Here is a 241,234-nt window from a genome sequence, read left to right on the forward strand (position 1 = left end):
TCTAGCTCTTTTGGTACATGGTAAGACGTGCTGCATTAGTCAGAGATGTCACTAGAGCAAGAAGCAGTCAAATGCCATCCTTTCAGCTAGGTTTTTAAAGAAGGACAGAAATTGCATCGTTCTCTCCCTACTTTTCCCCAGAGGAGTAGCTTGAAATGAGTCCTAGAGCCAGTGGAAAAAAAACAAGACTAGTATATTCCCTAGTGGCAATAGGGTTTGAGTGTAGCTGGAGTGAAATTCTGTCTTTGAAAAAACAGCCTGTTCTTCATGGCTCATTTGTGTCACTGTCTGTACTGTTACAGTTAATTCCTGTTCTGCTTTTATTGCTGCCTCAGCAAAAGCCTCAGGTAAAGTGTGTGGGAAGATGGGCATGGGAGAAGGATGAGCTGGGTGAGTTCACAGCTGCCTTGACGATGATTTCAGCAGGTAGAATATGCCTGAAAAGAATCTTGCCAGTCTCCTGTAAGCAGGAAGCTGCCTACATGAATAATTCAGAATCGTGGAAGAATTCGGGTAGGAAGGTACCTCTGAGGGTCTGTGTTCCACCCCTGACGCAGAGCAGGACCAGCTTAGGTGAGGTTCTCGAGAGCAGGATTTTGTCTTCCCCTTTTTTGGGGTTCACAAGGTTTCTGTGAGGCCATTTCTCCAGCCAGTTGAGGGGATCCCTTTGACCCGCAGCCCTGCCCAGGATATTGGCTATGCCCACAGGTTGGTATCATTTACAGACTCGCTGAGGGTGTGTTCTGTCTTCAGGTTGTAAATTGAGGCATTAAGCAATGTTAGCTGTATTAATGACCCCTGAGGAGCACCCTGAGTGATGAGCTGCCAGCTGGACTTCGTGCTGTTGATCACGATGCTCTGAGCCTGGTGTCCTGTCAGTAAGACGGTTTGGCCGTGTGGATTCTCCAGATGGTTGTGTCAAAAGCCATTTACAGCCAAGGGGACCTCCCCACTGCTCTCCCCCGCAGCCCCAGCCAGGCATCTCTTTGTAGAAGGTTCTTAGGTTTGTCGGGCACAATTAACCCTTGGAATTTGCCCATCCATGCTGGCCATGCCCTGTTGCTTTCTTGTCTGCCATGTTTCTGGAGGTGATTTTTTTTTTTTTTCCCCCCATCACCTCTTGTTTCCTGGGACTTGAGCACTCTGGTGCTAAGTCACACTCATGAGACTTTTCCATTTCCTGAAGCTGTGTCCAAGGAAAAGAAACACATGCTGGTGGAAATCCCTTCCCGGAGCTGCCAACTCCCTCTTTGCGTGGTTTGCTGCTTCCTCCTGAGGTCTCAAATGCTGCATGAGTGCCGCCTCTCTTCATCGCCTTGGTGCTTTATTTCTCCTTTTATGCGGGGACTGGTCTGTATCTCGTGGGATAACTGGGAAGGCAGGTCAGGTTTGTGTGTGACAAGGGCACTGTCCTCTCATCCACGCTGCCTTTGTGCACCTCGTCTCACTCCAGCTCTTGGGGTCCGTGTTGCCTTTGGCCACCTCTCAGCCCTTCTGGCATCAAACTTGTTCGGACTTGTTGGAAACAGGAACCGGGTATAACAATCAGGTCTTTCTTGCAAAGTTTTGTTTTCAAACCACTTAAACTGTCATGGTAACTTACACAAAATAACATCCCACGCTGCTGGCGAACCTTTCGCAATGACCCTACTCAGGCCCATGCTCTACTTGGACTTGAAGGTTAGTTTAGGTTTGTGTTGGGGATTCTCTCTGTCACTAAAGGTTTCCCTTGCACCATGTGCTGACTTGGTTCTCTCTGGCAGCACAAACTTCTTTTAATCTGGACTGACTGTGATTTACTACTTGTTAGAAAAACCTCTTGTGTTTCAGCCTGTACCCACAGTACTGAGATACATGCAGGTGATATTTGTTTTTCCCAGGTTTTTAGATCTATAAAGAAATTGAATCCCAGAGCACAAACTGGCTGTGACCTGTGCTGGTGGCTGCCTCAGCTGAGGAGGGAAGATCAGTGGGGAGTGGGAATAGCTGTTGGTCTGTGCTCTCCTGGCCTGGCTGCTGCAAAGACAAGACGACAGTTTTCAGAACACGCTGGTTTAGTAGTGAACATCTTGGTGTGTTTCCATTCTTTGAGATGAGAATGGATTCACTCCAGTGCCAGAAATCACAGACTCGCGTTGTGTGTGTAACCTCCGCACAGGCTGTGGCAGGAGCTGTCTGCAGCTGCGTGTGGGACACGTTTTGGTTGGAAATCCAGTCCGACCGTTAACACTGCCAAGTCCACCACTACCCCGTGTCCCTGAGAACCTCGTCTCCGTCTGTCTGACCCCTCCAGGGATGGTGACTCCCCCACTGCCCTGGGCAGCCTGTTCCAATGCCCCACAGCCCTTTGGGGAAGAAATTGTTCCCCAGATCCAACCTCAACCTCCCCTGGCGCAACTTGAGGCCGTTTCCTCTGGTCCTGGCGCTTGTTCCTGGGGAGCAGAGCCCGACCCCCCCTGGCTCCAAGCTCCTTTCAGGCAGGTCAGAGATCAGAAGGTCTCCCCTCAGCTCCTGTTCTCCAGCTGAACCCCCAGCTCCCTCAGCCGCTCCCATCACACTTGTGCTCCAGCCCCTTCCCCAGCTCCGTTCCCTTCTCTCCACTCGCTCCAGTACTGGATGGTGCTGTCCTGCGCCGCAGCTACCAGATGAGGTACGGCTGGACTGTGTAAGAAAATTATTATTTTTTTAAACATCTTTTTTATAGTGCCTCCGTGCTGGGTAACCGATCCCAGCTGAGATGCTGTGTGTGCAGCAACAGGCGTGCGCTGCTGGAGCTGCACGCTAGAGGGTAGTGCCCTGTGCCTGCCCTGCCCAAAGCACAAATCTTTCCCCACTTGGCATGGCGCAGAGCTGGAATCACTCCCTATGCCACAGTTTGTCTTTATAATGGGAGTGTGATGCCTGTGATACCAAAAAAAAAAAAAAAAGTGTATTCTCTCCAAACCTGCCCTGAGTGGGAAGTGAATTTTTACAATGAACTCTAATTAGCTTGGGCAATCTGGTCTTCTGTGTGTGCTTTTCCTGCGAGATCAGAGAAACTAATAGCCCTGAGAGGTTCTTCAGGCTTTTTTGGTGGTTAACATTTAACTAAAATTTTATGTTGAGCTGTGAAACAAATAATTTGAATTGAGCTGCGTTAGAAGATTGATAGAGCACTCTAACTGCTGTAGTCAGTAAAAGCAGCCAGTTCCTGAGGCCTGCGCCAGCAGGGGAACCAGGTCTTGTATAAAATTACTGAAAAAAAAATTATTATAGTAAAATACATTTTACTGCCAAACGACCTGATAGCCAAAGCATTCCCAGCATCATTTCAAAACACAGGCCGGTTCCACTTGACATATTGATTTGATGCTGGATGGCTCCTTGTGGACCGAGATAAAAGGAGACCAAAGAAAGAACACAGCAGAGAGAATACGAAGATCCCCTGGATACCCATCAGCTATTGTGAGTCCTCTCTGTTTTGCCAGGAATGGTTTGGTTTTTAGGTGATTCCTGGCGTTCTCTCTGTGTTCCGGAGCACAGGTCCCAGCAGGGCAGGTCTGTTCTACTGGGATGGATGAGCCGGTCACTGCTGCCAGCTGGGCAGGCCTTGGCATAGCCCTGCGCAGAGAAAATGCTGCTTAAAGTCACCTCCTCTGCCTTAAACTTTGCTATAACGCTTGGGTCCATCATGTTTTTAACCTGAAATGCTAGAAGCAAATATCAATCCCCGCTTGTTCTTGTAATTTCATGTCTTGACGTGCTGTGCTGCCCCAAGTAAAGCTCGATTTTTTTTTTTCAACTTTTCTTTTTTTTGGCCAAAGCAGGGAGCAGGGCATCAAGCTTAGCAGTGACCATCCCTCCTCCCCTTCCCAACAGGACTCTAGTGGGTTCCTGCGGAGATCTCAATAATTTCAGCAGGCACAGGAGCGCAGAGAAGCAGCCGTGGTGTTTTCACATGCTGTGTCCTTTGTTCCCTGCTCTGCTGCACCTGGTCATCACCGGCAATGGCAGGAGGACGCCGGTCCTGAGGGCTTCCCTGGGAAGGGACAGAGATGGTCAGTCCTGCAGAAAACCACCTTCCTGACCTTTCTCCTCACTACTGGAACACCTGGAGACCCACCAAATCATTCTTGCTATGATTTCAAAGCTTGGCAGTGTGCGCTGGAAGCAGGTAGATGTCTTTGCCTGACCTGGTGAGATTTTTGCTGTGGAAAAGTGCAGAACCACATGGTAGGGACTAGTTCCCGATGTGCACCTTTGTCTGGTATGAGTGGGAGGTCAAACCAGGGTATGATGTGACCATCACCCTGGTTGTCCTGTGCTGTGGGGGGTCCTGACCGTCCTGGCTTTGTTTATGGTTCAGCAAGTCTGATCCTGCTTCTCTGGAGCTCCCTGAGGCTGGGTGACACCTCTGTCTTTGCTTTTAATGCTCTTTTTTGAGGGGGAAAAGAGCATCACTCGCAGATGCGCAGCCTTTCACAGACCAGCACCAGCTCGCTGACCTGGTGTGTCAGCTCAGATGTGCCTGACCCTGGAAAATCTTCCCGCAGCTCAGCAGGGATGTTGCTCCGTGGATTTCTCCAGGAGACAAGAGGAGCGGTGGTTCACTCCCTGAAGGAAGACACCGATGTGGTTCTTGCTGATGCTGTTGAGTGCCCTGGCGACACCTACCCAGGTCCTGCTTGGCTGGAACGTGCTCAAAAACAACACAAGCATTTCACCTTAAATCAAAAAGTATTTTAGTACTTCCCTGCTACTTAGGCACCTGATCTCCCACTGAAATCCATCCAATTTAGGCATTTAAACTCTGGCCTTTTGACAAGGAGCTATGTGTGGCCACCCAGCACCTTTAGGAGAACTCTCAAATACTTAGACATTTTATCTCACACCTCCTCTGCTCTGAAGCAGTGGGAGGACAACAAGGAACCTGGGGAGCTTGGCAGGTAGGATATACCTACTGTTACGACACAGTATTCAGAAGGTTTTATTTTGAAAAACCCTTTGGTTGTGCTTTGGCCTCGGTAGGATCACGAGAGATGCAGTGAGAAGCATCATTGCACCAATTTTGACCCATGAGAGGAAGTCTCTTGTTCATTTTCCACCAATTCAACCTAAATTGGGAAAGAATGGCCATGAGATGGTCCTCCTGGAGAGCACTGCTTGCCAACTCCTGGTTTCCAACCCATTGACACTATTTCCCAAACAGTCCCACAAAAGCCACAGCTGGGACCCTTGTAAGGACAGGCTCTGTTAGGCTGTGACTTAAAGGACAATAAGAGGTGGGGACCCAGCAGCTGGAAGGCATTGTCGTGCCTCTTCACAAGTCTGAATGCACAAAAACTTCTGCTTGTTGGCAGAACACACTGTTCTCCTCCATGGACCCATTGCAGAAGTGGTTGGGGACACAGGGTGGTGATGCAGATGGCTGGAGGGAAGATGGATGTTTCAAAGGGGTGTCTAATGATGTCTGGAGTGGATGCTGCACAGCAGAAAACTGAATGATCGCTCTCCAAGATGCTTTTATGGCAGAGTTGCTGTACAGTTCAGGATTTACAATCGTCTTTAGTTTAATTCTGATGAGTTGTGCAGGGTGGGAGACTTGGTGTGGAAGCCAGGATCCCCCTTATCCAGCGTCCTTGGGATGAACGTCTTGCTTTGACGCTGGGGGAGCTGCATCCAGCCTAGAAAATGAAGTGACGCGAAAAATGAAAATGAAATTCCTTTTTCAGAATAGTTCAGCCATTTGAGGATGGAGAACAACACAGACTTTGCCTCTAGGTCTATATAAAGGTACCTCGAGCTGCTCTAAATGTTAGTTTAGATCTCTGTAGGCTGGGGTCGTGTCCCAGTCCAAGGGAGGTGGCGTTTGGCGGTGACCGGGGCCGTGCGGGGCAGGAGCTGTGGCACAGCCGGTGCCGAGCGCTCCGAGTCTCTCCCAGAAGCAGAGGCTGAACAACACAGCCCGATTTAGAGAGTTTCTGGCCTTTGTTGCAGTGTTGATGGATGACGCACAGATGCTGCTTTATGTTTTTCTTTTGTACAGCAGTAAGACGTCTGTCCTGGCACACAAATGCCATTATTAATACAGCTGTCTCCCTGGAGAGAGGTCTTGATGGGGCAGCTTTTTAGGAGGAGTAAGTATTGCTGCAATTACCTTTGCAGCTCTCATAGGTCCCACTGCGACCACAGAGCTCTCTGCATTCTCCAGCTTGTCTTCTCACCTTTATTTCCCCTTCAGGCTGTTATGTTGGTAAGGGCTGAGCCCAGCACAGCTTGTGGAAGGGTCCAAGCTCCATGCTCATAGCCCTGAGCCCACAGACATGCTCTGGGTATCCTTGCCAGCACTCTTGCTCCACCAGAGCCAGGCTCAGCAATAAAAACAAGAGGCAAGTCAGCTTCTCGGAGCTTCAGATGTGTGTGAAACAGGGATTAAGGGCAGCTCCACCCAGGTTCAGGTCGGTCCCAGTGCTGAGGACACGGTTTCAGCTCTGTGGTTGCTTCAGACCTTGCTATTCGTGATCTCTGCGTTCACTGCTCTTTCCCAGGTCCTCTCATCTCTACTTCTTGCCCTGGGGCACCTCTTGCCATCATCTTCAGCTCCATCATCTCCTCTGCTGCTGTCTCCTCTTCCATACCCATCCCAGCAGAGATCTCTCCCATCGCGGTGAGGACAGATGCTTTAACCCTTTCCTGCAGCCGGGTAGATGAGGGACTCTGGCACACGGTGCTTTCATGACCGGGGTAGCAGGACATCCAGCCGTGCCCCGTGTTGGTGGCTTGGCTGAGCAGAGAGCTGACGTGGGGCTGTGTGTGCTCAAACCCCAGCGCTTGCATTTACAGCTTGGTGGCCTCTGCCTGGGGGCAAAACACAGCTCAGCTCAGGGTATTTAGGAACCTGGGGCTCACACACCTCGTGAACAGTCTGTACTCACCTATTGTCAGTCCTGTGTGCCGGGAATTCACCTCTAGTTTTGTGCTGGGTTTATATGTCAGTCCCTAATAATAAGATGTTTCTGGCAGGAGACACTGATCGTAGAATCACAGAATCATTTTGGTTGGAAAAGACCCTCAAGACCATTAAGTCCCTCCATTCCCCCACCCCTGGCACTGCCCCATGTCCCTGAGAACCTCATCTCCGTGTGTCCAACCCCTCCAGGGACGGTGACTCCAGCACTGCCCTGGGCAGCCTGTTCCAATGCCCCACAGCCCTTTGGGGAAGAAATTGTTCCCCACATCCAACCTCAACCTCCCCTGGCGCAACTTGAGGCCGTTTCCTCTGGTCCTAAAAGGAAATTTTCTTGCTTTCTAGGGAATCGGATTTTAAACCTGGCTAATACCATCCTCTGTGGTGCAAGAGGGACCAGCAGTGACCAGAGGAGCATCCACTGGCATGGAGAGACCACACTAAAGGTAACGAGGTCAGTCCAGCTTGAAGGATAATTTCCCAGAAAGCAACTAAACCATCTGTGTGGGTGGGGGTTGACCTGTGGGACCTGCAAGGGGAGTTTGGTGACAAGGACAAAGCTGAACAACTGGATGCAGTGAAACCAGCTGCTTTTTTTGTGCAAAACAATTGCATGAGGGGCAAAGGTATCTCATCTGGGCTGCTGTGCTGACATGAGGCCATGGCGCTGCTTCTCCTCATCAGCGAAAGAGAGGAAAAGCATCAATATTAGACCACAGCTTCTGTATCTGCCTGTGTTAAAGGCAGCAGCCCAGGAGTGAGTGTCGGTGTCTTTTTCTCCTCCTCCAGGTTCTGTGAATGTCAGTTCTCTAAGGCAAAGACATAGAAAAAAGAATTATCTTAACCAGCTGTCCTGCTTGAGTCAGACTAAACTCTTGCTGGTTTCTGTGCAGTTGTCATAGAAAAAAAGTCCAGAACTCGGGAGACTATAATTATTATTAGTTTTTAATATTATTTTTTCCCCTCAGACTAGCATCAGTTTGCTGTGCCAGAGCTCTGTTGGCTGATTAGGGTTAACAGAATTAAAAAGTGGTGAAATGTTTATAAAATCTTAGTGATGAGTCATTAACAATCTGATACAAAGCAATCTGGTGATTAAGAGTATAAGTTTCATATTACCACTTTTTCAACCACATTTATAGGTAGAAGCAATTAAAAATCTGATAAAGTATGTCTCAGAGCATCTGTTCTTTGTCTTTTATTAACTGCTGACTTGTATGAGGCTGTGGAAGGTGCTGACGGATTCTACGGTACCTGTTTTTCTTTTTAACTCTAAAAATCCATTTTCCTGTCTTCTGTGAAGGCTGAAATCTGTGAAGGTTGAAATCTGCTTTCTTGTGGCTCTGTTGGCAACTGTGTTTTCACTTTTTGCCCCTGAGGGTGGTGAGAGCCTGGCCCAGGTTCCCAGAGAGGTGGTGGCTGAACCATCCCTGGAGACATCCCAGGCCAGGCTGGACGGGGCTCTGAGCAACCTGAGCTGGTGCAGATGTCCCTGCTCATGGCAGGGGGGGCACTGGATGATCTATAAGGTCCCTTCCAACCCAAACCATACTGTGATTCTATGATCTTTTTGACTTCTTCTGAGCTTAGGAAGGAGGCACTGCATGTGAATGAGAGAGGAGAGAGAGATGCCTCTGCAGAAGTTTATTCCCCTGAATTGCACATGAAGCCTCATTAGAGATGTTGGTCACTGGGCCAGAGTCATTACTGACTTGTGAAATGAAGCTGGGGTAACAGCAACAAAGCATCTGGTCCAGTAGGTCATGGCCAGATTTGTTACCAACTCCAAATGAGCACCATGGTCTCTGTTTAATGAATAATCATATAATCACAGAAGGCTTTTTACAGGCAGGTTCCTTGACGAGCAGCCAAAGGGCAGAGAAGGAAATCTGTTTTCCATCTTGGTTTGTCTTGGCAGAACAACATTCATGGGCTTTGGCTGAGGACAAGCGTGTTTGGAGGTGCCAGGGTGCTGCTCGGGGTCTCTGGAGACAGCAGTGCCCGGGAGCTCAGATCCGCGGTTAGCGGCGCTGCGGCCCGGTGGAGGTGCTTCCACATGCAGGTGCTTGTGGCCTCACTGCTGCCTGGAGGAATTTTGGACCATGACCCCGTGGTCTGTTGTAGGAGCTGCTTGGTCTGATCTTTCAGTTCAGCCTGTGTGTGGGAGGTTGGATCTTTCCAGTGCTCAACTATCCTGTTTGTTAGAGGAATCCCCGCAGCCTTTGGGCGCTGGGCAAGGGGAATGTGGATCACTGTCTTTTCAGTGGAGCTCAGAAGTTCCTTCTAAGAAGCCAATAATTGCAAAATGCCAAACACACAGTTTAGGTCAACCCTGTTTAACTGTCCCCAAACAATTTTTGCTGCCTTTCTGTGATGCAGTTTGGGGATTGTGTGAGTTCTGGATCACAGGTGAGCCTTCCGAACGGTGGATTTACTGGTTTGTTAGTCAGTTACGCCACCTTCCAAGTGGAAAAATGGGGCCATGGGTGTTTCCAAGGAGCCCAAAGGACAGTCATTCAGTGTGCCCTGGGGGCTGCAATGAATATCAATACCTACTGCAACCTACCACCTCCCTTTCTAAAAAATGTCTTTAGCAGTAAAGAGGTTTAGATTGTCATCCAACAAAGAGGGAAATATTCCCTGAGTAGCAGAATGACAGAGTCCTGTTCCTGAGGGCCTTTGCTCCAGCAACACACAACCCAAAAGAATGGGAATGCAGCAGCACTCAGGCTGGTAGAGGTGCTTTGTGTCTCTTGCAAGGAATCGTGGGCTTGGTGACAATACTCAAAATATTCTGGTGTGTGTGTTTGTTTGCTTGTTTTCCCAGCCCAAGGAGCTGGACTGAGTCCCTTGGACAAAGGAGCCTGGCCTCATTTCCACCCTGGTTTCACAAAGGAATTTCAAACCTGCTGCTTCCATGGCTTCAGAATGAGAGTTGATCAGTGCATCCGTGGCTCAGCCGTGTCGCTGCTCCTGTTGTGTCTGCTTGAAGCGCGAGCTGAAAGAGCCGTCCAGAACTGGGGCAGCCTGCTGTGCACCCCAGAGCCCGCTTCGCCTTTGCCTCTGTTCTTCGGAGCCCGCCTGAGCCCCAGGCTCTCTGCTCCCACCTCAGGTCCTGCTCCCCTCTCATAGAATCACAGAATCATTTTGGTTGGAAAAGACCTTCAAGATCATCGAGTCCAACCGTTCCCCCACCCCTGGCACTGCCCCATGTCCCTGAGAACCTCATGTCCGTCTGTCCAACCCCTCCAGGGATGGTGACTCCCCCACTGCCCTGGGCAGCCTGTTCCAATGCCCCACAGCCCTTGGGGGAAGAAATTGTTCCCCAGATCCAACCTCAACCTCCCCTGGCGCAACTTGAGGCCGTTTCCTCTGGTCCTGGCGCTTGTTACCTGGATGCTTCTCTCCCTTCAGGCTTGGGGAATGTTTTGTGATGCCGCTTCCTTCACACAGCTTCTATCCATATTTTACCAACTTGTCGTTTTTGTAAAGGGTTGTCTGAGGACAGGAGAGATGATCTATCTGAGGAGTGCTGGCTCTTAATCGCAGCCATTTGCAGAGCAGTGGACACCTCGAGGAGCAGGTCAAGGCTCTGGTCTGCAGGTAAGGGCTCTTTCAGCACTGGGGTGCCTGTGTTATGCGATAGCCCTGTACGTGTGTTTTATCAGCATATCTGTCTTCTACTGACAACTATCGAAGTGTGTGACAACCAAGTCCCCAGTGAATTTGCTGATTCTACTCTGTTTGCACAAACCGAAGGATCCACGGTGGGCGCTTCTGCTCCCACCAAACCTCTCCAGGACAACCCCAAAGCTGTGCCCTTGGGCTGAATTTATGCACTGGTGCGTGCTGGGGGGCAGAGGGGAAATACCTGCAGCTTTGCAGCAGTCTCAGGGTGCCCTGGTGCCGTGGGGGTCCTGTATCCCCCATGCCCTACCCCTGCCCTCCCAAACTGGGCTTTCATCGCGCTCAAATCAGCCTTTCCAGTCCCTTTTTTTGGATCATTTGTCAAAGAACTTACAGCTCGTCACTGATCACGGAGCTGTTTGCAAACCAGCTGCCGTATTAAGAGCTGTTGGCTCTGGCAATAATTCACGGGTTGTTGGTTTTTCTACCTTATGTAGTATTAAGGATGAACTGGTGAAATTTTTAACAAAAAATTGTGTGTTGAAGTTCAGATAATGTTTTAAAGACTCAAGATTTTCAGACTTAGGTGGTGTTTGCTTCAGTATTGAGGATGGTAAAAGGGCAGAGGCAGTTTGTTGGGATTTTAAAAGGATCATTAGTCAATTGAGCTGTTATGTTCAGCAACAAGCAGATTTTTTAAAAATAATTTTGTATTTGTAAGATGGTTAAGTTATGGTTGGACTCAATGATCCTGAGGGTCTCTTCCAACCAAAATGATTCTATGATTCTAGCACCTGGTACAAAACTAGGAGTAAGTTGCAATGAGTTATCCTGCCGCTCTTCCCCCAGTAACTTCTCTCTTTGATTTTGCGTGGAAAGCTGCTCTCCCTTGGAACAAAGGAGTCACGTTGTCTTTACTCATTAAAAATTGCATATGTATAAAATATCAGTGTTGTCTTTAGTCTAAAATCCCTCACTGTGCATGGCTTGTACCATACATCAGAGCCCATCTCCTGCAGCCTGGCAACTGTCTCTGTTGCTATAGGAACGGCTCCACTATCCTTTCATGGAGAACTCACAAATATTCCAGTTTTCGGAGCTGCTAGAACACCTCCAGTCCCTGCTTGATTCATTCACTTGCTCACTCCCATCCACCAGATCTTCCCCTCCCAATTAACAGAGTTACTCAGCACTTCTGGACTGATAAATGAAAGAACATCGCTTAGCTGAAGGAGTCACACAGGACTTTGAGATGCACATTTGATTGGGACGTTGATACTGCTGCTGGGTTTATTTAATATGCGGACATACTGTGTAATAAGCATCCCCTAATATGTGTGAAATTTGTACTTAATAGAAAACTATCCAAATCCTTGGCTTCTGTGCACTTGTCTGCGGTTGTATACCAAAGAGCAAAAGTTTCTGAGAAACATCTGACCTCAAGTGTTAAACCCCCAGGTAACGTAACCAGAGAAGGTTCCTCATGGGAAGTTTATTGTGAGATTGTGCATTATGTGGCTGTCACACCTGTCCTTGAAGAATTGCACTGACCGATATCTTGAACCCTGCTCTGCGTTAGAGCTCAAGCCCAGGGGTCCGTGTGTTTGTACAGGAGCTGGGGAGCTGAAGATCACGGGGGTCACTGTGTGTGTCCCTCGTCTGTCCCTCCTCTTCTGCCCTGAATTGGCACAGCTCCATTAAGCAAAGGTAGGTTGGTCCGTCTGCCTTCTTGCTTCTAGGTTACCCTGATAAATAATAGTTGAGGACTTGCTGGTTTACTTATTGAAAGATTTCACTTGAATAACATGAATTTTGTGAAAGATGCACTTAGAAACACAAGCGAGATACTGATAAGGGTTGATTTCAAATGCTGAAAACACGGCGCTTTGTTGTTGTTGTTGTTCTATTTACACAAGTGTCAACAAGACCAGGCGATGCTTTTATCCTGCTAGAGATACCAGGCACGTGTATCGCACCATGTCCTGGGCTCTCCGTGGCGGAGGCCCAGAGGATCTGGTGTCACAAGAGGATCTCAGCGGAGCGAGGTCCTGCACTGCCCAACAAAGAGGTGTCGGGGCTGGGAGAGGAGCTGTGCTGTGGAATGGACGCGAAGCTGTGGCACCGGGGTTTTCCCGCACATCACGTACCCCGACAGAGCTTTGCCACTGGGCAAAAACAGCAGCTGAAGGTATAGGTAAGGAACAACATCAGAGTGTGAGGAAAGCCAGCAGAAGAAAAGATTTCTCAGCTGCAAAACACTCGGTAACGCTCCCAATCAACATTGGCTCAGCACAGCCCCAAATCCTGAGACACTGGGAACACACAGCTCAGAGATTCCCTCCTCATTGACTGGGGGTTTTCATTTATTCTTTGCAGCCAGACAGAGATCCTGTTGCCGCTTGCGGGCACAGCAACCAATGCTCCCCCCGCCGCCAGTCAAAGGGACGCTGCCGAAACCGGGCTGCTCCTGCTATAAGAGTGTGGGGAGCTCATGGCTGCAGAATAATGCAGACAGAGCACGAGCGAGAGGGAGACAGGAGGGATGGAGCCCCAGAAGATGTGATCCACCCCGTTAAAGGAGCCGTCCGTAGCCTCTGCAGCTGTGTTTATGCTGCTTCACGCAATAGGCACCAGCCTCTCATCCCCCCGGGGAGATTTTTACAGCATTAATTCACTCTGCACAAAACCCAGCCCGCCAGGCTCCTCTCCAGCAACAACCTTTTCATCCCTCTGGCTCCCCCGGCTCCCGAGAGCTGCACCCTGGGGCTGACCCCGCTGCCCAGACCAAATGTCACCTGTACCCAATGAAGCAGACCCCGAAGTGCCACGAATGGATCCCAGGATTCTCATTTTCCTGCTCTACGTGATGATCCTGCACGAGCTGGTGAGCGGCTGGATGGAGTATCAGAAGCAGATCGCCAAGCCGAAGAAGCAGGCGGGTCCAGTTTGGTCCTCGAGGTGAGTTAATGCCTGTTTTGTTTCCAAAATAATAGCTCAGGTGTGTTTGGATGGGGAAGGTTGCCTTTTGTGTGCGTACGTTGGTCATTATGGATGTGTGCATGTGTTTATAATCTGTTGTGTATTCATGCACAGAGGTAGAATTAAGCTCTGTTAATCTTTTGACCCTGTATTGCCTGAGCATACTGTGCATTTGACTCACTCACAGATAAATACACCCGTGATTTTTTTTTTGTGGAAATGTGCTGTAACTCAGCATATTTGATATGACTCAGGTTCCCAATCAACATACCTGGAAGAGAAAAATGTGGGTAGCACAATGAGCTACGCTTCTTGCATGATACTCATCAATGAGGAACAAACCTCTAGAGACTCTTTGCAATCAGAGTATTTCATGTTAAATCACTAGTGTGCATGTCACTATCTCGCCGTCTCCTCCCACTCTCTGGGCTGCGCCCACTACACTAATCCCTTCCTTCTTTTCTGCCCAACAACAAAAATGAGCTGTAGAAATAAGGATATAAAAGAAAAATGCCACATGTCCTTAAAATTCAAATATGTTTCTGCAAACATTGTTCACGTCTGGTTCACTTGTAATAATATTTAGGGTAATTGTGGCCTTAATATTGTTGGGCCGCTATAATGAAAGATATCTGGACAGCTATAGGTCACCCATGTGGTTAGAGATTCACATCCCAGGACCCAAAATTCCCCTCCCGGCCGATCTCAGGCAGTGTCACACCAACACCTCGGAGCTTTGGACCTGGAAAGAAGCCGGTGACCCAGTTTGCTCTGACAGCTGCAGCACGGATGTGCAGAGCTCCCGGCTCGCTCCTTATCCTAATCCTCTGACGGGCAGCAATCCCAGCCGCGATTACATCCCCGCGCACCCCAAAGGTGCCTCCACAGACCAGAGCACCCAGAGACAGCAGAGGCACAAGGATGCACCCACGGCTTGCTGAAAATCAGTCGCCAGCAGATACCGGTGTCTTCGTCTGTGGTTCAGGGATCATTTCCCCGGCTGAATTTCCAGACCAGCGAAGCTGAACTGCACCTTGTGCTGTCTGGTTGTACGAGTGAAATGATTTGTGCTGGGAAGGCAGCCATGGGTGGGGACAGCTCCTGCAGAAATGGCTTGAAAGCCATGGAGCTGGCTGGGTTAGAATTGAGCTTAGAGGCAGATTTTCTCGCTGTCTTCAAAGAGAAGCACAAGGAAACATCAGAAAATAACTTGCGCTGAGGTCTGAGGTATCTCAATGCTAGAAACAGGATGCAACGCAGGAAGCCTAATGGAATAATTTTATTTACCAGCTGCTACAGAATGACTTGCATCAAGCAGCCAGAACAATGTCATAGGCCTGAGGGTTTTTTTTAAGAGAACCTAAGGGAATTAGATACGCCATCAAAACCAAAAATGGGGTGCAGGAGAGGGTCTGGTGTCTAACCCAGCCTCATTTGGGGAGGTGGAACCAAGCTGGATGATTTGTGCAGGGTCCTGAACCTTGGGGGCATCCCGGCCATCTCCATCTGAGCCGAACGTGCACCCACCCTACCTGCTGCCCCTGCCCTGCTCCTGCTGCTCCAGCTGATTGCAGCCCCTTTGGGAAAGCAAAGCCACCAGGTCTGTGTGTGTCACACGAATCCTTCACAGATCCCACCATGAACACGTGAAGCTCTGTGACCCAGAGAACTTGGATGAATTGGGATCCTTAGTGGAATTAAGATTGTCCTGCATGGATACCCTGATTCTGGTGCAGCGTGAAAGGAGCTTGGAGCCAGGGGGGGTCGGGCTCTGCTCCCCAGGAACAAGCGCCAGGACCAGAGGAAACGGCCTCAAGTTGCGCCACGGGAGGTTGAGGTTGGATCTGGGGAACAATTTCTTCCCCAAAGGGCTGTGGGGCATTGGAACAGGCTGCCCAGGGCAGTGCTGGGGTCACCATCCCTGGAGGGGTCGGACAGACAGAGATGAGGTTCTCAGGGACATGGGGCAGTGCCAGGGGTGGGTTATGGTTGGACTCGGTGACCTTGAGGGTCTTTTCCAACCAAAATGATTCTATGATTCTGTAACTCACCCCAAACCTTCCCGTAAGAGCTTAAACCTGAGATAACGGCAGGGCAGAGCTCCTTGGAGGAGAGGGATGTAAGGCCACCCTGTTTCCCAGCACAGCCTCGACCTGGGTGAGGATCACAGACGTGAAGCTTCATCTCCTGCCACAGGGTTTGAGCTGCCACCTCCCCAGCCTGTTAAGTAATTAACTTGAAAACCAATTAGGAAATTAAGTTATAAAGCGGCAAGCTAATTAGGACATGAGAGAGCTGTCTCTTGACTGCACCTTCAGCACAGGCAGGGATTTCAGGGCTCTTCCTCCTCTTGTGGATGTTGAATAGTAACAAGCTCTGTTGTAAAGAAACTTTTTCTCACATTCACAGCTTTTCCCAGCTCTGTCTTCCTCCGCTCCCGCTGTGGCTGGCGGCTCCCCCACTCTCTGCCTCCATTCATCAGCCACTTCTGGCATCCCACATCGCTTCTGCTGCCCGCTCGCCTTCCCCCCGCTGCTTATGGGCACGGGGGGAAATGAGGTCTGGATGACGTTTACTGACAAATCCACTGGGGATCACAGGAGGAATGGCTCTGAGCAGGATCTAGAAAGAGGAGAGGTCACTATTGCACTGCCCTTTTTGCAGGGGTGGGGAGGGGACGTGCTTCACCCTGTATGAATTTTGCTGCAAATTCCTGCAGACACTGTTGTGCCCCACATCAGTCTGTGCACTGGCAGGAGAACACGCATCTTTGCAAAGGTTAGATATAAAAATAGGTAGCGAACAGGAGGAAGGAAAAAAGAGCCTGGGACACAGGGCATAGGGGGAGGAGAAATGCCCAGAGCAAGTGGGCCTGAGCATTAAATCATCCCAGAAGAGCCTTCAGTGAACACGGCCCCGCTGCTCCAGCAGCTGAGCCAGCTCTGCCAGACTGTCCTGGGTGTCTCCACCTGGCACGGTTGGCTCACGGTGTGGTGGGTTCAATGCATGGTTGGTTCATGGCGTGGTTGGTTCATGGCGTGATTGGTTCATGGCGTGGTTGGTTCATGGCGTGGTTGGTTCACGCTGTGGATAACCTCCCAAGAGAACACAGACTATAACAAGGGTGGCAAAAGCCCAAAGAAGTGCGAGGTGTGAACAATGTTTGGTTTACTGCTTTTAAGGAAAACTGCTCAAAGGTATTTGAAGTGGAAGTTTTGAAGAGCCAAGGGGCTTGGTTTTACTGACCCATCTGGGTGGAGGGGACGGTCCTCAGGGCTCTGACAGGCTGTTTATGGGGTCCTGAGCTCACACTTGTGCACTTACAGTTTAGCAGCTGTTTCCAAGATCTCCAGTAGCTGGAACAGGAAGGGTCCCCATCACCACTACGGGTGTGTAGGAGAGGCTCACCCCTGGGTCTCTGCAGCCCCGGCACCTGGAGCATCGGGGGCTGCAGCAGGATCCAGCACCGGCCCTTCTCTTGGTGGCAGCGGTGGTGAAACCCATTCTGCTGACCAGAATTCCCCGTCCATTTAGGAGCCTCCACGAGATGCAGATGTGCCCCCCCCCGACCCACACCACTAACGATGTCTCGCTTTGTTCCTCACCAGCAACACCACCAGATCAAACCACTCCAGCTTCTCCAGGCCGCTGGTCCACTCGGTGCGCAGGGAGAGGTACCGAGACTGGAGGAAACCAGGGAGGATCATCCGCAAAGCCTGAGGATGCATCCGTTGGGGAGCGTGGGAGGAGATTACTGAGCCAGAGGCAACCATCCATCCTTCATGAGGTCCTCACCGATTGAACCACCTCTCAGCGGCAACCGGCATGAGAGTATCCTCCAGGCACCGTGATCTGCAACCTGCAGCTTTCTCCTGGCACGACCCAGCAGGAACAAGCCCCTTCCCTGGGACCCTGTCCCTGCGTGGTGAGGAGCCGGGGTGGAGACATGTCAGCTGGCAGCAGAATCACCAGAAGGTTGAGGCTTTTGCCACCCAACGCAGCAAAGTGACTTTTCTTTCTTCTTCCCAAAGGGCTGAATAGATGGAGGGTAGATTTCTTGGGGGAAGAAAGAAATTTGCTCCTGCATGGGCAAGCCTGGGAAGCCTCCAAATGGTTTCACTCTCCTCTCCTTCCACCCAAGGACTGTGTGGCTGGTAAGCAGCATTTCCCAAAGTGACTGGAAAGTCTTTGGTGTCCAGTTTGTCACCATTCCCAGGAGAATTTGCCTCCACTGGGGCACCCAGATGTCATGACACTTTGGAAATGCTGGCTCCCTGCTACGTCTCATTCACTGGGTGTCTGTACGGGGGTTTTTTTCTGCTTTTCTTCACCCTTGATAAATGAATTCCTCTGGGGTGGAAGGGGAAAGCACCCTGAACCAGTGACTCAGAGTTATGCCACCAAATGCAATTTACTGCAGTGACCTCATAATTACATTTCTTTAGAGCGTTCTCAGCAGTCGAGCCAAATGTAGAAGAGACTCTCTAATGAGCAGATAGATGGAAAAGGAATACAACATTGCTCTTTTATTAGCGTCTGCGATTTAGGCATAAAATTAGATTTTTAGAGGCAAAAGTCAGTTGTCGCATCCCACCACCCCACATAGCAGTGTTGTACACAGGATGGGAACTGCTGAGCGCTGGGGGTATTCTGACACCGAGCTCCTAACAGCAAATGTCCGTGGCCAAACTGCTTGCCTTATTTGCTGAACAGAATGTTTGGCTCAAACGCAGCCTGTTTTTCTCGTTGCCAACCATTTATAAACCTGACTCAGGCTCACAGACGCATTATCCAGAAGTAGATAGGGAAGGGAGTTGGAATAGATTATTCATTCATTACCAGAAGTAGCCACATTTGCACATTTGTCTGCTGCTTGGCTGTTCGCGATTCATTCCTGCGGGTTGTGGGTTGACGCTGTGTTTGTTCAGTCACCCGGCCCCCGGCGCAGCTCTGCACCCGCCCCAGCACCCAGACCCCTGAGCTGCAAAGTGGGGCACGTGGGGGCTGCGAGTTGTCTTCTGCAAAGTGAAACATCAGAAAAAGCTGACTGAACCTTGTGCCTGAAGTGCCCGATCTTCTGTCCCAGGCAGGCTGGAGAAGTGACTCAGATGCTGTATGTTCAACCGGGAAGTGGTGGAGTCACCATCCCTGGAGGTATTTAAAAGATGTGTAGACGTGGTGCTTAGAGACATGGTTTAGAGGTGGATTTGGCAGTGTCAGGTTAATGGTTGGACTCAATCTTAAAGGTCTTTTCCAACCTAAATGATTTTAGCAGGGCCTGTTGCAATAGGACAAAGGGTGATGGTTTTAAACTAAAAGAGGAGAGATCGAGGCTGGACATGAGGAAGGAATTGTTGGCCCTGAGGGTGGTGAGAGCCTGGCCCAGGTTGGCCAGAGAGGTGGTGGCTGAACCATCCCTGGAGACATCCCAGGCCAGGCTGGACGGGGCTCTGAGCAACCTGAGCTGGTGCAGATGTCCCTGCTCATGGCAGGGGGGCACTGGGGGAGCTGGGGAGGTCCCTTCCACCCAAACTGTTCTATGGTTCTATGTAGACCTCTACTGTTGGTGGAGATGAAGTTTTTGTCTTGAGAGATGAAGTTCATGCCTTGTGTTCGGGTATTTTTGCAAAAGGAGATAGGAGTGGCAATTAACACTTCCTGCACATTTCAAAGCGTCAACTTTCTGCAAAGATGTGCCTCAACTCTGTGACACTGTGGCTATTTCCCAAGGCATCCACTGCCTATCCCAATACATGCAGGTAGATCCACAAGTAACAGAGCAACAAATGGAGAAGATGTCAGGATGAAAAGTATTCTGCAAGTGTTTCTGGGTGGTCAGGGACTTTGCTTTCCCAGAGCTGAGTCTGCCCCGGTCTTACGAGGGATGTGCAGCTGGATGTTCTCCCTGCTCTGCTGCTAGACTGTGTGTGAATTTGCTGGGAGCACTTGCTGTGCAAAAAGTGTTTAAATTAGTTACTGAAGTGGTGCAGGGTAGGACCGGCCTCACTGGCCTCACTCACTGGGCTCCCAGCTTTAACAGGACAGACAGACCTGAGCAGGGACAGACAGACCGGAGTGGGGCACACGGGTGTCCTGATGGCTGCACCCTGAAGGAACGGCGGAGGGGCAGGAAGGATCTGCTGATCACATGCTGGATTTATCCCTGGAAATATCGTCATGTTTACATCCAATAAACGCTTTTACATATCTGGTGTTTAGATTGTCTCTGTTCTCATTCAGACCTTGCATCTCTCTCTACTGGTTTTGGCTTTCCCAGCCCAGGAGCCGGTGAAGGTGGTGGCTGGAAGCCACCCCAGAGGGACAGCTGGTGCTGTAAGGGGTGATCCAGTGTGGCTAAAAGCATAATTCATGCTGAATTTATAGCAAAAATGCTTGTGCTCTCATCCTTTATGCAGAAGAACACGACTGCAAACCAGAGTCTTGTTGTGCATGGTTGTAGGCTTTGCTTTGGGGTTTTTTTGCAAATATTCAGTTTGCTCTGCAGCTCTCTTGGAGAAAGTGCTGCCCAAGAAATGCACCTCGTGGTGGGAGCCGATGATGGCAGAGAGCTCGGGATCCACTGCTTTCCATCGGTGCGGACCCCCAGAGACCCGCGGGAGGGATGTGACCAACAGCCCGAGCCCAGAGCCCTGTGGGGGTCACCCTCAGGTGGTATTTGCACAATTATTTGGGTTGATCAAAGGCCCAGGCTAACAAGGATGCAGTCACGGGCGGCCAGCTTGGATCTGTCTGCTGGGGTGACTTCAGTCCCCTGGGGGCTGTGGGTCTGATCCTGCACTCCCACCCCACTGTTCACCCCCTGACACACGTTCACCCTGCGCGGGGAGGTGGGAGAGTCCCCAGCGAGGAAGGGCTGTGCCCAAACCTGGCGATACACAAGAAATTACTCTGAACAGGAACTCCCGAGAAGACACCCCATGTGCTTTAGCCAGAAACGTCTCTGGCACAAAAGCAGCACAGCCGCTGCACTGAGCCACGCTCTTTATTATATAAAAACAAGGAACACCCACATCCCTCCCCCCCCCAAAAAAAAAAAATCATAGAATCATTTTGGCTGGAAGAGACCCTCAGGATCATCAAGACCCTGCTGCAGCCCCTCATCGCGATGTGCGGCTCTTCTCTGCCGGGTGCGATGGAAAGAAATCAGCTCGTGTGGCTTCAGACGGCGCGGTCCCAAGGCAGGGGGCTGTGGGGGCTGCTGGCTCTGCTCTAAATAGACCCCGTGGGCTGTACGCTAAAGCACACCTTTCTTAGAAACTTCCCTTTTGGCTTGAAATGGTTCAGACAAGTTTCCAACCCTTCACGGCGAGCCAGGGAAAGCCCCGGTCACCCCGGTGCTGGCTGCGAGCGGGAGCGCTTGGGGAGGTTTGAGAGCATCGAGTTTTGAGCATCTGTGGAGTGTCCTTCCTGCACGGACTGTTCCCGTCTGGTCCCAATGAGTTCGTTGGGATGGATCATCAGGATTTCACCCTCTGGGCTTTGAATCTCAGCTGTGGATGCTGTCCTGCCTTAGGAAGCAAAGGGTTTGCACAAGTTAGAGCTGGTGGCAATGAGTTTCATGAGTTGGGCTTGGACCAGAAGACTGCTAGAGTCAACACACCGGAGATCATCTGAATATCTCGGCAAAGTCCTTTGGGGCTTTTCTTTTGGAAGGAAGCAGGGAGTTTCAGAAATTCACGTTTTCTGACCTACAGTATGACAGTTGGTTGGAGCATTTGGTGTGACTCAGGGGCACGCCTCCCCATCCAGATCTGATGAGTCCACTTAATCCGCAGCTTTTCCTGAGCCAAAAGAGTAAAGAGCACCCAAAAACTGCTGCCTTCAAATGCTGCAGCTGAGGTCTTGGGTTGGGTCAAACGGGAGAGCTGGAGCGCTCCCTTTGGTGTCAAATTCTGCCTTTTAGGTTACAGCTACTCACATTTTGTAGTGTCTGCAGCACCTGGAAACCCCAGCGGACAGCCCGGCTGCCTCCGCAAGGCCTTGGGGCTGTGGTCACTGACCTGCCGGCACCCCAGTGGGTTTGGGGAGCGGTGTCACCTCCTCCTGCTGAGCTCCGCACCCCACGATGCTTCCTGCTGCAGCCGGACCCGCTGCTCGGGGGGTCAGGCGGTGTGCTGCTCATCAAAGCACCCGCTTCACCTGCATCCTCGACCCGCAGGGACCCTGATCCGCTCACCAGCATCTCCTGGACCTTCCCCCGGTGAGAGCAACCCCAGAGGCTCCTGCTTTCAAACGATTTTGAGCAAAAGCGAGCTGTTCCTGTAAAGCAGCTGCTGCTTTTCCTGCCTGCAGCTCTCCGAGCTGTTTCGCTACTGAGCTCACCGGAGCCTCTTCCCTGCCCATCATTTCTTCTCTCGGCCGGTCTGGGGGAGCTGGGAGCTCCTGCCCCCGTTACACCACAGACTGACCCCGTGGGTCTGGTAAGTCTCCCCCATGGCTGCGTGTGATGTTTTATTCATATTCCGTTTTAACAGGGATCATTTCTAAAGGCAAAGCTCTCCACGGGTGTCATCCCATGCAATACTGTTGATGTTTCATAAGGGCTGAAACAGGTGAGGGTTTTTTTTTTTTCATAAAGAGTGAGCAAAATCCCTGCAGTGCTCAGAGATGCAGGGCTGGATGCTGGTCCTGATTCCTCCCCTTTATATTAGATTAGCTCTAGTTCTACTGCTGTTTTCCAGGTGTGTGGCTAATGGCTTGTGTGATTCACCTTTAAGTTAACTTAATTTTTTTTTTTCGGCTTTGCCTTTTAAAGTTAAAGCAGATTTCAAATTTTGGAGTATTTTTTAGGTGTTTTCTTACCACTCAATTTTTCTCCTCTTACTCAGAGTACAGATCTTCTGCCTCTTTCGTTACGAAATTATTGCATATATTAAAACTTGCTTTCTGCAGAGTGAGTGTCAAATCTGAGCCATGGCTAGTGTGGGGAAAATGAAGCCCATGACCTTGTGGATTTTTGCCACCCTGAGAGCTGAGCTGGTCTTTGTGCCACAGCAGTTCTGCTTGGGGTAGAAAAGAAAGGATCCACTTGCTGCTAGCGCGGCTGCTCCCTGCAATAGGGTGGGATTTCTGGAGCTTTGTGGATGATGATGCCACAAGGCAGCAACAAAACATTATTAAGAAGTCCTTAATTTGGAAAGGTTTGCTTTTTGGGAAAGGTAGTGAAATACAGAGGAAAACAAATGGTTAATGGCTGCAATAGCCATAGACCTCTCTGTGTTAGAAGCCACTGGCTTAGCGAAAAAAACCCCTGGGTTAGACTCCCAGTTTTACCCAAATGGGAGCTAAAGGCTAGGTTAAGGAAAGGACACCCTGTTTGAGCCAGGCCTGGGGAAGCCCTGGTGAGGATAAACTGGTTCTCAACCCCTCCTGAGCTGTTCAAGCCATGTTTCTTCATCAGCTGCCACATTCAGCCACCCTGGAAGGTGCAGTTTAATTGCAAGTTTATCTGGCTGACCGAAGCCAAGAGAGACTGAAGGTGCCTCTGTCTAAAAACATATCTGTCGTAAAAATGCCTTCAAGCCTTTTTTCTTCCCAGGGTCTGTCCCACACCCCTGGGGATGCTATGTGGAGCTGTGAACGGCTGAGAGCATCTTCTGCAAATGGCTCATTACACAGAGCCACGATCCCAAAGTGGCTCTGAGCATTTTTGGGAGATGCTGGGATGTGACACGGTCATACCCCAAAGGCAGAGTGAGCAATGAGCAATACAAGAGCCAGGGTGTAAATCCAAGTGCTTAAACATAATCAAAAGTGTCTGATTTCAGAATCAGCCACATATATATAGAGAGAGATATATAGGTGCGCCATCCCTAGAGATGTTTGAAAGATATATAGATGAGGTTCTTAGGGACATGATTTAGTGCCAGAGTTAGGTCATGGTTGGACTCGATGACCTTGAGGGTCTCTTCCAACCAAAATGATTCTGTGATTCTATGATTATGACAGATGTGAGGCTCCCAAATGGCCAGGGTTTTACTGCTGGTTAGACACCAATGGGCTTACAAGCTGCATCCCAAAAAGGGACAGGCTCGGTGCCTGCCAGGCAGAGCTTGGTGCTGCTGTGATGGTCTCACTCCTTATCCCGTTGTTGCTCCTGCTAACAGGAACCCGGCACAGTTTTGGGTCACTCCATGGTTACGATTGTGCTCCCTGGGAAGAACAGCTGGATGCTGTGCCCCAACCAGCCTCCCAGCTGCTGGCAATGAAGAGGCAATAAAGGGCGTGAGCTGGTGTGGGTGGAGGGAGCAGCATCAGCCACCTGCCCTGTGGTCCTCCAGGAGAGACCCAACCACGCAGCAGAGATGCTCCTGTCACCAGGCTGTGAGTGAATCCAGCGGGGTGTCCTGCCCGTGGGGACAGCGGGACAAGTCTGGGACAGCAGCCGAGCAAGGTGGGCAGAGGGTGCTCGGGGGCTGCCCTGTCTGCAGGGCTGGGAAGTCTGGCAGTGGCAGAGGGAGGAGGTTGATGAGCCACTTGCCAACTGCACTGTAACAAAACCGTCTGAAATAATTGCAGGGTGTGTGATGCTGGGATCTCGCTAATGACTTTAAATGGATTTGGAACCAAGCGGTAGCAGTATCATCTGTTTCATCTTCCCCCATGAGCAGCAGTGAATGTTTAAGCTGCTCCTGTGGTTCCTTCATAGCCCTTTCTCTTTCCTTTGCAGCACAACGTCAAGCTGAGTGTGGTGGGTTTGAGTCTGATTCCCACAAGGTCATATATTTGTGTATGAAAAGCAAGACCTGGCCCCTTGCACCTGCCAGGTCTCTTCCTATGGAGGCTGGGATAAAAACGGGTCAACTTTTGGCCACAGATCTTCAGGGTTAGGAATCAGTTGAAAACCTGCCTCTGCTGGTTCAGCCACTGTTGCCTCTGATCCAGCTCAGCCTTATGATGATAAGCTCTGGCGGTTTCACTGCGTTCTCTTTTCCACCCCATCCTTTGCAGGTCAGCGCAGAGGCTCTTCCTATGTCCCCGAAGCCACTGGCCTCCTCTCCTTCATGAACACCAGCCTGGACTGCGTGCCCCAGGGGCTGCACCCCACCATCCCCAGCCTGGGGACCCTTCTCCTGCTGGCCAGTGTCCTGCTGGACGGCGTCAGCTTCTGCGTGTTCTGCTGCCGCGCCAAGCAGTGGGATCCGGGCATGATCCTGCAGTTCAGCCTGGTCCTGGGAGATGTCCTGATCATCCTTGTTGCTCCGCTCAGGATTTCCTACCTCAGCCTTGGCAACCGGTGGCCATTTGGGCAGTTTCTCTGCCAGTTTGAAGTGTTCCTGCACAGCGCCCACGTGTACAGCAGCATCTATTTCTTGATGCTCATCTGCATCCACCGGTACTTTGTCGTTGTACGGTACAAAAGCAAGTCGCTCTGGAAGAAGAGGAGCTTCTTGAGAAAGCTACGCTTGTTTGTCTGGCTCGTCCTCTTTGTCCAAGGGCTGCCTCTCTTCTTCCTCCTCAAGACTTCAGTTATTAATGGCTCAGCAACATGCCTAAATATTCATCAGTCAGAGTTGTCCTCTACTTACTTCTTCTACAACATGGTTTTCATTGTGGCCTCTTTCCTCCTGCCCCTTGCCATTTCCTTGCCTTGTGGAGCTCTGTTGGGAGCTGCCTTTGCTAAAGCAGCAAAGAAAAGCTCCAGAGGCAAGAAGATGAAGAGCAGGTCTCTGCAGATGATAACGGTGTCTCTGGTGATTTTTTTTGCTGTCTGCTTTGGCCCTCTGCACATCTGCAGGACCATTGCTGTTGTTGTGAAGTACTATGGCATGTCTTGCAAGCTCTTGCACCAGGTAGAATTTGCCTGCTACATCAGCTGGGTGTTCACCATGGCAAACACCTGTCTGGATTCCCTGATTTCTGTGTTTGCTAATGACAAGTTTAAAAGGAGCTTGCTGACTCCATTCAAAAATGCTGGGGCATCAAGTGAGTGTTTAGGGTCCCGGAGCCACCCCAGACCTCCCCAGAGGATCCAGCGGGGCAGCTGCTGAAGATCCAGATCCTGAGCTTCCTCCTCCTGTTCTGTCCCAGGTCCCCAGAGCTACAGGTGGCAGCGCTGCAGGAGTTCCAGGGTTCCTCTGTGTTCCTCCAGTGTTATCCAGGGGTTGTTCCTGTGGGGAGGGACTCCCTGGGCTGTAAGGAAGCTCAGAGTAGGTGCTGGTCCTGCCAGTACCCTGGGTGGCTGGATCTCCCAAACATGGGCTTCTTTACACTGCCAAAGTCACCAAACCCCATTGGGCGCAGAGGGGAAGTCAGGGAAGAACTTACACCTAAGTCATCCATCATGAGAAAGTCCAATGAAAACCACTGTGACCTTCTTGCCTATGAATATTGTGTGTTTTTTCTTTTCCGTCAGGAGCAGTGTCTGTGCGAGCACTGAGCCGAGGAGCGTGCAGGTCTGAGTCCCGCATCCCAGCACAGGGGAAAATAACCCATGTCCAGGAACCTGACTGTCCCTTGGACATCCAGAAGTCGGCACCTCCCCAGCCCTGGAGACAGTCCTGACCTGAACGCTGCTGTGATGGGACCTGACATGCTTTTACCCACCAGTCAGCTCTTTCCAGGTGAGAGTAAAAGATGGCAAATGTTGAACCATGGATGAGCAGTACAGGAGGGAGATGCATTGATGGGGAAAGGTGCTTTATCAGCCTGGTAAGAAACCCAAATTTAGTCTGTTGGAAAGTCCTGAGAAACTGAGTCCAGTCTTATCCCCAGAAACATTAGTTTAAAAGCCTGCAAGGAGCTACCTCCATCCCACCCTGTGTTTCATGCTGGAGGATGCAAGAAGGCAGTGCTGGGGACGCCAGCTGCATAAGCTTCAAACTGGACTTCTATAATGGAAAGCAAGGTGCAAAAATGACGTTACGGAGCTGTAACATATTCACTTCAACACTGTGTGCTCCAGCTCTTCCCTGCCTCGGTTCATCTCTGTGTAAAAGACACCCAACCACACAGAGTTGTCCTGAATAAATACAGTTGTGCCTTTGAGCAAGATTTAATGCTGTTATATAGTGGCAAACTGTGAGAAAGAATGCAACGGAGCAAATGCTAGAGCCAGGAGCCGGAGAGAGGAGATGCTTTTCTAGTTAAGGCAAAAGCTTGGAAGTGCAAGGGTTTATTTTTAGGCTTCGCTGTAAACGTGCTCTGTGAGCATGACACAGGATCCATGTTTCACTTCTCTATCTCTCAGACTGGTCTTTCCCTTTAACCGTCCTGCCTCTTTGAACAGAAAACCTATGGTTAGAGATAGTAGCTGCAATTTGCTGTTTGTCTCAGCAAAGCCAAACCCAGAGATCTTGGTTTTGTTTGGGTTTTGTGAAGAACTTCGTAATAAGTGCTGCTATTTGTACAACGGGGAGAAAGTCCACATGTCCTAAGATTAATTGGGCTGCAGTTGGGATTCTCGTGGAGATTTTGGTTCCCAGTGCTCCAGTTCAGCCGATGGCACCAAAGCAGCGGCTGCGATGGAGACTTCTGGGGACGTGTCCAGTGCAGGGGTAGGTGCAGAAAGGCAGATTGCAGGGTCTGCTCTAATGTACCCCAACAAATAATGTGTTTATCCTAGAAACTGGTACCAAGGGCAGGGTAGAAGTGACCAAGAGACTAATTTTCTAACTTGGCTTCTATCTACTAATTAATTCTTTGACTAATCCCTGCCCGTCTGCCTCACCGGGGGTTGCTGTGAAGCTTAATTGAATTTGTGTCTACAAAGCACCTTGTAAGCTCAGAGGAAAGGTGGTGTTGCCTGCTGTTAGTAACGCTCTTGTTGGATAAATCCTGTTGCAAAACCCAGAGCTCTGCCTCACACAGGCGCGTGGGCGGCAGCAAACAGCAGCTTGGTTTCGGGCTCTTACTTAGAGGAGGAAATACTTCTGTGTTCTGGATTTGATGCATAAGTAAGGGGATGTTTGTCTGTGGAGAAGGAGGTTGTCCCAGGCCCCGATCACAGCGTTTGCCAAAGTGCCCTGCAGAAAGATGAAGCCCCATATTTCAAAACCCAGGTGAGCAAGTGATGGGGAGGAACCCAAGCAGGATAATCCCTTTTTATTTCACCAGGGAGCATAACTCTGATGATAAACACTTCTCCAGGTCAATATTCACCCTTCTGTTCTTAACTACGTCCCAGTTAGTAATTCACTTGGGACAACCAGCTTTAAAACCCAGAGTTGTTCAGGCAGGTAAAGACACAACAAATAATCAGGAACTAAAAGGCATCTGCAGTCCTGCAAGCCACCATATCTCATCCTACATTTAAAACCCCCAAACTACCACATGCACTGCCACAAATCCCATTATCTTTCCTTGGTCTGAGCAGTTATTGAGCATTTAGCAACTCCAGTAAGGTCACCCCATTCCAGACGTCTTTGATTTGAAGAAACTTCTGGGAATATGGTCCCTATTCACTTGTGATCCGGAAAGTGATTTTTGAGCTTTTAGTGTTTTAAGGTGATTTTCTTATGTCTTTCTGAGATGAACTTGTGTGCTTGTAAGGAGCATGACCGTACCATTACTTGGTTAAATCCAGATTATTACTGCTCTCTAGCTGCATCTGTACTGAGTCTGGTCCCTTGCCCTGAAGGAACAAGACAGACCCCTTGCCCAGGGCACCAAAGGTCTGATTCACAAGGCAAACACAGCTGGTTTCTGGCTTTGAGCGAAGATGAAGATACTGATGGCTTTGGATGACTGAACTCTGCCGCTTTCAGGTGTCCAGATCTTGACACCATCTTTTCTAACTAGGTTTAAACTGACAGTGGTTCCCCCCACCCCAAGCCCTGGTTCACCCTGAATTGCGGCTGAGGGCTGAGATTGGAAAATGGGAATCAAATAACTCGCCGGGACTGGGCAGAAGTGGGGAGGGAAGCCCAAGCCCAGCAGGAATGTCACAGGCTATGGTTGGTGATGAAGACTCATCTCCAGGTTGGTTCGCACGTGGAAGTCGCTGCCCCAGGCTGACTGATCCTTCACCCACTCAAGGAGGCGGATGAGCATCACCTGTTCTGCACAGACCAGCGTGTGTGAGCACCACGGAGATTGCTGACTCTCTCATAGGGCCATGTTGTGGGATCCATGTTCCTAAAAATGCACAGAAGCAGCTTGTGATTTCCAATAATATTCCCCAAAGAGAGGTGTTTTGTTTTGTTTGGTGTTGGGTTTTTTTGGTGGTTTTTTTGAGGCAGGGAAGAGCCATCAGGTCCTCAGCTCTAATGGGACAGACTGTAAAGGGCTCAGTTACTGGCTGAGCTCTCGTGAATGGTGGTGACCAAGGAAACAGGGTTTATAATCCTGTTACTGGTGTCCTAAATCCTCCTGACTGCTTAGAGAACGGCTGTTGGTGGTGCTGTGATGGATCTCAGCAGGGCTCGGGCTGGGAGCCCACTGCGCGATGGCTGCAGGAGCACGTGCGGTGTCATTTCAATGACTTGAGTCCTTGCACTTGCAAGTGAGAGACCTGCAAATAAACAGAAGTCTGACTTGAGCACTGCAGCTGGCTTTCTGTAGAGCATGATGATCACCTGGAAAAGCCGTGGTGAACCCAGGCCCAGAAAACCGCCATGGCTCCAAGTCCCCCTGCATGACCTGGCAACATGGAAGTCCTGGTCCTATGTCAATCCGCCAGCTTTTATTTTAGATTTTGGTATTTAAGCCCACCGAGCAGCACAGCAAAGGTGGTTCTATGGGGTAGAAGCTTGTTAAAAGACGATAAACCATGGAAATGTCTTGGAGTGCAGGCAGACAGCACCTTTGCATGGTGCAGCTGGGTTCAACCTTTGGATTACACCAGCCATTTCCTCTCAGATGACACTGAACCCAAACCATGTGTCAGGCTTTGCAAAGTACAACAGCCCTTTATTGAGGCTGTATTGCCTTGTTTTGTACTGTATGGTGCATTGCACTGAGGTTTGCATGGCACGGTGGGAGCAGGGGTGTTATATACAGGTCCTACCCCAGAGGCTGGAGAGCAACACCTCAATATTTCAGCAGAAAGCTGTCATTTTGGGTGCAAACACTTCATTCTGCAGCTTCCCTGGTTCTCTTTCCCACAACCCTTCCTCCCCCAGGAGAACATCAGCCTATTTGCATATTAACCAAGATGCTGGACAATGAGCTATTGAGAGGTTTTTCTCAGAAGTCAGAGCCCTTCTGAGGATTTCCAGTGGTTGCCTGTGGGAGGAAGGACTCTCTGGGGCTGGCTGGCTGCTGACGTAGGGCTGGGGAAAGCCCTCAGTTTTGTCTTTTTCGTCCGTTGCCTTAGGATCCCGGCAGCACCAATCTGGCGTGTGGGCAGCCCGTGCTGACAGAGCCTGCTTGCCCAGCAGGAACGATGGCCGCTTGCCCACATTTTTAGCTGGTGACTTGCAAATATGCTTCCTGTTTATGAGATGGTAAAACGTAACCACAGCCTGGATGAAGATGCTATGCCAAAGCTCAGCTTATCCTTGGCTTGGTGCTGTTGTGAAAGCTTTTTTCCCTCTTCCACAGAGTGGTTGAGGTGGGAAGAGACCTCTGGAGATCATCTGGTCCAACCCCCCTGCTCAAGCAGGGTCACCCAGGACCATGTCCTGGGGTTTTTTTTTTTAGTATCTCCAAGGCTGTAGACTCCGCAACCTCTTTGGGCAACCTGTGCCAGTGCTTGGTCACCCTCACTGTAAAAAAAGCGTTTCCCAATGTTCAGATGGAGCCTCCTGTGATTGTGACCCTTACCTCTTGTTCTATCACTAGGCACCACTGAAAAGAGCCTAGATTTGTCCTTTTTGCTCATTCAGCTATTTCTAGCCATTGATGAGATCCCCATGAACCTGCTCTCCCCCAGGCTGAACAGTCCCAGCTCCTTCAGCCTCTCCTTGAACGTCAGATGCTGCAGTCCCTTCGTCATCTTTGTGTCCCTTCCTTGGACTCTGCCTGGTATGTCCATGTCTGTCTTGTCCTGAGAAGCCCAGCACGAGAACAAGGAGCCCAGAACAGAGCATCCAGATGGCTTGAGAAGCCTGAGCACGCAATGGCTGGTCCACACCGACACCTCCCCGGCACCTCGCTGCCCCAAGGCAGGTACCAGCTTTTCCTAGCTCAGCTCAGCTAGAAAGGATTAGCCAAAAAAATCAGCACCAGCCACCATCAGGAGGTTGTCACACAAGGTCCCCAAGGGATCTCCCTCCCCAGCAGAGCGAGGGGAAGCCCTGAGGCAGTCATGGGGCAGAGACGTGCTGCTTCTTGCCTGCACCAGGGAGCAGCTGAGGGCGTCCCTTGCCTAAGCCCAGCACTGCAACGTGATCCCTGCTCAAACGCCTGCCTGGCTGCAGAAAACACAGGTTGTGCCTGTGGAAAGGGAAAACAGAGGACAAACCGCAGCCGTGTTTGTACCTGGAGGGAGTTAGTTGCCTGCCTAAGAAGAAAATAATGAAGAAAGGCATTTTTGCAATCACATCAAGGAGCTGGAGGGGAGTGCAGGCCAAGCAGGTGCTGTGCAGCTCCTGGGGCTCCGTTTAGTGCCGGCTGCCCCAGAGAACCCTCCTGGACTTGGAGGAATCCAGCTCAGAGAGGAGGGGAGGCACTAAACACCCCCCGGTCCCAGCGCCTCCTCCAGCCAGCAGCAAGGCCTCGTCCTGCGGTGCCTCAGTTTCCCTCCCTGCCCTCAGCTGCCGAAGGTGGTCACCCATGCTGAGGAGGGAGAGCTGGGGGAGGGATTTATCTCTCTGCTTAGGAAAGCTTCAGGAATAGGGGTTCTGATCCCATCCCAGACCATTCCCAAGGGCTGCATCAAACTGATCATGGTCCGCTGCTGGGGGTGAGGGGTGCTGCCCAAAGGCACTGAGCCCCGGGGGAGGGACCAGCCCTGGCCAACCTGAAGATGCTGCAGGAGACTTGCGGTGAGCACCAGGACCTGCCTGCTAAGAGACAAACTTGGTGTTATTTTGTTTTTCTGGGTGGTGTGGGGAGGGTCACAGGGGGTGCCTGTGGGGCAGCTGGGGCTCAGCCAGCAGTACCCAGGGGACTGGCACCGTCCCCCTTCCTCAGCATGGGTGTCCCAGCACCAGGCGGTGGCCGAGCTCCCCAGGGCCACCCAGCACAGCGAGGTGGTTGTTTCTGGCCTCCAGCCTCCCTCATTTTTCTAGGTCCACTCCGAGGTGGAGGCTGGTGAGGCTGCCAGGGATGGAAAGTGGATGGCACCCGGGGGAGGGACCCAAGAAGAGGGTCCCCATCCAGGGCTCACCTTCTCCCCTTGGTCTCACAGGATTCGGAGCACCAATGGTCCCCTCTAAACCTGGTGGACCCATGCTCAGTGGTACACATCAACGACCATGGGGTGTCCCTTACTCAGTAGGATGCTGTGGGCGGCATCACTCTGGCCAATGTAGGGATGACGTTTCTGGGTTGTGATCCCACCAGTGGCAGTGACCCAGCCTGCCAGTTCCCCCATGTCATGGTGTGTTTTCCTGGGCTCTCCCAGTGGGACGCTGTGGGCTGCACTGGCTCTGCTGGGGCAGGAACTGTTTCATTCCCACCTTCCCTCGACCTCCACCCTGCCTGGGACACTACCAGGAACAGGTTTCTGCCCTGCCCGGTTGGGACGGGTGGTGCAAACCCCATCACGGGGGGTGGTGGGGCCACGAGCATCCCCTGGCTCTGGGTGGGCACCCCTGGGGCTGCGGGACTCACTGTGGACTGGGGCTCATCATGTTTTGGTGTTTGTGGCAGTTGGGTGGACCCCCAAGGGGTAAGGATGATGCTGCCACTGTGGGATGGGGGATGTTGCTGTTCCTCAAGCTCCTGCACCCATCCCTCTGGGTCACCCTCCTCTTCCTCCTGCCTGGCCCTGGGAGGCTGAAGCAGGTCTGGATCTGTGCACAGGGCAGTCCTCGGTGGGACCCTCTGCACCCCCAAGGGCTGCCCTCGCTGTCACCACCCAGCCTGGTCACCCCAGCCAGGGCAACCTGAGCACCTATTTACTCTGACCCTTCCCACCCTGCCGCAGGTGAGACCAGAGACAGGGGATGCTGAGACACCAGAGCTCTGGCTGTGTCCCTGTCCTCAAGCCAAGCAGGACACGTGCCCTGCCAGCTGGGGTTCCTTTGGGACAGGGCTGATCCCCATAGAGCCACTGGCTTGGTCGCACAGGGCGATGGGGCTGTGACATTCCTGCTCCATCCATTGATTCTTGGGGTGAGGAAGGGGGGGTTCAGCCCAGGGCACTGGCTTAAAGCAGCACGGATGGAGAGGGGAAAGGCTGGGCCTTGGTGTGTCTTCCGTGTCCCTGTCCCCCCACCAGCTCCCTGGGCCGGATCCTGCGTCAGCACCATCCTGGTCACCGGGCAGCCGGGGCTGCTTAAAAATAGTGATAGATAACAAACCACTTGGGTTCTTGGGGCAGTTTGGGCCAGCTGGTTGCTGCTGATTGTGCTGGCAGCAGTGTCTGGCAGCCCAGGTTGATCGGCACTGTGCCTCAGTTTCCCCCTTCATGCCAAAGCCACCTTGTGCAGGGAGTTGTCCACCTGCTCTCCTACTCTCGTTAGTCCTGCTCTGCATGTGTTACCAGTGGAAACTGAGGTTGCTGAAGTTTATCTTTGCAAATTAGGGTTGGAAATGGGGGGAAAAAGTGTCAAACACTTATTTTTGCCTCCTGGGTGCCTCACGTTCCCAAAGGTCCTTTGCTGGGATACAGGTGCAGCCTTTGAATCAATCTACCTGCAAAATGGGTTAAACAAGACAAAAATGAAGTGCTTAGTGGGCCTTTTCCCCCAGAATAAGGCAGTTTCTAGGGCTGGTAGGTTGGGTTTAAATTCACATTAAAGCTGTCCTGAGGGGGGCTTCTGGTTTTAGCTTTGTAGGCTATGAAACGAGTTACAGACTCTGCAAGTTCAAACCGCACTACCCAAAGTGCTCGAACGCACCCAGCTGTTTTGCTCTGGGTTGACTCAAATTCAGCTTTTGCCAGAATTTGCCTTTTGTTTGTGCAATAGGCTGCAGTAAGCTGGTAATAAGGTGTTTGTCTTTAGAAAACAAAGCTTTTTTTCCCTGAAAGTGTCTACCCAGCTGCACTAACGGCCGTAGGCACTACATGGCACCTCTTAAGGCAGCCTTATTCTGTGTATCTAAGGCCAAATGCCGCAACCTGCAAGAATTGACTTAAATGCACTTAATTAATTTTTCTCCCTCTTTAAAGTGCCAGCTCCTGAAAGCATGTGATTGCAAGGAGATGACACCGGTTCTGCAGAGAAAAGCACTAGTTTTGGGTAAGCACTGACATAACAAAAACCACCAACAAAGAGCCTCCTCCCGTTCTCTTTGGAAAAAAACCCTCATGACTCCGGCAAACACAGTCACGTTGGTGTGAACGCCCGGGCTGGCATCAGCCAGAGCTCGGTGTGAGCAGCGAGGGAAGTGAAAAAGCTTTGCATTTGTGTAAGACTGCAAAATCGGGTTGCCAAACAGGATATATAGGCTGGGAAACCAGCTGGGTGAGGAGGCTGCGGCGAGCCGGCCGTCTTGCTCGGGTGCATCGTGTGCTGGCACTTATAATCCTATTTGCGACAAACGGCGCTTAACCTTTGTGGTGGTTCACTGCTCATTTAGAGACTCTGACCAGAGCACTTTGCTGCTATGGTTTTGTTGCGCTTTAAGATTTAGTTTTGCTAAAATAAATGCTGTTGGTCAAAAATCCCCTGGCTTTGTGTCCCGGGAGGGTGTCTGGAGCCCGGGGAAGATTTCACCGGGTGGCAATGGGACCCTTAGTCCTGTCCCCGAAGCAAAGAGCTGCAGAAAAAACTGGGAGCTGGGCGAGACCCTTGCGTGACCGGGATCCCAGCTGCGATGTGGGGAGCTCCAACTTTTTTTTTTCTTTCTCTAAGGAGATGAGAAGGAACTTTGCCCTGTGAGTCACAGCTTGCCAGGTTCATCTCAGCAGAGATCACAGGGAGATTGGTCTTTTTCGATGGCCAAGTAACCCTTGGGTGCCCTGGCCCCCCTCGCCTGTTCCCCAGAGCCGGGGCAGCCCTGGTTTGCAGCTCCTGTGGGGACCGTTTTCTCCCCCAGCTCTGGGCTGTGGGTGACCCAGGGGAAGGCTTGGGTGAAATTTAGCTCAGCTGTTCACTTATCTGACAGGTTTTGTGTTCCTACTCATGCCAAGTGCCCTGTGCTGCTTTTCCTGCACTGGCAACCTGTAAACTGTAGTTGCTTGGCCAGAGATCAGCCCCATTTGCTTTGGCTTCCTGAGGTTGCGCATACCCCTTTTTTTCCCCCTAATTTATTTTCCTATAGCCTGGAGTGACTGACAGAGGATTAAAAAGAAAATGCAAACAAAAACCTTGCAGGGAAAAACTGCTTGGGGTTTGTACCTGGATTTTATTGCGCCTGTGGGCTGGAGGAGCAGTGATGCTCAGCAGCTGCATGGGGATGCTCAGGAAAGCCCTTTCTGCTGCTCATTGAGACCAACCTTACCCTAACAAACACAGACACATTCCTGAAGCTGAAAATAACCTCCAAAATAATTTAGAAGAGCTTCCTGCAAACAGACCCTCATGCGCCATCTGCGCTGTGAAGGAGCTTGGGCTTTTTTCGGCAGCTCACACCAGACCTGCGAGGCTGGAGGGGAATCACTGCCTTTGCGATGGGGTTTCTCTGCGACATTGAGCAAGTTCCTTGCTCCTCAAAGTCGGTGGGTGTTGCAAGGTGTTATGTCCCCATTGCCAAAACGAGACCCGGCTTCCCACAGCCCAGGACAGGTGTGAGTGTGGGAGGGCATCCTCCCAAACCAGCCCAGCAAGGAGCCACAACCAGCCCGGGTGGCACGTGGAGGAAAGGGCAAAGCTTCACCACGTTGGCATCGAGCTACTCGATGAAGGGTCTAGAGAGCAAGTGTGATGGGAGCGGCTGAGGGAGCTGGGGGTTCAGCTGGAGAACAGGAGCTGAGGGGAGACCTTCTGATCTCTGACCTGCCTGAAAGGAGCTTGGAGCCAGGGGGGGTCGGGCTCTGCTCCCCAGGAACAAGCGCCAGGACCAGAGGAAACGGCCTCAAGTTGCGCCAGGGGAGGTTGAGGTTGGATCTGGGGAACAATTTCTTCCCCAAAGGGCTGTGGGGCATTGGAACAGGCTGCCCAGGGCAGTGGGGGAGTCACCATCCCTGGAGGGGTTGGACAGACGGAGACGAGGTTCTCAGGGACATGGGGCAGTGCCAGGGTTGGGTTAATGGTTGGACTCGATGATCTTGAGGGTCTCTTCCAACTGAAATGATTCCTTGATTCTATACTCTGGGACGAGTGTTTTATCTCTGGCTGTGAAGGTGGAGAGGCAGCTACACTCATCTCAGGCCAATCGCCCCCTTGCATGTGCGGGCAGGCTGAAGGACAACAGGGACTGGCCATGGGCTTCCTGTGCCTGGACTATGCTGGCTCTGGTGGGGCTGGAGCCACCTGTGGGTTGAAACCCTCCCAGAGAGGATACAAGAAGAAAATCATGGTTTTCTGGGCTTCCCTTGGGGCACTGGCTGGGCTCTCCTGCACTGACATTGTGGATGGAGGGGGATGAATTGGAGCAGGAGGGACACGGGTTGGTTCTGGGCACTTTGGTGGCCACCAAAGTACTGTTTGATTTGGGACTGTGGGTTCCCCAGGCATGATCTGGTGTGACAGACATAAAGAATTATCTGTATGTGTATACATATCTATGTGTGTGTGTATATGTACAGGAAAGGGTATAGCAGTACTACTTGAATGATGAGAAAGTGGTTTGCATGCAGACATCTAGACATAAGGAAATTTGCTTTTGCTTAAATATATTTTAACTGCAAAGAAGAACTTTTGAGTTCAGCTGTTTTGTAAGAAAAGTGCAATAGCGAGCGTGTACAGGGGACATGGCAATGCCAGTGCAGCCCCCGAGCGCGGTGCCGGGTGGTCTCAGCTGAACCCTTCGCTACTATCTGACCCACCTTGGCCGCCTCCAGCTGCATCCCAGCACCAGCAGCATCCCCAGCCTGTTATCGCAGACCGGTGGGCCATGCATACCCACCCACATGGTTTTCATCACAGCATCCCCCTCGTGTGTCCTCAGCTAGAGAAAACTGCCTCTTCCCCAGCCGCGCACACAGGAAAATTCCCACCCGCTGTCCCCCGCAGCCCCTCTAATCCCTTTATGGTGTTTGTGCCGGTCTCCCCCCAGCCGACCCTGCTCTTTGCCTTCCCTCTAATCTCCCCATCAAACAGTTTGGGCAGGAGACAAACCGCCATGGGCTGTTTGGACCAAACCTGAGGAGAGGAAATGCTCTTGCCTGGGGCTTCATTGTCTAGGGCTCTGGGAGATGCTTTTGGGGTGTAACCCTCATGGACACCCAGGGTGAACCCCCTCGGTTCTGAGCATCATCCTGAATCCTAGAGGGTAACTCAGAGTAAAACCCAAACTCTCCATCCCCATATCTCTGCTTTCCCCTGTGCCTGGGGACGATCCCTCCTGGGCAGGTGTGGGGAGGGACCTGACAACCAGGGCTGCAACGTCCCTAGGCCCTGTCCTGCTGCTTGTAGCTGGGGTGAATGTGTTAAAAGCCACCCCAGGAGGTAAGTTAGTCTGTGCTTAACCCCTTCTTGGTAAAGTGTGCTGTGTTATTGAAGTTTTCCAACCTGGAAAATTTGCTAAGGCTTTTATTATTATTATTAAAGCGAAGACTTTAGTAATATCTTTGGTGTATCTTGGCATGGCTGGAAAATTCTCGGGCTGATAAAGTCTCAAAGTCAGAGAGATAAAAACCGCAAGTATTTAGGCCTTGGTCGGGTCTCCACAGAAGAGCTCTCTGGGCATCACTGACTGCAGCTGGGTGGCCGTCACCCAAAAAATCAGTGCTGGGAAAGGGAACAGCCCCACCGCATCCTGCAGCCCTGCCTGCAGCTGCAGGGCGATCCCCGACGGTACCGGGGTGGCACCTCACCCGCCGTGACCGAGGCGATGGCTGGTCTGCGCTGTGGCATTAAACCAGCAATCAGCTTCTCTCCCCACCAACCTTTATCTCGAGAAACCCCTCTGCGCCGTGCCGCAGCTCAAAACCATCTTCAGCAAAGGCATTTGGAGATTTAATGTGTGAGCTTTTACTGCTGCAAGGACATCCCTGCTCCCCTCCTGCCATCAGCTCCGCCGGGCGCCTGACCTTGGGCGGTCACTGATTCCGGAGCTGGGTGCCTCGTGGTGGTTAATATTTACTGTACCTGGCGCAGGGGGAAGCGGGCAGGAACCTGCTGATTGCAGAGAGCGTGGAGCACGTTGGCTGGGGGCTTGCTTGGGGGATAAAATACTATTCGAGAGGCTCCAGGATGCAGGTGTGAATTGCGTTTGGTGTTACCAGTGTAATGTAGAGTTGATGCTATAGAAATGGCTGGAGTTAGAATGTGGTGAGGTAAGATTTGATCCCGAGGTTGACAGAAAAACTGAATGAGCAGGGGCCCAACACTATATGGCAGAAATACTTTTCCTTGCTTACTGAAGCCCATTTTGACATGAAATAATTCAGCATCATCACGTATTTGGTGAACTGCTTCCTTTGCGGTGGCTGGGCAGGGCTGGGACCCTGGCCCTGCATCCGCAGGCTGGTGGTGTCCCTGCTGTCCCCAAACAGCCGTAAACACCCTGTGTTTGTCCTCCCGGGGCCGGGTGGGCTTTGACCAGGTGAGGGATTACTTGTGTTTGTTCTGTCTTCCCTGTTTGGGGATTTTGGTGCTCAGAGGTTCCAGCCGTTCAAAGAGGAGCTCTGCTCCCCAAACCAGGTCACTAGGGAGCATTAACACCACCTGGATGTTTGGTTTCTCCATGGGTTTGAGCCCTCTCTTGCTTTGGGGTGTTTCTGCACAACTGGCCACATCCAGAGGGGATTCGTGGGTAATAAAATGGGGCTCTCCTGTACCCAGCTGACTCGGGGAGGTCTGGGGTCTTGGCCAAACCCTGGCATCTCGCATGAAAACACCAGTGCTGGTCCTACTGCCTGCCTTGAAGGATGCAACGCATCAGGCTCCGGAGAGACGGCTCAGCTCTCCCTGCGTTGGGTTTGCAATGCTTCCCGAAGGATGCAGCTTCATCTCCATCCTCCCTGCTGTTTGTGAAAGCCCAGCATCAGGCCCTGCTTCACCAGCCCCACGGGATCCAGCTCCTGGGGCCAAGGGACCTGTCAGAGCCGCTGGCGCATCCACCACTCGCGCTGGCTCAGCCGCGTGTTGCAACAACTGCAGGAAACGCTGCCACCGGGTTGCACACCCAGGGACACATTTCCTCGTGCTCTGCTGCCCCGCTCAGAATGATTTCCAAACAGGAATGCGGAAATGCTGAGCTCTGCAACCACATCGGTGGATGCGTCCCTAAAATACCCCGGAGAAGGATGTGCACCCCAGTTTTAGCTACAGGAGACCCTGCACATCAGCCAGGCAGCATCAAGGACACAGGTGACACAGAGGACACCCGCGTGGCTCTGCCACGGGTGCTGCGGGGAACCTCGGGCACAGCCCGCGGGGCCAACCTCCTTTGCATGGGCTGTGCTCAGGGCAGTGGGGCAGATGACGTCTGAGCTGCCCGCAGCCTGCCGCCACCAGTGTCCCCACCCAGGGACCAAAATTGCTAATTAAGTTTTGCTTCTCTCTCTGTCAATCTTATTTCCTGGTTCTTGTGCAATTGCAGATGCTTTCGGGTTTCTTCCTGGTTGTTTATCTGCCTGCAGGACCAAAACATCTTCAGAAGGAAAATAGAGCTGAGGGTTTGGGGTTGGTGCCCGGCGAGGAGTGGTGATGTGGGGCCAGTTTGTGGGTCCATGCCCAGCAAGGAGGTGTCCTTGAGGGGGGACAACAACCGTGAAGGGTTTTTTTAATCTGCTCTGGTGCACATGTTTTACTGTTTTGCAGAAAAACATTCCTGGGGGTGAGTCAGGTAGCCGCAAGCATGAGTCTGCCTTCAGGACTCGGGGAATTAGAAAAACCCCAAACTGCTTTGGAGCCCGGTCATGCTTTAAAGCCTTTTGTCCTCTAGTAACATTGAAAAAACTGCTTAAAAACTGAGGCTGGAGAGTCATGGTGTGCTCACTCAGCTGGGTTTGCTGAGGATTTATTTGAAATCCACCCTCCTCCCAGAAAAAAAATATCGGCATATTTGAGATAACACTCCGAGGCGCCGGCGCGGGCTGTTTGCGCTGCGTCTGCCATCGCACCCGGTTGTGCGCTGGCACGTTCAGATCTGTCTGCTCTAACAAATGGAAACCCTGTAACACCTTATCTGTGGAAAACTGAAAAGGCAGCGGCCCGTTTAATTAATCTAATTGAGATTTGGCGTTGATTCGATAGCTGGAAATTGCTGCTGTATTGAAATGATCTGCTCAGATTCACACCTGTTGGCTGATGTTTTTTAGCTGACTGTAAATCAGACCAGAACCATTGCTGCGCATGGGTAGTTTTTGGCTATAAAGGTACTTAACTACCCTGCCATGCTTAGAAATGTAAAATATTGTACTTTAGCTCAACTCTTTATAGAGGTGACGGGCTGACGGCGGCGATTTGAGTGTTTTTCCTGGTAGCTCACCCTGCAGCCCTCGGCCTTTCATCCCTTCAAAGCTGGATGCTCGGGAGGCAAATGCAGCCCTGCAGCCATGAGGGGCTGAACCCAGGTGGGCAGGAATCACCCCTGGGGCGTCCAGGGCAGGATGGGGCAGACAGGGGTGGTGTCAGGGCTACCAGGCATCTGGTGCCCATATCCCAGGGTTCTGGTTCCCAAGTCCTCCAGGATCTGATTGTCCGTGTCCCCAGGGTTCTGGATCCCATGTCCCCAGGGTTCTGGATCCCATGTCCCCAGGGTTCTGAGTGCCCATGTCGCCAGGGTTCTGGATCCCATGTCCCCAGGGTTCTGGATCCCATGTCCCCAGGGTTCTGGGTTCCCATGTCCCCAGGGTTCTGAGTGCCCATGTCGCCAGGGCCAACCAAGCACCCCCATCCATTCCCAGGCATCGCACCTCCACAGGGCACAGTCCCAGGGAGGCTTTTGGGGTGCCCGGGGAGGGGGGAGCACGCCATGCCGGCCTCACCAGCTCTGCACCCCACACCCTGGAGCTAAGCGGGGTGGGGAAGCAGGGGGCCAAAACACCCGCCCACGTGTACGAGGGCAACCCTACAAAAACAAAGTGCCAGGAGGGAGGACACATGCAGCAAGGAGGCGGGTGGTGGTAAATATTTTCAATGAGCAATACTTGATATTTTTTTAATAAATAACAAGTTAGTTAGCCGATAACTTGTTATTTATTGATAAAGTGATATTTTAACAATATGATAGTTATTGTTTTAATAAGTAATATTTTATTCAGAAAGAAAAATCAGACTAAACGTTTTTAACCAGTAACCCCCGGGGCGGGGGCCGGAGCCGCCCCGGGGCGGAGCCCCCCACTTTGTACCGCCCCCGGCCCGTATAAAGCGCGGCGGGTGCGGGCGCGGGCAGCGCTGGGGCCGGTGAGCGGCGGGGCCGCGGGTTCGAGTCCCGCGGGGGGACGCTCCGCTCGGCGGCGGGGAGGGGGCCGGGCCGGGCCGGGGCTGCCTGCGCACCCGCGGGGGCGGCCGGGCGGGAGGTTGGTTGTGGCTTGTTTTTTCTGGGAGTGGGCTGTTGCTTTTAAAGTAAAGGGAGGGAAACGGGCCTGGGGTGATGCCGTGCTCACCTGCGCGCTCTCGCAGGGCCGTCACCATGTCGGTGTCACACAGCTCCAGGCTGAACAAGCTGGTGCGGGAGCAGTACATGAGGCTGCCCCAGGATGGGCTGGTGCAGGTCACCTATGTCTGGATCGATGGCAGCGGTGAGGGCGTGCGCTGCAAGAGCAGGACCCTTGACAAGGAGCCCAAGAGCATTGAAGGTAATGCTGCTCTGGATGGTGGAGGGCCCTGAGCATCACCAGGGAAAAGTTCCGGGGTGCTTTGCATGGTGGGAATTGGCACTTGCTCTCCCTGTTTGTGTGGTGCCAGTGGCAGCTGCTGCAGCTGTCTGCTGGGGTTGTACCGAGCAGCAGGGTAAATATCCACCCTGCATTGCTGTGGTTTGCTTAATCCATAATCTCTGTTATTAGCGCTGGGTGGGAAGGGGAGGATGAGATCCTCGCCCTTTTCCACCTGGCAAACAGGCATGGAGACGTGTTGGCAGCTGGATGGGGTTTGGCAGAGGGAGGTGAAGTGGCTGGGACTGATCCTGCCAGTGGCCCGATGGTTCTGGGGGGGTGAACACACTGATGCTCAGGGAGCACCGCTGGGCTCTGCAGATGTGCGAGAAAACCTTTGTGGCCGTCATCCTGTGGCAGTTGATGCCCTCTGGGTGCTCCATCCCTGGTCTAAGCCACCAGCACTTGGCACGATCCATATGAGGGAGATCTTTTCCCAATCCCTCTCCATCCCCCTTCCGCCTCGCAGATGTCCCCGAGTGGAATTTCGATGGCTCCAGCACGGCGCAGGCAGAGGGCTCCAACAGCGACATGTTCCTGGTGCCCGTCCGCATGTTCAGGGACCCTTTTTGCCTGGACCCCAACAAGCTGGTGCTCTGTGAGGTGCTGAAGTACAACAGGAAACCTGCAGGTGAGCACCCCCGACTCCTAAGGGTCACCCCCTTATCATTTTGGGTGCCATCTCTTTGAGGGGCCGCTTGCTCTTGACCGCTGGCACTGGGGAGCAGCTCGGCACCGAGCGCTTGGCCCGAGGCTCCAAAATTCAAGTGCTGCTGGTGGTGGTTGTTTGCAGGAACCTGTTTTAGCTGCGCAGGGCGAGGGGAAGAGCAGTGAGATGTGGAGCTTGCGGCACTCACCAACTCGAGCATGCCGGAGGCATCATCCAGCTTTTGAGCCTGAGCGCACCCAGCCCCGGGGCTGTGGGGTTGTGTGGGGAGCGGGAGCTGGAAGCAGCAGGGGGGTTAATGCACCAGGTTCCTGGCTGCTTTCCTTGTTGATGGGCGGCTGCAGGAAAGGAGGGAGAAGCTGCTGGGGTGGTGTGGGCTGACTCGGCGTGTCCTTTCACAAGTGGCCTCGGAGCATGCCGGCGCTCAGTCTTATCGCTGCAGGCAGAAGTCTGCAGTCCCGGCGTCTGTTCTGTCCGTCTGATAAAGCCCCAGACAGAGGAGGGGGAGCTGGTTTGCAGGGGCAGACCGAGGGGCTCCCAGAGGGGTTATCTGCCAGCAAATAACCGGTTATTTGTCAGCAAAGCGGGGCCACGTCCCTGCTGAGTGCACGGGGGGAGGGAGACGGCATCTGCGGGTTGATGCACACAGCTGCCCGGAATAGGAGAGGCTGCGGGCAGCGATGGCGAAAGACGGGGCTGGTTCCTCTTCGAACAGCGTCATGACTTTCAGCCCTGGGGGAAGCATCTTGGCTGAGATTCCTGCCCGGCAGCTCCTCGGCTGGAGCAATTTGTAACAAGAGCCCCCCCGGCCTTGGAGCTGCTGGGGCAGAGAGCTCAGCGCTGACCCTGTGACACCCCGCAGATGAGGGGGGGACCCGCCGCTCTTCCCAAGATGGGTCTCTGTGGATGTTAAGGGCTGTGTGGGCTCTGGGTGGGGAGAACTGGCGTGCCCCCTTCTCCTATCAGTGCAAGGGGGATGTCACTGCTCCTCTCCAGCCTCACGCCCTGGGCTTTGTGCTGTAGCTGCTCTGGGGTATTTTATTGTGATTTAAAGGTAGAATTTGCTACCTGTCCCTGTGGCAACAGTTTTTCAGCCCCACTATTTCAGTCCAAACTCTCACTGCCCTTGCCTGGCACGTTGTCCTGTGTGAGGAAGGTTCTTTGACATCTGCATCTTCCTGGTAAAGCCCCAGTTGCCCTGAGCACCCCTGCCACCACAAAGGGCCAAGGCCTGGGTGCTAACCAAAAACACGCAGCAGGAGAAAGATAAGGATAACTAGGCTGAGACTGGTAGAAAGAGGGTGGGAGTGACTTAGTGATGGGCTGTGTTGGTCCCTGTTCCCAGATCTGCCCGATTCCTGTCGGATGGCGCTGGGGTTTGGCTCCAGGTCTCTTGGTGTGTAAGAGGAGGATGTTCATGGACCATCGATGGTGGTTTGGGAAGCAAGCTAATTAAACCTCCTTGGTCACTAGCCTGATGCTGTGACGTTGGAGTAGGTCTGCAAGGAGGAAACCATTGAGCACAGAGCATCACAGGAAGGGGAATCCACTCAGCAGTTTCCTTAAGGCTTCTGTGGGAAGCGCTTGGCATTGTAGGTGTCTCAACCTCTGAGCGGGATGGAGTGGAGCACAGTGCGTCCCTGCCCATGGTGCGAGTCTAACCTGGACCTCTCTGCTCCCAGAGACCAACCTGAGACACACATGCAAGAAAGTCATGGACTTGGTCAAGGACAGCCACCCCTGGTTCGGGATGGAGCAGGAGTACACGCTGCTGGGCATCAACGGCCACCCCTACGGCTGGCCCGACAACGGCTTCCCCGGCCCACAGGGTAAGTGCTCCCGCCCTTCCCAAACCCCAGTCGTAGACCCATAGAACAGTTTTGGTTGGAAGGGACCTTCCCAGCTTCCCCAGTGCCCCCCCTGCCATGAGCAGGGACATCTGCACCAGCTCAGGTTGCTCAGAGCCCCGTCCAGCCTGGCCTGGGATGTCTCCAGGGATGGTTCAGCCACCACCTCTCTGGCCAACCTGGGCCAGGCTCTCACCACCCTCAGAGCCAACAATTTCTTCCTCATGTCCAGCCTGAATCTCCCTCCTTTAGTTTAAAACCATCACCCCTTGTCCTATCACAACAGGCTCTGCTCGAAAGTCTGTCCCCATCTTTCTTATCGGCCCCTTATAAGTCCAGAAGGGCTGCAATAAGGTCTCCCGGAGCTTCTCTTCTCCAGCTGAAGCCCCCAACTCTCTCAGCCTGTCCTCCCAGCAGAGCTGTTCCAGCCTCGGATCATTCCTGTGGCTCCTCTGGCCCCTCTCCAGCAGGTCCGTGTCTGTCCTGTGCTGTACAAATGCTCTCTGTCCTGCTGCCCGGTGGCCGGCATCCTGTCCCCAACCTGGGGTGCTGCTTTCCCATGGCAGCTGACACCGGGTAGGAGCCGGGATGAGGTCAGGAGCTGTTTGCCAAGAGCACCGGGTGCCCCGTGGCTCAGGTGAGCCGGCCGGCAGTGCCGCTCCCCCCAGACCTGACTGTACAAACAGTTCGGCTGCACAACTGGTTTGGCAAGGAATGGAGAACTGGGCTGGAAAATCCTCCTCCCTGTGGCTGTTTGGGAAAGGACCGGCACATCGTGCCCTCCTGCAGCAGCAAGCGAGCCCCAGCACCTCGGCTGCCTCCTGGGAGGGGGCCAGGGGTTTCCCAGCCTGACTCAATCAGCCTTTTGTGGGGACTGGCCACTTTCAACATCTCCCTTCCCCCAGGCGGGAAGAAGATCTTCGTCTGACCTGCTTGAAAGAGCAATATAAAGCGTGGCAAGTTGAATTTTCTAATGTCGGCTGTTGTCAGAACAGTCTCGGGTGCTTGATGCGCTCTGAGGGGCAGACCAAGCTGAGCTTTCCTTATCTCCTGGCCACCTCCCAGCTGATGTGTGACAAGTCCTGATCAGCTGCTTCGATAAGGCTGGGGCTGCACAGATGAATTGCCCACGCTGGTGGTTCTGGAGTCGGGGTCGATGGCTTGATGCAGCACCATTTAATCCCATAAACCCTCCACAGATGGTGGCTGGTACTTGGGAGCGGTGGGCTTACCGTGCAGTGCTGTTGTTGCTCCCAAAAGCTTTACTTGGATGGTGACTCCTCTTTCCTTTCCAGGCCCCTATTACTGCGGGGTTGGAGCAGATAAGGTGTACGGGCGCGATATCGTGGAGTCCCACTACAAGGCATGTCTCTACGCGGGGGTGAAGATCTGCGGCACCAATGCAGAGGTGATGCCCTCCCAGGTACGTGTGGACGGCCCCGCGCAGCCCTTGTTTCCAGCGACGGACACGAGTTTGCATGAGGCTGGATTAACCCAGCAGCTCCCAGCTCCTCCGGGATGCCAAATCCAGACAAAACCCCACATCGGTTTTGTCTAGATAGGAGCAGTTGCACTGCTAGGATGAAAATATGCACATTGGATTTTTTTCTCCTAACTCGCTCTGATATGCAAATCCGTGCTTTGGGTCTCTGTGTCCTGCTCCACTGCTGGGAAGCTCAGGTGGGACATGGCCTTGGGAAGCAGTTGGGGGGGATTTGGGTTTATTTAGGAGATAGCCGGAGGGAGTCCCTGATTGCATTAGGTGGGTGGCCAGACTGACCGACGGCCATTTGGCCCTGCAGCTGCGAATCGCTGACTCTCCTGCTGCTGATGTGGCGGCGATAACCAGGGGGCTTATCTGCAGCGGAGCTGAGGCAGGACTTTTAACGACCCTGCTGTTTGCCCTGACTTCTTCAGGAACCTCCTTGGCTGCTTTCTGCATCCTGGGCTCAGTCTCAGCCAGGCCATGCCAGCGGCCCTAAATGCGTCACCCCCTGCTTAGTCACCGTGGGTGGTGTGACCCCGGCTCGGTGGGGAGGGATCGGCCCTGGGAAGAACAAACAGGCTCCATGTTAGTCCTGTGCCCTGTTTGCAGTGTGGGTTGGGGGCTCCTGCACACAGCCTTGAAGTTAGCTGTGGTGCTTATTTACATTTATTTTGATTAAAAACCCTCTGATTTGCTCTGTTTAGTCACCAGCAGTTCATTCACATTTTTTTGCATGCCAAAGCTGTATTATTGCTTAACTCAATGCTCCTCATCCTCGTTGCTGATTCCCAAGGGGCAAAGCTCAGCTGTATCCCAGGCTGGCAGCCCTTGCTGGGGTGATGGGGATGTGGTGGCTGGGGGAGAACAAACCTGCCCATCCTCATGGGTGCATCCCCTCTCCCCTTCCAGTGGGAATTCCAGGTGGGCCCATGCGAAGGCATCGAGATGGGGGATCACCTCTGGATGGCTCGGTTCATCCTCCACCGCGTCTGCGAGGACTTTGGGGTTGTGGCTACTCTGGACCCCAAACCGATGACCGGTAACTGGAACGGCGCTGGGTGTCACACCAACTACAGCACCGAGGAGATGCGGAGAGAAGGGGGTCTGAAGTGAGTCCTGGGGGTCCCTGGGATGTACCCGGGAGGTTTGGGATGTTCTTTGCTGTGTGGGAGCTCCCTGTAGTGCATGTGTCTCCACCTGGGTGGATGCACCAGGCAGGGCTGGGGCTGCCCCAGCTCATTTTATTTTAAAAGCAACTGGTCATATGAGAGTGTTCCCTGGGCTGTCCTTGTCCCTGCACAGAAGGAGGGGGTGACAGTCTTCCTGGCCATGGGAACAACCCCCAAACGGACCTACTGACAAACCCAACCCCATTCTCCTCTCCCACAGACACATCGAAGCCGCTATCGAGAAGCTGAGCAAGCGGCACGACTACCACATCTGCGTCTACGACCCGCGGGGCGGCAGGGACAACTCCCGGCGGCTCACCGGCCACCACGAGACGTCCAACATCTTCGAGTTCTCTGCTGGCGTGGCCAACCGAGGTGCCAGCATCCGCATCCCGCGCCAGGTCGGCCAAGACGGCTGCGGCTACTTTGAGGATCGGCGGCCGGCAGCCAACTGCGACCCCTACGCGGTCACCGAGGCCATCATGAGGACAACGGTGCTCAACGAGACCGGGGTGGAGACCAAGGACTATGCTGACCACTGAGGCTGTGGGGTGGGTGGAGGTTTTCGTTTCTACACTAGCTTCTCACGTGGGATTTGTGCCCGTGCGGTGTCCTCGGCTGCAAGCTCAGACTCTTTAGGAACCTCGCTTCTGGTTTTGTGAAACGTCGCCTTAGAAATATATATATTTTATAGTAAGAGGGAGGGGCCGAACCTATTTTCTTAACCACTTTTTTTTTTCTGGTTCCTGTTTTTAGGTTGTAAGTCGGGAGATGTTTTTTTAAAACTTGGATTGAATTTTTTTCCGATGGACTTTACACTGTGATGTACATAGATCCCTACGTGGAAGCTGCAGCTGCTGCTGTTTGCACCTGGGAAGGGCGGGTGCTTTTTTTTCCGTATCTCTGTTGCAAGGAAATGATAATAAATTTTCCTGGCTGTGTGGCAGCCAGGTTATGCTGCAGTGGGTGCATTTTTCTGTAGCTCCTAGAGCTCTGTGGAGGATTTAATTTGGGTCTTGCTGGTGGGTTGCAGCCATTGAGCAGCCTGCATCAGGCAGGGGCTGGAGGATCCGTGGGGCAGGTGCCCGGAGCTGCCTTGTCCCATTTTCCAGTGCCGAAAGGCCATCTCCTTCCATCGTGATCCCCGAAAGGCAAACAGAGCGGTGCAGGCTGAGCAAACAGCGGCCAGGGCAGCAGCTGGCGGGCGTTTACACAGGGCGTGAGCTGCTGAGTCAGCAAATGGCCCAGCGCTGGGCACAGCGAGTGACAGCCCTCCCCTCCGGGGACACCGCTGGGTGAGGGAGGGGAGCCTGGGGACACCCCTCTGCTGAACCCTCTGCTTGAACCTCAGTTCCAGCAGGACAGGGAGCTGCTGGAGGGAGTCCAGCGCAGCCACGAAGATGCTGGAGGGAGTGGAGCATCTCCCGTGTGAGGAAAGGCTGAGGAGCTGGGGCTCTGGAGCTGGAGGAGAGTGGGGGGTGACTCATTAATGGTGATCAGTATGGAAAGGGGGAGTGTCAGGAGGATGGAGCCAGGCTCTTCTGGGTGACAACCAGTGATAGGACAAGGGGCAATGGGTACAAACTGGAACACAGGAGGTTCCTCTTAAATATGATAAGAAACTTCTTCCCGGTGAGGGTGCCAGAGCCTGGCCCAGGCTGCCCAGGGAGGTTGTGGAGTCTCCTTCTCTGCAGACATTCCAACCCGCCTGGACACCTTTCTGTGTAACCTCATCTGGGTGTTCCTGCTCCGGCGGGGGGATTGCACTGGATGAGCTCTCGAGGTCCCTTCCAACCCCTGACATTCTGGGATTCTGTGACACGATGCATGCAGCTCCTTGGGTTGGAGTCTCTTTACAGGGTGGGGGTCATAGATTTTGTTCAAGGAGCAAAGCCCCCAGGTGGGGACATTTCCATGTAGATGGGGTGTCAGTAGCATCTCTAATGGCCAGACCCTTGAGGTCCCTCCATGTGGGGAGGAGTCGGGGGACAGTTCTCCGGTCCTGGGGACACCTTGAAGGGGCAGGTCAGGTCCCTGGGACAGACCTGCAGGCTGTGACCCAGCTGCTGTCACCAAGGGGAGGGTCACCTGGAGGTGAGTGGTTCCAGTAGTGTGAACAGACAGGGGACATCGTGTCCGCTCCAGTGAGTTATGGGGATTTTGAAAGTGGTCTTACCTTTATTGAATCCGACGCAGGTGACAAGCCGAAATAGAGGACCCCAAGTCCTTCCTTGCGGGTCACAGTGCTGCCAGCGGAGCGGGGAGCGAGCGGTGGCGCGGGGAGGTGGCCGTGTCCCAAACCACAGGAGCCAGGAGCCCACGGTGTCTCTGAGCTGGCCAAGAATAAATGTAACCCGGTCCCCACCCTGAGAAGGACAAATTCTCCTTCCAGAAATTGCTGTTTGGGATGTTTAATGTTTTTCAGCAAAAACACAATGCTGTCTCATTTTCCTCTCATTTCTGTGATGTCTTTAATGGGTAATTTGAGCACTGGGACAGTGACTGCTGGATGCAGCTGGAAAATCAATAAAGAGCTAAATCTGGAGCAGAAAGATTCATGTTTGTTTCCCTGAATGTAACAGTGGCTTAAAGCACTCCAGCTCTCATCATACTGTGCTGTACAGCCCATACTAAATTTGAGGAATCGTGTGAATCTGCATTGCCAACATGCAAACATCTTTGGCCAAATGTGGCACCGTGGTACATCCAAACACTTTGTACCTGTTCCTGGATCTCACTCTTTGATTTTTCTCTTCAGGGGGGGACAGTGAAGCTCCAGGGGAGATCCAGGGACTCGCCCAAAGCTGCAGCCGGGGTTTTTCTCCGAGCTGGGATCAGCCCTGGCCACTGCTCGCTGGGGATGCTGCCCGCTGGTCCCCACGCAGCTGGAGCTGCTGCACGCTTGGACACTTTCCTGCTAGCCTTTGCCAAAACACAGATGATCTTGCTTGTATTTTTTTGAGGTCAAAATGGGCCAGAAACCATATGTCAGGGTTGTTTTTTTTTTTTTCCTAAAACAGGAGTGATTCCCAGCCACAGAGCCAGCAGCATGGGGGGGAAACAAGGACACCGGCAAGTTCCCACAGAAGCTTTTCTTATAATTTTGGCATGCCTGCTTCTGTCGAAGGTGGGTTGTTCGGTTCAGCCAGAAGAGCAGGTGCTGGGGATGGGGCCAGCCCTTGGACCAGGGCTTGAGGCCATGGCGGGGGACAGTGTCCGTGTCCCTGTCCCCATGCAAGGGCTGGACAGTGCCGGGAGGAGATGCACCCAGTGCCCTGTGATGGATGGAAGTGGGGGGGTGGAATCCACCACAGAACATTTAGATTGGATCTTGGGAACAATTTCTTCCCCAAAGGGCTGTGGGGCATTGGAACAGGCTGCCCAGGGCAGTGGTGGAGTCACCATCCCTGGAGGGGTTGGACAGACGGAGATGAGGTTCTCAGGGACATGGGGCAGTGCCAGGGGTGGGTTGTGGTTGGACTCGATGATCTTGAGGGGCTTTTCCAACCGAATGATTCTGTGATTCTATGATCCACCGTGACCTCGAACTGGGGCCGGGCTGCATCCTGCGGGGGTGGCACGTCCCGGGCTGGGGAGCAGGAGGGACCCGGGGGGCCGGGGCGGTTTTTGGGGGTTTGCTGCCCCCCGCAGGCGCTGATGCCAATGACAGGGCGCAGGTCCCGCCGGAGCGGGGGGGTCGGGCCGGCTCTGCCGCCCCCGGCTCTGCCCTCCGGCCGCGGGGGTTTGCTGGGAAAGGGTGGAGGGGCTGGTGACAAAAATCTTGTTTCTAAAAGGGAGTTGGGTTCCTTATTTGACGCTCTGATCATGCCCCCCATCCCCGCCGCGACCACCCTACACTCCCGCCCGCTGGACAGACGCACCCGTCTTGACCCAATCCTGCATTTCCACACCAGTGCTCACAGAGAGCGGCAAATAAATCCCCCTTTGGGCTCTTTCTTGTCCCCATCCCACCCCTCGGCTGGAGGCGCACGGCCGGGTGCTGCCCAGGGCTGCGTTACCCCTCGGGACAGTTGTCCCCGGGGCTGTGACCCAGCAGACGGCTCCGCTGCCACCTTGGGACACACGAGGAGCAGGAGCCACCGTGGTCTCTTCCTTCACCCCCATCACCGAGCACCCCAGAAGGTGATGCAGAAGGGGACACCCAGGGTGGGTGAGCACTTTGACCACCCCATCATAGGGAGCGGCAGCACAGGGGCTTGCAGGTTTCTCCATCTCCACATCTCTCTTCATCACTATAAACTCCATTACTTTGCATTCAGTCAAGGCCTTCAGGATATTTTTTTTCAAGTGGGTTATAAAAAGAACATTAGAATTACAATTCTGATGCTAACAATAGCATTACTCAAAGCCGCTGGCCAGAAGTGGGGAGCTCTGGGTAGAATAAAGACCTAAACTGAAATGTCAATAACTTCTTTTTTCCCCTCCTTGTCTTCCAGCCTGCACAATCTGCTTGGTTCTCTCTATCTTAATGAGCATTAAAATGGTTTCAAATTAGACCTATAGAAAATTGAATTTTTGTCCCTCAGAAGCTTAGTCTGGCCTTTAAAGTCCAGTGATAATATTTTGGTTTTGTGTAAGAGCATCTTTGATCTCGAAGGCTCTCAGCTCGTAGAGAGACACAGCTTATTACCAGCAATTCGCTGTTGAAATACCACCACAACTGGAGGGGGGACCAGCATCATGCAGCGGCACCCGATGTGCCAGGAGAAGATTCAGGGAGAGGTTTGGCCAGGGGGTGTTTGGTTCTGGCCCCCACTACCCCTGTGTGGTTCCCCCAGACCAAACCTCGCTCCCCGGGAGCCTGGCTGGCCGGTGGGTGGTCAACCTCCCCCAGGCTGGGTTTGTGTCCAGCTGCTTTCAGCTCAGTTTGGTCCCTAAAAGGATGGGATGAAAGAGCCCCAGCAGCCCAACCTTACCTCGGGGTGCGCTAAGGTGATTTTCTGATGTCCCTGGGACACCCCAGCTGACAGCAGTGTCTTGCTGAGAGGGCAATGCAGCCGGTAACCTGGCAATGCACGATGGGTTTTCTCATCTATGTGACCAACCCATGTGGCATCGCCGATGCTAAAAAGCCTCTCCGCTTCCGAGCGTGGCGCTCGGTCACGGGTTGTGTGCAGGGAAGGTGTCACGCAGGTTGCTGGAGACCTGGTGCTCGTTCGCTGCTGGGAAGATGCAGCAATTCGACTTTCCAGGAAAGCTGGTTACCATGGCAGGGCACTGGGAGCAGACGGTCATTTACCTCATCCACAAAACAAGGGGGATTTAGTCTGGGGGGGTTAGATGGGCCCAGCACTTGGAATTACATTTCCCACCTGCTTTGCACCTGGATGATGCAATGAAGCGCAATCAGGAGTGACACACTGCCCCTGGCAGCACCCCCGGTTTGGGGGTGTTTATAGGGACACTGGAGACGCGTGACTTCATGGTGAGTGGCTGGGGGGCAAGTTGGGGCTTGCACTTGGGTGTAAGAGGAGCCAACGGGTCTGCCCTCCTCCTGCTGGGACAGAAAGCAGCAGAGGCTGTAAGTGTGCAGAGCAGATCGGTCCCATGTTCCCACCGGCTCCCACGGTACTGGATCATTGCTGCTCATTTTGGCCACACTGGGACGGCCAGAGTCCCCGGACCCCTGGCAAGGGCAGGGCAGAGTGTGCCTTGGTGCTCTCTGCTGCAGTGGGTGCAGCTGCTTTGCACAGACAGGACTTTTTCGTACAGCAATGCCGTGAGGCCCACAGCAGCAGTTTGACGGTTGGCTTGAGAAAGGTCTGCAAAGAATCCAGCTCCCCCAGGTCTCCCTAGAGCAGTGTCCATAAACTTTAATGACTCACAGCAGCCACCTCTGCTCTCCCCAGCACTCAAGACCCCTCCTGAGCACCCAGTCCTAGTGATGGGTGAGCAGGGACAGCTAAGCTACCAAAAGCACCCTACCAGCTGCAGCCTGGGGGCTACAGGGGAGCTGGGTGGGGGCAGAAGCTGCACAGTGTCAAAGCACTAACAGGTGTTAATGGCCCTGACCAGCCTCACCTGGGACCATGGGCCATGGGGGTGCATTTAAGCTCTGCCTGGGCCACCAGTCCCTGTCTGAGTTGTATTGAGGAGTGTTGGTCTTCAGCATTGGTCATCCAGAACTTAACTCATGGACTGATGTCTCAGCCTGACCTGTCTTCTTGCTGTACACCTGCCAGATCACTAGGATGTGTCTCACCCTGATTACCTTTGTTGATCCTGAAATGCAGCTTAATTTTTTGGGCTTGATTTTGGACCTGCCTCGTTGTAGGGAACATTTCTGATGGTCCTGATTCCTGGTTGAATGTTCCTGCCATCTCTGGATCTGCTGCGATGGGGAGCAGAGGGACTGGTCCTTGCTGGTGAGGCTCTGCCCTGTAGCTGTGGGGCCCCTCCCGGAGCTTCAGGAGCCCCTGGCCCTTGCTGTGCCCTGATGGGTGGGGGGGTTGTACAAAGGGCTATATGGGGCTATGGGGTGTAGGTGTTACAGGGCAGTATCTGCTGGGGTGGGGTAGGACAATCTCCTCTGTGGTGCTCCTTTCAAGTGCTCGCTAAAGCTTCTTCAGTGCAGGGTCCATGGGGACTGGTGGTCCCCAAAACCAGGGTGCCTGATGTAGAGGAGGGAGGTGGCACATTAAGCTGTGCCAGAGTGTTTGAACTACAAAACTGCAGCTAATTTCTCAGGCGCTGCTGGTGGGAGGATGTGGACTTTGTGGCTGCAGGACCATATTCCTCACTAGATCCATCTCTGTTGTGCTGCCTTTTGCAGTGTCACTGTGCATCTGCTTGGTTAATGGCCTCTAGGATGTGGCCTTGGCATTTGCCAGGCTTAAGAGAGAGGGACAATAGCCTGAAGTTTCCTCTGGCTGCCCTTGGGGTGGGACAGCATGTGCTCTGCATTGCCACAGTGACCATCCCTGCAGGGCTGTGGCCACGTTTCCAGCGCAGGGTCATCTCCCCGTGGTGATACCTTGTGTGCAGGCACCCATCTGAGGAGCTGGGAAACCAGAAAATGGGACCCCACAGGGTGTTCACACCAGAGGAGTCACCTGACTGTGTGTGGGGACAGTGACAAACTGGGTCCAGGGAATTCAATTTCTTCTTCAATCTTTACTGCCTGCAGTTGCTGAGAAGCGATGCCAGTGATGGGATATCATGAGCAGGAACGCTCTGCAGAGGATGATGAAATGCTATTGCCATAATGTCTTTGTCTTTTTCAAGCCCATTTTGTTGAAGCTCTTTGCAGCAATGCAGGTACTTGGGTTGCAAGTGGTGAAATTCTAACAGCAGAGCTTGCTAAGGGAAGCAGGGACAGGTTGAGCTGTAGCTGTGCTCTTGTCAGGCAGGTGTCTGGTGGAGAAATGCTTCAAACCCAAATAAAGCAATTTATTCTGGTGCTGCTCCAGCCTCATAACTGTGAAAACAAAGATCAAATGCATTTGTTGGCCTTGATGCACATTGCAGGAGGTATTTGTGCTGGCATAGCTATATTAGTGGCTGAAATGTGTGGCACGTTTTAGGAGGACTCTGTAAAAATAGCTGTAGGTAGAGCTGGGCTGGGATTATTTGCCCACGGGAGGAGCGTGCAAAGGTGATGGGTGCTGTTGGGAAACAGAGCTGCTCGTGAAAGAACTGGCTTTGCCCTAAACCACCTCGAGCTCACAGGGAAGGTGGGGAAATACAACTGTGATGCTGTAGTTTAGGGAAAGTAAAAGTTGTGACAGATTTGGCAACAGCTGATCCATGAGGCAAACTCCAGCCTCCAGAAGGGTGGTGAAATAAGATAGATCTGGGGACATTCAGCTAGAGTGATTTTTGTCTTCTCTGTGGTACTTAATCCACGACATGGACCCACACTGCGCCTGGGATGTTTCCACCTCACCCACATGTTCAAGGGAGCTGAAGCATTCTGTTAACTATCCTAAAGCAGGCATAGCATGTCTTTTCCCTCCTTGTCCTCACATAAGGGTCCCATGGCTTGTTACACCAGCTCTTCAGTGCCTACCATGTCCTTCAGCGTGTCTTTCTCCCGTCTCCCCAGCATTTGGGGAAAGGACAGGCCATCAGGTCACTGTATGTCTGCCCTGAGCTGCCTTTCTGTGCTGACTAGTTGTGCTGTTTTAACACACTGATCTGCTCTTGGCTTTGGTATAATGGGCGAAACTCCTAGATCCTCATGTGTGGCTCTCCAAGGCGTGTGCTCTGCACTCCCTGGATGTTTCTCTGCCTCTTTGCTGCCAGGTGTCACCCTCCTACCTCCCCTGGATGCTGCAGGCTCTTGCCACTGCCTCTCAGTCCCTTTGGGATGCTGAGCCAGGACAGGTCCCTGGGATGGCACAGTGGCTTCAGCTGACACTGTCCCAGTGGGTGAACTGGGTGACGGTAGCCTGGCAGGTTCTCCCATAGAGGCAGTGTGGGGGGAGAGGACAGGGACATGCAGAAGGTCACCATGCTCAGCTCCCACCAGCGTGAGAAGTGTGGAGACAGAGCAGCTACCAACAGCTTTTTGCCTTCACTTACCCCATGGTGCAGATGCCAGCTGCTTCCCCAGGGCAGTTTTGCGCCCAGGCCCAGCCCTGAGCCACACCAAAATCATGTGTGTTTTCTTCTGTCATCTCGCACCCACAGTGGATCCACTTGGTGGGCTGGACAGTTGTCCTCTGCAGAGACCTGGGGGCTGCTGGCAGGTACAGTCTCAGGAGCTGCTCCTAGAACCTGTCACGAGCTTCTCTGTCCTCTGCTTGTATCCCCTTGGGGACAGCGGGTTTGATTTTTGCCAACTAGCCCAATACAAGGACCACAAAGCAACTGGCTGCGCAAATATCATTGTTGCCTGGTCGCTTGGTGAAAATGGGTTGTAGACCCACCTTCAACCACTTTACTTGCCACCAGCTCAGCTGACAGTGTCACACAGATGTGGGAGACATGCAGCACATGGTTCTAGCATGGGCAGAGCCTCCATCAGCTCCTCGTGTGAGTAGCACGGTGCTGATGTGTGGCTGGGACAGACAGTGCTCATGTCGTGGCACTGGAGGACTTTTTAATGACAACTCCTGCTCCGGCCGAGGCAGGTTTGTCAGATGTGACTCACCTCCTGCGTGACAAGTCTGGCTGGCCTCAGACCAGTGACCTTTGAGTCTTGCGTATTAGGTCATGAAAACCCAAATCAATAATGACTGTGGAAAGGGAAATATCGTATGAGGGGCAATCCTGGAACAGCTGTGCTGTGAGCAGGGGGTGAGAGCTGGGATGAGCACGGGTATGAACAGCAAGGTGCAGTGGTGGGGGACACCTGTGCCTCCTGCTTTTCCACCCAGCATCCACCCATGATGCAGCCAGCCAGCAGACTCTTTTGGAAAGCATTACTTCACAAAGAAAAATGTTCAGCGGGTGACGGTGCCCCCGGGGCAGAGCATGGCTCTGGCAGCAGCTTGGGCTGAGAGATTAACTCCTGCACGCCGGGCTCTGGTGGCTTTTGGGTTCAGCCTGTGGGGTGTCCTTGGGGTCAGCGCTGCTGGTGTGTGGTCTTGTTCCTCACCCAGGCCCTGGGTGATGGGAAGGGGCTCTGCACATAGATGAGCCTTATGCTCGAGACGTGTGCGTGTGTGTGTGTTCAGAAGGGGACCCTGAGCTGTGTAACTGGGTGTTGCACTGCTCACGCTGCTGGAGCCACTTGCAGCAGCAGGCGGGGGCGAGGGGTCAGTGTCACCCTGAGCCTTGGTCCTCTGGATGTGTCCGCCCCTGCACCAAGACGTGGTTTGGCTCAGACATCCCACTCAGCATGTGCCAAGACGGTTGTTCTCTGTGTTCCTGTGGGAGTAGCTGCTGGGACATGTTTCTCCATGCTGGGGTTGGATGTTTTTTTGCTCTGGACACGTGGAGTGACTGATGATGGGCAGGAGAATGAAGTGTTTCTCTTGGCAGAGGTTGAAAGATGTGTGCTGAGAGAGGGAATGGGATTCTCAGTGAGATGGCAAAGGCAGCTGGGGTGGGAGAGGAGCATGGGTGCTGTGTGGTGCTCCTACCCCAGGGCTCTCAGGTTGGGTTGCTAACATGACCCTTGGTGCACCACCTCCTCTCCCCAGACACTTTCCTGGGCTATGTGGAGGGCTGAGGGATTTCTTGGAGGTTTTTGTACCTGGCATCTAAGGCAGGGTCCATCCCACAGCTTTTTATCAGCTAGAGGTGGGATATCTGGGTTCATCAAGCAAATTAATTCTGGCAGAGGGCTGCTGGGCCACACAGACACTCTCTTCTAGCTGGTGGCTGCGGTGGTCTCATCATGGGTGCTGTCTTCCGTCCCTGGCTATTCATCACTGCCTCTCTGGAGGTTATCTCCACCACAGCCAGCAATGTGGGAATGCTCCTCAGCTATTTCTGGGCAGAAATGAGTGGATTTGGGTGAAAGTGCTGCAGCAGGCGAAATGGTGGACTTTGCATGGGAGCGGCTGATGGGATGTCCCATCTCTGGTGAGTCTGCTGTGGGGCACAGTCCTGCTGTGCCATCCTCCTCCCCATCCCACACTGAGCAACAGGGGCTTTGCCAGCGAAGGAGAGATCAGAAATCCAGGCAGTGCGATTAGAATTATAATAATAGTAATTAATGCTTTGCCTCTCTCAAAGGATTTTCTAGTGAGGCTTGCCAGGTGCTGGCTGGGCATTAGCCGATTAAAGCAATATCACCCACGTGAAGGGGACGGGTGCCAGCTGGGTGACACCACAGGGGCTCGGCTGGGGGCTTGATCTCTGCCCTCATCTTCCTTCATAGCTTGAGGGGAAGATTAAAAGGGAGGAGTTTGGGAGGGATGGCCCTGAATCGGCCCCCTTCCCCAGGGATGAGAGTTAATCTATGTGAGGAAAACAGGCCAGGGGCACCTGTGTGTTACCTGTGGATGCTCGTCTGGTCTTTAGTGATGTGAGCTCAAGGGCTTGCGCGTACCTTTGTGTGCATTTGGGGATAAATACTCTAATGCATCCACTCCTGTGTGTGCATGTGTCTGTACGTGGGAGGCTGCTCCTGCATGCAGATTTCCATTGACACACAAATGCCGGTACGTGGGCTTGTGTAGACACAAACCAGCACAATAACTCAAAGGCCGGAGAAAATGCTTTACGGGGAGAGACGTGAGGGCTCAAATTGATTGGTTTATCACGGAGGTGTCTTGATTTTGGTGTGTAAGTACCATCACAAGGAGAAATTACTTGGCACTGAAGGACTTCTTAATGTCAGAGAAAGACAGAAGAGGAACCAGCGGCTGAAGCCTGCCCAAGTCAGACTGAAAAGCAGGAGTGCGTGTTAGCAGCAAAAGGGATGAGCAGCAGAAGCAAATTGCCAAGGGACACGGCAGGGGGGGTTTGTTCCTTTGTGAAGGGCAATCTTGTCTCTCTGGTGGAGATGCCTCAGCCAATACATTCTGTGCTTGGGCATACAGTGTGAGGGTAAGCAGATGATTTTTTTATTATGCTATTACAGCCTCATATTTTTTTTACCCTCGCTCCTTGAATGAGGCCAGGAATGCTGTCTCGGGATACAGGGTCATGAAGCATCCACGGGATGGAGCCAAAGATGCCACCCGGCCCCCTCGCAGGGCCCTGATCCCTTAATGCTCTTCTCATTGCCCCCAGGAGCAGGGCTGGTGGCCCTGCCATCTGGGAGGTTTGGTGTGACCATGGGGACCAAGGAGAGGCTGTTCCAGGAGCAGCCGGGAGCTGCTGTAGAGCCCTGGGACATCGAGATCCCAGCGCTTTGTACACCACAGGTGGGACACTTAGCCCCGATGCCACCGTGTGTGCTTGGGAAAGATGCCTGCGAGCTGCCTGACCAGCCCACAGCCCCTGCACCCACAGAACGGAGGAGACGGGGACCTTGGCCATGGCTTCTGGCCGAGGAGAGGGCGGGTGTGCAGGCAGGTGTGGCTGAACAACACTACGTGTGCATGGGTGAAAGGTGCCAGCCGGACAATAATGAGTCATTGGCATTGCTGCTAGTACCGGATGACGTGGTTGACTGATCAGCTGAGTGGAGCAGGGAACTGATTTGGAAAGGTAACAAACATAAGCGTAGTATAAATATACTGGTATTGTGGATTTTATATACATATATAGGTATATAAAATAGTTAGCAGTGGTGTATATAGCGTAACTATATCAGCAGTGAGCCCTTCATGGGCTTGCTGTTCGTATATATGTATTTTAGTCCAAGGGAAGCTTAGGAAACCAACTTCCTTGGCTGTGCTGCTGCTTTGTCTCTTCCACCAACACATCTGTTTCGGTGCTGGACCTCACAGGGTGCAGTGGGCTGACCCAGTAGAAAGCAAGTCCCCCACTCAGCCACTCACTTGCTCTCCCCAGCAGGATGGAGGAGAGGTTGGAAGAGCAAAAGTGAGAAAACTCCTGGGTTGAGAGACTCCTCATCTGCTTGTCACGGAGGGGTTGGAGAGCAGGGCAGGCCAGGAACGTCCCCAGGGCACTGGGCACACCCCGCGGGGCTGGCCCATCTCCCCAGCACCCACGTACTCAGAAGCGACAGAGCAAGTGGAAATGATCCAGCAAACTACAAATTGCCCTGGGGGTAACGTGCTGCTGCCTCACCCAGAAGTGTTCACATCATTAAACCCGCTATCAGTCACGGCTCAGGTATTCCCGGGCATTTCTGCGGTGCTGCCCCCGAGGACTCCTGAGTCCCTCGCACGGCTCAGCCCTGCTGGGTGAGATGATCATGTTCAGCGCAGGGGAAACTGAGGCACAGTCAGGTGGTTGAAGCTCATCTGAGCTGCGGGCAGAGCGCGGCTCAGGTGCCAGTGGGGGTGTTTTATTGATAAATGTGTTTGTGTTTTTTCTTTTTTCATAATTACTATGTTCTTTGTCAAGAAATGTCATGTTCCTTGAAGTCAGGGGAGCACGGTGACATCCGAAAGGAAAATTTTGTTGTAAACCAGGCTTGATGTTTCTTTTTTTCTCTGTTTTAAAGTTTCCCTTTTAATAAGGGAAAAAGGAGGAAGTCAGAGCAGACAGAACCCAGAGGAAGTGAGATTTCCCATCACCAGAACAAACCCTTCAAAACTTTTTTTTAAGTAAAAACAATGGTCCAAAATAGCAGGAAAGTGAATCTTTTGCAGTTTACTAAACATCCTTAGCGCTTTTTTTTTTTTTACCCAGTCTGAATGTCAGTGCTGGTGACTGCGCACGCAATTAGATAACAGGGGTGACTCTGGGGCGCATGTAGATGAGCAGGAATGCAAAGACACGTTTGACTCCAATGAGTAAAATCCTCCTGAACTCAGCACCCCTGCGTCATGCACAGGGAATGGCAGGGGCCCTGGCACCTCAGGCATCAAATGTATTGAATTATACCCATCTAGTTGCATCTGACAAACTGCAGACCGTGGTGTAGCCATGGTCAGGGGGGTGGATTAATGCTGTGGCATCGCTGCCGGCCATGTCACGGGAAGGGCTCCCACGCTGGTGTCTCAGCACACTGTCTTGCAGTACTGTAGCTGTGCCACAGCGAGCACAGCCGTGGCCTGGGTGCCTTTGTTCGGCTCCTGGCGCAGGAATCCTTTTGATTCACGTTGTGACCTTGGGTGAGCAACTTCACTGTGTTTAAAATTAACTTTTCTGCAAACAAGGCGCGTAAATCCCTTTGCGTCCGGAGAGCTGCGGTGCAGCACGAGTGGCTTGGTTTTGGTGACGGGGATTTTTCACCCTCAGATGTCCCTCTCTGTGATGAGGGTGCCAGTGCTGACCCAGTAACGGGGCAGACCCAACAGTGCACAAAGCCACTTTCCGTGGGGGAAGATGGATCAGTAAAATCTGTTGTAGCGCAGGTTGCTGTCACCTCCCCCAATTTGTTTGTGTTTTGCTGGCAGAGCTGAAAAGAGGCTGCAGAGTCTGATGAAAGAGGCTGCAGGCTCGTCTTACACAAAAAAGACTGGAGAAAATCGGGGTGCGTATCCTGGCAAAACAAAGGCTAAGGGCAGCACAAGGAGAGCGGTGTGCGGATGCATCCCCGGGAGATGAGCTGCTGAAAGCCTTGGCACAAGACCGCAGGGGTGTACGTTGCCTGTGACTACACGCAGGCTGGAAAAATAAGAAGTAGCTTTTAAACACCACGGAGGAGGCGGGGGGGGCCTGAAAGAGCTTCCCAGCAGGAGCCCTGTGCGCTGGGAATACACAAACTCCTTTGGTGCTTTTTCGAGGGGTTTTACACTGCACCATAAGGAGCGTCCCACAGCCTCGCGTGCCCGGGCTGGCATCACTGCAGGTCTGTGGGAGGATGTCTGTCTGTCCAGCAGGGTCTGGGTGGGTGTGCGCTGCGGACACACAGCCCATTTTACACTTATTCATTCTGCCCGTGTATGCAGCTTGCTTGTCGGCGGCCGGGAGGCCTCGCCAGGAGGTGCCTTCCCCCAGCGCTGCCTTTGGTGTGGGTTTTACAGATGTTTTTTATGCAATCACGCAGTGCTGGGGGGGGGGGAACACGGCAAGTGTGATGTGCTGCTGACCCCCCGCTCCCTGGGGTGCCCGAGCTGGTCACACACCTTCACCCCACTGATCTGTGGGGAGCACGGGGCAGCTGTTTACCCCCCACGGAATGTCAGGGACTGGAAGGGACCTCAAAAGCTCATCCAGTCCAACCCCCCAACCGGAGCAGGAACACCCAGATGAGGTGACACAGGAAGGTGTCCAGGCGGGTTGGAATGTCTGCAGAGAAGGAGACTCCACAACCTCCCTGGGCAGCCTGGGCCAGGCTCTGCCACCCTCACCGGGAAGAAGTCGGGACCTCTCTATGTGCCTCTTGCTAGATAATTAAGTGACTTGAGTTATAAAAATAGGAGGGGGGGGCAGGTGACAGCTGGGCCGGGAGAATTACAGGAGGAGGAGATCAGCTCAGAAGGAGCAGCGGGAGGCAAGATGGCCCCACGCCGGGGCAGGGCAGCCGGCTCCTTCCCTCACAGCCCGGCCCCACAACCGGCTCCTTCCCTCCCAGCACAACCCGGCCCCACAAGCGGCCCTTTTCCTCACACCCCGGCTCCGTAACCAGCTCAGTCTCCTCACGCCCCCGCTCCATTAGCAACCCCGGCCCTCACAGCCCGACCCCACCGGCCGCGCCTTCCCCGAGGGCCCGCCCCGCCCCACAGCGCGGAAGGGGCCGGGCCGGGGCGGGGCCGCCCGCCGGGGCAGGGACGTCGCGGGCCGGCGCGGCGCGGCAGGTAGCGCTGCCGGCGGAGCGGGCCGGGCCGGTCGGGACGGCGCTGGACCATGGGGAAGGTGCAGCTGTTCGAGATCCGACTGAGCGAGAGCCGCGTCGTCTACAGCCCCGGAGAGCCGCTGGCCGGGACCGTCACCGTGCGCCTGTCGGGCTCGCTGCAGTACCGAGGTGAGCCCGCGGCCTGCCCGCCGCCTCCCGGGCTGGGGGAGCCCCCTGCCCGCCTCCCCCGGGCGGCGGGGCCGGGGTGGGCCCGGCCGGGACTCCGCCGCGGCGGTACCGGGAGAGCCCGGGGAGTGCGGGGTCCCCTCGGCCGGGGGGCGCGGGGAGGAGCCGGGTTCCCCCTCGGCGCTGGGGAGCGGGTGTTCCGGGGCTCGCACCTCGGTTCTCGTGGGGCGGCCGGGGGGCGGAGCGGCGGGGCTGGTAGGAGCAACCTGCTGAATTATTTCCTCTTACTTTTTGCTCCCATCCCACAAAAAATCCACTCTCCCTGTCCCCCCCCACCCCCCAAAAAAAAGGCAAACAAGCAAAAAACAACCCCAAACCGCCACCCCACCCCCTCCCCGGCAAACAAAAAAAATACAAAACGAAGCCAAACCAGCACGGACTTGTTTCACAGGAGCCTTCGAAGCTGGTGGGTGCCCAGGGCGGTGGTACCGCGGCGTGGCCGCCGGAGCCTGGTCCCCGTGTCCAGCCCTTCCCGGAGCCCTGCGGCCTCCCTGGGCTCCGGCGTGGCCGTGGTGGTGGCCCCTGGACACCGGGCCCTTGTGCTCCTGGGTCCAACCGGGCACCGAAACATGTTTTTTGTGGGAGGAGGCGAGGAGGAGCCGGGCGATGTGATGTCCTGGCTGGCAGCTGCACCTGCCGCAGCAGGAGGGGTGACCGCTGGTTTGCGAGCGACCGTTTCGTAACGTCTCGAATGAGTTCGAACGTTTTGAGTCGTGGAAGTACCGGTTTGGGAGCCGTCCAGGTCCTGTGCGTGCCGAGATCAGTGCCTGCCCGCAGTCTCTGCTGTGTTGGGGGTGCAGGGGGTACCTGGGGTGCGTGGGTGGCTGTTACTCCAGGTGAGACCCGGGCCCTGGTGCTGGCTGGTGCAGCCGGTCAGGGTGGGGGGACAGGGATGGACTGGGGCGAGATGAGCTGCTCGGTTCAGATCTTCCCAACTGGGAACTTGCTCTTCCACACTAGAGACGTAATTTGAGTTTACAAGTTCGTTTGGTTCTCAGTGCCATGGAAATGCAAACTGATTTGCTGTTTTCCCTGAGGTTGTCTTGCTTGCTTCTTCCTTTATAACAAATTATTGCGGGGGGGGGGGGGGGAAACACCAAACAATGGAAAATGTGAAGTTTCTTGAACAGAGACGTCAGCCTGGATGATGGTGCCTATGCTTGCCCATGTCTTGCTTTCGCGAGCACCTCTCCCAGTTGTCTGCAATAGCTTTTTGGAAGGTTCCTCAGGAAAAAATATCTAGGACAAGTGCAGACTTGTAGCCTGTTTAACTCTACTCTGAGCGAAACAGTTGCACATCCAGCGTTTTCTCTCCTCGGAGGGTGCTCTCAGCAACACTTCTTTCAGCAAAGATGTTCATAACAAACTGTGGCTGACTTCCATCCTTGGCCCATCCCATTGACTCCCACCCCTGCTCCTGAAGGCACCTCTTAGGCGAGACGAGAGCGTTTGGCCTCGGAGGGCTCAGTTGTGCTGGCCCCTTGTGCTGCCAGCTGGCCATGGTTATACTTTGGTGTTGCCTCTACAATTCCCATCTTGGAGAGGACCTGCCAGGTTCTCCCCTACCCCAGATCTCCTTTGCTTCCCGGCGTGCTGCAGCTGGTTGTTGTGGGGAGGGAGGAACGTGTGTCTTTGTTCTGGACCTTCTTTCTGCTTCTTTATTGCTTTCACTCTGAAACTTCAGGGTCAGGGGTAAGTATTGGTCCTGAAGCCAGGAGGGGTTTTGCTCTTGGACCTGGTGTTTGATGCTGATGCAGGGGTTTTGGGAAGAAGCCGGGCAGTTAAGCAGGGCTCTGGGAGAGCTGGCAGAAGCACTGAGCCAAAATCTGAGGCGGGCCGTGTGTGGCTGTTCCTGCTGCTTCTCTGCGGAGGTGACCAGAGCAGCTGTTTTGGGCTGAGGTCCCTGCAAATTGGCTTCACCAGCTGGGGCAGAAACTTTCCATAACTGGTGTCTGAACCTGCCCAAATAAGTCACGTCAGGGTGTGATACCAACATCTGCAGAGCAGCACAAGGTGACTCTTTGCTGTGTATCCTCCCTGCTGCTCTGTGTCTTATGGTCTCTGGTGTGTAAACACTCCGCGCTGGGGCTGGTGGTCTCTCGGATGGGCTCCCTCTCCTTCTGGCTGAAGGAAATGTGTCTCCCCCAGAGCAGGAGGCTTGTGTAGCTGCTGAAACATCCTTCTTGGTGTGACAGCAGACAACTACTTACGGAAGGAGGTCTTAAAGGGACTGGGCAGCCCTGTTGAGCTCCACGAGCTCAGCAGCAGAGACCTCAGACAACCTCTGATGTGCTGGGGCTTTCTGCTGGGGTGTGGGGAGAGGTAGGTGGCATCAGTTTATGTTATACAGTATATACACCTACACCTTCTATGACCAGCAATGACTTCTCAGGCTGACAAACAGCTCCCAGGAGAAGACATGAAGTCCTCACCCACTGCACTCTGTCCTACAGCACCAAGACTCGGTGCTTTCCATTTCCTCAGCTGGACCAGTCTGGTGTGCAGGTGGCTCTCAGTGTTGTGGTTTTGGAGATCGCAGATGCAAACAAGCCTGCAGATGACTACTTCACACGGTAGCTTGTTTTATGGCTGTTGGAAATTGCAGCTTCTGAAAGGTGGACAATACAAACAAACAAAGCTCCTTCTGCCTTGCTAAACACACTGGAAACCTTGGGTCATAGGAAAGTGTAACTGGAGACACACCTTTCAGGATCATAAATGCTCCCACCTACGCTGGCTTCCTCGCCAGCCCTGCTGACTAACAATAAAGGCTGTTCAGTAGCACATAATCTTCAGCTGACCATGTGGCAGTGTCACAAAGGACAACTGGCCTTTGGAGACCCACATAGACCTTCTAGGGAGACACACATATCCGAACCGGGGTGAAGGTCCTTCCCTGAAAACTTGCGAGCCTCAAGGGAGAGTGCTGATGGGAATGCAGAATTCCCAATCATTGTGCCTGACCTGCTGGGTAAATCATCAAACAGGGGTGTACAAAGAATAATTAATCTTAACAGGAAGCTGGCGCTGGGACAGCTGGAGATGGCATTAATTTGGGGGGAAGGAAAAGGGAAATAAGTTCTCTCCGAGCAGGGCAGGAGTGTGCTGGAACAAAGGCTTGTGCTGCCTGGGGATGCTGGAGCACTTTCCTCTCAACTCTGTGGTGTCCAGGGGCCATGAAGATTATTTCAGTCGTGCTGCCTGCCATTCAGCGAGGCTTCTCGCAGGCAGAGCTGTAATGTTAAAATAACAGCCCTCTCTCCTGGGTCACTAAGACTAAAGAAACTGCAAGTGCTTTCTGGAGCAGATTTCAGCGTTTTGCTATTCTCTACTCTATTATTTAGCTGTCTAGGTTTATGCAGTGATGACTTGACTTTAAAAATCACTCCCTTGAACTGCAAAGCTCCAGACACAAGTACCTACGTCTGTTCATGCTCTCGAAGTACCCAGGTTCATAATTCCCATTTCTGCAGAGCAGAGAAGCTGTGAATCATAATTTCCTCTCTAATCTTAGATGTAGTAAATATTCTCACATCTCAAATGGAGAACTGAGAAAGCTAGTGGTGAAGGAGGAGATTGAAAAGCAGGTCACTCAAATCCCAAGTCATGTCCAAACTAAAAGATGACTTGTGCTTCCCTAGGGGGGCAGTGGGGAGAAGCTTGGGTTTGGCTGATGTGTAAGGTGGTTCTGACGTGCACGTAACCTGTGCCCTTCCTGGTGGGAAGAGATGACACCGAAACACTGTGTTGGCCACGATCCTCTGCACCAATTAACCTCTGAAACAGAGGAAGACATTGTTCATGCAGACAGGCTGTGGTTTGGGCTGCTTGGGAAAGTGATATTGAAAGGATGGATTCAGTCCCTGGTTAGTAAGTCTGAAGCTTGCTCTATCCAGACATGGAAGTTTGTCTTCTGTAAAGGTGGATTTGAAATTTTTGTGCTTGACACCTATATTAATATGTCATTGGGGTGGGAGGGACCCCACAACTGGTCTCTGCCTTGGAGTGCGGTTTGGACCCAAAGCTGTCACTACCCCGGCAACACCAGCAGTGCCGGTGAGGTCCTTGAGCCGTCTGGCATCCGCTAGCATCGGTGGGCACCAGGACATGGTGAGGCTGGCACTGATGCACAGGAACGCTCGTATATCGTTCCGCAGCATCGCTCCGGCAGGCTGGATGGCTCCTGCTTTGGAGAGGTGGATTAACTTTCTTTTCTCATTGTCTGGAGTGAGACAGCGGGGAGCTGTGTGGCCAAGTCTGTCTGAGGCTGTGGAACAAAAGAGGGATTTTTGCTTTCCTGGCTGGCTCGCTGCTAGAGCTCCAACTCCTCTGGAGTCAATAACTAATCACGAGATTGTTTTGTGTCTCATGTCACTGCAGTGTGTGCCTCTCTCTGCTGCTCCCCCCGCCCGCGCACCACTTGTGCTCATCTGAAAAGCTCAGTTTGCCGTTTTCCTTGGCGAGGAGACGTGCTACGGCCTCCCATCTCTTGTTTAACAAAATGAGAGAACAAGTGGAGTGGAGTTCTGTCTGTCTGATTTGCTTCCAAGTGTGACAAACGGGATGCGAGTGCTTCTTCCTTCCCTGGAGCAGCGCAGAGCTGGTGGACATGGAGCTTGTCGTTCAGGGCTGCAGTCAGGTAGGCAGCAGGGAGGCTCCCTGGCTGGGAGGAAGGAGTCTGTTGGTTTCCATCCCTCTTTTCCAGAGGCAGATCTCCATCCCTGGCAGGGTCGGGCGAGGAGGAGCAGCGGGGAGGGCAGTGGCTCGGGCCAGCCCCTCTGCCAGCGGAGGTGTGGGACACGCTCTGTCGTAACCTGTGCAATACCTTTTGCTGAAAGTCATCCCTCAGGAAGAAATACATCTGTAGAAGCCATGTAGCTGCCACTTGACTTGGCAAAGTCTTGCTAGAGGCTGTCACGGCCCAGAAGAGTAGGACAGATGTGCGGACCATTCTCTGCCGTCTGGAGAATGAGATGCTCAGGCTCTTCCAGGAGAAGAAAGGCCATGGGATGGTCGGGTTGTGCTGCGAGGCTGCTGCCAGCCCGACTTGTGCAAAAGTGTAGAGAAAGGTGCTCTGCCAGGCGTTGGGGCAAGTGCTGCTGAAACAGCCTGGCAAGCGCACCAGGGGCTGGGGTTTGATTTGGTGCCACTTTTCTTGAGGGCTGATTGCTGAGATATCCAATGTACAACCTTTAGGCTACTGTTGTGACCTCCAGAGTCTGGCAAGAGGGATTGCTATGGAAGTTAATTACCTCTTTGTGCTGCTCTTAAAATCTGTCACTCTTCAAATCTCCTGTGTGGAAGCGCAAACTGCTTGGGAGAGGAGAATATGAGCAAAGGACCAGACTGCTGCCAGTCAGTGGATTTTTGCCTTTTGCACAGTTGTGTCTGTGCATGCTCTGAGCCCCTGGGTTGTGTCCAGGATCTGAAGCGGGAGGTGAAATGGCTTCAGACCACAAAGGTGTGTAGGCTTCTGTCCCCTTGTGATGGCTTTTAAATGGCAGCTTCACATCCCCTAACTCTTCGGCCAATTAAAGCCAGCTGGTGGGGTGCCAGTGGCAAGTGCAAGCTGGGTGTTCTGCCGTGAATAAGCTTGTAGTAGAGGCTTTTCACCAGCCGGTGGGTAGCTGTGCCTGGGTACCGCTTTGTCCAGCATCAGATACTGCGTCCGGAGCGGTGATCAATGCCATTAATGGCTTCAGCAAAGTCCCACAGGTGTATCAGGACCTTGAGATGCTGGATGATGATGGCAGAGAGGACATGGATGCTGCTTTTGACCCCCTTGACAAGATGAGGGTGGCAAGCTAGCACCAGCCTGGAATTATCTGGACACCTAGTTTAAGAAACACCCTGACCTTTGAGCACCTTAATCTTGATTAAAAATTGGACCTTACCAGATATCCGTAGCAAAAAGGCTGTTTCCAAGAAGCATGAATCATTTCTGGAGCACTAATGCTTTTAACTTCCAACCCTTTGTTCCTGCTGATTGAAACCGTGTTCTTGGTTGTCCTGGCTCCAGCAGCTCAGGCCAGAGGTTACGGTGCTGCAGCAGTTTGCTGTCCATCCCTCCCCAACACACCTGCCTGAATCCCAAATCCTCCCTGCAGTAAGGCTTGAATAAAACTGGCTCAGAAGGCAACATCTCCAGGGAGGAAAGCTCTCGGTCCCGAATGTTCTATATTCTGTCTGCTTGGACCTCTGCAGGTGTCCAGGCTGACCATGAGGACTGTCTTACCACCTTGTAGCATTCCTGGCATAGCGAGGATTTGTGATGGATCTTGTGCTCTGATAATAACAAGAACATAAGTCATTTTTCCAAAGTGATGATCTTGCTATAAATAGAGAATCCAGCTGCTCGCATTGAATGGCATCAAAGAAAATCATAGGAGCAGCTCTTACGCAGAATGAAGTGGATTCTGGCTGCTTTCTCCGAAATCGCTGAGGCTGGGGGAGGGGGATTTCCTGACAACCGAGATGTGCGAAAGCAACGCTCGAGAGCTCAAAGCAACGCTCGAGAGCTCGCAGTGGCGTGTGAGATGGTCAGTGGGGAGCAGGTGAGGCGATGCGGCTGGGATCTCCCGTCACACCATCCCAGCCGGCGTCCTCCTGCCTCCCCACTGGAGAACCTGCCTGCCCTGGTACCTGGGTTGCTTTTCTGCTTAGAAATAAGGCTTTTCAGGAAAAGGTGCTTGAAACCACCTCTGCTAAGAGAAGGGGAGCTGGCTCCGGGCTTGTGTCTGGAGCTGCAGCAGTGCTAAATCACTTGGAGGTGTCTCAGCAAATTCCAGCTGCTGACTTGCCGGCTGAGCGCCTGGAGCGGAGCAGCAAGGTAAGTGAGCGTTAATGCGGAGTTACACGTGGTTGCTTGTCCCCTGTGCTCTGCTGCTCTTGTATGTTGGCTGTAACCCCTCACACCAACACTGTTGTTTCCAGGATGGCTGAGCAGTCCTGAACTTGCTGCTTTAGTCCTCAGTCCCTTGGAGACACAGGCTTGCTCAGGACAACTGGTTGTGGCAATATTGTCTGTACTGGACTCTTTCAGCCCCAGGTGCATGTGGCGGGGTGTGTCCAAACTGGAAAAGGCCTTTTTCTGGCCGTCTGGGAGCTGAGCTGACTTTGTGAGTGCTCTTCCCTGAGGACAAGGAGTGAGTGCTGGAGAGTTTGTGCCCAGGAGCATCCCCGGAGCCCCAGGAGGGGATGGATGAGCATCAGCCCCTCTGCTGAGCACCTGCACTGCATCTGCAGGGCTGGCTGTCACTCAGAGGACCAGGCGATCTGTGTCAGACCGTGTTTTGGGTGGCAGTGAGGATCTCCCAAAATAAGCATCATCCAACAGGACTTATTGTAGCCTTAACCCCTAGACAAGTGTATCTGAGAGCCTCAGAAGAAAATGTGCGACCCGGTCCTGCAGCAGAGTTAGGCCCACAGGAGCCCTTGTGCTCTGGAATTACAGTAAGCCTGTTAAGCATGAATTTCCAGAACTCTTTGAAGCCTTTATTTAGAAAGAGCCTGAAAAGGGAGTAGGCTCTGGTGAATCAACCTCTTTGTGGTAAGGAGAGAAACCTGATCAGTCGGCTGTTTATCTGCCGGCAGCGCCTTTTGCACCCAGCGCGGAGGGGCGATGCTCCTGCAGCAGAGGGGCTGTTTGGGGGGGACAGCGTGTTAAACCTGCTCTGGGGTGTGGGAAGAACAGAGACGAGCTGGCTGTGGTCACAAACAGAGGTGTGTTCCCAGGACATCAGAGAGCTCAGCCTCCCTGTCTGATCTTTGTTGAGTCGCGGCTTGTTCTGCCAGCGAGGTGGGAGAAGGTGCCTGGCTTGGTTTGCTGGGAAAGAGCAGTTTGTTAATGAGTTTAAAGGGGCAGTTTGTTACAGCATGGACCTGGCTGGTCTTAAAGCACCCAGCAAATGCCTCCTGGGACCTGCAGCGCTGTGTGGTTGACTGCGGTGGGGTTTCTTGCCCAATTCTTCCTTTTTTAGACAGCCAACTCGAGTCTACCAGAATATCTTAACTGCTTTGGCCTAAAGCAGTGCTAAGTGCTGGGTGGAAACTTATTTCAGTTTGGGCAAGCTATTAAAAAAGAGGTCCCTCTCAGCCCAAGGGAGCGTGGCTGTGGTCCCTGGCTGGCTGAAGTGTTGAGAGCTGGCGAGTCCTGGTGTCCGTCCGCGTTCCTGCGAGCCGGGGTGAGCTGCTGGCTGTGCGCCACGCAGGGCAGCGGGGACCTGCATTCCCCTCCCACAGGGCTGTTCTATGGGCCGAACACTGAAGATTAGGATGCTCTGACTACTTCTGTATGTACAGCCTTGTTTTGCTTTGAAGAGCATAGCTTGCTCTTTTTGATTTTTTTTTTTTTCTCTTTGGTTGCGCAAGGCTCACGGGGCAAGTTTAAGTTGCCCAGATCCCTCAAGAAGGATGACAGTAAATTAGGACCTGCCTTATTCAAGGGATCATGAGTAAACCTTGTGTGGACCTCACTGAGATCCTAAATACGAGGTGTTTCTGGCTGCATCTGCTGCTCGGAGGTGCCGGTGCTGGCAGGGAGCCTGCAGGCCCTGCTCAGGACAGGGCTGAGACCAGAGCTGGGCTGTACAGAAAGGAGAACGAGGAGGAGAGAGCACTGGTGGTGACAGAGAACGTGTTATCTGCTGGGATCTGCTGGGTAACAAGCTGAGCTGCTCTTGGCCAGTGTGAGACTTGCTGCAAGCCTGGAGCTCAGTCCCATCCTAGTAAAAGTGCAGCCTGCTCTCTCATGGATGGGGCAAACAGAAGCGAGTCTTGAGCACAGCTCTAGAAAGGATGGCAGGCACAGTATTCTCCAAACATCAGTCTGACCCTCTCTGAATTTCTGTCCAGAGAAGCGGAAAGAAGTTTCTGAAGACTGAAAGTTGGCTTCATGCACCAGAGCGGTTGAAGATCCACATGAAACGCTGCCTCTATCTGCTCCAGCCTTCTGCTCCTCTGCAGCCTCTTTGTGTTTCCCTTCCAATACTCCGAGGGATGGGTATTAGGAGCGGAGGCTGTGGCTGCTGGCGGTGCGGCTGGGGTGGGTGGCTGGCATGGAGATACTCGTAGTGAGCTGCGAGATATGCCTCTCTCTGCTAAACACTCGCTTTCCCACAGTGCCTCCTGTCTCATCGGGCTGTTCCCAGCACTCAGGGGTGTCTGCATCTGCTGTCCTGGCTTGGGAGGAAGGGGCTGGTCTCTCAGTGTGCTGTGCTGGTGCTTGGTCACTGTCCTTGCATGTGGACCCGAGGGTTGGCATCATCGGCCCCAGCCCTGTGTGCGGCAGCAGGCGTGTGGAGCGGTTCTACTGCCACCTGTTTAGGATGGGGCAAGAGTTTTGGCTCCCAAAACCAGTCTGAGGTACAACTTTCTCTTTCCCCACTTCCTCCCAAGCCACCATCGAGGGATATTGCCTGTCTTGGCCTGTGGTGTGTTCGTTGGGAGCCTTGGCTCCAGCAGAGAGGCTGGGGTGGGTGGGATGGTGCTGGGGGGCAATAGCTGTGTAGCTGTATGTCCCTGCCACACCATGGGTGCAACTTCGTCTGCCCTTATGGGCTCCCAAAGCAGAATAACCCCATTCTTCCCTACCTCTCTACCCGGGCTATTTGGATGAGCAGCACTGGGATCTACATCAGTCTAAAGCTTTAAAAGAAATCCACCCAACTTGTCCTTTTGTTTTCAAGACTCAGTTTTGGAGAAGGGCTGCTGGGGGCGTCCTTTTTGGAGCGTGCTTGGCGAGCAGCAAGGCGGTTGTGACAGCAGCGTGGTGGGGATCAGGGTAACAGGCTGGATGGGTTCAGGGTAGCATGCTGGATGGGTTCAGCCCATCAGTCAGGCTCTGCACAAGGATGCTGCAGCGTTTTGTGCCTGTTGCTAAGGAGCTGCGGTTGCCTTTGGCAGCAGGACTGGCAGATCCAAGGCACAGACTTTGTGGCATGTGGCCATCCCCCTCCCGTGGCCCCTGTGGCCTTGTTTGGTGGTGAGTTTTCCACCCGCAGCCCAATGTGTGCAAGGACAGGCTTGTCAAACGTGCTCAACTGGGGATTTTGTTCCAGATGTTCAAGCTGACCCCCTTCCTCTGAGGGCAGCCGGCGTGCTGATAAAACACTGTGATGCTATAAATAAACCTTTCAGATCTGCGAGGGAGAAGAGCCTTTGGCTTGAACAGGAGCCCAAGAGTTTTCTTTCTTCCCTTGGGATGTATGTTGACCTCTGATTTTGGAGAGGAGCTGGAAAATGTGCGTTCTCCTGCTGCTCTCAAGAAAGTGCTGGAAGAGGGGAGAGGATTGACGTGCCTGGGAGAGGACTCGGAGATTTGCTGCTCTGTGTTTCTATGGGCACACACCTGCCCAGTCTCCCTTTGGAGACTTCTGCATTTTCCTGGAATAAGAACGTCCTCTGTGTGTCGATACTACTTGCATGGATGCGCTGGGCTGGACTCTGGCTAAAATAACTTGTGCGTAGCCAAAATGACTCTGGGTCACTTTGCCGTGTAGCAGGGCTGACACTCCCCTGTCGTTGCTACAGGTGGAGTTTTTACAGGCTGTTGAGGAGCTGGTCCGGCTTTCCCGCAGTGTGGGGCTGTGTTGGGTGGATCTGGCCTTTCTGCAGTTGTGTGGCAGACCTGGCTGGGTCCTCCTGTCTCATCCTGACAGCCCCCAAATACAGCCCTGCCGCTATGGCCAGGGAGAACAGGTGCTTCTAGCCCTTAGGATGGGTTTTGCTGAGCTGGGGTGTGCAGGACAGGCTCTGCTGCCCTGGAAATTGGCTCACGGAAGGGTCAGGGCCAGGAAGGGAGGGACTGTCCCTTCCACTGCTGATTTGGCTGGTCCAGGCACTTGCAGGGTACAGTGGGCAAGTGCCAGCGTTGGGGGGGAATGGCTGAGCAGCAGATCTTGCTTCTGGAGGTTAAATGATGCTAAAGGTTGTGCCAGTGCAGAGTGGGCTGCATGGTCCTGAGCCCCAGCTGGGCTTGTGCGTGGCAGGAGCGTTGCCCACAGGGACAAAGACGGGTCAAACTGTAGCGACGACTCAGTGTTTCACTTCGAGCCTGTCCACAGCCTCCGAGCAGAGAGCGGTGTTGGGTGTGACTCGTGCGATGGGCTGGCAAGCTGCAGGGGGCAGGATGTCCCCCTGGGTCTTGGGGACCTACATCAGTGTCCTGCTGTGCTGGTGTGGGAGTTGCTGCTCAATGTGTGTCAGCTCCATACAGGTTACCTCCTGGGGCCCAGCTATGGGCTTGGGTTTGAGTTGAGAAGGGAAGTGTGAACCACTCTTCTAGATGACTCCACATTAGAGGCCAAATCCCTTTCCTGCCCCTGTGCTGGGCTCTTGGGACAGAAGAAGAGTTGTAGTTTTTGATGCGTCCCTTCCCCACCTCAGAAAACCCCAAACCAACCAAACTGTCAGTGTCTCCTTCCCTCCGCCGCTGGCTGTTGCCTGTCCCTGTTGCGGCGGGTGTGTGACACAGATGGGACCTGAAGCTGGAGAGGTCACCTGGGACTGGGTCTGGCCCTGCTGCCAAGTGCAGGGTGGCTGCTGAGACTGCGCGCCCAACACGTGCCTGGATTTTGGAAGGAGGGATATGCACGTACGACCTGCTGCTGGCAGGGAGAGGGATGCGTGTCCTCTGCTTTCCTCTCGCCAGAGATGCAGCGCCAGCTCCTGTGAGGAGGGCAGCACGCTGGGGCACCGGGAAAAGTAATTTGAAGTCTACGGCTGCTCTCCTTAAGTCACCTTGGAAGAAGGCAGACGTGCCCAGCTCCTGGCATCTCTATTTTTACTTTGTGCAGAGATGGATATGACTGAGCTGTCCCCTTTTATTTCCAGCGTTTGGCACGTGCTGTAGCACGTTGCTGGAGATGTGTCTGGCTGGATGCAAAGCTGCCGCTTCCTTGAATCCCTGGGGGACTGCAGGGGTGAAGGGCTCTTGTCTTCTGCGTGGCTTTGTAATTTGTTTCTTCTCTGCTTACTGCTCTTTGCCTCCCCCTTCCACTTTCTATACATTTTTTTGATTTTTTTTTTTCTGTATTTATTCAAAGCAGCCTTGGTAAACAGGGAGCAGGAGCGTGGTAGCTGGGACCACTGGTAGCACTGGGTTCTAGAAGCATTTTTAATGGGTTTTGAATAACTGGAACTGGCCTGTTCTGATGTAGAAACTTTTCTTTTTTGCTCTATCTGCAGCTTGGCACAGAGATTTCCTTGGAAAGGCTCACACTGCGCATTTCGTTCTCTGACAGTCAGGCTGACAAGCTTCGCACCTCAGGTGGCTCCAGTTGCAGCAGCTCTGATGGTGCTGGTTTGCCAGACCTGTCCCGCCAACACTGTTTTGAGCTTGCAGCTGCCCCCAGCACCACATCCCTGAGTTATGCCTGTCATCTGTCCCTGTCCCTACTCCTGCATGTGAACAGGAGCCCGTACATGACAGTTGGGCAAGTCCCCAGTATCTGCCCCTGGGGTGCTCGTGGAGAGGCTGAATTCATGGTTAGCTGCTCCAAAACCTGGTTAGGAATAACATAAATGGTTTGACGTGTTGAACCAGCTGTCTCTGAAACCTCCTAGATAACCTGGGGGGAACAAGAGCCCTGAAGCTGCTGGATTTTCCTGCAGGGCTTGTTCTGTGGCTGCGGGGATGAAATGGGGGGGCTCTGTGGCTGCCCTGGACCTACTGCCTCAGCATCACCCTCCCTCTGAGTACCTGGGGATCTCATTGGATCTCCTGGATCTCTCCAGGAGCCTGGTGATGAGCTCGGACATGCTATCCCCGTATCCAGCCACAGCCCCGCTCCCACCCATGGGGCGATGTGTCTGCTCAGAGCTGTCGTCGGTCCCATTTCTCCCCCAGTGAGGCGGGGGGAACTCATGTTGCTGGAGTAGGTTGGAGAAGATGCTCTGTAACAAATCCTGTGCCACCTGAACTGCTCCAAGGCTTGTCCTGCATCTAGTGACTTGGTAATGCTACACTGAGAGCTTTGGAGAGCATAGAGGAAAGGGAAGAGTTTCTCCATTGCTGTGAAATTGCCTTCAAGCTTTTCAGCTTGAAATGTTTCTTTCTGCCTCTTGTGTTGCCCTCACGCAGCTGGAACGGCGGCCTTCTCCAGCCACATTCCTGGCCCTCGCTGGGACACAGGACAGGGATGCCCCAGAGCTGTCCCTCCAGGATCCCTCCTCCGTAGGCACAGGCTGGCTGTGGCCACACCAGTTTGGGATGTTGGTGGTTAATTGAGAAGCCTTGGAGCTGACAGCTCCTGCATCTATGATGGAGAACTCATTAGTTAGCTGCAGTGAGACTTTTAGATGCCGTCAGATTTTAGCCCCAATGGTGGATTATAGAGGGATCCACCATTGCAGCAGGGACCACGAGCCAAGGGTTAGCTCTGAGTGTCAGGCTGAAACTCACTGCCTTTGGCTGCTGAGGCTCCGTCTCCTGTGGAAAGGGAGGTGGGCCAGAGTGTGTACGTGCTCGAACATGCCCACCCACCCGTCTCCCAGGAGCGGGAGTGCCTCAGCACCGCAATGCAGCAAGCGGGCTCGAATTAAAGACCATCATCCCCATATCTGGGTGTTGCAGCAGATGGTGGTGATCTACAACCTTCTGTGGTGAACGGAGGCTGAGGGGGAGCCTGTTCAGGGGCTGTTGCTCCTGAAGGATGTGGATGTTCTCCAGTTCTTGGTTGGGTTTTTCTTGCTCACATCTCCTGTGTGAAAACGTGGGAGTGGAGCGGTTGAGTCTGGGCTTGGTTTGACTCGAGCCATCCAAGTTATCTAGGCTACCTTGGAGAGGAACGGGGTTGTTGTGAGCCCAGAGATGTGACCTTATGCCCAGGTTGGGACCATGAGAGCTGGTACCAACGCCTGGGTACGCAGGATCCCACCCTGCTAAAACCGCTCCCTCCTCCTTCTGATGCTGAAACCCCTACGTGGTTTTGGCTCTGCCATCTGGCAAAAGAGAGGGTTGGATGTCACCCGGGGGTGTGCAGGGGGTTCAGTGTGATGGTTTGCTTCTGCGGGGAGGGACCTGTGTCTGCTCACATTAGGTGTGCCAGGGTGTGGGCAGCTCTCCTGTGTGTTCTCCTGCCTTGGAGGTGCTGATGCACATTGCAGGCACAAACGAGCGAGCTCATGTATTGATGTCTGGTTAATGAGAGTTGGCATCTGGAGCTGCTTATCCTTTGCCCTTGAGAATAAAACAGCACTTTGACTGCAATGGGCTCTGGTGTTCAAAGTCACAGTCGGGCTGTGAAGCTATGACGGGAGATCTGATGGCGGGGAGGCTGTTCTTTGTTGTGGGATTAGAGACTTTTAGCCCCGAGGAGCCCATTCCACCTGAATGCGCATAGCAAAGCACCGCTAAGGGGGCTGGGGTAAGAACTGTGCATTCCCTCTGCAGAGAGGGCTGGATTTGGGGTTTTCTTCACCCCATCTTGAGGCAGTGTGGAGGACACGGTCACGCTGGCTGGGCAGGTGCTCTGGAGAGCTGTTTGGGGTGGCTGCCAGCAGCATCGTTTGCAGTCCTCGGTGTTTGGATAGATGGGTGGAGGTGGTGAGATCAGCGTGGCTGGGAAGGCTGGTGGAGCGGGGACGGGGAGAGCTCTTGAGCCAACACAAACTGGCCACCTGCCTCCCAGGGAGATGCTTCCTGCGAGACGTGGCTTCAATACAGGGGAGCAGGTGGGTGAAACGGGGAAAGAGTCTGTCTAGTAGTTCCTGCCACCTTCCTGCCAGCAGAACTATTCACTTCACAAGTTTGGTGAGGGAGTTCTGTGGGATCCATTGAAGCTTTTGCAAAACCTGGTGAGAATCAGGATGGGAGATGTTCAGGCTGGGACAACCCTGAAAGCCCAGTTTGTTCTGCGGTAGCTCTGCCTGCATCCTCTCTGCGTGGGGTTAGCACTGCAGATCATCTGCTGTGCAGCAGGGCCGGTTTGTCTTGCTGCTCTGTCTCTGTGGTCCAGTGTCAACATCAGAGCTTGCTTTCAACCTGCCTGCTGTGAATTGGCCAGGACTAATTGCAGAGGTCTTGTGAGTAGCTGTGCTGAAGGCCACGTAGCTCATCTGAAAGCCGTGCTGCAGGGTGAGCTTCTGGGGTGACTTTCCCAAGGCAAGGCACAAACATAGCTCAAATTACTCTCCTTGCTTTGTGAGGGTCAGGTGGCATCTTGGATGCTTCCACACCTTGCTCTGCAGCTTTGCCATGAGCCCTGTGTGTCTAACAGGAGGAGGAAGCCGCTCAAAAGTGATCTGTGGCTGCTGAGAAGCAACGTACGTATCAAAGATGATCAGAAGTCCTAATGCAGGACAAGCATTAATGGGCACAGTGCTTCTGCTGTGCTCCACTGAAGTAGAGACTGACCCTGGGACGTGGGGACAGGTTCCCAAGGACTGGGGATGTCCGTGAGGGTTGTTCATGTTGCACTGGAGGGTCCAGCTTGCTGCTGCTGCTGCGGACAGGGCCATACACCTTGTTTAGCTGGCTAACGGGCTTGCGCCGAACATGCCTCTCCTCCCAGGCTTGGTGGAAGAGGATATTGCTTCGTTTGGGAGAAGGGTTACCTGTCAGGGAGCTGAAATCTCTGCCGTTAAGGCCTTTCACAGTGCAAGGCGGCCAGCTTGAGGACTTCAGTGGTGATAACAGCTGGGAGTAGCACTGGGCTAGCAGTGCTGAGACTAAGGGGAAAACGTGCTTTTGAAATCAAAGTGTGACCTGATTCCTTTGCCCTGTTTTTCTACCCCGTGTGTGTTTTCATGAGGCACTGCTCCTGCACAAGTCCACACGGTACCTGAAGGAAGTCTGAATGCGAGGTTTTGCTTTCTCCCAGTGCTTACGTGCGTGCTTTCTCTCACCAGCCATCAAGGTGAGCTGCGTTGGATCCTGCGGGGTGTCTAACAAGATCAATGACACAGCGTGGACCGTGGAGGAGCAGTACTTCAACAGCACGCTGTCCCTGGCAGACAAAGGTAAGGTCCACAAAGACGTGGTGGAGATCTGGGATTCAGAGATGGTCTGCAGAAGTGTGTCACCAAGACTTCAGCGTCTTCCAGATGTGCGGTACCCCTTCACGGGCTGCCTTGGCCTGTGCACAGGGGATGGGGGCCAATATTAGAGACTACAAGAGCTTAGAATGAGCTGTGCAGAGATGCATCCTGAAGAGCTGCAGAACGTGGCAGCCACCCTGTGAACACTGCTCGCGTATCCTCTGGCTGTGGTCTGCATGAAACGGGGCTGCTGGCAGTGACTTCTGTGCTGTTTTGAGGCCCTGTGGGTTCACCTGGCTCCGCTTCCTATGCGTGTTGTGGTCACAAAACACCGATCGAAGCTGATTGACAGAAGCCAGTTGCAGACCAGGAGTAGTTGGTGTTAAAAGGGATGTGGAGACATCACTTCTCCTCCAGGAGAAAGTTTGGTTTCACGTTAGAACAGCCTGGGACAGTTACCACCATTCCCTCCGCAAGCCGAGATGCCCAGAGATAGTGACGGGGTTGTGTTATCCCGAGGGGTAAAGTGACACCGGCAGCCTTTGGGGGATCTGGGCTGGGATGAATGCTGTCTTTCTGCTGTTAAATAGGTCAGCCTTAGCACAAATAATTCATGCTGTGCCCTGGCTCCTGTTGAAATCAAGACGTGCCAGGATTCACCTGCTGAAGGCAGTGGCTGTAGCAGTGACTGAAAGCCCAGGTTAGCAGGAGCTCGGCTCTCTGGTGCTGCTTTATCCAATAACAGGAAGCGGGTAAAGCCAAAGTGGCAGTTTCTGTTGGCTCAGCAATTTTTCGAGCAGAGCTTTTAGCGTTGAGGGGAGACTGACCTCATCCTCCAGCAACTGGAGAGAGTGCTGCTTGCTCTCGGGTGCTGGCGAAGGCAGACGGCTGGCTGGCTCGCCCCTCGCCTTGGCTCGTAGCCCGGGGGCTGCAGTTGGAGGTGAACTGCCTGGGAGGGCAGCGAGAAATGTTCCTGCCTGGTTTTGGATGTGGCGCTGAGCACAGCCAGAGTGCCCAGTTGTGAACGGCACGGTAGCAAAATCCCAGACGCTTTATAAGGTGCTGCAGACTGTTGAGCTGAGCTGGGAGCTGGAGGCTGCGAACGCTTGTGGACTTTGGAGAGGTTTAAACCTGCAACTGCACTGAAAAATGCACCTTCCAACTTTTGTTTCTAGTATTTAATGATTCAAGGGAGAGCTGCGATATTGTGGTCAGTTTTGTCCCGGTAAAGCTGAGCAGTGCCAAAGCCAACCAGGAGACAAGAGGGGGAAGAGGTGGATGTGCTGTTTGTTTTGCAGCCCCTAGGAGATTTTGATCCCGCTTCAGCAGTCGGTTCTTGTGAGGTTGCCCTTGGAAGCCCTCCCCTTGACAACTGGGACCAGTGCAGACTGGGAAGGATGGAAGGAAAATGCATTGATGGCTACACGCTTTCGCGGCTGTGAAGTGTCCACTTTGAAGGCCTGAATTCCAAAGACAGCCAAAATTTGATATTCTCAGTTCTTAAGCTGTTCATAGAAAGCCCCAGTCTTTTGGCTCTTAATTTTCTGAGACCCAGACTCTTGCATATTGCCCAGTGCAGCGCTGGTATCTGTCACCGCCGCTGTTGCAGACTGTGCCAGCCCGAGCCGTGAGCCAGGGCCGGGGTGGGTGCTGGAGCCGCTCACGGAGCTGGCAGCTGCCCAGCCGTGTGCCTGGGGCGTGACGGGGACAAAACGGGCCAGCCGACATCTTCCAGAGCTACCGCAGCTCCGGGCAAGGAATAATAGTGCATGATTTATCAGAGATGTAATGAATTGAACGGAAAATCTGTCCTGCAGGATGGCAGAGTCCTGCGCTCCAGAGCTGAGCTGTGTTGTGGTGTCGTTACTGTCCTGTCTTGCAAAGCTATAGTGCAGTTATGGGGAAAGGCTGCTCCCAGCAGCACGCCAGGTACTCACCATCACTGACCTGTGCTTTTTGTGTCAATGTGGACACAACCACTGGGAGCTCTCGGCCTCCGGCTGCCCGCTGCCGGGAAGCAGATAAGGAGAGGACGAGTGGTCCCTGCATGTGAGATCGCAGCCAAGGACAGAGCTCGTGGAGCATTTTCTCTTTGTGCCACTGGTGTAAGCTCAGGAATTATTATCCTGGACTTGCCGTGTTGGTCCCATTCCCTTCCTCCCGTTCACTGAGGAGGCAGGGGAGCGAGCGATGAGACATGGGTGGGAGAGGGCAGCGTCGATGATGGTTTTGGACCCAAGTCCTCCCCCAGAGATGGCTTTGCAACCGTCCCTTGGAACTGCTGCTCTGGCCTGTGCGGATATGGAAACAAAAGCCCCGGGGGCTGGCAGCGCTCCAGCCTGCGGCACGGGGAAGCGAGATAACTCTCTGCTGTCACAGCCCTCGCCATGACATTGATGCATGTCTGGGCTGGCAGAGCAGCGGGGAAGCTGGGCTGTTCCTCCACGTCTGTCTGTCTGTCTGCTCCGACGGGGTTGCTGGCAGCGCGGTGTCCGGGCACGGCACAGCCCTGCAGCAGCAGGGGTTCGCCAGGGGAGTCGTGTGGTGGACAAGAGCAGCAGAGGAAGGGCCTCAGTGCTGACTCAGCCGCGGTGTTTTTAGGCTCCCCAGGAATAGCTCTCAGCTGCTCCGGCCTTTCCTGAGCGGAGTGTGAAGGAGTTTTGGGCAGAAAGACCGTCCCTGGGTGCCTGCTCTGCCTAGAGCAGAGCTGTCCCTTTCCCTGCGGCTCTGGAAAAGAGCGTTTGGCAGGAACAGGTTGCTCCGGTGTCCAGTGGCAAAGCAGTTAGAGGTGCAGGTGCCTCTCAGGAGATGCACCCAGTGCTCATGGGTGCTCCCCTGGGTGCCTCCCTGCAGGTCTGACGCCCATCTGGGTGGGGAAACTGAGGCAGGCTGTGCTCCTGGCTCTAGTGACATGGATATTGAGTTGTGCTGTGTGCGCTGATGGGTGACGGCAGGAGCCCAGGGTGCGGGTGAGTTACGGGAGTTGGAAGCGTTCCTGAGCAAGCCCGGTCACCAGCACATAAGTCCTTCCCTGGCCAGTGTCGCACAGCTGCAGGCAAGAAGTATCGGACACCTTGAGCAAAGGTTACTGCGGCTGCGGACAGATACTGCGGTGGTGCATGGAACGGTCCTGCCATTTGGGTAAAAACAGGGAGAAACCTTCAGGTGAGGGCTGGCCGTGTCCCCCTATTCCTTCTCACACCCTGAAAAGGAAAGAGCAGGAGGGCAGGCAGGGACCACGCGGGCCCGTGGATGGGGTGGAGGGGCTGCCTGTCTGCGGTGCTGCAGGAGCATCACACCCACCGAGGGGGATGTCATCTCCTGGCAGCACAAATGGAAAATGGATGGAGGAAGGGGAGGATGAAAAATAGATGAAGGGGAGGAATTTGCTTCTGCCTTGGAGGACTCTTCTGTTCTTGTGTCCCCCCTTACAGCAGCACTGTTACCTCTCCTTTTTGAACCATGCGTTAAAAAACAAGGCAAGGGGGAGCAGCCTGTCCTTGCGGCAGAGGGTGACTCCAAGTTCTGGCAGAGGGCACGTCCAGCCCGATAGCATTGGCTGTGGTTGAGGGAGGATCCCAGGTGTCCCCAAGGCCACACAGCCAATGTGTCTCTGTCTTGCCTGTCCCTGGTGAGTGGTTTGTGCCCCGGCAGGGCCACAGCAGGGCTGGCACCTGGGGGGACCATGCAGGGGGGCAGGATCAGCCTGAAAAACAACCCACCTCATGCTCTCCCTACCCACATCCTGAGCAGTGACTTTAAAAAAGAGCGAGCCCTGGTGTTTTGAGGACAAGTGACAGGAAGGGAAGAGGTTTGCAAAACTATCAAGGCTTGAATTGCTCTTTAAGCATCTAAGAGCAACTCTGCACTTCTCCAGCCACACACCTTTTTGTTGAAACAAGTGAGGGAGCAGCTCATCTGTAGCATCAGCTGTTGCTTGTATTACATGCTGTTTGGGGTTTTTTTAAGGGTATGCATAGCATGAGAAAGGAGTCAGGCCCTGAAATAACCCAGATGCCCGCTTTGCAATGTAAGGCACTCATTTAAGGCACTGGCCTCACCCTTCATTTCCCTTCTCGCCCCTCCTGGGAGCAGCACCCAGGGTGCAGAGGGCTCAGCCTTCCCGCTGGAGCATCCGCAGGTTGGTGACTGGTTTTTTTGCTGCCGAGGACCCTGCTCGTGTCCGTGCTTGTCTGGACAAGCTGGAGGCACCGTGAGCTGCTGGGGGACGGCGCAGGGTCAGTGCTGTAGCCTTGGCAATGACACACAGGCCAGCGGTTTAATGAACTCGGCTTCTTTACATAAAAGCTGCTGGAAAGTGCCAAATGTACCAGCCGGTTGGAAGCCTGTGGCTGCCGTTTGCTGGAGGACATGGTGCAGCGCCGGGGAGCTCGCTCAGTCCAAGGGCAGCTCTCAGGGGAGACTCATTTGCCTTCCGGAGGGGAGGCCAAAGGGGGATTTGCTTTTCCCACTCAGCCTGGGTTTGACTTGGACACTTGCCCCCTGGTGCTGGTTTTTCTTGGGTCGTCTTTTTGCAAAGAAATGCAATAGGGGTGGGAGGAACCTTGCAAGTAGGGGGGTGTTGGGTTTCTGTAGGTGTCAGTGGTGCAGGAGATCAAGTACAGCAGTTGGAGCGAGCACAAAATAGCACCGCTTGTACCCGCTGCTCTCAAAGAGATGCTTCTCTTGAGCCAGTATAATGGAGTAATTCAGCTCCGCAGAGGCCGCCCCCCCTCTCCCCCTCCCCTGCTGCAGCTCTGCCCGTATCCAGGAGCAGGTCCATCCTGTGCCTGTCCCCGCACGGGGCTGTTTTCTTTGCACACCCTGTATCTCCGACTGCACGCACAGCTCTTGCCCTGTGGATGGGTTGTGCATGCAAAGACAGACTTTTTTTCTGTTCCCTTTAAATCCTGCTTGTACCTGAGTTGAACCCGTGCGGGGAACTGGCTCTAATTTCCAGCTGACCTTACATTTGGCAGCTTGTTAGTTAGCTAGAAGGCACTGCAGGGAATTCCTGGCTGCTCCATGCACTTCCTTTGCTGGCAGGCTTCTTGCACAAAGAGCTAACAAGGGGCAGCTGTACATCACCTCTTCCCTGGGGTGGTTCTCTGCCTGCCTGGCACAACACATTCGTAGCCAACAGTGGGCACAGGGCACTGATCCTGTCTTCTAGCTGGATTTAGAAAGCTTAGTGACCTGCCTAAGCAGTCTTTGAGGACGTGGGTCTCTGGTTCTGTGCTCAGGAATCGCTCTGCAAGCAGGAGGTGGGGAAGCAGTGGGTGATGCTCCTGGGCAGCCCCTGGCCAGGTGGGAGCAATTACAGATGTGCTCCTGGCCACGTTGTGCTGCTGGGTTCAGGACCAGAAACTGCAGGTTCAGCCCAGGAAAACCGTGTGGAAGGAGCTGTAATTGCCTTGGGTCACAGCAGCTTCCTCAGCACTTCCCACTTTCTCGCCTTAATAGATCACTGTTAATCCTGAGTTGTTTTGCAGCGTTGCTTTACTGCCAGATCCTGCGTATTCACCGAAAATGTCACTTGAAAGGTGCTGATGCAGAGATCTGTAAGCGGCAGAGCCCGAGGCTCGGTGCTGGGCATTCTGGTGTGTTCTCTTCCTCAGTCTGTACCTCCCGTGTCCATCTTGGCAGCATTAACCGTATCGGGGCACAGGAGGTGGTTGATGCTGCGTGTTTGTGTGTGTGCAGATCCGCCGTGAGCGAGTTGCTGCTTTGAGCGTGGTGCCTGCTGGGGACTGTGCTCTGCCCTGCCGGTATGGCAGCTGTGATCGGGATGGGGAGCTCTCATTTCGGTAAAACTGAGTGGAGTCTTTCGTGGCAGGTCTGGCCGTGCTTGCTGGCAGGTGGCTTTTCTTCCTGTCGGCTGCTCCTTCTGAGGCACCTGCATCTGCTGCAGGGATGGCACCAGCAAATGTGCGTGTTTACCCTCATTTGTTGCAGTTTGTAATCCCGTGTATTAGCTTAATCCGCCAGAGACTGAGTTGGAGTCCTCCCGCTAAAATGGCAATGGCCTGGCATTGCCTGAAGTGCCCTGGCACTGGATAAATTAATGCCTCCCAGCTGATGTCTGTGGTACAGCCTCCGGTGAGCAAGAGCAGCTCTGACCTTTTTGCTTATCCCTAATACTCCATTTTTCTGGGCTACAAAGGTGGATGAAGAGAGACAGAGGAGGGCAGGGGCGAGCAGGGTGATGTCCTGGCTGTCAGGACTGCAGCAAGAGGGACGGTTCTTTCAGGAGCTGGAGGATCGGTACCTGCAGCACAGGGCAGTGCCTGGTTCTCCACCCGAAAGTGCAAAACACAAACCTGCTGCTTTCCTGCTCTCTGCTTGGAGAGCCTGGAAAGGAGAGTACCCGAGCTGTGCACCAGCAGCACTGGTATCAGTTTAATTCAGCACCTTCAGAGGAGCTCTCCTTCCCCAGAGGAGCATGAGGGCTGATTTTAGGCAGCAGAAAGGCTATACTGCTATGAGCAATGGGCCAGCAGGCACCAGGTAGCTTTCCATACTACGTGATTTGGCCAGCACAGTTAATGCGTCACTCGCTAAGTAGCCAGAGAAATTGCCATATGGTGGGGCCTGCTGTTCCTCCACTAGACCCAAAAACTCCATGTACTCCGCAGGCACACTTTGTTCCTACTGTAGAGCAGCAGGAGGGAGCAAAACCCCCTGCCTCTGCCTGCGGCACCGGCCCAGAGAGCTGGAGGTCAGGGCAGCAGCCCCGGTCCAGCCGTTCCCCAGCTCCTGTGCATGGGGTGCAGGGACACCTTCCAGGTTCCTGGTTGTGGCTATGGAGCAAATGACACCGTCCTCTATGGGGGATGGAGGGAGCGATACACAGAATATTCATCTTTTTTTGCCCTAGGCTAGCCATGACCACAGTGCAGTGTGTGTTGTACCGCATGCTGCCCTTGCCTGGCCCTGCAAACTGCTGTGTGCTCAGAGGTCTGGACTCTCCCAGCGCACCAGAGCCTGGGATCTCACAGGGTAATAAGGCTCGGCTGAGGCCGTTGTGTTTGTGCATCGGTGACCGAGGCACCTCCCAACCCTTTTCTGGCTTCTCTTCCTCTGCCACCGACCTGGAGGTCCCGGCTGTGTTGGGGAAGGGATCAGCCTCACCCAGAGATGCTGTGACTGCCTGCGGCTTCCAGCCCAAACCCTTTCAGCACCCGAGCTGTGGCAGAGTAAGCTCGACTTGGATCATTTGTTTAGCAGCTTCACTACAGACGTGTGGTCATTTCTCCCACGTACAGTTGAGACAGTGTTGTGTTTTCCCATAGCAATGCTGTGGGGAGAGAACAGGGTGTCCAGTGGCAGGGTGGGCTCAGGGGTATGGTCAGCTCGAGCTTTGCATGGGAACTCCACACAACCCTGGGGAAAACCCGCTGATTTCTGTCCCTCTGCTGCACATCAGTGTGACCACAGGTGCCCTGAATGTTGTGGGACGGTGCTGCAGCACCAAGGTCTGTTGTGTCACATAGGGCTGGGCTCAGGGCTGTGTCCCCTGTCACTGGTGACGCTTTGCAGGGTCTGATGGTGCAGGGGAACCCAACTGGGCCCACGTTACCTCCCAGGGACCCGGCAGAGGACTCGATGTCAACCCTCTAGACCGAGGCGTTTCTGCACATGATGAGTCCTCCCAGTCCTCCACATTCACTGGTACAAGCGAACACCCCCCATCCCGGTGTGGAGTGGCTGTGCTGTGAACAGGAGAGTCTGTCTGCTTCCAGACAAATCTCCGCTGGATTCAGGGAAATCTCCAAGGTCGCTCTCCGCTGTGCATAGTAAGACAGCTCTTCCACGCTGTTGTGTTGTCGCTGCTCCTGCTGTCTGGGTTTGTTTTTTTTCTAGGCTGTCTGGTGCAGCAGCTCCAGGAATTTTTAGGGAGGATGTTTCCAAAGGCTGCATGGGGGCGGCTGATCTCTGCTGGCTTGGCTCATATCGGGAGGAACGGCTGGTGCAGGTACAGCCCCACAGCAGAACCCTGCTAATCCAGCTGCCTCTGCTGCCTAATGACTGTCTCAGGGTATTTTTAGCTGCGTGTAAACTTCAGGAAAAGCTTTTTGCAGCTGAGCACACTGTGGCCTTTGTTCAGACTTCAGGGAACGGGGAGGTAATGGCTCAGTGTGGCTGCGGTGGCTTGCACAGCCCTTTCCTCTCAGTGCATTTCCAAGCTGCTGCGTGGGGCTGTCGGAGACCCCTCGAGCGATGCTGAACTCCTGCTGACCTGCTCTTGCCTGTGTGCAGTCTGTGGCTTGCTTTAGCAAAGCTGGTTCAGGAGCAGCTCAGAACAGAGCTTTCAGAAAGTGCCGCCCCTCCCGGGTATCTGCATGTCAGGATGGCCATCAGGAAAAAACATCTCGCCTCTGCCTGCTGCCAAGAACCGTCTCTGTTGCAAAGCCGCTTTGCAGGTGGAATTAGCACATTAAATGTCCTGGATCTTTACTTGAAGCTCTCAGGCTGGAGGGACAGTGGCAGTGAGAGGCTTCCCGTGGGCTTTGTGTCCTGCTGGGGTTGCACAGCAGATGTGGCCGGGCGGGCAGAACAGCTCTGTGCTGTGCATGGTGTCGTGTCTCACCTGCCATGGTGCGGTGATCTCTCCAAGGTGCACACGTTACCCTGTCTTGCCGTGGTGGTGGCCGCAGAGAACAGGCAAGCGCTGTAATGTCCCTCTCAGGGAGCCGAGGTGGCTTTTGCTGCTGTTTTTCATGTGAGAGGTACCTGGGTTTTGGGGCAAGGTCAGACTGTGCCCTGCCTATGCTCACGGGGTGGCTGGGACAAGGCAAATTGCAGATGTTCCCCATTAAATCAAGACTAGTCAGCATTTGGAAATGAAAGCTCAGCTTTTAAGAGCAGAGTTGCCAGCTGGAGGGTACAAAACTAGTTGCCACCTCCCTTCCTGCTGTAAGGGAGCACTCGGTTTGGGACTCGCCAACTTTCCACCTGCCAAAGGCACCAGACACGTGGCAAAAGACCGAAATGGCTTTGTAATCCCAGGCAGGCTGGACATGGAGCCTCCGCTGTGTCTGTGCTGGAGGAGCTTCTGCCAGGAGGGGCAAGCAGGAGCCCGGGGAGCAACTCGGTGTGAGGTTACTGCAAAATATCTGCCTCTGCGGGCAGGACCTTGGCTGGCCTGTGGTCACTGCTGGTGCTCTGGATCCTGCCCGTACTTTCACGGGAGTCTCCTGTCTTGATCAGGATCATCTGTTTTTCTTCATCTTATTTTTATTAACCCTTGTCTCTGTAATAGCTCTGGCACTGAACTCCAACACCCTTTCTGCTTTCCGCACCAGCGGGTTTCTCGAAATGCCCCTTTGGGCTGCTGAGGTGCCTACAGCCAGGATTGGGGTCCCCAGCCGAACACGGGGCTGAGGGTGCTGCTGCTGCCCCTCCACCAGCAACCTGTCCAAACAGCTTCTGCACTTGCAATAAGGGCAAGAAATGCAAGCGTTCAGCTGGAAACTGGGGCTCTGCGAGCAAATGAAGCCACGTGCGGTGGCACCTGCACGTGCGGGTAGGACCTGGGTGCTCGGTCCAAGCTGCTGGAAAATTCCCTGTACATGGAGGATCTCAGGCATAAAGATGCTTCTCTCTGGGGCAAGGAGAGCGTGGGCTGGAAGGAGCAGGTCTGAAAACAAGAGCTACTGCTAATTGCCCGCAGCATCTCTCTGCTTAATGGAGTGGAGAGCAGAGCTTTCCCCGGCTCCCTGCTCGGCACAGGGCTGGGGTCGGCTCCTGTGGCCGTGAGCCGAGCCCTGCTGTGATGCTTTCAGTCTGTGTGAGCTGTGATGGGGCATGACTTCAGTCTGGGGAGCTGGTCTTGGAACTCATCACTGCCCAAGGAGGGCAGGAATGGCCTTTTCCAGCCCTTGTGGGCAGCTTGTCACAGGCAGGAGCTGCAGGAGGGATTTACAGGCTGTTCCCTGCCCTGCTGGGGTCACGGCAAGTCTGAGTGTCCTGTGAGCCAACAGGTCTCTGGGTTCTTGGGTTGGTGTGAGCTGTCAGGGTGCTCTACCTGACTAGTTCTCATCTGGTGACTTATTCAGAGGCTGGGCGACTTGTGTGGAACTTGCATCGGTGCCACCAAGTCACGTGGTGGCTCTGAGAGCTTGACTGTATCCTCAGCAGGTGATGCTGGCCGTGCGCGTCGCTGGGAGAGCTCCTGGCCTCGCTCGGTGCTGCCCTTAACCTTCAGGATCCCTGGGTTTCTGCAGGGGGCTGGAAACTGTGAACGTGAAGGCTCGCAGGTTCGTTGCCAGTCTGGCTTTCTGTTGGTGCGTGTGAGCTGGGCAGGAGCTTGGCCAAAATGACCTGTTAGGTCATGTCACCTGTAATGTAGAAGAGGGACTTTCATCTTGTGGGGTCTGTGGGCTCTTCCGAAGGGTCCTGGAAGGGCTGTGAAGTTTCACGCTCCTAACAGGAGACTTGAAATCACTGCCTGCGTGGTTATCTGGGGCTCTGCAGGTCACACAGCTGGGGAGTCTCCAGGTCTTGGTGGAAACTTGGTGGCCACTGAACTCCCTTCGGCATCATGGTGACAGGACTTGCTCCCTCTCCCTTCCAGATGGATCAAGTCCCCTTCCTGCACAGGAGAGCTGATGTATTCCAGTTTATCAATTTGCTTGCCAAAAGTACGGCTGGTAGGTATAAGATCAATGTTGAATGGTGCCTGATAAAAGGCAGAAACCCTCGGAGCAGCAAACAGGTGCTGGGCTAGTTGAGTCATTCATATCAGCCAGGCTTTACTCAGTAACCAACAAGCAAAGGCACCTGCTACGTCTCAAACTGCTCCTGTTAACCCAGCGAGTCTTCCCAAGAAGGGAGTAGGAGAAGCTGCCACATGGCCGTGCCTGGCCTGGCAGTCACCGGCTTTGTGCCTCCACCTGGTGACAAGACCAGGCGTTGCATTTTAGCCTCCATAATTCGGTTATATTTGGGTGACGGGTAGGGAAATCACCAGGGAGATGTTCAGGGTGGGCTGATGGGAATGAACAAATCTTGCTCCTCTCCGTAAGGACGAAGTGTATAAATAGACATCTGTTTGTTCTCTCCTGCCTTGCCTGTGTAGCGATACGCGATGGGATGCTCGGCATGTTATTTATTCTGCCCGCCTGTGCACTGCAGATAGGATGCACCTTAACTGGGGTGTCCCTGGGGCCCCGTGGGGTGCCCGAGCGAGTGGAGGGGCAGAGGTGCAGCTTTTCACGCCATGAAGGATGCACCGAGTCAAAACGCCGCCTCCCCTCCGCCTGCTGGGTCACAGTGTCAGCGGGGAGGGATTTACCCTTCTCTCTTCCCCGCTTCCCACATCACGTAATCCGCTTAATCCCCTGACGACAGGACTCTATTACTGCCAGTTCTGCGGAGCCAACGTTGCTAATGGGCAAGCTGTCTCCTCTGTCATGCATCAAGCAAAGAGCCAGCCAAATCTGGAGTCTTGGTACCTCCAGCAATGATCCTACAAAGCAGAATAATAAACACAGCTTGATTTGATAGCTATCCAGGTCTCCCCTTAGGACTGCTGCTTTAAAAACAAAACCTCTCTAGAATAATTTTGCTTGGAAGAGACCCTTAAGATCATCGAGTCCAACCATAACCTAACTCTAGCACTAAACCATGTTTACACATTTTTATCAAATGTGGATAAACCTTGATGCTTTTCTTACCCAAGGCAACTTTGGGAGCTGCCTGGTTTTACTGGGTCATGCTGCGGGTCCAGTTCAGCTGCTGTGGCTACTGGGAGGGAACTGGGAGCACTGGAGGGTGGATCAGCTCAGGAGGTCTGAGTTTGTAGCTGTTGTTTTAGCTGTGCACCAAGTCTCGGCCCTGATCTGCGCCCTCAAGGCCACCATTGCAGAGCTGGATGCAGTTGAAGAAAACTTGTATTGAGGTTTTAACATGTGGAAATGTTCTCCTTGGCTTCTGTTGTTTAAGCAGCTGGGCTGAGGTATTGCAGGGCCCTTCTTGGGACCAGAGGTGATTTAGGCCTGGGAGAGGGATCTCTGCTTCCAGCTCCTGAAGGCTGTGCGGTCCGTGTGGGGCTTGGTGTGTGGCCAAGGCTATAATAGTGACTTGATGCCCACCAGACCTCCATATCGCCCTCAGACGGTGCCTGGGCTTTCTTGCCTTCCCCCCGACTGGCTGCAGCCTACTTGAGGAAAGACACACAGCATCCCTTCTCCGTGCCCTGTGTCAGGAGTCTGGGACTAGCTGCTTGCTATGGCACCGGGATCCCTAAACCCTGCCCCAAACTACCTTATTTCTGGAGTATCTTCATGTAGACCCAGCCGTTGGGAACAGCGATTTCTCCTGTTGCAAGGGGACATGGGTGGCAGCAGGTGCTCAGGAGTTGGACTCTGTGGTCCTTGTGGGTCCCTTCCAACTCAGGTCATGCTACGATTCTATGGACTCCAACACTGCTCATTGGATCTGGAGGACAGGCACAGAGTTGCCCGGTGGGCTGAAGGCAGCTGAACAAGTTGGGTGCTGTTCCCCAGCTGATGGCCTCTTTCCAGAAGATCACATTCCGAAAATGCTGTTCCAAGGCAATGGCCGGTCCCACTCACCTTTGGTTCTTGTTTCCTGCAGGGGTCCTGCCAGCTGGAGAGCACAGCTTTCCCTTCCAGTTCCTGCTGCCAGGTATGATGCAGAGAAACACCCGTAGGCGCTTTTGCAGCCTCCGGAGCTGAGCTGGGCAGGATTTGGGAGGGATGGCAGAGCTGGCAGCTTGGCCAGAGACACTACGGGGAGCAGCAGAGGAGCTTAGACAAGCGGGTACGTTCTGCGTGGTGCAAAGCCGGGTCTGAACTGTGGCTGACGCCTCTCCAAGCGTGACCCAGGTGCGTGCAGGAGTCCTGGCTGGTGGGCAGCCACCCGTCCTGCACCCAGCACTCAGAGAGAGGGTCTCTGCTCTTGAATCCGTGGCTGCAGAGGGTCCCTTCTGCAAGGAGGTCACAGTGAGGTCTCTGAGTGGCTTTACTGTTCAGTCCCGAGTCTTTTTGGGGGATCTCCATCTCTGAGGTACTTGCAGGACTCTTTAGGTGAAGATAAAAAGCTGTGTAAAGAGACCATTTATTTCCAGTTCAGAGATGCTTGGCCTGACTCGGCCTTATGATCCTTTTCTTTCTCTCTCGACTCCAGCCTCTGCTCCTACATCATTTGAAGGTCCTTTTGGCAAGGTCCTCCATCAGGTGAAAGCTGTAATAGACACACCTCGCTTCTCCAAGGACTACAAATGCAACAAGATCTTCTACATTCTCTGCCCTCTCAACTTGAATGACATCCCTGACATTGAGGTAAGAACGAGGATCAGTATGGTGGGGAGGAGCCAAGGCTTCAGCACTTGTCCTTGTCACGCTTGCTGTCTGGGTGGCTGGACAACTCTGAGCGCATGTCCTACCTGTGCAAGAGCAGGACAAGGACTCCTGATCAGTCCTGCTTTGCCATCAGTCCCTGTTCCCAGGAGTTTTCTGACTCTGCCACATGTTGCTTTGAAATATTTAGGTGAATTTTCAGCACGCAGAGAGGTGTTTGCCAATAGCACCAGGTGCTTGTAGAGACCTGGGTTTGGGGAACTTGCTTTGGAGGGAAGAGCAACTAACAGGACAGCAAATCTGAGGGGATGGAGAAGTGAGACTTGTTGTCTGTGGCTGTGCTGTGTTGCTGGTTCGTTGTGTCCACTTAGACCAGATATTTCTGCTTGCTTGTTTTGAATTTGAGTGTTTTCCTGGGCGCTCTCTGACGCTCTTGAGCCAACATCTGTCTCTCTGCTGTCCTGCAGCAGCCCAACACTATGTCAGTCACCAAGAAGTTCAACTACAAGCTCGTGAAAAGTGGCAACATTATCCTGACCGCCACTTCGGATCTGAAAGGGTACATCGTGGGGCAAGCGATCCAGCTCCGCACTGACATAGAGAACAAATCGGGCCGGGACACCGGGGCTGTGGTGGCCAGTCTGCTCCAGGTAAGCATCCAAAAATGTGATTCTTCGGCTTGTGCTGGTACTTGACACCCCTGAGGCCTCTGTGAAACTGGGGCAGTTCTCAGCATAGTGTGCATCTACGCTACGTGTGCCTGGGAGCTGGTGGGGAGGAGTCCAGACCTCTGGCTAACTCTGTTTCTCTCTACCTTCCTGGGGAGAAAGGTGGCAGAACATCTCTTGCTTATACCAATTCAGTCTGTTGTGTAAGAATGGGTGATTCTGCCTTGCGATATGCACGTTAGGTTTGTCCTCATGTTTATATGACAAAGCAATTGAGTGGTTTTCCTAGACAGGAAACCCTTGGCAGTCTGTCATCTAACTGTGTTTTCTCCTGTCTGCACAGAAAGTGGCATATAAATCCAAGCGCTGGATTTACGACCTGAGGACCATCGCGGAGGTGGAAGGCTCAGGAGTGAAAGCCTGGAAACACGCAGAATGGAAGGAGCAGATCCTTGTTCCGGCACTGCCCCAGTCCATTCTGCAGGGCTGTAGCCTCATACATATCGACTACTACATCCAGGTGAGTACTTGGTGCTCTCAGGGAGCTCCAGTGGGCTGTGCTGCAACTTCCGTGCTGCCCTCAGCACAGGACACACATGGACCTGCTGGAGAGGGGCCAGAGGAGCCACAGGAATGATCCGAGGCTGGAACAGCTCTGCTGGGAGGACAGGCTGAGAGAGTTGGGGGGTTCAGCTGGAGAAGAGAAGCTCCGGGAGACCTTAGTGTGGCCTTTCCAGACTTAAAAGGGGCCGATGAGAAAGATGGGGACAGACTTTTTAGCAGGGCCTGTTGCGATAGGGCAAGGGGTGATGGTTTTAAACTAAAGGAGGGAGATTCAGGCTGGACACGAGCAAGTAATTGTTGCCCATGAGGGTGGTGAGAGCCTGGCCCAGGTTGGCCAGAGAGGTGGTGGCTGAACCATCCCTGGAGACATCCCAGGCCAGGCTGGACGGGGCTCTGAGCAACCTGAGCTGGTGCAGATGTCCCTGCTCATGGCAGGGGGGGCACTGGGGGAGCTGGGAAGGTCCCTTCAACCCAAACTGTAATATTCTATGATTCTGTGCTCCCTTCTGGGCTGAACTCCGTAGCCTTTGTACCAGGTGAACCTTCCCAGCGCAGTGTATAATGAAGACTATGCCACTGTTTTTCCTTCTCTTCCAGGTTTCCCTCAAGTCACCAGAGGTTTCCGTCACTCTCCCCATTTACATCGGTAACATTGCTGTGAACAGGGTGCCCCTGAGCCCCTCCCGCTCCATCCAGCACATCCCATCTGCAGTGGTACCCAGTGCCCCCCCGGAGGAAGAGGAGGCTGCCAGCGGTTACCACCCCATGGACAATGTCTCGATCCCCACCAAAAGCCATTCCCAGCAGCAGCCGTTCAGCTACGCTCCAGGACTGAGCTTCCAGGAGATACGGGTGGACTCAGAACAGACGGGCTCCCCAAACCATCCCACGCTCTGCCTGTCGACAGGAGCCACTGTCCCGTACTACGCCGAGGGGAATGTGGTGCCCGTCCCCACGGCCAGCTCTCTCATTTTGCCTCCGGAATACAGCACGTGGGGGTACCCGTACGGTGAGCAGCTGCTCCTCAGGTCTAAACGGGCTGGCAGCATCATAGGAAACGTCTCCTATGGCAAGAGTCTTTGCTAGCTGTGAGCTGGGTGGGAATGTAGGAGTGTCAGAGAGGATCATGAGATCTCCAGAGGCTAAAGCAGGCAGAGAGGAATCTCCTCTTACAGCTGTAAAAGCCGGCCAGCCGTTCCCACGTCTACACCCGTGCCTGCCCTGGGCTTGTCGTGAGAGGATCTCCCTGTTCTTAAACGAGCTTTCAGCCTCCCACTGATAGAAAAAACTTCTTGGCGTGTGGTGAGGCTGGTGGGAGCAGAGCCAGGAAAATGATGTAACTGAAATCTTCTGTTTGACTGGGAGTGGGTGCGCAGCTGGTCTGGAGACACGGGCTGTGCGGGCGGGACCTGAGAGACTGTCCAGGGCAGAAAACTTGGGGAAATCCCAGCAGGATGGATTCCTGCAGCCCTGCTTGTCCCAGGTGGCTGGGGTGGCAGGGAGCGGCAGTGTCTGTCAGCACAGTCCTACCCAAATGAACCCGTCTGTTAGCACTGGGGTAGTGAGACGCTCAATGTGTCACCTCAGCCCTGGCTCGGGGCACACGGAGCACGTGTCACCAGTGATCCGAAGGTGCTGGAGGACATGAGAATGCTCGTAAAAGAAGGGGAGAAACAGAACAGGACTTTGAGGTGCTCATTTTAACCCCTGTAGGCATCGGGATGGGCTTGGCTGCCTCAAATGTGCACACAAAACCCCTCTTTCTTTCAGTGGGGCCAGCTGTGGGGTGCTGGCAAGAGAGTGCCTGTGTGCACGGTGTGTCAGCAGCTTCACTCAGCACTGACGTACATCAACTGGGGTAAGGGAACCTCCCAAACACCCACCGTAACCATCTTCTTTCTTTTCCCGAGCAGAGGCGCCTCCGTCCTACGAGCAGAGCTGCAGCAGTGCCAACTCCAGCATCAGCAACGGCAACTAGCCGCCTCTGCTCCGAGTCCGCTGGCGCTGCGCACCCCGGGCGCCGCGGTTCGCCTGCCTACTGCAAAGTCTGGGACAGCACAAGGCGTCCTCTCATCTCTGTGGCTGCTTGGTGGGGTAAATGACACATCCCGGCCTGGGCTTTTTATATCTCTCTCTCAGAAAGGAGAGAGGGGGGAAAAAAACCAAAAAGGGCAGCCAGGGCAACCCATGTGTGTGTAGGAGAGGTCTGGGAAACCAAACCGTCTCCTGCTGCTGCACCGAGAACTGGTTTTGCCCCGGGGATGCCCGCTGCAGCAGCCTGTGTTTAAAGTACTGTAGTCAACACTAACTGCTTTACTATCAAAGCACCTGTGATGCCTTATCTGAAACGCTCCTGACTTGGCATGTCTCCTCTGTGGGTGAACGCTGGGCTGTGTGGACTTTCTCTTCTCTTTTAGGGGCCATGTGCTCTGCAGAAATGGTTTTGACAGCCCTTCCTCTTTGTCCTTATAGGTCCTAAGGGTAGCTGAAACAGGAAGTTTCTTGGAGTAAACAGGTTCGGAAGGTCAGGGACTTTTAAAAAGCCAAAAGCACAAGCCCTTGCTGTACCTGTGTTGTGGGGTGAGTGACTGGCAGCCTTTGGTCCTCTCTTGGTCCCCGCTGCCTGTGTGCAGTGAGAGCAGCAGGGAGCTCGCTGGGGTACCTGCTCATAACCCGAGAGGCCCTGGTGAGCTGCGCGGGGACAGCCCAGTGTCACCAGGGGGTGCCCACCAGCTTTTGGCCTTCTTCAGCAAGGGCAGCTTTTCGGAAGCCCTGTAGGAGAGATTCCATCCCTGCTCGCTGTTCGACTGCAGCGCCCGGGATGAACAATCTGGTTGGTCTGCAAGCGGGGGGACCCGATCCCCCGTGTCCCATCTCCCACCCCCGCAGGGCGCCCTCTCCATCCCAGCTGCCGCTGCCTTCGGCGGGCCAGAATTATGTGACAATCAAGTTAGAAAAGTCTGTCTGATGCTACCTCTGAATCTGCCCAAGGACCCTGTCCCTGGAGTCCCTTCCCTTGGGGACAACCCTCCCTCGAGGCTCATCCTGGCGTCTCGTCCAAGTCTGCGCTGCCGAGCCAGCGCACGAGGGGACATGTTCCCTCCACAAGCTGGTACCAATTTATCACTTGCCTCCTGAGCCCTCTCGAGCCAGAGCAGGATGGGAAAATGAGGGAGCGGGAACACAAACTGCTGCTCCTCGTTTGCCACCCGCGCTGGACCTGGCAGGTCGAGGGAAGAAGCTGGTGGATGTAAACCAACATATTTCTTTTGCGCTTTTTTCCCCCCCCACCTTGTTTAGCTTTTTTAGTATTGACTGCCCAAGCTGAGGAAACCACAAACCAGATACTTAAGAGCCTCAGGCATCCAACCACGGCAGAAATTGTGGACTGCAGAGCTTTGGCACCTGAGAACTGGTCTCTAGCTGCCTCATGCTGGGCAGGCAGTAGCCAATAAACCTGTCAGGAGCACACAGCCTCTGCACAGCCCTGGCAGGCAGCTGGGGACAAGCCCTGCTTTGCACTCTTTCTTTGCAAATGCTTTTTATTTTATTTTATTTTTTATTTTAAGTGTTGAACCGCTTTAAGGATAGTGTAGAGAAGGTGCCCTTCTGAGCAGTGCTGGCACAACATGCACCAATGTTGATAGAATGATTGTCGTTGTCCCTGAATATATATATATATATATGAGATGAAGTTTTGTTTTTAATGATTGAATTCATAAATACAAATTTTAATGCTGTATTTAATAAATTATTCTAAGAGAAATGCTGTGCTTTTTCATCCATTTCTGACGCTTATCCATGTGCCTGTTCATGCCAAATCCAGGAACGCACCTTGCTGATTTCTTACAAAACGAAGCGAGTTTTTTGCTCTCCCCAGGAAGGACGGTGACCTCTGCCATGGCAGCTCGGGGAAGACAAGCGCGGGGCAGCCTGATCACGGTTCCACGTGGTCGGAGGGAGTTGGGCACCATGCGGGCTCAGCTCTGGTGAGAGGAGCTGCTGCTCTGCTGCTTCCCCGGCCCTGTGTCCCCAAGCTGTGGTTTGTGCCAGTGGCTCGCGGGTCCTGGGCGGTCTCTCTGCCGCCTGAGAGCTGGGGTGGTGGGGAGGAAGGGGAGAGCGGACTCTCCCTTCAGGAGGATGGAGATGGAACAGCCAAGGTCTGGCTGGAAGAGCTGGAGACCACCAGCCTGTGCCTTCTCCTGAAGAGCCATTTGGAATAAACTTATTTAAAATGGAAGAAAGGTCTTCCCCGCACCCACAGTTTGGTGATAGCGTGTCTGAAGCACATAGGTGTTGCCTAAGTGTTGTCATTGCAAGTAGCCTGAGGTGTGATCTGTGTCTCGCACTGGAGGTTCCTTCTTCACCCTCTGCTCAACTTCTGCATCTGCCCAGCTTTTATTATTATATTTAGGACTCTCTCCTTTGCCTGGTGGCCTGTTCCTGCCATGGAAAGCGTTCTTGATATGCAGGGGGTCCAAGGCAGGTGTGTGTTTGTTGTAATGGTACATCTCTTCCTCCCAGTTAGCTGAACCTGTTTCTCCCAGCTCAGCCCGTCACTCCTTGCTGCCAGTAGTACATATCCTTCCTTTCAGGCCTCAGCCCAAACCCTTTCACACCTCTGGGAACGTTCCTGTGCGGTCAGTGCTTCTGGACATGCTGGGCTGCAGAATCCTGACCCAGCCGCGCTGTGGGAGAGGAGCCTGGGCTCATGGTTCCTTGTTCTCCAGCCCTGCAGCTGAGCTGCTGGTCATGTGTCCAACCCATGTTCTTTGGCTGGAAAACTAGAATGCTGTTTGGTTACTGTGGCCAGAGCTGCTGGGATGCCCTTCTAGACCCCCATCCAGTGTCCATCCTCCTTTAACCTTTACAGTTGGGAACACACCATTCACCGTGGAGGGGCCAGCAGCGTCTCACGCAGCTCCTGCCTTGTGCTTTGCAGTGCTCACCCCAATTATATTTGCTACAGACTGGTCCTTGAGCACCTCTTGCTGTACAGTGTCCCCTTTGCAAAGCAAGGAGCAAGTGGGCACGTTCTTCACTGGTGAAGAGTGTCCATCTCCGCCAGCTGTTGTGGAGGGAACAGGAAGGACTTGACCTCACGATGGTCCTTGTTCTTTTGGGTGCAAGGGCTGGGCACAACTCATGCCAGGAGAGGCCTCTCTGAGACCTCTGGCTCTGGCCATCACCCTGAGTTTGTCTCTGAGCAACCTCGCTGTTGTGCAAGCGGACAGACATTAATGGGCAAAACGTTCCTCGGCCAGCCTCAGGCGCTGCACAGGGACTCGGAGCCTGACATGAAGAACCCCGTTCATGTTTCATGGACCCTTTGAAACGGTCCAGGGCCACAGGATGGATGAGTTAGTCCAGCTCTTCTTAGACATGCCCGCAGTCGGTTTAGGGCACAGGGCGCTGCGGCAGCAAGTCCTTGGGGTGTCCGAGTGCTTGGGATGGGCACGATGGGGCAAAACCCAATGTCTGGGTGTGTGCGTCCCTGCCTGCTCTGCTGCTGTCTCTCTACTCTGCGGTCTCTCTGGCTTCAACCTCTTTAACTTCAGCACACAGGAACTCATTCAAATTCCCAGCTCAAAGTTTTCTAAGCAACTGGTTTTGGTTTTGTTTGAAATGGGGAGGGGACGCAGTGGGGCACAAGAGAAGCTTGTGAGCTAATTATTTCCAAACTCAACATTCAATGGAAAATACCCAAAACATCATGTATTTTTTTTTTTTCCTTTTTTCTGCTGCTGCTTTTTTTGTTCTTCATGGTTTTGTTGTTGTCCTACTCTCCACACGTGCTGCCTCCATATTTTCAGCTTTTCCAGTGTTGTGTCCCACTAAACTCCGCTTTGGCACTTGTCGTCCCACTGCCTGCAGGAGATGGGGAAGGGGAGATGGGGACACGAAGGCTCTTTTTGCTGGACAGTGATTCTTTTTTAGCTTGCTGTTGAACTTTCAGCAGTTTTGTAAAAGTAAATAGTTTCTGCTAGGAAGTTTTCCAGTTGAGCCAGCACAAGGCAGGAGATAAAGGATGTTCAGGGGTCTGTTTGGGTTTTATTCTGTATTTTAAAATATTTCCAGCTGTCCACAACGGGAATGTCCCATCTCTCCTCCCCAAGAGAGACTGGCGGCATAAAACCCTCAAAACTTGGTCCCTTTCTTGTACCAATACTCGTGGCTGTAATTCTTTACTCCTGCGGTTCTCTTTACAGATTTGGGGGTTTTATATAATATTTGTGATGGCTCTATACAACCTAAGACTTCTGTGCAATTTATTACTGGGTTTTAAAATGTAAACTAGCAGTTTTACATGTTTACCATGGCTTCTGGGGAGTGTTTTTGCCCTGGGTTTTAACTCACCGAATGTAAAGAACTGAAAAGCGTAAATAAAGATCTCCTTTTTTTAAGACCGCGAGTGCTTTTTGCTCGGCGTAAATGTGTGACGAGAGACGTCCGTATGCCGAGATCCACCGGGAGGGCCTGGCGTGGAGGGCAAGAAGTGGCCGTTGGCTTTCAGAGGAGGCGCCCACGTCCGCAGCTGAAGCTCCAAAGCTGATTTATAACCAGCTCCACAGCAAAACCGCTTCTCCAGCTCAGCGGGGAAAGCGCCGGGGTGGGCAGACCCCGGGGGGCTGACGCGCCCCGTCCCTTGCTCTGGCGATGAGGAAGGTCTGTCCGGACGCTCCCGTCCCTTGCTCTGGCGATGAGGAAGGTCTGCCCGGACGCTCCCGTCCCTTGCTCTGGCGATGAGGAAGGTCTGTCCGGACGCTCCCGGCCGGAGGAAGCAGCGGGGCGTTGGGTTTTCTCTTCCTGCTGGCAGGAATCCCGGGCCACGGCCGGTCCCTGCGCGGGGCGGGAGAGGGCGGTGTAGGCCCGGATGGGCCGGGGCCGCCATGGTGGAGGTGGCTGCTGGCTCCGGGCTGCTGGGCCTGAGCCCTGCCCTGGCCTCTGCGGCTCCTCTTGGGGATCACAGCAGCACCTCAGGAAAAGGGGGAGTTTGTTGTAAAACAGATCTTGTCCTCGCCCCGCTCGTGTTAGCGATCATGGAGCTGCAGGGTTTGAGGTGGGGTGAGAGCCGTGGCGGGCGGCCCTGTGCATTCCTGGTTCCTTCTGCTTCTTGCGGGAGCCTCCTCCCTTCCGACGGCCCAGAGAGGTTTGTCCCAGGGGCTGCAGCATCTCTGGCTCCAGCTGAGGAGGATGAAGTCTCAGTAAGTGCCAGGGCAGAGGTGCCACCAGCCCCCTGGCCCGATCAGCCGTCCTGCCCCACCGACCTCCCTCTCGCCCTGTCCCCGTTTTTGGCACGAGTGTCCCTGCGGACAGCTTGGGTTGTTTGCAGGAGCAGGGATGAACGTGGGCGATTCCCTCCCTTGTTCCCGTGTCAGGGGAGCATCCCCAGTGCACGGTGGCCTCATATCCCAGGGTGATGCTGGAGCTCTCCAGTCGCACCGTTTCCAGGTGCTGCTGTGTTTACTTTGTACGAGGAATGGTCACTCCATCCTGGGGGGGCGGAGGGGGAAGGACACCCAACCCTGCCAACACCCTCCCCGACGGGCTCAGCTCCATCCCCCGCCCAGGCACGGAGCCGTGGGACCCCCGGGGACCCCACACGGCAGGAGACACCGGAGGGGCCGCGGTTGAGGCTCAGGGGGGATGTTGCCTTGGTCCTGGCGGAGCTGCCAGCGCAGGGGGGATTCTAGGAGGGGTTAATTAACTAATTAGGGCGGGGGCGGTGGGCGGGCTGGTCAGGGCGGGCGCTCCCCCGGGTGGGTCCCTCCTCAGGCCCGGGGACTCTTATTTTGACCGCGGCGTGAGCGGGCGGGGCCTCCGGAGGCTGCGGGGGCCGCTGGCTCCTTCCCCGCCCCGGGGCCGCCGGCGCTCGCCGTGTGTCGGGGTCTCTCCGCACCCCGGCACTCCGGTTCGCTGCGGGGCAGGAGCGGCCGAGGCTCAGCTCGGCTGGGGGCGATGGCGGAGTTACAGGCGTGGGTGCTGCTGGTGGTCTGGCAGCGTCGGGGTCGCTTTGTTGTTGCTTAGATTGGATATCGGGAGAAATTTCTCCCCGGAAAGGGCTGTGGGGCATTGGAACAGGCTGCCCAGGGCAGTGCTGGAGTCACCATCCCCGGAGGGGTTGGACAGAGATGAGGTTCTCAGGGACGTGGGGCAGTGCCAGGGGTGGGGTGATGGTTGGACTCGATCTTGGGGGGCTTTTCTAACCAAAATGATGTTATGATTCAAAACTTGGGCCGAATCCTGAGTTTCCTGGGGTTTTTGTTGGCACCGCTGCTCCCTCCTGTGCCCCACCACCCTGAATCCTCCGGGTTTCACCGAAAGCACCTTGTGGGTGCTAACAAAGCTGTGCTGGGCGAGGAGGAGCACGCACACTGCAAGGGTGCTGGGCGCTAACCCCAGAGGCAACCCCGACACCAGACCAGGGTTTCTGGAGCACGTCCCCAGGAGCGGCTGGTGCCCATGACTTGTCAGACTCTTGCTCACAACTCGGAGCGAGAGTCTGACTGCAAAGCAAACAAAGCCGTGTGTCCGTCTGCCTGCCCGGAGGAGCCAGGAGTCGGAGTGGGGCTGCAGGAACCAAGAGAGGGAAGGGTGTTCCTCGGGAGAGCTGATAATAAATGTGTAAATTGATGTCAGGGCACTTGAAGGCTCCTGTTTCCCCCCAAGACACACGCTCCCCTGCCCGGGGAGGCAGGTGCAGCAGCGTCTGCTCGTCCCTGCGTCTCCCCGGTGTGATTCCCCGGGTGGCAGCGGTTGTGGGGCCCTGGGAGGTGTTTATCACCCCCCTTGCGGTATCTCCTGCTTTACTGAAGAGCTGTGAAAAAGCTAATTGTTTTGCAATCGTGGATTTACGGGCCTGGGCATTAGGAGGGGCCCTGTGGGGCTGGGGAGGGTGAAAGCGGCTGTTGTGGGTGCTGGGGTGTGCGGAAGGGAGAGAAGGGGCTGGAAACAACCACCACCCGCCGGGACCCTCGGCGCAGGATGGGGGGAGCTGCTGCTGCCCCAGCCCTGGCTTTAGCCAAGATAGACACCTGAGACCTTGTGTGCACTAGGCTGAAAATAACGCAAAAGTGGGAGAAGCTACAGAAGATGATTTTCAAAGTGCTGCCTTTTTTTTTTTTTTTAAAGTTATTTTGGCAGGAGGACAGAGGGATTCTTTGACTCTTTCCGGGATCTTCCTGCACGGATTTTGTTTAGGTTTGTGGGAGAGTGCTGCTGCTGGGTGCTATTGTCACAGGGTACAGTTTGGGAAACTCATTATCTACTCAATTAGGAGCAACTGATGCTCATTCCCCTCACACAACTGCTGCTATGGATGGTGGGCGAGGGTCCAAAGCCGCGGCCTTGGAGGCTTTTGGTACAAATAGCGAAGAGTCTGTGGTCAGGGGGTGTCCCCATCCCACCCCGTCCCCGTCTCACCCAGCTGTACGGCGGCCTCCGGACGGGCGCCGCCATGACGCCGTACGGCCGCGGGTGCTCCGTGGGGGCCGCCATGCTGCCGCACGCATGCGCAGTGGCCGGCGGAGCGTCTCCATTGAGAAGAATGAGGGGAAAGGGGCGGAGCCAAGGCGTGAGGAGCCGCCGAGGGGGCGGGGCTACGCTCCGGGGCTCCGGCCATGGCCACAGTGGATGCCGAGGTGAGTGAGAGCGGCGGCGTCCATCTGCCCGGGCGGGGGGAAGGAAGATGGGGGAGCGTGGAGTGGTATCGCCCAGGGCCAGGCGGGTTCTGTCGGAGGCCGGGAGGGGGGCCGTGCCCCCGCCGCCCCATGGTTCAGTCCAACTCCTCTGAGGGGAAGAATGTGGGAGCTGCTGCCATTGTGTGTAGGGGGGCCCGGGACTCTGTATAAGTAACACCCCTCCACGGTGAGTCAGTGGTATGGGCCATACAGGTTCCGGGGTTCCCCCCCAGTGGGAGCCAGTGCCGGAGGCGGGGGCGCCATCCATGTTCCGGGGCTGCCCCCATACGGCGCGGCGCCGGCGCGGCCCCATCCAGAGTCCAGGGCCGGGCGGGCGCGGCGGCGACCGGGCCGCGCTATGAGCCATGCAGGTTCCCGGGCGGCGCGCACGGCAGCCGTGCGGGGGCAGGCATGAGCCATGCAGGGCCCCGGGCAGCGCGGCGGCCTCGGCCCGGCCCCCGGCCCGCCCCCGGCCCCGGGAGCAGCCCCGGCCCCGGGAGCAGCCCCGGCCCCGCCCCGCCGCGGGGAGCCCGGAGCCGGCCGGGCTCGCAGCGCTGGCCGGAGCGCTCGGCGGCCCCGCGGGCGGGAAGCGCTGTGCCGTCCGGCGGGCCGGAGCCGCCGGCTGGCGGGGAAGCGGGCGGCTGGCGGTGGCGGAGTTTCCTTGGGAGAGGAGAACTCCCAGTTTTTCCTCAGAAAACTCTCCCCGAGTTTCCTCAGAGGCCGAGCGGGCTCGGTTCCCCTCGCCGAGCCGGGGCTGGGTCCCCCTTGGCCTTCCCTCGGTGAAAAAGATGAATTCTCCCTCCTTGGAGGGTGACGGGAAGGCTGCGATGTGCTCTGGTTTATTCCTGTTATCGGTGTAGCGATTTTAAATGCTCAAGGTTTGAGGAAATACCCGAATTGCATCCAGAATCCCCAGAGAAAACGCAGTTGGCTGTGTAATGACAATTAGCCATAATTAGCCAGGTCTCTAAGCGTCCCCGAAGAGAACAACACCCAGCTCGACTACCCCATAAAGTTACGCGAGTGGCACACGGGGCTCAAATACCTGTTGAGTTTGTGATGTTTCTTTATGCCGGGCTGAAACTTTTTCCCTGGTTTTGTTGGAGTACGTGAACTCTTTCCATAAGCCTTTGCCCCCAGGTACAGATTGCAGCTGCTGAGCCTTCACGTGCACAGGGAGCAACGAGACAGTAACACAGATGCATTGACACACAACCTGGACCAGAGCTGGGCTGAGCGGATGCTCCGTCACTGCAGCAGATGCAGGTACCGCTCAGTGTCTCCCGACAGCTCGGTTACACCTCTCGCTGCAGCTTTGTGTGAAATACCGTGTTCAGAGGGTTCTGCTGTCACAGGGAACTGCTGCCCTGCGTGGGGTGAAGTTTGTAGTGCGGGAACAGCAATACCTTGTAAAGTGCCGCAAAGACAGATTGGATTTATTACTCAGGCAGGATTCCCGTTGGGTATTTTGTCCAGGGCTTTACTTATGCTTTCTGTTCCGTCACAACTGCGTCTCAAGGCCTGGTCCTGCCGCTGTTCCCTTTTGAAGAGGATCAGGTGTTAATCTTGCTGTGTGATAGAGGAATGAGCCCTCAGATGCTTCTGTGACTCCATGGTCCAGTTTTGCTTTCGGCCTTCCGTGCTTTCTGTGATCACTGTCGGGTGGATGGTGTGGCTGTGACCAGGGCAGGAGTTCGCTCATAACTCATCAACTCTCAATGCCCACCACTACCGATGCCCACCTTTTATTTTGGGAAGCATCTCCTGGCTGGGGCTGCTCTGCATGCAGAGCATTAAGAAACATTGCTCTTAAAATCAGGCTGAATAGCCCCAGATGTTGCTGTGGATTATGGGGAGGGAACGGTGACTCATTTGGAGTTTAATTCCTCCCCTCCCCCATAAACTCAGTTAAATCTGAGGCCAGATCTGCCTTTGCTTATACCCCTCTGAGGCCGAGGGGAGGGAGTTGGTGTAAATCAGGCTGGAATTTGGAGACTGGAGGAGATGCTCTTTGCTTCCCCAGCGCTGGTGGGGCAAAGCAAGGACTAACACCCCACAACTGTGGTGTTCTGCCATTTGCAAGGTGGAGCAGAAACGAGGGGTTATTTCGCTTGGTCAAGAGAGGTGCAGAGGTGTGTTCCTGGGAGGAGATATTTGCTCTGAGCAAAGAGCCGTGCGGGTTGGAAGAGTCTGTGTGTCTCCAGGGAGTGTCCGGATGCCTCTGCAGGCAAAGTTGTTGGCAGATGGCTAACTCGAGACAAAAGTTTCCAGTACAGAATAGCTTCTTGTCAAATCTTAGTGCGGATCAGTGAGGGAGAATCTCTCTGAGCACCAAGTTCTTCACAAGTTCTGAGCTGTGAAATTCTGCGGTTATTCTCTATGCTTTTGGAAATGGTTGAGCTGCCAGGTAAGTAGCTGTGCTGCAAGAACCACATCACTGCAGAGCAGCCTGGCTTTGCTGTTGGTTTTCTTGAGCAGGTTTCTTATATCCAGTCCAGTTTGGTGCTTTTCCTTATTTTAGACCTGCTGTGAATGCAGCGCTAAAGGTTAAAGTTTAAGGAACTGAGTTTGTCTTGCTCAGCCAGTTTTATGAGAGTGCAGCTTCATTGAATTTGATGCTGCTACTCCAGTGTTTGCATCAGTTTAGTAAAGAGAATCAGCTGGCTTTCCTAGAATAATTGTTTGGTGTGAGCTTGAAAAGGGAGGTTTCAAGCCATGGTCTTATTCCTCAGGCTCGTGCTATCTTCGGGAAGGCTGGTGCTAAGCAGGACGTAAGGTGTGTGTGTGGCTTTGAAAGAAGTGGTTCTCCTCAGAAGTCACACTGCATTTTTCATCTTTTTTTTTTTCCCTCCTATCTGTTCTGATCTGTAACATCTTTTTTTTCTGGAGATGCAGCTTTGATCTTTAAAGCGAAGAGACGGCGTGCAAGCCGCACAGAGGACAGGTTTCCCTGCCGCTCAGCACCCTCTGCCGAGTCCAGCAACCAGCAGTTCCCCATGGTTTAGAGGCGAGGACTCAACGGCTTGAGCGGTTTTGCAAATCACGCTTTGCCCCGGCTTTGATCCTGGCTCTGGGCAGCCCCTCCGCCCGCTCAATGAGCTCCCGACTGCACGAAGGGGCAACACTCGCATCACGTCAAAGCGCTTCCTCCCCACGGCTCCGGGCTGGAGGGAGGTTGCTGTCACAGGCCACTGAGCGCAGGGGTGATAACAGGGAAAGCCAAGACCTAATGAGCGATGCCTTTGAGCACGTAGATGGTTTCTTCAGTTTCCCACTTTCTGTTTTGCAGGTGATGTGAAATCCAGCGCTTCTTTCAGGCCTGCTGGCCCTTCCTCCTCTCGTTTACTCCTGCCAACTGGTATCATGAGTGAGGAGAGGGCTTTGCTTTCCCAGGGCTATTGCTTTTAATACAGAATCTGTTTCAGGAACCTACATCAGGAAAACTCGGTGCGTTTTAAACCCCATCATCGTTTCTGCTTTGTGAGCTGTCTGGGAGCCTGCATGTTTCGGTGGCTGCAGGACAGGTGTTTTCCTCGGTCTCCTTAGTGCGGTCAGGTATGTTCGTGCTGCATCGACACGAGATTGTGAACACAGGCAAAATATGCCTGTTTCCAGGTGTTGTGTTACATTTCTTCTGGGGTACCAGGGTTAGCACACTTTGTAACACTTTAGCTGTGTCTTTGTATGAAGAAAGAAGGTTTTTTTCCCCTCTCTGATACTAACGACCTAGTAAAGAGAGTTTATAACTTTATCAGTTAGGGGCTTTTGCACAAGGGTTACTTTGTTAATGTGTTAAAACTGCGAACTGTCCTGCCCCCCACAAAATTTTAGCCTGCGTCAAATGTCATTTGCTTTCTCCCATGCCAGGTGACCTATGGGTTGGCAAGGGCCCTTTGGGAACTCATACTTTTCTTCCATATAGACAAACTTTAAATAATGACAGAATGGGCAAATATGTCTTCTGAAGTGTTAAGAAAGCTTTAAAAGTGCAGCTCAGTTGTGTTAAGATAACGTGGCTGAGCCAACGTGACTGAAGAAAGCATCTGAAGAACGTTTTGTAAGTCAAGGCAGAATTAAAGGTCTGGTTTTTACTTTAAAAAAGCTCTTCCAATATAATTATGCTGGTTGGAGAGGGTCATTTTTCATTTTTCCTTGCTGAAATAGTCATACTAATAGAAGTTCTTGCTGTGGATGTAGCTGTATTAGTTTAGAGGTGATTTTAGACCAGAGTAGCTTATTTTTTGCTTTCCAAAGCAGATGCTTGGTCTATATTTGAGAAGTTTTGCCGACTTAGTTATCTGTCCACAAATGCAAAGAAATTGCTCTCCCCTCCACCATCGCTGTGTCAGCAGAAGTCCTTGTTGAGATGCAATTACCAGCAAAAACCCCAACAACAAGAAGAAAAACAAACAAACAAGCAGCTCTTCTCTGAAGGGAAGTGATTGGAGCTGTGCTGGCAGATGGAGCTGGGTGGACAAACCCACCCCTGGCACTGCCCTGTGTCCCCGAGAACCTCATCTAAACATCTTTTCAACCCCTCCAGGGATGGTGACTCCCCCACTGCCCTGGGCAGCCTGTTCCAATGCCCGACAACCCTTTGGGGAAGAAATTGTTCCCCAGATCCAACCTCAACCTCCCCTGGCGCAACTTGAGGCCGTTTCCTCTGGTCCTGGCGCTTGTTCCTGGGAGCAGAGCCCGACCCCCCCTGGCTCCAAGCTCCTTTCAGGCAGGTCAGAGATCAGAAGGTCTCCCCTCAGCTCCTGTTCTCCAGCTGAATCCCCAGCTCCCTCAGCCGCTCCCATCACACTTGTGCTCCAGCCCCTTCCCCAGCTCCGTTCCCTTTTCTGAACTTGCTCCAGCATCTCAAAGTCTTTCTTGGCATGAGGGGCCCAAAACTGACCCCAGGATTGGAGTTTTGGCCTCCCCAGTGCCCAGTTTAGTGGAACAATCGCTGCCCTGGTCCTGCTGGCCACACTATTCTTGATGCATGCCAGGATGCTGTTGGCCTCTTTGTCCAACATTCCTCTTGTTTTTCCCCAGCAAAGCATTTGAGGCAGAGCAGAGCTACTGCCTGTGGTTTGAGTCACTGGCTCCCAGAAAAGGAGGTAAAGGGGGGTTACATTTTGTGCAGGACTGTGAGAGGTTCCAGGGGTCTGTTTGATGCTTTGAGACACATTTCGCTGGAGGTTTTCTCCTCCTTGCCTGTCGTGGAAGCCGCTGAAAGGCTCACCTGGCTGGCTGCGCCTCAGGTGCGTCAGGGAGAAGTGGTGTGAGTCCGTCCTCCCCCTGTCCCCTTGGTGACGGCTGGTGGCTGGTTGAGGTGGTAAAGTCAATCCGACGGGCAGTGGAAGGGTTTGCTGGCTTAGCTTGGCTGCCAAGCTCTCTCAGATGCATATAAACTCACAATAAACTGTACTTATAAAAGCACTTGATGCTTCTACTTCTGCAGCTAAAATAGAAAGGCTTTCCTACTTTTAATTAAAAGTTTTTAGCATAGGCAAAGTATCAAGGACATCCCGTGTATCCTCTTTTGAAATGTTCTTCCAAGGGGATTCCTGTTTCCTTAAGATCCAGACTGATCCCCCCCATTGTCTTGCCTCTGTACCAGCTTGTTTTGCCCGAGTTTCCATTTAAGATCAATATTAATAATTTGTCTCCGTGACACAAACTGCCGACGGGTGCTGAGCCAGGGCTGAGCTGCTCGTGTGTGCAAGGCCCTGGCTTGGGGTGGAGGTGGGGCATGAAATATTAGATCCATCCTTCTCAGTGTCATATCTCCAGGGAGAGCTCCCAGAGGCATTGGTGAGCAGTGTCGGTTTAGGACAGGGAGACGGCGAGCGGGATGGAGTGGGAGAGCAGAAAATTCAGGTCCACTTCTGTTTGCATATGGATAATCATCCTGCAGAGACAGCGCGCGGGAGAGGGAGGAAAATTGCAGGTGATGCAGCTGGGGAGGAAGTAAATACGGAGCAAGATAACGGGGCTGACATGGACAGACTCAAAATAAAGCCAGGTAAGTGACTTACCCCGTTTGTTAAAAGGAAATGTAAAATTATGCAAACAGGGATAAAAATAAAGTGATTATAGGTTCTTGGGTCAGGCAGGGCAGCACGTGGCCCAGGAGGTGGCCGTGAGCTCGCCGTGGCTGCAGCGTTCAGAACGAACGGCAGAGAAGCGGGGAACTGAGCAGATGAGGTGAGCGCAGATAACAGTGGTGCCCACAGACTGCACGGCAGCCCCGTCACCCCTCATTTGGGGCAAAGTGTTTGAGCCCAGCCCAGGAGGCTTTTGTGATGCTGCAGAAAAATGCATCTGCTTGCGTTTGTCTCGTTGCTAAAGAGCAGAGGAACGTGGTGGTTATTCCTTCGGAGAACGGCGAGCAGGCAGGATGGATGTGAGGGCCTGACCCATCCGCAGGGCTGATGGGAACAGGCAGGAGAGGACGGGCACGTGGAGAGAGAATTGCCGTCCGGGTGTCCAAACCGAAACACGCTGTGCTCTGGCCTTGCTTAGGGTAAGAGAAAGTCTATGTTGTTCGGAGTGCTACTTCAGATTTTTAATTCACTTTAGAACTCAAGTGTAGGTGTGCAGAGAAGTATTTTAACATGTTAACTGGTGAAAGGGAACCCTGGTCTCCCCAGGACTGTTGGCCGTGACCTGCTGATGCATTTGAATACAGCCCTGAGTGCTGTGAAATACATTTTTTTTTTTTTTTTTTTCCTCTTTCTTTCCCTTTTTAAGCATGAACTTCTGGATTCTTGAGAATCTCAGCTACCTTCTTCCTCTCCAGTCACACATTTCCAGTCCTTGCAGTTTCAGAGGAAGTTTTCATAGGTAATTTCTCCCAAAGGCTCAAAGCCAGAAGGCAAATTACCCAAATGTTTTATCCAACTTCAGCGGTAATTGGGGATGTTTCATCCTGCTGACCCAGAGCGTTCAGAAGCTATAGTCAGGTTCTCTCAAAAATCATAATATTGTTTCAAGAAGTGGGAAATTAAACACGCACACGGTAGGAGACTTAGAGAGGATTAATGGGTTTCAAAATTACATGCTTCATGCAGCTGTTGATTTGGGAATTGAAAGTATGCTGCGATATCAGGAGGTGGTTATTGAAACGTGATGTTCGTTGGTGTCTGGTGAATGTAGATGCCCAAAGGCCTTTGACTTCAAAGTCGTTTTTACCTCCAAACCTACTGGCGGCTCTGGTGCTGCCATAGCTCAGCCCAGGGGTGAGCAGTTGGGCAGCAAAGCCATATATATTTTTTTACTATTTCTATGTAGTTTAATTTATCCCATCTTGGTTATCTTGCTTCCCAGGGCGTTACCCAAGGCAGGTTTTTTTGCTGCCTTTGGCTGAAGTTGCTTCCCTGCGTGTTTTGCTTTATGTGTGTGGACGGGAGGCACAAATTGGAGTTTCAGTCACTTGCCTTGTTGGGATCTGACAAATTAACTTCATTTTTTGATGCGTTTCTGATGTCCAATAGGGTAGGTAGCAGACTTACACCCTGTCAAATGTGGTTTGATCAGTGTCAAGAAGGGAGTATCTGTATTTGGGAGATGAAAGCATTAACTATCAGGCTGCGAGCTGGTTTATATGATTCCATCTAATTGGTCTGCAGGTTTGAACATAAACCTCCATATTATGAGAACACAAAGCATGAGTATTTTATTAATTGATAGATTAAATCAACTCCCAGAAGGCTTTTGCAAAAAGCACCACTGCTGAACTGGTGACCAAGGCATTAGGTGTTAATGGCAAACTCGTTTGTAAAAGCTTTGGTCAGCTCTGAGTTTTAAATGTTGAGGATGTGTGAATTTCATACATTTAAAATCCTTTGTCCTGTGGACTAGGAAGAGTATTTTCTAGTAGTGTTAAGGACACTGTTTCAAATTAGTGCTTTAATGCCTCTTTAATATGCAAAGATGATTGTTTATAAGCAGGTGTCCTGTAGGACCTGGAGACGTCCCTGGGAATATTTAACCTTTTTTGCCACACTCTGAGGTGCAGTAACGCATGTTCCTTTAAAGACGGCCTTGGGATGGGATGTGATATTTGCTCTTGCTGTAGTGCCAGATCCCGCAGCTCTCGGAGCGTGTGGAGGCCGAGGTGCGGAGCCACGCTGCCTTTTCATCAACTTGTGCCACCAGTGAGCAAACAACCGGCTGCCGAGCACGTTTGCTGAGGATTCATCTGCTTTGATTTTTGAGAATTTACAGCAGGGAGAGGTTAGCGCAGCCTCCAGCTTGCATCGTTTGAAAAGGCCAGCGAGGGGGGATCGTATTCTGTCTTGGTTATTGCCAATTTGTTTTTCAGTCACTGCAAGTTGTGTTTCCCATCTTTTTTTAAGATTTAGACCAGGTGTCTGTCGCACACAGTGTATTCCGTGCCTGACTCCCACATTTTTGGGATTTATCTGCAAGTTTTATGGTCTCCTTCCCATTGAAAGTACCCTTCATACTGGTGATATGGTTATCCTGGGTTTCTAAGGGTTTAGCAGCTTTTCTCACGCAGCTCTATTTTGATAGCACATTGGTCTTAATAATTTCTGCCTTTTATTAACAACTGATTGCTTTGATATCTTCTCAAATCCATGCCTGTAGACTCTCCTCACAGAGGCTATTTTATAGATGTAATTCATCTTCTGCCCCTGCTTGACAGCAGCCTAAAATTTTACCCACTGCTATGGCTGCGAATGCTGGTGCTTGATGCAATTACAAGATGCGTGTGATGTTGCTTTTTGCTGCTATTCGTCCTGGAGTTTTGGCTCCGGGGCAATAACACACGACACAAAGATCCTCCTCACCCCCAGCCAGCGTCTGGGCTTTAAATACAAGTCCCGGTGTGACCCCAAACGCAGCCGGGATGTGGAGGAGAAGGTCGGGAAGTGATGAGGAAAGCAGGAGCTTTGTCAGGTCTGAGCCTTGGCTGGCGCTGGGAAGTTTTACCGGCCAACTTGCTTTTCTCCACCGGGGCCTTTGTTTCCAGCCGCGCTTCTGATGAAAGGCAGGACCGGCAGCTCCTCCATTGGCTGCAGGAAACCACCTCCCCGCGCCGCACGAGCCCTGGAACATGCGCCGTGGCCGAGCGCCAGCGTGGACGCGCCTCGGTGGCACAGCCGCCCGGGCAGCTGCGGGCCCCACGCTTGGCCCCCCGGGCTGCCAGCTCCTGCCAAAACAGAGAAGCAGCTGGGAGAGGGGAATTTCCGTTATCTGCCTCGAAACGCACCTACCCAAGACATCTGGCAGCGCGCGGGTTTGAGCCCGCGGCGCCTCTTTGCTCAGCGAGGAAACGTCTGGGATATTCCCGGTGAGCTCCCGGGAGCAGGGAGGTTTGATACGGTTCCCCCGCAACGTGCTTGTGATCCAGCAGCACGGCTGTGTCAGCAGCTTGAAGCCGATGCAGGCTCTGCTGGCAGAAATGTGTGTTTTGCAGCTGTGGCCAAAGAGCCGATTACAGGAGGCCCTGTCTGTGTGTTTTTATACATTGGATGTCCAGGGATATTCCAAATTCTTCTTTAAATGACAAAAAGTCCACTAGTGGAAGTTGACGTGGAGCTGCTCCTGATGCAACAGTGTCTGATTTAAAGAGAAATGTAAATGGTGGCAGGAGGCCCCGTGGTTCCCATTGCGGTTCCCCCATGAGTCGCATTTCTGAGCTTGCACTGCGCTGGTAATGCTGATGCAGTTGCTGATTGCTGCCGAAGCAAAGAGTCCACACAAGGAGATTAGACAGCAGTCCTTTTCCCTGCTGGGTGGTCATTAACATTTTCTTGCTGATGTATTATTAATTAAGCTAATTTTTATTGCCCTGTAAGTATAGATGGTGCTGCTGTGCAAGCACAAAACATAACCTCCTTGTTTCCTGGAGTTTCTAAAGTGTGTGTTGTGCCATGTGCAAAATGAGAGTATTGGAAAAACTGACGGTGCGGTTGAATATTGAAGTAAGGTAAATCTCTGGGTTTTGTTTACTTTTTTTTCCCTCTTACTTAGCAGATGCTCGGCTTCATGGCTGACTGGGGCTGGTCAATGTGGAGCTATATGAGCAGAGAGCTGTAAATGCCCTGTATGCAGAATTAGCGCAGACAGATAATAGGACTTAAGTGCAAGGAGAGTTTGCAACATTGACCCTCCATAAGATGGAAGATTACATAGACTAGAGTATTACTTTAAAAAGAGTCTCAGGACCTGATCCAAACCCACAGAAATCGGGGAGGGCTTTGCCATCAGGTTCTTGCGGGCAGCCGCTTGCAGCGTACCCAAGCCACGGGGCCGTCAGCGATTTAAACAAGAGAATTTAAAGAACTGTCCAGGCAAGGCTGCTTGGCGGAGTCTGATTATGAGATTTAGAATTTGTCCATGCCGAAAAGCCGCTGTGCCCGAGATTATTTCGTAGTCTGGTTAGATGCCAATGAAGTGAAATTCTGCTAATTGGCCTGGCATCGGCCTGCCGGTGCTGTGCCTACGGTTGCTGTCAGCAGCCGTACCGGTGCTGTGCCTACGGTTGCTGTCAGCAGCCATACCGGTGCAGCCGTGCGCTGCCAGCGAATCTGTGGGGCCGAGGCTGCGCTCGCACCTCGGAACTGGCTGTTTCGGGTCATTTTGGGGTCTGCGTGTTTGGAAGTCCCTTGGGTCTGCTGACATTTAGTGTGTGGATCTCTGTGGGTTGCTTTCTGGTGAACTCTGTGAGGTGGCTTCTTCATCCTACCGCATCCCTCGGTCCCTTTTGTGATGGTCTCGTCCCCCAGGACGGGTGGTGACTGACTCCTACCTTGAATGTCCCGCTGAACACTGTGCCTGGGTTCTGCACCCTGTGCTGCTCTGCAGGCTCTGTCCCTGGGACAGGCTGCTTGATGTTTTGTTCCCTGTGGTGCTTTTCCCATCTGTAATATTTTTACACAGTTAGAAGAATTGACTTGGCACTAGAAGCCTTTAACTGGAAGTGTCGTAGAACTGCAAAATGTTGATTTTTAAATGTCCAGGTTATCTTCCTTCGGTAAGAGTTGGCAAGTTACATACATCAAAATGTTCACTAGTTTCTATGCTATGGTTTCTGGCTTCATTCCTTGAGATCATGGGTGCAGCTGATTAAGAGAAAAATAAAACTTCTTCTAGAAGCACTTTGTAACGTATGAACTATTTGTGATCAAAACCAGTATGAATCCAAATATCCAGCACCTCTTCTTTGGACTTCTGGTAGCAGCGTTGGACTATATCTTGAAAATGTGATCTGTAATCTTTCACATATTCTCGTTTTCCATTCTTAAATTAGGCTGACGTATCCTGTTCCAGCCTATGCAATTATTAACGAACCTGTGCAATTATGGCATCTATTGTACAGTCGTTCTGTGCTAGGAAAAATCTGCTTTTAATAAACAAATTCACTTTGACAACCTGTCACTGACTTTTCCAAAGCAAAATGTTGGATAGAAAAGTGTCGCTTTAGTGAACTTTACTATTTTTTTTTTTTTAACACCTGTTTGTTTTAATGTGGTTTTGCAAGAGCACAGCAGTTGCAGCTGGAGGTTCAGCCCTGGTTTCACAGTGCAGGTGAGCGGAGCAGAGCACAGGGGAGTTGAGAGCCCTGGAGCCCCCATCACCATCCCCTGCCGTGTTTTTTCACTGCATTAGCAGAGCTCTGTGAAGCTTTGGCCAATGTAGGGCTACGGTTTCTGTTAACTGTAAATATCCCTGCGTGTTACATCACCGGAGGAGCAGAGCAGGAGAAGAGGGTTCCCTGCCACTGCCAGGTGACATTACCTGTTCTTTGGGTTTTCAGCCACGCGTGTCTCAACAGATTATCTTTCAGCATTGCTGTCCAGGGACTGTTCGACACAGGCCACCTCCTCAAGTGAATTTCTAAGAATACAGTCATTTCCCCACTCGACAGCAATACTTGAATCAAAATTTTTCTTATTCTCCATGTGAATTCAGGGGCTGTTTTCCTCAGCTTAGTTTTAGAGCTAATCTTCACGCAGATGCTGCCATTATCTGGGTGATGTGTCTCCTCCCTTTAGCTCACCAGCTGCACTCTGGTTTTGAGCGTCTGTCTCTCTTGACATGAGAACGCTGTATCGCCTTGCTGCCTTCTGTGCTGGGAGGCATATGGGAGGAGTAGTTAACATCTCTGTCTTTTCTACTGGATCCTGTGAGTTGTTTGTGACAGCATCAGAAAGCAAATTGTATCTTGGGCTGCATCTCCAGCCCTGTAAGCAGCAGATGCAAGGAGAGGATTCTGCCCCTCTGCCCCGCTCTGGTGAGACCCCCCTGCAGTGCTGGTCCAGCTCTGGGTCCTCAGCACAGGACAGACATAGACCTGCTGGAGAGGGGCCAGAGGAGCCACAGGAATGATCCAGGCTGGAACAGCTCTGCTGGGAGGACAGGCTGAGAGAGCTGGGGGTTCAGCTGGAGAAGAGAAGCTCTGGGAGACCTTAGTGTGGCCTTTCCAGACTTAAAAGGGGCCGATGAGAAAGATGGAGACAGACTTTTTAGCAGGGCCTTTTGCGATAGGACAAGGGGTGATGGTTTTAAACTGAAGGAGGGAGATTCAGGCCAGACATGAGGAAGAAATTGTTGGCCCTGAGGTTGGTGAGAGCCTGGCCCAGGTTGGCCAGAGAGGTGGTGGCTGAACCATCCCTGGAGACATCCCAGGCCAGGCTGGACGGGGCTCTGAGCAACCTGAGCTGGTGCAGATGTCCCTGCTCATGGCAGGGGGGCACTGGGGGAGCTGGGAAGGGCCCTTCAACCCAAACTGTTCTATGATTCCATGATCATCAGCTTCTCCAGGGATGTGGTGCCCAAAATCAGATAAAACCCCTTTCCTGCCCTGACAGCCCCCCATGAGTGTGCCAGGTGGTTTACCTGTGGTGTCGGTTGGTTATATGAACGCAGCTCGATGTGGGAATGAGCCCGTGGTGCCTCTTGTAATGGTACATTGCAGGTCCAAATGGAGCAGAAGAGGAGCACAACCGTGTGCTGCCCAGCGCTCTGCTCAGTCATTACCTAAAGCAGCCAGACAGGTAGGTTTTGATCTTGCAGACATTTACGCATCTGAGTAACAATTACTAATATGCCACAGTATTCAGTGTCACAGGGAAGGCTGTTTGTCAGTTGTGCCCTGGATGTGGGGTTGTAGATCTGAACCCTGGATGAGTGGGTAGGTGTGAACCCCGAGGGAACGCTGCCTCGCTGAGGCTGTGTGGGTGTCTCATACTGGTTGAGTGTGGGTGCAGTTTTTCTGGTAAAATAAACCCTTCTGAGTGAATCAAGCTACTGCCATGGCATAGAGACCTCTTGGCCAAGGGCTCCTGCAGAGGTGGGTTCCTCACCACCCTCAGCAGAGCAGAGACACCAGGAATCAGCAGATGACAGTGTGTGTTTTAGACGGCAGTGGAAGGTTTTCCGCCACGAGCCATTGGATTTGTAGAAATAACCATTGATGGGGTGATCATGGCAGCTCCTTTGCATGTTGAAAACCATGACTATTAATTAAGACTGTGCTGTGAGAGCTCATTTACTTACAGCTCTTAGCACATAGAGACTGAACCTCTACAAATCCCAATTGACAGTTAAAGTTGGCACTTCTGTATTGGTACAGCCAACTTGTGTGAAGACACTGGGCTCACCCTTGTTGATATAAGCACATTTTCACTGGTGCAAATGTGGCTGTGCTGCACATCGTGCAAGTGCGTTGACCAAAGTCATGTTGAGAGAAGTGTATTTATGTTGGGATAACTTTGAATATTCTTTGAATTGACTCAAGAGACCTATCACACTATAAAGGATGCCTCTGTCCAGGATGGACAGTAAGCAAGTCTTTGAATTAATTTATTTTTTTTTTTTACATGATACTGTTTCAGTGTTTGTCATTTCGTGTGTTTGTATTTCTCTACCTTTGGAGTGTTCTTGTTTGTTTCTTTATAATGGGTCAAATAGGCAACAAGCTATTTGGGAAACATGCAAATGAAAAATGGGAGCGTAGATGCGGTGGAGGTGAGGCTGGACCGTACCCTGCTGCTCGTGTGCTTTGCACTCTGTGTGAAAAGTGTGGCGTTGAGCAAAACGGTGGAAGGCTCGGAGCGGGGAGGAGGCAACGATTCTCCCAGCGTTGTGAGCAGGCACATGGCAGACATCTCAGCATTGACACCTGGCTGGTTTGGAAGGTCGCAGTTGTGGTCTTGTGCTATCAGGGATTAAGTTGCAGCAAAATCCTTCAGTTTTCCGGAGGTCTGGATCCCCACTGTGCAGCTTGGGAGCGTGGGGCTTGGCCACCCGTGCCCAGAGCAAGGTGGTGTCATGATGCTGCGACCCTCAGCAGCTCACATCACTTCTCCACCTCTGAATTTTAATCCGGAGGGTGGAGAAATAAAGTTCATCCTCTTCGCTGCTTGGCTTATAACCCATGCAGGTGTTACAAGCTGGAGATGAGGCCAGCTCAACTTTCAGCCTTGCTCCCTCGAAGTTGGTACTGCCTTTGCCAACCACCGCACTCATTTTCATAAGCCATCTTGAGAATTTTTGTCTTGGTCAGCTTCACTAAACCTTTTTATTTATTTTTTTGGCTTTCATACGTAAAGCCAGATGCCTCCAGGACTTCTTCTCTGTTACTTTTGCATAGTTTGAGTGGTTTTTAATTCCATGCCGGTAGCATGGGAATGTCTGTACAGCAAATAGGATGGCTGCGAGTGGCTCGCTTTTCTTAGAGCCTTCTGGAAGTAGTTGGCAGACTGAAGGTTGAAAGCCACTGGGGTAGGTAGTAGGAAGACCAGCTGCAGAGGGACAGTTTCTGCTAAATGATAAAGGACCTCGTTAAACAGCGTTTATCTTGAGAGACAAATTTAGAGTTAGTCGGATCCTTGCGACCAGTGTGGGGCAAAATGAATCCGTGTGTGTGTGTGTGGAGCACAAGGATTTTCTGACCTCTTCCAGCGTTCTCCAGTATCAGAACTGGTTCTGCACACAGTGATGTGGTGAACACAAACCGCCAGGGACTGGTTTTAACAGTGGGCGGCAATCACACAGAAGGCTGCTGTTTACTGTCCTCCCCTCCCACGCACCAGGGAGTAATATTTACAATTAGGGCACTCTGCACACACCTTTGCTGTGGTGTCTCCTTGCTGGAGGGCCAAAGGAAAGTCCCGGAGTCAGTCGTCTTTGCGGATTATTTTCTAAAGCACCCATGTTCATTGCAATCGCATGGGCCATTCTGAAAAGTGCCTGGTATACAGGGAGATCCCATTAAGAGAATAATTTTGTCTACCCTGCCCAATGAACTTCCGGAATTTAACCTGAACTGGATTCGTCCAGTGAGAGGTGCTCTGAGCAGGTCTCCTCCTGCAATGACGACCTGCTCGGTGTGCAAGCAGGGATTTCCTTTGCCTTTACAGAAAAGTCTGTCCCCAATTCAGCCAGGAGGTCTCAGAGTTCAGTGACATGTTCATACTGGGTGCGAAATGATGGATCATGAGGAGCAGCAATGTCTTGGGCAGCTGGGGGCTCCGGATAAGAAACAGACGTGGGGCTGAGCTGCTGTGATTTCTTACTGAGATGATGGACTTACTAAATTATCACTCTGCCCACCAAAAGTATTAGAGATGGTGGTTCCCTGCTCTAAGAGAGGTGTCTTGGTCCCATTTTATGTTCATGCTGGCCATGTTCGTACTGACCGTGTTCTCCTTGACGACATTCTCGGTGGTGCTATGGAGCCCTTTTGTTCTCTGCTGCAGTTTCTGGCATTTACTGCTCCAGCAACACTTGCAGATCCGGAGCGGTGGAATCCTGGTGCTGACACCACGCTGCGGTTTAAAAGAAGGAAGCAGAGCAGGACAGGTGATCACCAGCTTTGTATGAAATGGTCACGCCTCGAGATGGGAAGGATGAATAGCAGGTTGTGATATATTGTCATCTGGTGACTGGCATTGTTTTCATCGTAAAAGATGAGAAATAATCTTGTGTTACTGCCGCGCTTATGGTTTGTAATGTTGCTGTGTTATTTCCCTTCTGTAGAGTGAGGATGATGATAACACAGGTTAGCTGAGGCTGCGTGTCCGTTGAAGCCAGGCCAGTAGCAGGCAGCATGGTTGCTCTCTTTTCTGGGCAAAAAAATAGCAGTTTCAGTGGTCAGGAACCCCAGCAGTTGTGCAGGCTTCTCTTTTGAGCGGTGCTACCACTGTCCTTACAGCGTGGAGGCACTGACCTGCCATTCATTTCTGCATTTGGAGGGGGAGAGAAAAGGGCACTGCATTTTATATCAGAAAAATGCAGGTGTTGTGTGAAAATAATTCGGGTAGGCTGCAAACTCAGCGGCTGCTGTTGCTCTGCAGTGTGGTTTGTGGGATCCTGTCAGCTGGTTTGGCATTTTGCGGCTTTACTATAAATGGCGATAGTGATACTGTATTATGCGTTAACACTTTTTTTTTTTCTCCTGAGAGCTCTTCCATGCTCTGCCACGATGTTGCAGACTAGCCTGACAGTGTAGAAGCCACCTGCAGATGCTCTGTGGGTAAGGAGAGCAGAAATCCTTTTCAGATCTCGGGCATGCATTCCCACAGCTTCCTGCTGTCCCAGCCACCGATGACACAAAAACCCAAGCGCACTGGATGTAACTGGAGGTGAAAATCTCAGCAGGCTCTTCCACAAGAATTCTGGCCTAACTGGCGAGTATGACTGAAGTAATTCATTTTCTGCTGCCTTTCACCTTGCCATCCCTCCCAGACCTCTGAAAGGCATTGAAGACATCGGACATTTAGACCATGTCCTCAAGTGCCTGCATATTGTGGCAAATAGAGTATGAGGAGTGAGGACCAGCCATGGGCTTGATCCGGCTTCCAGTGGATTACCCCTTTTGGTTTAGATATTAGACTCACAATCTTGGTTTTTTTAAGCTAGCATGATCGGAGATGCTCAGTCTGCAAGATTTGGCCCTAATCCTTATACAAATATGTTCCTTCCTGGGGCCGGTGGTCATGTCAAGTGAAGAAAGAAGACTCCGTACCCTGTTCATTGGGAGCTGCTGGTCCCTCATACTTAGAGATACCGCTTTCCCAAGTCATGCCTTCTTCACTTGGTTTTCTTACGGTTTTGGTATTGTTTAGAGCCCTGACAGCCTGCCTAGATGGGGTCACAGCTACCTTGCAGGGGCCTAAGCTTCATAAAGCTGGGACCCTTCTGCAGCATGAGCAGAAGGCATCGTGGGCCCTGAGGGTCTTGGATTTAGAGCTTGTTGGTACCTTGTGTGCCTCCTGTGCCAGTGGTTAACACCTGATGGGGAGGATACAGCAGAATTATTTAAGTATTGCTGTTCTGTTGGTACTTTAAGGCTGTTTCCATGACTTCTGTGGGAACTCGTAGATAAATAGGGAAAGTAACCAGAGCTTCTCGGTTCTGCAGTGCTAAATAGGAGGTTGCTGTTGCATCAGACTCGTATTCCAGCTGCGTGGTCTCCTGCAAATTATATAGGCAATTCTTGGTTCTTTTCATACAAATGAGTCTTAACAGGGAGTCTGCGCTGAGGGCATAAAATGCCTACGTGAATTTTCGGCAAGGCTGATTTTTCTTCTCTGTTGCACTGTGTTGGCACCGCTGGACTTAACAGCATCGCTTCTGGGTCACGCCGCAACGCACCGAAGGAGCCTGTTTGGTCTGTGAAGGAGCAAAGATGTGCATGTCTTAGGATGAAATGATGAATTGTATACTCAGGCTAGAGAGGTCACAGCAGGGATATCAGAAAAGTGCCATTAATTTGCTGTCACGGTGGTGTTAAACGTGTTTTTGTTGATATTTCTGAGGCTCCCAGTGCAGTGAGGTGGGTCAAAGTGGGCCAGTGAGGAACGGTGAGCGTTTGAGGATCGCTGTCCTGATCTGCTGCTTCCCTACGAGTAATATTTAGAAAGATAAATGGATTTGCTTCCTCCTCTCAGCATCTTCATCCAGCTGCAACTTTCATGCTACTCCTCACTGATGAGGAGTGTCAGAGGTGGATTGCACCGCATCACATCCTATCTCCCATTTGGTAAATTAGTAATACATCACTATACCTTTCTGTGGGAATCTCTCTGTCCCGGCTGCTTTTTCAACCAGGTTGAAGGCCGGGTGGGTTTAAAAACGATGATATTTTAAAATTGGAGAACAGCTTTGATTTATTGACCTGCTGCCTCTATGAATCGAGCTGTCTGGGCTGGCATCTGGAGATAAGAGCCTGTCGAGTAATTGCTTATTATTGACTGATTGCCAGCTTGGGCAGTTTGCTTGAAGAAGAATCAATAACAGTCAATCTTCAAAGCCTAAACTCTCAGCGAGTACGACCGGCTTCCAAATTGAGAGTGACAGGTCAGCATAACTCCATATCTGATATCCCAGCTTCGTGTTTGGGTGTAATCCTGTGACGCAGGAGGAAGCGCAGGACATGATCTTCCTGCATTGAGGCTTTCACATCCCGCTAGCTTTAAAATCTGGGATTTTTCTTTGCAGGGCTTTTCAGGGCCAGATCCCACCCTGGTTCCAGACCTTCCTCCGAGAAGCTGGAGCATCCTCAGCACCCCCAGGATGGGTGGGAGGGCAGGACCAGCGCGGGCATCACTGAGTCCCCAACGGACAGAGCAGGGAGGGGATGAACAGCCCGTGCTGTGACACATCCAAACCAACCAGTTCGGATGCTTTATAAATAAAACAGTGTGTCTATTTTAATGCATGGTAACAGAGATTTCCTTTCTGTGGGTGATTCTATTTAGGTGACAACAGAACAAAATATCCAGTGTCACCATACATTTCATCATTCCTTACAGAGACTGTCGCTATGGTGAGCGTTCGTTTTTAAAAAAGCAGACATAGCCCTTATTTAACACTATCATGACATGTTGCCTTTTTTTGTGGATTCACGTGTAGGGCTTAAAACATAAAAGGGGCTTTGCGGCATCAAAGACATTCAAGACTTTTATTTTTTTTAAATAAAGGTTTAGATGTTTGTAAGGTCTGGGGTGAAGCCTGGCGGCTGGATCTGTGAACAATCTCACACCTTGCGCTGCAGCCCACTCCGGATTTTCCCCAGCGCTCAGGGGCTGCTCTCTGGTCTCTACTCAATCAGGGTTTAAAACTTGAAATAAGAGCCTTCGGTGGGGGAGGGGGAGGCTTGGATCTCATCAGCTACAAAGAGCAATTAAGCAACAGGACATAAAATAGATAAATGGGAAGGGGAGCGGCAGTACCCTGGTAATGTGGGAAGATGAGATTGGAAGAATCTGTTTCTAAAGTATAAATATTTGTCCTTAATTTTGGAGCTTTATTTTCACCGGGAAAGCTCTGATTCAAGGTGCGGCATTTGGGATGAGGGAGAAATACCTCAAATGGAGCAGTTTAATCTCCAGTGGTCTAGGAGAGAATGGACAAGATTACTTGAACAGCCTTGCTTAGATACTGGATTTGTTGTCTACTAGCAAATCCTCATTTGCGTGGGTCCTTAATCTGTGGAGTTAAATGTGTCTCAGGGTCTGTTACCTACTGTGCTGCCGAGTTGAGAACTAGATTTTTAAAGCTGTTCCTTTTTCTTTGAATGTCCCCCCTTCCCCCCTGCACCCCAAATTATCTTCCTGATTTTTTTTTTTTTTTTTTTAAAAAGCAAAGATGAGCCAACAAGTGCTACAAAAGAAAAAATCTCCCAGTGAGAAGGTGTTTTTGATTTTAAGATTTGGTGGATGAACTGTCCACCAGCTTGTAGAGAAAAGCCAAGAGCAGGCACTTAAAACGTGTGTCGCAGGGAAACCACTCGCCCCCCCTCTTCCTGAAAGGGCAAGTTAACGTGAAATATTTTAACCTCCTTGGAGGTCGAGAGTTGGGCAGAGATCCTTTCTGGAGCTCTAGGAAGGGACTAGCCCTTGTTTTTGGGGGCTGTTTTGCTTTGGCTGTCGCCCTGAAATGGCATTTCCTCATGTCTGCAGCAGCCCTCATTTCATGAAATGGATGCAACTGCTGAAAAAAGATCTCGCGTGAGCATGCTCACTGGAAGATTAATCCTTTAGAGGGAGTTGGAGAGTTAAGCTACTGTAATTTCTCTGCAGTTGGCTGCAGTAAACAACTACTCTAAAGACACGAGGAAAAAAATTGACGGAGGTATATGGGATTAATGTACATATCTTTTTGTGTTTCTACTTTAAGGTCGAGGGTTTGGTAAAGGTTTTTCTCTTAAGAGCTGGGGAAGAGGGATCTGTGTAAAGATTTTATGGGTGACCTTCATGTTGTGGTTTCTTTTTTTCCTCTAGGCCAAAGTAATCCTATTTCCGTGCGAGGCCGTCCTGAGGCGCGGGGCTGACTTTGTAGAGCTGGGCTGGAGCACCAGGGCGGCTCCATGTTGAGTTAAATGATTACAGGAGGTGAGGCCTGCGCTCCTTGAGGGCCGAGAACACCCAGTCCTGTTAGTCGTGATCAGAACCCAGTGGGACTCGGTCTGCCAAGCTTCTGTTGCAAAGAAAACGTGGAAAGGGATTAGTTTCGATTACCTACAGAAAAGTTTTTAATTTTTTAAAATTCGCTTCCCCTCCTCGCCACGCCTGAGGAGCTGCAAACCTGTTGTCAGATGGGGGGGGGAAGAGAAATAATCGTTGAGATATTTTGGCTTTGCTTTAAAGGGTGATGACTTTTCGCACGTTGAGGAGAGGATGCCTTGCCAGCCAGGTAAGTGTGGCAGGGTTGCGTCCAGGTGACAAACCCAGCCCCGTCCCGCCCGGGCGCCGCGTCGCGGGTGCGTCCTGGAGGAAGGAAAAACTCTGTCAGTCAACAGCATTTTATCTCCTCGCCTCCAGAACGCGTGGGGGAAGGAGGATGTGATTTACCGCCCTCGATGCTTCGTATCAGCTTCCTCCAAAATGCGGCACAAGCCACGTTGGGCCAACCTGGGGGCTCCCGCGGCCTCCAGCAGAACCGGGGTGCCTTGGTTTTTGTGAGGCTGCTTCAACGCGGTGCTGGAGCTGGGAGAGGCAGCGCTCACTGACCGCGGCTTGCGTCTTTACCTCTTAAAAACATCTCCTTGATCCTTCTGGATGATGAGGAAATGGAGGTGAACTGTCAGCAAAACTCACCTGGCTGGGGAGCGGGGGAAAGGGCATCGTTTGGAGTGTTATACCTAACGGGAATAATTCACTCCCCTCGAATTGTTAGAGGTGGCTCCTCAGCAAGTCTCCAGGACTGTGCACGAGTGGAAGAAGGGCACACCCTTCCTCCTGCGAGGAGGGAATAATAATAGATGCAACTCTGCCTGTGCCACTGAAAACTCGTGTGTTGCACGGCTGGGACATTAGTCCTGCTGCTACCTGGGCTTGAATTCGTGTCCAACAGCAGCAGGATCTTGTTTGTGATGCTATGTGTTGGAAAATGGCTTCGTATTTCCTCGGGGCGGCGTGAAGAAGGGAATAATAATTCAATAATTTTGCAAATGTCAGTGGCTCCCACTAGATTCACCCCGTGGTAGCTGTCGGCTTGTGTGCGGTGCGCAGGTGGATGGTAACGCTGTCGGACGGGTTCAGAAGGGCAGTTCTATCAGACTTGGCTGAGCTCGAGATGCTGCGTGTTTGGAGAAAATTTTGCCACCCCGATGTTGAGGTTTTTTTGCTTAGTCCCTCCTTTTCCCCTCCTTTCCAGAAGCTCTGGCTAGCACAGATTGTCTGTTCTGTGGATGGGTTTAGGGAACATTGATGGTTGTGTGCGTAGGGGGAATAATTAGCCACCAAATGCAAATAGATTGTTTCTTGCTGTTTCAAAATCATTGTAATTTCTATTGAGGATGGGTTAATTATATCTTCATTTTGATGGCTGTAAGGAAAATGATGGAGATACAGCAATATAAATCTATATGGGGAGAGGCATTGTTTTCAGAACACTGTTTTGGAAGTTGTAAGAACAAAGGCTCATCGTCTTGGAGGAGCGTGGTTCTGTTGGGATCCAGTGGTGCTGCATGTTTCTCGATGGTGGATGAGTGTTTTCTGGTCTGGATTTTTATCTTATGCCAGCGATATATCTGTCACCACGACAAGGGCTTTTCAGTTCAGAGGAAAATGATCAAATTCTGTTTAAAAGCGCATCTGGTTGAAGGGCTGGGAAACAGCTTTTTGAAAAGCCAGGGTGAAAGCAAGAAAGTTAAAATAAACCTGAAAATTTATTGCTGATCATGGTGTAACAAAAATACGTCTTTAACCTGAAGTGTGCAGGTGGGGGCTGCTTTACCAGTACAGGACCCAGAGGTGCCGTGGCCCTGGGACTGGTCTGTGCGCTGGAACGAGGTGCCTGTCCTGGCCCGGACAGTGCGGGTTGTCACTGGTTTTCCTTTTGCAGTGGGTGACTTTGGGGACCCTGATCTGTCATCTCATCCTGTGTTGCAGCCTCACTGGGAAAGGGAATCAAGTTCATCCCTAAAATGGTTTGGACCAGCTTTAAACTTTTTCCTTTGGTCTCCAGTACCAGGGTGGGCATCTTGGCACCAGAAAATGAGGGGGAAAGCTCCACAAAAGGACGAAGGTGACACTGTTTCCTTAGTGCCATCCATGCCTTTTGGCTCAAAGCCAGAGTAAAGCCCTCCTTTTCTTGTTTTAGAGAAGAATGGGGGAAATGAGTCATTTTCAGTGGCTGTGGAGAGAATCGTGCTTCAGCCTTACCGAGCCTTTGGCCTGGGGACTCTGCATCGGAGCAGCTTTTGCGAGAGCCTCAGCCCATGGCTGGTTCTCTATTCTCCAGCAAGCCCTGCAACTGAGAAATCTGAAAGGGAAAAAACAGCTGCATCCAAATTTAATTTCTGTTTGGTTTCAACATTGCGGATGTGTCCTTGGGCTCAGCAGATCCCATGGAGGGGGCACCTCGTGCCCCGCGTGAGTCCCTCAGCCCTCGGTACGGCCCGACCGAGCCGAGGTTGGATCTTCAGCCCGGGCAGCTCCAGCCTGCTGGAAACGGGTCCAAAATAAAATCTTAGCCTCGCACTTAAGTGGAAGAGCTTGCGTTAACTTGAGGATTTCAAAGTCTTCGTTACAAAGGGCATGCTGTCAAAGCCAGTTGAACTGTCCCTGCTCATAGTGTCAGTGCGGACGGGGCCGTGCGGCCTGCGGGGTGTGCAGGGGATGCAGCGCAGGGGGCTCCTGGATGCTTTGATGAGATGGGTAACTTGGGCTTTTCGGGAGGATTCATGTCTGAATTTAGAGGCTCTTCTCTTTAGATTTGTGTGAAAAATTCTGCCCGTGTGGCCAGTTCTGTCTTTTTCTCCATCAGTATAACTTTGTTCAGTGGAGGAACTGAAACCTGAATTTGGGACTTGCTCCCCTCTTTGGTATCATAGCAGCCGAGGGCTATATTCAAAACAGAAAGAACAAAATGCAGCTGAATCTTACAGGTGTATCTAAAGAAACTTTATGCAACCCCAGCAATCACAGGGAGGAGAAAGTTACTGTGATGGGTAATATACTGGACCAAAGTCCCAGTCTTTAATAATCAAATAATGACCACTTCAAAGCCTGGTGTATTTGCTTCTCTCCCTTCTCACTGCTTCAAGCAACCTTTAGTCAATCGGCAATGACTTTCAAACCAGACATTATGATATAAGCCTTGTAATTATTTGCTGTGATGAATGCTCTTTCTGCTGTGAAGTTGCGTGGAAGGGTTTTCTGTAACGCGCAGCGTTTCTCCACCTTTGTGCCTTACCGAGATCCACTTGAATCTCCTGCTCTCCTGGTCATTTTGAAATCCAGTTTATGGCTGCATTTCAGCTTCCTTCAGCAGCACCTGGCGAAGGAGACTCCCTACCCCCCTTCTCCTTGAGGATTAATAAGTGAAGTTACAGGCACAGGAGAAGGAGCTGCATTTGTTTTAACCTGGCTGTGAAATTATTAGACTAACTACGTTCCTGTGCTGGACGAGGCTTAATGATTTGATCAGCGTGGAGGACAAATGTTTGGGCTTCTGAGTGTTAGAGGAGCAATGTGACGTGGTATGTTATGCTTGGGAACGTGTGGTCTGTGGTGAAAGGGAGGATGGAAGGAAAATGCTGCTTTAAAGACCTGCAGGTGAAAAATGGAATAAAACAGAGCAGGGAGAGAGAGCAGAAACACAGGAGACAGGGCTGAGAACTGGGAGAAGTGGGTGGATGGATGGGGCTGTGAAGGAGGCTGGTTTTGAAGGTGATGGTGAAGTGACTTGGTGGCTCTTAAATAAAAAAAAAAGAGGAGGAAATGAACCGCAGGTGTTTCTTCAAGCGCCATCTAGTCTGTGACCTACTTGCTGCCACAGTGATTTGCAGCTAGAGGAGCAAACAGGAGAAGTGGCTGTTCCCGGTGGGAGGACGAGGTGCTGGTAGGTGCTGCAGCTCTTGCCGGGGGTGCACCTGGAGTTCGCGGAGCCGCTGCCGGAGAAAGCAAAGGGAGCAGCTCTGAGCCGTGGGTTTCCTGGTGCTGGATCCTGGAACCAGGCTCAGATTTATGAGCTGGCTTAACCACATGGGCTCCGTGGTGCAGGGCCGAGCGCTGTGCCCGGGAGGGACGTGGGGCACTTGGGAACTGGCCTGTCTGGGTCACGGTACCAACAGCAGGAATTATTCATCCCTAACCTTAATAATCCACTGCAAACTACAAGTCTGCTTTCTCCCACTTCTGCTCCTTCAGGAGCCCCTGCTAACCTGATCATTCTTAATCTCATCTTATTTTCCACATCATCAGTTTGATTTCTCAGTACTTTCACAGTCCTCAGTGTTCCCGGGAATCTGTGCCTCCATCAATTATCTCTATTTCCTTTTCGAGGCTGTAGCAACCTTGTACCACGGCTTCCATACTATTTTTATAACTCACACTGCTTATCAGAGGAGTCCTTCAGAAATAACTGCGCGGTTCTTACCAAGATATCCCCAAATTTTCTCAGTAAATAATAACTTCAGCTCTTGCTAATATGAATTGAAGGCTCTCCTTTTCCTCATGTTCACTTCTCCCACTGGGGTTGGGGAGTTAAATGCTTTACCTTTAACTTAATTCACGTATGTATGTATACATGCATGTCACAGCGTATCAGATACTCCTTTAACTGTATTAATCATGATGCTGAGCATCTCATGCTGTGTCAGGTAGCGGCATCGGTTAGACAGTCGCTCTTCTCCTTGGCATTTATCAGCAAGTATTAGCATGTAACCTTCCTTTGCTTGATTTTGAAACCGGTTCCAATATCTTCGACGTGTGCTTGAAGTCCAGATAAATCCCATTAATCTCAGCAGACTCAATGTGGAATTACTGGATGGGGGCGACCCAAAAAGCAGCGACATGGTGCTGTGGCTGCTCTTACTCCCTGGCACCTTTCCTGCTCCGACCAGGGCTGCATCTCACCTCGGGGTGCTTCAGATTTACCTCTGTACAAAAAGCGATTGGGAGGTAGCCTTCGTATCTTCCTTCTTTTTTTTTTTGGGGGGGTGTTCTAAGTTGGTATATTAAGTAAATAAAGTGGCTCTAAGAGTGCCTGAAATGGCAGCCTCCCTCCTGTTGATGGCATATATAGGGAGTCACTTGTGAGTGAGCAGTCCAAGGTTATTTAACTCCAAAACTTCTGCGCTTGCCTTGGAAACTCCATCCAAGAAAATATTTCCTTTGGAAAGAAAAAAATGAAAAAAAAAAAAGTCCTCTGTTTTTCATAAGTTGTGAATGGTGCTTTTGTCTAAGCTGATTATTTTATTTATTCCAATAATCCTCTCTTCCAGAATAAAGGAAAATTAATTGTCTTCCCATTTCCATAATGATTTGCCCTTCAGACAGTTACTAGGCAAAGCGCTTAAAACCTGAAATGAAAAGATGGTGAATGTTTAAAATCATTGAGCTACTGTAGGAACATGTTTGTACTTTAATAGGGTAGTATTCAAGTAGTCCCAGAGAGTGCTATTTGCTCAGTGTTCTGTAGGATTATGAGTTTGAAAATGAAAAAATGGGGTCAAGCCTGCTGTGGTAGATAGCGCAAGTCTTCTGTAGGATTTTGCCAGCAATATGGACTGCCTGCAATTGAAGCCTTAAAATTATCCAGCATTAATGGGGAGTGTTGTCCTTGGGCCTCGTTGTGCTCGTTTGCCGGGAAAGTGGCTTTGCTGCATTTCGGTGCCTGGAGATGGGCAAGGACTTGCTTCCTTACACTGATGGCGCAAGATTTTCCCTTGCAAGAACTTTTCACTGACACCTTCCCGGCTTTTGGTTATTTTTAACTTTGGCTGGCTGAAAAAAAAAAAAGTTACCTGATTAATTTGGGAAAATGCTGGAGTGCTTCCTTAAAAGGCTCAGGAGTGATGTAACATTCAGTGATGAATCTCAGAGCTAAATTAGAGCTTTTGCGGGTGCGTTGGTTGAGGAAGGGAGTTTCATATTTTATCAGCTAACACATTTATTTTTTATAGCAGGTGGTGTGTTGAGGACCTTTGGGTAGCTGGGAACGCTGGTGAAGCCGATGTGGAAGCAGCGGCACCGCTCCAGATCCAGATCAGCGTCAGGGCAGCGGTGAATCTGCTGCCACTTTGCTTTCCAGTTTGATTCCAGTAAGCTTTGGGAAATACAGAAAAACTTGGAGCTGGGGCTGGCCTGACTTCTGATGGGGGATTAAGCTGAGGGCAGGCAAAGAGGAAAAGCACGATGTGTTAAACACCGGAGTCTTGCATAACAAAGAGGGTTTGTGGCCCCGTCATCCACGTCCCCATCAATGTTGCACATCCAGGTGTGTGCTCCCAGGCATGGTGGAGTTTGTCTCCGCTGTGTTTGGGGAAAAGGTGCTGCCACCAGACCTGGATGTGCCCCTGGCTCTTTCTTCATCTCCCAGCATGACCGGAGGCGTTGGGGATAGTTTGAGTGCTGTGCTTCAACACAAGAAACCACATGGCAATAAATTCCTCATATCTGTCCTATGTTTTCCCCTTCCCTTATGTAAAATTGCTCCGAAGGAGCAGTGTGTAATCCCTCATGGAAGAGAGAAGGGTGGGAGTTAATTCATTTTCATGATCTTTCCATAGCACTTAGTCCAGCTAATAGACATTTGTCTTTCTTGGCTGCTGCACTAATCCCATAAGGCACCCGGTGGGAGAGGGCTCGGCACAAAGGACGCGCAGCCCCCGGGTATTTCCATTAGCTGCACAGCACGTGTGATCATCTGTTGCATTTACAGCTAGAGTTTTGTGCTGCCGTCTCAAGTGGAAGAGCAGTGGAGGAATCTCAATAGCACCCAGATCCAGTAGACTGTGGTAGCCCAGGTGAGACAGTGGCTCATCGCCCAAAGGTCCCCAGGCACCGCAGAGGGAGGGGGACTCTGTCCTAGTTAGTGTGAGCTTAGGGAACGTAAATCCAGGTGCGTGACTGTCCTCCTCAGGTCTCCCCTGCTGTGCCGTGCATACAGCAATCTTTTGTTTTCTGTTAAACACCATAAACCTGGCAAGGGAATTCATTAACGTGACTCCCGACAGACTTAGATTTTGCCAAAGATTGGTTTCAAATCACTCTCCCTGCTCTTAGTAGGAGAGTTCAGAAGTCCTGGGGGTGTATAGATGTAGGCTGTGACATAAACCCACCCAATTTTGTTCATTCTGTACTGGTATGGATTGCTATTTCTTGCTGTTGCTGTGCTTGGCTTGTTGTGCGTAACACGGAAGGAGTTATCCCAGGCAGAGAACACTCAGGTGGCCACCTCCTGTCTGTCAAAAGCTGCTGTTGATTTCGGTATTTTAGGCTCGGTCCTTTAAATCACAGATGGAGCTGTATTTCCAGCTGGTACTAACCCATACAGTTCATCGAAGTAGGTGACGATATTCTAATTTACAGCAGTTATGGTCCCGCACTGTAGGCAGCGGATGCGCCATGCGGAGGGAGAAAGCTGAATTTATCAATCACGCAGAGCCTTGTGGAAAACAGCTCCATGCTGGTTGCCTGGAGGCAACCTTTTGAAACCTTTTGAAAGGCCAAAGGTAGTGAAACTTTGGCCAGGAACACTAGAGGACAGGAGCTGGGCCGGAGGAGGATTGTGCCCCTCAACTGGAACAGCTAATGGCTGTTTTGCAAGGCACCTTCCTCGTGCTCCCGGCATTCCGGGTGCAAGGCAGCGACCTACGGGCCTTTCCAAATGAGAGGGGTTTTACAGACGTAGCCTTTTCTCCTGATCTTTTGATGGCTCTTTGCAGGAGTAACTGTGTGTGTTAGCTGGGGGCGGTTACTCGTCCCGTGAGACAATGCTGCTTTTGAAAATTAATAATTTTTTTTAGTCGCCACCACTGTGCTGATTGTCATGTCCTTTTGTCTCCTGTTCCCTGAGGGAGTTTTTGCCTTTCCTGGATCTCATCCTGATATCCGCTTGGGAAAACAAATCCGGGGTTGCTGATGAAATTGGTTTTCTGCTGCGCTGCATCATCTGTGGTTGTGCAGGGAGGAAGGAGCCAGTGTCCTGCCAGAAGAGCAGCACATTATACATTTTTGCTTTCACCAAGGACATCCAATCTTCCTTTCTCTGTATCTCTTGTCTAGCTGAAGTAGAGAATTTTATCATATTCTGGTCCTCAAGAGTATTGTCTCTTGGTCTGTGGTTAGGATTGATTATTGTACAGCATCAGCAATTCCTTCCTCTCCCCTCCCAGCACATCAGGTTATATGTTACATGTGGATTGAAGGGGCTGACAGATCTCCGTCATTAACGATGAGCCTGTAAATGACTGTTCAGTGCCGACAGTATCACTGTATGTTCTGGTCTTTCATCATCTGGAGCTCAAGGACAAGAAAATTCTGCAAAGCTGGTGATGGTGAGGAGAGGAAACGGCCTCAAGTTGCACCAGGGGAGGTTGAGGTTGGATCTGGGGAACAATTTCTTCCCCAAAGGGCTGTGGGGCATTGGAACAGGCTGCCCAGGGCAGTGGGGGAGTCACCATCCCTGGAGGGGCTGGACAGACGGAGATGAGGTTCTCAGGGACATGGGGCAGTGCCAGGGGTGGGTTAATGGTTCATCTAGATGATCCTGAGGGTCTTTTTCAACCAAAATGATTCTATGTTTCTATGATTCTACCCTTCTCGTGCTGAGCAGCACCCTCGTCCTGCCTTTGGATGGGGACAGCTTGTTTCCACTGTCCTCGCTGCCAGGTGGACTGGGCTGACTGGTTTTCCTGGTGGGCACCATCATGACAAGCTGGTGTTCCTGAGGTGGTACCTCCAAAGGCATCACAAGGTCCCACATATGAGCTTCGGGTGGAAGTGGAATTTGCAATGACCACACGTCTAGGAGGCTTCATCTATGTAAAAAAAAAAAAAAAAATTTTTTTCTTATTTTTGTCAGATCAGTAGTATTGTTTGCTCTGAATGTTTTATTTGGCTATTTCGTGGTTGTGGTTTTCTTTGTCTCCGCGCACCTACAACGTCACAGCGCCGAGCGCAAGTGTTAACTATAAAATTAGAGCCATCTGTGAGGTCTGGGCCGGGGGGTGAGGGGGAAGGGGAGGCGCCGCTTCCAAAAAATCTGCTTAAAAATCAAACTGCTGGATTTTGAGTGGCGGTTCAGCAGTAGCTGCTCGTCTCTGTTTACTTTTCCTGGGATCTGCAGCCCGTGGGAGCAGACAGACACGGACATTTGCTCCGAGTTTCTGCAGCCTGTTGGGTTTGGGCTGGGGAACGTGGGGAGGGCTCATCACCCAGCGCTGTGCCTTTGTCGCTTCCCCCACAGAGCTTTTGTCTGAACAGACACTGATAGACGTTTGCTATTGATTCTTTGTCTGGAGAGAGAGCTGCAGTGAGATAGATATATATATATATATATTTATTTATGTGGGTACGTATGCGTATATATATTTTTAAACATCAGATCGACTGAACAAACTTTCCTCTTTCTGAGTCACCGCTGCATTTTGGAGCAGGTGGAAGAGTAGCCAGGGCTGAGATGATGCTTATTTGGCTTTTTTGAGGTTTCCAGGGCTCAGAAAGAAATGAGGAATGGATCATCTAGATCTGAGAGAACAACAAAATCCCCAAAGAAACAAAAATCTTTATCACATTTCAAATCTTCCTTCTCCGTCCACTTCTAAATGTGCTTTTTAAAGAGTTACAAATGCCTGTTGGCATAGAAACTACAGAATCTGAGTGAAGCGTGCAAATGTAAAAGGAGCCATTCTGCACAAGCAACATGGGCCGAACCGCTGCAAAGCTGGCTCAAATCTTTTACGAGGCCAAGAAAATTGTCCAGATGTTGCTCGAATTATAATGGCACTAAATACTTAGGTTTTTCAATTTGCACTTAAATCCAAAAAAGCTGGACATGTAGGGAATGCAGATCCATCACCAGTGGGCTTTCTTCTGAAAGAATTTTTAGTCCAAAAATACTGCTAAAATCTGTTTGGCTCTGAGTAGTGCCAAATTCTCATTAAAACATGTGGATATTTCTGTGGTTTAATCTGTTAGAAATGCATTCGGGATCCAGTTATGTTAAATTAAGCAACAATATTGGCCTGGATGTTGTTTGAAATATTAAATGTGGCAGTCGGAACACTAAGCAAAATGTTTGCACATTTTAATTGCTCGATGAAAATTTTTTTTTTTTTTTTTTTAAATTTTATTCTGAGGAATGATTGAGAGCGCTTTAAAAACTGTCCCTGGTCTCCTAGATACGCTGTTGGTGATGGGATGGAGCCGGGATGTGCCGGGAGGACGCTGCTCCCTTTGAGCTCCTGGGGTGCGGAGGATGTGGATGTGCCTGTGTAGGCCTCTGAAATTCTTGATGGAATCTTGAATCCTGGGATCAGTTTTGGGCCCCTCATGACAACCCTTGGGGTGCTGGAGCGAGTGGAGAGAAGGGAACGGAGCTGGTGAGGGGCTGGAGCACAAGTGTGATGGGAGCGGCTGAGGGAGCTGGGGGTTCAGCTGGAGAACAGGAGCTGAGGGGAGACCTTCTGATCTCTGACCTGCCTGAAAGGAGCTTGGAGCCAGGGGGGGTCGGGCTCTGCTCCCCAGGAACAAGCGCCAGGACCAGAGGAAACGGCCTCAAGTTGCGCCAGGGGAGGCTGAGGTTGGATCTGGGGAACAATTTCTTCCCCAAAGGGCTGTGGGGCATTGGAACAGGCTGCCCAGGGCAGTGGGGGAGCCACCATCCCTGGAGGGGTTGGACAGACGGAGATGAGGTTCTCAGGGACATGGGGCAGTGCCAGGGCTGGGTTAACGGTTGGACACGATGATCTTGAGGGTCTCTTCCAACCAAAATGATTCTGTGATTCTATGGAAAACCAGCACAGCCAGAGAGTATGCATCACGCTAGGCTTTCCATTAGAGTTTTTTACTGCTGATTCTTCACTCCGTTGGGGTTTCCTAAAGAGTGCCTTGAACAAAATGCCTCTGGATGTCAATGGCAGCACGGCTCAGCAGGTTGTGTCCCGGGTGGTTTATCTGGTGGGTCCAGCTGTGCTCTGCAGAGGGCCCAGCAGCTGGGATGCTCCCTCTGTGCAGGTGAGGCCATGGACTACAAAGGCGCTTTGTCCGGCCAAGTATTTATTTATTATTCTTTTTTTTTCCCCCTCAGTTGTTCATTGTTAAAAGGCAGGCCCTTTTTTTTGTTTTCTCCTGCTTTAGAGGAAGGGCTTTGCTACAGTGAATGTGGGAGTGGATGGCAAAGGAGCCATGAAACGGCGCTCGCAGCCAGCGGCGCCTTGGGACACATCCGTAACATATATAGTATGGAAAAAATGTCACTGCTGGGTGGGATTTTAATGGGGTGTCGGGGACTGCTTATTTTTAGACTCGACACATTGCAGAAGTAGCCTTGTTCATTATTTAAGGTTAAAAATGAGGGCAGCCGGGTATATTAGCAGGTTTTCCTACAGCCTTTTGTTTTGGGGCCTTTTTAATTGCGTGGCAGCTTGTGTTGTATTAAAATGAGCCCCTAGCTGGGAAGTGGTACAAAGCAGGATCGCGTTGCCGGTACCGGTGTGTGACTTGATAGCATTGACACCTCTTTGTCATCAGACATAAAAAGGGGAGTGCAAAAGGTATGTAGGCTCAAAATTCAACCATGCTTTACTTTTTCTTTTGTCCTCTTTAGTATAAAGTGCATACTTTTCTGTGGGATAGTTTGACTTTTTATTTTAAAAAACCAAACCAACAAAAAAACCCAAAAAACCCAAAAAACCACACCAAAAAAACCCCCCAAAACCAAAAAAAACCCCAACCCGGAAGCTTCAGTGCGATTTCCTTTGTTAATTTAAAGAATAATAGCTATATGATGGTAAATGGGGATTGTTAATGATTCATGATGGAAGAAAGCAAGTGAAAATATAAGGTGTAATGGAATGGAGGTCATTGCTGTAAATGTCCTCTGAAAAAGTAACTGGGTGTGCTGGGGAGGGGAGGCAGAGGTCAAGAGTCAGAAGATAAATCAGCATCACCCCTTCTTTTGGCTCATTTTTGTGGCTGTGAAATGCCCATGCAGAGGGTCCAAGGTCCTTGGGAGGTCTGATGGCTCCATTGTTGCTTCCTTGTTTGATGGTTCATCCCGTTGTCCCTCTCTGGGCTTTGCCATCTTCGCTGTAGGGTCCCTGTACACAAATTAACTTGTAGCAGGTGCTTAATTTATTTAAGCTGGTTTTTTGTTAGGTTTTTTTTTCGTATTATTAAAATATGTGGCTAACTTGGAGCAAAGTGCCTTGAAGCTTGCAGAGTCAAGGCTACGAGACGTGGGAAAGGCCGAGGCACTCTGTTGTTGGGCCGGCTTCATATTTTCACTGCACTAATACTTGCTTAACAGCTCGTGTTACAATTGGAATGGGGCAGCTGTTTAAAAGCTAAATTTTCAGACAGGAACCAATACGTATTTAATACAGCGGCATCATTAGCTGGGCAGGACAAGGTAGGCCGAGCTTGCAGAAAAATCAAATAAAGGACAGAGAAGCAAGAAAACTCTTCTTTGTATTTCCACATACGTGGATGCGTGCACGTGTATGTTCAGAGTTATACACATTCTCACTTTTCATTGGTCAGGCGTTAATGGGGAATAATATTTAGATTTATCCTTAGGTTATATTACAATACTAGAGACCATTCCTGTGGCAGCAGCACTTTCCTATCTGTAGGATCACTGGAGTGTGAGTGTCTTTGGAGTGAATTTGGTGGGTTTTGAGACCAGAGCAGGGATCTTGGGAGGGTTTTTTGGGGTTTTGGTTGTTTCCATGCGAGTTCACTCATTTTCAGAGTCTGCAGAATAAAGCAGTTGAGCCTCGTTGCTGCCTCGACCTCGAGGTTGAGCGGCAGCAGGATCTTTGTTTTAGAACGTGCCCCGAGAGGATGCTAAGAAAGGATTAGAAAGATAGAAGTGGAATGGAGAGAATAAATTAGAAACAGGGGAGAAGGAAAATACAGGAATTAAAAACAGAGCAAGAGAGTTCGAAATATAAGAGGAAAACTGGCATGGATGGTGAAACACAAGGGATTGGGCACATGGGAACAGAACAAAAACCAAGAACAGAAAAAAACCAAGATCCCAATGCAGGGTTAAAGGAAAGACACCTGGATATGTGGGCCGGAAGATGGGAAACAGGTGAGGATGGGCAAGAAAACGAGGGGTTGGGAGGCAAGTGCTGATGTCTCTGCAGCAGGCTGCAGAATATTTGCTTTGTCCTTAATGCCAGTGACTGTAAAGTGAGACAAAAATGTCCCCCGAGCTCCAAATATGGATGGAGTGATGAATGGGCAGGACCAGCCCCTCGGTTCCCCACGGGGAACATCTCGGAGGATCTCTGGTTCCCATCGTCCAGGAGAGGCTGGAGAAGGCTGAGAAACCACCTGGGTTTGAAGGTCTCCCACAAAACCCCTGAATGGTTGAACAGAGAAGAAACCGAGCGCAGCTGTACCTGGCTAATGGATGAAGAAATCCTGTAAGTCACGTTTCGATTCGTAGAATCCTGCATAGAATTCCCATCTGTCTTACAGTTGTGTCACAGTCTTGCAACACCCCAAGCGCCGTGTTGGCACCAGGACAGGTGCCTGTTTCAGCACCGCAGCCCAGAGAAGACAAAACATGGAATTTTTTGACCTTTATAGCTAGTTTATTTGCAATTTTGTCCTATGTATAGTTACTAGCAAAGGCAAGGTAATATAGTTTTAACCCTCTTGTCAGGTATCCCTTTTAATATAGACGTGCATTGGCTTTTGCAGTGAAGACAGATAGTTCCTCCATTTAATTAGCAATTACGTGGAGAGAAAGAAATTAATTGGCACTGATAGACATTGCAAGTCTGAAAGGTGTTCGCTTGGTGGAGTTTTCTTCTTACTGAGAAGTTTGGCTTTCACCTCTAGAAGGGCGTTATATGTACCTGACAAAACATTTGGTGAATCTTTATGGTGAGGTACAGGCTGAGTTGACCTGAACTATGTAAGGAGCTTGTTGTAACACAGCTGGATCACTGGGATGTATCTCCTGAAAACAAAGTGATGGCAGCAACCAGCACAGACTCTGAAGGAGAAGTTAACTGAGCGTGCGGCAGTGTTACAGGGATTAGAAATGCGGTATAAGAACCTGGTAAAAATAAATGGATAAGAACCCCTCAAATTACTGGACTCAGTTACTTGCTATACACCTGCGTGTCCTCCCTCCATCAGTTAGATCTGAACAGGTCCCGTTTGCCAGCATCCCTCCCTGCACAGTTGGTTGTGCTGTTATAAACATGTGAGGCTTGCATTTATTTAGACTGGTGTGTAGGAACTACACTGCAGGAAAATTTCTATGTACTTGTGTTCCTTATGAACCACGTTTCTCTTCCTTTTTTTGTTTGCTGGTGCGTTGCAATGGATGCAGCCTCTTCTTGTGTTTTGATAGTTTAAGGTTAAACTTTGATTTACAACATCCATTCAATCTCCGTGGAAATGGGGCCTATTTAGATTAGCAGTGGGATATGCAGGGCTTTACAGGAACTTCTGCAATGCTTTTTTCAGTATGCAGAGGAAGAAGAGTGTTAAATGCAGTTTGAAATGACAGGCGTTCTGGGTTGCTTTACAGCTGATCCTACTCTGTTCCTTCTAAAGAAGAACTTAGGAAAAAAAAAATACTGTCGTTCCAGGTATCTCACAGCGTATTGACCTGTACATATCCACCCTTGCAGGTGTTCACACCAACATCTGAGGCACGTCAGGGAAGGGGAATATCAGAATTATTCCTGTGATGATGGCAGTACTCAAGGGATGCTCCCATTCCAACCATCTGGGCTAATGTCGTTATTATCCTGATCTGAGTGGGCCTTTTCCTCCCTCGTTCTTAAAAGGGGAGGACAAAGCACCACGGAGCAATCCTGCTGCTAGGATGAGAATATCGTCTACTTGCAGACCAGGCTTAGAAGGATTTGCGTTTGTATCGGGTGTCTGCTGATACCGTACAGCCGATCTGGCGAGAAGGAGACAGGACACACGTCTCCAGGGCTGGTTGCTCAGGGCTGGCTGGGAGGGTCCCTCTTGTGCAGGCTCAGGACCTTGCCTAAAGTCTCTCTTGCTTGGGCTGAGATTATATCGTGGACTCAAGAATGGTGCAGGGTACCGTTCTTGCATGCAATTCTTGCATTGTGTCCACTCTTGCATGTGATTCTTGAATGCAAGAATGGTGCATGCAAAAGTTTGCAAAGGATTTTACTTCCTCTCAGGGTTTTTGCTTTGGACCGAACCAAGGGTACCATTTATTTTGAAGCAGTCCCGTGTGTTTCAGCGAGGGCTGTTTTGTGGGGCGGGTGTCAGCAGCAAACCCGGTCCCTGCAGCTCCCAGGTGCGTTGCCAGTTCAAAACCGCAGCTCCCATGTGGACGTCGCTCTCTCGCGAGAGCTGAACGTGCCAAGGAGGCGATAAAAGAAGCCAAGTGATGTTCGCCCGGTAATGCAGCAGCTCTTCGCTCGCCTCTCGCCCGGCTGGGGATGGTTCATCCCGCAGACTGCGAGGCGTGAGGAACCTGCCATGGTAACAACACCCTCCCTTGGCCAACAGCGTCTGCCTGGAGATTGTCAGCTGCTGACTAGCAGGGAATCCTGGAAATCTTTCTTGTAGGGCCATATTCTACCCGGCTGGCTGTTTTTTTTTTTCTTGGCTCGTACATGAAAACAATGCAGAGACTCAGTCCCCGAAGTGCAGCAGGAGCCGTTAATCAAAGGCACACGGGAACGAGCTGTGATGCTCTGGGTCTGGGTTCTGAAGTAGGTGACAGGGATGATCCAGCCGCTAATAAGTTTCACGTGGAACTCCAGAGATTTCTGCAAATGTCTGATGAAACTGCTCAAGGAAAGGAAGCTGATTTCAGCAGTCCTTGATCACTCTTGGGCTTCAGTTAAATAAACTCAAGCGGCTGCCGAAGGCCGGTGTCCGGCTTCCTATCATAGGAGAAAAATACTCAGGATTGTTGTTTTGTTTGTTTTCCTATTGTGTATGAACTTTTATTTTAATTTTTGGCGGTATTACTCACGCAGAACCAGTCCCTTCTGCTTGCCTTTTCTCTGGGGTAAGGCTGTGTGAGAGCGGAGGAGAAGCTTCCAAAGCTCTATGATGCTTTTGATGCACATTTGAATTCAGGAGATCAGCATCAGGAGGGAGAGTCTGGATGGGTGAAGCCCTTTCCTCTTCCCTATAGAATAAATGCAAATGGTATTTTTTTCAGCATGCAGAGCTTCTCCGCAGGAGCCTCCTGCCTTCTCCTGCTTTGCCTCCGAACCAGATTTTGGCCGCTGTGGCCAAGAGCAGGCGAAGGAGTTGAGGGGCTGCTGCGCTCAGCTGCCAGCGTTCTGCGATGTTCATTTCCCCCCGTTACCTGACTGAATCTTTGAGAGCTGGTAACGTTACTGCAGCATTTCTTTCCCTAGTGTTTTGCTGTATTTTGAGTCCTTCTGTTTAAAACGGTAACAAAATTAAGCTCTGTGCCTCCTTGCAAGGCAAGTGTGTGGGTATTATACACAGGGGGCAAGGGAGAAGGTGGGAGAGTTTAGGAAGAGTGGTTTAATTTGTGATGTGAAACCAGTGCTTAATTTTCAAGTGTACTGACCATTTGCATCTTGCTGTGGTGTGTCCACATTCCTCGGGGATGCAGGTTTGAAAAACTGGCTGCTCAGATTCAGCGTGTGACTCTTGATTTGAAATGCGTTGGTTACTTTTCTACAGACCTTTCATGAGCTGCTGAGTCTTAGACTTGAGCTCTTAGTACCATCCTCGCATTTGTTCTCCGTAATACAGCAAGTCTGGATCAGCGTGGCTCTGGGAACCCAAGCAAATAGGATGGTTTAATGATTTGGGCATTAAAATAAATCCCGTGACTCTCATCCTGACATGAAATCTGGGTTCAGAAATCTCCAGGAATACGTGGGGCTCCTGGCAGCCGTCGGCTCTTTGTTCCTCCAATACCTGCAGGCAACCAGGTTGGAGAGGGAACAGAAAGGGAAGAGCAGCAATAGCTAAATTTGTTAGTAAGTGGTGTAATCTCAACTCTCCCTCCTCATTTGCTTCTGTTTCGACACAATATTTTCACCTCAGAGTTTGCCAGGTGTTTAATGCATCTGCATTCAAACACCGTCACTGAGCTCATTGCCCTTGCGCCAGGGGCTTTGACTTGCAGCCCACTTATCCGCCAAAATATTTCTAAGTAACTTCTCTGAGTTTATTGTTCCTGTTGGTCGATTCAGATGTGACAGACTTCTTGCGTGAGTCTGGACTGTGTCCTGGTGTCACGGATTGACCCCCATGGCATCTGCCTGCTTTCAAACTTGGCAATGGCTGTAAAAAGCTCCTTGGTGACTGCAAGTTTGTTGTTTTGGATAAATATTTCTCCTCCCCTCCAAAAACATGGTAGTTACAGGGGATATTATAGAGAGGGAGAAAATACTGATATGTTTGTTATATACACTGACATGTTTTGGTTTTTTTTTTTTTGGTTGTGTTTGAATAAAGGAGGACGAGAGTGTTTTTTCAAGGGAGCTTAAAGTGCTCAGACTTCCCCGAGATTCACAGTCGAGTCATCCCGAACGGGCCGTCCCGACACATTCTTGGCTGCCCCACCTTGGCTGGCTGGGGTGACTCAGAAAATCAGCACTAGAACATGACTTCCCATCCAGGTCTCCTCTCTTGTGCTCCTCTGCTCCACGTGTTTGTGAAAGGCCGCTCCAGAAATTTTTGGCAGTTAATTGTCCAAACCTCAATTTTCCCATCTGTAAAATGGAGACATTAATATTGTCTACTAGTCCCATCTCTTATTCTAAAGTGCTTTATAAAAAATAGTAGGAATTTTAATTGTTGCGATACATTTAAGCAAATCGCAATGTATCTGTCTGGTTCTTTCTTACATGGTCATGTTTAGATGCTTTTTTTTCAGTATATACTCTGCTTTCGATCAGGAAGAATTAGATTATTTTGCTTGCTTTTCCCCCAGAATTCATGATGGCCAGAACAGTGGCCAAAACTCCTTAAGACCGTGACGTTGGTTGGGATGAAAGTAAGTAATTATAACATACTCCTTACCTGTACTCTCTATAGGGTGCACACTTTTGCAGGGTGTAGGCTGGGGGATTTGCTTCCAGGATTGCAGCAGGAATGGCAATCTGCATTAGTGCTGTTGAATGCTCTTCAGCCACATTCGAAAAGTCGGTGTACTGGAAAGAAATTAATTTTTCAAGCTCTAGGGTGAGACCCTCCGGCATTTGCAGGGTTTGGGGCTTTTTTTGGTGCTATTTTTTTTTTTACAGGTGACTGCACTGGTCCTGCTATGAGCACGGGCAAGGGGCATTTGCAAGCTCTGAACCTCTTTGGAGTATCTGGGATGTTGGAGTCCAAGGCTTGACTTTGGGAAGTGTGAAGCATCCCGAGTTCTCATCAGCCTTAGTGCTGGGCACTGGCTTAGCAATGGCTCTGGGATTCTCCGGGGATAAGGAATGGCAAGGCTTTGTCCTGTATGTGGAGGAAAGAGGCTTTTCTTGCTCCTGTCAGCTTCTGTTCCTGCAGCTCCCTTGGTGTTTTCTAACGTGGTGATGCCAATAGGAGCAAGAGAAGGTTGGAGTTCTGCTCCCTTGGATGTGAAGGTCATCTCCTCAAGGACAGATTGCAACCGAAGCGTCTTGGGAAATGAACCCTGTGCTGCATCAGCCTCTGGTGCGGCATGTTTAAGGAGCCACAATTTTATTTGCTGTCCATTTTCTGCCATATCTGACAGGTTTTTGAAAGGTGCCGAGCTCTTGTAATTCCCGACGAAGGCTCTGGAGGGTGGAAGGACCGGCTGCCTTTGCAGATGCGGCTACGGATAACTCTGCTCTGACACTTTTTGCCCTCCCTCCTCTTTCTTGCCTGAGCAGAGAGGTTGTGCGTCTTTGCCGGAGGATTTACTGCCTTTGATGTGAGCAAGCTCCAGGAGAGGAGTTACGGCTGCATAGAAAGGCCGGCTTCCCGCTTAAGCCCTAACGCGTGCCCTCGTTGGGGGAAAAAGTGGCGCTTAAAACTGACAAAACGTATCTGGAGGATGTTATCGCTTTCTTTTTTATTAAGCTTGTGTTGACTCTTCAGTCTGTGTTGAAAGCAGGTGTGTTTTGAGCTGTACTAATGTATCTTTTGGAGGGATGTGGTTGGAGCAATAGAGGATTTCCCCTCTTAGGTTGCTCCTCCGCTGGAACCAGTGTATGTAGCCCAGGGTAAGCAAATGGCTCTGGTTTTGCTTTTTTTTTCCCCTACCTGTCCCCAGGGAAACAATATAAATGCCATGCCTCCGGTGTGCGTCTATTAAGGGAAAAAGGGATTTTTAAATAGCGATGAACTGTGGTTTTCCCTTAGTGCAGCAAGCCAATTGTTCATTAGTGAAATACATTAATAATTCTCTCATGAACCTTGTTGGTAAGTGAATCGGCTTTAATTCCTTTGTATCAACAAGAGCTGCAGGTATGTCTTCGTTACATTAAAAAAAAAAAAAAGGGAGGAAGCAAAGCTTGCAAATTGGTCTTTGTTTCCAAGGAAACAAACCTGACATGCTTGAGCTGTGCTGGATGCAAACACTGCTAGATTCAGCAGACATGCCTCGGGATTAGATGGGCTGAATATTATTTTTAAACTACCTCCGATTTAAAGGCAAGAGAGAGGACGAGAATAGAAGTTGTCGGCAGGGTTTACCAATCTGTGCTTAATGAAATTGCTGGGCGACATCTCAGCGTTGGCTAATGTGGTGTGGCGAGAATCGCGTCCTGCGCCGGCCACCGAGGTCCCCAGGGAACGTCCCTGGAGAAGGGACAGCAGGGGACAAACGGCACCGGTCCCAGGGCTTCCATGACTCCCTCGGCTGAGCCAGAGGTCAAGGGGAGCTCAGCCCATGCTCTCCCTGCCAAATGATTATGGTTTATCCTGGGTCGCTTTACCAAATGTTTTGTGCTCTAAAAATATTTCAGCAAAATGCAACTCGCCAGCGCTTGGCATGAAAGGCTGCCTGGTGTTTGGAAGTCAAGTGCGAACACTATCTCAAATAATCTGCTGAAATGCTGTAGCCTGATGGTCAGGACTGGGCTGAATTTATCAGGGAAGAGATGAGAGAACAACATTATGGGTGGTTTGCATTGTGTATCTGACATGAATGTGCTGCAGACTGACGACAATCTTGACTTTAACTTGGCTTATTGCATTTTACAGAAAGTCTCTGAGTATTTTTGTGATTACCTTGTAAGTTTGTTTCAAGGAAAAAGCCATGTTTTGGCATTCATCCGTCACCCCCTTTTCTTCTGAAATGCTGTGTTGATAAAGTAACTGGATTTTTTTCTGTTTTTTAACCTTCCTTTGAGGAATCAAAACTCCAGCACTGAAGCAGCCACTCTACATACATGGCAGGAATAGCAGCCATGCGTGCAGGGGAAACGAGCATCGCTCGGCCGAGCGCACACACAATTGACGGATTTCAACATTCCGAGATTTTCTCTGGCTTGGGCCCAACACGAGGAATAGGGTATACATTAAAACTTTGTTGGGATTAAACAGCCAATTTTTGCTGTGGCCTGCAATCTTCATTTCTGCAGCGACTCTCTTTGCTTTCCAGGGTGATTCTGTGAGCTGGTAGGGATCCGTAGGGGATATGCAATGGATATATAGGGAAATAGAAGATTTTAAGGAACAGGCAAGTTCCACATGCCAATTGCTCGCAGGGTGTGGGGCTGTCACCTCCAGCACTGAAAATACCCTGTAGACTTCAGCGTTGTGTGTCTTTGCATATGCTGTTGTTTGGAAAACTGGAAAGGATTAAAAAAAAAAATCCTCTATTAGTTCTTCCTTGACATTGCCTTACTGCATTGAGGAGACAAGGTAACGATGGAGTAATTTCAGGGCTGACTAATGAAAAACAAACTTCTCTTAAAATTCAGGTCTTTAGGAAAGCATAGCAAGAAGCGTGTGGTACTGTAGTCTCTTTTCCTCCTGCTTTTTGCCTTTCTAGAACATAGAGTTAAAATAACCTTCAAGGTGATAGAGGGTAGATTGGGGTAGGTTTAGCTTTAAGATGGATGGGAAGCACTATTTGCATTGTGAGCTAAAAGCCTCAGCTGAAACCCGTTGTGGGGCCGGGGGGGGGGAAGAAATAATATTAATGGCATTTCGTGAAAATATTGTAATTTGTGGAAGGCCCAGGGTGAAAAATCTGCTGGTTTGAGTGTCACTAGGAAATGCTCCTCTTTGCACAAGGCTTGCGTGAGACAGGGTTTTCCTTGCTTTTGTTCTAAACCGAGATGCTTGCAGCCTAAAAACGCCTGCGATCCCTGCAGCGAGAGCTTCACCTCCTTGACGGAGGATGGAAACAGGAAGGTTGGCCAGATCGGGATAAATCCTGCACCTTTTTTTTTTTCTTCTTTGTTTCTTTTTTTTTTTTTTTTTTGCTAATGACACTTCCTTATGCCTACATTTCATTAAAGCTCTGAAATGGCTGAAGATCAGCACTGAGCATGCTCCGGGGTGGAGGCTGCACCCATCGGGTGAGATGGATTTGTGGATTTGTGGCTGGAGCAGGGATAGGCCTGGAGTCAGGATCTGGAAGGACCCAGCAGACAGGATGGAGGTAGGGCACAAAATTAAAAATAAAAATCCTTCCCGTGTCCCCCCGGGGCTGGGGAAGGAGCGAGGAGACCGGATGAAGTATAAAAACTCTTGGAATTGATTCAAAAGCAGCGTAGTTAAACCACTGACACGAGATGGCTTCAAACCGCTTCCTGCGGATCAGCGGGGAGGGCTTTTAAAATACTGACCTTTACCGACCGGCGAACCTATATAAAGAAGGGGACCTGTCTAATGTTAGTGTGGTGACATGAAGTGACAGCAGGCAGGGCTGGCAGCGAGGGACGCGCTGGGTTGTGCCTTCATATTGGAAGGCATGTGATCGTGTCTGTCGTGGGCTGCGCGGCTCTGTCACTAATTATTATTAATGGGGAGCCTCGCAGGGGCGCAGGCCTGCTCCGCAGTTTAAATCTAGACCCGTCTGGGATTGTGGGAGGGCGGAAGAATGTAAAACTCAAACTCCCTTTTTTCGGGCTTATTTTGCATTCCAAGGATCGCAAACAAACCTTGCCACATCAGGTCCTCCAAACTGGCAATGAGAGGAGGGAATACAGAGATGTTTATTCCTTTGGCTGAGAGATTTTCTGTGCTTCTTGCGGGGGGTTTAACATGTTGGCGAGCGGGCTTGGGGGAAGGAAGGGGCCGCTGTGATTTGTGCTAGGTTGGGCTTTTGGGTTCGGGCTGCAGTTGCCAGCTTTTTACAAGGAATGTGTAAGCACCGGCAGGTTCTGTGCTGCATGAGCTGATTGACTCCAGTTGTTGTACAAGCAAGCTGCATGGGAAAGTGCCAATAAAACATTTACATTGGCTCTTGATGTTGGTATTAGTGAGGTGCAGGGACGATCTGACTTGGTGTGGAGCAGGGGGGACGGCGGCGGCGAGCCCCAGCCCTGGCAGAGCCTGCGCACGGGCGGTGGTGGGTGCCCACGCTTGCTTGAGCCTGGCTTTAAGTGAAGGTAAGGCAAGAGGTTTGCTCTAACTTAGGGCATTGCGAATATGTTGGTATTACGAAGTTATGGTGTTTATTAACAGAAATCTCTGTGATCACGGTCTATCTTTAGCCTGTGTGCAGGAAGGTAGACCGGCTCTTTCTTCAGGGCAACTCCGGCTGCTTCTTGTAGTGCAGTTCAGGGGGTGGTTGTTGAAGAGCAAAACATAGATTTTTATTTTATTGCTCCGTCCCAGATGACGGTCTCACACTGTTGGGTCAGTCTGCATGATGAGTCACTTTATTACCTAAAGCAACTTGTCTATTTATTGCCTGATTCTGCGTTTCTTGCCTACCCACCCGATGCTTCCACAGCGTTTTCTGAGCCGGTTTGGTATGTCAGCCCTGCACTGGGTTGGCGACCAGCTTGCTCACTGGTGTTGCTTTTACAGTCCCTGCACAAAAGTCTGGAGCCCCAGCCTGCTGGCCATGCAGAACTTGTCTTACTCTAATGGATGCTGCCTTGTTTATTGTTGGATGAATGCACAAAGAAAAGCGTTTATGTAAAATAAACAGCATTGTAATTGCACCCTGGAAGGAAAGGTTTTGATTTTCTTTGGCTCAGATGGCGGCCGTGTTTACAGCTTTTTCAGATTTTGTCCTGGTGGCATTTTCTCCTTGTAGGACTCTGGCGTTGAGGCGATCTCAGCCCCAAGTTTTCACGTACGGTCTGGCTCCCTGATGAGGAAATTTGTCTAAAACAGTTTCAGATTCTGGAACACCCCTCGTGTGATAATTTCCTATTGTGCTTGTGTGAAAGGTGTAAGGTAGCCTTAAAGACCCACTGCCACCTTATGGCAGTTGCTGAAAAGCAGCCTCTTCAGAGCCAATTCCGTACACACATCATGCTGGCTTTATTTCTCCGTTCTTCTTAACTAGTGATATTTGCATGAAGGCAGGAGCTTTGTTTTTAAAGAGTTCATCTGCTCCTTCTGTTCCTTGCAGAAATTTATGTCAGCGGAATTGCTTGTAGAGCCATCAACTGCGATATTTCATAGGCGAGTTCATGATTTGGGGAGAGAGAGAAAAGCATCATGAAGCACTGATTCTCCTCCAGCGAAGAACTTACTTTCACCTGAATGCCCTAATCCTTAAAAAAAAAAAATATATATATATATAGGTGTGAGGTCGAAGAACAGGGACACGTTGAACACGTGAGGCTCATCGGCAGGATCTACGCCCGAGCTCCAGCGTTGCAGCACATTCTTGCAGCAGGAGCCAGATGGAACGTGAGCAGCCATTTTTACAGCCGGCTCTGCTGGCAGAAGACGTCGAATAAGCAGGATGGCTTTGTGCTGACATGGCTCTGATTGCCACCCCAGCTCCCGTCCCCCAAATAACACAATAAAACGTTTGTCTGTGGAGCAAACGGTGAGTGTGGTTAAAGCAATGAGCTTGCTTGCTGTTACTGAGATGGGATGTGCAAGGGAAATGCTGCATTTCGGACCCTTCTCGAGCCAGGCTGTGTTTGTACGGTAGAAGCTCTTGATGTGCGATAGCTGAATGAAGGGGAGAAATGGTGCTTTTAGATTTCCAAAACAGAAGGAGCCGTGGTTACTATAAGTTAAAGCTGAAGGAGTTTATAAATGGGAGCTGTTAGGAATACAGTATGTTCTAAATTACAGCTGTCTGGCCAATATGCTTCTAAATAAAGTTCTAGGATTGCCCTGTAAATGAAATACTCAACGCATATTCTTATCAAAACATAGCAGCATCTCCCAGAGAGCTTACATCTCAACATCTGTTGCAACAGCATTTTTTTAAAAAATTTTATTTTTCTGGTGGTTGTTTTTCTTTTTTTCTTTTTTTTTTTTTTCCTTTTCCTTGTTGTGTGTGATGTCTTCAATACAGGGTCCCAGGGAACATTTCATGTTTCCTGTTAACTAAAAGCAGCTTTCAACTTTGCTGGGGAAAGAGGGGGAGGGAGATGGCTTGGAAACTCGGGGGAAAAAAAACAAACAGGTTTTGAAAGGTGAAGAAAGCTGTGATCCCAGAAACATGCATTAATGACTGCCGCTCCTTCCAGGCTGTTCCCCGAGCCGGGGTGGACATTTGGGCGCCCTCGGAGGATGCTGAGGATGCTCCCTGTGTCCTGGGAATGGGCATTCTGGTTAATAAATGTCATACGTAATGACCGAGGAGGGAAGGAGGCATTTCAACAGCTTGTGGCGGAGCTGGGGAGCAGTTCTTAGCAGTGCAGAAGCAAAAAATCAGGATTCCAGCAGAAATGCACATATCAAAAATCTCTTCAGCTTCTTGTGCTTTTTGGCTGAAAAGAAGGTTCAGATTTGAGCAGCTGGAGGGTCTGGAAGAAGAGGAGCCCGATGCAAATAAGGAAAACCCCCTGTATTTTGCAGAGCTAAATATTGTTCTTCCTATAGAAAGAAAAATCTCCCCTTGCCTCCCACTTGTGCTTCCTCTGCAAGGGAGCTGTGAAAATGCCGTACGTAATGGTGTAATTTAGCAAAAGCCCTGAGGAACCCAGTGTCCTTTGTGGAGGGAGGTTGTTGTGCTGCTGCCTTCCTCCTGAAAATGTGAGATTTCGGAAAGGGATATTTGAGCCTTGAGTTGTAGAATGGAGGCCAGAAAGCCCCGGAATAAAAATACCTGGTAGTTTTATGGTTCCTGGTGGAAGATGTTTTGAAAGGGGAGCGCTCTGCTGTCTCATACCGGCTTGGTGGGGAGACTGCTGGAGAGTATCTGGGTTAATTTAAGGTTTATTTAAGGGGAGAGCTTCATGGGGCCTGGGCTTGTTGTTATCCTACATCATTAGAAAAAATGCTTCCTTGGCCAGCCTGGAGATGGGTCTTTAACCAACCTCTGCAAAATGGGGGAGATGGGGGTCCCGGGGCGGGAGGGGGGTCTGGGAGCCTCTTTCTCCTTTCGATTAGCATGAAATTCAGGTCTTACTAATCAACGCACAAGCATCCCCTGTGAAGATGGTGCTGCGCAGATGCCGGTATGATGCCGGTCGATCGCTTGGCTCGGGTTGGTTGTTGAAGCGTCTGCAATATCGTGATCAGCTCTGCCTATTTATTTCGTTGTTAATTTATTTATTTTAAACAGTGTTTAGTGCTTTCCAGGATGACTGTGAGATGCGAAAAGCATCTCTGGTAGCTCCTGCTCTCGGTGTATGTTTAACCTTGGCAGTAAAAACACGGCTGGTGTTGCGATGCGGTGGGGAGCGCTGCCCTTCTGAGGCTCCCGCCTGGTTCTCCCTCCTCATTTTATCTCCGAAAGGGGACGTTGACTGTGGCAGTTCATTGACACTGGCTTTGTTAATATCTTTGTTTCTGTGTTTTTAATGAAAGCCAGGTGATTTCATGCTGCAAGGAAGGGCAACGCGTCAGCTGTTTTAAAGCCATCTTTGGTTTGAACTACAGTAATCTTTTGATGCGGTGGATAATACAACTTCTGTCTGTGTAGTTGGTTTTTGTTGCTTTTGTTTGGGGATTTTCGAGTTTATCTTAAATGAGTTACCTCTGTACCTCTCAGCAACTGATAGAAAAGCCACGAAAATCTCATTTTGTGTTTATTAAAACTTAAGATTTAGATCAAACAAAAACCCAGTGAGTGAAAGAGAGATCCTTGCTTTATGCTGTCACCTCAAATATTCCTTTCCTGTGAATTTCAGTCATCTCGATTTAGTTTTAACTGTTTAGTAGTGAAACTTCTCCAGAGTGGGGACAGACAAATACCATCCTCGTAGCTCATCTGTGACAGGCTCTTCTGCTGCTTTAACTGTTGCTGCTTTGCAAATGTGGTGAAATAGCTGCTTGGGCCGCAGAAAGCGTGGCTTGTTGATGTTCCCATGTGCAATAAGGCAATGGCGGGACACGCTCCGGCGCGGCGCAGCGCAGAGCGGGGGCCGGGCTTCGGGTTTGTGCTAAACGCCTGGATTTGCCATGTCTGCTTTTGGGGCAAGGTGAAAGGCAAACTAAATCCTTGGCGTTTGAACACTTCACTATGGATTTTGGTGACTTTTTTTTTTTTTTCTCCCTACAGCTGAGGCTGCTCCCTGCCTGCCCCCCCCCAATGCAACACATTACACTGAGCACCTCTTCATTTTAATTCCTTCTTTTAAAGAGATCTACCTTCTGTGCTCTTTTTTTTTTTTTTTTTTTTTTGAAAACTCTTTTTCCTTTGGCCAAGGCCAGGCGGGTGGTGCCACAGTCCACGTCTGAGCTTCCTCTTCCTTCTGGGCTGTTCTCGGGGTTCCTGGGGCTGGCGGTTCTGCTGACGCCCCCCAGCAGCTCCTGCCTCCAGCAATGCCCGTCCTGGGCTGGAATCCCCTCCAGCCGAGCTCTGCTCACAGCCGTTCCCGCAAGTTGCTCTGGCAGTTTTACTGGGAGCTTGAGCAGATACAAAGATTGCCAAGAGTTTATGCTTAATTGTCAAGTGGAACAGAGACAAACTACTTTTATTTTGAAGCTAAAGCTTCTTCTTTTATCTCACTGGCTGGGCCAGCTGTATCATATGGTTTGACATAGGCTGAGCTCAGAGCTGCACCTAGTAGTGCACTAGCACTTCTTTAGGGCTTTCCCCCCTCATTACATTTTCCCCTCCCCTCTTTTTAATGACTGCGATACCCTTTTGAGGTTGGTCGCACCAGGTCAGCTTGTCTTTTTAACGAAAAGAAGCTCCCCTTCAGCTCAGCAGGTTGGATCTCGAATGCACTTGCAGTTGGACACTGCACACCGAACCAGTTTAACCCGTGTGCCTTCATCCCAGCGCTGGGAGGTCGGCCGCTTTATTAAGCAGAACAGAATCGTCACGGGAGCGTCCCCAAGCCACAGCATCCCTCCCTGTCCCTCCTGCCTCTCCTTTTCCTGCAAGCAAGGGCTACTCTTGAAGGCCACCGAGACAGAACACCTTGCTCTATGGTTTAAAAGGCTTTTTTTTTTTCAGGCGAGCGCTCAGTTTTTGAGGCCTGGCACCCTGTCAGAGAGTTGACAGATGATCTGCATTACCGGGGCGTCCCCGGGATGCCCGGGATAATCGCGCTCCAATGGACGCCCTGGAGCCGGCAGGTTCTCTGTGAAATGGCTGCAGCTTGGAGGGAGCAGTGAAATGGTCTCCTCTGGGCATGCTCACTCTGTAGAGGGAGCTTTTATCACATGAGCAGAAACTGAATCACTGCTCATGAGGATCTGGAATATGCAACTCTTTGAGTCTTCACCCGAAGAAGACAACAGATGTCCGCAGGTACAGCAGGGTCCAGCTCCCGTGCCCCGCTCCCCGCCGGCCCTGCCCGCAGGGAAGGAGAAGCCTGGGAGAGGAGGAAGACAGTTCGGGGAGTCATGGCTGGGGGTTATTTATTTATTTGTTTCCAGGTACATGATTTTCCTGCCCTGTGCGCGGGCAGGCGGGCTGTGCTGGGGTCTGGGGTCGCTGTCGCCTCGTGCTGGGCCACGGGCTCGCAGGGACCTCGGCGTCCGACCTCGCCTGGCGCTGGGGCAGCTCGGGCTTTGTTTCCTCATGTCTGGGTGGCCTTGTGTTTGTCTTCTGGGCTGGGGAGGCTTGTTTGGGAGTTGGATTGGGGGCCGTAGGGTCTTTATTGTTTTGTTTTGCCCCTCTTTTTTTTTTTTTTATTATTTTCTTTTTGGGTGCTTTTTAAAAAAAAAAAAAAATTAAGTGTGAAGTTTCTGGAAAATTTGCTTCTCCCAGGAGCCCTCCCTGCTTGCAGCTCTCGCAAGCAAGAAGAGCAAACCCTGGGGTGTCCGAGCTGCTTGAAGACTGAACTTCCACAGGGGAGGAGAGGGCCTGTGGCCACATGGCACCTCCGTGCCAGGTCACCTCTGACAGCCTCTGCTTGTACCAAGCAAGCCTACAGCTCACTTCCTTGGGTGGAGACAAAAGCAAACATTTTACAAGGATGAAACAATCCTTTTTATTTTGGGGTGGCTTCCTCTCCTCTCTCTTCTTTCCTTTTTTTTTTTTTCCTAATAGTAGCTTGCAATCCAAGGGAGCAGCTGATTAAAACAAAACATCTGTGGTTGATTTCATGGCAGGAGGCCCATCTCTGCAGCTTATTTTAAAAAGTTGCCTAAAATTCAGACCCCTGGCCCTGCCATGCTCTTGGATTTTTTTTTTTTTTTTTTTTTTTTTTTTGCTGTCATCTCTGTTACATGCAAACAGCTCTCTTGGCTGCCACAGACCTCGGTGGGACTTGGGACAGATACTGAAGGTCCCAGAGCTGTGTTTTGTCTGGGCATCCCTGCCAGAGGGCAAAACACTGGCCTGAGTTTGCTGGGCTTGAAGGAGACCCCTGAAGCTGCCACGCAGACACAATATTGAATTTTCCATCGAGGAGCGAGAGGTGAAGATGGCATTTAAAAGATTTAAAGCTTACAGGACGGCCCGTGATGCCTCATCTAAATATCTCTCGTGTCTCCACTGGACTATAAATACGCTCATTATTCGTCATCTAGAAGATGCGTACTAAAGGAAAAGGCATCAGAAGAAGTCACGAGGAGAGAAACGAGATTTCTTTTTAACAGTGAAGAGCAGAGGCCTTGACATGCTGCCTGATCGGCTCCCATCCAGGGGAAAAAAAAAAATTGGCTTGGGTTTAATGAAGGCTGAGAAAGCAAGCAACCAAAAAAACCACCGCGGTGTGCAATATGTGCTCCTGTGTGGTGGTGACCACGATGACACCGGTGTGACAGCCGGCCCAAAACACCCAGTGCTCCGTCCCTGCCGGCTGATGTCCTTTGAAAGCGTCTGCAGAGAGACGCTGAAAAGCCTGACCTACTTTGGAGAGGAGAGAGAAACGTGAGGTCTGGACTTGGCGCCGCTTTCCAGCAAGGGTTAAGAGCCCCACACTGGGGTCTTGGTTTTTTTCCCCTTCATGTATTTAACTGACTTTTAAATGCCGGCACAAGTGCTTCCCCTTGTCCCAGGAACACGTTTGGGCAGAACTGGACTCTGCAGCACATGTGGGGCGTTATTTTTCTGCTGATCGGCCCCCGTTAGCAAACCCTGGGCCTGGCAGCGGAGGGGCGGGTGGGCAGGGTCAGGCCCAGGGCCTGGGTGGTCGCCCTGGCGCTTCTGCCAAGCTCTCCGACCTCTCCCTCACGGAGCCACCTCCTAACAAAAGAGCATCACGTGCATCTCCTGCAAATGGCAGGCAGCTGTTTTATTCAGGTAAACAAGGAGTTTTAAGGAACTTCACCCCCCCTGGACAGCTGGTTGAGGGGGGGAGGGATGGTTTGATCCCTGCTGCCCCTCTTGGTTGTCTTTTTGCTGCTTTTCCCTGAAGTTTTTCCCTCTCCCCTTCCCGGAGCTGGGAGCAGTCAAGGAGTCGCTGCAGTGGGAGATCTACCTTGCTTCTGGTTCAGCCGCAAGGCTCGGGGCTCTGGCAGCGCGCCCCCCGCTCGCCAGGCTCAGAGGACCATATGCTCCTGCAGTGACATGTCATGTCAGTAATTTGGAAGCGAACCATGAATTTATAACCCTTAACTACTATTTTTTCCGCCTTTTTTTTTTTTTGGCTTTGCTGTAAATTTGAAGAGTTTTGACACCAACTCCTCTTTGCAGAGGGATGTCCCCTCGTGTTTCCCTTGGTCCTGTGGGATCTGTCCCTCCCCGTGCCTGCGTGAGCTCTGTGGTCTCTTGGGTGGAGAAGAAAATGTCTGGCATTGCTGTATGGTGGCATCGGTCCTGGAGGAGAGCAGAGGAGGATTTACAGTAGTCAGGAGCTCACACACTGCACGAGCTAATTGGAAAGTGTCCTTAAAAAAAAAAAAAAAAATTAGAGGGGGAAGAAAGGTAGAGCAAGCTTAAAAAAAAATAATTCTGGGATCCAACATAACAGCTTGCTTCTCCCAAACCAGGTGATGTATTTATCTTTTTCCTTCAGTCCCATCAGGAGGGGGAAGGCTGGTGGATGTGGTGGAGAAGGGTGGAGGCGGTGGGGGTTAAGAAGATCTGATGTGCGGTCGTCTTCCCTGCAACGCTGCCATGCCGTGTCAGAGCAGCACAGCGCCTCTTGCAAAAGAAGCTTTTCACAACTTGTCCTTGTTCCAAGGATGAGGAAACCTCCAGCTCTTCTGGCATTTTCTCTCCGTCCTAAGTCAGAGCTGCTTTCACCTGTAAAGTATGATCAGCACGGACTGGAACAGAGAGGACAGGAACAGAGAGGGGCTCGGGGCGACCTTGCAAGGCTTTTCATGGAGCTCTTGGTGTTAAATGGGGAACTTTTCCCCTCCTCCTCTCCTCATTTTCCCGTGTGCCTGCAAAAATACTCTGGTTTGCATTTAAAGGGGAAAACTGTATGTGCTGGGACTAAGCCAACTTGTTTATTCAAGGGAAATACCATCTTTCCAACCCTTTCTCTCACAGAGAGAAGGCTTGACGGAGGATGGCAGACTGGGCTGGGTATTATATTTTTAGGTGACATCGAAGCACGGTTGTGATTCAAAGAAGCTAAAAATCATGGCTGGCGTTTAGCATCGAGCTCTGCAAGACCTCCCCACGTCCACCCAGCCCCCACAGGGGTTAACTTCTCCCTCCAAAGCAGGTGGATTTTGACCTAAACCAAGGAAGGAAAAGGCAAAAAAATATAAAAACACAACAAAAACCCCCCCGACAAAACGACCACCACAAACCCACAGCCTGCTACTTTCCACTCCCTTGCGATATTTGCCTTCTCCAAAGCGGATTTTTACGACGAGGGGCTGGGGGGGCTGTGGTCGGGGTGGCAAACGCCGTCTCCCTTCTTCTCCTGTCAAAAAATGGCAGGTCAGTGTGTGTCTGTAAACAATGCCGTTATGAAATGGCAGCCGGGCCGCGCTGAGCATGCTCGGGAGCTGCCTGCAGGGGGAGGTGAGCCGGGGAAGATGATCTAATTCCCTGCAATTCTTGGGATGGAAGGAAAAGACCAGGCTCCACTCTTAATGACAGAGCAGAAAAAAAAGGCCCCACGGCAGGGACGAAGCCCGTAGGCCATGGAGGAGAGGGTGTGAGGATCTCCCAGCCTTGGACTTCGGGTGCTGGGCAGCGCTGTGTCGCTTTCTCACCCTCCAGGAGAGTAAAGCCTTGGTGAGGTTTTGCTGTAGTTCTTAGAGGGACAGGCCCGAGGGTGCAAGTTGTGTTGTTATTAACTTTTTTGTCTTTTTTTTTTTTTTTTTCCCACCCCCTTCTCCCCGATGGCTTTTCCGGCTCGCAGGCGTCGCTGTCTTGCTGCTGGTGTCTCGATGGCTGGAGGTGGCCCAGGCGGAGGTGGCGTGGGCAGCTGGGCCAGGTCCTCCAGGGAAGCCCGTGCTGGGGCTGTTCCCTCCTCCACCGCCCCCACGAGCCCTTCTGCTGGGTGCTGTCGGGGTGGGCAGGGGGAGAGGGAGCTGCGATGGTTTGGGGAAGGGAGGAAGAGGAGTGCGGAGGCTGAAGAGGTGCCCGAGTCCTGTCCATGGGGGTGAGCTGCCTTCCAGCCCCCCCTGGGCTGCTGCAACTTGCTTGGTTTAGGCTCTTCTTGGTGCTATCTGGCTGAGCCTTCCTGGGGACTGGGTGTTTCTGAAATGGCTGGGTTGCTTTTGCTAGAGATAGTGATGAATCCTGGTCTCCATTTTTAGGGTTTTCTTTCCCCCCTCCCCTCCTGGGGGCTAGCCGAAGGCGTGCAGCAGCTGTGCTCCTTGCTAACCTCAGCCCGTGGAAGGACGAGATGCCTTTGTCTGCTCTGGATTTACACTTGCCTGCACATACCAGTTGTACTGGCTTTAACTCTACTGGGACACAGCTAGATGGGTACGATGCTTCCCAGCATGGCACTGGTGGGAAGCGTAGCTGTGTCCGTGCGAGGGCTGTTGTCTGATAGATGGGTCTCCCCTTTAGAGGAGGGACAGGGGCTCTGCAAACCCCCCCTCGCCTGCAGCCTGCACGCCATTGTGGACCGCGTTGTCTTACGAGAAGTCACTTTAAGTCCTGTTGTGTTTCATGCACGTGTCTCCTTGTTCCCAGCCGTTGCGTGCAGGGACTTGCGCCTCGTTTCTACCCTTCCCCCTGTGTCGGGAGCTGATTTGTGCGGCTGGAATAGGAGAGAGGACATGGGGGTAGAGAAGGAAATAGTTCTGTTCTTTTAGGAAGAGCCTGGATGAAAGGAATGCAGGAGACAAAAGAACTGCAAAGAATTTGATTTGGGGACAAACTTCAGGCTGAGGGCAGTGCTTGTTGTGAGCTGCAGATAAAATTCCATATTCACATGATCGCACGAGGCTTATAAGGAAGTGGCCTTAGCCTGAAAAAAAGGAGCTTTGAGACTGGTGTCTGCTTTGTAGGCCAGGTACGCTGGTGGTTACGTTTCCTTCCTTCTCCAGATCAAATGCTTCTGCTGCTCCTAATGACAGGCCCGTGGTCAGCGTCCCCACGAGCAGCAGTCCCAGACCTTGCCCCTGCACAGCAGGATCTGAAACGAGCAGCCTTCGCACGCCTACTAAAGAAACACTCTCTTTCTACAAGCATTTTCTTAATGATTACTTCCTATATAATTAACTGCAAGATGTTTGTCTTCTCTTTAAGGCAAAGGTTATTATGAGCGAGTTGGTTTGGGTTGTGGTTTGTCCTTTTTTTTTTTTTTTTTTTTTTTTTTAAAGGAGAAAAAGGGAGGAAAAAAGTGAGTTTTGGAGGGGTGCTCCTGCTCCCAGCCCTCTCTGAGATCAACCTGCTTTAGCTGCGTGGCTCCGATGAGAATAACGCTGCTGCAAAGTCTTGGGTTCCTTGACGGTTGATTTTTTTTTAAGACCAAAAAAAAAAAAAAAAAGACCCTGTTGAAGGTAGACATCTTAGCACATCACCCTCCGCTCCTTCCTGGAGAGAGCTCTGGTCATGATGTAACCCACTGGTCTCTTGGGCTTGGTAAGCTGCAATATGTTGGAGTTTTGCTGTGCATGTACTGTCGTTGCCTATAAAACCCGTTTGGACCTTTGCAAAGGGCACCCGAATGGCTGATGAAAATGCCAAGGGGGAGGCTCAGAAAGCTCTTTCTGTGTTTCCCAGCTTTGCTCTTTTTCTCTCCTTTTTTTTCTTTTTTTTTCTTTTTTTTTTTTTTTTTTTTTTTTTGTTTTAAAGGCACCACTGTAGTTTCTGGTTGTCGTCTGTTTGGAAATGCTGCAGAGCTTTTCCTTGGCTGATCTGACCCGTCTTCCATCCCCTCCAAAGACCTCACGGAGGAGATGAAGCCCATTTTCTTGTAAACAGTGGTGGAGAGGAAAAACTAAACCAGCATCAGCTCCTCTGCTTGGATCCTCATGGCTCTTAAAGCCCTTTCAAAGACCTAATCAGCCTTTCTTAAGATGCAATAATTTTTTTTCCTTCTACTTGAAACCTAAAAAAAAAATAAAAGGGGAGAGGGGGATAATGCTTCGTTGCTGGTGGTGTGCGCTCTTTATAGAGGCTCTCCAGCCAAGGAAGGTTAATAATCAGAGGGAATGGAGGCGGATGGCTATGGGAAAGGGGGGAAGGAGCAAAAAAAAAAAAAAAAATTGAGAGAGTGAGACTTTTATTGTGAAGCAGGCTGTGCTTGGCAGTTGGCTTTTGTTGGGACTGCTGCAAGAGCAGACATTTCTCGGCGGGGAGGGTGGGTATAGGATTTCCCTGCCAATCGGGAGCCGACGGCTGGGGGCATGGGCAGTGTGAGCAGAGGGAAGTTTGCTCTGAATTGAAGGGAGGGGAGGGGGGAAAAAAAAAAACCAAAGCCAAACAAAACCCAACACACACACACACAAAAATGGAGGTATTGACACTTGCGGTGGAGTTGCTGCTAAGTTGGCCGGGTGGAGCCGTGGGCTGGTGGGAATGAATGGGCAGCGGTGGGTGCCCGTCGGTGCCGGGTGGCGATGGAGCAAGGTGGGGGGAAGAGGCTTTGAGCGCTTTGCTGGGGTTTCCTGTAGCTTCCTTTTGATCAAAATGCTTCAAAATCCACAGCTTGTTTGTTTGTTTAATATTTAATTTTATCCCTTGATATTGAGTTTCTGTTTGTTGCAGAGCAAGGCATGGAAGTTGTAAACCTGCCGCCGCTGCTAGCGAGGGATGTGGCTCTGAGATAGGGACCAGGAGAACCCGTCAAGTGCCACCTCGGTTAGTCTTGTCCTAGCACCCAGCTTTGTGTTATCTCACAGGAAAAAGGCGGTAGTTTCTCTCTGTCCTCTCTTGGCGTTGGAAATTCTGCTTGCCCCGAGCTCCTGCTAATTGCAGTGAGGAGGGAGGGTCCTGATTGATCTGATTGACTCCAGGGTTCCTACAGTGAGTTTTCTTCAGGCGTGGTGGGCTGAGCAGCAGCAACACCTCTGTGGAAGGGAGAGCCTGGGTCATTTGCAAAGTGGGGTTGCTGCTTCTAAAATAAACAAAAACTGAGAATTGAATGGGTAAAAACGACCTGCTGGAAATCCTGGGGCTTCCAGTGTGAGTTAGGTTAATAGCAGGAATATCAAGACCTTTCCTTGTTGCAACAAAAGTTGGGAAAACAATAGTGCCTGTTAGACTGAGGCTCTTTACGTGCTGCTGGTGTCTGTGGTGAGGGCCTGGGGGTCCCTTCCCACGGTGGCAGCCGTGGGGCTGTGCTGGACCCCCAGCTCCCTGCACTTCTCTTTGCATCAGGCTTGCAGCAGGGTAAGTCCAGGAGAAAAATAAAGTTATTCCCCGTTTACAAGAAGTCTGGCTAGAGGAGAGGTAGGGTTTACAAGCAGATTTTTTGCAGCAAGGATATATATAATAATATAAAGTAAAAAAGAAAAGCTGATCTATGTTCAAACTTTGGGGTGTGTTTTGATGATCATTTCTTGCTGGAAGCTGTTGGCCAGTGTCTGCTGGAGGTATGTTCCATTTCAGGCTACCTGATGGGTTGGCCGAGCTGAGGTTTTGAACACTCATGGCTTGCTTTTAGGTGGGTGCCTGAAGATCTGCAGGCGGTGCGCTTGGGACGCAAGTTCCCCTACTGAGAGCATCCAGGTGTGGCCGTGTTTGGGGTTCGCTCGGGGCCAGGCAGCCCCTCGTTGCTAGAGGAGCAATCCTTGGAGGTGCCCTCAGCTCCGTGTGGGCAGGTTTGGCCGGTGGAAACAACGACGATGGGGTGGCTGGTGACAGCAACACCCAAGCTCATCTCCCCTGCCAGCTTTGGAGAGACACCGATGCGGGGAAGGGCGAGCTGCTGCTGGGAATGGTTTTGGAGCTGATACACCAGGCGCTGTGCGTGTGTCTTATCTCTTTTTGCTTGCTTTACTGGAGATGGGCAGGTTGTTTTTAATCTTTGTCGCTCAGTGTGCTTTATAGCTGGCGAACTGCGTGGCTGCAGGCGCCGTCTGCTCTCCGTGCTGGCCCACAACAGTTGGCTTGACCTGGGCTTATTCTTCTCCTGCGCCACGGGCAGCGTGCGCTGAACCCTTCACCTGGCACGGCCTTGAACGTGGACATCACTCTTTCCATGATCACACAGTAGCTTTGCAAGGCTCCTGAAACACAGAGCTGTGTCAAAGGACCCCTTCCCTTGTGTGTGTTTGTGTTCTTTTAATACCTTTTTCCTTTTGCTTTAGTAGCATTTGTTTGGTGAGGTTTTTTGTCTTGCCACTTCAAAAAAAAAAAAAAAAAAGAGAGAAGTTATTAAGGCTGCAAACCTGATTAGCAATGTGACCCCAGGCGTGTGAAAGGCAGAGGAGATGAGCAGGTGTTCCCTTTTTAAAAAAAAAAAAAAAAAAAAGGGGGGGAAAAGAAACATTACTTTGTATTGAATTAAAAATAGAGCTCATTAACTTTAATAAACACGGGTGTTATGAATGATGAGTTGGCTGTAGCTCGCTGATGGTTTGCATTTTGTAAGTTACATTTGAATGAACTACAAAAAAAAACCCACCAAAACCCAACATCAAAAGCATTTTTGGGCTGTAAACATTGCTAAATGATGTGTAATGAAAAGTTTGATAGATCTGCCTCCCCAGCTCAAAACCGACAAAGTTTTGGGGGAACAGGGGTCACCTCCTCCAGTTGCCTTTCATGACCATTTTAACCTGTGCCTGTTTGGACACACTCAGCTGGATTCCCAAACACATTACGCTTGGAAATTCTTGTCTGGCCCCATCTCAACCCAAGATGTGTGCGGTGTCAGCCCTGGGCACAGGTTGAAGCCCCTCGGCTGGGCCATCCCTTGCTGCTCTTTATCTTTGACCTGCTCCTTGGCAGCAGTTTCCTGGCAGCGTTATTTTGCAGAACGAGGTTTGCCCGTGATGTAAACAGGATGTGTCCATGGTCGTCTCTTCTTTTAAATGCAACGTGTATGAGCGTTGAGCTAAACTGTGGTGTTTCTCTTCCCCACCCCTAGCGAACAGTGCTGAGTAAGGGAGAGCCAAGGAAGGACGCCTGCATGAAGACGGAGCTGCTGAAAGATATCACCAACAACAAAGAGGAAGGTGAGCACCTGCCTGGACCGAGGGCTCGTGATGGGAACACAACTGGAATTTGGAGATGGGCTCTGTCCTCTGAGGGTCTCAGGTGTGCTCCCACGATCAGAGCGGCTCCGTTCACCTCCTGTGTTTATTCTAAGCAGGGCTCTTCCCCAGATGATGCAAATCTGGTTTTCAGTCCATCCATCTCCACCTGCCTAAAGAATAGATATCTAATTTTCACTTCTGCTTTGGTGTGGCTGTGAAGTGCAAAGGAGTCACTTTGAACCTCCTCTACGTGACTGGGTCTAACTGAACTTTGATCCCTGCCATGTGATGACCTAGAGCCCTTTTCCTCTCTCTAGTAAAGTCAACTTTCTGTTTTCCTGTGGGTTTCTCTCTTGCTCCAGAGCAGGCGCCCATGGCTGCAGGACGGCCGCTGGGGTTAGACACCCCACACCTCGTGCCGTTGTGGGATTGCCTTGCGGCTTCTCTGTTGGTTCTGCTTGCTTTTACTTGGCAGGATGCAGCACGTGGTACTTTAAAGTCTTTCCTGCGTGGTTGTCTGTGAGTTGCATGCACACAAATCTGAAGGTTTAATAAATGTGTCAGTGGGATTAGGAAAAACCCCACTGCCCTTTATCTCACCATCCCCCCTCCTTTTTTTCCATGGCTTCATTATTCCTTGACTAGCTACTTCCGTAGCTCTGCAGGGATTTGCTGTATTTTTGTTCTCCTCTCCATTATAGAGCATTAGAAAAGCACTGAACTGGCCCCATCAAAATACCTAGTCTTAGCTAGAAACAAAATTTTGGACTTAATTCAGATGTGTGTGAGTACAGCATTGCTTTTTCTTTCTCTTCTGTCCAGCATAATGTTTTGTCAAGCTGCTCTAGTTAGAAAGTAAAGCTCAGAACAGGTGAAATATGGAGTGCTGTGTCAGATGTGGCCACGGTGCTTGCATATTAACTGGGGGCACGTGAGTGCTCCTGCTGACGCGGGTTGTGTATAGACCTCTGGTCTGGGCAGAGCAGAGATGATGTCTGAGATGTCCCTGGGAGGAGACTCTCACTTTGATCCCTTGTCTTGCTGGGCTCAGGACTGTAAAGCTGGTTTATTTAGCGCTGGGTTGATCTTAAGGTAAGTGTCAAGAGTCTGTGGAGGTAAAAATCCAGAAGGAGGGTGGTAAGAGAGAGAGTTGAGCCAGGGAAGGTTCAGATTAGGAAACATTTATTTCCCAAAAGAGTTGTGAAGCATTGGAACAGGCTGCCCAGGGCAGTGGTGGAGTCACCATCCCTGGAGGGGCTGAACAGGCGTAGAGATGAGGTTCTCAGGGACATGGAGTAGAGCTAGATTTAGGTTATGGTTGGATGCGATGATCTTGAGGGTCTCTTCCAACCAAAATGATTCTATGGTTTCTGTGCCTTGGATGTCTTGCCTGATTTTGACTTGAGTGCTGTGTGTCAGAAGGAAGCTGAGACCTTCCCTGTGCAGCGTGGAGGCTTCATGGGCTGCTCAACTCCCAACCCCTCCAGCTTGTTGTCCAGTTCTGTTACTGGGGAAAGAAGGGTCCTAAAACGTGAACTGCGTAGTCTCCATTCTTGTGATAACGTTCAGACTGTGTCCTCCTCTTCCCAAACATACCACGCGTGTGAAAGACAATGGTTTGCGTGGTCGTTGTGCTGTAGGCGTTGCTCTTCACTGACCTTCATCACCCAGCTGTGATCATTATAGGAACTGAATGAATGTCCCTATATTCTGTTAATAATAGTGTTTAGTGTTGGCAAAGAACTTGCATTTTTGAGTCTTGCGTGATCATGAAATCATTACAGCAAACTTGTAAGATTGCACGAAATAGTTTCTTTGAGCCCTGTTTCCTCACTTGGGTGGGTGGCCATGTGTGGAACCTGGGATACGTGGAATAGAAAAGCACCCTGAAGTCTGAGGTTTCTCTAAGGTTGCTTGAACAGTCATTTCCCTTTAGTGATGAGGACGGTCCCAGTACTCTTTCATATCCTGGGGTTGAGTCCCAGACTGCGTAAAGCCCGGTGTAAGTTGCTCACTGTCCCCTTCTGTGTAAAGTTGCTCAATACAGAGAGAAAAAAAGCTGTGGGTGAGACTGTGCTTTGTTGGCTGTGGGGAAATGTTCCAGTTCAGTTCCACATGTGGGTGTGAGTTCAGGTCCATCTTTCCTTTTGAGAGAGAGGGGAAAGGGCCAGGGACATGGAGGAGATGAGCGCAAAAAAGTTGCTCTCGTGTTTTATTAGGCCATATTGTCTTTAGTCTGACTCGGAGAGAAACTAATTAAAAAGTGGTTTCTCTGCAAGAATTTCAAGTGATTTCAGTTATTCTACCTCTGTGCTGCATCTTGCTTGACTTTTCAAAGCAAACTGCTCCTTTCTGATTCCTCAGCCCCAGAGATGGAAAGTTCCAGCAGGAAGGGGAGTTGATAACGAAGTTCTCCATTAGTTCTCCGTTAGCCTCCGTGTTCCTGAGACTTCACCTGAGGCAGCTGTTTTACAAGAGCAGCTGTGCTGAATGAGACATGCACAGTCACTTTGCTCTCAAATAAACCTAAAAGGGCTTTTAGAGAGCGTCAGGGTTTTAAATTCCTGGAGGGGCTTCCTTTGTCTATTTTTTTGTGGCTTTTTCCCCTCTTACTGCAGATAGGAAGCTGGTATTGGTGAGGACAATGCTGCTTTCCACCGAGCAGCTGCAGCCTTTGCGTTCCCAGGTGCAGAGATGGCTGCGGTAAAAGGAGAAAAAGAATCATCTCCTCGCCTCACTGTCCTCAGCGCTGGGATCCCCTGCTGAGAGTCACAGCCAGGAGAACAGAGAGAGCAAAACGATGCTTAGGTGGTTCAGATGTGCACCCCATCCCACAGCAAAGGAACAAATGAATTTCACGCGGGACGTTGAGCTGCTGTGAGTCACGGCCGGTGTTCACAGGCGAGGTGCTGAATCCCGTTTACCTGACCTATGTAATCTCAGGTTTGAGCATTCACAGGAGGAGTTGTTCTTGGTTTTTCTTTCTTTCTTTTCCAGTTTTGACTCTTGGTGTCTCTGACGGGAGATAGAAGCGGTGGCACTGCCGCAGGGTGACGGTGTTTCAGGGTGCTGGGAGGGGTGGCACTTGAGTTTTGGAAATACAGGGCCAGGCTCTTGGGTGGATATCACCCACCTTCGTGGATTTAAAAGGGAGTGGGAGGGAGATGAGACCACCAATAACTCACCTCAGAGGGGAACTTTGCCCTGAAACACTTAATTCTCTTCACTTCTTGGCATCAAAATGCTCCATTTTTTGGCTTCAGTGGTGGAGGTGGTGCTTTCCAATGGATACACGGTCTCCAGCCACCGGTTCTCCCCAGTCTGTAGTTTCAGCCCATGTCCCTTTGTCATCCTTTTATGTCAGCTGGGCTTCTCTCTGCTTTACAATTGTTTTTTTCACTTTGAGGGTGAAGCGGGGAACGAACTGTGTAACACAAGGACTCTAAGCAGCTGTATTTCTCGCTTTTAAAAGTTTATCCAGCAGGACAGTTGGGTGTTGAATAAATGACTGTGGTATCTGTGGTGTTTTAAAGATGATCTGCAAAGCCCTTAAGGTAAAAAATCTGTGAAACGTGTGTGTATATATGAATATAAATATGCAGTACTTGTACTGCTGTTCAAAATCATGAGCTTTTCATCTAAGCTCTGTCTTTCCTTAGTTCAGAGCTTGATGCTGCTCTTGCAGCAGCCGAACCCTCGTGGCTGAGCTGCAGTCACGGGGCTGCCCCGGGCACTGTGCTGGGACACTCAAAATGATGGAAAATACCCTGCAAGACACGGGCACCGGGCTGTCCCACCTTACCAGTGCTCAGCACCAAGGCCATCATTTTTCAACGTGTAAAAGTTCCACATCAAATAATAGTGCATTATGCTTGTAAGGTTTTGTAAGACCGAATTTTGAGCTGATCATCTGGCTGCCTGCACGTGGAAAGTTTCTGGTGGCTGCTTCAGTCTCCACAGGGACAATTCACTGGAACAGGCTGCCCAGGGAGGTTGTGGAGTCGTCTTCTCTGGAGATATTCAAAACCCGCCTGGATGCCTTCCTGTGTAACCTCACCTAAGTGTTCCTGCTCTGGCAGGGGGATTAGACTAGATGATCTTTTGAGGTCCCTTCCAATCCCTAACATTATGTGATTCTGTAATTCGGTTCCCTCTGTCCAGGGTGGCTGGCGGGGACCGTCCTGCATCTGTTAGACAGGTTTTGGCAGGCTGAGCTGAGCTCTGTGAGCTGCAGGGCAGGACTAAAGCCAGACCTGGCTCTGCTGGAAGGACTGGAACCCAACAGGCCAAGGCGGTGGAGAGGAGCCAGCCCTGCTGGGGTCAGGCCTGGGGGAGCAGAGGTGGGTTTCGTTTTGCCTTAAATTAGGAGGGGTTTTTTGCCTTAAATTAGGGAGTTTTTTTGAAGTTACCATTCTAATTCTGAACTAGTCCAGCTCATTTCTGCTTACACGTGGTAGACATGTCCAGGCGGAGATTAGTTTATCCAAAGATAGATGTCTGAAGTGCTTTTTGGGCTGTTGTCTTCTCTCTGTGGGTTGCAAAGGTGGCTTAGGGGCATCCTGGAGTTTGAGACAGCTTTTAGACACCTAAAATGAAATCAGTTGTCCTCATCTTGACTGACTTAGCTTTTCCTCTCCTTTCTTAAGATTCTGGTCTCCTTATGGGAATTTGAATTCAATTTTGACTGACTGTGATACTGAGGAAAAAAGCTTAAGACTGCAACTGCTGCAGAGGGTCCGCCTGCACCTGTGGAGCGCTGGGAACTCTGCAATGCTCTCCATGAGTTGTTAATTCAGAGGAGTGATGTAAATATGTTACTGATTATTCTTTGCCACATGGAGTCACAGGCATAATTTTCTGGGTCTTAAATTCCTTGTGTTACTAAAATGTAGCCAGCTCACGGAAGATGGACCTTTAGTGAGGTTTGTTTCGACTTGGTATCAACTTCAGCTACCTGCCTGGGAGAACGGGCAGCAGAACGGAAAAGAAATCCCTTGGCCAGATCCCCCATCTTACACGTTCCTGGATTTTAAATTGATACTGAATGCCTGGATCAGGTAATACCAAACGCTTGGATCGGGATGCAGACAGGTTCTGGTCAATGGGACAAGCTTTTTATTGCTGCATGTGGCATAGGGGATGCAGAAGGGAGCTCTGAGAACACCGGGATGTTTCTGGTAAATGAGGTTACGCTGCTGTGGACATAGGCTCTATCTTTCTACCTTTCATTTTTTCCAATTAAGGAAAGAATAGTTGTAGATTAAGGAACAATGAGGAGCCTGGAGAGAAAAGTCAATACGATTTTTACTCACTTGCACTTGCAGCACAAGAGCAGAAAAGCTGCCGAACAGCATTTTCAAGAGGAAAACATATTGCCATGAGGTGTACCTGAAAGCAAGATTTTAGGGGGTTTGCAGTGAAACTTTTTTTTTTTTCTGGTAATGAAAAAGGTGAGATGAAAAGGTCATGTCAGGAACAAGTGTTTCTCTGGCTGTCTGGTGCTGTCAAAGAGCGTCTGTCGGCTGTTTTATTCAGTATTTCTCCATGGTGAGATTCCTGCTGTCTCTACTTTGCATTCCTGTCCCCATCTATAGGCGATATTTCAGCAAAAGTGTAAATATCTGTTGAATTATGCCTATTCAGCAACGCTCGTGAACGTGCAGTACTCTGAGTGTGTACCTAGAACCTGCTGAACATGGTCAGACTTGCAGCCGTGTCCCATTGCACGAGGACGGAGCATCGAGTCAGAGGCAGAGCCGAGCCTGGGATGACAACTCCTATTTTCCTGTTACCAGACCAGGTATTTTGGTTGTGAAAAGCAGCCGCAGGACTTTGCTTTGCCCTCCAGTGTCTGCAGTCATCGACAGCAGGGCAGAGCGGGCACATAACCCTGTTAAATCAAAACCATACCCGTGAAAACTGCTGTCAAGTTCTGTGCGGCTTCTGAGACAATGGGATTTCATATCTTTGGTGCGTCAAACCTCGAGTTGTACAGATTTGGAGTCTGGTGCCTGTTTATAGGGGACCGATGGCACTCGCGCAGTCAATCAGGTTGCAATTTGCGCACCTAATAAGAGTATGTGTGTAGGAAAACTGTATGTGGGATTTTTAATTTTAGCCTCATGGATTTTTTCTCAAGTCCGTGATGTTTTCTGGAGTAATGCAGTTATTCTTTCCCCTAGGGCAGTGCTCTAATTTACCTTGTTTTGGTTACCTTCGTGGCAGGTAGAGCAATTCTTGCCCTCTGCTTATTCAGTTTATCTAATAGTCAGCCACTGAAGCTATTTGACTGCTCTGCTGGGAGTGTGCAGTATTTAAATAAACAAATATTGAAGGTTTCATTCGGCCAGGTGCCTAGTGCTGAGCACCAGAAACTGCCATCTATGGGCAGGGAGCTCGATTTTTGTTTTCTTCTGGCGCTGACGTTGTTGAAATTATTGTTCAAATGGCCACAGCAGTTTTCTAAAGGCACCAAATGCAGGAAGAGAAACAAGGATTGAAAGAATGAGGGCGTAGCTGTTGGCTCCCTCTGCCCAAGGCTTTTCAAATAGTTAAATAACAGTGAAAAAAAATAGTACTTTATCTTCTCCCGGAGTCGTTGCTATCCGGAGCAAACCCTTGTGCTTCTTATCAGAGCTTTCAGTGCACAGGAGGTGGTGGCTTTGGGTTGTGCTCGGAGAGCTACTCAGTTCCAGCTGACCGACGTGGGGTTTGCACCTCGACCTTCCTGCATGTGCCAGCACCACTTGGCTCTTTTTGGAGGTTTTGGAGGTTGTTTTGGAGTCTCTGAGCTGGCAGAGCCCACATGGGAGACCATTTCAGGCTGAGCTGCTTGGCTTTGGGGGGAATGGACGGCTTAGTGTAAGGGTATCCTCAGGGAAAAATGGAACATGGCCCCAGTTGAACCCTAGGGAGGAGTTACCACTTGTCATCAGGGTTTGAAGGTACTTCCCAGTAAGATGCTTCGTACCCAACATCTGTGGATTTCATTCGAAAACACAGCGCAGGACCAGGACTGTCCCTGTTGTAATTTGCGGTAAGGGCCGGAGCAAGCCGAGCGCTGCATCGGGTCTGGGAGACCCCGACCAACCTGCTCCGAGCTCAGCGTCGACCACGCGTCAGGGTGGAGGGTGGATTGGGTGGTCGAAGTGTATAGACCAGTTCTAATGGGTCTTTCAGGTTCATGCAGTAAATGTTTGTCTTTAAATCCCAGATGAGCGCCAAAAAATGGGAATTTTGGAGAGTAAAATGGTTGTTGCAGGTGCTAGACTGCGTTGGTTTGAGAGATTAGATCTGCAAATGCTGTTTGTGCAGAAATCTGGATCAAAGTAGATCTTTTAGGTCAACCCAATAGTAAGGAGATGGACTGAATAAATGCATTAAAAACGGGGTAGAAAGAAGGGGGTGGGTAGGCCCTCAAATAGTTGAGGGGAGCAGACTTTTTTCCCAATTGCCACAAATTAGAAAGGGAATTTGGTGCTTTCTGGGCAGAGCTGTTCTGGTGAGCTGTGCAGCGCTTGGGGACACCAACCAAGCCTTGCAGAGCTCGGCTTGGAACCACTAACCCGAGGATATTGGACTTGACATCTGGTGATGAGGATCTTGATTCCTCTTCGTGCTTTAACCTTGCGTCAGCAGAGACATTCAGAATATTGGGTTTTTGGGCTTCAAGAGCAGCGTGAAGTGAGATGCTGGTAACCCAGCGTGCGGGTCTGGCTTGCAGAGTGTCCTCCCGTTTGACTCCAGGCCCTTCTGAACACTGTAGGTGAAAATTGCTTTCATTCGAGGTGATTGTAAATCAGCCCTACCTGCTTTGACAGACCGCTTGGACAAAGCTTTTGCTGGTACTTCTCGGGATGCTTTTCATAACTGTCTGACCTCTGGAAGGAAAATGATACAAGGGATTCCTAAGAGCAGGTTGATTTAACCATTTTACTGAACGTGCCGGTGAATTGTTATCACTCCTGGTTGCCTGGGGAGCTGCTAGTTTGTCGTGTCGGAAACCTTTCTGCACATACCTGGTGTTCATCCTTGGTTGTTTTTCTAGCTTGGGTCTGAAATCTCTCGTGGGACGAATTCATTGATGGGGGGAGCATGGAAATGTTTGTAAGGGAAGGAAAAAAAAAAACCCCTTTATACACAGACACTCTTGTTTTATCTGTGCGTGAGCTTTTAGTCAGTCTGCAAAAATCTTGCTGCATTTGAATCATGTAATTATGTTAGCCTAGAATTGCATCTAACGTGCTTCACCCTTGTGTTTACTCTGGCTGTTGCCTCTGAAATGACGCCGTGAATCCTGCTCCTGGGCTGCTTCATCCTGGTGAAAGGTCCCGTCTCCACTGGGCAGCATTGCCAGGAGAGCTGCGATTGCCAGGGAGTTATTCCTCATGATGTTTCGTGTAGCAGCAGAGCCCTGATGTAGAAATGTGGCTGCTGAGCTGTGTCGGTGCCACAGAAGCTCACCCGCCCAGGCAGCTTTTTCTCGTGTCAGTCTGGCATTGTGAAGGGCTTTGCCACAGACCCGAATGCAAGATTGGGCCAGCGTTTTGTTTGACATGTGAGTTGTTGACATATGGTCCAATAAATGTAGTTATTGGAAAAGCTAGAGATAATATTTACCTTGAAAAATCCATAGTTGGGAATAAGTGGCCACATCTGCAGCTGAGCCAAGTGACAATGAGTGCGCTGCTTTCATCTGGGCCACCCACCCCGATATTCGCCATCTGAGGATCCAGACAAGCCGGTCAGGTAGGTGAGTGAGCAACCTAAACGGAGATAAATATATGGAGAGAGAGAGCGAGAGAGCAGTTTTGTGGAGAAGTTTGCTCTTCGTTAGTCGCTGTAAGTAGCTGTACCTTCTCTTTGGAGTTTTGGTAACGCTTGTGACCTTTTTCTTTCTCCTCTCTCCCTCCTTATCCTCCCTCTTTCTCCAGGATTTAATGCCATGGCTGCAGATGAAAGTGCTACAGAAAAGCAAGTGGGGGAACCAAAAATGGCAGTAGACGGTGAAACCAACGGTTCCTGTGAGCACAGCGAAGCTGGTGGCCACCCGAACCCAGCAAAAAACACTCAGGACAATACGAAAGTGAGCCAGCAGGACTCTAGCACTAAATTAAATAGGATAGCAGAAAATGGCATTTCTGAACGAGATGGTGAGACTGGGAAGCAAAACCACATGAAAGCTAATGACTTCACACAGACTTCTGTCACGGGGAGCAATGGATATATTCTAACCAAGCAGATGGCACAGGAGCAGCCTCTAAGGACTACCAGCACCTTTGCTTCTCTCACCGGCCATGCTGCAAAAACCCTGCCAGGAGGAGCGAGCAAAGGCAGAACTGTGGGCTCCTTTTCTCAGATGCAAGCCACAATGCCACCCAAGCTCGGAGAGGGCAGTAAGGACATGGATGCTAAAAAAGCCACTGCTGCTAACGCTGAAATCAAGGTCCACAGAGCACGGAAGACAATGCCTAAACCCACCCCTAGCCTGGTAATGTATATACCTGGCAGTCGGTGCTGCCGCGGTTGCTCTTGGCTTTCTTTGAGTGCGTGACAGGGATACCTTGCTGCACGGGAACATGCGGAATGTGGAGGTGCCCGCCGAGTGGATTGAATTTTTATTTTTAGATACATATATCTTTTTATTTTTTCTCTTCCTACAGAAAGACAGAGGTGTTAAAATAGAGTCACATGGCCACCATCAGCTCTCTTCCCCAATGCGTTTCTAAATATATAATTGATCGATTGCCTTCTCCGACAGATCTATGCGAGACACTAAACGGCCTTTCTCTCTTGGCTGTATTGCTCATCAGCCGTCTGCTCAAATCCAGAGCTGCTTGTGAAACAAATTAGATTTCTTATAAGTTCGACCCGAAGGAAATTAAGCATAGCGCGTTAACTCGAGGCTTCTCCTAAGCTTGGAAGCTGTCAAGAAGCTGATGTGTTAGGCAACTTGATTGCATTGCCATATCATTATAGTAGTAAACCAGATGATGTTTTCTCTCTCTCAGTATGTTGCCTGCAGTAATACAACTTGTTCAGAAATCTTCACTCCAGAATCCTTAGGGGTGGATTTACCATCACTTAATAAAACAGAGCTCTGCAATTTTTTTTTGAGGAGGCAAAAAGAGATGTGAAGTAATCAGGTGCGTTCTTGTTATAGTGGGGTGAACAGGAATGGGCCTTTCTTTGTCATCGGCTGAGTTCGGTTCTTTTGGTTCTTGTTTTGGTTCTTTTGCCAGAGGTAGGGAATAGACACTGGAACGGGCAGATCTCCACTACGAGCACTTGGTGTCCAGCCCTGTGCCACTTTATATTTAGCTACAATGAGCTAGATCCTCTCATTGTGCTGTGTCTAATGATGGAGAGAGACTGGCTTTTAGGTATCCTGCCCCTGGGTCAAGGACAGGACTGCGAGTCTCGCTTGGCGATGTGAGTCACACACGGAAATACAGGGGAAGCTGCTGCAGCTTTGTAAAGCTTGGTGCGATGGATTGCTGGGAGACCAGCGAACGCAAAGCGATCCTCCGGTGTCACCCGCGTGTTGCTGCACAGCAGTAATATCATGTGAAGGTCTCAAAGCTGTGAATCGCTGTGGTCTGGAGCAGGGAAAGAGAGAGAAAAGAAAGAAAGGAAAAAAAAGATGGGTGGCAGCTCGCCAGCCGCAGATGGGGAAAGGTGCCCTTGGCTGCGGCACCACCTGCATCTGCGGAAGCAGGTGGGAGTCCAAAGAGCACATTGAGATTACAAACCTCGTGGGCGCTCAGGCACCGCGCCTGCCATGGTTTCCCTGCCCTGCTCCCAAACCGCTGATTTCCCCTCTGCCTTCCCCCGGTTGCATTTGAATTCTCTCACACCCCTGCTGTGTTTTCTGGCTCGCAAGCAGGGGGAAGCCCAGATGTAAGACGTGCAGCGTGATGAAAATCTCACGTAAGGCTGTGTCGTACCCAAACAAGGCTTTGCAACCAGAGCTGCCTCCCGGGTCTCTCCAGCCACCTGTTGTGCACCTAAGTGAGGCCACGAAACCCCCGGACCCTTGTGGAATATGACAGGGAGGGATCCCTTGGGGCTGAGCAATTCAGAGAGGCAATTCCCTTCTAAAACATGACTGCTAGGTTAGGGAGGGAGCATTTTCCTCATTCATATTTTATGAGACGTCAAAAGAATATTTTTATGCAACCCCTTGGGCTTCAAGGTTTGTCTCTAGAAAGCCGCGTGCAATGTTTGCGGATGCTGCAGTGCTCGGTTCCACGAGTCGCAGCGAGGTGCTGTTGATCGTTCTTTGCTCACACAGTAACAGCAGCTTCAACAACCAAAACCTACAGTTGTTGGGCCACTCTAGAAGGTGCATAGCCTGTCCTCAGCACCTTGGGCTTAAAATAGGGAGAGAAACAAAATTCAGGAGAAGGGTGGTAGGAAGAGGCTGTTCCCGTGTTCTGTGCTCAAGCCTCTGCATCTGAATGTGACCCAAGGTTTGATCTGATTTCTGCAAGACATCAAAACATCTGGTTTGTTCAGCCTTCCTGATCATTACGACCTAATTGTTCCCCATTGTCTTTCAAATTTACATGCTATTTTCTGAGTTGCAGCTTCTTGCTCTAGTTGTCATTTTTCTGTCCTGATCATTTCTTTGTTGAGCTGCTCATAAGAGACTCATCAGCACAGCATTACAGTGACTTTTCGTGCACCAGCCTCTGCGTTCACACCTTTTCCCCTTCAAAAATGCCGTAATAGCAGGTGCTGTATTCCAGGAAATAATTTGTGGAAATCTCCCAGAAGCTGATGTTACAGGACACAGTAGTTTTCTTTGCTAATGTTTTTTAGAGCATTGTTGTTTTTCTTGGCGAACTGTTCCTGCAGACCGGTGCTGCCTGGGAGAAGGAGGGGAGGAAGGGATTTTGTTGCCTGCAAAGTGTAAATGTTTGTTTCCCCCCGGCTCCTGCAGAAACCCACTGGGGCCAAAAAATTATTTTCTGTAATCCGATAGCTGTCAGGGGACCTTGGCAGCCTTTTCCTGCATGTGTGGATTAGGCTTTGAAAGGGAGAAAATAATTTTCTCACAAATTTAATCAGCTTTTTTTCTGTTTAGGAGTTGCTTCCTGAATTGGGATCGAAGCTGAATCTGAAACAGGTGACAATTTTAATTGATGTTGTCTCGTGTTAAGGTGGTTTTTGAACAGAGGCCTTGGAAAAAATTTTGACAGCATCATTTCTGCTCCCCTTCTGATTAGTCAGTGCAGTAAGACAAGCACTGCACCTTCTGGAAAAATGTCTTTCTTTCCTTCCTAATCCATTTACAACCCTCTTAAGAACCCAGAAGTTTCCAGGGCTGGGTAACAGACTGAAAGGCGAGTGCGTGTTTGTGTCCTGTGCTTGGAGAAGGCCCCTCCTAAAACTGGAGTTGCTGATTTTAACTTCACTGGAAGGAAAAAAGAATGATAAAGGCAGTGAAAGCATCGCATAGCTATTATATCTCTTGAGATAGGAGGAGCAGGTGGCTGAGTTGGGAATCCCAGGTTATGTTTCTGTTCATTACGTGGTGACCACAAGGTTGTAGTTCACGGTCTCTGGTGGTATTTCTTATGCTGTGCGGAGGAGCGGGTCAGGGGAACTGAACTGTCAGAAGAAATGGTGCAAAAATGTGTGAGATCAGTATGTCAGGCTGCTTCACAGCGTGAGCTGAAAACTTAGGGTACCAGTTTACCTGGGGGAGACAAAGCCTGGCAGAAAGGAGGAGCTCGGAGCAGAAGACTCATTGCTTATGTTGGTATTTCTACCAATAATCATCAAAATAAACCCTTAGGCAGCATTGCCAATACATGTCTGATCCCAGGACTGGGAAGCTGGTTGCTCTCTGTGTGCACACAGGTGTTGCTGTAAAGTCTCGCTTCCCGTGTCAGTGCCCAGCAGGGCTGAGCTGCTGTGGTCTGGGGGTTGCTCCTGGCCTGAGAACGTCTCGTGTTCATCTCTGGGGACCAGGCAGGTGCCGGGCGGTGGTTTGCAAGTGTCTGGGGTTGCTCAGCAGGCTCAGAGCCTCTCATATGAAGAAAACTCAAAAGAAAGGGCAGGTCTTAATGTGGATGGTGATGGGGATATTGTCTTCTTGGGGGGAAAAAAGAGGGCATAGTGAAATAGAACTCTCCATCTGATTGCAAGTGCTGCTGTCAGCTTGTCTGTACCTAGAAAGTGCACCCATCGACCACCCTCTGCACATGGGCACCCAGGTGAGCATGGGTGGACTCAAGTGTGAAGTCCCCGTGTGCGACCTTGGCCATGGTTAAATGTCCCATATGGGAAACTGCGTCAGGAGTGGTGAGCCCATAGACCATTGGGTTTCTTCTATAGAGGGTTCACCGCGGAGGGAGGTACAAAAGTGAATGTATATTGTGCAGTACTTGGAATTTTGTATTTAACTGGTGGTCCTTGCGCTGCTGACAGGGCCGCACTGGCTGAAGGTGGCTGCCCCAGCTGCTGGCCACAGCCGGAGAAATAACCGTCCCAGTCCTAAGTCATAGACCATAGAACAGTTTGGGTTGAAGGGCCCTTCCCAGCTCCCCCGGTGCCCCCCCTGCCATGAGCAGGGACGTCTGCACCAGCTCAGGTTGCTCAGAGCCCCATCCAGCCTGGCCTGGGATGTCTCCAGGGATGGTTCAGCCACCACCTCTCTGGCCAACCTGGGCCAGGCTCTCACCACCCTCAGGGGCAACAATTTCTTCCTCATGTCCAGCCTGAATCTCCCCTCCTTTAGTTTAAAACCATCACCCCTTGTCCGATCACAACAGGCCCTGCTAAAAGTCTGTCCCCATCTTTCTTACTGGTCCCTTTTAAGTCTGGAAAGGCCGCACTAAGGTCTCCCCAGAGCTTCTCTTCTCCAGCTGAACCCCCCAGCTCTCTCAGCCTGTCCTCCCAGCAGAGCTGTTCCAGCCTCGGGTCATTTCTGGGACTCCTCTGGCCCCTCTAATGCTGGGCTGTGAGCAGTTCTGTGGATACCTGCTGGATGCTGAGCCTTGTGCTGGGAACGGGGAGGGCAGGTGGAACCATCACGGAACTGGAAGAAGGTGGCACATGGCAGGAGCATTAACTGTGATCAGCCGTGCCCGTGACCCACGGAGGTGGCTTAGAGCTGGGTCCTACCAACCCAGGGCAGGGACACATGGTGGCGGGGCTGGAGGTGGCTGTTCTGCAGGAGAAACCTTTGTCTGAGGTTTTCCTTGGACAGCCTTTGCCCAGCAGGAAACTCGCTGGAGCTGAACGGGTAACGCATCATTTTGAGAAGTCCTCTGATGGTGCTGGGGGCTTGCAGGCGGATCTGGGGACTTTGCGTTTAAATGGATCGCTGTAATTGTTTTCATTTTTGCTTTGATAGGAGCGTTGTGCCCCAAATAGTCTCATGGTCCCAAATGCACGGTCCATCTTTTACCTTTGCTGCTTTTATTTGAACCTGCCCACTCTGCTGTGAGGTGTCATGTGCTGGTTGTAACCCAGGCAGCGAAGGATGCAGAAAATCTTTGGAAGGAAGGGCCCAGGTTTGCTGGAACCAGCTCTTAGCCAGTGTGATGAGGTTTTTAAGAAAGAAGAAACTTCCCAGCAGACCGGTGTGCTGGATCAGCAAAGCCACTTTGCTGGGAGTGTTTGAATTTGGAGCAGACAGAGCAGAGCTGAGAGCTCAGCGTAGGAGACCAGGGCGGGCTGTACCTACAGGCTGGAGTTAAGGAACTGGCAGAATTCAGAGACATTAGACATGGGAAAAGAATGAAGTTTCGTCCACTAAACACTCTGCTTGCTGGAAGGGTAAAATTTAATAAGAACAGCAAAGATCAAACTGTTTTGTCTAGCTAAGGATGAAGAAAGATGGTGAGAAAACAAGTGCTTTCAAATCTTTGCTGAGCCTTTTTATTACAATCCTTAGATGAAGTATTTTATGTATATGCGTGTGTATATATTTATATGCATATATATACACACATGTGAGAGAGATCCAGGTGTTTCGCTGCTGGCCTGCTCGGCTTCCCGTGCCATCAGGGTTCCTGAGGGATCTGGTCACCTCTCTGCAGGAATTCTTGTTCTTTAACATTGCTGCATATGCCCCCAAGTAATAAAGCAGATCCCGCAAGGCTTAATTTGATTTAAAGAACTGTTTTACCGGAATTGCCATGAAAAACGTTTAACAGTTGTCATGCAGCCCTATTGAAGGTTTTAAGTTTATTTCCATATTGTAATTACAGGAGGAGAGAAAAACCCCAAGCTAATAACATACTACTTCATTTAAAATTTGATTATGTTCTTCCGAACAGTCTGGCATGATCTGAATGTGAATTCTTAATGTTTGGGAGTAACAGCACATTTTATCAGAGACCAATTGCAAGAACCTGCACTTAAAGGGAAAAAGCGCAGCTCTTACGTACACTTGTTGCAGGCAGCCCTGCGTCAGGTCGGCTTCTCCCAAGCTTATTTTTCCAATTTTAAGTTAAAAATGGAAAGTAGTGGATGTTCCAGGGGACTTGGGAATTCTCAGAATAATCCTGTAGCCAAGAGTTACCGTTAACCTTTACATCTATAAACCAGGGACTTTTAAGAGGTATGAATAGCATTGTTGAGACTATTATTGGCATATTGTGCCCAGCACTCCTGATGTACATTTTTAAGGCTAGAACAACCGGGAGCCGTCTCAAGAGTGATCCAATGTCTGGAGAATGATCCTATGGACGCTTAATTTGATCATTCTGTTAAACTTAGTGAAGAGAGAACTTTTTATTTTTTTTTTAATAAAGAACTTGGTCATAATCCATCGGCATCTACTTGGAGTGAGAGTTTCTGACGATAACAAGGCTTTTTAATTGAGTTGAAAAAGCGTAATGCATTTAATTATTTGACAGCGAGAGCAATTAAGCATTGGAACAACATATCAAAGGATATATGGTAGATTTGTCATCTTTGAAATCGTTAATCCAAGACCAGATGCCTTTTAAGATAAGATGTAGCAATTCAGCCATAAGTTACAGGCTTGATGCGGGAATCATTGCCAATTTGGTGGCCCTTTTATGCAGGTCATTTTTGATTATCATTACAGCTTTTCCGGCTGTGACCGAGTCCTCTCTTCCTGCCAGCAGCGGGCACATGGCACAGCCCTAATTAGGAGAACCAGTCACTTCCCCATTTGTTCACAAGGTCACATTTCTTGAAAGAGAGCCTGTCTGTACCTGGACTTTAGAGAGTGTTTTTACTGCGTGCTTCTTTTTATTCCTTTCTTCCTTTTGCCTGGATTCCTCTTTCTGTTTTGCTATTTCAGCCGTTGCTTCAGGAGTCCCATGAGAAGTGTTTTCCTGCAAGCAGAGCAGCACTAAAACATCGCCCCTGTAAAGCTCGTAATCTGCTAACGGTGTTCTCGGTTTTCTGCAGCACCTCTGCCAAACCTGCCTCCTGCCTGATAGTTGGACAGACAGATGTACGGAGAGGTGTGGGTGCAGCCAGGTCACCTGTTAAACACATCAGAGGGCAAATCTGATATAAAATGGCAAATCAGAGGAGCAGTGTTTACCCTGCTCTCTGTTAATACAGTGGTTGCTGCACAAGGTGGGACGTGGAGCTGCAGGAACCCCGCGGAGGTGCTGGATGACACTTTGCATTGAGTACAGGCTCAAATCGGAGCGGGTGCAAGCTGCCGTGGGGCCTGGGAGCCTGGCTGCCACGACAGGGAGTGCAGGAACAGCTACAAAATCCTCTTGGTTTTCGGTAGGAGCTTGCAGCCTGCCCCGTGTTCGGTGTTGGAACCGTCGGATCGGCAGCGCCTGCACTACCTGGCCTCAAGTGAGCTCGGACGGGTCTTTGCTGTGGCAGCACTGTAGATGAACCTGCAATGTCAGGCAAATCGCTTCTTTGCCGGTGTTTTGTGGTGTACTAGGCTGGAGGTGGGAGCCTTTGCTAAGACTCGGTTGTGCCACATACTGTCCAAAGGGAAAGATCCCTTCTCGTTGCTGCCGGCTCTTCCGAAATGTCTCTGCAAGACAGTTCTCATGCATGCTTGATATGATGCTTGCACTCAGGGTGTATCTCTGGGAACAGGTGTATTTGTTGCATTTATTCATCTTCTCCAGAGCCAATAAAATGACAAAATGCCTGTGCAAATAGTGTCTGATCCTTTCCGTTGTCTGTGGTTGCTGTGCCTCTGCCTGTCCCTTCCAGAGGCAGCAGCGGGCTGGGAGTGTTGTGCAGCCTTCAGGCAGAGTCACTTGGTGTGCTAGAGGAGAGGCCATGTGCTTTTGCTTTGAGTGTGTGGTCCCGTCTTCAGATGAAAGTGGTTATGCTTGAGAGAAAGGAATTAAATGTATTTTCTGTTTTGGTTTGTTTTTTTCAATGCAGAGGCTCAATTCAACTGCGTTTTGTTTTCCAGCATGCAAGTAAAGACCCCAAAGATGGGAGAGACAGCAGAGATCAAAAAGAATCCAAGGAGGAAGGCAACAAAACCGTCCTGGAGTTTGGGAAGCCGTTGCCGTTGCCCTCTCTCCCGGGCCTTCACCAGTCACTACCTCAGAACCAGAGCTATGTGGCCACCACGAAGTCACAGACAGGTAAAAAAGACGGATTTCAAATCCCTAGAGCACCCACCTCCCAAACATGTGCCTATGTGTGGTTGAGGTGGAGATGAGACACGTCAACAAGGACTGAAAACTCTGTTAGTACCTTTTCCCCATTGAATCTTCAGTAGGTGGCTGCTCTACACCTTGTTTGACAGATGCCGTTTCATCCAGCCCCTTCTCTGCAAGTGGCCATTGCATTAAAAGTGTGATGCTTGTGTCCTCTGGACTCCCCTCTGATGTTGTACGCGGCACGTTCTTGCAGTTCCCTGTTAAAGGAGCCTCCCAAGTGAAGTCCACCAGTTTTTGCTTCATAGGAAACATGCTCCATCCAGCAGTGTGTACCCAGGTGGCCAGAAAGGCCACCAGCATCCTGGCATGCATCAAGAATAGTGTGGCCCCTGTCCTTGGCACTGGGGAGGCCAAACCTTGAATCCTGGGGTCAGGTTTGGGCCCCTCACAACAAGAAAGCCCTTGAGATGCTGGAGCGAGTTAAGGGAACAGAGCTGGTGAGGGGCTGGAGCACAAGTGTGATGGGAGCAGCTGAGGGAGCTGGGGGTTCAGCTGGAGAACAGGAGCTGAGGGGAGACCTTCTGATCTCTGACCTGCCTGAAAGGAGCTTGGAGCCAGGGGGGGTCGGGCTCTGCTCCCCAGGAACAAGCGCCAGGACCAGAGGGAACGGCCTCAAGTTGCGCCAGGGGAGGTTGAGGTTGGATCTGGGGAACAATTTCTTCCCCAAAGGGCTGTGGGGCATTGGAACAGGCTGCCCAGGGCAGTGGGGGAGTCACCATCCCTGGAGGGGTTGGACAGACGGAGATGAGGTTCTCAGGACATGGGGCAGTGCCAGGGGTGGGTTATGATTGGACTCAATGATCTTGAGGATCTTTTCCAACCAAAATGATTCCAGGATTCTATCAGGCACTACCACACTGAGGATCAGTCTTCTGCTAAAAATTCTTACTAGAAGAGACCGTCTCATCCCATCTTCCTGTGTCATACTCTGAAGATGTTTCTTTGAATTCTGAGGGACTTTGTATATCACCGTGACAACTGGTTACCGTAAACTACATCCTTGTAAATAAATTTAATGGGGTTAACAGATGTTTGGAGAGGTCTCTTCATAGATTTTTGGTGAAATTTCAGCATAGTGGGAGACGAAGAAATGCTTTCAAGGAACAGGCTGTACAGCTGCAAACGTGATGATATTGCCTGTTCCCTGCTGTGCTCTGTTCGTGAAAGAACCTGCACTGAGCATCCGTCTGATACGTATTCACCAAAGGCAGCATCAGGCAGTGAGGCGTGATGACTGATTTGATTAGAAGGCCGAGAGGGAGACTTAACAAATTAAGACCAAATCAAAGGAATGAAAGAAATCTAACTTCCATAGTAGGTGTGAAATGAGGTTAAATGGCAAAAGGCTCTTTATTTAAGGGACCATTTCCCTGTGTGCTCTGTGTTATTGTATGATCACCTTCATTGAAGTTGGTATTAGTAACCTTGCAGTATCTATTTGAGCAAGTTGTGTTCAGACTCGTATGGCATCAGTGATACTACCAAACGCAGGCTGATTTAAGGATTTGATGTTCTGGGTGGTGATGTTAGGGCCAGAAGGATTGTGGAGAGGATACTCAGAATTTGGATGGGTTTTCAGCTCTGGCAGAAAACTCCTTGTGTGTTTGCACGTATATGTGCATCATCTTTTGGTTCACGTGTAAATAAATCAGTTGAGGTGGGAAGCCTTTTTCTCAGATTGTGCCCTCAAATGTGATTCCCCTGCAATACAGCCTCTACTCTCTATCCCTTCTTTTCATTCCTGAGCAAACTTTGGGTTTTGTTTGCTTCTCTTTTCCAGCTGCTGCAGTATCTCGGAAGAAAAAACGGAGGATGGGAACCTATAGCCTGGTTCCCAAGAAAAAGACCAAAGTGTTAAAACAGAGAACAATGATTGAGATGTTTAAGAGCATAACTCATTCCTCTGCGGGTGCCAAGGTAAGGGGAGCGCTGAGCCCACTGGACGTGTTCGGTGTCACCACACTCGTCCCTTGTCCTGGCACACCAGCCCCATGGATGGGTGCAGGGATACATTTGCTTGTTGCCGTGAGCATCTTCTGTTCTGAGTCTGCATCTTCTCTCTGGCACCAGCGTTCTGCCCGTAGCAGCCTTCCTGCTTTGAAAATGGCTTTTTGAGAGTGGCTGTTCAGACACCAGCTCTCAAACAAAAGTTTTCCAGTGAATGTTGCCCTTCTGTCTCATGAGTCCTGAGGAGCTGGAGGGTTTTCAAGCATATCACCTGTGGTAACCTTTTTGTTTTGATGTCCTCAAGGTAACTGTCTAGTGTTGTTGCTTGAGGCTCTATGGCAAAACAGCTGGTTAATTAAAAAGGCTTAGACAAGGACTCCTTCCTGATCCAATTCTGCTCTTGCTGCAGCCCATGCCCTGAAGTTTTGATCTTTGAATTCAAGGAGAACAGTGCTAGGCTTTCATGGAGGGGAGTGAAAATCCCTCTGTGATTTAACTTCCCTTTCCATTCCCTAGGAAGCTTCTTGCACCTTTGGAGCTGCCTGTCTATGTTTGAATTAGACCGCAGGGGTCTGGCTGAAGGCTCCTGCCCAGCCGCTCTCCCCTCAATGCTTTGTACAACCACCTGAGTCCAGATTGACTCGTCGTGGCTCCTCGGTCCCCAGATTGACAAGGTTTGGTGACACATGGCAGGCTCTCAGCTCGCTGAAGAGCTCTGGATGGACACATAGCCAGCTTTCCCCAGCCTTTTTAAGGTTCCTTGCACAGAGGTGGTCTGGGACAGATGGATTCAGCTGCTCTGTCCTATGAATTGCTGTTGTCTTTGTGGCTCATGTGCTTGGATGACTTTCAGAGCGACAAGGACCTGGGTGATGCCAGCCCTCACGTCAATGGGGAAAGCATAGATGTAGACTCTGAAGAGGAAGACTCAGATGACTTGGAAGAGGAGGATGATCATGGAGCAGAACAGGCAGCTTTGTTTCCTGCAGATGACAACAGGACCTCTAAAGACAGTGCGTCTGATGCAGACAATGCCAGAAAGGTATTCGCGTGCCCTGTGCAGGGCTTGAGGGAGCGGGATGAGGCTCTGCTTGTGCACGTGGGATAGGAGTGACGGGAGATGAGGCAATTTCTAGGTTTTCTTCACCTGCAAGATGGCAGAAGCGCTGCAGAGGTAGTGAGGCTTTTTGCTGACCATTTCCTGCTCCTCAGTGCACCTGTGAGCGTTACCCCACCTGCTCCCCAGTTTCAGCCTTGCTACATCAGCTGTGATCCACAGAACCCCCACCACATTTACTTACGGGATTCACTGAACCAGCAAGAGGTGTCTTCCTAATCTTGTAACATCTGCTAAAGCACTAAAATTGATGTAGTTCATTTTTTTTTTTCCCAAATCATGGTACATAGTGTAGACATAAGACTGCTTTTGTATAACCAAGGAAGTTAAGATTTGGTTGGAAAACTTTATTCTGGGGTTGAATATTTTTTTTCCCCCTTTGCTGTTCCCATGTGTGTACCATGATGTGCATCGACAGCCTTGGAGTACTTGTCCTGGAGGGGAAATTCTGTTAGTGCATGTGCAGCCTGGAGCTGGGTGGGGGCACAGCAGGACGATGGGGGGATGCTTTGCTGGTTGTGGGGCACAGCAGGACGATGGGGGGATGCTCTGCTGGTTGTGGGGCACAGCAGGACGATGGGGGGATGCTCGGCTGGGTGGGGGGCACAGCAGGACGATGGGGGGATGCTCGGCTGGGTGGGGGCACAGCAGGATGATGGGAGATGCTCTGCTGGGTGGGGGGCACAGCAGGACGATGGGGGATGCTCTGCTGGGTGGGGGCACAGCAGGACGATGGGGGGATGCTCAGCTGGGTGGGGGCACAGCAGGACGATGGGGGGATGCTCTGCTGGGTGGGGGGCACAGCAGGACGATGGGGGGATGCTCTGCTGGGTGGGGGCACAGCAGGATGATGGGAGATGCTCTGCTGGGTGGGGGCACAGCAGGACGATGGGGGGATGCTCTGCTGGGTGGGGGCACAGCAGGACGATGGGGGATGCTCTGCTCTGAGCAACCTGACCTGACTGACTCACTCTGTTCTTGGGCAAATGGTGGCTGCAGATTGATGATGGCGAGTCTGAGGAGGAACAAGAGTCTGCAGAGTCTGGGGAGGAGGAGGAAGACGGAGATGAGTCTGACTTGGTAAGCCTGGCTGCTAAATGTGTCTTTCACCCTTTGTCCTGTTGATAATAATTTCCCCTTTGCACGGCTGCCAGAGAGAGAGTGGCAGCGCAAAGCGGTGCAGTTTCATGTCTCTCTGACAAAACTCACTCTTTGAAACCACCCACACACAGCGTATTATTTTCCACAAGGTGCTTAACCCTGATCTGAGATACAGTTAATTGCTTTCTGATGCTAATTAATGGGCTTTTGTTGTTTTCAACAAGGTGTTGACCGCTTCTAATCATGTGAATGTTAGTAGAAATATTTAAGGGTGCTTAAATTCTTCAGACTCAGCAGACTTGGGGAGTGGTAGGAGCCCAAGTTGTTCACAAACCCATTGCCCAGCCCACAGCCTAAATTCACATTGTTTTGACATGTCACCTCATGGTACCAGATAAGCCGGCAGCTCTTATCAGGGAGACAAAGAGCAGACAGACAGACGCTCTCCCTAGGACGTTGTCTGTTTAGTGCTAGGGCAAGACTTTCACCAGCTGTCGATGATTTTTTTAGATGGCTGGTGAAGAGAACCTGTTTTCTTTTTAATTTAAATTGTTGTTCATTGATTGTCTTGACCCTCCGCCTTCCACTTTGTTTTAAAATTTTGCTCCCTTTCCACAGCACCTCAAGTTGAGGAGCCAGCATTTAAGGCACCCCAACTCTTCGGTCACCTTGAGAAAATTCTTGGCTTCATTTTCTTGATGTTTTGAGCTGAAGGTAGAAATGACTGTAATACCAAGTGAATCATTGAAGCTCTTCAGGGTCTTGTTCCTTGTGCTCTGACACAACAGGAGCCAGAGGGGACCCAGCAGCAGGGGCTGCCCCTTTCTTTGCATAGCTGAGGCCAGTCTGTAGCGTTAGCTCAAACCAAGGCTTGAGCTTGCAGTCAAGTCCAAACTCCCAAGTCATATCTCCACATCCTAGACGGTGGTTTTTGCTCTGGTGAGTCAGTTGGTTCCCCAGACGGAGACTGGCTCAAACGCAAACCTCTCCCTCACCAGCAGTGTGATGCAATTGGGGTAAAGCCACATGGTGGGACACAACCGAGCCCACACTGGGGACAGTTATCGGGGCAGCGTAGACACATCGTAGAGCTGCCCCCAAGAGCTGGGGCTCAGCACTGCTTTCTCCCGGCTTCACCACTGTGATAACATGGTACAGCATCAGTTTCCGATGAAGGTAGGGCCTGGTCCAGCACTGTGATGGTATCAGGAGGGTTTTCACAGGCTGCTGCGGGAGATGGATGAGCACCAGGAGCTGGCGGTTTCAGCTGGAACGTGGATTTTATGATGGGTGCTTTGAAGGCTGCCTTACAGGAGTGGGGTGCCCTGTCCCCCATTCCTATGTTGATTTTGAAAACCCACCCCAGACAACTGCACGTTTTTAAACCCAAACCCTTTGTAGATCCGTGTATATGTCTGAATATTTGCTGCATGATTAGTCTGTGCTACCCTGTACCTTGGTGAGGGAAGGGGCTGCTCTGCTGCTGTAGAGTTCAATTCCTCCCGGGTCCATTCCAACCCTGTAAGGTGGCTCTTCAGGTGCAAGGTGGGGTTTTTGTTGGCATTTTCTAGCACGACTGTGGAGCGATGTCAATACTTACACAGTTTTTTGGGGGAGAAGCTGAAAGTGTGCGTGTGCCTGCGTACTTGCATTGCTGCACGGAGGTGCTCAGCTGCTGCCATGAGTGTGGTGGAAGAGAAAGTGAAGCGTGCGCTACTGAAATGGCAGGAAATACACCCACACGTGGGCTCGTGTTTCCTTTTCGGCGCTATAAAAGGCATTTTAGCGCCCCTTGATTTCAAACCCCCGGTCCTTAAGGCCTTTTCACATCACGTAAGCTGTGAGAAGGCTCTTTCTCATGGGCGCAAAGGCCGCTGATGCCAACATGCCTGACACGCACGTGGCCTCTCTGGTTCTTCAGAGCTCCGAGTCCAGCATCAAGAAGAAGCTGCTGAAGAGGAAAGGAAAGATGGACAGTCCGTGGCTGAAACCCACCCGCAAGAGGAGACGGAGGAATAAAAAGAAACAGGCCAGTGTGCTAGGTAACTAATTGTGTTTTGTTTCTTAATTACACAGAAATTAGCCTCCCGGGTGGGAGGGGTAAGCACCCAAGGCCCATAGGTGTCGGCTGTCTGCGGAGTTCGCTCTTCCTTCACAAGGATGGGCTGTGTATGATCAACCAGGGTGTGAGCTTGCATCTCATGGGCAGTAACTGCTGGTGTGCACACTCTAACAGCCGAATAAATAGATATGAGGTGGCTTTATACTTGGCATGCTGGAGGAACATTTTGTTTTTCGTGAACTCCCTTTATTTTAGCGTATCCAAAAAAAAGACCTCGTGGACGGATGTTCATGTGGACTCGTGTCTCATGAATTCAGGGAGTGTGATTAGATGCAGAAGGGAAAGGCAGAACCGCCTCACAGTGATGCTTGGTTGCTTTTATATGGATGTTTGTCCAGCTGAATGGAATGTGCAGGTTGTCTTTGGCTTTAATCTGGAAGCACCACGATATTTGTAGTGACCTACCTCTGGCCCATCAAATGGTGTGGATGTTGTTCACGTGGTCATTCTCGTTTGACCTAAGTTACCCAGCACTCAAAAGAAGGTTTCAGTGTCCTTTGTCCCCTGAAAGCTGTGGGGTGGGGAGAGCCGGGAGCACAGACTGGATCTGATTCTTCTTCAGGAAATATAACAAGATGGGTAGAAAATAAAAGTGGGTAGCCTGTGAAGTGAAGCTGTGCCTTCAGCTTCATTATTAAGGTTTCACATGTCCATTGCCATCAAAGGGTTTATCCTCCTGTGTTTGCTAATTCTTTGCAAACAGGCCATTTGCTCATCAGCAGATTTACGGCTGCTTCTGAGCTAAGTGACCATGTTTCAACCTCTGGTGTGTGCCTGGAGTTTGTCAGGGGTTGTCGTACGCAGGGACAGGAGTTGGACTCGATGATCCTTGTGGGTCCCTTCCAACTCAGGACATTCTATGATCTGGCTTGCTCGTCTTCTTCACAAGTCGGCCCCTTTCTCAAGAAGAGGTGGGGACCATTGATCAGAGTAAATAGCTGATTCTTAATTTCAGAGGCGGACTGGTTTTCCACTCCCTCAATAAAGGTGGCAGCCAGTCCTTCAGGCTAACGGAAGTCTCTTGGCCAAGCCCCAGCGGGAGAAGCAAACCAGGAGAAGAAAGCAAAGCCAAGGGAGTGAGAAGAGATTGACAATTCCCACAAAGGCTCTGAAGGGTCCCCGCACAACCTCCTCGCAGAGGGGAATCCCTATGCGATCTCTTCCCAGCAGCAGCTTTGTTCATTTAAAGCCAGAATTTGGCTTTTATGTTTTTCCCCTCCCATTAAGCTGAATGTCACCTGTCTTGTCTTCTTCATGATGTACATGATGAGCTGGTTCTCCCTGCCTGGCCGGAGTGTTCAAGGAGCCCTTTGCAGCAGGTCGGAGACAGGAGGATGTGCTGAGCCTGGGTTTCATCCCTTCCTTGTGCCATTTAAGCTTCTGCTGCCGATGCAGTACGGCAGCAGGCAGATATGCCTTTCAGAGGCAGAACTTATCTTATTTGTTCTTTTTTTAATTGTTTTTACCTGCCTAAGTGGAAGTGAAAATTCTGTCTGATCTACTCTGCCCTGGTGAGACCACATCTGGAATATTGTGTCCAGTTCTGGTCCCCTCAGTTTCAGAAGGACAGGGAACTGCTGGAGAGAGTCCAGCGCAGCCACGAAGATGCTGAAGGGAGTGGAGCATCTCCCGTGTGAGGAAAGGCTGAGGAGCTGGGGCTCTGGAGCTGGAGAAGAGGAGACTGAGGGGTGACCTCATTCATGGGGATCAATATGGAAAGGGGGAGTGTCAGGAGGATGGAGCCAGGCTCTTCTCGGTGACAACCAGTGACAGGACAAGGGGCAGTGGGTGCAAACTGGAACACAGGAGGTTCCACTTAAATATGAGAAGAAACTTCTTCATGGTGAGGGTGCCAGAGCCTGGCCCAGGCTGCCCAGGGAGGTTGTGGAGTCTCCTTCTCTGCAGACATTCCAACCCGCCTGGACACCTTCCTGTGTAACCTCATCTGGGTGTTCCTGCTCCAGCGGGGGGATTGGACTGGATGAGCTTTCGAGGTCCCTTCCAGTCCCTGACATTCTGTGATTCTATGAAATAAGAGATCAGTCGTACCATATATGCCCAGATGTTGCATTTTCATAATTCTGTGTGCATCTGTACTCGTGGCCTCTCTGAAGAGCCTGCATACAGCCTGCTTGCTTAAATACAGCCTGTACATCTGCATGTGCTTAAACACAATTCATTTATTTTATTAGGTTTGTTTTTTTTTTTTTAGCTGAGTAAATACCCGTGTGTTTCCATCCAGGTGCTGAAGCTTATAAATCATCTTTGGGAAGCAGAGAAGGCCCCGGCCAGGAGAACAGCATGGAATACATGGAGGTGTCCCTGGATTCCCTGGATCTCCGGGTGAAGGGAATCCTCTCCTCACCGGCCGCAGGTGAGTGGGTGCTCCCCGGCCGAGCTCTACGGGGACCAGGACCAGGAACCGGGGGCTTTGTTCTACCGGTGACAACTGGGGCGGTGAGTGGGGTCCTGGCTGCCCCCTGGTGGCTACGGGGACCGGACTGGCCACAGAGTGACCGGGACCCTCGGGGATGGGGAACCGAGTGGAATGGGCAAGCTGGGACATCTCCTTGGACCCCTCGTTGGGCATCTTCCCGAGCCACCCCTAAGGGGTGGCTCAGGAAGATGCCCAACGAGGGGTCCAAGCTGTTGTCCCCATCAACAGCTCACCCACAGCTGCCGAGGGTCAGGATGGGCAAGAGAGATCAAAATGATGATGAAAGGGACGGTCTGGAAGGCGATTCGTGGTCCTAGAAAAAGCTCTTAAACCTTCAAGATCTTGACGGGATTTTTACATGAGTACCACAAGGACTTACCCTCTGCTTGGATGTCTTGAACCAGCCCTTCTCTAGGCTTGGTTTTTGGAATTTGTTGGCTAAGGGAAACTCCTCGCAGGGTGAAAGGGGTTTGTAGCCATGGGCAGGATGCTGTGGGGAGGAGTGATGCCGTTGCTAAAGAGGAGTCTCCCTCAGGGATGAAGTTAATCTTTGAAACTTCGCAGCAAAATAACTCACCTTTCAAAAAGCTTCGAAAATAGCAGCATGGTTCCTTCTCACTGGGACTCAATCCCATAGCAGGTTTGGGTAGGGAGAGCTTGGGACACCTCAGGGTAAACCAATGCGAAGGCAGATGTTGAAGGGTTTGCTTCTGTGATGAAAACGTTGCAAAGAGATGTTATGACTGTGTAGGATTAGAATAGGAGCGTAGGACTAAAAGCAACCCCTTTGTCATTAGGCCAGCGTTTAGCAGTCGCGGGTAACATAGTGATTGAGTTGAATCCAGAGGTGGCACAAGAACATTCATGCCATGCCCCCATACCTGGCGGTGAGCCCCCTCAAAAGCCATTATCCACCTTTAAATAGGTTTGAAAATGTTAAAAATCTGAGAGGAAGGGATGAGGAGAAGGCAAGAACGTCTGAACATCTTACTGCTGTCTTTTCCCTGGTTTGCTCTCTTTCCAAAATAAATATTTTTTGGTTGGCTGAGACCAAATAGTCCCAGGAATTTTGTTTTCCCATCTGTGTAATAAGCCTCTGCAAATAGAAGTTTTTGCTTTCCTGATCTTCTCTATTTGTCACTCCACTAACTATTCAAATTTCCAACTCCGAGTGGTTTCCTACAAATTCTCTGGTGCCAGAGGACAGTGTTGTGGGGCGGGTGGGGAGGAGGGACCGGTTGATAAAAATCTATATGTCATCGTTGTTCTTCTTTGTTGAGGTTTTCGCAGAGTAAACTGTTCTCAACTTATTATTCTTGATTTCAGCAGAGTCATCTGTAGCGTGGCTGGACTTAGAAAAGTATAGGATCCATTTGCAAACCCCAACTGGTGTAAGAAAGGGGTCTTTTTTACAGGGTCCAGATAATGCCTTGAAAGCAGGAAGATGCCCCAGGACATGGGTGGTGTTGGTGGACTGATCCTTTTTTTCCTGGAAGAGAATTTCAGAGTTGATTTATTGGTCTTCTGTACTCCAGGTCTTTGCAATGGTCCTGAAGCAATGGAAGTGGATGGTCTCCAAGAAGTTCCCCTCTGTAGCTGTCGAATGGAAACCCCCAAAAGCAGAGAGATCACCACGCTCGCCAACAACCAGTGCATGGCCACCGAGAGTGTGGACAACGAGGTAGGAGCCTGTCTTTCAGCTTCTTGCAGACTTTCCTGCCGAGGGCAAAGACATAAAGAATAAAAATCTGTGCTAGGAACGTGTGTTGGGTCACACAGGGCTCTTTGCAGCCTGCGAGGCTGGGCATGGCAAAGGGGAACGTCTCGCTCGCTAAGCTGAGGGCTGCAGCGCTCTGCACGTTCCGCACGGTCGGGAGGGAGGAGGTGGTGCGCTCTGCGCTGGGTGGATCCCTCTGCTTGTCCTGGCCTGCGTGGCTGGATCAAGTTGATCTCACTGACACACTTCAGGCCAAGTGGGCTAGAATACAATAGTGTGAGTGTATCCGATCAGAGGAGGCTCGGAGCTGGTTTCCCCTGAGTATGACAGCAATGATACAAACGTTTCCGTAGCCAGCTCTTGAGTTTTGGGAACGTGGCATGCCCTCCACCTGCCCTGGCCATCCTCTCTCTTCCTCTTCCCCAAGAGGCTTCTGTTACAAATCTTCCTCTGTCCTGGCAACCCTGCGCAGCCCCTAGGTCTGGCTCACTGAAAATGATGGCACTTGGTGCCTTTCAGTCCATCCCAGTTGGGCTCTGCTGGTTCCAGAAGGGTGGAATTGGCAGGAGCAACTCCCTCTCACTCTGGGAGGTGAGGCTGCAGGACAGGAACATGCTCAGTTGATCCTCCTTTTGCTCTGAGGCGCTTGGGTTTCTTTTAATCTGAGCTGCGGTCACACTGCAGCGTGCTCATACTCACTGGGAGTAGGACAAGGAGTGAGAACATCCCTAGTTCTGTAGGATCCCAGGAGAAGGGTGGGTGGAGGGAGAGAGGGATAATCAGATTTGCAGCCCAGCTCTGCTTCTGTTAGTACATGCTGGTACCTTTTACAGAAGGGAATTTCCAAAGCGTGGCAAAATCAATTCATTGAAGAGAGAAAGCCCTGGAGACTCGTAGGAGAGAGGGGGACCCCAGGATTTCTAAATAAACAAAAGGTATATGAAAGAGTTTCTTCTGGTGTACGTGGTGGCTTGATAGTTCTGTCCCTGGATAAATCAGAGAGAGGCATAGCAAAGGCCACGCTGTCAGATTCTTTTTCGTAACAGGATAAGTGACTCATAGGTGTTATAAGAATATTATATGTGTGAATAGTGGCTTCTCCAGACTGTCCTGTCCTTGGAGAATGTTATAAATAATGACGAGCACCCCGCTGCACTCTCTAATGGTTGGAAAATAGCAATTACTCATTTTGTACTTTTTTTTTTAGAGTTTCTAACAAATAATATAGTGTGACATAATAATGCAGGGACTTCCTCACACGGACAGTGCAGCTTTTCATGTGTTAATCAAATTTCCTTAGCTCATAAGTGAAACTCAATTCAGTGGTGCCCTCCCGCAGCCCCTGGGGTCTGTGTGTCACCAGTATCGCAGCCACAGGTAGACTTTGCAGCTGGAATTTGGGTCAGTTGGATCAGAGATGATGAGCCCAGGGTAAAATCCGTTCTCTTTTTCTGTAGGGGTGTTGATTCTGCAGGAGAAATGGAGTTTAACAGAATTAGAGAGGAAGTCTAGTTTTGTTGAGAAAAAGCAGCAAAGCAAACCTCAGCTAGCCCAGAGGGACAGTCGGTGGGTGACAAGCAGGCTCCGCGCTCCTGATTCCTCTGCTCGTGGCGGCAGCGCGCAGTAAACCAGGCGCAGATTTCGGTAGGGACGTTTCCTTGTAGCAGCCTTTCACGTTTATATTTCTGGATTATAAATGTCCTTTGCCAAGCATCTAGGGAGAGCCAAGGTTACGATGAAAAGAAACTAACAGAACCCAAAGAGCGCCGCATCATGCTCGCAGGTGGCAGCTGGGATGTGAAAATGTCATCGACGTACGAAGCGTTGATCCTTCTGACACAGCAGAGCGAGTAACGCTCATTGGGGAAAAGCGAACCCAAATTATGGAGCCAGCTGTCATTAACAGAGCAAGGTGGTGCACGAGGAGGCAGCTTTTTAAGCCCAGAGCTGTACGTTGGTGAAATCCTTCGGAAAACATGCTCAAAATGTGACTTTAGCCGAGCTCTCGTGAACGTCTGGCTGTTCGTTGCTGTGGTCTGGGCAGGGGCCAGTGCTGGATCCAGTACAGACGATAACTTTGCTGGCAGCAAAGAGCAATTATTTTTCGCTTTATCTTCCTGTGACTTATACTTCTGAACAGTAACAAGATTTAGTGCGTATGGTCTTGTTCTTTTGGTCACCGACACCCGCTCTTTCTGGCAAAAGGCGAGCGTGTGTTGTGTGAGTCAGGCCCCTGGGACTGCCCCTGCTGCCGCTGCTTGGCTGGTGCCTATTTCCAGTTACAATTATTTTTTTTTTTCTTGCAAAGAACAAGCAACTCAGGGGCCACATGCATGTTAGTTAGTAAATGATACATTTCTTCCTGAAAGAGCAGCTTTCGCAGCTTCCTGCTGCACCGCTAATGCTATCTGGCACGTGTCTGAATTACCGTGAAAAAAACAGGGCTCATCAAAGCAGTGTGCAAAAAAATCTTCCTCCACACAAGCACAGAGAGTGGTTTTGGTCTGCAGTAATTTCATTTCCTTTAATTTCTCCTGTTCCAGCTGGGCCGATGCACAAACAGTGTGGTTAAGTATGAACTGATGCGCCCGTCTAACAAAGTCCAGCTTTTGGTGCTGTGTGAGGACCATAGAGGGAGGATGGTGAAACACCAGTGTTGCCCTGGCTGTGGATACTTTTGCACTGCAGTAAGTCCCTGCTCTCAATCTAGGGAAGGGGGGACCTGGCACAGTAGCTGGAAGAGCTGAAGGTGGAGATGGTACCTAAAGGGGTTTACTGGCTGCCTGGCATCAGCTCCACCTCGTTCCACAGCACATCAGGTGGTGTTTTTGACAGGAATGTGTGTGAGGGTAGCTGCCATTGTCACCTTTACCATCCTGGAGACCTCAAGGGGTGTTCCTGAAGGGTTTTCACTGGGATTGCACACGATGGAAGTCTTCCCTTAGGAATTTCTTTGGAACGAGGGTGGTTTTTTTTCTTTCTCTGGGCATATGAATCACGTCAAAAAATGGTTTGTAAATGTACACAAGAGTGGTTCTGTCCCCTGCCTGCTGATGTGGGTTTAGGTGGGGAACCTGAGTGATGGTGCTGGAACAGGCAGTGTTGGAGATCTGCTGCTGCTTCTTCCACCTCTGCCACCGAGGATTTTAATAGCATTGGTCCAGTCCTTTAAGTTGTCAGCATCAGTAAAGCTGAAAAACACCAGTCGAGGGCCTCACAGGGTGATGGGGAGGCTTAATTGTCTGATGCAAGTGTTCATCAATGAAAGATGCTACGGTAGTCTCAAGCATTATTATAAGTGTAATAAATGGAGCCATCCTAGGTTTTCCTGCTGAGTCAAAGATCATTTAAAATCCTCAAAACCCTTAAAGGCTGAATAGAGTTGATCAGATTGCTTGGGAGGACCGTGAATTCAGAAGAATGAGTTTTAACTGGCCTTTCCTTACATGCTTTTAGATCTCTGAGCGACATCTCATAGTTCACGCAGGTGAACCTGAGAGTGTTTGTCCGTCACTAACAACACAGAGTACAGCAGGGCTTCAGGTAGCGCCGATATCACAGGGCAGCAAATTCTGGGGTACCTTCAGTTCAGTTCGGAGGACTTTGCCAGAAAGGGAAAATTTTAAGAAGACTTGCCCCAGTCTGAATAAGCAGTCGGCTACATTATTGGGGTTAAACAGCATACGGGGCTGGTCCAAGCAGAAAAGTCTCATGCTTTAGGTTATATTGGGGTTTGGTCCTTGAATGGTTTGTGCACAGCTTGGTTAGGTAGTTCTAATGCTGGCTCAGAACTCAGGTCTGAAGTTTTCTCTTCCAGTTTTGAGGGCGTCCTTACAGTACACTGGCACTTCTGGAAACGTAAGAACTTCACGTGTTCGAGGAAAGAGCTGGAAATTGGGACTTATTGGTTCTGTTTCCCAAATGCAATTAAAAAACTTGCTTTGCAGTCCCTAACCAAGTGAGTTTTTTTCCCCGTTACCTTGGTTTTGTTCTCTTCTAAAGAAGTGGCAGTGCTTGCTTACTGTATTGGAAGCGCCAGGGACGAGAGTGGTGATGAATGAAGTACTTAAGAGATCTGCAGATGGAGCACGCGGAGCGGGTAAGGCACGTGGTGACCGAGGTGTGAATTTCTCCTCTGTGGTTTCTTTAGGGCACTTTCATGGAGTGTCAGCCGGAGAGCAGCATCTCCCACCGTTTCCACAAGAACTGTGCCTCCCAGGTCAATGACATGAGCTACTGCCCACACTGCGGGGAAGAGGCCTCCAAGGCCAAGGAGGTGACAATAGCAAAAGCTGACACGACCTCAACGGTGTCACTGACCTACGAGCAGCAGAAACCAGCGGCTGTGGAGGGAAGAGCTGACACCACGACGGGGAGGTGAGCCTGGGAGCACCCGGAGATCCCAAACCTTGCGCCAAACCATGCTTTGCATTTGGACACTTGTGCTTCTCCTGCTGGAGCAAAGTGCTTGCTGGTCCTGCTCTGACAAGCCAAACTCAGCTGCAGGAATCTGCAAGCGTGTTTTGTCGTGCTCGCTGTCACACAGAATCACAGAATGTCAGGGGTTGGAAGGGACCTCGAAAGCTCATCCAGTCCAATCGCCCCGCCAGAGCAGGAACACCCAGATGAGGTTACACAGAAGGTGTCCAGGCGGGTTGGAATGTCTGCAGAGAAGGAGACTCCACAACCTCCCTGGGCAGCCTGGTCCAGTGTTCTGTCACCCTCACTGTGAAGAAGTTTCTCCTGTGTTGGAGAAGAGCACAGCGTAGAATCACAGAATGTCCTGAGTGGGAAGGGACCCACAAGGCTCATCGGTTCCAACTCCTGTCCCTGCACAGGACAACCCCACAGTTCACACCGTGTGTCTGAGGGTGTTGTCCAAATGCTTCTTGAATCCTGGTGTCCAAATGCTGTCCAAAAGCAGCCACATGATGAGCTGGGGCAGAGGCCATGAAGACAGAAGGGGTTTAGGAGCTAAACCCATTTCTGCCTCTTATTCCTAGGAACGGAATAACAGTGGAATGAGTTGATGTTGCCAGGTCTGCTAAGTGACAGGGAAATTTGTGCAGTACCAAGCCATAGCACTGGTGGGCACAGGTATAAAGCGAGGATCAGAACACGGAGAAAAACAGAGATCAAGCCGTCCATGTGTTGAACAGTGCTCTGACTTCCTGTCTGATCTGATCTTGTTCTGGTGGCTTTTATGACTGGCCCCATTTTCCCAGGTTTCATGTAGCACTAAGTACATCAAAATGTAATCATAGGGCGGTGCAACTCCTTTTGGGGACAAGTTCTTATGGAAAAGGCTATAGAATATGTTGTCTTGATGTTTCGATTTCACTTACGCTTATGTGTATTTAAAATCTATTTCCTTTCCTCCTTTGGCATAAGATACACACTGTTGTGTGGTTTTTAATGCTTGTGCTTTGGCTGTCTTTGATTTCTTCAGTGGCACTGGGACGCGGTTATCAGAAGACGACAAGCCAGAAAGTTCGGCTGCTGAGGGGTTTGACATGGCTGGGTCTTCGGTTTTTCCAAAGCCTACTACTAGCCTGACCCAGGGACCAGTTAAAGAAACTCTGGAAAGTGCCCTGATTGCCCTGGACTCTGAAAAGTAAGAAGACAACCACTAGGTCTCTCCAGTTCCCAGCAAAGTTGCTTAACCCAGGGAAAATTGAGATTTAGTTTCTCTGGATTTTGGCTCCACTCAGACCTCTTTTTTGTTCACTTCAGTCATTTGTCACCCCCAACAGATGACTGATTCAAGAGAACAGTTATTGCTCTACATGTCTTATTGACTGGTCTGGAGGATTTAGTTTTTCACTGGCCCTTCAACCCCAGCTGTAACGACTGGGAGATCCTATTTACAGTAGTAAGACCAGAATTTGTTGATGTGTGGCATGATGTGGCCCTCATGAGAACAAGGCTGTCTGTGGTTCCAGCTGGAAGTTTGCAGACCTCCTTCTGGAGAGCGATTCTTGGGATTTGTTGGTGCTTTGGAGCTGTACCGTAGGAGCAGACTTTGTCATGCACGCGGGGTAGCGGTGGGGTGGGGTGAAATGTTCTTCCGTGGGTATTCATTACGCCTCTTTTCCCCTCTCCTGCAGACCCAAGAAGTTACGGTTCCATCCAAAGCAGTTGTATTTCTCTGCGAGGCAAGGAGAGCTGCAAAAAGTCCTGCTGATGTTGGGTAGGTGGCTCCTTCCCTGGTCGTGGTGTGGCTGGCAGCACTGCCGGCCACTGCCAGAGCCCGGTTCCCTGCAGCTCGTCATGTTCCCCACTGCCCCTCGTGAGAGGAGCTGGAGGAGAAAGTCGCTTTTGCAAGTGATGTGTCATTGGAAATGGCTTCATCTTTCTGTGAAATGTGGAGCTGCTTCCAACCTGTTTCTGCGTTTGGGCACAGTTTTAGCCAGAGAAGCTGTTTCTGTCCCCAAATGACCTATGTGTGATTTTTCCAGTCCGACAGAACTTCTCCTTTCCATTGAATGGGCTAGTGAGGTATTTACCTGCAGGAGAGAGGTAAAATGATGGGAATCAGCTTAAACTGAGACCTGTCAGCAAGAGAGCAGAAAGGAACAGCCCTTCAATACCCGGGGTTTGTTCTGGGGGTACATAGTCATGTGTCACCAGATGACTTTGAGCTGCTGGGCTTGTTTTTACCAACAAATATTCCTGAAGAATCTCCCCCTTGGAGGGACACAATGTTTCCTTGGGATCATTTCCTTTCCACTCCAGTACTTTGTGGTACATTTTTGGATGCTTTCTGTTCTTTTCATTTATCAGATTCTTCTTTTTTCTTCTAGCAAGTGTTAGCTTCGTTGTTCGTGTCTTCAATAGCACAAAAACATTATTCATTGATATTTAACTACGGCCTTATTGTATGCAACATGTTATCATGTCCGGACATCTTTGTCTGGCTGTCATCACCAACTGTCAGTCTTTGCACAGCTGTGAGAATCTCTGGGCAGATCCCGAGCTCGTGTTAGTTGGAGAAGCTCCATCCACTTTGCAGCCCTGTGTTTGCAGGGATGCAACAAGGATCGCTCATATTAATTGCAGATAACAGTGCTGAGACAAAAAGGCCAGGTAGTACTGACTTTCTGTTGCTTCCAGCTTGTGTTGCTTCAAACAAAGCAGCATTTCATTTTCTTTCTATCATTGTATGGTGTTTGTTGGTTTTGTTACCCCGAGATGGCCTGTGTAGAAATTGTAATGCCTTAAGGGTATTAAATTCTATGGTGTCTCTGAACCTCTGAGTTTGAGGGCTGTTGCGTATCGAATGTCCTGGGACTGCCCCGAGAGCTTTCTGGCTTGAGCGTGCAGTGAGTCATGAGACGGGCTGAGGATGGGCTGGGAACCCATCCTTTAAAAGCCTTTTAGTCAAGACCTGGTTCTCCTGTTATACTTTAATCTCCGAATTGTGTTTGAAAGCATCTCTGCTCTGTTTTCCAGTGGATGGAATTGACCCTAATTTTAAAATGGAGCATCAGAGTAAGAGAACCCCCCTCCATGCTGCCGCGGAGTCTGGCCACGTGGACATCTGCCATATGCTGATTCAGGTCTGTCTCCACTTACACTTCTGTACAAACAGTTTTCTGTGGTTTTTGGTCTCCTGCCCCACATGGCTAAAACACACTTGGAAATCAGCACTGAAGTGTCCCTCCTATTAAAAAAAAAACAAACACACAAACCTACTTATTCTCAGGATTTGCTTAGGGAGGAGTAATGGAGAGCAATGTGAGGTCTTAGAGGCTGTATTTCTAGGTGGTTCTCCAAGCAAGCTTTGCTGTTTGGATAACGAGCGTGTGAAGCTTCGATGTGGGGCACAGGCAGCATGTGGGAACGTACATACCTGGGCACACCCCGCAGACCGTGCCCGGCCCCGTGCGCTCTGCCAGGGTCCTCTTTGGAACCAAGACAGGTGGGATCCAGGAGACCCTGTCTTCGCTTTTGCCAAAAGCTCAGTAACTCCCACAGGACTTTCCTCTGCAGTGTAAATGTCCCGCACGTGAAAAGGAGAGAAGGAAAGATGCAAGTTTGGCTTATTGTCTGAGGTTTGGATTCAAATCGAGGGAGGATGGTCAAAGACAGAGGTGCTCTCATTGGACCCACTACAAACTGATGCCAAGAAATGCATTTTAAAAGCTTTTTTTTTTTTTTTCTTTTTTGTACTGGCATACATTGTCTGGAGTGACTGGAAGCGTGTTTTGTTTACCCTGTGTGACTGGAAAACTTTAAAGGGCTTTGGAGGAAGCAGCAGTTCCATGTCTTTGAAAATGAGCCTGCTGGGATGTTGCATTTCAGCATCTGGAGTCAGAGGCTTTCAAAGTGCTGTGTGAAGATGCAGCTCCGGGCCTACCCTGCTGCTCTCGCTCACTTAACTAAGTGAAGACAACGGAATGAGCAAAAGCGGCAAAATTTGCGAAATATTACAAACAATTTGAACTGAGTATCAGTAGGCCTGGTTTGTTTCCAAAATCCTTCATCTTCTTGTCTCTTCCCTGATGTCTGACTACTGCAGCAGCACAGTATTTGGCTGGGAATGTACCCAGCTTGTTAAACTTGAAATGCCTCTTCTCTGGTCTGGTTTAAATAGCTGTAGCTATTTGAAAGTAATGAAAACAAACGCATTCAGTGGGAGGCACCTGGATGCGAAGGAGCCAACTTCTCGTTCCAGGTGAGCCTGAGTCAGCGTGTGGCTGCTGTAAACAGGTCTGTGCTTCACACGGTTTTATGCACGTGGGGCCTGCCAAGAATTGTGCTGTTTCTGAGGTTTTTCTTTTGGTTTCAAGTATTGGGTGGGTTACTGAGCTAAGCAAAGTGTTAAAGCAGGCAAAATACATGACAGTAACGTTTTGGAAAAGAGTAAGGTTTTGGTCCAAGGTATCTCTGTGTTGAACTGAACACACGCTCAGTGACCTCTGTAGAAATGGTACCGTTGACTTCAGCAGGAACAGTCAGCCAGTCTTCTGGCTTTTTTTATTTTTATTTTACAGCTCTTACCTCTTTTGCAATCAGCAAGTTGTTCCTGTTGCTTGTGATGTTGGGAAGAGCTGGTTGTTTTGTTCGTTGTGTCTGTAGAAGTGATAGACCAGGGAGAACAAAGCTGCTGGAACAAGGAGGCGGATTTTTTCCAAATTGTTACGCAAACAATATCTAGAAAGTAGCAGTACAAAGTACATTAATAACAAGAGTTATTTGATACCAGCTGTTGTGTGCCCTAGCTGTAGAAGGCAGGAGAGCGGGCAGGAAGTGTGTGCTTGTTTTCAAAGCAGGTGGAGTTAACCTGTCTTCTTTCCTGGTTTTATTTAATTTCCACCCTCCTGCTTAATATGGCTAAATTTCAGGAAAAAAACTTGCTACTAAACTTCTACTTGCACATCCTTCCTCTGCTAACCAGTAATTATTATAACTGTCCTTATATTTGCCTTGGCTTCCCAACAGGCTGGTGCTAATATAGACACCTGCTCTGAAGACCAGAGAACCCCACTGATGGAAGCAGCAGAAAACAACCATCTGGAAACTGTGAAATACCTTATCAAGGCTGGAGCACTAGTAGATCCTAAGGTAGCTGTTTATTCCTTATCTTTTTCTCCTGAAAAAGCCTCTCTCCACCATTTCTTTCTCGGTAGGTTTGAAGCGCCCAGGTGGAGGGGACGTGGACTTGCTGGTCGTGGGCACAAAGGCTTGGCAAGGCTGTGATTGTTGGTCGTATCATTTTAATGGCGCAATGTCCTGGCTGTGAGCAGTTTGGGGCAAGTGCTGCCACTTGCTACATTGGTTTGTGCCACCAAATGTAGGGGGTACTTGATTTGACACGAGGCTGCTAAGTATTAGTGCCACAAATCCATTGCAGTGAATTTTGGAGTTTGATTTCAGAGTTTCCTTCTCTATAGACTCTAGTAATGAGAATTTTGGGGTGACATTTTAAAATGGGCTGGTAATTAGGTGCTTGCCAAGCCAGCAAAAATGACAGAGGAAGCTTTGCTATCCAAAGGACTGATGTATGGTTTCTTGCAGTCACGCTGCACTGGCAAAATTGGACCCCGTCTTTAAACTCTACCCTTTAATTTAAACAATTACAATAAAATGCAGCTGTCTGTTTGCCTTTAGCATGCGCTGGTTGCTTCGCAATCTCGGAAAATTTACAGATCGTTTATTAGTCCCATAAATCAGATGCTATTTGGAGTAGAGGAACCCTCCCCATGTTAAGTTCTTATTGTTACAACCTGCTGCTGTTGGTGTGCTCCTTGGCTATTGCTGGGGAGTACGGCAGGACCAGGACGCGCTTTTCGTGAAGGAGCTGGCAGGGTCAAGAGGATTGCACAAGATATCGAGTGCTGCCCAACCCGAGCCTAAAACAGGTCCTTGAAAGCCTGGTTCTGACCTGGGAAGGGAGAAAGGGCAGGACAGGTGGATTTGGATTCATGCCGGCCGCTGTCCCGAATGTCTTGGAGCAATCCAGACACGTCTCACCTGATTTATTCCTGTGGAAGATAAAAGAGAACCTCTTTTTGCTTCTAAAGGTAAAGGGAAGGAAAAATTCCTGAGCTTGCAAAAGCAAATCGGAAGCCTGAGATCACGTCTGAAGTCTAGACTAGTTTATTATGTTAATTAGTTTCTTGCACCAAATTAGTCATCTTTTTGAAAGCAGCAACATTGCAGTTTATTGAGCAATGGAGATGTTTGCTGCTGCCGAGGCTGCCCAGCCCTGCGGGGGGATGCTGGGGACCCTGGGGTGAAGCTGTTGATCCTGTTAATAGGATGTAAAAGCCCCACTCAAAACCTGCAGGAACTTTATATTAAAATATGCCTGCTCTCTGCAGGGTTGAGAAGCTGCCCTTGGCTCATGCTCAGGGAGAGCTCTGGGGTTATTCAGATGTGGCAGGAACTTCTGGGGGTGTAGAAACCCCTTTGTTGCCCCAGGGAGCCCTCTCAGTGTAATCCTGACCTGAGATGTCCCATGCTTGATCAGAGCGTTGCTCCCCAGCCCAGTGCCATGCTGTCCATCAGAAGCTCTTGCCTCTGATGTTGCTTCCAGGGGCTTAGAAGGGAGGAGTAATTTTGGTTTTCGGTCTCATTTCCTGATCTCTGAGCTTTTATATGTGCTATGCTCTTGGGATATAAACACCTGATAGAAATCAGGCTCCAGCCAGGATCTTTCTTGTGGCGCGTGAGTGTCTCTGTCATGAATCACCGCCTGTCCATCTCCACCAGACCCTGTATTCTCAGCTCCCAAAAGCATTTTTCTTTCAACCTTTGCAGTTTTTATTTCCCATCTTGACAGAGATGGGCAAGCTGGGGATTGATCTCTTGGGAGGCTCCTGGCCCCTTGTGCAGGACATCTCTTTGCCCTGCTGCCAGGTGCTGGGATAAGGCCTTGTGCTAATAAAACGCAGGAAAAAAAATGTATAAACAGAGAATTTCAGGTTGAGCCAAGCCCACTTTTCTGTTGTAAAGTGCAAGCTCTGACTCTGTAAGGGATTTCTGCCTCCCCTTGGCTCTCCAGCACATGGAAGAGAGTTGGAGAGGGTCTGCTGGGGAAGGGGAGCATCAATCTGCCAGGATTTGGGCTGGTACCTTCCTTGGGCTTTGCAAAGATGTCTCTTCCTGTAGACTTTGCATGTTCCTACTCAGCACAAGTTGCACCTCTGAGCTTTGCGTGAAGCTCCCTCTGCTCCATGCTGGTGTTGGTTGCTGCTACTCTCTGCCCTCCTGGCAGTGGGCTGGGGGCTTTTGGAGTCCTCTGCTCCATCCGTGAACTTCTGCACTGGTCTGTGAGCATTGCTGGTGTCGTGCAGACATGGGAAAGGCTGGCAAGGGCTGTGCCCTGAGCGCTTGTTCTCTGGTTGTGTCCAGGACGCGGAGGGCTCCACGTGTCTGCACTTGGCTGCCAAGAAGGGACACTACAATGTCGTTCAGTACCTGCTCTCCAATGGGAAGATGGATGTCAACTGCCAGGTGAGGCCTTTTTGCGAGGGGCAGAAGCTGCTTTTCTCAGGGACCTGAGTCTCAGCAGCACGCTGTCTGTCTGTGCAGTGATTGCTCAGATACAGTCCCGCTGCTGACAGGGACCTGAAAAACATGAGAGCATGACAGTGCCTTGGACATGGAGGGGAGGTGATCCCCTCCCCTGACCTAATGGAACCTTGAATTCTGTGTGCTTCGATTTGCAGTTTCTCCTTGGCCAAACTTTGCAGGTGGAGCCTGTTTCCAAGGGTGTCACTGTGCTCCTCATAGCAGGGGGTGGTGGGATCACAGATGTGCTGTGGGATGGGTCAAGCCTGACCCATCATCATAGAATTTACCCATTGCTATGGGCTGAGGCCACACGGCATTGGGGTTCCTCATCCTGGTGTAAGCCGGGCTCCCCCAGGCTGCTCAGGGAGCTTTTCTAAGAGCTTTTTACACAAGCTGGATGCTTGTTGTGCCTTTTGGACAGTCAGCTGTATTTGAACGCCCTGGAGGTCCATTGCCAGTCTGCTGAGCTGCAAATACACTCCAGCCTGCTGAGGCGTGTTGGCTCGAATCACGCTGGGCTCTGCAGGTCCTGAGGGACCTCTGCCTGCAGCGGCGTAGACAGAAGCTTCTGAGAATGATGAGACAGACGTGGGGACTGGAAGGATCTGGGGCTCCCAGGCAAGGTGCACACTGCTGTGGCTGCCAAGAGGCTTGTAAATCCAGCAGGAAAACATGTTGTCTGTTCTGTGTGTCTCACCCTTTCCTTTTGCTCCCCAGGACGACGGAGGCTGGACGCCGATGATCTGGGCCACTGAGTACAAGCATATTGAGCTGGTGAAGCTGCTGCTTGCAAAGGGGTCAGATGTCAACATCCGTGACAATGTGAGGTTCTTCCTGGAATCTGTTGTGGAAATTATCAACAGTTTCTCTTTGGAAACTGAACAAGCCCAAGAAGGCAGATTCTTTGGGCTGAGCGTGGGGAGATGCGGTGGTGCCTTGACATGGGTGGTTTGGAGTAGCGAGTGAACAGTGTCTGCTGGGAGAACTTTCCTCCATATTCTGGGAAGAAGTTTACAAGCTGGCAAGGAATCCTTTTCCTCCAGCTCTTCTGACATAGCCCGTAGAGATGCTGTACATAACGCTGCGGGTTGTGGTCAGCTCTGTGCCTCGCTGCTCCTGTTCTAGCTGGATCTGCTGTGCTGTCACTTGGACACTGCACTGGGCAGATCCTCCTGAGTCCAGACTTACCAGCTCCACGTTGATCACAGTCCTGTGTGCATTGGGCACGGGTTAAGGTTAAGGTTGGGGGCATCCCATGTGCCTTTTGGAGGGCACAAGCTCATGCTCGATGGTGTTTGTGGGTCCCTTCCAACTCAGGACATTCTGTGACACATTATATCAGCACTGCTCCTCTTCTTTTTTTTCTTAATAGTGTGTTTCTCATTTCTTCCTGTCTGTCTCTAAGGATTAGAAACCCCAGCAGTACCTGCAGGGCAAGCTGGGGTGTGAACTGGGGTCCTTTGGCCTGTAGATGTGGGATAGTTTTTTAGATGAAGAGCAATTGGCTTCCCCGCATTCTGCACAGAGTTGTTCCAGCAACTTATATCCAAGGGATGTAAGTTATATTCCAGCAACTTATATCCATCCCTTATATCCAAGGGATATAAGCAGCTGGTTTGTATTTGTCTCCCTAAACGCCTCGGTTTGTGTCTCAGGTGCTGACAGGGGCAGGTGTTGGCACGTTTGTCTGAGAAATGCTCCAGCTGTTCCCAAGGAATCACTGTCCCCAGTCTGACAGCCCCTTCTTGGTACGAGCTTCTGTTTCCTTAGGAGCTTAGATAGTTCTCAGGCAGCTCTGGATCTGATACTGTTCCTAAAAGCAAAAGCCAGGACAGGAGAGAGTGATTTTTTGGGTTGTTCCATCGTTTCAGAACCCCAGTGCTGACTGAACACAACTGACTTCTTTGATCTGTCGCCGAAGCCTTTGGCTACCAGTTACACGATCACATGGTAAATGATGAAAATCAAATCAGCTCAGTCAACAATTTGCTCAAAAGAAGAAGATCCTCTTAGCAGATATATGTATGGCACATCCGTTACTGTACCTTCCTCCTGATTGCAGTCATTAAGAAGCGATGTCACTTGTGCTGGGGAATGTCACACTCTGGGAGAAATGTTTTTGATTGTAATTACGCTGCTGTTAGGCCGTGGCCGATGTGAGGCGAAGTAGCGAGTGTTGCTGGCTCTAACCTGTCTGTGCAGCAGTGCATGGTGTGCGATCGACAGGGTTATTTTTTTCTGTAGATTGGTGCGTGATGCTGATTAGGTTATTTTCTAGATGTTGCCATAATGGGAAGCAGAAGCTGTATAGAAGGAGGTCTCCCCCCTCCCTGCTATGTGTCAGTCGCTCCTCCATTTAAGGAAGGATCTAAGTTAAGTTGCAATGACTAAAAGGCGTGCTTTATTTTTGCTTTCAAGAAAAAAAGAGAAAAGTTAGGTGATCATCACTATTACTGTTGTAATTGATGTCTTTAGAGCTTGTCATGGGGAAGGGTTGGAAATGTGCTGCAAATTGCACTGTAACAGAAAACAGAGTATCATCGCTTAAAATACCGCCGTCAGAAAGATGAGTGTTCAGCTATTTCTAGTGCTGCTAATGAGAGATGAGTCCATACAGTATTTAAGAGATGCCTGAAGTCGGATTGATTGCTCTCCCTGTGGCTCGTGGTTCTCTTTCTAGCGCCTTCACATACCCTGTAGCTTGTGCTGTGCTCTTCTTCTCTTGAATTTTGCAGTGCTGGGAGACGTGCTGGCTTCGCTGTGTATCTGGGCTGGGGAAGCTCAGCTTCTAGCCTCTTCCAGCACGTTTGCTCGTGTCTGTCTCCTCTCTTGTGGATTGATCTGGATCGTTTTGTGGCTCCGAGACAGCTGATTTGCCTGCGTGTCTCAGGCAGGCGATGGACCCGTTTGCGTGCAGCCTCCCTGTCTTCGGCGTGCGGAGGCGGCTAGAGTAAGAACTCCCTGCTTGTCTGCACGGAGATTTCCTTGGCAGTCCCAGCCAGGAGGAACAATGCAGGGAGGGAGACTGCAAGCCACATGTTGAATGCTGCAGGTGTAGCACTAAGGGTGGTGAAATCCCAAAGCGATAGGATTTTAACGCGCTAAACAGCCTCTACTCTGTTTTCTTTCCCTCCAGGAGGAGAATATTTGTTTGCACTGGGCTGCTTTTTCTGGTTGTGTTGACATAGCGGAGATCCTGCTGGCTGCGAAGTGTGATTTACATGCAGTGAATATTCACGGGGACTCGCCCCTGCATATTGCAGCCAGAGAGAACCGCTACGAGTGCGTTGTGTAAGTTCAGCCCCAGCCCCGCCGTGTCTCCCCTTCCCCTGCTCATTCCTTTCTACCCAGCGTTGGCTGGCAAGCTCGGGAGATCCTCAGAAATGCCTTTGGCATTTAAGCACAAACCAGAATCAGGACAGAGGGTTTGTTTCTCCATCACCCTGTTCCTAGGGAAAGTGGGTCTGAAATACTGGGTGCTGACAGAGCTGGTGTAAAACAAGATCAGAAAACACGGGGTGGTCCTGACGCTTGGGCAGGGGGCTTGAGGGGCTGTGTTCAGCCTGGGCTTCCCAGCAGGAAGGTGTCAGGCATCCTTGATTGAAGCCTTTTCTTTTCTTTTTACATAGTATGATGACAGGGCTTTTCCTTTGCTTCATCACTGTTATGGATAAAGCCATCACGTGTACTCACCAAAAGCTTGTGAATATAAACAGGGGCCAAGTCCAATACCAGTTTCCCATGGGACTCTTTCATTTCCAGCTTACTCTCCCCACCCGATATCTTTACCCACCAGAGAGTTTCAAGCCTGTCTCAAGTTAGGCTGGTACCAGCATGGTACTTGTCATGCCCGAAGCAAGGCGAGGTTTGCCCGGAGCTCTTGTGAGTGCCTAGAGCTCCAGTCTGTGGCTTCTGCCAGTGCCCTAATGTAGAAAGATTCACTGAACCATGTTTAATAAAGAAAACTCAGGTGATTATGCACTACTACAGATTCTTCCTTGTCCCTTAAGGGCTGGCTGGAGGATGTGATTCAGCTCATTTTCCCCTTGTGTGGTTTCTCTTGGGTTTGCTTATCCTTTCTTGCTGTTTTGCAGTCTCTTTCTTTCCCGTGGCTCGGATGTCACTTTAAAGAACAAGGAGGGTGAGACTCCACTCCAGTGCTCCAGCCTTAACTCTCAGGTCTGGGTGGCCCTACAGATGAACAAGACTCTCAGAGAATCATCTACTGAGAAGCCTGCCCAGATAGAGAAGGTCGTGAGCAGGTGAGAATAAGCCTGGCTTTGCTTGTGGGTCATGAAATAGAGCCCTTGCACAGGGCAGGCTGGGGGCCTGGTTTAAGAAAGGAGTCTAAGTGCATACTTAGCTTTTTAAACTGGTGTGAAGGTCAGTTTGAGCTTAGCAAGAACTAAGCACATGCTGATTCAGACCACAGTTTGTAAATTCATCCTCCAAATGGAAATATTCTCAAGCACAAAGAACAATCTCTATGGCAGAGTGGAAAAAAATGAACTCTGTTCTGGTCTGAATTGCTTTCAGGCTTTGAATACTCAGTGATCAAAGACAGTAATTCTGCCCCTGGATGGCATTTGAATGGCCCCTTGTTCAGGGCAGCTTTTCTTCTGTGACAGTTCTGTTTCTCCCACTGACAGAGACATCGCCCGGGGTTATGAGCGGATCCCAATTCCCTGCATTAATTCAGTGGACAGTGAGCCTTGTCCTAGCAACTACAAGTATGTTTCGCAGAACTGCGTCACCTCCCCGATGGACATTGATAGAAACATCACTCATTTACAGGTGAGGGATCATGGCTGTCCATGTGGTTTTTCCTGTCCTGGTGTGTGCATCCAGGGATGTAGCAGTGCACTGCAACTCAGAACAGGTTTTGCATTTAGAATGGGAATGTCTAGTCCTAATATTGCCGTCACATCCCAGCTAAGGCTGTATTCCAAAACTCCAGCTCTTGCTGTAGATGTGATTCTGCATCTCTTCCTTTCCAAGACTTGAGCTAAGCTCTGTGTTAGCTGTATGCTGTAGCATCAGCTGTCTGGTGCTGGCTGATGCGGCTCCCATTTATGCTTTTCCCCTGTTCTGTATCTGGAAAGTTACTGAGTTTTTGGGACACCTTCCTCGTGCTGTGTTCCTGCTGATGGCAGCATCCAGGCTGAGGTCTTTATTGTGATATTCAAAGTCCTCCAAGGGCTGGGTTGTGAAAGCAGAGGTGGGGAAGCACAGAATCACAGAATCATTTTGGTTGGAAGAGATGCTCAAAATCATCAAGTCCAACTGTTAACCCACCCCTGGCACTGCCCCATGTCCCTGAGAACCTCATCTCCGTCTGTCCAACCCCTCCAGGGATGGTGACTCCAGCACTGCCCTGGGCAGCCTGTTCCAATGCCCGACAGCCCTTTGGGGAAGAAATTGTTCCCCAGATCCAACCTCAACCTCCCCTGGCGCAACTTGAGGCCGCTTCCTCTGGTCCTGGCGCTTGTTCCTGGGGAGCAGAGCCCGACCCCCCCTGGCTCCAAGCTCCTTTCAGGCAGGTCAGAGATCAGAAGGTTTCCCCTCAGCTCCTGTTCTCCAGCTGAACCCCCAGCTCCCTCAGCCGCTCCCATCACACTTGTGCTCCAGCCCCTTCCCCAGCTCCATTCCCTTCTCTAGGGTGAGGTGACCCCTCTCTGGGTGCAGCTCTCAGGTGGCTGAAGTGACCCTCCTGTGCCCCAGCCCAGTTGTGCAGCAGCTGGTGGTGGGACTGGTGGCTTTGGGAGCACTGGGGACGCAGCCAGCTGGGGGGACCGAGACATCGTGGCGTGTCGTCTCTCAGCTCTGGTCCCTCTTTGGAGTTTTCCTTGTCCTCCAGTGTGGGGTACAGCTCCTAGGGCATGGAGGAAGGTTAGGAACACAGGGGGACATCCTCTCATGAGACATGAAGATGGGTCAGTATGGGATCCATTCCTGCAAGCTGAATCCTTTGTTGTTCATTGCACACAGAAATAAACAACGGGGTAAAAATGCCACTGAATCAGGTGGGGCTGGTTTATCTTTCTGGCTAACGAGCTGCAGCAGGAGAAGGCACAGACTTGTGGTTTCTTCTCCGACCCGCTCACAGAAGTTGCTCTTTGAGTTGTGTGAGTGGCGTGGAGTTAATCCCGTGTCTTCTCTTCCAGTATTGCGTGTGTATAGACGACTGCTCCTCCAGTAACTGCATGTGCGGCCAACTCAGTATGCGCTGCTGGTATGACAAGGTGAGAACACAGAACCTCCTGTGGGTCAGACCAGTGTCTGTGAGCTGAACTTTGTACACTTTGGGGTTTGTAATTGTACCCTTATAACCAGTTCCTTGCACAACTCCTCTACTTTTTGTTTTAAAATGTGTAAAGTTGTAGTTTCAGTTTTGAGATATATGTGAAAATAACAAAATGCACACTCAGGGAAGCTTTTCCAGTGTTATTGTTTGTGTTACTGTCATGCCAACTGAGCCATTAATTATACCCATGTGATAGAGAGCATTTAATAATCCATGCATGAAATCAGCTTCCATTTCAGAGCAATGTAGAAAATGCTGTAATATGTAAACAAGGGAAGGGTAGTAGGGAGATTTTTTGCCTGCCTTTATTTATTGTGATCCTTCCAGATGAAGGCAAAGTAAAGATGTTTTAACTGCAACATTGCCAGGAGCCTGATTTGTTTTGGATAAGTCTGCTTCAATCCTCCAGGGATGTTTTGAGGTTAATATTTGGACAGGTTCTGCTAAGATCAGAACTTCTGTGCATCTCTGCAAGTTTCTCCCAGGGGAAATATTGGCATCTTTCTTTGCTTTGTAGCCATTTTATTTACATGTTAATAGGTGATTACATCTTTCAAGCCTTAAAAGCCAAATTTCTTAAATATGATGAACAGTGCCTATTGCTTCTCTAATCCTATATGGTTGGTAAATAATTGGATTGTAGGTTTTTGGGGAGTGTTATTTGGGAAGATAATGTGGTTCAGAGAACTTCTGTGTATTTGCCTTGTAATGTGGAAGTTTCGGCTTTATTCCAGAGGCAAACTAAGCATCTGCCTCCCCCCTCCAGCACTGCAAAATGATAATAATGATGATGCACACTGGGTTTTTTTGCACAGGACTGTAAGATTTTTATTTTTTTTTTCTGGTGGTGCATAGGGTGATGCCAGGCAGCAAAAATCTAGATGATCTCTTGCTGTTTGTCAGCTGTTGGTGACAGTGGTAAGTTTGTCACTGCCAGGGCAGAGCAAAACCACCACAGAAGATGAGGTCTGATGCTGGTTTTGGGGAGGACAGGGCATGTCTTGACCTTGAGGTTCTCTGGCCTGTTTTTACGCTCTTGGGATTTCTGCTCTCGCCCTGCCTCTGGTTTGGTGGGGTCACAGGAATAGACAACTAACCCAGTCTTGAACGCTTCTCCTCTTCAGGATGGCCGACTCCTGCCTGAGTTCAACATGGCTGAGCCGCCGCTGATCTTTGAGTGTAACCACGCGTGTTCGTGCTGGAGAACCTGCAGGAACCGGGTGGTGCAGAACGGGCTCAGGTGAGGAGGAGGATCCAAATGCAGCTTATCTCAGAATCATAGAATAGTTTGGGTTGAAGGGCCCTTCCCAGTGCCCCCCCTGCCATGAGCAGGGACATCTGCACCAGCTCAGGTTGCTCAGAGCCCCATCCAGCCTGGCCTGGGATATCTCCAGGGATGGTTCAGCCACCACCTCTCTGGCCAACCTGGGCCAGGCTCTCACCACCCTCAGGGCCAACAATTTCTTCCTCATGTCCAGCCTGAATCTCCCCTCTTTCAGTTTAAAACCATCACCTTTTGTCCTATCACAACAGGCCCTGCTCAAAAGTCTGTCCCCATCTTTCTTATTGGCCCTTTTTAAGTATGGAAAGGCCACACTAAGGTCTCCCCCGAGCTTCTCTTCTCCAGCTGAACCCCCCAACTCTCTCAGCCTGTCCTCCCAGCAGAGCTGTTCCAGCCTCGGATCATTCCTGTGGCTCCTCTGGCCCCTCTCCAGCAGGTCCATGCGTGTCCTCTGCTGAGGAGCCAGAGCTGGACACAGAACTGCTTAAGACAAGTACTACTTATCTTGGTAAGACCAACAGCAAACTCCTGAGCTTTCCAGCTCTCTAGTCTCAGCTTGCTCATAAACCCACAAAACCCAGGACTTCCCGAGATGATACACAAGTTGGGGCAGGTGCCACCGCGCAGCGGTGGGATGCCATCGGGTTCCTGTGTGCTGCTGGTGGGAATGAAGCAGCAGCCGGTTTGATGAGCTCAATTAATATTTGCATCCTGCCCCTGCTGCCATCACGTGGGAACTGCGGCATTCTTTCATCAGCCTGACCATAAAACACATAAGCGGCTTGTGGGTTTGTGTGAACAGCCTAGATGTAAATTCTCCTGTGGAGATCTGTGAAGAAAACAACAGCAGCAGAAACAGCAAAGCTTTAATGCAGAAGTTAGCAGTCTATATTAGAAATATAGGCCAGCATGCCCAGACTTGGCTGCTTAAAATATCCTGAGTCCCCTTGAACTGGATACCTGAATACCTGTTGGCCTTGGTGCTGCAGATTAGGCTGTTAGGATTTTGGTGCCAGAGTGAAAATGTAAATGTTTTGGACCTCTGCTATGGAGAAGTTCGCCACTGCACGAAATGTATCAGGACAAACTTCAAAGGAATCCCACTGGAAAAAACAGACTTTTGCAAATTTTTTGTAGTACTGACAACACTTTTTTTGCAAGCTTTATAGTTTTCAGTGACATTTTGCAACATTAAAAATAAGTAAGGAAAAGGCTCGATGCGTTTCAACAGAACTTTACCCCTCTCTGGTTTTCCCTGCCAAGCTCCGGTGTCTATGTGGGTGTTTACTTAGGAGCTGTACAGCTAGAGCTGTTGCTTTTGCATTTTTGCCGTGCTAAAGTGTTTTTCTGAAAAAAACAGTCCTGCTGCTGTTGGCCCCAATGACAGAGCCTGAACCTGAGCTTGGCTCTCTGCTCTGATGGATGAGGCAAAACATGAGGGAGCTTCCGTAAGCCTGAAAGTGTCAGAACCAGTTTAACATGAAGTCGTGTTTTGCCCTAGTGAAGGCTCCAGGAGCTGCGAGCAAATACAAGAAAATGCACCGCCTCTGGTTTGAGCTGACGGTGCAAGGAGGGGATGGGTGGGGGGAAGAGAAATACTGGAAAAAGCAACCGGGTGAAGTTAAGGTGAGCATCGGATTTCTCTTTATTCCGATAACAGCGCTGCTGAGCGTGGGTTTTGGTTCCCTGGGGGGCAGTGCGAGCCTTCCCCAGCCCTGGAGACTGTTCAGCCTGCACTTAACTCAAGTTCTGGCTGAGCAGGAGGCAGAATGACTTACAGGATTGTTTCTGTGCCTATAATCTCCATCAGTAAAATTCCACAGAGCAGCTATTACACCAAGAAGTGTCAAGTTGCAGCCAGGGAGCTGGATATGATGGAGCTGCTAAATGCACCGGCCTCAGCAGAGAGCAGAGGGATCAGAGCACTTAGCTCAAGGTGTTCTTAATTCACCGTACGCTTGTGATGGGGTTCTGGTACCCTACGTGTAAATCATCACACAGAGCATTCAGTCCTATACGCTTATTTTGAATATTGAAATCTTCCTTGTGCTGATGGAAGGTTCTTGGTTCATCTCTTTATGAAAATTCACTGTCTTTCAGTGGAGTGCTGCCATTAACGTGGCTTCGTTTCCTCTTTTCCAGGACTCGATTGCAGCTTTATCGGACACAAAAGATGGGCTGGGGTGTGCGAACAATGCAAGACATTCCACTGGGAACCTTTGTGTGCGAGTAAGTTATTCCGCTTTCTTTAGCTCGTGCAAACACGTTGCTTCCCAAGGGCCGGGAAGGTTTGCACCTCTTCAGGGAGAGGTTTTCATGCAAATCAAATGGGCATCCAGCCGAGCTGCTTGCCCTCAGTTAAAGGTTTCCTGACACCATTTCCTGCTCTGTTTCGGTTTTTTCCTCATCACGTGGAGCTTTTTTTACCCCTCCGTGTCTTGCTGTGATCTGTGCTCGGCTCCCTTATCCCTCTGAAACACAAGTGATGGGGAAAATGCACTTGGGTTGTGCTGCAAATGTGCTCAGCTCACGTGTTCACCGTGGGTATGGGACACTTAAGGCCAAGGCAACTTGGAACAACCTTTTTGTATTGGATCTCTTTTCTGTTTCAATACTGACCTCTCAAGAGGTTTTCCAGTGTCCCAGCTCTGGCTTTTACTGTTTCGCTGAATCAGACTAAGCACTTGGCCTTAAGCACATGTTTTGGCCCTGATTCAGTAAGGTACTTAAGAACAAAAATGTTCAGATTTATGACAAGTGAAAAAACTGCTGTCGAACCCCATGGTTTTTAGATTTTAAAGTGGTGTGTATTTTTTATTAAATATTTTTGAAAGCGTTCTCTTCATTGCAATACTACAGTGAGTTGAGACCTAAGTAAGGCTGGAGTTGTGCTCTTCGTGGAAATAGGTGCTAGGGTTTTTAGAACTAGTTATTGATGTTCTATAGAATTGGGATGGGGGATTGAGGAAGATTATTGCAGAATTTAAAAAAAAAAAAAAAGGAGGAAAAGAAAAATCTGCAGTGGATCGGCCAAGTATTTCTTCCATGTTAGGAGCTGCCAGACGACAAAATGGTTTTTTCAGAGGTAAAGCTTAGAACTCTGCTGTTTGTGGGAGTGTCTCAAGTCTGCCTTGAGGACCAAAGGTCGCCATGTCCTGGTTTGGCGCCCAGAGATGAGCCAGAGCCTGAACTTAAACTGCTCCCAAAGACAAAAAAGGCATTAACTTTACCAAATCCTACTGGAACGCGAACGCTCAAGAGGAATAAGTGGTGAACAGGGAAACAGGGCAGCCCTGCGTGACGGTGTAATTAACACAGACGATGGTGTAATTAACAGGTGGGTGCGTTGTAGAGCTGATGGGGTGCAGAGACCACAATTGTGCTCAGCTCTTCCCCCCGCCCTTGCCAGGAGCTGCTGACACTGTTTCAATGGCAGGCGCTATCTTCTTCGTTATCTAAATGAGCTGCACACTAAAGAGCTGAGCTTATTTATGTCTTGCCCATGCACTTTCCTCCTTGTCTCCATCACTTTCATACACACACACTATTTACTCAACTCGCTGTCCTCAATCCAGCTGCACTGATGTCCCTCCTGTGATTCTTTATGGGCAACCTATAGACTTGGTTTCTTCTCCTTGTCTCTGGCAGAGCAGCCCTGGTGCCGGTGATGCTCTGCTCGGGGACCGCTTGCACACAGCAGCTCTGGGATCGGCTCTTGTGGAAGCGCGTTTTGTATTAAACATCTGGATTAGAGCCCTGAGCGGGTGGTCGCTTTGTACAGAGGTTATTGCTCTGCTTTGGAAGGATGATAATTGTATTAGTGTTAAGGATGGCATTTATTCCATAGTTTTTCAAGTATGCGTGAGAGACAAATCCAGGATAGTTCTCACAACACCCTTATTTTGCAAAACTCTGCTGGTCTGGACTGTTTCTGTGTGTAAATGCCTTTCTGACACACATACCGCTTTTCGGCTGGCTCCATACTTCAGATACCTTGCAGTTTTTCTCTGTAATCACTCCAAAACTGGTTTCCCTTTCCATTTCTGTGTGCACTTTTCCTCCGGCAGCCCGCGGCAGCTTCTGCAGGGAGCGTTTAGCAGCGCTCAGAGCAGTTTGGCAGCCGGGAGCGCGGTTCCAGCAGCGTGGTGGCCGGCCAGCCCCCCCGCCATCATCTCCGGGGCTCCCCAAACCCTTCATCTGCTCCAGACCCTCCTACTAATGACCTCCGGTACCTTCAGCACCATCCTGGAAGCGGCAGCTTAGCCAGGGGAGGTGCAGCCGCATCGCCCTCCCTGCCCCACTGGGCTCCCATGGAGATTTTTGGCTCTTCCGCTGTCAGATGCTCAGGAGTTTGCTCGTGTGCAGGTTTCTCCCTGGCCTCTGGATTTGTCGCTGCTCAGAAGTTGGTCTTGCTCCCCCTGTGCTGACGTTGCTGGGGGTTGTTTTCAGGCTGCTCTGTTCACGCTGGGTTGTCAGACGGTGTAACTGTTCCTTCTGGAAATGGCACAGCTGGTTAAGGGCTTCTATTGGAGAGGACTTGAATTAGCAGGATGCGGAAACCAGAGATTTGTGAGGATCTGGTCTGTTCTTTCCGTGCACGTCCATTATGTGGTTTCAGACTATTTGATTTCTGTACAAAACAGGGATGCTCTCCTAAGACACCATCTGCATCCAGCCCAGGTACTTTAGCCACAGAATTTCGCCAGGTATTTTAGCCACAGGAGATCACAGAGCCAGGTATTTTAGCCACACCATCAGTCAGAGAAGCCTCAGACATCCCGTCTCCCACACCACATGGAAAATGCTGGAGCCTGTGCTGGGGACTTCTTGTTGCTCTTGATTTTTGCATGGGGTGTGCTCTGATCTCGCGGTGATGAGTGGCAGCATAAAGCTCTGAGATGTCACTTGCCGTGAGCGTGCTGAGCATCTTGCTGGGAAGAAAGGTACTGGCTTGACTTCAGGAGCCCTTCAATGAAGGGGCTGATGCTCCTGCTCTTTTTTTGTGTGGGAACATGTACCTCTTGCACATCCTTCCATAACTTTGGACCTGGGAAATTAAGCAACTGTTTGTATCAGTAAGCAGTCCTGGAAAGAAGATGAGTTACGGGAATAGTCTTTAAAGGAGCATTGAAACAATAATGTGTAATGAGATGGTGTTTTTCAGTGAGTTGTTAAGCCCGCAGCGGCTGTCCCTGAGCAGGTGCCTCTGCGTGCGGCGTCATTCAGCCGTTCCTCAGCTGCCGCTGGCTGCTGTGCCGTGCTACAGCAATTTCTCTCCCTCTCTGGCCATCATATTCCTATTGCTTTAGGTCACCAACCAGCCTGTGATTTCCAGTAACGCCACAGCCTTACGGGAGCCCTTCATAAATAACAAGAAGATGCGGTGGGGGCAAACGGGAGCATCAGCCGCGGCGGCAGCTCCTGCTCTGGCAGAGGGACTTGGCCGGGCCGCTGGGCTTTGGGAACCGCAGCCAAATGATCCCTTGTCCCAGAGTCCATGGTCCTCTCCAGGTTCACGTTTCTTGTCTCTCCTCTTCCGTAGCCCCGGAGTTAAACGCTGCCTTGAGTCGCAGGGGGAAATGGATGCAGTTGGTTAACGCTTCGAGAATGCTTGGAGAGCTGCAGGGGGATGCTGTCGTAACGGCTGCTGATCATGGAAGTGTCTGATGATACGAAGAATATTTATTTGTATTGTGAATCCATTGCTTATAATTAATGAGTATTGCGTTAAAGGCCAGGAAGACTTACATACCAGAACCTACTGCACTGTTCCTTCTCTCTGGTGTCCTCCCTCTGGCTCTGTACCTCTCCTCTGTGTCTGTTTGTGATTGCAAGCAGCTCAGGGCCAGAAATGTTGAACTTCAACAGCCTAAAACTGTTCAGGATGGAGATTCGGAGACAAATGTGGGGACATCAGTGCAGCGGGGACTCCTGCAACAAGGGTTTGCATTGCAACCAGCATCTGTCTGGGGTATGAAAGGTGGTGTATATGTTTATTTCTTCCCAGCAGGCCAGGCCAAGCAGCGCGTCCTTCACGGTGCTTGGAGGGCCTGGTTGGAATCTGCCTTGCACCAGGTTTTACAACAAGGAGGTTGTTGCTCAGATCGCAGCTTTGATTTATTCTGGTTTGAGAGGGACTGAGAAAGAAACCTGGATCCTTCCAAGGATCCTGCTGGGTTAGGTTAGACCTAAGAATTTTAAAACAAAACTTTTAAAGGTATGTAGCATATGTCATTGGGCAAAACATCCTGGAAAATACAGGAAGGACAGACACAAATGTTTTGTTTTGGGATGTAAACAGCACAAGCATCGCAGTGTTGTATAGGAGAGCCAAGATGTGAGTCTGACCCTGAACATAAGGAGAATTGGATTAATGTGTTAATCTTGGCCAATAAAGTGATTTGCAAAAGGAAACATACTCCTCAGGAAAAAGTAAATTTTGTTGGAAGCAAGACTCCACTTTTAATATTAAAAGTGTTCCCCTGAAAAGACGGAGTTTGGACCCAGGTTTTAGCTGCTATAGGTTGGCAAAGCTGAGCTTGCTCGGGTGGCTCTGAGCTGCCCCGCACTGCTGCGACTGCGATTGCCATCTGTGGCTGGGCTGTGTCCCTCTCTGTCCCTTGTCCCAGAAGAAACGGTTAAACCCAAGCTCGTGATTCTATAAGCATCTTATTTCTGCCTTTCCTGTGTGTCCGCAGGTACGTCGGTGAGCTGATATCCGATTCCGAGGCAGACGTCCGTGAAGAGGACTCCTACCTCTTTGACCTTGACAACAAGGTACTGTATATGTCTCCATCCCAATGTACAGTGCGATCTGAAAGCCTGCGGAGAGAAGAGCTGTGTCCTCGCTGCCTTTTAGTCAAAATGTAGAGCTGTTTAGGTCAGGCTTAGGGTTTGTTAAAATGGGAACAGAGCCCAGCGGCGCTGGGCCGCTGCGGTATGTGCAGCCCACACCAGTTTGGATGCAAGATGCTCTGATAGCAAAACCATTTGGCAATCCTGAGCTCAGTTGTTCAGTTTTGGATACTCAGGTATGTGTATATGCAGGCTCACAGCTGGGTTGATTGGCAGCTTTGTAAGTTCTTCATAAAAAGATGAGCTGGAAGACTGAAAAATAACCTCATTCAATTATAAAGGGATCCATCAGATACCCTGGCAGGGACTTGAGGCTTGTTCTGCTGGTAGTTATCCCGCGCCGCTCTGCGGAGGGCTGTCTCAGAGCAGAAATCTTACTTTGAAAAGTGCCATCTAAAGCTTTTTAAGCAAGGCCATCACTTCAGACTTTCCTTTGGAAAGGAGGAAAGAGGTGAGCTGGGGACTCAGAAGTGGGGTGGCTTCCAAGGAAAGCTGTAAAACAGCCTCTTTTGTTTCTGCCAAATGCAAGACGCAAAGCAGCTTTGCTTTTTTGGGTTTTTTTTTCTTTTTTTGTTTTAAAGCAAAAGGCATTCAACAACTGAAAAATGATAAATAACAAGTCTTGTAGTCAGTCTGAAAACAGAGGGGTCAAACTGTAGGTAAGAAGTTGAAAAGCAGTAGGAAATTCAGCCTGGTTTGTGTTGAAGTTGCTCATGGCAGGGGTTGGACTCGATGAGCTTTGAGGGTCCCTTCCAACCCAAACCATTCTATGATTGTATGTATTCTGTGGTTTCTCCTCTTCCTCTCTGGTTGCCACCGTGTTGACTCTGAGTTCCCGATACCCTTGTAGCGAGGTGGGACGCAGTTTGTGCAGTTTGCTTTGGGACTTACAGCGAGATGCTGCCTGTGGTGGTCAGGGCAACAGGCTCTTTCCTGGAGAAACACATCCTGACTCGCACGGTGGAGAGCTCGGATCGCTCCAGATGGTCCCTAGATGTGGTGGTGGGTGATGTTGTCCTCACCAACCACGGCATTTCCGGGGATGGAAGTGAGGGGGCGATGGGAATCGCTTATCATTAAAATTAGAGCTGGTGAGGCTGTGTGTGACACAGGACCATGTGTGGTGGCACCTCCCTCAGTCGCTGGGACATCTTCCCCGCTCCTGCACTGGTCGGTGTGAGATGGGCACAGCTCATCCATTAACGATGGCGAGGTGCTTGCCCAAAAGGGACTTGAAGCACCGCTAATGGATCCTTTTGCTTTTGGCCTCTTTGCAACTGAAATTAGCTTCTGTAATTAAACTCTCTGCTTTGCGCAGTCATTCTCTGCTGGAATAAAAAAGCCCTGAAGGGGGTTCTTTTATTTTCAAGGAAGACAAAATATTACTGCTCTCTGGAAAGGGAATTTCTGTGTTCTCACTTTTATCTGCAAAAACCTGTGTTTTCTCGAGGCTCTGGCTTTGTGTTTCCTCGCCGTCATGTTCAGTTAGGGGACAGAACAGATGCCTGTTCTTCTATCCAGTGGCTTTTACCCATAAGGTGTCTGTCTGCACCAAACATTGATCCCCCTCTGCCAAACTGGGGCTGGGGGAGCTGCTGTGGCAGCTGCTGTCAGGGTGTTTAAAAAGGTCTTTGTGCTGGTGGGGGCACAGTGCCATGCAGAGAACTGTATTTTCAGGGTACTGTTGAATTTAAAACTCTGTGTGTTTAGTCCTTTTAAACCACAGTGGGTGTCCCACTCTGGTTCTCCTTGAAGCTCTCCAGAGTATCGGTGGAACAACCAATAGTTTGGTCATTTGTTCTATTTAAACGAGTAGCAGCAATAATACTAAACGCAACCTTGTCTCATGAAGGATGCACTGTTTCTCCCCCAGGATGGAGAGGTGTACTGCATAGACGCCCGTTTCTACGGCAACATCAGCCGCTTTATAAACCACCTCTGCGAGCCAAACCTCATCCCGGTGCGAGTCTTCATGTCACATCAGGACCTCCGCTTCCCCAGGATCGCCTTCTTCAGCACCAGGCACATAGAAGCTGGAGAAGAAATCGGGTACGTGCCGTCCCCGGGGCTGCCGCCGCCTCACTCTGCTGCTCCGAGCTGGTTCCTTCCATGCCTTTGCTCTCCAGGCTGCGTCCCCTCTTGCTCCATGTAGGGAAACGATCACCTTGCCGATATAATAGGCCCAGGCAGGATCTCTCAGCAAAGCAGGTTTTATTAACAGTTTTGCAAGACAGGATGTTCTACCTAAAGGTAGGCACACAGAATAGGGCAAGAAGCCCCTGCTTATATCCCCTCAAATTGTAGCTGCAAATTCCCTCCCCTACTCCCCATGGGCTGGTACTTCAGGGTTTACAGACTACCCGCTGCCTGCCTCAGTTTACCTGTCTCAATCATCTAATTCTAACAACCCCCTTCCCTTATTGATTTATTTAAAACATGGATTTCTGGCTCTTTGGTTACCCTTCCCCATAGCTCAACTTTTTAAATACAGTAATAAGTTTGCATTCTGAGATTAGTTCGAAGAGACTTTGTTTTACATTAAGGCTTCATAGTCTGATGTCTCTCGGTCCTTCCCCACCTTGGGCTCAGGTGCCAGATCAGTTGTAAAAACAACATTCCTCCTTCAGTGGCTCCTTACGCTCCATCCCCTGAAGCTTTGCAAAAAACCAAATTGCGGCAGCGCTAAGGACTGTGGACCCAGTTTCTTGTGCTCACGCACCGTCCCTTTTGCTCCTTGCTTGGCAGTGACCCCGTCTCTTGTCTCTCTGTTGCAGTTTTGACTACGGAGACAGGTTCTGGGACATCAAAGGCAAATACTTCAGCTGTCAGTGCGGTTCACCCAAGTGCAAACACTCGAGCTCGGCGCTGGCCCAGCGGCAGGCGAGCACTTCGGCCCAGGACACGCAGGAAAACGGGCTCCCCGACACCAGCTCTGCCACGGCAGCCGGCCCCTTTTGAGGCTCCGCTCCCCAGAGACTGACTTGTTTTAACCCTATAGATCCACATACTGTCTGAATTTCCATTTAAAGAGAAAAAAAAAAAAAAAGGAGGAAAAGAAAAATTAAAAAAAAAAAAAAACGCTCAAGGAAAGTCAAGGGTTCGTGACACTTAGGGCTGTGCCGCCGACTGTTACTTGAGGAATAAGTAAAAGCGAATCCCGCCTCCGTGCTGATGTTGTCCCCTCCCCAGTTCCCGAAAGCTGCTGCTTTTCACAGTGGCGTGTGGAGGGGGTGGCTCTTGCGGCTTTTTTTCCGTGGGAGCTGCCCTGGCCTCTGTCTCTTAATGCGCCGAGTGTTGTCAGAGCCAAGGGAGAGCCGCCCGTCCGCCGACTGTTAATTGAGTGGATCGCTCATGCCAAGTCATCTCCAGTTCACTTGTAATAAACTTGGAATACTTGATGGGACTTTCTTTCTAAAAGCCGAGGCGGGGGGAGCAGGGAGGGAGGTGCTGCCGTTTGGGTTTGTTTGGCACAGCCCCCAGGGCAGGTTCTGCTGGTTGGTTTTTGTTGGTTGGTTTGGTTTTTTTGGTGGTTTTTTCAATCATTAATATCTCCAGCATCTCGCAGGACGTTGTGGTGGGGCCTTTCCCTAGGAGCTAGAGGGTGTTTTTTAACAAATACCCTCCTTGTTACCAAATCCACCCGCTTTTTTCTCTTCCGATGAGAAGAAACCCACGAGTCCTTACAATCCCTTCGGTCCCACGATCCCTCCCGGGCTTTCTCGGTTCCAAACCAGCTCCCGTCGGCGCCGCTCAGCCGTTACTGTCTCAGTGTTCGGTTCCTCCCTGGAAGGATTTTCCGTCTCCCCGTCGCATTAAGCGGTTTGAAGGGGATTGTACAAGACACTAACTTCTTAAGAAAACCAGTTTTTTTTTTTTGAAAAGCGAATGATACATATATTATAGAGAACCTCGATTGCATCCGCCGGCTGGGGTGGACAGCAGACAGGACATCACGGCGAGAAGATCCCAGATGCCACCAGCTCATCTGTTCCCATCACTTTTCTCAACGCTGGGCACCTTAGAGAAATTTTTAACCCACACGCTATGAGGTTTCAATAAACTGATTTATTTTTTACCATTACCGAAACATTGGGGACTAGCATTAAAAAGAAAAAAAAAATACAAAAAAAAAAAACCTAAAAAACAAAACGTCGACAAGAAGAAACCACAAAACAAAACGGTGCTGATTCTGGTGTGATTTTTTGCTCACCACGTGAATATAAACTATCAATTGTATAAAAAGAACAAAGTGATTTTAGTATAAAAACGCAGGAAAAACACAAAACTTTTTTTAAATTGTTAGTATTGTAGTGTGAATAAATTTGCCATCACCTTTTGTGTGGTGGCTGGGCAGGTCATCTTAAATTTTTTTTTTTTTTGCATATATCTTTAAATACTGTAATTAGTGCAGTAACAGGTTTTTTTTGTTCATCTCTTCTAGAACATTCATAATGCCGTCATGTTTATTATTATTTTTTTTTTCTGTTAATGTTTTTGACAGTTTTAAAGGAGCAGTCTTTTGGCTCCGATCATTTTCTTGTTCTGTTTTCAATGAAATCAATAAAAAAAGAGAAAAAAAAAAGGAAAAAAAGAAAGTGCTTTAAAAGGAGTTTGGCCTCTTTGTCTGCAGCGATGCTGTGGGGCTGGGGTGGGCATCTGCCGCATCCTTGGGCTCGAAAAGAAAATTAAGCAAGCAAAAGAATAACTTTCAAGCAAGGAAGAAGCAGCGTAACTGGCTGGGTTTTTTTAGTTAGGGAGGGTTTGGTTTTTAAGTTTTGCCTAATTTAAAGTCATCCTACTTGGGAGCCCGGGGTTGGTGGTGCTGGTCCCCATCGCTGTGCAGAGCTCTGGAGGAGCCGTGATCCCTCCCCATCACCTGCATGGAGGCAATCGGATTGAATTAATTAAAAAAAGGCCCAGGGAAGGGGTGAGGGGAAACATCTGCCACTTGGGAGGAAACCCCGGAGATGTTCCCCGTCACGGGAGGAGGCGCCGGGGAGGAACCGCAGGGCTCTGCGCGTGTTCGGGCAGCGGTTGGGGGCTGCCGCGGGGTGCGGGAGGAGCAGTTTTGGGGTGTCCCCCGGGGTGTAGGTCCCAGGGAGTGGTGTCCGTGTGTCCCCTGGGGTGCAGGTCCCGGGAGAGCAGTTTTGGGGTGTCCCCCCGGGGTGCAGGTCCCGGTTGGGGGCTGCCAAGGCCCAGGCACCGCACACCCTCCCCATCAACCTGCATCGGAAAGATGAGCAGCTCCGAGTCACTGCCAGGTGACAGCTGATAAAAATACTCCTAAATGGGAGGAAAAGCCCAGATCGATGCTAGTGGGGGGTGGGAGGAGTAGTGGGGGGCTTTGGCCATGGCCTGGCATGCTCACCCACCTCTCGCCCCAGTGGCAGGAGCCTTCGTCACCCGCAGAGCCCCGGCGATGCCTTCGTCATCCTCACTCGCAGGGGCCAAACCCATTCCCGGCTTTCACCTCCGCAGCCCCGTGGCCGGAGGGCCTCGGGGTGGCTGTTCCCATCCTTGTCCCCATCCCTGTCCCCATCCTTATACCACTGGTAGCTTCGGGACCTCTCACGTGTTTTTTTCCCAGTGTCACACCAAAATCTTGGGGACATTCCCACCGGCTTCAGCCCCAGCTCACCCAGCACCTCTGCTCTGCCGTAATCCTCCTTCCTCTAGGCGGTTTTATTGGTTGTGGAGAAGGTGAGATGCCTCAAAACAGCTGAGTCTGGTGGCCTGAGAGCAGTTGGTCAATAAAACACAGTGGCCGTAGGTTTGGTTTGAGGAAAAATCACGGGGTTTGCTGCTGGAATTGCAAAGGGCGCAGTTAGGAAGAGCTGGAGCTGCCGAGGGAAGCGAGTAGGACCCTGGAAGACACCCACATGCCCTTGCACATCAAGATCATTTAACTACAGGCTAATGCTAATTATAACAACGCCTTCCAATATTGTATAATTAAACATTATAATGAAAATAATATGCTTTAATTGAAGGCGAGAAGTGGAAAACCCCCAGAGAAATCTAATCTCTGAGCGTAACTTGCCCAAAATGAGCTCTTCTCCTGGCGGTGAGGTGGGAAACACCCGTGGGTTTGGCAGCGCTTGGGCTCCCGCGATGCTGGTCCTGGGTGCAGGGAGGATTTGCAGCCTGCGGTGATGGGCAGAGGCGGAACACACACAGTCACACGTAACTCCCAGCACCGCTGGGCCACGCCTTTGCTTTTTTGTGCAAATGACCACAAAACACATACAGACATTTAATGCCCCGCCACATTTCTGCAGGTGAGGGTGAGCCGGAGAAGGGCTGTTTGTTTTACCAGGAATTCCTGCAAGGCCAGTGGGCCCTGGGTGTGCGGATGCTCCTGGGATGGGGGGGACAAAAGGGCCGTCGCTGCCCCGTGCTCCCCCAAAACAGCCAGTTTGGAGCCAGGAGCTCCGGGTGCTCCAGGGTTGGGGTAACGGGCAAACCCTCCTCAGCTGCTCTGCCGGCCCCACTCGACTGGGCCAGCGGCCTCTTGAGATGCTTCATTTCAATGGATGCAGCAATTTTAATGTTAATGTTTTGCCCTGGATTTAAAGCTGCTCTGTTGCTAATTGATGGCTCCCCACGAACCGCTGGCGCCAAACCCTCACTGTGCACAGCCCAGCTCTGATTTTGCTTTTGTTTAAGAGAGAGGTTTCTTTTCTTTTAATGCAGCAAGAGCATCTGCTCCGGGCTTTGCTCTCGAGCAGCCGGTAGTCACTTTGCTCATGGCAGGGAAGGATTTTCTTTTCCTTTTCGCCCATTGCCAAGCGAGACACAAGGCCTCGCAGCCGCCCTGCGAGGGGCTGGGAGTCTCCCCTCGGCTCTGCTGAAGGTGCAAAAAACATTCAATCATCCGTTTGCCTTTTCCTGGGGATTCTGGCGTTCATGATGTGATGCTTTGGGACATCCCCATGGTCGCACGGCAGGACTGGGGCTGGATGTGGGTGCTGAGCTCAGACGGGCTGGGGCTGAGCTGGGGGGATATCGTGCAGCCCGCAGCATCCTATGCTCACCCACGTGGCTGGGAGGAGGGTAACAGGGCAAAACCCCCATTTTCACGGACCTGGAGGAGACACCGCTCTCCTTCCATGTGTGGGGCATCCCTGCTCCCTTTCTTCTTCCCACTGGGCCTCCCCCAGTGAAGATCAGGGAGCTGGCGAGATCTGCCGGCTTGTCTCTTGGGGGCTGCTGGGCACGGGTGGTGTTAGAAAGGCACCCGAAATGCCCCATCCATCGCCCTGCAGCTGAACTGGCCCAGCAGAACACCAAAATGACCCTGAAATAGCGGCGCTGCTCTGGCTTCTCCTCGTTATGGACTCCACCTCTCCCTCACGCAGCGCTGACCTCCATCGCTGAGGAAACGGGAGCGAGGGCGATGGTTATCCTGCAGCCTGGGAGTGGCAGCTAAGAGTTATAAGATCTCTATAAACATACAGTTTCACCCCATATCTCATTCCTGAGCTTTTGCCAGAGCTGGAAGAAATATTAGTTTATCTCGCCGATAGCACAGAATATTCCCTCGACTGCCGAAAGAGCTCCCTTATCGCCCTTTTAATTTCCTCCCTAGTGCTACGGGGCAGGATGAAAAGCCACGAGCACCATCACTGCCGGCTACAAGAGCCTCGTACCGGGCTGAGCTTGGAGCTGGAAGTCTGCGGTGGGGATGGGAGCGAGGGAGCAGGTGAGGGGACGGTGTTGATGCCGGGGGAGGTTGGGTTCAGTCCTCTCATCCCTTCCCTAGGCAATAGAACTAATGGACTAAATCCCCAGAAAAAAAGCAAATGTTACTTAACCCTGCCTGCAAGCAGAGGTGCGGTGCTGCTGTGTTAACTGTGAGGGGGAGGTTGAATAAGATCAGACCCACACCTGAGCTTTCCTGCTCAACTCTGCCTTTTAATTTCTGTTTAACTGAAACGAGAGTCATTAAAGAGGACTCGACACCTGATGACCACATTAAGCAGCTGCTGGGGCTCCCGTTTTGCTGTTTACGCTCGGCAGAAGACACAGTGGGATGACACCACCAGCATCCTGGCTTGTACCAGCGCTAGTGTGGCCAGCAGGACCAGGGCAGTGTCCGAAGAGGCAACGGGGCTGGTGAGGGGCTGGAGCACAAGTGTGATGGGAGCGGCTGAGGGAGCTGGGGGTTCAGCTGGAGAACAGGAGCTGAGGGGAGACCTTCTGATCTCTGACCTGCCTGAAAGGAGCTTGGAGCCAGGGGGGGTCGGGCTCTGCTCCCCAGGAACAAGCGCCAGGACCAGAGGAAACGGCCTCAAGTTGCGCCAGGGGAGGTTGAGGTTGGATCTGGGGAACAATTTCTTCCCCAAAGGGCTGTGGGGCATTGGAACAGGCTGCCCAGGGCAGTGGGGGAGTCACCATCCCTGGAGGGGTTGGACAGACGGAGATGAGGTTCTCAGGGACATGGGGCAGTGCCAGGGGTGGGGGAACGGTTGGACAAGGTGATCTTGAAGGTCTTTTCCAATCAAAATAATCCTATGATTCCATGACATCTTGCTGGGTCTATCTGTGTGCCGTGCAAGGTGGCAGCGCCCGTCAGCCTGGCTGGGGACCGGCGCTGCGGTGCCAAGAGAAACCGCAGCCCCTGGCCCCGTGCCGAGGAACCCGGGTACAACCTGCTGCTCCTTCACGGGATGGGCTCATCTCACCAGCCCCGGCTGCCCGGTGCCCGGCCCGGCGAGCATCGCTCCTCCCAGAGCTCAGCATCAAAGGGCGCTCAGCAGCACTTGCAGCAGGGAAATGCCCCCTTGCGTGGAAATTTTATATTTGTAAGGAATAAATGCCCCCCCAGGCCCTCTGCGAGGGGCGGGGAAGTGGAAGGAAATTTGGGCAATAAAAGAGTCCCGACCATGTTACCCCTGATCAGCTCGTGCTCAGCACTAGCAAAGGTGTCCAAAACACTTGGGGTTTATTAAGCAGCTCTTCACCATCCTTGGACACCTGAAACATTTGCAGGTACCTAAGATGTCCCCTCTCTGGACGTGCTGGCACCAGGGGGTTCACACCCTGCGGCTGCCAACGTTGTTTTAAAGCCATCACAACCTGATGTTTGGCTGAGATTAAATTCGTCACCACAGCAAACTTCCCCAGCTGACCTGGTAGGAACAGGGCATCAGCGCAGTAAGCCAAGACTTTGTTTAAATATTTGGAGCTCTGCTGTCTAACAATAACGTCCAGAGGTTACATTCGGAACAGGGCCAGTTATTTTAAGAGGGATTAATTAGCCAGCTTTCCCGTCTTTAGCACTGCTGCAGGAACAGAAAGTGTTGGACACGTATGGATGTTACGTGCCCAGTTAACCACTGAGGGTGGGTTTGCAAAGGGCATAAAATGCCTCTAAGCCCAGGCAGAGCCAAGTGTGTTTTGGGCTGAGTTAATTTTACAGAGGTGGCTGGGGAGCAGGACAGGGAGCTGTGAGGACACCAAAGGAACCACAGGTGCCTTTTGCATTTTGGATGTTTTTCTCTTCCCCATGGAAAGGGGAGAAAGTGTAAGTGTTACCAGCTGTGCCCCTTTACAGACTAATTAACTCCCACCCCACACTGCTGCTGCCCTTTGGGGATGATATAAAACACCAGCGCTGGGTGCTAGTGTTTTTCTGGGCTCTGCTGCATCAATACAGGGTCAGCAGGACGTGATGTAGCTGAATAAGCTGGAGCAGAGGTAAGGTGAGGCTTTGTGGTGTTGATAAGGTGGAAAATATAAAGAGTGTTTTTTTTGGGCTAGAAGTGGTCTTTGCTGGGAGGTTGCATTGTGTTCATCACTTGGGAGCCCAAGAAGGTGTCTGGAGCCCATCGTGTTGGGGATATAAAGCACCTGATTATTGAGAGCTTCCCTGTCCTCTGAAGGAGCCTCCATCTGTGTTTTCAGGGTGAGGTTGATGCAAATGGTGATATATTTGTCTGTGATTTGTAATGAGCTTTAAAAAAAACCCCAAACAAACAGTAATCCTCATTTGAAGAGCAGAACAACATGCAAGAAATCATTGAAGTTTTTCTTCCTTATTTCAGAAAATATAGTTGTAATGAAATAGCAGTGATGGGTAAATAATAAAAGCTTTTTGTGTGCCTTGCTCGTACCAGATAAAGTATAAAGCCTCTCTGAGGCAGGGCTCAGAGTGGGCAGAAAATATTCCACCTGAGCAACAGCAATTAATGCACTTGGTTTTTGTCTTTGTTGTGCTCTGTAAATATAATTCTGAGGAGCAAATAAGCAGATAAGCTTTACCCAGACATAATAAGACAAATATCCTTTTCTTCTGTCTCTGCTGGGAAGAGAATTTCTCTCTAGTTGTGCAGCTGTTGGAGGAAAATAGCTGGAATAAATTGCTTGGGAATTTGTGAACAGCAAACATGGTCTGCAACATTAACAAAATGACTGTATAAATGAGTAAAAAAGCACTGGGGAGAATATTCTTGTTTATATCATGAGCATCCCTTTGACAGAGTCTTGGGCTGGAAGAACTTTAGGAACTTTTGTGGCACGAAAGCATTTTGTTTTGCTGATGACTGTCTATGTTTTCCCTCCTGCTGCGGCTGGGAGCTGCTTTTCTGCCCATGGTGCAAACCTCCTGGAGCAGCTGCGGTTTTTCCGGGGAGAACGGGTCGAGTTGGGTACCCGAGGGGATGCTGGGGCTTTACACCTCGGGCTGGAGAACGAGCAGGAATTGCTGACTCAGCAGATATGTGATGCTCAGCATCAGCACCCAGCGTGTGCGCAGGGGCTGGAGCGGGGAGGTGCCAAGCTGCTGGTTTTAAATGGGAGGCAAAACATGGGTTTGAGCAACTTTGTGCTGATGCGCTCTGTGCCAAAGCTATCCCTGAATTTAATTTGGGTATAAATCCTCTTCTTGAACTCAAATGTTGCTGAATTGCTCAGCTATGAGGCACGATGCTGCTCTGCCCCAGGGTTGGTTGCATTTGGTGGTGGGTGAGCAAACCCCCCTTTGTCTCTTAATTGCCCCCATACAAGGACTTTGTATGTTTTAATTTTAAGTAGTGCCACAAATCCTCCTACCCACCCCGTGCAATGCATCCTCTCAGTAGCTGAAAGTTATCTCTTTGCCTCCATTTCTCCCCAGTCAAATGGGAATAGAACTTCCCGGTGGATTGTGTGATCCTTTGTGCTCCAGACTTGCCCACATGCATTTGAAAACCTCACCCCAAGTGATGAACAGCTGAGGGTGCAGCTGCTCTGGCTGGCCTGGGAGAGGAGACCCTCGTGCTCCCAGGTGAAGAAGAGAACGACAGGGATTTGAGGCCGAACTTGCAAAGATATTGGGTGAGATAAAGACTCTGGCATAATACTGGCTTTTAAGAGGACTGAGCTGCTCCTGCAAAACTAGCCTGGAAAACATCCTTCACTGTTTGGGCAGGGTTGTCTGGTGTGGGGGGGTTGGTTGTGTTGTGTGTGATTGGTTTGTTTTGGTGGGTTTTTTTCCTTTTTGTGAAAGTCCTCTTGCAAACTTCATTAACCTACTGCAGAGAAGAGGAGAGGAGAGAATCCCGAACAGCCTGCAAACTCTGTGCTCATCTCTCTGTGCAATGTCTCTGCTGGTAAAGGTGGTGTTAAACCCACAGGTTATGCTCTGAATTCAGTGGTGTGGCTGCTGAATCCTTGTTTCTTTGTGATAAGGAGCAGTGTCTGTGCTGCTGTGCTGGACACAGACACCTCCCAGTACAGCTCTCCAGTTCTCCCACAGCAGCACAGCGTCTGCTATTACAGACGAGCGACCTCCCCAAATACAGTGACCTCTGCTTCGGGGCGTGATACTTTACATGGTTTCTCCGTGCAAAATGTCAATTTTATGCAAACTGATGCATCTTGCTTTCTGAGGGTTGTATTTCTGGGTGCCTGGTGGGTGATCATCCCTGTGCAGGTGCTGAGAGCTGCTTCTGTTTCTTGGCAGAGCGCTTGCCAGACCCTCTGCTGCTGCATGAACGGTCCGTTTGCTGCCTCTGCATTTGCCCTGTCTGCAGAAACCTCCCCCGTGGGTAAAAGTGCACATCGGTTCAGATAGTGCCTGGATCTCAATGCAAAATCAGATTTTTCCAGTTATTTGCAATGTCAACATAATTCTTCATAGATTGCATGAAGAAACAAGTCAGAGCAGGGATGTGTGGCTTGGCTAAGCGCAGCTTTCCCTGCCCCTCCAGCATGGGAAGGAAGATGCAGCTGCCCGAGGGGAGGTCCCAGCGCAGCCTTCCTCACTGCCCTGCCGGGGACAGCCTGGGAGTTGGGGGGTTCAGCTGGAGAAGAGAAGCTCCGGGGAGACCTTAGTGCAGCCTTTCTGTACTTAAAAGGGGCTGGTAAGAAAGATGGGGACAGACTTTTTAGCAGGGCCTGTTGTGATAGGACAAGGGCTGATGGTTTAAACTAAAGGAGGGAGATTCAGGCTGGACATGAGGAAGAAATTGTTGCCCCTGAGGGTGGTGAGAGCCTGGCCCAGGTTGCCCAGAGAGGTGGTGGCTGAACCATCCCTGGAGACATCCCAGGCCAGGCTGGACGGGGCTCTGAGCAACCTGAGCTGGTGCAGATGTCCCTGCTCATGGCAGGGGGGCACTGGGGGAGCTGGGAAGGGCCCTTCAACCCAAACTGTTCTGTGATTCTATCCTGGTGTCATCCCTGCCCTGCAGACCTGGACCAAGGGAACCCCGGTGCTGTGGTGTCTGGCTCTTGCTGATGCTGGGCAGAGGATGAGAGCAGAAAAGGGGTCACTGGGAGCTGCTGCCCCCCAAGCTGTGGGGGAGATGATCAGCCAGACCCGAAGTGTTCCATTTCTCTGTAACAACAGTTTTGCTGCGTATTGGGTTCTGTTAAAGGAATTCAATTTAGAAAACATTATGCTGGGTAAAGGATGAGAAGAGCAAAACATTATGGCTAAATAATTTCAATTAACCATTCCAGACCTTTCTTGCTAATTCAGTTGAAATAAGTGCTGCCTGGTCTACAGACCTGCAGAACTGACATCCCTGTGCAAATGCAGCTTCGATGTCTACAACAACTTCTTCCAGCTGAGAGCTGGACCTAAGGACATGCTGTTTTGATGTTATCGAGCCTTATTTCTTGAAGCAAAACAGAGAAGGAAAAATCTGGACTGTGAAATAGAGCTCAGATACCTCTTATGCAGTCAGTCCTTGCTGCCACTTAACTTGGCACATGTGACAATTTTCAAGCTGATTTTTTTTTTAAATCGATGTAAACATCCAAGTACTGCCTAGAACTAGACAAATTATCTAACTCAATTCTACTCTGGAAAAACAACCCAGCTCCAAATGCGAAGCTTTACCAGAAGTCTTTGGCAATCAACCACGCTTTTGAAAGCTAGCAGGTATTCATGCTAGAGGAAGTTAATTCACTGTTCAGATTATTTATTTTTTTCTTTGACCTTTTAAGTTGTTGCCCTTGGCATTAAGAAACCAAGCAGTATTGGGATGTTTGCCTTACCCAGCTGCACTTCAGGCTGATTTTTGGATTTGGATGAGAGAAATACTTACTCATGTTTGAGTGGTAGAAATTCCTGGGGTTTCAGCTCAAAAATCAAAGGGAACTCAAACCTGGGGAGGTTGGGAATTGTTGTACAGCCCTGACCAACCCGGCTGGGCTTCATCCTCACTATATCTCTGCCAGCTTTAATTTCTGCAGGGAATGTCTTCCCTGAGCTTCCCAGCCAGCTCTGATTCCTCCAGTCCCCTCCTCTGGCATCCTAAGAAGTTGATGAAGTGTTGAAAATAGCTTTTTTTTTCCAAGGTGTTTACTTGCCTCCCCTATTCACTTGTCTAAATATGTCTTCCTTCTGGTTGTTCTCCATTCTGTGTGAAGTCCTAATTTGGATTACGAATTCTTTGGGTCAAAGACCATGTGGTTGCAGAAGTTCATGGACTGTGTGGTTATGGGCGCAAATAACCTCAGAGGACACAGTATAAACTCTCAGATCTTCCAGTGCCTTTCTTTTCTAGCATTGTGGAAAATCCTGGTTTTCTGCTTGCTCTCCTCAATTTAGTGTATTTCTACTCTTTTTTTTCTATTTTCCCATATTTTCATTCTCTTAACTTCATATTTACCTTGCTCCTCTCTCTGTCTTTCACCCGTATCTGTTTATGCAGGGAGGAAACAAAGTTTTTGGTTTTGTGTTTTTTTTTTTTTCCTCTTAGCAGAAAAAGCAGCTCCCACACAGGGTGACCTGAGCTTGTGTTGCTCAGACTCTGCTGGGGCTCTGTGTTTAAGGACAAACTATTGCTACTGTTTAAAAAAAAAAAAACAACCCTCAACACATGGCATTAGCTTTGGGGATTTTGCTTTTCTGACCCCTCTGGCTCCCATCACCTGCCCCACACTCCATGTGTCAGGTTACCCAGAAGATCATGGGTTTTGATGGGCTCTGTGGATTTTTTTTTTTTTTTCTCTTTCAAGAGTAGCAGAGCTCTTGATGTTGGTTTGTGCATCTTTGCTCTGCTGGAGAGATGCAGGCCTGGGAGCTGTCAAGGAGGCTCTTTTATGAGCACTTTAAAGCAAAAAAAAAAAAAAAGAAACTGGTGCCTGAAGAATAGATAGAACTAATGAAGCTGTTTTATCTTTGCTGTTTGTCTGTACATGGGGTGGGGGTAAGGGGGATCCTACAGAGTGTTGCAAACACATGTAGGGTAAAGCAGTTAATAGGATGAAAATGAAATCAATACCCAGGACTTAATTAAGAAGCTGATTTTATTCATGTCCCAGGAGAAAAGTCCCCCCAGATCAGAGATGCCAAACCCTTGCTGATCTCAGGCTTGCACAGGCTGTGTCCTGCAGGCCACTGACAACCCAGCAGCCTTATTCGATGTTATTTTCAACTGTGTCCTCAGTAGATAACAAGAGGAGAAGGCAACAAGGGAAGAAATGATGATTCAGCCCAATGGTCCTTCAGCTTTGGGAGCTGCCACTCAGAGTTGTGTGGATATTTGGGGTTAGTCTGTGCAACCCCCAAAACCCTGTTCATGTTTTTTTGTGCATGACAGGATCACCTTCTGAGCAAGGACAGGGTTGATAGGGCTCCAAGGTGGGATGAAGAGGGAATGCAAAGAGTGCATAATACTTCTCTTGGGAAGTACTGAGTTCTTTTGCTTTTATGCCTCTTGCAAAGCAAAATGAGCTTGATGTGTTTATTTCTCAGTGAAGTGAAAAATGCAGCCGTTCCTAAGAACTAATCCTTTATTAAACTGTCTGAAATAGGAACAGTAAAGACCTCAGTAAAGAGAAATATTCCGAACAGTGAACTGGGCTGCTCTGTGTGGTGCTGGGTGTTTTAGGACTAAAGCAAACAACCAATTTCTGATTAAAGTCTTGAACTTTTATCTTGGTTACATATCGGATGAGGCACTTGGAAAGGCTGGAAAATGGATGGGCGCAGAGCGTGCCTGGCAGTGTGAGCACGGTGCTGGACCTGGTGTTTGCAGGCTGGTGTTGGCAGGGGAGGACGGAGCTGGGAGGAAGCTGAAGAGCAGAGCTGTGCACAACCACCCTGGCAGGGAGGAGAGACCTCAAACTGGGCTAAAAAGCTGTGCTCCTTCTAGATTTTCTATTCCTAGATACTCAGTCTATCTAGATAGATAGACTAGATACTAGTCTATCTATTCCTAGATAATCAGTCGCAGTGAGGCTTGCTGGTTTATATGGGATTGGTTTTGCTTTAACTTTTCCCCTGTTTGTGCCCTCTGCTGCTGTTGGTATCTGAGCAAAAGCCAGGTTTTATTAATACACCTCCAGACTCTCGTTTGTTTTGAGAACTATATTTTCTACAAAGTGTACTGTTTTTTTTTTTTTAATAGAATTATCAACCTGTGTGGCTGTAGCTACCTGCTCAAGTGCTGTGGTCTACTCTTCCTCCCCAGAGACGGCTGCTGGCCATGTCCCTGCTGTGTCCATGAGGTGGTTCAATGGGGCTCATCTGGGCTGTTGTCCCCTCCAGCCCTGTTGCCTGTGGCTTGGGGGCTGTTTAGAGCAGAGAGTGGTCCTGGCAGCTTTGTGAGCACAAGGATGTACCATTCCCCTCGGTTCCTACTTAGCTCAGGCCACCAAACCAACTGGTGTTCCTGTCAGGGATGCCCTGAAGCCATTGTCACAACCTTGCTGCCCATCCAGGAGATGCCATCAACCTTGCTCAGCTCATACCTGATGAGTCAAGTCCTGCTCTCACTGCAGCTCCTGGTGCTCTTAACTCTGTCCTTATTGTTCAAAAGTGTAAAGAGCTCAGTCTGCTGCACACCAACCACTTCTGGCCATCGACCGACTCCTTGTCCTGGTGGTCTTGGCCTTCAGCCCTCATGGGGCTGCTCTGCAGCCTCAAGTGAATGGTCCCATGGGGACAAAGGGTGGCAACAGTGCTGGGAGCTGAGCTGACCACCCTCCTCACCGGCATTAATGCACACTTCAGTTCTACCCAAGTGATGATCCCTCTAATTTCCGTGTTCCAGGAGATGATGTCAAGGGGATACTGAATGCCCCATTCACTGGCAGAGAAACGTATCCCTCCCCTGAACACTTGTGAGCTGTAATTACTATGTTTAACTTGTAGAGATGCCAGTATTTAAAACGCTGGCTGTACATTTATATTTTGCCAAGGAGCAACTTGAATAGCGAACACCATCATTTGATGGGAACATGGGGACTCGCCTCTTCCCTGGGAGGGTGGGGGATGAGGCCATCATGTCGCTGTGCTCATGGAAGAAAAATGGCCTGGGGAGAGGAGCAGTCCTGGTTGCATCTAAAGGTCTTGGGTGAGCTGACTGAAGAAGCATTTAGAAGCAGCATTTGATCACGCAGGCTTCTTAGATGTTGAAGAAAAGATCAAACAGCTGGACATGAAAGGCAGGCTGCTCCTGGGAGATGGCCTTGACTTCCTCAGCTGGATGTTGAGTACCAGCCCTCCCTGAGTTCTTTCTCCATGAAAGGTCCAAGTCCTGCAGCATATTGAGATGGGATAAATTCCAAGGAAAGAGAGACTGTGGGGTCTGGATTTTATTTTGGTTCAGATCAGGAAAGATTTTTGTTATTTTAAGACCATAAGCAATTTTTCTGATCCAAGAAAACCAAGTGATGGCACAGGAGTGTTTTCTCACTAGGAATAATGCAATCATGGGCTTGAATATTTTTTTTTTTTTTAATACATGTGACCTCCCCTTGGTTTCCCAAAGGTTTTCTTAATAAGGCTAGATTTTATCTCGCAAAAAACTAACTGCAGACAGGATAAAAAAGACTTGGAGCTCCGTGTTAGTCTAACCAGTGAGGTCCTGGGGAAGGAGGCGACCAGCAGCACTTGAGGGGCTGTTGTCACCTCCGGGCACTGTGTTTGGTGGTGGGACATCACCTTCTGAACTGTCCCAGTCTGGAATTAGCAGACACGGTCCCTGTGTGAGCCCTGCACCACATCTTTGGTGTCACTGTCACCTTTGGGGACTACAGCACCATCAGCAGGTGTGTCCCACCACGCTCAGTTGCTGTTGGGGATGAAAAGCATGTTGCAGTAAGTTAAGTCCTGACTTCATCAGGAATTGGGTGCATGTTGCTGAGGTGCTCATGAGAATCCTGCTGGGCTATAAATGCTTTTTGAAACTTTGCCTTAAAGTAATTTTTAAAAATGGAAATCCTTTAGAGATATTTACAGTGTGCTTGTTTTCCAGAAGCTGGCAATAGGTTTAGTGCTTGTGAAGAGTTGCCAGATACCTTCAAGGCCCCTCTTCTGACCAGTGGATTCCACTTGCTGCCAAAATTCAGACAAGAAAATGGGTGTTCTAGTCCTAAATCTGCTTTGCTTTATTTTATTTATTATTTGGAGTCCCTGTTCTTGCCAGTTCTTGCAATGTGGCATTGTTAGCTCCAGTTTCTTCCTCTAATTTCCCACTTTTTGGCATTGCTGGGCCTCTTCTGCAGCACTACCTGCTGAAAAGTTTCTCAGCTTTGCTATGTTTAGACAGTTTCTCTCATTTTTGGGTTGGCCTGTGCAGCTCAGGCACATGCAGTTATATACAGCAAGGGTTTGAAATACGAACTCTTCAGCCATCTGACTTTCCTTGCAATAAATGTTTAGTTTTGACATGTGCTCTGTTTGTTGATTAAAATTATTTTCTTGGTAATAGAAGCTCTCAGTATCTTCTCTAATGTGAGGAGGAATAATTAAGTCCTCTCAGTAATGCAAATAAATAATGCCTTTGGAGAGTCCTGAGTGCATCATAAATCATCAGAGTTGTGTTCCTGAGGTGCCACCTCCTCGTGTCCTGGTGCTGAGTGATTGCACCAGGGTTTTAGCATGTGCTGGATACAGATCACCCGCTGGCCCCTAATGCCACCTGTAATGTCACCACCTGAAGAGCCTGGTGACACTGTGGTGTCCCTGATACCTGGTTGTGGGCTGTTATTGTTTTATGTAACCACTTTATAATAGGGGTGGAGCATCTTGGGATTTTTGACTCTTCCCTCCAAATAGCCCAATCATAGAGAGAAATGCTGCCGTTCCTCCATCTGTACTGAGGTCAAAGCACATAAGACCTGGCCTGACAGAATCCAGTGCTATGCTATAAACACATATATACACATTTATGTTTATTTTTAAATATATATCCGTGTAGATAGCAACATTTTGTTTGCTCCGTTGCTGTTAGAGCTTTGGGAGCCCATACTGAGCACCTGGGCACCTACCAGGGCAACTGGGGCAAATATCATGGAGAAAGGTGCAACTTTTCCGCTGATTTCCCAACAGGACATAACTGATGGGTTCTGAACAGTTTCTATCATACTCATTCCTCAAGTTGTAGCCTGTGTTCTCTATCCTTGAGGTTGGTCTTCTCAGAAGACTGAGAGGAGGTGGTGGAACCTCTGTTATGCAGTACCCCAGTGATGAGACCATCAGGAGCACTGATGAGGATGCATCACACTGGAAGTGCCTGATCTGTGATGTTTGCTGGTTATAAGTTTGAGCGTGTGGCTTATTGACTTGGTTTTGTAAAGGGCTGGATAGTTTCAGGCATGATCAGAGGTGGGTGTTTAGAGAGAGGAAAAGTTTCTGGTGGAAACTTGGAGCCTTAAAGACCTGAGGTGCTGCCAAGGTTAGGGAGCAGCTGGGCAGGGGAGTTGCAGCTTTGGGTAGAGGTTCTTCAACAGCAAGGAGCAGAGCAGGTGTCCCTGTGTTAGTGGCTTCACTAGTGTGTTTTTGAGAGCTGCTCTAGAAAGAACTAGAATCCTAAAGATTTTTAGAAATGTCTCATGTTGCACATGATGTGTCCGGTTACCTACAGCAGGTTCCAGTGCTGGAAACCAGCACGAGGACAAAAATCCTCCCTTCACCCCTGCAAGTGACTGAATGGACCCACCATGGGCCAAAGTTGCTGTTCCCATCTTTTGAGAGGAAACTTCTCTTGTGCAGAGCAGAGGTGACTTTTTGCTTTGGGAGGCACGGTTGAAAGCTTTTCGGAATGACTGCTAGCGGTTTCCCTCTGCTGAGACAGACTGGCTTGTTTAGTCTGGCCCATTTACAGAGTGGCATATGAGCATGGAGAGGAGCTGCAGGAGCAGCTCCGTGCTCTGACAGCATCAGTCTGTGTATGGACCACTGTCTCATGTTGCCTGACCCCAGGGAAGGAGGAGGATCTCCCAGGTTGTGGTGGGGATGCTGGACCCCTCTGCAGGGATGGGAGCCCTGGCTTCCCCAGCATCTACATCCCAGGAGGAAGAGCTGGTGGTGGGCAGGGGGTGCTCTCCTCCTGCTTGCTCACAGAGCTTGTGGGAATTGGCAAGGAGTGGCCAAGTATCTGTATAAATATCTGAAGAAGCCACACATGGCTGTGCTGCAGATGGACGAGCTGTGTAGCTCAGCACTGGCAGCTGCCTAAAATCCAATGCCAGCCCTGAGGCTGTGTCTTGTGCTCCTGAGGGAGCCATAAGCAGAGCGGCTGCAGAGATGCTGCTGATGCTGATATCCCTGGGCCGGGCAGGTGGTTGTAAACCTCCCCAGGCAATTTCCCTTGCAAATCATTAGTACTTCAAAAGTATTGTATAAGCCAGAAACCTGCTGAATTTATAAGGCCACGTGTCTGCGTGCCAGGGGTTGTGCTGTCTGGTGAGTGCAGGCAGAGCTAAAGGCAGAGGTGACAACTGGGGCGATAAGTGCCTGCAGAGGAGCTGCCTCCTGTCTGTGGGTGCAGGTCAGTGGTACCCACAGCCGTGGCTGGGATGGGGTGTGGGGTGAGAGGAGTTTCACAGAATCCTAGAATCATTTTGGTTGGAAAAGACCCTTAAGATCATCGAGTCCAACCGTTAACCCACCCTGGCACTGCCCCATGTCCCTGAGAACCTCATCTCCGTGTGTCCAACCCCTCCAGGGATGGTGACTCCAGCACTGCCCTGGGCAGCCTGTTCCAATGCCCCACGGCCCTTTCAGTTCTGGCTGTGCTGGAACAGAGGGCACTGGAGCTTGATGAAAATCCCAAGGCTGCAGCAAGCGGCTGCCACATCCCCCAGCTCAGGCTGCCACCCGCACCAGGGCCGAGGGACCCATTGGGAAGGGGAACCCACGGGGTGCTGGGTCGGTCCTCACTGTCCTATGGCTGCAGGATGGCTTCTGCAGGATTAATCTGCTCCTTGACTTTTGTGATGATGACGAGCAATTTTCCCCTTTGCTGACTGTCATGGGTCTCGGCAGTGTGGAGCTGGGCAGGGGAAGCAGCTGGGGCTGGAGGTGAGTGGTTTTCCTCCAAGGCGGCTTCCAACCTTCTTCCCAGCAGCTCCGGGCACTTTGAGGAGCTTCGCTGTGGCCTCTGTCTCTTGTGCACCAGCTCAGGAGCAGCCTGTGCTCCAGCTCTTCCTCCCCAGGGTTTCCAGCCTCTCTCCCTTGGCACCAGGAATCGCCTCCCAGCAGCTGGTACTTATTGACAAAGGCAGAAGCACCTTAAAATGCCGATGATCATCTGCTTTTGTATTTGGGCTTGACACTAATTCGCACCCTCTTAACCCCTCTGTGCTGGCTTTATTACCTGAAAAAAAAAATCTTCAGATTGCTTGTTTACCTCTTTAGTGCAGTAATCTTGGTCCAATGACTGCGTTTCCCCTACCCTGTGACCTTGAGGGTTGAGTTTCAGCCTTTACCACCTTTCTGTTTGGCTGCAAACTGTGTCGCCCCCATCTCCATGAGGCGCTCGGATTCCTTTGCTCCCCCATCTGCAGAGAGCAGAATTGTGCCCCTGTGTCTGCCTTGGGCTGCTGCTCCTGGCCGGGACATGGCACTGCCAGGGATGGGGCACCCAGCTCCCTTCTGTGGGCTTGTGGCCAGGAGGAACCGTAGCCCTGTTAGCACCTCTCAAGCCAAGCTGTAGCAGCTCCTTCTATCCCATTTCCAAGGAGTGAGTCCCAGCGGGTTTTGCTTTGTCCCCTGTCTGTAGATGTGACAGGTCTCCTGGGCAATGAGCTCATGTTCCGGGTGGTTTTGCTGGCTCATAACCCAAATTTTCTCCCACCATTGAGGGACAGCAGACCCCCTGCTTCATTTAATGTTTGTGCAACGAGGGTAAGTGATGTGCTTAAAGGATTAACTCCTCATTTTCCTCAGCCTCTCTTCACTGTACCGTATAAACCAACAGAGAGAGGTAGAGATTGCTGTATCTTGTGTGCGACCACAAGAGATTAATTAAACAGTAAGCCCTAATTACTGAAGCTAAGGCTGACCGACTTACTGTGCCTTGTAAAATAGCCGAATACTTAATTTACACTAGAGTGTGGACATAACTTTCACCATTAGCTGAATAAACAACGAGCACCCAAGCTAAACGGATTGGTTGCCTAATAGGTGTACCGTTATAAATGCGTACCATTATATAGGTGTACCATTATAAATGGAGATATCTCCTGGCACAGGCGCTGGGCTCCTGTCTGCCTCACTCAGGCTGGCCAACAGATACAAAAGAGCAATTTTTTTGGTAAGGGGGAGCTGCTTTACAATGCATCAACCTGCCTTGAGCCTGGGGGATTCCCTGCCTGTCAATATTATTCAGCTTTCAGGCTGCTTATCAAAGTCGTTGTCACTTGCATTTCACTGCAGGTTGGGAAAAAAAATGGGAAGATATTGAAAGGCATAAAACAAAACCCCAACTCCCAGTGCAAGGCAGTGGAAGTAGGGCATCTTAGCTCTCCTATTTCTGCCTTTCAATATCTTCCTTAATAACAACAATAGATTCTGAGAAGTGAGAGTTAATCTGTAGCTCCAGAGCTTTTTATTGTGTTTCTCCCTTTTTGCGTGCATTAACCTTTCAGATCATAGAAGGCTGTGGATTGTGCGTTGCTTTTTTAAAAATTGCTATTATTCTTGCTTGCCACATGGTTCCTGATCTGGTCCTAGGCAGAGTAACAGCACATCCACCCATTAACTGTAGCTCGTTGAGCACTTCAGACCTTCAGTCTGTCTTTCATATTTATATATTAGATGGATTAAAGGTTCCGAGTGGGTTTGAAGCTTTGCTGAGCTGAGCACTCTGCAGAGGAGTAGGGAGCATCCTGGGATCATGGAGGGAATAACTGAAACAGAGCAAAGGTAAGCAAAGGACATCTTGATGCCTGTTTCAAGATGGGAGAAATATAGAGATTTAAAGACCTTAGGTGTGTCCAGGTGCTCAGGATCGTTAAGTGTGCCCATAGCAAAACCTTGGTGAACCTCTGTGACGACAGCACTCACTGCATGTTGGTCAAAATAACTCCCGTGTCTGCAGGATTTTGGGAAGGGGGAGAAGTTCCCACTGCAGTGACTTTGCTTCTGCCTGTGTATCCAGTGTGTGGCTGAATACATATCTGCAATCTAATTCAGTTGAAGTGAGTTAAATGCCCAATTTTTGAGACAGCTTCTGTCCACTTTTTATATGCTTTATCTCTTTTATTTTGTGCTATATGAACTGAAGACCCCATACAGAAAACAAATGCTTGTTTTCTATCATCTCAACTTGTCACTAAAACCTATTCCTTTTCCTAACCTCGACAGACTAAAACCATCCTGAAACTGGGAAGATTTGGGATGTGCTAGTGAAAGGATTCCAAGATGGCTCGAGGAACATTTCCCTGCGACAGTGTTCTGCAAGAGGACATGCTGTGTGAGTGCCACTGACCTGGTTCTGGCTTCACCAGGATTTCCTAAGCCTGTATTAAAGGATGAAGGTGAAGTCTCCTATTGCAGCTGCAGCACCTTAGCTACTGCCATTACTCTATTTTGCTTCTTTGCTCCGCAGTGTTGCCTTCTGGGAGATAAGCTTGCCCAGACAGCTGTTTCCAGCTGTTCCAGAGCAAAGGCTCTTCTTTTAGTACATGAAAATACTGTGGAGGTTACCTGTTCCCGTATGTGTCCTCCCCCAGACACGTTGCATATGCAAGTGTGTAATTAATGATGTTGCATACATGAGTGACCGATTTTTGCAAATGTTAGGCACAGAAACACACACTGAAGCTGCGGGTATCCGGAAATCAAACCATCATCTTCCTTAGTTTTAGAATATGAACTGTCACGGCAACAGCCATCCTACAACTGAGGAAGAGAAGGGCTTTGCAGTATATTACTGTGGTTGTGTAATATTGTTCTTCAGCCCCCAAGTTCTTCAAAACTTTAGAGCACCTTGGGAGTCTGGGCCCTTGTTGTTGGGCATCTCAGACCAAAACTTGGCAGCTGTAAACAGGGAGCCATTTCCTTGTATGTTCATTTCTCTGTATTTCATCTCTGTCTGAATAGCTTCTCTCGCCCATCACTAAGACGACAAGCCTTTGCTCCTTGATCAATCTGTATTCAATAATAATGCTGAAAGTAATCTAGGCAAAGTGGGATTCCTTTTGTGGTGTGATTTGACATGCACCTGATGTGCCGGGAGCTTTGCATAATATACAGCAAATGTCTGTGGGGGACAAGTCCAGACACTGCTGGGCGTACGTGAAAGGAACCTGGACGCAGGCTGTCTTCAACTTGTGTTAACCTTTGGGCAAGTGACTGATAACTTCCCAAACTTCTCTGACTTTCCTTTGCCAGCCCATCTAGCTCCTGCTCTGGACTAGAAAAATCTTGGTGCTCTATCGGTTTGTATGATGCTTCTCACTCTTGGATTTCAAGAGTGATGCTCACCTAGAGCTCAGTCTGTACATTGGTTTGTCTAAAGTCAGATTTGGAAAAGTGTTTTGACACCTACATGTTGAGAAGCATCTAGGCAGATTTTCAGAAGAGCCTCAGCAGAGGACAGACCTGAATCTTAATGAGGATTAGATGTCTAATTATTTTTGTACCACAGATGGATATATACTGAAAGATAGGCTAAGGGTCACCAAATTCCCCTCTCTGGTGATCGAGTCCTCAGTTGAATAGAGGTCCACAGCAATGGAAGAGAAGGTGTGAACTTGTTGCCTTGTCCCACTGGCTGGTTGGTCTTGGAGAGCAATGGTGTAGAAATAATCTTAGAAATGCCAAAGAGAATAAAAATATGAAGACTGATATAAAAACAGTTAGTATTTTTCTACCCATCACCTTATCACCGTTCCCATGCCATGAGCGGCGGGTCTGTGCAGGCAGGTTGCTTTTCCACAGAGCAGACACAGTGATGCTGCTGCTGGGGCTGGGACATGGTCAGTGTGACACTGGGCACCAGACAGAAGAGTTCTTTTCTGTCTCCACCACGTGGACAGCCTTGCTTCACTGTGTCTTGTGGGGTTTTTTTGTAGTTACCCATTGCTGTGAATTTTCTAGCATGTCATTATTCAGCCATGGGTCCTGCCTGTTGAAGGACTTTCTTAGCTGACTGCCTGGTTATTCAGCTACCTGGGATGCGAAGCAAAGGTGCCGGCAGACTTAACACAGTTGACTTCCACCAACAAGGAATGGCTGCCGGGTTTCGTGTCATGGTCCATCTACAAAGGAATTAAGTTCAAAAAAAAGCAGAACAAGTGCAACTGCTCTTGGTCTCCTGGTGTTCACTCACAGCAGAGAGCTGATGTGGAGAAGATGCTGAGCTGGGATTCATGGTATCTGATTTTCCTTCCCGACCTGCTCTGTGACTGTAAGCGCCGTGCCTCAGTTTCCCTTTCCTTCACTTTGACTGTTTAGCCTAAGCTCTTGTAAATAGGAAGCTTGGTCTGCTCTCCTGGGCTGGGAGAACTGTGTGGTGCTGTGGACTTGAGATGGTGCTGGTTTGGAGGTTGGGGTACCCCTTGTGCTGAGGTGGAATTGCTGTGCCAGCCAGATCCAACCCAGGGGCTTTCCCATCAATATTCCCAGCCCAACTGAGGGGCTCTTGGGGACAGGGTCTCTTACTCTCCATTTGTACAGCAGCTAATGGTAATTGGTCCCAGTGGTTTAGGACACTGTTTGTATTACAGACGATACCACGATCATGACACAGGAGTAAGAAGAGCTGTATCTCCCTGAGGCTTCTCTTTTCCTTTGTTCACTCTTTTGTGCTTTTTTTTTCCTTGATAAAAAGTAACAGAGCACCTTTTTCACTGCCCTCTCCTTGCTGCCTTTTGCATAATGCTGTTCTGCAATTGTCTGCCAGACTTGAGCATGGTCTTTAACAAATTTCTCTACCTGCATCACAGCAGGATTTTCCTCTAGCACAGCTGGTGCAAAATGCAGGCATGTGAGGGAGGAGAGCAGGAATTGCTGGCCAGGAACGCCTCAGTAAGCTGCTTTTCTTGGCCTGGAGCTGTGGACTTTGCTGTGGGCTGGAAGGTGATGTGCAGTCTGTGTCTGTTTTTTAAGGAAATATACTCTTGGGAGCTTCTCTCCTTGGCAATAGCCTGGGTCTACAGATTCAAGATGTGCAGGATTAAAGCGGCTGCTCTGTTCCTCAACTTTGTGAATTTTGTGAGGCAAATAACAGCCCAACTAGAATTCTGTGAGCCCCGAGGTTGCCTGGACACAGGCGTGCCAGGAAACCTTGACCTTCCCTCCGAGCAGCACAAGGTGTAGGCCAGGACTCAGGGGAGTCAGTCTGGTGGGTGTCCCTTCCTCTGTTCAAGGAAGAAGTATTTTACTCTCCTGCTGCTGTTTCTACAAATGTGTCCTTGCTAAGCTGCTTGCTGGAGGACAACAGCTGAGATGTTGGGGTTGTGTCCCTGAATTTTAGCCACCATCCCTCATATAGGACACCTGTGCTCGTGTCTCCAGAGCAGAGCAAGCTGGAAGTCCAGTTCTTTGTGCTTCAACCAGAAACCTCTGCCAGGAATGGGTCCAGACTGTCTCAGGACTCCCAGTGAGCTGCCTTGCCAGGTGAAATAAGTGTCGCGCTTTAACAAATGCCACTGGATATGTGCTTGCCATGATTCAAGTGTCCCAGACATCTGACACACACAGACGTGTAATATTGTACCCTTTTCTCTACAAGGCAGGCTGCTGCTTTCCAGATGGACGTGCTGCTCCATTAAACCCAGTCACCTGCCTCAGGCTTAGTGCTTGGGCTGGAGGTGAAAGTCCAGGGCGATGCTGGGTTGCCTGGCAAAGCTGCTGGCGGAGGCAAAAAGGCTCCTGGCTGAAACCAAGACAGCCAGTGCTGGCAAGCAGCGCGATTTACTCACCTCTGTCTTTGGGGCTTACAAGGAGGACCTGCTCATGACTAAATCCATTTTTAGAATTTGTCATGAAATGCTCTTTGCCCTCCTGTAGTGGTAGATTATAGATGTCTGACCTTTTTCAGTGCTCTAAGTTTTTTGCTTTCTCTTAACTCCCCTGTTCCTTCTGTAACCTTAGAAAGCCCAAGTAAATCTTGATGCTTCCCCTCTCAAAGCTAAATAATCCTTGCAATTGCAGTCTCGGTCTTTAAGGTTTTCAATGCTTAAGATGTGTGATCTTCCCTATGGTGGTGGTGGGGGGAATAAAGGGGGAAGAAAAAAAAGCCCTGAGCATGCAGACAGAAAAGGGCAAGCTGTCTC

General features: G+C 50.7%; 5 protein-coding genes across 25 annotated transcripts; 4 read left to right on the forward strand and 1 right to left on the reverse strand.

Moving 5' to 3' along the window:
• Positions 1–24,576: 24,576 nt before the first annotated feature.
• Positions 24,577–26,077, forward strand: LOC135996357 (P2Y purinoceptor 2-like). The gene is made up of 2 exons (XM_065648216.1): positions 24,577–25,498; positions 25,929–26,077. Exons 1-2 carry the CDS (start codon positions 24,577–24,579, stop codon positions 26,075–26,077), a joined length of 1,071 nt encoding a protein of 356 aa, XP_065504288.1.
• Positions 26,078–41,212: 15,135 nt separating this feature from the next.
• Positions 41,213–49,747, forward strand: LOC135996560 (glutamine synthetase). 2 transcript variants are annotated; one of them, XM_065648650.1, is made up of 7 exons: positions 41,213–41,417; positions 41,965–42,126; positions 43,845–43,991; positions 45,305–45,432; positions 46,405–46,604; positions 46,885–47,215; positions 49,685–49,747. In XM_065648650.1, the coding sequence occupies exons 1-6, from the start codon at positions 41,213–41,215 to the stop codon at positions 47,204–47,206; spliced, it is 1,164 nt and encodes a 387-aa protein (XP_065504722.1). In that variant the 3' UTR covers positions 47,207–47,215; positions 49,685–49,747. The 2 variants fall into 2 exon arrangements, with proteins under 2 accessions (XP_065504722.1, XP_065504721.1); XM_065648649.1 differs by lacking the exon at positions 49,685–49,747 and having other exon boundaries at positions 46,885–47,571.
• A 12,128-nt stretch (positions 49,748–61,875) lies between these two features.
• ARRDC1 (arrestin domain containing 1) lies at positions 61,876–96,417 on the forward strand. Its single transcript, XM_065648836.1, has 8 exons — positions 61,876–62,067; positions 77,974–78,084; positions 90,703–90,753; positions 91,255–91,409; positions 91,895–92,077; positions 92,439–92,615; positions 93,257–93,668; positions 94,573–96,417. The coding sequence occupies exons 1-8, from the start codon at positions 61,950–61,952 to the stop codon at positions 94,635–94,637; spliced, it is 1,272 nt and encodes a 423-aa protein (XP_065504908.1). The 5' UTR covers positions 61,876–61,949; the 3' UTR covers positions 94,638–96,417.
• A 3,280-nt stretch (positions 96,418–99,697) lies between these two features.
• LOC135996685 (sterile alpha motif domain-containing protein 1-like) lies at positions 99,698–102,157 on the reverse strand. Its single transcript, XM_065648854.1, has 3 exons — positions 102,083–102,157; positions 100,458–100,682; positions 99,698–99,844 (listed from the first exon to the last, which is right to left on the reverse strand). Exons 1-3 carry the CDS (start codon positions 102,155–102,157, stop codon positions 99,698–99,700), a joined length of 447 nt encoding a protein of 148 aa, XP_065504926.1.
• Positions 102,158–102,249: 92 nt separating this feature from the next.
• EHMT1 (euchromatic histone lysine methyltransferase 1) lies at positions 102,250–218,423 on the forward strand. Of its 20 annotated transcripts, none has more exons than XM_065648390.1 (29): positions 102,250–102,300; positions 103,480–103,605; positions 159,632–159,719; positions 168,674–169,230; positions 171,829–171,870; positions 177,130–177,307; positions 179,166–179,302; positions 180,186–180,374; positions 181,449–181,529; positions 183,472–183,592; positions 185,915–186,046; positions 187,645–187,790; positions 190,370–190,513; positions 191,977–192,203; positions 193,276–193,440; positions 193,934–194,016; positions 195,279–195,385; positions 197,271–197,393; positions 199,686–199,787; positions 200,565–200,669; positions 202,984–203,138; positions 203,942–204,109; positions 204,497–204,641; positions 206,012–206,089; positions 207,276–207,391; positions 209,576–209,662; positions 214,132–214,210; positions 216,162–216,337; positions 217,063–218,423. In XM_065648390.1, the coding sequence occupies exons 2-29, from the start codon at positions 103,600–103,602 to the stop codon at positions 217,244–217,246; spliced, it is 3,921 nt and encodes a 1,306-aa protein (XP_065504462.1). In that variant the 5' UTR covers positions 102,250–102,300; positions 103,480–103,599; the 3' UTR covers positions 217,247–218,423. The 20 variants fall into 20 exon arrangements, with proteins under 20 accessions (XP_065504462.1, XP_065504472.1, XP_065504475.1 ...); XM_065648394.1 differs by lacking the exons at positions 102,250–102,300; positions 103,480–103,605 and adding exons at positions 156,117–156,177; positions 157,306–157,398; XM_065648400.1 differs by lacking the exon at positions 159,632–159,719.
• Positions 218,424–241,234: the final 22,811 nt, after the last annotated feature.

Source organism: Caloenas nicobarica, chromosome 19 (assembly GCF_036013445.1).
Source record: "Caloenas nicobarica isolate bCalNic1 chromosome 19, bCalNic1.hap1, whole genome shotgun sequence".
Taxonomy (NCBI): domain Eukaryota; kingdom Metazoa; phylum Chordata; class Aves; order Columbiformes; family Columbidae; genus Caloenas; species Caloenas nicobarica.

Excerpts from the sequence above, each read along its gene's own strand:
- LOC135996357 (XM_065648216.1), top strand. The coding sequence starts at position 24,577 with ATGAACACCAGCCTGGACTGCGTGCCCCAGGGGCTGCACCCCACCATC. Across the intron at positions 25,499-25,928 it reads CAAAAATGCTGGGGCATCAA|GAGCAGTGTCTGTGCGAGCA; the intron begins GTGAGTGTTTAG and ends CTTTTCCGTCAG.
- ARRDC1 (XM_065648836.1), top strand. The coding sequence starts at position 61,950 with ATGGGGAAGGTGCAGCTGTTCGAGATCCGACTGAGCGAGAGCCGCGTC. Across the intron at positions 78,085-90,702 it reads GCTGTCCCTGGCAGACAAAG|GGGTCCTGCCAGCTGGAGAG; the intron begins GTAAGGTCCACA and ends TGTTTCCTGCAG. Across the intron at positions 91,410-91,894 it reads ATGACATCCCTGACATTGAG|CAGCCCAACACTATGTCAGT; the intron begins GTAAGAACGAGG and ends GCTGTCCTGCAG.
- EHMT1 (XM_065648386.1), top strand. The coding sequence starts at position 144,268 with ATGGATTTGTGGATTTGTGGCTGGAGCAGGGATAGGCCTGGAGTCAGG. Across the intron at positions 159,720-168,673 it reads CACCAACAACAAAGAGGAAG|GATTTAATGCCATGGCTGCA; the intron begins GTGAGCACCTGC and ends CTCTTTCTCCAG. Across the intron at positions 192,204-193,275 it reads GCTGACACCACGACGGGGAG|TGGCACTGGGACGCGGTTAT; the intron begins GTGAGCCTGGGA and ends TGATTTCTTCAG.
- LOC135996685 (XM_065648854.1), bottom strand. The coding sequence starts at position 102,157 with ATGGCGGCCCCCACGGAGCACCCGCGGCCGTACGGCGTCATGGCGGCG. Across the intron at positions 100,683-102,082 it reads GGAGGCCGCCGTACAGCTGG|CAACAACAAAGCGACCCCGA; the intron begins GTGAGACGGGGA and ends ATCCAATCTAAG. Across the intron at positions 99,845-100,457 it reads CCCCGCCCGCTCACGCCGCG|CTGGAGCCAGAGATGCTGCA; the intron begins GTCAAAATAAGA and ends CATCCTCCTCAG.
- LOC135996560 (XM_065648650.1), top strand. The coding sequence starts at position 41,213 with ATGCCGTGCTCACCTGCGCGCTCTCGCAGGGCCGTCACCATGTCGGTG. Across the intron at positions 43,992-45,304 it reads CGGCTTCCCCGGCCCACAGG|GCCCCTATTACTGCGGGGTT; the intron begins GTAAGTGCTCCC and ends TTTCCTTTCCAG. Across the intron at positions 45,433-46,404 it reads CAGAGGTGATGCCCTCCCAG|TGGGAATTCCAGGTGGGCCC; the intron begins GTACGTGTGGAC and ends CTCCCCTTCCAG.